General features: G+C 44.1%; 4 protein-coding genes across 5 annotated transcripts; 1 reads left to right on the forward strand and 3 right to left on the reverse strand.

Annotated features, from left to right (window-relative positions):
* Positions 1–11745: 11745 nt before the first annotated feature.
* On the forward strand, positions 11746–49472 carry CENPJ (centromere protein J). Its single transcript, XM_069467467.1, has 16 exons — positions 11746–12189; positions 13015–13138; positions 16519–16785; positions 18710–18821; positions 19725–19827; positions 19958–21587; positions 23347–23479; positions 36047–36212; positions 42594–42833; positions 45370–45454; positions 46895–46959; positions 47182–47298; positions 48171–48311; positions 48388–48472; positions 48560–48680; positions 49273–49472. Exons 1-16 carry the CDS (start codon positions 11746–11748, stop codon positions 49463–49465), a joined length of 4026 nt encoding a protein of 1341 aa, XP_069323568.1. The 3' UTR covers positions 49466–49472.
* Positions 49473–51848: 2376 nt separating this feature from the next.
* On the reverse strand, positions 51849–153316 carry RNF17 (ring finger protein 17). Of its 2 annotated transcripts, none has more exons than XM_069467469.1 (35): positions 153187–153316; positions 150634–150728; positions 146820–146911; positions 142661–142769; positions 141281–141361; positions 139312–139412; positions 127878–128049; positions 124683–124759; positions 124334–124408; positions 120787–121091; positions 118018–118176; positions 114540–114729; positions 112369–112537; positions 110881–111071; positions 109851–109977; positions 102002–102155; positions 98377–98492; positions 97270–97390; positions 94447–94567; positions 93126–93350; positions 92344–92494; positions 92075–92193; positions 83401–83491; positions 82359–82474; positions 80461–80750; positions 75588–75751; positions 70280–70399; positions 68973–69053; positions 66943–67068; positions 64862–64918; positions 62767–62883; positions 61406–61574; positions 57306–57441; positions 54203–54392; positions 51849–51947 (listed from the first exon to the last, which is right to left on the reverse strand). In XM_069467469.1, the coding sequence occupies exons 1-35, from the start codon at positions 153314–153316 to the stop codon at positions 51849–51851; spliced, it is 4836 nt and encodes a 1611-aa protein (XP_069323570.1). The 2 variants fall into 2 exon arrangements, with proteins under 2 accessions (XP_069323570.1, XP_069323569.1); XM_069467468.1 differs by having other exon boundaries at positions 83389–83491.
* A 14169-nt stretch (positions 153317–167485) lies between these two features.
* On the reverse strand, positions 167486–186912 carry ATP12A (ATPase H+/K+ transporting non-gastric alpha2 subunit). The gene is made up of 20 exons (XM_069467470.1): positions 186796–186912; positions 185958–186071; positions 184973–185107; positions 184724–184841; positions 184210–184478; positions 182847–183045; positions 182583–182692; positions 181037–181171; positions 177868–178060; positions 175878–176053; positions 175078–175214; positions 171939–172089; positions 171277–171445; positions 171032–171186; positions 169448–169571; positions 169129–169274; positions 168542–168675; positions 168285–168386; positions 167787–167878; positions 167486–167702 (listed from the first exon to the last, which is right to left on the reverse strand). The coding sequence occupies exons 1-20, from the start codon at positions 186895–186897 to the stop codon at positions 167674–167676; spliced, it is 2790 nt and encodes a 929-aa protein (XP_069323571.1). The 5' UTR covers positions 186898–186912; the 3' UTR covers positions 167486–167673.
* Positions 186913–274090: 87178 nt separating this feature from the next.
* On the reverse strand, positions 274091–278884 carry LOC138382835 (zinc finger protein 717-like). Its single transcript, XM_069467471.1, has 3 exons — positions 278758–278884; positions 278411–278503; positions 274091–276119 (listed from the first exon to the last, which is right to left on the reverse strand). The coding sequence occupies exons 1-3, from the start codon at positions 278789–278791 to the stop codon at positions 274366–274368; spliced, it is 1881 nt and encodes a 626-aa protein (XP_069323572.1). The 5' UTR covers positions 278792–278884; the 3' UTR covers positions 274091–274365.
* Between the last annotated feature and the right edge of the window lie 9474 nt (positions 278885–288358).

Consider the following 288358-nt stretch of genomic DNA (forward strand, 5'->3'; position numbering starts at 1 on the left):
TGATGCCACGGCACTCTATCAAGGGCCGTGAATAAAGTGAAACTCCATCTCAAGCAAAAAAAAAAAAAAAAAAAAAAGGTCACTAAACAATCAAAGAACTACAACCCACTGCAAGCAACAACAAGAAATCCTGGGGAGGAAAGATTATCTGATTTCAAGAGTTACCACATTATAATGTCCAATTTTCCACAAAAAATTATAAAGCATGCAAAGAACATGAAAATATGACTGATTCACAGGAAAAAAAAAATAAACAGAAACTGTCAATGAGGAAGCACAGACAGAGGAATTACTAGACGAATACTTTAAATGAACTGTCTTAAGCATGCACAGAGAGTTAAAGGAAACTATAGACAAAAAATTAAAAGAAACCAGGAGAACAATGTCTCAACAAATTGAAAATATGAATAAAGAGATAGAAATTATAAAAAGGAAAAAAATTATAAAAATGAATCAAATAAAACTTTTGCAGTTGAAAAGTATAATAACTTAAATGAAAATTTTCACAAGAGGGGCTTAGCAGTAGATTTGAGCAGGCAAAAAAGAATAAGCAAACTTGAAGATAGGGTAATCGAAATGATCAAATCTGATGCACAGAAAGAAAAAATAATGAAGAAAAATGAACAAAGCCCAAGAGACCTGTGAGATACCATCAAGCATGCCAATATGTGCATAAATGGGAGTCCCAGAAAGAAATGAGAGGGTAAAAGGGGAAGGAAGAGTATCTGCAGAAATAATGGCCAAAAAGCCTCAAATTTGTTAAAAGATGAAAAGCAACACATCCAAAAAGCTCCATGAACTCAAAGTACGATAAACTCAAAGAGATCCACACTGAGACACATTATTATCAAACTGTCAGGAGACAGAGAGAATCTTGAAAGCAGCAAGAGAGAAGTGATCATTACTTACAAGGGATTCCCCACAAGATTAACAGCCAATTTCGCAGCAGAAACCAAGGAGGCCAAAAGCCAGTGGGATTATATGTTTAAGATGCTGAAAGAAAAAAAGAAACTGGCAACCACGAATTCCATATCCATCAATACTATCCTCCCAAAATGATGGAGAAATTAAGACATTCCCAAAGAAACAAAAGCTGAGGGAGTTTGTTGCCAGTAGACTTGCCCTACAGGAAATACTAAAGGGAGTCTTTTGCCCTGAAATAAAAGGACATAAGATACAGATTGAATATCCCATATCAGAAATGCTTGGGACTAAAAGTGTTTTGCATTTTGAATTTTTTTGAATTTTGGATATTGGCATTATACTTAACAGTTGAGCATCCCAAATCCAAAAATCTAAATCTGAAATGCTCCAATGAGCATTTCCTTTGAGCATCATGTTGGTGCTCAAAAAGTTTCAGATTTGGGAGCATTTTGGATTTGGGATTTTCAGATTTGGGATGCTCAGCCTGTAGTAACTTGAAGCCAAATGAAGAAATAAAGAATACTGGGAAAGGTAATACATATAAAAGCCAATATTGCTGGTTGCAGTGGTGTGCGCCTGTAATCCCAGCACTTTGGGAAGCTGAGGTAGGAGAATTGCTTGAGCCCAGGAATTCAAGGGTACAGTGAGCTATGATCGTGCTACTGGCACTCCAGCCTGGGTGACAGAGACCCTATCTCTAAAACAAAACAAAAAAGTCCAATAGTATCATATTTTTGGTTTGTAATTCCTTTTTTCCCTATATAATAGACAAATACATATAACAATAATTATAAAGCTATGTTAATGGACACACAATGTATAAAGACGGAATTTGTGACAAGAACACATTAAAGGGGAAGGATGGAGATATACTGGAGCATAGTTTTTGTAAGCTATTTTAGCTAAATTGGTATTAATTCAAACTAGATTGTTATAAGCTTAAGATTGTAATTGCAATCCCAAAGATAACCACAAAGAAAATAAATAAAAAATATATAAAAAAGATGATGGCCATGGAAAGAAAGTGGTACACAACAAAAAATAAACACAAAAGAAGGCAGTAATGGAGGAATTGAGGAACAAAAACGATATAAATCATAGCATAATGTCTGAACTAAGTCTATCCTTAGCCATAATTAGCTTAAATGTAAACATTAGGTCAAACTCTCCAAATAAAAGGCAGAGATTGGCAGAATGGATTAAAAAAAAAAAAAAAACAACAACCATGATCTACCTATATGCTGTCTACAGGAAACTCACTTTAGATCCAAAGACACAAATAGGTTGAATCAAAAGGATGGAAGAAGATATTCCATAGAAATAGTAACCAAAAGACAGTTGGGGAGGCTATACTAATATCAGGCAAAATATAATAGATTCGGAGTCAAGAATTGTTACAAGAGACAAAGGACACTGCATATTGATAAATGGGTCAATATAACAAGAAGATAGAACAATTATAAGCTTATACACACCTAACAATAGAGCTCAAAATATATGAAAAAAATGACAGCATTGAAAGGAGAAATAGACAGTTGGACAATAGTAGTTGGAGATGCTATTCAATATACAACTTTCAATAACTGATAGAACTAGAGGGAAAATTAGTAAGGAAATAGACACTATAAACCAATGAGACCTAACAGACATATACAGAATAGTCCACACAGCGGCAGAATACACATTCTAAGTGCACATGGACCATTCCAGGATAGACCCTATGTGAGGCCACAAAACAAGTCTCAGTAGATTTAAAATAATCAAAATCATACAAAGTACCATCTCTGATCACAATGGAATGAAGCTAAAAATCAGTAACAGGAAAAACTGGAAAATAGCAAATATGTGGAAATTAAACAAACACAGTTAACCTATGGGTCAAAGAAGAAGTCACAAGAAAAATTAGAAAATATTTTGAGATAAATGAAAAGAAAAACACAACATGTCAAAATGTATGGGATGCACCAAAAGCACTCAAGGAAAATTTATAGCTGTAAATGCCTACATTAGAAAAGAAAGAAGATTCCAAATTATCAACCTAACTTCACACCTTAAGAAGCTAGGAAAAGAAGAGCAAAGTAAATCCAAAGTTAGCAGAAGGAAGAAAATAACAAGAGCAGAGATAAATGAAATGGTGAGTAGAAAAACAACAGAGAAAATCAGTAAAACCGAAAGTTGTTTTTCAAAAAGATCAACAAAATTGACATATCTTTAGCTAGACTGTCAAAGAAATAAAACAAAGAAGACTTATTACTAAAATCAGAAATGAAAGTGGGGACATGCTACTGACCTTTCAGAAATAAAAAGGATAAGAGAATCCTCTATGAAAAACTATACATCAACAAATTGGATAACCTAAATGAAATGAATAAATTCCTAGAAACACACAAACTACCACAACTTAGAAATAAACAGAAAATCTGAATAGATATATACATAAAGAGATAAAATCAGTAATCAAAACCACCCAAAAAGGAAAAGCCCAGGATCAAATGGCTTCACAGGTAAATTCCACTAAACATTCCAGAAGCATGTGCCTGACACAGATGGTTTCAATATTAAGGAATAGGCAGTGGAACAAATGTACAAGTTTTTTGAATAGCTGTGCCTTTTGTAGTTAATGTAATTCTAGGATATGTGAACCACTGATAATTTTTATCTTTGTGAGAAGAAAAATGCTGCTTTAAAAATATGTAATAGTATAAAAACCTATAGAATGCTTGAAGAACCATCAGACCATTACTCGAGGATATCAATTATTATTTTCTTTTTTCTTTTTAAATTTTAATACAATTATTTTTCATGTGGGACCCGAGTCCTCCTGGAGAGGAGGGTAGGTGGGCCCCCCCATTGTTATTTTCAAGAAGAAAGTAAAAACACAGGTGTGGCAACTATCACGGTATTACTCTGCTGCTATAGCAAAGATTCCGGCCAGAATTCCTTTATTGTCTATTCAACATCATCGGTCAGGCATTCTGGAATGTAGTGGATGTGATAATCCCTTTGTTGTGTAGACTCACAGGTTTCCATGATCTTTTGCTTCAAGTCCAATGTACCAGCAATAGTTTTATCCATATTAAATGCCAAGATTTTAGAAAAAGATTTATTTCAGCATCCAACATTGTTCTTAAAAATTTCTTTAAAAATTCTAGAAATCTGAGGTTTGGGGCCTTGGTGAGGAACTCCCTCACTCTCTTCCCACAGGTGACATAGGCTATCGGTTTTTTTGCCTTTGCCTAGAGGCTGGATACTTGCATTTCAGTGCATCTCCCCCACTTGCTGCTGGTACTCTTTTTACCCTGGATGACCCAGCCTTGGGGATTGCCCCTTGGCCAAGCTTGCCCTTCTGTCCTCTCTCGATAGAGCAGTCACTGCTACCACCAGTCCAGCAATGAAATCAATTCTCCAGATATCTTTCATACTCAGGATCAACTTTGTTAAAATAATTACCAAGTAATTTAGAATAACATAAGTATTATTCTGTATCTCACATACCATTTGACATGACCAGTAGAGCTGGGCTCTGGCAGACAAAGTGAGTTCATCAACAGATGAAGTCACCATAAAGATGTAAACACCTCCTGCTCAATGACTTTTTACTGTCTGCTAGGTGTAGTGCTGTTTCAAATATATATATATTCTTTCTTTTCATGTAATCCTCTTGACAATACTGTGAAGGAGGTATTATTATTACCCCCATCTTGCAGATGAGAAGACTGGTTTCAGAAAGGTTGAGTGCTGAAGACTACAAACCTCTTGTAAACTTCTAAGCTAGGGTTTCTTTCCAGGCCTGCCTGACTCCAAGGCCTGGGTTTTAACCATTACATGATAATGCTCTCCTGCCTTATGTGACAGCATAAAGGATTGTATCATATTGGATAATTTGGGGCTACAACCCCTGTGTGGGAGCTGTTAGTCTAATGTTTCTCTGTGGCAACACCTGAAGATGCAACAAGGATCGGACCAGCTAATGAGGTTGAAACTTTTATTGTCTGGCAGAGGAGAAGCTGCAGGTTCCTCCCCTCTACCTACCCCTTCCATCTGGTAATGGATGTGGAGGACCCTTCAAGCTTAGTTGGCAGTTTTGAGAATTACCTGGGCTACAGGTGAAAACTATATATTAGAACTTTAACTTAACAGCTAGTGAAGACTGGAGTGTGGTAAAAGACCCACTCATTTTTTCAATTAACAATGTAATACTATACTTGAATAAAAATATAAAAAGTATATATATAGTTTTATTCTAGTATATACTATACTAGAATAAAAATATAAAAAGGCACAAAAAGTAGAGGATATTGTAATTATCGTCAAAGACACACATTTTAAGAAAAATGATGAGACTTTTGGGCATGCTTTCAAGCCAAAGGGCTATTACCATAAACGCAGATGAAAATTGTTGTGCCCTTGTCCAGCATCTTAGATAGTTGTGTCATCTTAGAAATCTTGAGCTTTGGTTTCCTTACCCAGAATGAAAATTTAAAAAAAATTGAAAAAAGCAAAACTAAAACCTTGATTTAGGGAAGAAGGACTGTTTTTGAAGTAGAAAGCAAAACAGATTTTGGGGGGCCAAATGTTTGTGAAATGTTTTTACTTGTCTTTAATTAGTGGTAGTTTGTTTCAACTTACTATACCGGTTGCTATAATAGGCAAGCACTTCATCAGATTTCTTTTAAAATTTTACTTGGTCTACTGTTGATTAATTAAACCGACACGAAGCCAGGTATGTACCCTGCGGTAACTTGCGGTGCTGTAACTTTCTAGAGTAAAAGGCCGTGGGAATTAAAAAACCATTTCTTGAATTCTGCACTTTCAGTATTCAAAATAAATGGTTGCAGTATTTCTTCCTCCCTCCCTCCCTTCCTTCTTATTTTTTTCTTGCGCAGGGGCCACGGTCATCTCTGTATCGTCCCAATTTTAGGGTATGTGCTGCCGAAGCGAGCACAGTCGCAGTATTTAATGGACATACTGCCAAACCACCCATTAGCCATCTGAGAGAGCGATGACTATCTTGGAGTGAATTCTCAGGGTTATCTTCGCCTTATGAAATAATGTGGCAGACGGCCTTTTTTCCCCCTTTACTAAGTCACACCCAGCCAAAGCGGAAATCAAAGATTAAAAACAAAAATAACCTCCAAAAGCACCGGCCGGTCTCTAGGTGAGCTTTGAGTCTCTATGCTCCTGGCTTTGCCGGGAACAGGTAGATCCACTGCTCGCTTAGGCGCCCCTTAGTTTTCAAAGCTGTCGGGAGCCGGGGACTAGGCCCACCACGGAAGTTCGCGCTGGGAAACCGTTCCCCCTCCCGCCACGCCGCCCGCCAAAGGCAGCCACTTGCCCGCGGCCCCGGCGGAAGGCGGCGCGCGGTCAATCCCCTAGGCAACGTCGCCGCTATGGTCGCTGGGAGTTGTAGTTTGCCTGGGCCCAGCGGCACCCACGCCTCAGCGCAAAGAGGCCGGTGGGAACTACACTTCCCCGGAGGCCTCGGAATGGGGGCGGGCCCTGGCCGTGGGGGCGGGTCTCCGACTGGGGGCGATGAGTGTGGCGGCTTATTTGTAAATGCAGCCGCGACTCCGGAGTAGGTTCGAGATACTGAGCGGCTGGGATACTGCAGAGCGGTAATTCGTGGGCGAAGGGAGCTGAGGAGCTCGTTGTCCGCCGCCCCGCACCTGCGTGGGCCGGGGCGGTGCGCGGGGAGGGCCCCGCTCGGTACTCGGGGCTGGCTCGGCCGGGCGCGGAGGGAGCGGGGCGCCGGCCCACTGCGGTCCCGCCGCCTCGCACGTTAGCGCTGCTTTGTTCTTCGCAGGGCCTGAGGAGCCTGCCCCTCAGGTGGGTCTCTCTGCCTGGGCTGCGGCCCGACTTTAAGCTTCCGTTAGAAGCGCGGCAGTAGCAATCCGCTGCCGCAGGGGTGGGGAGGTGGCGATGCTCGCTGTCCTCTGTCAGAGCCGGTCTCGCTCAGCCTCGTCAAGGGCTTCATCGTGAAGCTTCGTGCGGATTCGTAGCTTTCAAGGACTTGTCGTATTTTGGGGGACTGATAACTCACCTCCCAAACCAACTAGTTACTTCTTATGGTGTAAGAGTGGCTTTGAATTTGCTGTTTGTATTCTCGTTCCCCCCTCACCGTACAGAGGATATTTACCTCTTTTCCAGATTGCTTTAAAGAATCTTTACGTAACACTCTTTGGAGGTTTCAAGGCTGTCAGTTTGTCAGATTTTTAAAAACAGCTTTATTGACATATAATTGATATACAGTAAAATGGCACATGTTTAATGCATACAGTTTGATGAGTTTGACGTATTCATACACTGATATTCATCAGATTTTGATATCTGTAAAATCTGAGTCCACATAGTAGTTTTTTCTAGACATTTTGCTATATATATGCTCCCTTTACCAAGACCTTGGTATCAGTAATAAATAGCAGATTCATGTGAAACAGTTTTTATACTTCTCGCTGACATTAAATATATTTTTAGAATCATGGTCATGAAATTAAATGAAAATATAGAGGATTTTTTTTTTTTTCTTTTTTGAGTGGAGGTTTGGGGAGGAATGTCTTAATGCTGCACCGCAAGGGTACTTGCATTTTTCAGTCTAGTAGGGAATTTTTCTTTAATCGTTTTCTATGTTATGAAATGACCTTGTAGCTTGTCTCCCTTCTAAATGTAGATTTCAAAAGATTACTTGGTCAGGTCATTTGAAATTTGAGCAAGTTTATCTGGTTGATTTTGAAGAAAAGTCATTACATTTTTAGATAGGTTTCCAACTCCAATACAGTTAGAATTAGTTTGATTATAACAGATTTTAAAAAATTATTCATAAATAACAGATATCCAGTAAAGTGTGCTAATCTTAAGAGTACAGCCAAATGTATACACCCCATGTACTGACCTTCCCAGTTGTGGAAGTCAAAATAAAATTGTAGAGATGAATCTTTACATTTAGCTTTTTTTTTTTTTTTTTTTTTGAGACAGAGTCTCGCTCTATTGCCTGGGGTAGAGTGCCTTGGCGTCAGCAACCTCACAGTTACCTCACAGCAACCTCAAACTCTTGGGCTCAAGCAATCCTCCTGCCTCAGCCTCCCGAGTAGTTGGGACTGCAAACATGCGCCACCACGCCTGGCTAATTTTGTGTATATATATTTTTAGTTGTCCACCTAATTTCTTTCTATTTTTAGTAGAGACGGGGGTCTTGCTCTTGCTCAGGCTGGTCTTGAACTCCTGAGCTCAAACGATCCGCCCACCTCGCTTGGCCTCCCAGAGTGCTAGGATTACAGGCGTGAGCCACCACGCCCGGCTACATTTAGCATTTTATTTGGGAAGAAAGAATTTAAGTTTGGGCATATGTGCAGGTGGTCTTCAGTATGTCTGGAGAACAAAGAGAGGTTGGAGGTTTTATAAAAAAAAGAAATGTTACATAGGGCTCTTTGATAAAGTTCATTGGCAATAGTAAGGTTCTAGGGAGCTGGCAAGTTTGATTGGTGGGTGAAAGCGGTGGGCGAAAGCAGTCCTAGAGTTGTAGCAAGTTATCTCAGTATCGAGAGGTAAAACTGGTCTCAATTTCTAACAGGCAGTTTCAGCAGCCACACGTGCAGAGAATTTCATTCTTGGAGCAATGTTATGTTTACTGAGGGTTTTTACCCCTGGCTTCTTGACTGTTTTAGTTGGTTATGACAAAAATAATCTAATTTGTATGATCAACTTTCACACAGTCAATACAGCCCCCATCTTCCGGATAACTGGTCTGACTTCTATAACTATGCATTTATTTTGCCTGTTCTTGAACTTCATATAAATGGAAACATGTAGTGTATGTTTCTGTCTCATTTTCACTCATCATTATCCATGTTGTTGCCTGTGGCAACCATTTTTTGTAGACAAGAAAGGAGGGTAGTAGGTTTTATAGTCTGGTCATATGAGATTCCAAATTGTTTTTTATGGTGGAGGAAGAGAGACTAGAAGGGGAAAAGAAGAGTAAGAACACATGTTCTACCCCCAGGCCCAATGGTTCAAGGATATGGGCCCCATAGGAACAAACGTTCTCAGGAAGGTGAGGGAATGCTCCAAGAGGTTGAGGATAATAGGATTTTGCTGATGGTGGACAGCGAGTGTTCTTACGCTGTGGATGCTTGGAATGCTTGGGAGGTGGAGGTAGAATGAGGCAGGGGGATTAGAGTGTAAGAGATGAAGGGTGGCCCTGGAGCCTAGGGCTTCTTGTGGGAGTGATAAGGTAGATTTAAACATAAAGAGATTACTCCTGGAGAATTCAAGGCAGATAGTGGTAAAGAGGCTTTGAGAAAGGGGTTTCTGGAGGAATTGGGTGTTGGTGGGGGGGTCATCCTGCTAATGACAGTTAGGAAGTCAGGGCACTAAGTCTTACTCCACTCTTGACAGCTGCACAACTTGCACCTTCTACTCCATCTGGTCCTTAATTTTACCCTCTAGATGAGGCCTCCCTGTCTGCCCTTTCTGCACTTGCAACCTCCTTCCCCCACATAGCTTTTATCTTTTCTCCTTAGCATTTATTACTATGTAGCGTACTGTATAATTTACTTGTATGTGTATATGTGTATTTTCCCAACAAGACTCTGATTGGTGAACTACGTGCGCAGGGCCTTAAAACAATATCTGGCACAGAGTAAGAGCTCAATAAATGTTAGCTGAGTGAAATCAGACATGCAAAGGGGAAGAGCTTATCTTCTCTGTGATGTCCTATTTAAGTATATCTATCACACAGTGACAAAGTTACACTAGGAATTTGGTTATTTTAAAGTCTCATAATTCATAGAGTGGATATCTTATGGCATGAGTCAATGTGATTTTTATTGTTAAACATTGAACACAAAGAATATAGTATAGAATGTATTTTCAATTTAACCTTAGTTCTGATTTATTTTTAATTTTATTTTATAATTTTTTATTTTTAATTATGAGTACATAATGTATATATTTGTAGGGTATGTGATGTTTTGATACAGGCATACAATATGTAATGATCAACTCAGGGCAATTGGAGTATCTATCACCTCAAGCATTTATCATTTCTTTGTGTTATGAACATTCCAATTCCACTCTTTTAGTTATTTTAAAGTATACCTTTATTGTTGACTGTAATCACTTTGTTGTGCTACAAAATATTGTTCATTCCATCTAATTACCTAACTATATTTTTATACCCATTAACCATCCCCACTTTATCCCTGCTCCCTGCTACCCTTCCTGGCCTCTGGTAACCATTATTCTACTCTCTGTCTCCAAGAGATCAATTATTTTAATATTTAGCTCCCACGTATGAGTGAGAATACGTGAGATTTGTCTTTCTGTGCTTGGCTTATTTCACTTAATATTCTCCAGTTCCATCCATGTTGTTGCAAATGACAGGATTTCATTCTTTTTTATGACTGAATAGTATTCCATTGTGCATATACACCACATTTTCTTATCCATTCATCCACTTAGGTTGATCCCAAATCTTGGCTATTGTGAATAGTGCTGCAATAAACACGGGAGTAGTTCTGATTTATTTTAACTTAATTTTAACAAACATTTATCATGTTTATCCTATCTGTTGGGCATGGTGCTAGGCAGTAGTGAAAATACAGGTATTTTAAAGGATCTCCACAGGTTGGCAGAGTATGAACGTGGAAGCAAAATACCATTCATGATGAGATAGATGCTAAAAGAGTGATGTCACTGTATTACCCCTGGGAGTACAAATGAGGGGCTGCCTGGTGGATGAGGGGTTAGACGGGGGAGGAAGGGACAGAGGAAACATGTGGCAGGAAAAGCTGCGGGTGGTGGTAGTGACTTCTGTTCTGGAACTAGGGAGAAAACGGGTTCCCCAGTTGGGCAAAGAGGCAATGCCAGACTAGGACCAGAAGCAGGAAATTGCTTAGTGTGGGTAATATCTGACATTAATGAATGGTGGATTTTTTTTTTTCTTGTTGTTAAAAACAAAAACACCTTAGAAAGGTGTTTTAGGTCCCATAGTTTAGTTCGACTGATGTAGCACTTGTATAAAATCATGAATAATTGAATGATTCGATCAGAAGGGATCTTAGGTTTTTGATACACTCAATTTGGATATTTTTATTAGGTCCATAGCCGAGAGAGAGACACATGAAGCCTCATGTGTAGCAAAATGCTGTTTATTTTGAGCATCTGGGTGCAGATGAGTGGAGGCGAAAAAGCATCTACAAGAGAAAAGGAGAGAGCTTTGGGTTTTTCGGGGGGGGGGGGGGGGGAGCGGGGAGTAAGTAAGTGGGCCAGAACAGCTGCTTGTAATAAATTCTTTTTTAAACAACCAGTTCCTAGGATGCCTGCCCCAGTCACATCTATCCTTGAGCTCCAGAGTCCTCCTTATCAGGCGAGCCAGGGAGGAGGGATAGACTTCATCCCTGTGGTGGGCGGGGGAGGGGGGATGCTGGCCGCAGCTGTCTGTTCCATTTACAATGTCTGGGGACTCGCACTCCTGTGGCTATTGTTTTACAAGCCTAAGTTTTGCATTAACCACATCTGTCCTATACATACTTTTTGGGTTCCCATCTTACAATTTTTAAGACTCAAAAAACCCCTGTGTATCTTAGTGCCCGATTGCTTTGCTGGTAAAGTCTTGTATGTATGAAATATTGAGTAAATTTTCATGCTGTATGTCAAATACTGAGTAAATTTTCCTGCTGGGTTGAGGTTTGGGCTCATTTTGGGTAGAACATCTAATAGCTTTAACTAATACTTTTTGTTGGCTGTCTTTGTCTACAGGTGTTGGAAATCAATAGCTGTTCTAGCTTGTACTTTATTTAAATATAATAGTATCATTGGATTAAAATGTTCCTGATGCCAGCCTCTTCCGAGTTAAACAGTGGGCAGAACTTCTTAGCTCAGTGGATGGCCAATCCTTCCCGGGCTGGGGTCATATTAAATCGTGAATTTCCTATATTGGAAGCAGATGAAGAAAAGCGAGCAGCTGCGGACGTTTCTACCAGCTTTCCTATTAAAGCCACACGTTTTTCTAATAGCTTCAGCTTTATAAGTGAAGAAGATTCACTTCCTGAAGAACAGAGGTTGGAGTCTAACAGCCCTTACAAACTACAATCAGATAAATCTGAAACCCGTACAGTCTTTCCATTAATTAAAAAGGGACCACAAATAGCAGCATGTCAGGATGCTCCTGGACACCAGGAAGATGATAAACTTAACTTTATCCCAGATCCTGCAAATGAATTCAAAGAAGTGGCTTACAAAGACCCACTTTTTAAAAAACTTGAACAGGTACAGTGGGATTTGGCCTGTGTATTCGTGTTATTGCAGGTTTCTCTTTATGTAGTAAAGTCATCTGTTCCAGGTCCTCTTGTTTTTTTACTCTAAACTCCTCAAAATGCCAGATTTTGCCTTTTGTCTAACGTGAAACACTAAAATGTGTTTAGTATGTAAATTTATATCTTTAAGTTGCTGCCCCATTGGTAAAACTAGTTTAGAAATGGTTGATCAAGTATTAGAGGGGAAAAGTTGATGTACTGATCCATCCTTTTTTAAGAATCAAAGGATTTATATAGCTTTTTCTGTTTCTTAGTTGAGATAGTTGACATAATTTCCTTCAGAAGGAATTGGTTTTGTTTTATTTATTTATTTATTTATTTTAAATTTAACACTGCTGGCCCAGGGGGCGGGTCTGCCACTTGCGACTGGGCATGCCGGGGTCGTGGCCGCTGCTGGCCTGTGCTGCGGCCCCGGGGTGCCGCGGGCGGCTGAGGCGGCCGTGTGGACTGTCCCAGGAATTGGATTTCAGAGGTTTTTTTTGTTAGAATTAAAAAAAAAAAAAAAGCCTACAGCACCCTGTATTCCCAGGTTGTCTCCTATCCAAATACCATCCAGGACCAACCCTGCTTAGCTTCTGAGATGAGAAAAGATCGGGCGCCTTCAGGGAGTGGATTTTAGAGTTTTAAAGGCAGATTTGTTACTTACGGATCTCTCTCTGAAACTTTTTATCAGGGAAGATATGAGAAGGGAAGTGGGGGGATTAAGATAAATATATGAAGCAAGAGTCCATGAGAAATGTGAAGTTGGTTTAATAAAGTTAATTTTACATTTAAAAAGCTGAAAGAAGTACAGCAGAAGAAGCAGGAGCAACTGAAGAGGCAACAGTTAGAGCAACTGCAAAGACTCATGGAAGAACAAGAGAAGCTGCTCACCATGGTGTCTGGGCAGCACACACTTCCAGGTACGCTTGGCCCACACAGGGCCTCAGTCCCATGAGAAACAGTTACGTGTATTTCTCCCTGTAGTTGTTTGACAGGTCATTTCTGTCATTCCTCTGTCATATGCTATAAACTCCAGTTTCTTAAGAGGCCAAGCAGGGATGTGTGAAGTGATGGTGTTGTAATCTTAATATAACTGGGACAGGTAGGAGCTGTGGCATTCTGACATGTGCCTGCCTTGCTTAAAAGCATTCATGTTTGTTTTTTTGGGAAAAAAAAAAAAAAAAAAAAAAAGCCCTGTGGAAGGAAAGCCAAATGTGGCCCAGAGCTACTGGTATCCAACCCCTGCCTCATGAATGAAAACTGTTTGGCATCGTAAAGGTAAATATGTGTAGGAGCCGTTCTGTTCAACTGAAGAACCACACCAAACATACATTCTGTGGAAGTAGGTGACAGTGTTCTGTTGGATGCTGCATCAGTTAACAGAAAGCATCATGTACTAATCAGGGAAAAAAACTGTTGAAATGTGATTTGTAGCAGTGGTTTGAATGTTTTTTTTTTTTTTCCACACTTGATAGTAACAAAAATATTTAAAATCATGACTTACAATGACAAAGAAATTTCATATTATCAGTCCTTATTGGTGTTCCTGGCATGTAGTAAGGATATTTTCTATTTTGTTTATTTTAATTCTGTCATTTTAAAAAATGCCAGTCATGACTTGTTGCATGTGATGATAAAATTACTAATGGATTCTGTCCCACAGTTTGAAAAACCACGAGCTAGAGCAGTGTGTTTGCTTTTTGGTGCTGTTTTTTAAGAGACATTTACTGATTCAGGAAAGTGCCTGTTGTGTTCAGAGATTATGCTGGTCATTGAGAATACAAGGAAGAAAAAACACTGGCAAACGAGTGTGCAAAGTGTGGCTGGGTGCAGGGGTGGGGTAGGTCGTGGTCATGAGAAATTGCAAGTAAAGAATGGCTTAGGAAATTTGGATATATTTATCTTGGTTAGGATACAGAACATGTGGTATGTATCTTAAAATACTTGAATGGTTTGAAGTTTCCTTATGGAATACATAAGAAGAATAATCAAGACACGTGAATAATAGCCATGATACTTAAAGTAGAACCAGCATTATGGCAGAGTGATAGGGAAGCGGATTTCAAAGCTATTAATATAAGACTAGCCCCATTCAGTCATGGGGCAGTTTGCTTTGGGGCAGTGTTTTTCAAACTTTTTGGTCTCAGGGCCCCTTAGCACTCTTAAATTATTGAGGACCTCAAAGAACTTTTGTTATATGGCTTTATTTATCAGTAATTTACTGCATTAGAAATTAAAACCGAGACATTTAAAGACTAATTCATTTAAAATAATAAACCAAATATATGTTATTGTAACATTTTTAAATGAAAAATCTTTTCAGAAACAAAAGTCATTGAGAAAAATGACATTGTTTTTATATTTGAAAGTTTCTAACTTCTGGCTTATAATAAGTCAGCCACTTCTCATATCTACTTTTGCGTTCAGTCTCTTGAATTATATTGTTTTGGCATGTGAAAAATTCCAGCTTCACATGGGTATATACATAGTTGGAAAAAAGAGAGGAGTATTTTAGTAGCCTTTTCGGTAATTGTGGTTATTCTTCTTTGATATTATACCTTAACTCAACAGGTAGTCATTTCTTAGTTACGGAATCTGAAACCATATTAATGAACTTTTACTATGTACTCTATTACATTGAATATATTTAGTAATTAAATAATATATAATTAATACATTAAAATATATTGAATATCTTGACATTTTGAGTGGATTTTTTCTGATGCATGTTCTGGTACACTGGTCATTTGGAAAATAGTGGTTCACTAAATTATGTATGTCTTGAAAATGTTAACATGCTACACTCAATATCACCACCAGTCACATCTTAAAAACCTTAAGGAATTGTTAAGCTTTTAAGCTCATGGTAGTGAATGTGTTTTCCAAAATGCAAATTTTTATTTGAAGGGTCAAATTTTATCATTGGCAGCAAATACCGTCAGTTGTTTTCTTTGAAGTGACTGGCTCACTTGTTTCTTTTTTAAGAAAATGTCTGCCAAATACCCACATTTAAATAATCATAATTTGTCATTCATTCATTCAAGTAAAAATGGTGTTCCTTAAAAGAAGTGGCTAGTTGTGTTTGCAGTTAACGGCACAGCCATATCTTGGTTTGCCGCAAAAGTAAATTGTGCATACTTCCCATTTTGTCTGATAAAATGTTCAAAATACATGTGCTTAATGGTTGAGGTTTACTAAAATTAATTTTTGCTATTTTATTAGGACATTCTTATGTAAAACTTTTTTTAAACTATGAGTGCATGGTGGTGACAAATACAGTGACCGCTAGGACTCGGGCGCTGCTGTCCAGCTTTGAGCAGAGGCTCCAGCAGTTTTCCATTTTGCTTTTGCACCATCAGTGCATATTCTGTGAAAATAATTTTGTCCTGGTGGATGCCCTGAAAAAGTCTTGGAGACCTGCAAGAGTACCTAGACCACACTTCGAGAACGGTGCTTCATCAAAGACTTCTTCAGGCTGAAGTGGGATGACTGTTGGTCAAAAATATTTACGTGGGGGAAGGTGTTGCTGTGAAGGACGGGAGGTTGAAGCTGGTGTTCAGTGAGGCACTGCCTGATTTTTCTTCTTTTATTTTTGGGCTGGGGTGAGGTAGATGAGTGACAGGTGGCAGTGGCTGTTGTATAAATCACTTCCCATTGTGTCTTCACTTCCAAATTTAGACTAGACAACCCGGGAAAGCTGAGGGCTGGCAGCAGGGCTCCCGGGCGGCACAGCAGCCCCGAGAAGTGTGGTTTCGAGATGGAGAGAAGGAGCAGCTTCTGTGTTTATTGCATTATTTCAAAAGCAGAGACTTAAGAAACAGAAAGTAACACAGAAAACTTAGAAACTAAAGAAAAATGCAAAAAGGAAAGTCACCCATAATTCCACCACTCGATGAAGTGTAAAGGGCAGTTATTGGTTATTAGGGAACAACAGCATGGTTAGCATCATAACCTGCATTGGTGCTCTGTGTCCAATGTGCAGTCACAGGGCTGCAGAGTTGACAGCTGCGTGTCCTCACAGATGGAACAGGAATGGCCATCTGGAGTTAGGTGGTGCTGCGGCTCTGCTGTGCCCATGCTGTCTGCACAGAAAGTCTCGTCTAAATATGCCCTTAAAATTATATGAAGTTCATTTTGGAATTTGAAAGTTTCATGATTTTGTTAAACACTGCTTCCTAATAAGGAGAAAAAAAATACTTTTATCATTGTGGGGAAGACTGTGGGGGTGGGGTCACTAATGGGTAGAGAAGAGAAAATGTGGAAGGACGTCATCAGCTCTGTTGATTTTCTTAATTGCAAGGTTTGACTTTCCTGCCTGATGATCAGAAGCATAGATCTCCAGCAAGTTCAGGGACAGGAGAGCGAGCCACGCCCTTCTCACCACCGTATGTCTTCCCGAATCAAACCCAAGAAAAAACACACTCTTCCAGTATTTTATCCAATGAACAAAACAATTTCTGTAGAACTACTCAGGAAGATTTTGTCTTAACTTCAAAAGGCGCACAGCATCAAGAAGCACTTGTGAAAAAAAATGATTTGAAGGAAGAAAACCATAACCATCCTTCAGGTGAATTACTTATGTTTCTTTCTTCTGTGTTTGACTAACCATGTTACCACGTTAAAGTGAGACACGAGAAGGCCTTTCTGCATGTTTTTTATTTTATGTTATTTTGTATTGGTTTTTGTGCCTTTTTTTTTTTGTATTTTCTTGGAGGCAGGGTCTTGGTATGTTGCCCAGGCTGGACTTGAACTCCTGCATTCAAGCAGTCCTCCTGCTTCAGCTTCCCAAGTAACTGGGACTACAGGTGTTCACCACTGTGCCTGGCTCTTTCTGCATTTTGTTTTTTTCCTGTCTCCTGTAGCTTTAATATAAGGTCCCACATGCCACACAGCTGCTGAGTTTGGCTTGGACCCAGAATCGGACTAGGATTTGTCTTTCTAAGAACAATTGCCATGCTCATGTTAACTTCAAACCTTGTATGGTAGCATGGGTCTTCAGAAGGGGATGCAGCGACTTCTGCATGTACCATTTTTCTTTGAGAGCTTAGAAACAGCTTGGGGTTAATTTAAAAATGTGTGTGGTGGTGGTGGGGGGCCTGGTGAGATGAGAAAGATGAGAAATGTGAGAAATAGATTGGTGATGGGAGTTACTTACTCCTAAAAGAAATCCCCTCTAACCCAGACACTCGGGTTGTCTTCACTGCCCTTCTGTATTCTTAGCACCCAGCGTGTCCCTGCCAGAGACCTGGTGCCCAGTGTTCGATGCTATGAACTCATGGAGTGCACTGGGCATTGTGGAGGTATTTTTTTCTAGTCTATTTTTTAAGTCCTGTTCCTTCCTCATTCTTCCAAGCCGCCCCCGCCCCCCGTTTTATTGTAATTATAAAATTTTGTATAATAATATTCTATCCTTTTCCTACTCAACATGAAAAATTCTCATTAGCATGTTCTGTAGTCTTCATAACCATAATTTTAGTGGTTGTCATTATTACGCTAGCCGTGAAATATTAGTATTTTATGTTCTTTGTAGTTGGACAAAATTGTTTCCAGTATTTTAAGAATTTAATTTAATTTTTAATTTTAATGATGTTTTCATGAATGTGCTCCTTTGAGTTAAATTATAGGAAAATACGAATAATATAACAAAAGGTTTCTATACTTACTATTTAGGATTGGGCACCTTTGTGCATAATGCCCTATTCTTAATTTAGAGTTAATTCCTTGATATGGAAAGCTCAAATGTCTTTTTCTTTTTTTTATACAATATACTTCCTAACTTTTTATTTTGGAAAATTTTAAATATCCAGAAAAGTTGAAAGACCACTGCAATGATTTCTAATATACCCACTACCTAAATTCAGCAGTTAATATTTTGCCCTATTTACTTTTTCAGTATATGTGTGTGTGTATATCTGTATTTATATCTATATCTGTACCTATATATCTGTATGTGTATAATTTGGTAAACCATTTCCCGAAAAGTAACATGTAGACATCATGTTACTTCATTCCAGTTGTTTCAGTATGCATCAAGTAAAAATTAGGGCATTGATCTATATATCCACAATGCCATTGTCATACCTGAGGAAATTAATAATAATTCTTTAGTATTCAAGTCCATTTTGAAATTCCAAAAATGTTTTTTAAAGGTGTTTTTTTTTTTTTTTTTTTTTTTAAAAACAGAATCCAATCAAGTTCATGCATATCCAGTCAAATTCATGCATGTTGCTTGGTTACCTTTTTAGTCTTTTTTATACTAGAAGAGCCCACGCTTTTTTTTTTTTTTCCCCACTAACTTTTGAAGAATGTCAAGTGTCTTAATTGGGTTTGGTGGTTTCTCTGTATCATATTAAAGAAATCCTTGAATATTCTCAAGTCTTTGGCATACTTGTAATTAAAATTCTTTTTAGCATGGTAACTTGTAAAATTCTCATGTTTTAAGACTTTGATCTGTTTTTTTTAAACTAAATTCTTCCTGATTTTTATCGTAGGAGAAGGTATTTTATCATGTTGGGAGAAAATGACGGAACAAATTCAGGAAGGGAATGATATGAACTTAAAAAAAATTGGTGATTCCTCAGAAGTGGTTAATATTGAAGAAAGGTATTGTTCATGTTGAAAGGAATAAGAACTGTGACAGTTTACTATAACATCTAGTCTTTATTATTGAGTACTTTCTTTGTTTGAAAGATCCATGCTTTGTTTTTGCTTGAATATGCTTTTCTTAAATATACCATGTTGTCACTAATCAATTGCTTGAATATGCTTTTAAGTATAAGGTTGAAGATACAACTTATCGCATGCTGTTAACAAAAGAAAGAGGTTAGGAGGTACATCAAAGTAGCTTTGACATTGCATTGGAAGAACTGAGTAAACTTTTTTCATTTAAGAGAAGCATCTGTATAAAATTAATCTTCTCTCAAATAGTTGAATCCTATTTTGGAGAAGAGAAAAATTAGTATTGGAGTCTCACATTTGGTGTCATTTATAAATTATAATTGAATAGTTAGTTTAGTTATGGAATTTAAAAATGTTATGGCAAAAATAAAGTATTTCATCTTTTAAATAGGTTGTTATTTTATTATACATTTGAAATATTTTAATGTATGTTATGGTATGGATGAAATAACATTTCTGATAATTGCTCTACTTCCACTGTGAGGACCTTTGTTAACTTAAAAAAATGCATGCATACTTAATGAACTATTTTTGAAATATATTTTAAAGTTACATAATAAGTATGTTACTCCAAAAATTAATCTACAGTTAGTAGATGGACTTCAGAAGCGTTCTTGAGGACCCCTCAATCATGTGCAGAGTGTTGTGTGTTTCTGTATTTCGGGCATGGTGTGGGGGATTGTAGCTTTTGTTAGATTCTCAAAGGGAGTCCCTGACTTTGTAAAAGGTTAGTTCTCAGTATTGTCAAGGGTGTCTATATCAGGCACACTAAATGTAAAATATTCACACATTATGGTTTGCATGTTAAATAATTGTTTTTATGGTTAGGCCCATTAAAGCTGCTATCAGAGAACGGAAACAGACATTTGAAGACTACTTAGAAGAACAAATTCGGTTGGAAGAACAAGAACTGAAACAAAAACAGCTAAGGGTTAGCATTTGCACTATTTTAATTAAATTATTCTAAGGCTTTAGAGATTTATTTGTAATTTGCTTTAAAAATAGCTTTGAGATTACTTGGATATACCAGAATTAATTCAAATAATGTCCTTTTATTTTAGGATGCAGAAGGACCATTGCTAATCAAAGTAAAACCAAAACAACCATTCTTGAAACGAGGAGAAGGTTTAGCTAGATTTACTAATGCTAAATCTAAGTTTCAAAAAGGAAAAGAAAGCAAACTAGTGACTAACCAGAGCACTTCAGAGGACCAACCTCTGTTTAAAATAGACAGACAACAATTCCAGCGGAAAACTGCTCTTATAAATAAAGAACTGTGTGCAGAGCACCCTACTGTTAAAAAGGACAATAAATCTAGAACCAAGAGTGGTTCTGTCACCCTCAGTCAGAAGCCAAAAGTGCTTAAGAGTAATAATAGGAAAAATTTCTCTCCGTCAGTAGTGAAAATACAGACCTCGAAGAAATGTGATGGGCAGTTTAGAGACCAGATCAAAGTAGAAAAGAAAGTTGAATCTAATGATAAAGAAAATGTACCTGAGTGTACAAAACCTTGTGATACTGGTTGCAAAGTGTGGAATAAGACACAAAGTAAAGACAGGCTTCCTCTTTCAACAGGGCCTGTCAGCTGTGTGACTTCTAAGAGCTCAATAAGTGAGACCATGAAAGAGGTGGAATCTTCTCTTGATGTTTCTCTTCAGAAAAAGTTAGAGAATTGGGAACGAGAAAAAGAAAAGGAAAATTTGGAATTAGATGAATTTTTGTTTTTAGAAAAAGCTGCTGATGAAATATCATTTTCTAGTAATTCCTCATTTGTGCTGAAAATCTTAGAAAGGGACCAGCAGATCTGCAGAGGTCACCGAATGTCTTCCACCCCTGTCAAAGCTGTGCAGCAGGAGAAGACGGATCTGGCAGATCCCGTAATTCAGTGCAACCGCAGTGAGGAGCTGGACCATACTGCACGTGAGAGTAAAGGTGGGTGTGAGGTCACCCCCAAACAGGTTGGCTCAGTGTCCTTACCTGACGCATTGAGGGAACAGTCTTGTGAAATCAGTAGGAAAGCCTTCCACAAGAGCACTTCTGAAAATCAGACTCGGTGGAATGCGAGCGATGATGAAGGTGTTACAAACAGTGACAGTAGCACCGACTCTGAGGAGCAGCTTGATGTTACCATAAAACCATTGACTGAGGATAGAGAAAGGGGTTTCAGCGGCAGAGAGGATAGTCCACAAGTCTGCAATGGCAGGGGGCCTTTTAGGGACACCAGGACTCAAGAAGATAAAAGAAGAGATGTTGATCTGGATTTGTCTGATAAAGATTATAGTAGTGATGAGTCTATCATAATAGAAAGCATAAAACATAAAGTGTCTGAGTCCTCAAGAAGATCCTCATCTCTAAGTATGAGTAAAATCGACTTTGATGATGAAAGAACTTGGACCGACCTCGAAGAGAATTCATGTCAACATGATGTTATTAAGGATGAAGGCATTTATGGAAGGCCCGCGACACACTGCCCTAGTAAGAGTGAAGTATGTGTCCTGGACAGAACAGTAAAACGGAAAGTTGCACCAGTCAAGAAGGGAGAAGACGTGAACAAGTCCAGGAGGAGCAGAAGTCCTCCTCCTCCATCTGAGTTGATGATGAAATTCTTCCCTTCCTTGAAACCGAAACCAAAGTCAGATTCACACTTGGGAAGTGAACCGAAGTTAAACATAAATCAGGACCAACCACCTGGTGAGTCAGAGCATTATAAAGTGTGGATCAGAATTATAAATTTAACATTTGTTTTATCAGTATGTTGTCAGAATGCTTAAGATCCTAACTTGTTATTCAGTTGGAGTCAAATTAATGGGTGATTTGTGAAAATTTGATTTATTTTGTGGGTCTAAATAATAGTCACTAGTGTAAAAGATTCAGGTGAATTGTGCTTTCAGAGTTTTCCAACCTAGACTTATGTTTTGACTTTCCCAAGGCTTTAAAATTAATCACTTTATATTACGTGAGATAATATTTGTTTCTAAGTTTCCTATTTTCCCCAGACCTCGTCCTGGTCCCTTTTCCCAGAGGTACCAGCATTACTATTTCATTTGTATATTCTAAAGAGTTCACCCATATAAAATTGTGTGTGTGTTATTTCCCTTCTACACAAATGAAAACATGCTGTTTATATGCTGTCCAGCACCTTGATGATAAATTCCTATGTGTTCTAGCACATACACACATCTGCCTCATTCCACTTAATGGCTGTGTAGTATTCAGTTGATTTGATGGGTTTCAAATTCATACTGAAAGACTCCTTTCTTTTATATTATGTTATCTTATAAACTCTTAATGCCTACCACAGCATAGGTGCTTTAAAATATAGATTATAACTTAAACCCGAAGCTATTTTTTTTTTTTTTTTGAGACAGAGTCTCGCTTTGTTGCCCAGGCTAGAGTGAGTGCTGTGGCGTCAGCCTAGCTCACAGCAACCTCAAACTCCTGGGCTTAAACGATCCTCCCGCCTCAGCCTCCCGAGTAGCTGGGACTACAGGCATGCGCCACCATGCCCGGCTAATTTTTTTCTAATATATGTATATTTTAGTTGGCCAGATAATTTCTTTCTATTTTTAGTAGAGACGGGGTCTCGCTCTTGCTCAGGCTGGTCTCGAACTCCTGAGCTCAAACAATCCACCCGCCTCGGCCTCCCAGAGTGCTAGGATTACAGGCGTGAGCCACCGCGCCCGGCGAAGCTATTTTTTTAAAATTTCTAATTTTTAAAACTAATACTTTTTGCAGAAAGTTTGGAAGCTTAAAAAGTATAGAAGCAAAAATATTTATTTATAACTAACCTACCCAAAGGTAATAGCTATGCCTTTTTGGGATATTTCCTTCCAGTCAGTTTTCTTATGGGTTTTTAATGTGATAGAGATGTATGTTATAACTTGTGTCATCCTTTTAGCTTTGTGATATAGGTCAGATTTATTTTCCAAAAGGGTAGTAACTAATTAATAAAATCTTTGTTTCAATTGACGGACAGAAACATTGGCTATTTTACTTTTTTAAATAACAAATTTGATAAGAGAAGAAACTGTTAATTTGCATTTCTTTGATTAGTAGTAGAGGGGAGGGTACACTTTTATTTCGGTGTTGATTAGCCCTTTAGATCTCCTATGAATTATTTATTCATATTCTGAAGCTATTTGCATATTAACATATTAGTCTTTTTAAAAATTGATTTGAGTGATTTCTTTTTGTGTATCATTGATTCTTTGTTAAATTGGTACTCTTGAGGTAGAATAATTTAATTCTTTGTTAAGTTTAGACTGGTTTCCTCTGGAAAGTTAGATCAATTTAATTTTTTTCCCTTTTTGTTATGTGAAGCATTGTTTCTATGGCATTTTAGTGGCACTGGTGTTTGCCATATTCCTGGCTCCTAGTGTTAATAGCTAGCTAATGTTTTTGCTGCTGTAAGGCATTTTGTGAAGTTCAGTATTTATGGCCTGTTTTATAGGTGACAGTGCTCGATCACAGGTTTTGAGAGAGAAAGTTACTGAGTTGGAAACAGAAATAGAAAAATTTAAAGCTGAGAATACATCTTTAGCTAAACTTCGTATTGAACGAGAAAGTGCCTTGGAAAAGCTGAGGTAAGTTTGTGTCTGTAAGTTGGGAAAAAATATACAGTGATTCAATGATATCTTTAAGACTATATATAAAAATTTAAAACATTTTTAATCAATCCAACAAATATAAATGAAAAGGAGGTGAAATCTGTATCACGTAAGTTTTTGTATTAAATAAAATGACCTGGCCGGGCGCGGTGGCTCACGCCTGTAATCCTAGCTCTCTGGGAGGCCGAGGTGGGCGGATCGTTTGAGCTCAGGAGTTCGAGACCAGCCTGAGCAAGAGCAAGACCCCATCTCTACTAAAAATAGAAAGAATTATATGGACAGCTAAAAATATATATAGAAAAAATTAGCCGGGCATGGTGGTGCATGCCTGTAGTCTCAGCTACTCGGGAGGCTGAGACAGGAGGATCGCTTGAGCCCAGGAGTTTGAGGTTGCTGTGAGCTAGGCTGATGCCACGGCACTCACTCTAGCCCGGGCAACAGAGTGAGACTCTGTCTCAAAAAAAAAAAAAAAAAAAAAAAATGACCCAATGTAGTCAAAGATGTGTTAAAGGGGAATTTCCTTAGTGACGAGATCATAAATTGACAACTGAAAAGCAGTCTGGAGCTATGAATTCAAGTGATACCTTGGCTAGTGGATTAGTTTCCTAGGGCTGCTGTAACAAAGTTCCACAACCTGGGTGGCTTCAAACAATAAAAATTTATTTTCTCCTGGTTCTGGAGGCCAGAAGTCCACAGTCAAGGCATCAGCAGCGCCATGCTGTCTCTTCGAGCTGCTGGCCGTCCTTGCTGTTTCTTGGCTTGCAGCTGCAGCACTCTCCTCTCCAGTGTTTTGCTCACATGGCTATCTTCTCTGTGTCTGTGTCTTCATGTGTCATTCTCCTCTGTGTGTGCATCTGTCTCTGTGTCTCTCCTCCTTTTCTCACAGGGACAGCGTTATACACCCTACTCCAGATAACCTCATCTTAACTTTCATCTTAAGTTATATCTGCAAAGACCCTGTTTCCAGTAAGGTCACATTCACAGGGATTAGGACTTACACATAATTGTTTCAGAGGATACAGCTCCACCCACAGCAATCAGCAGTATAACATATGTGGTTTTCCACCCTAGGTCATGATCTGACCTGAAATTTATTGGGTAGCAAAACCTGAACTGGACATACATATTTTTTAAATTGTACTTATTGTCAGTAGTCATAGGTTCTGTTGGAGAAATACTAATGCATTTTATTCCAGGTGTTGCTGGGAATATTGTATAAAATATAGCATACACACCTTTTTTTTATTGTTCTTATTTTAATGCTTGAGGTGAAATCTATACAACTTAACCATTTTGAAGTATACAATTCAGGCCTGACTTCATGAGTGCCTTGCCAAGAAAAATAATAATAACAATAAACAATTCATTGGCATTTAGCGAACCTCTACTTTTTTATCACCCCAGAAGGATGTCCCATATCCATTAATTAATCACTCCCTATTCTCCTCCTTCCCCCACTTCTTGGCTACCACTAATCTGTTTTCTGGCTCTATGGATGTACCTATTCTGAAAATTTCATTTAAAACATACAATGTGTCATCTTTTATGTCTGGCTTCTTTCACTTAGCATAATGTATTCAAGGGTCAGCTGTATTATGGCATGTGTCTATACTTTATTACTTTTTACGGCTGAATAATATTCCACTTGTATTGATATACCACATTTTGCTTATCTGTTGTCCATCATTCATCTGTTGATGGACATATGGGCTTCAACCATTTTGCTGTTGTAACTAATGTTGCTATAAATGTTGTACAAATATCTGTTCAAGTCCCTGCTTCTAATTCTTTCGGGTATATACCTGGGGTAGAAGTGCTGGATCATATGATAATTCTGTACTTGATTTTTTGAGGAACTATCATACTGTTTTCCACAGGAGATGCGCCAGTATACATCTCCACCAGCAATGCATAGGGGTTCTAGTAATTCCATGTCCTTGCCAACACTGGTTATTTCTGTTTTTATAAATAGTCATTGTAGTGAATGTGAAGTGATAATCTTCCTTTTTGTTTAATGAAGGCACTTAGATATAAATTTTCCTCTGAGTACTACTTTTGCTGTATCCCCTAAGTTTTAGTATGTTGTGTTTTCATTCTCATTCATCTCAAAGTATTATTTAATTTCCCTAAGGATTTTCTGTGACCCATTAGGTGTTTAAGAATGTGTTGTGCTTTTCCACATATTTGCTTTCTTTCAGTTTTACTTCTATTGATTTCTTGCATTATTCCATTGTTATTAGAGAATGTACTTTGTATGATTTTAATTATTTTAAATTTATTGAGCTTTGTTTTATGGCCTAATAGTCCATTCTAGAGAATATTCCATGTGCACTTGAAAAGAATGTGCATTCTGCAGTTGTTGGGTAGAGTGTTCTTTTTATGCCTGTTAGGTCTAGTTGGTGTATAGAGTTGTTCAAGTTCTCTATTTCCTTATTGATTTTCTGTCTAGATGTTCTATTATCGAAATTAAGAGACTGAAATCTCCAAATGTTATTGTAGAGCTGCTTATTTCTCCCTTCAGATCTGTCAGTGTTTCCTTCATTTGGTTTCAGGGCTCTGTTTGGGGCATATTTGTTTATAATTGTTACATTTACTTGATGAATTTATATAAATATATAACATCCCATTTTTTACTTAAAATCTATTTTGCTCTCATAGTAGTATTGCCAGGTCTTTTCTGGTTACTATTTGTGTGGAATATCCATTAATTTTCTTTGTTTTATTAAATTTTTTCCCCCCAAATATTATAGGAGTACAAATGCTTCAGTTACATAAATTGCCTTTGCACCACCAGCATTACAGCTATAAGCGTGCCCATCTCCCAGACAGTGCACACCGCACCCATTAGGTGTGAATTTACCCATCCCCTCCTCCCCCACACCTGCTGTTTTTTAGTTTAAAATGATTCCCTTGTCTTTAGTCTAAAGTGAGTCTCTTGTAAGCAGCAGCATATTTGAATCACTTTTAAACTGTTTTACCAATCTGTTTTTTTATTGATGACATTAATGCATTTACATTTAAGGTGACTATTGATAAGGAAGGACTTCTGCCATTTTGCTAATTTTTTCTATGTCTCCATCTTTTTTTGCTCCTCACTTCTTTAATTACTGCCTTTTGTGTTTCATTGATTTTTTTTTTTTCTAATGTAACATTTTTATTCTTCATTCTCTTTTCGGTATATTTTTTAGTTATTTTCTTAGTGTTTATCATGGGGGTTATAGTTAGCATCCTAAATTTATAATAATCTAGTTTGAATTGCTAACTTAGCTTTAATAGCATACATTAACTCTGCTGCTATCTGGTTCTATCCCCTCCTTTATGATGTCATTGTCACAAATTACATCTTTGTATATTATGTGCCTGTTAACCTAGGTTTATACTTTTTTTTATGCATTTGACTTTTAAATCACATAGGAAACAAAATGAGGAATTACTGACCAAAAATACAGTAATACTGGTTTTCATTTTTACCTTTGTAGTTATTATCTTTACTAATAATCTTTATTATTTCATATGGCCTTGGGTTATTGTCTAGTGTATTTTTGCTTCAGCCTAAATGACTCCCTTTAGCATTTCTTATGGGGTAGGTTGTTAGCAGCAAACTCCTGCAGCTTTTGTTTATCTGAGAGTGTCTTAATTTCTTCATTGTTGAAGGATCATTTTATCAGCTATAAAATTCTTGGTTGACATTTATTTTCTTTCAGCACTTAAAATATACCATCCCACTGCCTCTGGCTAGCATGGCTTCTGGTCAGGATCCCTTGTATGTGATAAGTCACTGCCAGGAGTTAGCTACTCACCCAGCAAAACAGGTCCCAGGCAAGATTGTCACAAAGGATTTGGAAATAGTAGAGACAGAGACAAAGTGTAGTTTAAAGTGATGGGGGAGTGAGGGGTCCCCCAGCATTCCCGTGAGCCAGGAGACACTGAGTGAAGTCCCACGTCAGTATTTATTGTTACAGCAAGCAGTTGTCCTTGGTCATAAAATTATGTGTACAGATCATTCGTTTAGGTTTCAAGGCTCCCCAGAGGTTTCAAGGGACCCTTACCTAATTCTCTCTACAAGAGTAAACAGTTAAAAATTTTTTCTAAGATAAACATTTTAAGCCCTAAGTTAAGAATAGACCTAGCTGAGCATACACGTTACAGATAAAATGCATAAAGCAGGAATACTGAATCTGCATGTTAATCTAATCTATTTCTCTATATACTGAGACACGTGGTCAGAAGTGAAGGAGGAATAGTCTTGAAGTTTAAGATAATTCCAGCAGCAAGTTTTCTGCTGGGCAGGCATTTTTGATCAGTTTCTTAGCCTTGGGTCATATGCCAAGCTCTGCCTCGCACAAGCTCCAGGCGATGGGTTGGAGACCTTGAGATCATGTCCCCTTGCAGACGCCCCTGATCGGTGGAATGCCTCCCCTTATTGCTAAGCATCTTCTGGTCTGTGAACTAACATGCCCACAGATTCCTTCAAGGCAAAGCCCTGCAAAACTCCTGAAACTTTCCATGTCTCTTAATTCTATATCCCAACAAGTCACTTCTGTCTTGCTGCTTTCAAGATTCTCCCTTTGTCTTTTGACAGTTTGATTATAATATGTCTTGGTGTGGATCTCTTTGAGTTTATCCTACATGAAGTCGGCCTTGAGTGTCTTGGACGTGTAGATTCATGTCTTTGATCAAATTTAGGGAGTTTTTGGTGGTTATTTTTTCAAATATCTTTCTGGCCCTTTCTCTTTATCTTTTCTGGGACTTACATAATGTATATGTTGACATGCTCCACAATGTCCCATGAGTCCCTTAGGCTCCATTAAACTCTTCATTCTTTTTTCTTTCTGCTCCTCAGACTGCATAATTGCAATAGACCTATCTTCAAGTCCACTGATTCTTTCTTCTGCTTGCTTAAATCTGTTGTTGAACCCCTCTAGTGAAATTCTCATTTCAGCTGTTATGTCTTTCAGCTCCAGAATTTCTATTTGGTTCCTTTTTATAATTTCTATCTCTTTGTTGATACCTCTAGTTCATACATTGTTCTCCTGACTTCCTTTAATTCTCTGTTCATGGTTTTCTTTAGCTCTTTGAGTATATTTAAGCCAATTAATTAGTTAATTAAAAAATTTTAAGCTCATATTACCATAGATGGCAATAAGAGCTGGCATTCATACAAGACACTGTGGTAAACTCTTTATTTTTGTGATTACACATTCTCAGAAAGTGTGACCAAGAGAAGCCAACCTAGGCTTACAGTCCTAGGGGATAAGCCACCCAGTGGAGGTTGTGATAAGTCCCAGGGAGCACCAGAGGAAGCAGCACCAAAAACTGTCTGGGGCAGTCAGGGACGACTTCACCGAGGAAGTAACAGCTTGAACTGAAAATTGGCAAATGATGATGATGTTTCCAGGCAAATCAATTGGGAGAAGAACATTCTAGAGAGAGGGTATAAACTGGGCAAAGACACTGGACTTGAAAGGACAGGGTATGTTGGAGGAAAGACTGGCATACTCTGAGGTATTTACCAAAAGGAATTGAAAACAAGGACTGGAAAAGGATGAATGTTCTTTGCAGCATTAAATGTTGAATGTTCGTTGTAACATTATTCACAGTTGCCAAAAGGTGGAAACAACCCAAGCATTCATTGACAGATGAATGGACAAACAAAATGTGGCACATACCACAATGGAATATTATTCAGCCATAAAAAGGAATAAAGTTCTTGTTTTGTTTCTTTGTTTAGTTCAATAGATTTAGGGGGTACAAGTGTTTTTTCTTACATGGATGAATTGTATAATGCTGAAGTCAGGGCTTTCAGTGTACCTATCGCTAGAATAGTGTATACTGTACCTGATAAGTAGATTTTTATCCCTCACCCCCCACCTACTCTCCTACCTTCTTATATATTCCTCATTTAGCTCCCACTTATAAGTGAGAACATGTGGTATTTGTTTTTCCATTCCAGAGATACTTCACTTAGAATAATGGTCTCTAGTTCCATCCAAGTTGCTGCAAAAGACATTATTTCATTCCTTTTTATGGCTGAGTAGTACTCCATAGTCTATATATTAATATATACCACATTTTCTTTCCACCCATCAGTCAACAGGCACCTATGTTGATTCCATATCTTTGCCATTGTGGGATTACTGGATCAAATGGGAGGTCTGCTTTTAGTTCTTTGAGGACTTTACATACTGTTTTCCATAGTGGTTGCACTTACAGAGGTTTATATTCTCACCAACAGTGTGTAAGTGTTCCCTTTTTAGCACATCTACACCAACATATCTCTTGTTTTTTGACGTTTTTTAAATGGCCAGTCTGACAGGAGTAAGGTAGTATCTCACTGTGGTTTTAATTTGCATTTGTTTGATGATTAGTGATGTTGAGCATATTTTCATATTTTTTTGATCATTTATCTTTTGAAAAAAATCTGTTGATTTTTGCCCACTTTTTGATGGAGTTATTTATTTTTTTCTTGCTGATTTGTTTGAGTTCTTTGTTGATTCTGGATATTAGCCCTTTTTCAGATGTATAGTTTGCAAATATTTTCTCCCATTCTGTAGGTTGTGTATTTACATGGTTGATTATTTCCTTTGCTGTGCAGAAACTTAAGTCTCATTTATTTTTGTTGTTGCTGTATTTACTTTTGGGGTCTTAATCATAAATTCTTTGCCTAGACCAACGTCCAGAAGAGTTTTTCCTGAGTTTTATTGTGGAATTTTTATGGTTTCAGGTCTTAACATTTAAGTCTTTAATCCATTTTGAGTTAATTTTTGTATATGGTGAGAGATAGGGGTATACTTTCATTCAACCACATAGGCTATCCAGTTTTCTCAGCACCATTTATTGAATAAGGCGTCCTCTCCCCAGTGTATGTTTTTGTCTGCTGTGTCAAAAATCAGTTGGTTGTAGCTATATGGCTTTATTTCTGGGTTTTCTATTCTGTTCCATTGGTCTCTGTGTCTACCTTTATATTAGCACCATGCTGTTTTGGTTGCTGTAGCCTTGTAGTATAATTTGAAGTCAGGTAATGTGATGCCACCAGATTTGTTCTTTATGTTTAGGATTGCTTTGGCTATCAGGCTCTTTTTTGGTTCTATAGGAAGTTTAGGATTATTTTTTCTAGGTCTGTGAAAAATGACATTGGTATTTTGACGGGAATTGTATTGAGTCCGTAAATCATGTCAGGCAGTATGGACATTTTAACAGTGTTGATTCTTCCAATCCGTGAGCATGGGATGTTTTTCTGTTTGTTTGTGTCATCTATGATTTCTTTCCTCAGTGTTTTGTAGTTCTCCTTGTAGAGATCTTTTACCTCCTTGGTTAAGTCTATTTCTAGGTGTTTTGTTTTCTTTGCGGCTATTGTAAATGGTATTGAGTTCTTGATTTGACTCTTTGCTTGACTTATTAATATATAGAAATGCTACTGGTTTGTGTACATTACTTGTGTAACCTGAGACTTTACTGAATTTACCAATTCTAGGAGTCTTTTGTTGGAGTCTTTAGGGTTTTCTAGATATAAGATCAAATTGTTGGCAAACAATAGGGAGGGATAGTTTGACCTCCTCTTTCTCTGATTTGGATACCCTTTATTTTTTTCTGTTGCCTGATTGCTCTGGCTAGGACTTCCATCACTCTGTTGAATAGAAGTGGTGACAGTGGACACCCTTGTCTTATTCCAGTTCTTAGTGGTAATGCTTTCAGCTTTTCCCCATTCACTATGATGTTGGCTGTGGTTTTGTCATAGATGGCTTTTATTATTATTATTATTAGAGAGAATCTTGCTCTGTTGCCTCGGCTAGAGTGCAGTGGTGTCATCATAGCTCACTGCAACCTCAAACTCCTGTGCTCAGGTGATCCTTCTTCCTCAGCCTCCCATGTAGCTAGGACTACAGGTGCATGCCACCATGCCTGGCTAATTTTTTCTATTTTCAATAGCTCTTGCTCAGGCTGGTTTTGAACTCCTGACCTCAAGCAATCCTCCCACCTCTGCCTCCCAGAGTGCTAGGTAGGATTACAGGTGTGAGCCACCGCCCCCGGCCTCTTTTATTATTTTGAAGTATGTTCCTTCTATACCTAGTTTGTTGAGGGTTTTTATCATGAAGGGGTGCTAGATTTTATTGAATGCTTTTTCTGCTTCTATTGAGATGATCATATGGTTTTTGTTTTTAATTGTGTTTATGTGGTGAATCACATTGACTGATTTGTGTATGTTGAACCATCCTTGCGTCCCTGGGATGAAACTCACTTGATCATGGTGAATTATCTTTTTGATATGCTATTGGCTTTAGTTTTCTAGTATTTTGTTGAGGATTTTTACATCTGTGTTCATGAGGGATATTGGTCTGCAGTTTTCCTTTTTTTTCTTTTTTTGTTGTAGTCCTTTCCAGGCTTTGGTATTAGGGTCATACAGGCTCCATAGCATGAATCAGGGAGAGTTCCCTCCTTCTTAATCTTATAGAACAGTTTCAATAAGATTGCCACCAGTTTTTCTTTGTATGTGTGTTAGAATTTGGTGATGAATTCATCTGGTCCTGGGCTTTATTTTTTGTTGGGGGATTTTTTATTACTATTTCCATCTCACTACTCACTGTTGGTCTGTTCACATGGTTTCTTTTTCTTTCTGATTCAGATTTGGGAGATTATATGTTTCTAGGAATTTACCCATTTCCTTTAGATTTTCTAGTTTGTGGGCATAGGGATGTTCATAGTAGTCTCGGATCTTTTGTATATCTGTGGTATCCGGTGTAATGTCTCCTTTTTAATTTCTGATTGAGCTTATTGGAATTCTTTCCCTTCTTTTGCTCAGTCTAGCTAGCGGCCTATCAATTTTGTTTATCTTCTCAATCAACTTTTCATTTCACTGATCCTTTATATTATTTTTTGGTTTAAATTTCATTTAGTGCTTCTGTGATCTTTTTTACTTCTTTTCTTCTGCTAGATTTGGGTTTCATTTGTTCTCGTTTTTCTAGTTCCTTGAGATGTAATATTAGGTTGTTAATTGTGATCTTCCTGGTTTTTTTTATGTAGGCATTTAGTGCTGTAAACTTCCCTCTTAGCACACTGCTTTTGCTGTATCCTAGAAGTTTTGGCAAGTTGTCTTCACATTATCATTCATTTCAAAAATTTTTTAAATTTTTGTCTTGATTTCTTTGTTAAGCTAAAGATCATTCAGGAGCAGGTTGTCTAATTTCCATGTCTTTGTATAGTTTTGAGAGTTCCTCATGGAGTTAATTTCTAATTTTATTCCACTGGGGTCTGGGAAGTTACTTGATATGATTTCAGCTTTTTAAAATTTATTGAGCCTTCTTTTGTGGTATAACATATGGTATTTTGGAAAATGTTCCATATGCTGATGAGAAGAATGTATATTCTGCAGTTTTTGGATAGAATGCTCTACAAATGTCTGTTAGGTCCATTTGTTATAGAGTCCAGTTTAAGTCTGGTGTTTCTTTTTTGATTTTCTGCCTTGATGATCTGTCTAGTGCTAAGACAATTAATTTTAAGCCTTTGAGTAGTAAGTCCCCTGTCCGGCTTCCTCAGTGATGGTTTCTGTCAGTTTCTTTTCTTACCTGTGAATGGGCTGTACTTTTCTGTTTCTTTGTATGTTTTGTAATTTTTGATGAAAAGAGAACATTTTGAATATTGCAGTGTGGCAACTCAGGAAATCAGCTTCTCGCCCTACCCCCGGGATTGCCACTGTTGCTCTTTGAGGGCATCAGTTGTCCATTAGTAGCGCAAAGGCTTTATTCCTTGTCATGTGTGGCCACTGAAGTGTATTCTGTTATTTCCGTGGTCAGCCAGTGACATGACATTGAGTTCCTTAAATGCCTGCATCCAATAACAAAAGAAAATTTAAAAGATTTGTCTCTTAAAATTCTTTCGGCAGGCATCTCCTGGAAAGGGGTTTGACACATCCTGCCAGCTCAGTAGTTATTTTGGTGGAGGGACCAATTGCTGGAGCTTCCTATTCCACCATCTTCCCTGACATTGCTCCCATGTTTCTTTTCTAAAACCTGAAAAATTATGAATTCTAAAACACACCTGGCCCAGAAATTCCAGATAAGGGATTATAGATCAGTATTAATCCACTTAAAAAGGAAATTCAGTTACTGTACTATATTCTGAGCTGTCTCAGAAATCAAATTCTGCAGAGTTTTATTTTTTAATGGAAATATTTTTGTTTTTCTATTGATAGTTTAAATATATGCTTAGTAGGGATAGCTAAGATGGAAGAACTTACTCCAAACCCCTTCTCCACCCAAGGTAACTTTTTAAATGTCTATAGTTCATTATTTTGAAATCTATATTTTTTCTTTTAAAGAACATTTAAATCATAAAATAATATCTAATTTTTTGTTTTGTTTTTAGCATTTTTACTATGCCAGGCTCTGTTCTAAGCAGAATGCAATCCTTGAATTTAGATTTTGTGTTATCCTTCCCATTTACAGATGAGGTAACTGAGGCACTGTGAAGTTAAGAAAGTTTTTTAAGTTTTCCTCCTTAGTAGGTGATAGAGAGCTTCAATTCCAACCTATGCAGTGTGTCTCCAAGCCCTGGGCTCTGTTATATGTGTTGTTCTTTAATGTGCTTTTTATTTCAACAACATAATAGACATCTTACCCTCTTAGCACGCCCTCATCTTCTGCAGCTTTGAAATGACTGTGTGGTGTGAACACCACTGTGATCAGTCTGTGGATGGAAATTTAGCTTGTTTACAGTTTTTCACTGCTACAAATTATTCTTCAGAGAGCACTGTTATACATATGAGGCTGCTTTTTCTAAAAAACATACCACCCTCTCATGATGAATTTCTGCGGCTCCTACTCATCCCCTTGAGCATGAACAGTCTTTGAAATCTTGCCAACCTGATCATTATGCCATTTTCACTTTCTCAAATTTACATTTCTTTTAATTATTGATAAAGTTGAGCCTACTTTTATAGTAAGTGGTTATTGTGTTTATTTTGTAAATTTCCTTGTAACCTTCACTTATTTTTCTAGTGGGAGTTCTGTCTTACTGACTGTAGAAGTTTTGTGTAGACTTATTAAGAATATTAAACTTTGCCAAATATGCTGCAAGTATTCCTCCCCCAGTTTGTGCCTTTGAATATGTGATTTGTGTGTATGTTGTAGAAGTTTTGAATATTTGGTCAACTATGAGTATCTTTAATCTCTTCTGTCTGCGCTCCCTCCTGTGGAGCACTCACCCATTTTTGAGGCTTTAAATAAGATCGGGTGCTATCGTGTCCTAAAGCCAAATCTCATATCCTACTGCCTAGTCGGTCTCTCTGGTTAGAGATCACTTCCAAAAAATTAGCTCCTAGTGCTCCCTCCTGTACATATTCTTCTCTCAGCCTTCCCTGTCTCAGCACATGATGAGTCTGTCCTTGTGTTTGCTCAGGCCAAAAATCTTGGAGTCATCCTTGAATCTTCTGCTCTTTCACTCCACATCTAACCTGACCTTTTCGCACCTTCCCCAGAGCCGCCACTCTTGGCCAGGTGGCTGTCAGCTGTCCCTGATGATCGAAATGACTTCCTTGCTGGTTTCTCTGCTGCCCTGTGTCTCCCTGTGCTCTTCACACATGCCCAGAGCCGGCTGACCGCAGACAGTTCCTTTGGTCCACCTTCTCCTAAGACAGATGCCAGCATCCCCACAGGGGTCTGTGAGACCCTAACTCATCGGACCTTTTTTGATATCTTCACCTACCTTCCCTCTTTTGCTCACTCTGTTTTAGCCACACTGGCCACTACCCTTCTTCTTTGAATGCCTCAGGCACATTCCTGCCGCAGGGTCTTAGCACGTGCTGCTCTCTCTGGCTGCACTGACCTGTGCAGACATCCTCATGGCTTGTTCTCTCACCTCCCTCCGGTTTACTTGCTGTGTTATCTCAGCAAGACGACCCCTCCAAACTGCGAACCTTCCACCCTCATGTTTCCTAACCACCTACATAGCTTTATTTTTCTCCTTAACACGTCTAATACTCCATAGACTTTTTTTTATCTTATTTATTATTGTCTGTCTCTCCCATTTGAATGTAAGAAGCTTCATGGGAGTAAGGAGTTTTGTTTTTTTCACTGTGGTTTCTCCACTACCTCATAGAGTGCCTGATTCCTAGGAGGCGCTCAGTGAATACTTGGTTGGATGAATGTTCTAGTGAGTGGACTGGCTGGTATTTCAGGCCTATAGATTGAAGACGGGTTCAGTTCCTCCTAGCCTGTCAACAGGTTCCGTTTTGGTGCTATATATGGACTACTGTATTGAGATGGACCACTTAGACCAATGGTCCCCAATCTTTTTGGCACCAGGGACCGGTTTTGTGGAAGACAATTTTTCCACGGACGGGGGTGGGGTGGGTGGGACAGGAGGCGGAGCTCAGGCGGTGATGTGAGCGATGGGGAGCGCCTATAAATACAGATGAAGCTTCACTCGCTCAACGGTGCTCACCTCCTACCATGCAGCCCAGTTCCTAATAGGCCACAGACTAGTGCCAGTCTGGTCCTGGGGGTTGGGGACCCAGACTTAGATGATAACATGGTTTGGTCATTTTAGGAAAGAAATTGCAGACTTTGAACAACAGAAAGCAAAAGAATTGGTTCGAATAGAAGAGTTTAAAAAGGAGGAAATGAAGAAGCTACAAAAGGAACGTAAAGTGTTTGAAAAGTATACTACAGCTGCAAGAACTTTTCCAGATAAAAAGGAGCGTGAAGAAATACAGGTATGCCAGTGCTTTATATTATACCCAATAAGTTAGTAAAGGCGACAATCTTGTAAGACTCTCGTTAGAGTCGTTTCTTGTGTCAAAGAGAAACTGGATATCAATCTTTTACTCATTCTCATTCAGCAAATAAGCTGTCCGAGAGACATTACATCAGGAACATATTTGTTTGTTGTAAGGACAGCATCTCACTCTGTTGCCCAGGTTGGAGGGCAATGGCCTGATCATAGCTCACTGCAGCCTCACACTCCAGGACTTAGGTGATCCTCCTGCCTCAGCCTCTTGACTAGCTAGGATTACAGGGGCACACTACCACACCTGGCTAGTTAAAAAAATTTTTTTTAGAGATGGGTCTTGCTATATTGCCTAGGCTGGTCTCAAACTCCTGGGCTCAAGCAATCCTCTTGCCTTGGCCTCCCAGGGTGCTGGGATTGTAGGAGGTGTGAGCCACCATGCTCAGCCTTGTCTGACTTTTAAAGAGTAAAATATATCAGCTTTTTTCTGACTAAGAAACGCTTCTCAGAAAAGACCATGATAATGACATAAGTCAATGAAAAAGCCAGGAGTTGGAAATTCATCAGTGTAAGGTTGTTAATCTTTTTGATCCACTGCATACAGGATACTATCAATTCTATTCATTTATAATACTTTAAGACCCATATACTAATTAGGTGTTTAATTCTAAAACTTATAAACTGATATGCTAAATTATCAGTCCTGTTGATTTCATAGTTAGAAATGGACATGATCAGAGGGATGTAGTAGTTAAAAAGAACTAATACATTTCTTGATAAAACTATGAACCTTCCAGAAAAAAAAGTAGGTGAATATATTCATGACATTGGCATATGCAAAGATTTCTAAGAGAAGACACAAAGAACGAAAAGAAAGAAAAAAATGAATACATTGGATTTCATCAAGGTTAAAATGCCAGCTTATTAAAAGAAAAATTTAAAGTAGCTATCCATTGCTTCTATCATAAAAATGCAAATGTACCTTCCACTTTCTGCATTTTAATTACTAGTATTTTTGAATTCCATCCTTTGCTTTCTTCCTTCCTCATGGAGTAGCCGTCCCAGAGTGATCTCACCTGCACACCTACGGCTTAAGCTACTGCACAGCATAGTGCTCAGTCGGGGTCTCTGATTCCATTTATTTATTTTTGTGGAGACAAACGTTTTGGTTAATGCTCAGTTTATTACATCCGATATGTTAGACTTTGAACATTAAAAATTTTATTTCAGAAGGTAATATAAATATATTCTCATTCAAAAGGTACAAACAGATGGATAGTGAAATTTCTCCCCCTTGCCCTGGGCAATGAATATATAGCTCTTTTTAAAAAAAAAATTTTTTTTTATTATAGAAAATTCCAAAAGTATATGAAAGTAGCAAGAATAATGTAATAAATTCTCACACTTCACCAGTGATCATTTTGTCTTTCTAATTTTATCTCTCTCTCCACTCATTTTTTGTTTTTTAATCTGTAATATTTTAAATTAAATCCCAGATATCTGATCATTTCACCTGTAAATAATCTCCATAACTGAGAAAGTTACCTTCTAAAAGATGTGACTATCATACCTGTGTCACAGCTAACAAAGTTAACAACAATTCCTTAATATCTACTAATAATTAGTCCATATTCATATTTTCCTGATTGCTCAGGGTGTCTTTTTGCAGTTGATTTGTTTCCATTCGGATTCACCTCTCTTGAGGCAACCAGTGTTATCAGTCTCTTACATCTTCCCAGAGAAATTCTTAGTATATACATGCATATTCATGGGTTTTTAACATTAATGGTAGTGTACTGAAATCATTATATATCTTACAAGAGCATCATTATTATTTGTAATTACATAGAATAGCAATATAATGATGTGCCACAGTTTAATGACCTAAGCATTCATGTTATTTCTGTTCTTTTTCAAGTGACAAGAAGTGCTGTACTGAATAACCTGGTGCACGTGTCACCCCTCACAGTCCTTCTCCTACTAATTCACCCCCCACGTGGTTGCTAGTACCTAGTGTATAGCAGGCACGTCCTGGGAGGGCAAATTGTGTCCTATGTAGCTTACATCCTGGAATGTATTTGTAGGACAATTCCTGGAAGTGAAATTTCTAGGTTAAAGGGTATGTACGTTGACAAATATTGCCAGATTACCCTTCCATAAATATCACGCCAATTTTTAATTCCATTAGCAATTCTTGAGTTTGTTTAGCTCTTCTCCTAATAGGTTAAATATTAAAAATTGATATTAAACTTAAGTGAATTTCCTTTAAATCTGAGTTATAGTTACAAATTTAGTATGGCTTTTTTTGGTGAACACTTCAAATACTTTGAACAGTATTTAAAACACAATCAAATTCAGGTATCAGAAAACTCTTCACTAAATTAAAAACCATAGCCAATTCTAAAATACCTACATCATGGGTTTGTCATTTCATCTCTTTTTTTTTTTTTTTTTTTAGGCAGAGTCTTGTTTTGTTGCCCGGGCTAAAGTGCTGTGGCATCAGCCTAGCTCACAGCAACCTCAAACTCCTGGGCTCAAGCAGTCCTCCTCCCTCAGCCTCCCGAGTAGCTGGGACTACAGGCACAGGCCACCTCACCTGGCTAATTTTTTTTTCTATTTTTTAGTAGAGACAAGGTCTCGCACTTGCTCAGGCTGGTCTCGAACTCCTGATCTCAAGTGATCCTCCTGCCTCGGCCTCCCAAAGGGCTAGGATTGCCACCGCTCCCGGCCCATTTCATTTTTCTTGTTTCTAGATCTCCTAGGGTTAGAGTGATACTTATTTTGATGCCTTGCTATGTTATGAAAATCTTGCAGCCCCAAAGGGAAAAATAACCTCCTTAGGCCACCCAAGCTTATGAGCTTGTTTTCTTTTTCCTTCTTCCCCTCTTTCTCATAGCTCAAGACCTCATTATTTCTTCCACAGCGATCCAAACCAGAGCAGATGAGCTTTCTTTTTGTAGTTCTATTTTACTCTGTTAGGTGGATAACATGGGGGTTTTACTGTCTTGCAACCTCATTCGTTTCCCTCACAGACTGTGTGCTCTGATTCTCTCAGGCTGTGCTGTCCAGGCTGTTAGCTGTTAGCCCTGTGTGGCTATTTATATTTAAATTAACTAAAAATAAATTAATTAAGGCTTCAGTTTCTCATTCACACTAGCCACATTTCCAGGACGACAACCATGCGTGGCTGGCGGCCAGCGCAGTGGTCAGCGCAGGACTGGGCGCGCAGCACTGCGGGCAGCTCTGCACTGAGCCCGCCGAGAAGCCACATCGGGAGACGAGGGCTCGGGGCGGCCGGGTGGCGTTGCTCTTCAGGATGTGAGACTCCTTCGTTAGTTTATGAGACTTGTGTTGATTTAAGTATTGGACCCTTTTCATGCTTGGCTATCACGTGTGCCCGTGGGTATTTATTGTTTCTTTCTTTCTGGTTTTGGTGCAGCTCATTTTCTTACTCTATTTGGCTTATTCATAGTTCTCTGTATTTACCTTTCTTTCTACTTCTACTGTGCAAAAATATACTTTAAAGACAGATATATACTTAATATAAAACAAACATATGTATTGATACTCATCCATTAAATCATCAAAAAATTAAGGAGATGGCATATTTAACCTTCCTTAGTATTATAGTTATTTTTAAAAATATTCTTTTATTTTGTGCATTTATTCACGCATTGAATTTACTGAGAACGCTTTTATGTGCTAGATGCTTCTGATCACTGGGGAGTTGGTGCTGAATAGGACGTTTCTGTCCTGGAATTTACATTCATCATTTCAGTCATAGCCTTTCACAAACTCCGGTTACTCTAATAGTTATAAAATTTCCCTTTTGATATTCAACAAGTCCCAACTTCACAGTGGGAGGCCCCTTAAGTCCATGGGCTGCCTCGCTGTTCAGCGCTGCCCCGGCCAGCTGCGCCCTGCCGGGCTCTCTCCCCCGCTGCACGCCGGGGAGCCCGGCTCCTCCCCACCGCCCTCGGGCGCTAAGGGATGGCCGTGGGGCTATTTGGCTCTTGGTGCCTGTTGCGGGGACACAGCTTGGGGTGGCAACTTGGCGCCTTCCTCAAGTCAGGCTCATACCTAACATGGTGAGTTTCCCAACCCAGTGACTCCTGCGGCTTTCTCGCTTCTTTCTTCTTGCTCCCCGGCGTGAGGGTTCTGCAGGGGCTCGCCTGTCGCCCAGACCAGCATGACGGGCCAGGCGCCATGTGGGGTTTGGGACTCTCACACTTCCCTGGTCCTTGCCCTGTGACATCTGCCCGGCCTCCGGAGGTTCACCCTTGCACTTTTGCTGGGAATCTGGGCCCTTCGCCTGGCAGGTCCCACCGCCGGTCAGGTCTGCCGGCCACAGCCCTGCACACAGTCATCGCTGTCTCCTTCCCAGCTGCCATCTCACTGTCTCGCTCCCGCCAGCCCTTAGCTTGGGTTCCTCTACCCCTTTCTCCCCGCCGCTTGTGCCCCCATGCTGTCCCCGTGCCCTTTCTCCCTGCCAGCCCTGCTCAAGGCGGCCTCAGCCCTCCACCCTGCTCCTCTCTGTCCATCTTCCCACAGTTATAAACTTGCTGTTGCTTCTTTGAACAACAATCTCTCTTGACCCCACAGGCCTTATTTCTTTGTTTCTCTTCACAGCAAAACTCCTTGAAAGCCTTGTCCTCCACGGTCCCCAAATCTCGCTGTCTTTTGTCGGCATGAGCTTCATTTATGCCTCTGGCCGTTCCCTTGCTCTGTAGCTGCCCTGTGGCAGTCACCGTGCCTCCCAGGATAGCTGGGGCTGTGGGTCCCCATGCCGTGCCCCGTCTCAGTCTCTGCTGCTGCTTCCTGCCCTTGAACTCAGCAGCTGCAGGAGGTTCAGCCCCTGTGCTGACATGAGGATTGACAAGCTGAGGACCCCGGGCTTGGGCCCCAGCCTAGGCCAGTGTGGTCTGACTGGCTGCTGGACACTGCAGCACATCTACACGTGGCCCCCAGACTGCCCTCATCCTCCCTGTGCTCAGGCCAGAGGCTTAGGGTCGTTCTCGAGGCATCTGTCTCTCATATTCCAGGCTGTTCTGTCAGAAAATCCACCCAGATTCGAGTTGTGGCCTCTGAATTAATGACTCACCAGCTGCCTGTCCCTGTGGCTTCGTTCAGTAAGGAGGCAGCCGCGTCTTCTCTGCGCTCAGGCCCTTCGATGGCTCCACTTCTTTCTTCCTACAGGAACCTCAAGGTCCCATGTGACCTGGCCTCTTTGCCCTTTCCTGTCCTCTGCCAGTCCTCCAGTCATTCCCTGGTCCCTGCGCTGGCCCCATGCTGCGCTGGGGCTGTGCCCGGCGCCCACGCCTGTGCCTCTGGGCACGCTCTTCCTGCAGGTCTGTGCCGTGGGGTGCGTCCCGCCCTGGGCGCCCTCTGGCACCTGCCCTCCTGTCACCCCTCACTCGCCCTCCCAGAGGGCAGCCCAGGGACCTGCGATGGTGCCTGAGAGTAGATAGTTTATAACTATTATTTGCTGTTGAGCTCTTAACTAATTTAGACTTGCATGTTTCCATTTTAGTATTAATAAGTCTATTTTCCTACATGATGAAAACACTTGCCAGAAATGTCTCATTTATTGGTTGTAATCCACAATTTTATAAATAGGGAAGCTGATGTTCAGAGAAGTTCTTGACCTTGTTTTAAGCTTTCACGTTGCAAAACTCGTATTTGAGCCTTGATCTCACCAAATCCAGAGTCCATGCAGTCTGTGGTGTGGCGCCCTGAGGGGACGGTTCCTCCCTCGGTCCCTGGGCTGCTGTGTGGCCGCCGTGAGGTGGCTGGGGTCAGGGCCTCCACTGGCACCTGTCTGTGCCCCTTTTGTCAGCTCTCGGCCACTCCCCGTCACCTGCACCTACACGTGATCTCAAATTGTTCCAGAGATTCCATCAGTTTTTTCACTTATACGTCCATCTAAACTCATTTTCTTAAAATCTGTTCCGTCTCACAAATTTCAGAGAGAATCAGTTTTAGGGCATGTAGTTTTGACTTTGGCATCTTATTCTTCCTTTATCTCAACTCTTCCTCCCGTTATTCATGAATTGCTGTTGATTTTTCTCTTGACCAGCTCTCTCCCGTTTATCCCCTCCGTCCTTCTCAGTGACTGTCTGAGGTTAGGCCTGCACTGTCCTGGCGCGACGCGGCCCCCTCCTGCGCGGTCCGCCCCTGTCCCGCCGTCCGGGCCGTGTCGCGGCGGGGTTGGGGTCGCGGGGCCCAGCGTGCTCGGAGGTTTACCGCGCCGTCCCGCGCCGGCGTCCGCCTGGGCTGTGTGGCACTGAGAGTGTCGCCGATGTATGTCTTTTCTTCTATTACATTGGTTTGATTCTACTTTTTTTTTTTTTTTTTTTTTTTTTGAGAGGCTTTAAAACAGCAAATAGCAGACTTACGGGAAGATTTAAAAAGAAAGGAAGCGAAATGGTCAAGTACCCACGGCCGCCTCAGAAGCCAGATAGAAATGTTGGTGAGAGAGAACGCAGACCTGCGGGAGGAGATGAAGGTGATGGAGAGGTGCCGCCTGGCCGCCTGGCGGAGAGCGGGAGCCCCGGAGAGCAGCCCCCGGGCGGGGCCCCGCGGGGCCGGGAAGAAAGGCGAGTCCGCGGTAGGTTCGGGCAGGTCGGGCAGGTGGGCTGGCGTTGGCGCCTTCGCCGTCACCGGGACGGAAGTGGGTGGGGACGCGGCCTGAGGCAGGCAGGGGCGTGGGGACCGGGTTTCCGGCTTGCGGGATGGAAAGGTTCTGCAGCCGACGGTGGCGGCCGCACAGCGGCGCGAAACGCAGTCGGTGCCCCTGAACTGTGCGCCTAAAAATGGTTAAGGTGGTGAATTTTATGTGATACATATTTTATCACAACTTAAATGTTTTTCAAGTATTGCTCTATACAGGTACTTTGAATTCTTACGAAGGAGGTGCACACAGTAGGCGGTAACCGCAGGTCAAACGGCTCAGGGCCGGTTCTGCAGTCACGTGCTTATCCCTTTTCACCAAGTGCTCGCCTCCCGCTGGTCTGCAGGGCTGGCGAGGACGTGCCAGGCACCGCCCTAGGCCTGGGGCCTAAGCAGTGAACACAACAGACAAAATCCCTCGCCCCCAGCAGCTTACCTTCCAGCCGTGGGAGAGAGACTGTGACTGAGACAGATCAGTGACACGCGGCCCCGTGAGGTGGCAGCGCGGAGGATGCCTGGAAGGTGGGAGGAGGGAATGGCCGGCAGAGCAGAGAGCACAGGGGACCGGCGGGGCAGACGGGATCCTGCGGGGATTCAGACCCCAGATGACAGTGGCCTGGCGGGGCAGCCGTGGCGGGCAGAGCATGGACTGGGTTTGTTGCTGGGCTGGTTGGGTGACAGCAGCGAAGGAGTCAGGGACGGCCCCGCCCACTCTGCGGTGTAGGTTTGTGTTTTGGCCTGATGGGTTCCCAGTCACCGCAGGCCACCGCAGGCCGGGCGCTGGGCTGGCGACAGCGCGGGCCGGGGCAAGGGAAGCTTGAACTGCCCCGAGACATCCCGGAAGGTGCTGACCAGGCAGCCCTGTGTGGCAGGAGAAGTTCCTGCTGGGGACAGACACTGGGACAGCAGGGAGTGAGAAGAGCGGAGGCTGACACGGTGTCCTGGGCAAGTGAGGAGGGGACCGCAGGAGCCTGGAGAACCGGGCCTCCATGAGAGCCCTTCCTTGGGAGGGGGAGGACAAGTTAGGGACGGCGCGGGGCAGTTGGAGGAATTCTGCAGCAAAGTAAGGAGGTGGGGTAGTGGCTGTGGGGAAGGACGCTTTGGTTTTTAAGATGGTAATATGAATGGGCGTTTGTGTATCGGTGGGACGAGAGAGGAGAAGACCGTGCAGGGGGAAGTGGGAGGACTGCTGACCGCCGCCTGGGCTGTCGCGGGAGCTGGCGCCGGGACAGGCAGGCGAGGCAGGAGCTCGCCCCTCCGCCAGTGCGGAGCGGGGCCATGGAGAAAGCGAGAGGTGGCCGTCTGAGGGCCCACAGCAGAGGCCTGGGGGGGAGTCTGAGTCATGCTGCCCTGGGGCCCACCTAGGTCAGAGACGTTTAAAGTGAGAGTCGTTCACGTTGGTTTTTTCTTGTTCAGGGTGAATACCACCAAGTGAGCGAGGGCCAGGGAAGCTAGCAGTGTGTGTGAGGGGACTGCAGCAGATGTGGATGTAAGCTGCGGTGGGAGGGCCTAGGCCAAAAGGCTTTGAGGACGTGGCAGACGTGTGGCTCCATGACCTGAGGGGCGCTGTCAGCCGTGGGCATGGTCGGGCTGCTAGAGGGCGAGCCCGAAGACAGGATGTGGTAGGCAGAAAGTGGCCTTCTCCCCTCCCTCTTTTTATTACAAAACTTTCCCAAAATAGAGAACACCTGAACACCTACCTGGATTCAACCACTGTGAACATTTTGCCATATTTCTGTACGTTTTGCTGAATCATTTGAAAGAAATCGCAGAAATCATGGCATCTCATCCCTAAATACTCTGGCATTTTATTAAATGGTATCGACTTTTTGAAGATAGCAGGCTAATTATATTTTTGGATCTTTTTAAGTAGAATGCTTTGAAATTGAGATTTTTGCAGTTCTGATAACTTCAGTGATAGCGCTGATGAGGGCAGGTTCTGGGTTGGCCGGAGCAGACGAGGGGAGCGAGGGGGGCGCCTAGAAGGGCGGCCCTGGAGGCAGCATCTGGCAGGGAGGAGCCTGGCGAGGAGCTCGGTACAGGGGACTGAGTCAAAGCCGGGGCGGTCGGGGGAGCTGATTTGGTTTGGAAGTGGCAGCCCCCTCATCCTCGTGTTCTCAGGGAGAGCAGGGCTTGGCTAGACTTTGTCTGCGCTAGAGCCTGGGAGATGCCACTGTGAGCACCGTGAGCTGAGGGCCTGCGTTCTCTGCTGGTCTGTAACAGTCAGAGTTTAGGTTACTTTGCCTGTGTTGTAACTTGAAGAATGAATGTATGACAGAAGGAGTCTGTGTGTATGTGTTGTATATATATAGTTCATTCCTGATAACAGCTTGTTCACTGGGGCCTGTTACGATAAATGAAAGCGACACAAATAAACAGCCTATAGCAGTCTCACTGCCGAGTTCTGTTAGTCTCACTCAGTGTACTAACATGCAGACTAACACTTACGTTCAAAATTATCTCCCATACTATAGAACCCATCTGTTCGATTTCAAAAGAGTCAAATTTCTTCAGGAACCCAGCTAGAAAAATGCAAGAAAAATTATTTGCCAACACAAGGTAAGAAGCTGCATGATCTTTTTGTAAAATATTTCAGAATTTAAAGAATTTATACCTAAGAAATAAAACACTAATATAATTGAGGCCCGTGTGTCATATACTCCACCAGTTCATTTCTACCCCGTTAGCATTCCATGCTTGTTTTTTAAATTCTTTTACTACATTGTGTCCTAATTTAATACACAGGTTGAGCATCTCAAGTCTGAAAGTCCAAAATGCTCCCAAATCGAAACTTTTTGACCTCTGACGTGACATTCGAAGGAAACACTCATTGGAGCATTTTAGATTTTTGATTTGCGAAAATAAAAAAAAATAAAAAAAAAACCTGGAAATCTGGAACACTTCTGGTTCCAAGCATTTCAGATGAAGGATATGCAGCCTCTAGTATTGTTTCACGTTTCACTTTTTCTCTCTCTATGACTTACCCACATTAACACATCAAAAACTCCAGTTGGCTGATTTCAATAGCTACATCGATCCCATTGCAGTTTACTTCCGTGGTTCCACGTCCTGGTGGTGGGCATTCAGGTTTCCCCGTTTTGCGTGATCATGAGCAGGGCTGCATGTGGTTTCTCTGGGACATGCTGGGTCCTGTCGGGTTTGTGTAACTTTAGGAGGTTTTCCCTGTGCTCTGCAATGTGGCTGTTCCAGTTTTTTTTTACTATCAGCAGAATATGCTTTGTACTTGCTAACGCTGGATCTGGTAAGAATTTACAATTTTGGCCAGTCAGATATGAAATGGTGGTTCATTCCCGTATCACCGGTAAGGCCCTGTGAGCATCTTTTCTTACCTTTAGTGGACATTTGGGAATCCTTATTTGTGAATTGCCTGTTCATTTCCTTTGCCCATTTAAAATTTTGGGTGTGATCGTATGTGTGTTTCTCTTTATTGAAGTTAATTATGCTGCATGCTAATCCTTTGTCAGTTACAAGCACGGCCAGTATTTTCTCCCAGTTGGGGTTTAGCTTTTCAGTTTTGTTTTGTTTTTTTTAATATATGTTTTTCCTTGGAATACTGAATTTGCCAGTCTTTTGAACAGTTTTTGCTTTTCATGACTTAAATTCTCAATCCTCAGGTGATAAATACACTGTTTTCTTCTATGAAGTTTTATATTCACAACTGAGTCTTTGATCTACCTGGAATTTTTAAAGATTATTTTCGTGAAATAAATTTAGAATAGTGGCTATGACATAGGCAATTTGACGATTATAAAATACTTGGGTTGCCACCACCTAGGTAAAGAAATAGATTAGCAGCACCCCAGAACTGCCCCTCCGCGGTTTTACATTGCTTTTCCCTAAGGTATCCCTCGTTTTATCATTGAAATGTGTGGATACTGAGTTTTTTACAAATCGAAGGTTTGTGGCAACCTTAGGTCTAGCAAGTCTATCAGCTTTTTCCAACAGCAGGTACTCATTTTGACAATTTTATTCTAACAGGCAATCCACCTCAAAGATCCAAGTCTGCACGTCCTCGTGATTTCGGCCATTCGGATAAGGGACGGGTAAATCTTTCTATTTTAATGTATTCAAAAGATTCCTCAGGCTTCAAATCGATTTGTTAACTGACTTAAGTTTCTAAACCATGTGTCAAGGAGGCTTTTTACTTAAATTGTAAATGTATTACATATAATACCAAACACTAGTCATAGAATTTTACAGCGCTGGTATCTGGCTTTTGGAAATACGTGTAGGTTTGAGCTGCCTGAGATGTCTTGTCCTTATAGGCCACCTCACCCGGGGAGCCACTGGAACCTGGGAACTTACCAGATCCTGATCCTGAATGTAAACAGGAGGAAGAAAAAGAAGAAATACAGGGGGAAATCAGTCATCCTGACGGAAAGGTCAAAATTGTTTTTTAAAATAATGAATTCTATAAAATAGAATTGAAACACTTAGATTCTAAACTAATTTGTCTTTAAGCCGACGGTGACCTCACTTCGGTATCTTGGGGCTTCTCTGAAAATGCTCAGTGCACAGCATGCATTTAGTCGCCATTTCGGGTTTAGAGACGCAGCAAGAGGAGGAACACAGTCCCTTTGTTTAAGCTTTTTCTTCCTGCTCCGGACAGAGCTAAACAGGGTTTGTAATCCTCGGCACATCTGAAAAGGCTCAGTTCATTCTAGGCCTGCCTTTCCTGCAGCCTCCCTTCTATAGCTCCTGGCTCAGGGACCCTCTCTCCGTCCTCAGCCTGCACAATTTATTCTCGTGCTTAGGAAGTTTCTGAGTGGGAAAACTGCCTGGCGGGGGGCTCTAGCCAAGAGGGGGATGAGAAGGGAAGGGATATAAACAGGGTTTGCTAGAGGGAGGTGATGAGGGAAAGTTTCCTCGGGTTTACAGAAAATTTACTTTTCAGAGTACCCCAATCTGATCCATTTTAATTGAAATCATAGGGCCTGAGTTCACTGCTGGCCTTGAGGAATGAGAGGAGCACACAACAGTCAAAAGGAGAGTCAGACTTTACAGAGTCTACCTTAGGGTAACAACTTACTGACAAAGGTTTCTTTTAGATGAATTCCAGCTAATAAATAGAAAAGTAATGAGAAAATCAGCAGTTTGCAACTCATGAAATAAAGGATCTTTTGAGAGAATATTTTACTTATGAAAAACTTTAAAGTAGGCAATTAGGAGAATTACGGTATATTTTGTTCATGTGGTATGAGGAGAAAATCTTCCCTGGTGACAAGCTTGTGGGGTTTTTTTTTTTTTTTTTTAGATGGAAAAGGTGTATAAGAACGGGTGTCGTGTTATCCTGTTTCCCAATGGAACTCGGAAGGAAGTGAGTGCAGACGGGAAGACTGTCACAGTCACGTTCTTTAACGGTGACGTCAAGCAGGTCATGCCCGATGAGAGAGTGGTACGTTTGCACAGGGCCGTTCCCCAGAGCGTAACTGTCTCTGGGGAAAGGGCGCCCTGACTCCGTGTCTTTACAGATCTACTACTACGCGGCCGCGCAGACCACTCACACCACCTACCCCGGAGGACTAGAAGTTTTACATTTCTCAAGTGGACAAATAGGTACAGACTTACCCTGCTCTTCTCTCTCATTAAATTCTTCCTTTTCTTTAAAAAAAGGTTACTGTAAATACTTTATTTTTTAAACAGAAAAACATTTCCCAGACGGAAGGAAAGAAATCACGTTTCCTGACCAGACTGTTAAAAACTTATTTACTGATGGACAAGAAGAAAGCATTTTCCCAGATGGTACAGTTGTCAGAGTGCAACGGTATGACGCCATCAGCCACCCTCTAGCGCCTGGCAGTCTGTTCAGAAGTGGCGATTCCCAGTCTTTAGCCCCAGTCTTGTTTCTAATGGCATATTACACCCGTATTTGGGGTTTCGGTTTGAATGTCCCGCAAGCACATTAAGCAGTCAACTTGGTGTTATTTTGTTCCATTCTTTCAAAATAGATCTTAAGTCTGATCGTGCCCCTTCCCAGAAATACAGCTTCCTTCCCCACCTGACAGAGCAGGCACTCAGATGGTTTTTAAGTTAGCGGTAAGAAGGGTCAATTTTAATACAACGATCATTTTTCTTCCTTAGAGGCAGAACACATGTAAAGTAAACCCTAAGCATTTTGTGGTGAAAATATAAATTTATTAAAACAAGCTTTTCATGCACACATGTAAATGCTAGTCTGATAATTGGAACTATCAACCCAAAGCAGAAACATTGTAGAAAGAATTTGCAGTTGTATAGGGAAATGGAACAAAGGACGTATCTAAAAAATAACTGCCAGAATCAAAAGGCTACTTTTAAATAATTTTCCTATTGTATATTTCTTATTTTTTAAAGAAATTCTATTTTGAATTTTACAGTGACGGCACCAAAATCATAGAGTTTAATAATGGCCAAAGAGAACTCCATACTGCCCAGTTCAAGAGGCGGGAGTACCCAGATGGCACTGTTAAAACTGTATATGCAGACGGCCGTCAAGAAACCAAGTACACATCCGGTCGAGTAAGAGTTAAGGACAAGGACGGTAACATTCTAATGGACACAGAATTGTAACGACCCTTGTGTGACTAATCGTGAAGTAACACTAACTGATTTTCTTTGTTAAAAAGTGTACATTTCTTGCAGATTCTGTTTAATTTATGGAATGTGTGTGTACAAGGGGAAGAGCCTGGATGGATTCTAAAATAAAAGTTTGCCCTGTAGCATCTTCATTTTTATATTCTTTGAAATGCAACAAGGACAGCTTTCATTTGTAAAATCCACCTGCCCTGTCTTCCTACAGTTAGACTAAGGAAAGCATTATTGTTACAAACTGCACAGGTCTTTGGAGATAGATAGTTATAAAGCTCAAACAGGGCCAGGCGCGGTGGCTCACGCCTGAAATCCCGGCACTTCGGGAGGCCGAGGCGGAGCTCAGGTGTTGGAGGCTGCAGTGAGCTGCGATGACACCACTGTGCTGTAGCTCGAGTGACAGAGGGAGACCCTTTCAAACCTTATGGTACAGGAAGTACACATGTCCCACAGGCACATCGGCCATAGGAGGACCTGCACAGACAGGGGACTTACGCAGTAAAGGAAGGTCTCCGGCCAAAATATCACTATGTTCAGTTAGTACCAAGATTAAAGCATTTGATCTACCATGGAGGTTTGCTAATTGTAACAATGAACGAATACAAACAGGTAATCATAATGAAGAGAAAGCAATGATAACAACAAGGTTGATTTATAACTTGTCAAAAATGGTGTCCCTGAGGGAAGGGCAAGTCACCTGCTATTTGTAAATTTATATAATAATTGCAGATAGGTGAGACCTTGTCACTTAGTGCAATACGACAATAAATGTTGACCAAAAAAAACCCCCAAATGTATCAATTCCAGGTGATTTGAGACTGAATATAAAAAAACTTTAAAACTTTTCAAAAATAAGGACTTAACTATATAACCTCAGGAAGAGGAAGGATTTCTAAATGACACACAAAAAGCACAGACTTTAAGGGAAAAGGATGATAAATGAGTAAAAAGTTTACTTGTCAAAAGATACAAAACAGGGAAAAGACATGCCACACATAAACCTGACAAAGGATTACTAACCAGAATATATAAAGAATTTCTACAAATCACTAGGAAAATCACAAACAACTCACTAGAAAGACAAAGGATATGAACAAGCAATAAACAAAGCACAGAATGCTCACACTAATAAACCAGTGAACACATGTTAAACAATGAGACACCTTTTCTTACTCGTATCACAGTCTGGCAAGTAAAGGCCCGGCTGCACCAAGTGTCGGCAAGGAACTCGGACAGCTGACGCTGAGGTCAATCGGTAGAAACCAATCACCCCATGACCTGGCAAATGCCACTACTGTGTGTATATGCTAGAAAGCCTCTCACTTGTACACAGGGTCTTACAGAAGAATATTTGTAATTGAGAAAAACTAGTAACCTCTGAATGTCTAACAATAAATTAGGCACATGGATAGAGCGGTGAAAGTAAGTGCTATACGTACCAACATGGCTAAATGGTGCAAATAAAATAGAAACGACAGTTGCGTGATACCACAGACAGTAGCAAATGCACAGAGCGATGCTGCCCCTCGTTTATGGATGCGTTCGTATACAGTAACACGAAGACCCATGTAAGAATGATAAACACCAAATCACAACAAGATTATGTCACCTCTACATGGGAAGGGGGGAGAATGATTGGGAAGGAGCTGTCAATTTTACTGATAATATTTTAGTTCTTAAGCTGAATCAGTTATAAAAGGGACTAAAATTTTTTCATGTGTCTATTTCATTTTGAAATTATGATACAAGCAAATATTTGAAAGTATGTATTAACCATTTTTTCTGATGTCGTCCACACAATTCCTAGCAGTTCAACACGTTAAGAAATAAGGCGGGAAAAGCACTATTGCAGAACAAGTCAAAAAAACTAAGCCCCAAATGGTCTAAATACAACAAAACTTCCTTCTGGGCTACTGCCTGAAAAACAAAATGTGTTCCTGTAAACCTCTGCTAAATGTTGATGTTCAAATCTAGCTGTTGAGTCACTTGTGGGTAAGAAAAAAGTTAACTGGTTACCCAGGTACTTTACTAATTTGTTACGAGGACATCGGTTGTTCAGGGGTTCGAGGTGCGCACTGCATACTCGTGTGTGAATCATGGTGCCCGCTCTGTTCGCTCCTGCTCAGCCCATGCCGTCTGCTTCTAGGAGTCACGACGCCATTCCAAGCATTACAGATCTGGGGCCTCTTTCACACTGGTGCTGAACAGGTGAGAGGGGCCTGTCGGGAAGAAATCTGGAAGAGAAATTCTTGCTGAGCTTGTCGTCATTCCTTTAAACCCAAGGGTGCTCTTAGGAGCAATTTATCATTAGTCTCTAGCGCAGTAACGCCATATGCCTTATGGTGACTGAGGAGGAGAACTTACCTCATTCATCCACGTCCGCGAGCCCCATTTCTACTAATGACATGTGAACTGGGTACTGTTCATCTTCATACAACGTCACTGTTTGTTGTGGTGCCTGAGCCTAAAATTAAAAGATACAGTTTAAAGAAAACACAGCAATGTAAAACGCTGCTGCCTTTTCCCTCCTACATCTGGCCAGTCACACAGAAGGGAAAAGGCATTCTCTAGATTTATTTATAATTTCTACTCTGTACTTCCAAAAGGCATCTGTGATGGTTTCCTGCTAAATTCCATTCCTTCCACTCTTAAATTCCTCCCCACAAGCTTCTCCTAGATGGAGCCACTGGGCTTTTAACACCACCGTCCAGTCCCGTTAAAGTTCATTTGCATTCCACACACAAAGCATCGCAGCAGCCTTACGTATAAACTGAGTTTGGGTGTCTGGCTGCCGAGGCACTCCTCCCAGCTGTGTCTGTGAGGGTGTGTCCAGAAGACACTGATGCTGAGTCAGAGGACCGGGAGGAAGAGACCCCCCCTCAGTGCGGGCAGGCACCACCCCCAGCTGGGGGCCCGGCTGGGACACAGGCTGGAGGAGGGGATTCTCTTCCTCTTTTGCTCCTGCCCTTGGACATCAGACTGCATGTTCTTCAGCGTTTGGACTCTGGGACTTGGACCAGTGGCCTCCCAGGGGGCCTTAGGCCTCAGACCAGGGGCAGCTCGCTGGCGTCCTTGGTTCTGAAGCCTCTGGGCTGACGCGTCTCCAGCTCGCAGAGGGCCTAGCGTGGGACCTGGCCTCCGTGATCAGGTGAGCCAGTTCCCCTAGCAAATCCCTCTTATGTAGCCCATTGGTTCCGACTCTCTGGAGAACCCCAACATACTGACCAAAGTTTGAATGTTACTCATAGAGGAGAAAAAATACATATCTGTAAGAAATACTTGCCCTGTCCACATTCTCACTGTTCTTGAGAGAAACCCTGCATGAACTATTCACATCACTCTGCACACGCAATACACGATACATACAGGGGTTTTCAAAAAGCACTTTCTAGTAACAGCATTGTCTCATTATGAGCTCACTGTTATTACAGCCAGTATGTCAGGAATCCAAAAATCGTGGGCCCAGGCAGGAACTGCAAAGGAGGGAAGCAGGAAGGGCTCGCGGGCCGGTGCTGAGGCCGGGGGTGGGCTGCAGGCTGCGCCCCTCTGCAGGGCGGCTGCTGCCCACTCAGCTGACGGCCATTTCCAGGGGCAGAGCCAGCATTCCTAGATTTTATACTCAATCAGAAGCCAGAAATACAGACTTCTTGGGTGAAATTTCCAATTTTACAACACTATACACTAAATAAAACATGATTTAGGCCAGATTCTGCCTGGGGGCTACTGCTTTGTGACATCCTACATCTCAGAAGAAGAAAGCATATCTGCATTAAACAGTCCAGAGTTTCTTATTTGACTTTTTTTGAATTCCCCTTGCACAACTCAGTCTACTTATTTCATCGTTTGATATGGGTTCTACTACATTAAACAGTTCAAAATTAGTATGATTATGTGATTAGTACCATTAGTATAATTCAGGCCTTTCCATGACCAGAACTCTCTGTTCTTTCCCACTTTTCTTTTAGGGTGCAGCTTAAATGCCACATCCCTGTCTTACTCAATTCAGTACTTGAGTGCCTAGTAGCGAGCAGCTTGAACACCCTTTTCTCAACTCTCCGAATGGAAAAAGTCACTCCTTGCCCTCCCCTGATCCTGAAAGTGACCTGTATCTCTGATGTGGTACTTAGTTCATTCAATAATTACATCAATGATTCCCCCCCCCCCCCCCCCCCCCGAGACAGAGTCTCACTCTCTTGCCCTGGCTAGAGTGAGTGCCATGGCGTCAGCCTAGCTCACAGCAACCTCAAACTCCTGGGCTCAAGCGATCCTCCTGCCTCAGCCTCCCGAGTAGCTGGGACTACAGGCGTGCACCACTGTGCCTGGCTAATTTTTCTATATATATTTTTAGCTGTCCATATAATTTCTATTTTTAGTAGAGACAGGGTCTCGCTCTTGCTCAGGCTGGTCTCAAACTCCTGAGCTCAAACAATTCTCTCTCCTCGGCCTCCCAGAGTGCCAGGATTACAGGCGTGAGCCACCGCGCCCGGCCATCAATGATATTTTATATCACTGTCGGGTAATAAAAAAGTTTATTAAATATAAACTAAGACAGCATTTAACAAGCCTTAAAATTAATCCTATAGTATATATAGCTTTATATGCTTTGCTTTATTACATTTTTGCAGGTAGAATTGCATAGAAACAAAGCACTTTACAAACTTAATAGGGACCAGAGAAATAGCTTTAAAATAATTTTGGCTAATTAAGACAGATACTTACCACGGAAGAAGCATAAAGTTGTTTTCCTTGAAGACAGTCTATCATAGCCCACAGTGCCTCCATGCTCCATTTGGGACAATACGGTATTCTTATCTTTCCTGAGTCCCTTAAGGGAGGTTTAAACCCTGCCAAGAGAACCTTTATGGCTCGGGCTGGGTACTGCATAAGATGAAGAGGAATTTGACACAATCTGTCACAAAAGAAATTCTCAAAATGTTTAGAATGTCACAATTAAAATTATAGCTAAAACTATAAAACTCTTAGAAGAAAACAGGGGAAGAGCTTCATGACACTGGATTTTGCAATGATTTTCTGGCTATGACACCAAAAGCACAGGAAACAAAGATCAGGTAAAATGGACTTCATCAAAATTTAAAACTTCTGTGTACCAAAGGACACAACAGAGTGCAAAGGAAACCTACAGAACAAAGAAAATACACATAAAAATAGACATTTCTTCAAAGAAGATAGAGAAATGGCCAACAGGAACATGGAAAGATGCTTAGCATTACGATGCAAATCAAATCCACAAGAAGATGCCCCCTCACGCCCATAAAGATGGCTACTATTAAAAAACACACAGAAAATAAACAAGTATTGGTGAGGATGTGGGGAAACTGGAACCCTTGGGCGCCGTTAGTGGGAACATGAAGCGGCAGAGCTGCCGTGGAGAGCAGCACGGCGGTTCCCCAAAATTAGGCACAGACTTAGCGTGTGACCCAGCAACTCCATTTCTGGGCATGTACCCAAAATAATTAAAACCAGGGACGTGAAGAGACATTTGTATCATACGAGCATTATTCACAATAGCAAAAAGGGTTCAGAAGCAACCCAAGGGTCCCTCCACCATGAAGGGACAACTAAGATGTAGTGTGTACTGCATGAGGGGGCTTCAAAAAGTTCATGGAAAAATGGAAAAAATAAAAATATAAGCTTTATTTCTCAACACAAGGTCCATCAAATTCAAGACACTTTTGTAAGCGATGACACCTGCCATTTAACTCCATTGCTAAAGAACTGAGGGTCTGGGAATTTAACCACGTCGATGTGGTCTTTTCTTACATTAACTCACGAAAAATTGGTGCACTTTAAAGACTTTCTAAGATTAGGAAACAAAAAAGAAGTCGGAAGGAGCCAAATCAGGCCCGTAAGCGAGATGCCTGCTGATTTCCCATTGAAACGCCTGCAGAATTGCCCTTGTTTGGTGAGAGGGACGGGCAGGCGCACAGTTGCGGGGAAGGACTCTGGTGAAGCTCTCCTGGGCACTTTTCTGCTAAAGCTTCGGCTTTTCCAAAATATTCTCATAATAAACAGACATCTTCATTCTTTGACCCTCCGGAAGCTCAACAAGCAAAATGCCTTGAGCATCCCCAAAACTGTCACCAGGACCTTTGTGGCGACCAGTTCAGTTTTACTTTGACTAAACCGCATCCACCTCCCGGCAGCCACTGCTCTGACTGCTGTCTTCAGGGTCACAGCGGTGAAGCCGTGTCCCACCGCCCGTTCCAGCTCCTCAAAGAAATGCTTCAGGATCTTGATCTACTTGTTTAAAATTTCCACTGCAGTCTCTGCTCTGTCTGCGGCTGTCTGGTGCCTACTGAGGGAAAGCTTGCTCAACTTTAGTTTTTAGTCAGAGTTGTGAGAGCTGACCAGTTGAGACGTCCATGGTGTTGGGTACTGCTTCTGCTGCTAACGGTCAGTCCTGCTCAACAGGGACTGCCAAGTTGAATTTTTTTCTTGCAAACTGATGCGGATGGTGCCGCTGCAGCTTCATCTTCAACATCGTTTCATCCCTTCTTAAAATGAGATATCCATCCGGAAATTACTGATTTCTGTGGGGCATTGTCCCGTAAACTTTTTTTTTTTTTTTTGAGACAGAGTGTCACTCTGTTGCCCAGGCTAGAGTGAGTGCCGTGGCGTCAGCCTAGCTCACAGCAACCTCAAACTCCTGGGCTCAAGCGATCCTCCTGTCTCAGCCTCCCGAGTAGCTGGGACTACAGGCACGCGCCACCATGCCCGGCTAATTTTTTTGTATACATATATTTTAGTTGTCCATATAATTTCTTTCTATTTTTAGTAGAGATGGGGTCTCGCTCTTGCTCAGGCTGGTCTCGAACTCCTGAGCTCAAACGATCCGCCCACCTCGGCCTCCCAGAGTGCTAGGATTTACAGGCGTGAGCCACCGCGCCCGGCCTCCGTAAACTTTTTGTAAAGCATCAGTGATTTCACCATTGTTACACTCAAGCTTCACCATAAATTTCATGTTTGTTCTTGCTTTGATTTTAGCAGAATTCATGTTGCTTTTTTCAATCTGACAGGGGCTCTTTTCAAACTGATGTCTTATCTTTCTTAGTGCCTCAAACTAGATCCTCCTCAGACATGTTATAACAAGTTGATAGAAGTTTATTTTTTTAAGTATGGTTTAGGAGGTGTGTTTTTTCTTTAAAGTTTATTTTGGCGCAAAAAAAATTGAAATCTGTGCAGTTTTTCATAGTATGCATTTTCTTTGAACTTTTTGAAGACCCTTCATACATATAATGGAATATTATCCAGTCTTAAGAAGGAAGGAAATTCTGACACATGCTACAACATAAATGACTCTTAACAACATTATGCTAAGTGAAATAACCAAGACACCAAAGGACAAATATTTTGTGATTTTACTTATATAAGCCACCTAGAATAGGCAAATTCATAGAGACAGAAAGTACATTATAGGTTACCAGGGACTGGGTGAGAATGAACTGGGATGCTATGGTTTAATAGGTACAGAGTTTCTGTTGGGAATAACAAAGAAGTTCTGGAAATGGAAAAGTGGTGGAAAAAAAAAAAAAGAAAGAAAAGTGGTGATAGTTGTATAACATTGTGAATAGTATTTAATGTCTATTAACTGCATACTTAAAAATAGCTAAAAGGGTAAATTTTATACATATTTTAACAATAAAAATCTGGATTAAAAATCCCAATACACAGCTTTAAAAGAGTTTTCTTTTAAAAGAGGCAAAATTTTCCCAGTAAAGAACTACCCAAAAAAAAAAAAAAAAACCCAAAAAACAAAAGTAAGAGTCCTAATTCAACTAAGTTGACGATTTTATTTGTTTACCTGTTTGCTGTCAGCTTTTCAGTCGATCCGTAATCAACAAATTGTACTAGGACAGTTAAAGGATTAAATTCTTTAATGGAAACAATTTTTGCTCTGTACCATAAGCCATCATCATATTCTGCAAGGCAAGGCATTTCTGGAAAGACAGAAAAAGGGAAAAAATAATATTGCTTTATATTTTCTTAAAAATCTTTTTGCTTTATCCTGAGAAAAGGAGATCAGTCCATCAAAGGGACATCTGCCCCCGACATGGCAGCACTATGCGCAGCAGCAAAGGCAGAATCGGCCTACGCGCGTGCCCACCGGCGGAGGACTGGAAAAGGACGACGGAGCATATACACAATGGAATACTACTCAGCCATAGAAAGAATGAACTCCTGTCATTTGTGGCAACACAGAGAGAACTGGAAGTCATTATATTAAGTGACATAAGCCAGGCACAGAAAGACTAATCCTGCACGTTCTCACTCATATGTGGGAGCTAAAAAAGTGGCTCTCGGCCGGGCGCGGTGGCTCACGCCTGTAATCCTAGCACTCTGGGAGGCCGAGGCGGGTGGATCGCTCGAGGTCAGGAGTTGGAGACCAGCCTGAGCAAAAGCGAGACCTCGTCTCTACTAAAAATAGAAAGAAATTATCTGGCCAACTAAAATATATAGAAAAAATTAGCCAGGCATGGTGGCGCATGCCTGTAGTCCCAGCTACTCGGGAGGCTGAGGCAGTGGGATTGCTTGAGCCCAGGAGTTTGAGGTTGCTGTGAGCGAGGCTGATGCCACGGCACTCACTCTAGCCCAGGCAACAGAGAGAGATTCTGTCTCAAAAAAAAAAAAAAAGTGGCTCTCATGAAGGCCACAAGTAGCCTGGTGGTTCCTGGAGGCTGGGAAGGGCGTGTGTGGTGGGGGTGGGGGATGCATGTTTAGATTTCAGAGCAGATGTGGTTAATGGGTACAAACACACAGTTAGGCAGAAGAAACAAGTTCTAATATTCGACAGGACAGTAGGGTGACTATAATAAATGATACATGCTCGAGGTGACGGATACCCCAAATATCCTAACTTGATCATTATACATGTACCCCATAAATATGTGTAGATATTATGTATCGAAATTTTTTTTTTAAACAGAAAAGTACAAAGAAGGGTATGTAACAACCATATGCTCACCATCCAGAAATAAACACTGAACTGTAGGCCTTATGTTAGCTTTTCTTCTTTTTGTTTATATTTTATAAATCTTTCTTCACTAATTCCTAAGGATTAAGCTTCAAAGAAAGGCACTTCTCCCATTCTTGAGCTCTAGTTCTTCTAACCCCGGGACTTAGCTCAGCCCGCCACTGCCCCAGCTCCACCCGCCCCCAATCACTTTTACTTTGGGCCATCACCTTTTGCAGAGGATAATAAATATGGTTTCTGTTGTTCCTGCCTTCAGTTCTGTCCTCCAATCCATCCTTTTTAAGACCACTAGGATTTTTAAAAATCCAATTACAGTAGCCTTGTTTACTAGTCTTCAGTGGCATATTAGCTGCCTGCGATAGCAAGTCCTCAGCATCGCAATTTACAGGCTCCTTCAGTTGTCTGTTCTCCCAAACAATCCCTACACATCTCCTCAATGATTTACCTCAACAGAATCACTTAAAGCCGTGGCGCCTCTATTTTAGCTCATGGCTGTCCCCCCATCCAGAATGTTCCCCTGAGCCTTTTTTGTGATAAACATCTCTTCTTTCAAAGCTCAGTGGCAACATAACTTTTGTAAAGCCCTGATTACTAACTACTGACCACTGCTTTCTCTGTGATCCCACAGCGTTATGCGTACCCCTTTAATATGCGCTGTTCTTTCCACACTGTGCTTGGTCAATGTCTCTTCTCTGCTAGACCACCTGTTCTTGAGTGCAGAGCTGTTGTTTGTATTCCTAACATGGTACCTGGTACAAGTATGTGCTCGAGTGTGCTAATGAGTACTAGGCTTGAGTAAAACTGGAAAAATTAGTATAGTATGTACTTCCCTTCTCTTAGGACATGACATGTTTAGATTTCAGAGCAGATGGCACGTGCCTCAGTTTCCCATCTTGCTCTATATCCTCCCTTATGTCCTCATGCCTTCTTTTACATAATTCCACAAAGAGGAATCCAGTTGTGGGTAAGTGGCATTGAAATACTAAAAGACTGATGGACACAGATTTTTATTTCCAATGATTTTTATCAGAGATTTATAAACAATTTCTTGAGTATATAAAGCCATGAAGACTCTCATCTAGCAGAGCGGTTCTGCATAGCAAGTAACTGAATCACTTAATCAGTCCCAACTTTTACCATTTCCAGCCTTAAAAACATGGCTGAAGTTTCATCTCCTCAAATAGAACTTTAAAACAAAAAACAAAAAAACTAGTTGTCATCTTAACCCATGAAAACAACTCCTTCAATAAAAACTCCTTATTCAAATGTAACTATTTAATAGGCACTTGCCTTTGAATCAACTTGACCATATGCATACTCAAAAAATTTTTATTGAATTATAAAATACCTACAGAAAAATACATAATTACAGATAGCTGCATGAATTTTATATCACATTATGCACAGATTGTGGGCTTTCCTTTGAGATACGAACACAATGAAGGAACTGTTTCTTCCTGACTATAAATCTGAGCGTACAAAAGAAATGATGAGTTTATTCTTTCACTCATTCAATATTTATGAGCACCTACTTGTGCCAGGTGCCCTTCTAATTGCTGGTGACACGAAGAGGCGTGTGCTCACAGTAGTACTTAGAAAAGGAGAGTGAGAGGGAAGGAGGTGGTGCTGCTGTACTTAGAGAGGCTGGGGAAACCTTCGAAAGGCAAAGGCAGAGCAAAACTGCTATAGACAGTCTGCAGGAAAAAGATTCCAGGCAGAGGGAACAGCAAGGCCTATTTATCAGCTAAAAGTCAGTTACAACCAATTAAAATCTCATTGAATACAATCAGGTGAGACATTAGGCTGATGTGTTTTTTTCCTTTGCTAAAATATCTTCTGATATGTACAAAACATCAAGCATAAATACCATCTCTATGTGTCACATGTTGCACTAACTAGAGACATTTTCCTCATAGGAGAATCACACACATTTAATAAAGATGGGAAGAATGTATTGAAAACAAAAAACAGTAGGAATTTGACCTATCCTGACAGAAACAGACATCATCTTACGTGGTTTGTAATTAAAATGATTGCCATTAAGGTCTGAAGGACAACTCTCTTAATTTCAGCTACTGGTAAAACCTCAAGCTTAGAAAATCATCTTTATGCAATTTTCCAACACAGCCTGATTTTTGGAAAGTGAAAATTTGCCAGGGGAGTCACTTAAGACAAGTTCTCCTTCTAATCTAGAAAATGGGAAAGAGATCATCTACGGAGTTATCTTGAGGAGTCAAAGAAATCAAGCACATGAAGTATTTTCCTCAGAAAAAATCAACTGACATTAGAAATAGCCCAAACTCATCAGCCCATCAAAACAAAAACATTAAGAATCTTATTTCAGGAAAGTAGTATGGAGATAACCCAGAGAATTAAAAGTAGACCTACCATTTGATCCAGCAATTCCATTACTGGGTATTTACCCAAAGGAAAAAAAGACAGTTTATAAAAAAAGACACTTGCACTTGAATGTTTATAGCAGCACAATTCACAATTGCAAAGATGTGAAATCAACCCAAGCACCCATCAATACATAAGAGGATTAATAAAATGTGGTATATGTATACCATGGAGTTCTACTCAGCCATAAAAATGGCGAACTAATACCATTTGTAACAACCTGGATGGAACTGGAGACCATTCTCCTAAGTGAAGTATTTCAAGAATGGGAAAACAAACATGTTCTCACTATTACATTGGAACTAATCGATCAACACTCAGGTGCACAGATGGTAGTAAAATTCAATGGAAATGAAGTGGGGAGGATGGGTAAATTCACGCTTAACAGGTACAATGCACACTAAGTGGGTGACAGACACACTGGTAACTTTGACTAAACTGTACAAAAGTAATTCATGTAACCAAAACGTTTGTACCCCCATAATGTTGTGAAAAAAAATCTTAATTCATTCAAAAAGTAATACACATACCTGTTCTAAAATCTGTCAGAGGAGGAAACATCTTCACATTCTTATTACACCTCCGCAGCGCTTCATCAAGGCTCTCGGATTCCGACTCCCAGCTGACTCCACTATCATCTGTGTCACTAGGCTGGTTATACTGATTACAATTTTCTACAGAATCAAGGCAAACGTATACCTAAGTGGAGGGAGGGAAATAAAAAAAACTTTCAAATTCTGTAATTTCTAGTATTCATTGATGTGGACAAAATTATTGTGGCAGCCAGCCTCCAAAGACAGTCCCAGGGATCACTGCTTCCTGACGCTCACCCTGTGTCCCTCCCACATTCTTCCACACTTGTCTTGTGGTCAGGAGAACATGACTGAGGTGACGGTGCATGACTGCTGGAGACCTGATTATACGAGACATGTGGCTTCTGTCTTGGTGGCACTCTGCCAGGGACTGCACACTCTAGGACGCTGCAGCCATGCTGTGAGCAGACAGCCAGAGATGCCCGGGCACAGGCATGACACTGAGCCCTCCAGGTGGCCTCATGTGAGTGAGTCTTTTGGGAAGTGGCTTCTGCAGTCCCCCATCAACATCCCGTCTGCAGCCTCATGAGAGAGCCTGAGCTAGAGGACTTAAGCAGCTCCCAGATTCCTCACCCTCATTTGTACTGTTTTAAGCTGCTCAGTTTGGGGTAACTCGGTACGCAGCAAATAACCAACACAAACATTATAAAAACCAGCAGAGGCTGTACACTGCCATGCCTTCTGGTGAGGTCAGACAGCAGCTCCCTCCCTTGCCTGCACGGGAACAGCTTCCTGTGGGGAAGGCTGAAGCAGCTGCTGAGGCTACTTATCATGTCTTCCTTTCTGCCAAAGACATGCCGCCGGATTTTCTCTAGTGTAATTATTCATTCATTCAATCAATATTCGTCAGGCGCCTACTATATGTCAGGCACTATCCTAGGTTCTGGGGATACATCCACGAACAACACAGACTGTCTTCACGGAGTTATATTCCGAGAGGCAGACAGACGTAACAAGCAAGGCAGTGGTGTGGAAAGACAGGGCAGGGTGAGAAGCAAGAAGAGGGAAAGGGAGTGAGATGTTCAAGATTTCACAGGTAGAAACAGTTCCACCTTAAAAATCTAAATATTCGCCATAAATGTAACATTGAATAAAGCAACACAATACTGGGAACCCAGCAGCTGCTTAAGAAATACTTGCTGCAAATATGAACATCTGAAGAGGACATTATAGAGTAGAACAAACTAGAGGTCACCAATTTTCAATTGTTTAAAATCAGGAAGATGGAGAAGTGGTTTAACAAGACCAGCATAGCTAGTTATGTTTTTAATCACCAACTAATCATTCGGATTACATACTTCACTGGGTGAGACAACATGCTTAACTTGCACAGCATAGAGTTCTTCCGAGGGAGGCAGAGCTGAAGACAAATACGGTGGTAAGACAGGAGTCTCTGTTTCAGACAAAAGCAATTCCTAAAACACCACAAATAAATTCAAATTTCAGGATGGCAATTATAAAAATCTATATTATAAAAGTTCATTATGGTGCCAATTTACTTCAATTACCAGAAAGCAAGCTCTTTCAAATACTGAACACCACAAAATGATTTTGTTGCGGTAGGATCAAGATGTGAAGATAAACAAAGATCTTTATATTCTTTTATCCCCCAATTAAAAAAAGTGTTTTGTGCAAAAATGCATGAATATGTATAGAGTTACATATATCTATAAATACACACATTCTAGAAGAATGGTTAACAAACGGTTAAGAGCAATTGCTACTAATGAGGAGGACTGGGGTGTATGAGGCACAGAACGGGGAACATATCCTTTTTTTACACATTTTTTTGGTATTTCATTTAAGACTAAGTACTTTATAATATAACGTAATAAAAATTAATGTATGAAATGCTAACAGAAGATTTAAGTTAAAATTATCAAAAAGGTGTGCTCTATAAAAGCTAAATACAAAGTTATGTGATTCCCAAAAGGATCATAGCATCTAGCAGCTGTTAAAAGCAAATACAAATAAAAACATGGGTGTACGTTTTTCTTTAAGTACCAGCAATATATTTTTAAAATATTCTTTTTAGTCTTAAAGAATATGGTAATTATCTTAAGAAGTGAAACCATCATATTCAAATTTGTAGGTTAATTTGTTACTACTTAACATTTCCAAACTGGTGGCTAATCAATCAAAAAACAAAACAAAAAAATATTTGCATCTAGGAAAGTTCAGCAAAAAGTGATTGTCCACTGTTGAATTTTGCTAATTTGTTTCAAAGTATTATAATAAGCACTTTACAATAAGCATACATTATTTTCATGGTTATCATTCACAGGAATGAAAAAGCACAAGTGACAAAAGAAAAAACATACATTGGAGTTCATGAAAACTAAAAACTTTGGTGCTTAAAAGGACCCTATCAAGAGAGTGAAAAGACAACCTACAGAATGGGAGAAAACATTTGCAATCATATCTGCTAAGGGACTTGAATATAGACTACATACAGAATTCTTAGAACTCCACAATAAAGAGATAAATAACCCAACTGTAAATGGACAGTAGGTAGGAAGAGATTTCTCCAAAGAAAATATACAAATGGCCAATAAGCCACGTGAAAAGATGCTCAGCATTACTAATCATCAGGGAAATGCATATCAGAACCACAGTGACACACCACTTCACATACACCCTAGGATGGCTGGAGACACAGACTACAACGGCGAGCTGGGGAGGAGGGATCCTCCCACGCTACTGGCGTAAATGCAATGTGGTGCAGCCACTCTGGGGAAGTCTTGGAGTTCCTTAGAATGTTAAGCACAGTTACCATAAGACTCAGTAATTCCACTCCTAGACATATGCCCCAGAGAAGGGAAAACATACACATCTGCATAAACACTTGCACATGATCAGGATTACTCACAATCACAAAAAGGTGGAAACAACCCATGTGTACATCAACAGATCAGTGGATAAACAAAATATATCCACACAATGTAATTTTATTTGTCAATAAAAAGGACTCAAGTACTAACACATACTACAACATGCATGAACCTTGAAAGCACCATGCTAAGTGAAAAGCCAGTGACAAAGGACCACATATTATCCGATTCCATTTAAATGAATTGTCCAGGACAGGCAAATACAGAGAGGCAGAAGATTAAGTGGTTGCCATGAAGCTGGGGAGGAGAAGAATGGGGAATAACTGCTGTTGGTAAAGAGCTTCTTACCAGGGTGATGATATGTTCTGGAATTAGTGGTGATGGTTGCAAAACTCAGTGAATGCTAAAAACCACCAAATTGCACATTTTGAAAAGGTGAATTCTATGGTATGTAAGAAAGTCTCAAGCTGTTATATAAAAAACTCTTATTTCCTGTCCTGCATCAGGTCCTTTATATGGATGAAGTATCCAAAGTTTCTAAAATATTTGGATTGCTGCTTACCTCAAACCTTATTTCCCATTCTTCTTCCTCATACTTTTTATTGTAATCTGTTGGTTTCTGAAATAATACAGTATTATTAATGAGTAAAACCACCTTTAACTATATAACACTGTTTTAAAGCACTTTCATATTTAATCCCCACAAAACCTGGGTGCATGTCCTTGCTGGCATTGATTTAGTTATTTCAGATTTACTACAAGAAACTCTAATGTTCCGAGTAATCTTACTATCTTAATTTTTCAACAATAAGAATCCTCAAAAATCCAGCCTGAAGCAACAACACAGTGAGACCTCATCTCTCCAAAAAAAAAAAAGAAAAAAAATTCGCTGGGTGTGGTGGCATGTGCCTATAGTCCCACTATACTTAAGAGGCTGAGGCAGGAGGCTGGCTTGAGCTCAGGAGTTCGACGTTACAGTGAACTAGGACTGGGCCACTGCACTCCAGCCTAGGTGACAGAGGGAGACCCTATCTCAAAAAAAAAAAAAAAAGAAAAGAAAAGAATTCTCAAAATAATGCCAACACATGTCAATGGTAATTAGTTTATGAAAGAGTGGGAGCTCTTACCTTTCCCTATAAAATGTTCACAGCGAAAAGTCCACCCAGAAAGGAGAGACTAATCTTTATAAAACCAGCTTAACGATGGAACACTTTTACATACACACACGTCTCTGCTTTAAAGAAAAGGCTGGCAGTGAGGATTATAGGTACAAAGTAATATCACAGTTGCTTTCTTTTTTTTTTTTGATGTAGAGTCCCACTCTGTCGCCCGGGCTAGAGTGCCGTGGTGTCAAGCTCACAGCAACCTTAAACTCCTGGGCTTAAGCAATCCTCCTGCCTCAGCCTCTCGAGTAGCTGGGACTATAGGCATGTGCCACCATGCCCCGCTAATTTTTTCTATATATATTTTTAGCTGTCCATATAATTTTTTCCTATTTTTAGTAGAGACAGGGTCTTGCTCTTGCTCAGGCTGGTCTCGAACTCCTGCGCTCAAACAATCCGCCTGCCTCGGCCTCCCAGAGTGCTAGGATTACAGGCGTGAGCTACTGCGCCCGGCCCACAGTTTCTATTTGAAAGAAGAAAGTAGTTTTCTATATTGAACAGAACACTCAATGGTTGTGTACTGTCAACAAAATGAACATTTAAAAACATTAACAAGAAGGCCCAGCATGAGTGGCTCATGCCTGTAATCCTAGCACTTTGGGAGGCTGAGGCAGGGGCATCGCTTGAGCCCAGGAGTTTGAGACCAGCCTAAACAAGAGTGAGACCCCATCTCTACAAAAAATAGAAAAATTAGTGGTGAATGGTGGCTGCGCCTGTAGTCCGAGCTACTTGGGAGGCTGAGGCAGGAGGATTGCGTGAGCCCAGGAGTTTAAAGTCGTTATGAGCTATGATGACGCCACTGCACTCCAGCCCGGGCAACAGAGCAAGACTCTATCTTAAAAAACAAACAACAAAAACCAAAAAAAAAAATACCCCTTGCAAATAAATTGTAACTCTAGACATAAAAATATCTTGATATAAAATGTTAATGATGCATACCCTATTCCTATAGAAGATTTACAGCAGCTTGAACTATGAAACCATATCCACAGCAGGCTAATTATCTTTTTAAAAGTGTTAAACACAGAAGCATCAGGCAGTTGGAATGGGCCATTTATGAAAGCTAAGCTCAAAATGTGCCTCTGAGTTTCCTGTGAGAAATTTTATAATATATGGCTTTTCTGTCACGTAAAAGGAAAAAACATTTCATCTGGGGAAAGAGTCCTCTTCTGGTATTGAATTCTATTGAAGATTTTATAACATGCACCCCTGTATTCAAACAACACTAGATCACTAGGTTTGAAGGTACAGAATCATTAATTTAGTCTTAATGTAATTGAAGTCTTTTTCAGGACATTTACAAAGCATGATATACAGTGTATTTCTTTCTCTACAGAGAATTTACAAGTCCTCTTTACTCTCTTAATAGATCAGATACATAGAATCATATTTAAGACTTTAGCTGTAAGACAAAATGTGACACCTTTAACCAGAATTTTTCTATAGTTTAGATTTTTATAAAAAAAAATAGTTCACTTACTTCTTTCAATATCTCCTCAGAATGTTCAAAAGTACAATGTTTATAGTGTGCCATAAAGTAAGACAGTGACATTCCACCAAAATAAAGATGAATAGATAATTTCTCCCAGGGATTTTTCGGTAATTCCTATTTAAATTCAATAAAGAAGATTATTATTATAAAGTCTATTTGATGACTAAAATTTTATAGTCAACAAATATGAAATTAGGCTTCTGACAATCACAGCATTATCAGACAGTCTGGATAGTGACTCATGTCATAGAATTTTCTTCCTGGTATTTTGACAGGTTATGAGGCAGTAATTCTATTACTTAGGTTTATGTAACATATATTTATATCTCCATAGAGTTTTCTAGCTATTTACTACAAAATAACCTACTATATATAACTTCCTATATATGTTGTCTTTAGATGATACCAGTAGTTTATACTAACAAGAAGGCATGTTCAGTGGTGAAAAAATGAAGTTTCATTAAAAATCCCAAAATGGCAGGACTTAGAAGAAATTAATAGTCTAAAACAGGCATCATGCCATCTTTAAAACTCTGAATAAAGCTCATTTACAATCACTGGGTATCGAATGTGTCCAGAACTGATAGGCTGGCCCGCGGGGACTTCTCTCCGTTTCCACTGGCCACACCGCGTCCAAACCCGTCTTCTCGCCGAGCCAGGCCGCTGCCGTCCCTTGTCCCCGCTGCGGCTGCCTGGCGGGCCCCGCTCCCGGCGTGCCCCCAGCGCTCGTCTCCAGCACCCGCACGGGCTGTCCTCGCGCCATTTTAAGGTCTTGACTCAAATGCCACCTGCGCAGGGACGTCTTCCCGACACCGTGTTTAAAATGGATCTTCCTCCCCTCTCATCAGCCTTTCCTGCTTAGTTTTTCTTCCCAGCACTTATCACTAATATTCCTATCGTTCATGTTTTTGTTTTCTGCCTCCCACCATGAAAATGGAAGCCGCAGGGGGCAGCGAGTTCCGCCCGCTCGGCCCCGCTGACTCGGGCCAGCAGCGCCGCGCGGCGGCGGCGGCGTCAGGGCTGCGGCACCCGCGCTCGCGGCCCCGACAAACCCGCAGCCTCTGCTGTATCACAAATGACTCCTCCACCTGCGTTAATTAAGCTGAGCAGCAGAAAAAGCTGCTTGGACAAACTAAACAATCTCAATCGCTGCCTTACGTCAGTGACCGGCACGGACCTGCCCACGTAACTGGGGGGCTCTCGGCGCTGCCATCAGCCGCTTTCTTACTTAAGTGGCTCTGCGCCTCTTTTCAAGTCCTTGTCACCCTGTCCTCACTCTTCAACACAGAAACGCTTTCCTTGCCATTTCTATACTTTCCCACCCTCGAGTCCTCCAACCCAGCAGGCTGACCCCGTTCCCTCGCTGCTCGCCGACCCGACCTCTCCCGCACCCTACCCGCCACCGCCCAGCCGCGCGGCCACGCCGCCTCCCGTGCCTTCGCGCACTTCCTCTCCCGGGTCCCAGAACTTGACCATCTTTTCTTTAAGGAATACCTCAATTCTCCCTGCCTCTAAATTCCTATCACATTTAACCCTTTTTACCGATCACTTGGCTCTCGGCATGTTGCTTTGCAGTGTGAATTTTTTAGGTTTACGTCTCGTTTCACTAACTAGATAAGGTCTTTGAGGAAGGGATCATGACAGACTCTCGGAATGGCCTGCGTGGACTGCCACAGTGCTGCAGACACGGCACACCCTAAACACTGCCACCAGGATTCGTGAACACACCCAGCGATTTAACACTGCCCTCTGTATTAAAATAAGTTGTTAATAAAAAATCTTCCAAATTACTGACTTCAATGGTTACGAAAATTCTCAGGAACTTGTTTAAAGTTAGGTTTATTTAAAATAAGCCTAGGAACCAAAGGGGTAACTTCTTTTAAGTTAATGAGTAATTTACATTCACACAAGAATACACATATACCATTGCTTATCATCAAAAATATCCCTCAAATTATGTTAATTATAACATTTTATGGCAAATAATTTAAACTATATATGCTTTAAACACAAATTACCATAATATGTATTTCCACCTCTCTCTTTGAAAGCAGTTCCTGAAGAAGCTCTATTGCATCTGGCTGCCAGACATTCCCAACCTATTTGAGATTAATAAACTCAGATTCTTTTACACTTTCATAAAATAAGACAAATCAGGAGCAAATTAAGATACACAAAAAGTAGCCACAAACAAGTAATACTAGACAGCAGCGTAAAATACACAGTTTTCGGAGAGTATCATGGGTATATGGTAAAAATGATCCTAAATAATTTTTTTTTTTGAAACAGAGTCTCATTCTGTCACTCTGGGTAGAGTGCAGTGGCATCATCACAGCTCACTGCAACCTCAAACTCTTAGTCTCAAGTAATCCTACTGCTGCAGCCTCCCGACTAGCTGGGACTACAGGCGACCACCACCATGCCTGGCTAATGTTTTCCTACTTTTAGTAGAGACAGGGTCTCGCTCTTGCCCAGGCTGGTCTCCAACTCCTGACCTCAAGCAATCCTCCCACCTTGGCCTCCTAGAATGCTAGGATTACAGGCGTGAGCCACCGCGCCCAGCCTTAAACCAGTAATTTGAATGAGCTTCTTCCTATAGTACTCACTTATAACATTTTATGCTTTAAAAATATAAACCTACATTAAAAACAGAATATCACATTGAAAATTTTTAAAAAAGACCAATATGCCAACGTAGTGCTTCTAGAAGGCCTATAATACATATTCATTAAGAAGCAGTGACTGTTATATTTTTATGTGTTAAGAGGGTTACATGGCAAGGAAGTGAGCCTTCTGAAGTGGATCCTCCATCCCCAGTCAATCCTTCAGATGGCTCCACTCCTGGTGGACATTTTGCTTAAAGTATCATGAGGGACCCCTTGTCAAAACCACCCAGCTAAGCCACTCCCACTCCGAGGAGAAATCCCTCACAGAAATTGTATGAAATAATGAAAGTTTATTTTAGACCACTAATCCTTAGCTTAATTTGTTATGCAGGAGATAATTAATAAGCTACTCTTTTATCTGATTTCATCTTTAAAATTTATAACTTCATTTGATAAAGAAATAAATTTTTACAATTTTATGCCTTCCCATCTATGAACAGATTACGTCCCTTCATTTATTCAGATGTTTTATATCCTTCAGTATAATTCTGTAGTTTTTTTCATAAAGGCCCTTTAAGCTGTCTTATTAAACTTATTTGTAGGTATTTTATTATACCTATTTTTTTTGTTGCAACCGAGATTTTTTTTTACATTCTAAATAGTTCTAAAAAATAAAAAAAAATTAAAATTAATTATCCCACAAATTATTACATACTCACAGGTATAGTATTATAGAGCTGACAAGGAATACAAAACTGGGGTATATCAGGATACAGCAAAATAGGGTAAAGATGACACTGTGGAATCTTCTCAGTGAATCCATGATCTAAATATTGTACCTGAAACAGGCCAAATAAAATGTATAGTTAAAATTTATAACTAAAAGCTAGGGGACAGAGGGATTTCCTGGTATTAAAAGAAAAGATCCTGTAAAGATAACTCAATTTGGATTCGAAAAAAACTTCCAGAAAAACAGCAACATTGTATTTATTCCCTTATCCTATGGTGTATCAAACCTCAATGTATAAAGGTTTTCTTACCATAATCTATAAATCAAAACTTCTTTAAAACTAGGTCTTATTAGATTTACAAATTCAGGAGCAACTCCTTTTTGAAATGCTTTATATAACTCTGACAATTCAATTTCTAAACTGTCTTAAGAATAAGGAATGCCAGTAAGTTATTTCTTCTGCTCCAATGAAAAGAAATGACCATATCACTGTTTAATTAAGATGTCTTCTTCGCATTTTAAAAAATAAAATAGAATTGAATAAAAAATATCTGAGTGTATCACAGGTAGTTAGGGTGTTATGGTTTCATGAAATGTTTATTTCTTAATGTAGATCACAGGATAAACTATAAAAGATACCAGGTTAAGGAGTGAAAACACTGTGTACACACTTCAAATGTAAAATGTATTTTTCCTATTGAAAAAAAGGAAATAATAGGAAAAAGTAGGAAAAAAGAAAAGGCAACGATTAAACTCTCAAAGTACTTTTAAGTAACTTAAACAGGTATTCAGATAGCGTGAGAAATTTTTATAAAAGTTCACCATCTTTTTTATTTGGATTTCACACATGTAAAGTTTATGAAGTATGATAACTTGATGAAAACTGAGTTTCAGTTTACCTCTGTACTAAGGAAGAAAAGGGCAGCAGTTATCTGAACTCAAATGTATGTGGAAAACTGATGCATTTGCATATAAACACTTGGATCTATCATAAGTATCCAGATGCTTAAGTATTCACCCCAAAATTTAAAACCATTTTAATTCTATTAAAACCATTAACAGTTTACAGTCCAGCAGAAGCAGCACAAGACTTAGAATCGGAAGTTCAGAATCAGATGCTTGGATGTGAACTCCGGCATTACTACCCACTGATAAGATGATCCTAGCAGGTCACTGAAGCTAAATTGTAATTTTCTTATTAGTAAAATGGGAATCATAATCTATATCTAGGATAGTTGTAAACAAATTATAAAATATGAACGCACATACATGAAAAAAGCTAAAAAACCTCAAGTGCTATGTACTTGTCAGGTATCACTGTCAAACACAAGTGCCAAATATCTGAAAAGTACTTCATTAGTTTCATTGGTTTACTTAGTAAATACAATGTCAATAGAGGTATTTTCATCTATATTTGTGTGTGTGTGTGTATACACACACACACACACACACTTTTTAAAGCATGTAGCTATTTTTGAAGATTTTTTTACAATTTCAAAATATTACAGGGGTACAAATGTTTTTGGTTACATGGATCGCTTTGTTATGCTTGAGTCAGGGTCATAAGTGTGCCCATCACCAGATAGTGTTCACTGTACCCATAGGCAAGTTTTCACCCATCCCCTCCGCTCCCCTTCCCCTGCTTGATTTCCACTGAGTTTTACTTCCCTTTGTGCACATGTGTGCTCATCAGTTTAATAGCAAGTACATGTCGTGTTTGTTTTTCCATTCTTTAGATACTTCACTTAGGATAATGGTCTCCAGTTCCACCCAAATTGTTGTAAAAGGCATTAACTCATCCTTCTTCATGGCTGGGTGGTATTTCACAGTATACATATACCACATTTTGTTAATCCACTCATGAATTGAGGGGCACCTGGGCTGATTCTACATTTTTGCAATTGTGAATTGTGCTGCAGTAAGCTTTCGAGTGTAGGTGTCTTTTTGATAAAATGACTTCTTTTCATTTGCATAAATACCCAGTAGTGGGACTGGTAGATCAAATGATAGGTCTATTTTCAGTTCTTTGAGGAATCTCCATACTGTTTTGCACAGAGGTTGTACCATTATATAATTTGCAGTCCCACCAACAGTGTATAAGTGTTCCTTTCTCTCTGCATCCATGCCAGCATGTGTAGTTTTTGGACTTTTTAATAAAAGCCATTGTAACAAGGGTAAGGTGATATCTCACTGTGGTTTTAATTTGCATTTCCCTGATGATTAGTGACATTGGGCATTTTTTCATGTTTACTGGCCATCTGTCTATCTTCTTTTGAAAAGCTTCTGTTCATGTCTTTTGCCCACTTTTTAATGGGGCTGCTTGTTTTTTTTCTTGCTGATTTGCTTCAGTTCTTTGTAAATTCTGGTGATAAGCCCTTTATCAGATACATAGCTTGCAAATATTTTTTCCCATTCTGTAGGTTGTCTATTTGCTCTGTTGATCATTTCCTTAGCTGTGCAGAAGCTTTTCAATTTAATCAAGTCCCATTTATCTTTGTTGTTGTTTTGATTGCCATTGGGGTCTTCTGCATAAATTATTTGCCTAAGCTGTTATCTAGAAGAGTTTTTCCAACATTTTCTTCTAGCATTCTTGTAAGTTTCATGCCTTACATTTAAGTCTTTTATCCATCTTGAACTGATTTTTGTGTGTGGTGACAGATATGAATCCTGTTTCATTCCTCTGCATGTGGCTATCAAATTCTCCCAGCACCATTTATTGAGCAGGGATTCTTTTCCCCAGTGTACATTATTGTCTGCTTTGTCAAAGATCAGCTGGCTGTATGTAGATGGTTTTATATCTTGGTTCTGTTTCATTGGTCTACGTCTCTATCTTTGTGCCAATACCATGCTGTTTTGGTTACTATAGGCTTGTAGTATCATTTGAAGTCTGGTAATGTGATGCCTCCAGATTTATTCTTTTTGCTTAAGATTGCTTATCTATTTGGCCTCTTTTCTGATTCCAAACAAAGTGTATAATAATTTTTTCTAGATCTATGAAATATGATGTTGGTATCTTGATGGAGATTGCTTTGAATCTGTAAATCACTTTGGGTAGTATGGACATTTTAACTATGCTGTTTCTATTGATCCATGAGCATGATGTTTTTCCATTTGTTTGTGTCTTTTGTGATTTCTTTCCTCAGTGTTTTGTGGTTCCCTTTCACATCCTTGCTTAAGTATATTCCTAGGTATTGTATTTTCTTTGTGGCTATTGTGCATGGTACCGAGTCTTTGACTTGACTCTCAGCTTGACTGTTACTGGTCTATAGGAATGCTACTGATTTGTGTACACTGATTTTGTAACCCGAGACTTTGCTGAATTTACTTACCAATTTCAGGAGTCACTTGGTGGAGTCTTTGGGGTTTTCTAGATATAATATAATATCATGAGCAAAAAGTGATAGTTTGACCTCTTCTTTCCCAATTTGGATACCCTTTCTTTCTTTCTTTCCTTCCTTCCTCTTTCTTTCTTTCTTATTGGAGACAGAGTCTCACTCTTTTTCCTGGGCTAGCGTGCCATGGTGTCGGCCTAGCTCACAGCAGCCTCAAACTCCTGGGCTCGAGCGATCCTCCTGCCTCAGCCTCCCGAGTAGCTGAGACTACAGGCACATGCCACCATGACCAGCTAATTTTTTTCTATTTTTAGTAGAGACAGGGTCTCACTCTTGCTAAGGCTGGTCTCAAACTCCTGACCTCAAGTGATCCTCCCTCCTCGGCCTCCCAGAGTGCTAGGATTACAGGCGAGAGCCACCGCGCCTGGCCCCCTTTATTTCTTTCTTTTGCCTGATTGCTCTGACTAGGACTTCCAGCACTATGTTGAATAGAAGTGGTGACAGTGGGCACTCTTGTCGTATTCCAGTTCTTAATGGGAATGCTTTCAACTTTTCCCCATTCAGTATGATGTTGGCTGTGGGTTTGTCACAAATGGCTTTTATAATTTTATATGGCCATATAAAAGCCACATGTGGCTTTTATAATTTTGAGATATGTTCCTTCTATGCCTAGTTTGTTGAGCGTTTTTATCACGAAAGGGTGATGAATTTTGTTGAATGCTTTTTTTTAACATCTATTGAGATGATCCTATGGTCTTTATTTTTGCTTTTGTTTATGTGGTTAATCACATTTATGGATTTCTGTATGTTGAACCATCCTTGCATCCCTGGGATGAAGCCCACTTGGTCATGGTGGATTATTTTTTTGATGTGCTACTGAATTTGGTTTGCTAGTATTTTATTATTTTTGCATCTATATTCATAAGGAATATTGGTCTGTAGTTTTCTTTTTTTGCTATGTCCTTTCCTGGCTTTGGTATCAAGGTGATTCTCGTTTCATAGAATGAGTTGGGAAGGATTCTCACCTTCTCAATGTTATGGAATAATTTCCGGAGTATGGGTACCAGCTCTTCTTTGTAGATTTGGTAAAATTCAACTGTGAATCCATCTGGTCCAGGACTTTTTTTTGTTGGAAGCCTTTTTATTACTGCTTCAATCTCATTGCTTGTTATTGGCCTGTTCAGGAGTTCTATTTCTTCCTGATTGAAACTTGGGAGAGGTTGTATGTTTCCAGGAATTTGTCCATTTCCTCTATGTTTTTGAGTTTATGTGCATAGAGGTTTTCATGGTATTCACAGATGATATTTCGTATTTCTGTGGTATTAGTTGTAATATCTTTTTCATTTGTGATTGAGCTTATTTCAGTCCTTCCTTTTCTATTCCTTGGTTATTCTAGCAAGAGGTCTATCAATTTTGTTTGTATTTTCAAAGAACCAACTTTTTGTTTCACTGATCCTTTGTATTGTTTTTTTGTTTTCCATTTCATTTAGTTATGCTCTGAGCTTAGTTATTTCTTTTCCTCTGCTGGCTTTGGGTTTGGTTTGCTCTTCTTTTTCCAGTAGATTTTGAACAAAAATTGAGTGCTATCTCATTATTCTGGAAATGTAAATTAGTCCTTACTCTGAAAGATCAGCTGGGCCATAAATAAATTTGCTAAGGAGGTATGTAACATATTGAAAAACAAATAAGGGCTACCAAGTATAACTGAGTGGTTCATCCATTAAGGTACAGTGATCAAATCCCTACCCTGGAAATTTCTTTGGTTATTGAGGTTACTAAATGTATTTGAAAATAAAAGAAAGATTCTCACTACAAATAGAAGTATAATGTAGGTGACTAATCTTCCTACACAATTAAATTCATCAAAAAACATTTCAATAAAATTTTCATATATCCAGACTTAAAAGATCACTTAATGCTGTAGCATTTAGCCTGAGAATAGCTACAAAAGAATGTCAGACTCACCCTGATCATGCCGCCTACAACTTCCATCACCTTGCCTCGATGCCACATAGTATCGGATCCTCTTACTGCACAGGCTTCTCCCTTTTTCCAGAAATAAGGCTCCAAAAGACCAAGGCATTTTAAATTACACTGAATTTCATTCATCATTTTTACTAGCTCAAATTCTGGAAAAAATATTAAAGACAGAAAAGCATATAGGAAAAATTTCCTATCACTTTTCAATAAAAAGTCATCACCAATCTTTAATAACTTCATAATTTAGGTAATACAAAGAACTAAAAATCGATCCCATAGGACTTTCATAAAAATCTGTGTGTTTCAAAACATACCACTAATAGCATACAAATAATTATTCTGATCTTTGATTATTATGATTATTACTTTTTTAAGAGATGGGGCCTCCCTCTGTCACCCTGGCTAAGGTGCAATGGTGCAATCTAGCTCACTGCAACCTCCAACTCCTGGACTCAAGCGATCCTCCTGCCTCAGCCTCCAGGGTAGCTGGGACTACAGACATGTGGCACCATGCCTGGCTAATCTTTTTGTTTTCTTTTCTTTCTTTCTTTTTTTTTTTTTTTTTTTTTATGAGAAGAGGTCTCACCATGGTACTTGGGCTAGTTTCAAAGTCCTCGCCTCAAGCAGTCCTTTTGCCTGAGCCTCCTTAGCTGCTGGGATTACAGGCATGAGCCACCACACCTGGAACTGATCTTTGATTATATTTTGAGAGTACAAACATAATAAAGAGCTCTAAACACATGCCAGATGGCCTAACATAAAAGAACTACCAACTTTGGATGTCATTTTGGCAGCACACCTAAGTAAAACAGAACATGAGTTATGTATTACTTGATGCTTAGATACAGTATAACACTGGGGATATAAAATTAAAATAAAATTAAAATTTTGAATTTTGCTTTAACTGCCAATTGACCCATTATTTCCTCAGTAAATACATATCCCCATAACTGATACACAGAAGGCAAGCTCTGGAGTCCGTTCCCATCCCAGTCCTACAGCTTTAATTGTGTGATCTTGGATAATCCCTTGCCTCCATGAGCCTCAGTTTATTCTTCTGTAAATTGGGTACTAAGAGCATCTACTTGCATTATCAGCATTGCAGGAGGGTTAGATGAAACCATCAAGCACAGTGCCTGACATAGCAGTTTGCCAGTTTGAGCAATGACTATACATGTCAAAGCTTCTGGTTAAGTACTATTAGTACAGGTCTCAAACACTGTTTATTTCTTCTAGAACAATCAATTGCACAGATTTATTGTCTTTCAAATCAAAAAAAATGTTAACTTAGGCATCAATAAATGACATAAAAACTTCAGTAAATTCATAGCTACCCTTATCTGTAGATGGACTTACTAGGGAGCTAATAGCACTTAAGTCCTGTGAGTGCTAGAGTTATAGAGTATTCTGCCGTGCCCAGAAAGCATCTGCACACAAGCCTAAGGAGAACACAGGAAGGACGTGAATATTCTCAAAGGGTCCTGAATCTTCAGGCATTTGTTGTGATTTCTTTCCTCATTATAAATACATATAAACTTCTGTATTTTTTCTTAGCCTCCAAACTTCTACAAGTACCAGACCTTACAAACCTAGAACCACTCCCACCCTTACGTTAGTCCCAGCATGGGCAAAATAAGGGAGACTCATGGTGGAAGGCAGGTCAATTTGTGCTAGTCCTGATGTAAGTTGTTCAGCAGCCTCAGCCTCCCACGATGCTCCTCTTCCATGCTGGGAGAGTACTTAGGATGTCCAGATAATCACTGATGGAGTCTCTAAGTCCTAAATTCTGCTAACCACAGTATCACTGTCACCCTGGATGTGCAAAAACAAAGTGGGGCTCCAGGATTTTTATATTCTCAAGGATCCCAAGGTTCACAGATACACAAAAACACTGGCACCATGAAAGGAGGAGACAAATTCCTGGGGGGGCAGCCCTGACATAGTATGATGTCAAAAACCCAATGGCTTTCTGTCAACTATTTGATCAGATCCTAATTCCTTTATTCTTATTAAACTTTACTACTTCTATTCTTCCAGCCAGGCTAGACTCCTTTATCTCACTTATGCCAATCTTTGTGTAAGGTCCTTCCCTATTCTACCCTAAAGTTTCTAACTCTAAAAAGGATTATCAGTTTTAATATTTTTTTCTGTCTACATCTATCTACATTTCCAAAGCCATGGGGTGCAGGGTGTTTCTCAAGAAAGGTTTCCTTCCTCATCTCTAGCCCAAGGTTGTCTCTGCTTTTTGATCCTGCAGCAACTTGCACACAGTGTGTCCCACAGTAACAACAGAGTATGGTGAAGGAAACACGGGATTTAAAGAGCCAACGTATATCAAGGGAAGAACAAGGCAGGGAGCCTGGCCCCAACAGATTTCAAGCGTCATAAAATAGAACAAATAAATTGTATACACATTACAAACAGTACAGGCTATATTAAGAAAAACATTGTGGTATTGCTGCACGGAAAGACAAATAGAGCAATATTACAGAATAGAAAGTTCAGAAACAACTTATGCACATATAGAACCTTAGTTTTTTACAAAGGCAGCACTCCAGATCAGTAGGGAGTATGTGGAATATTAAGTAGAAGGCTTGGGACAACTGACTAATCCCATAAAAAATGAAATTGGATCTCTTCTTCCCATCTATCCAAAATCAATTCTAGGATGGCTTAAAGACATATAAAAAACAAAATTATGAACATTTTTATAAGATCATATAGAATAGCTTTCTGATTTCAGAGTAAGAAAGGATTTTTATTATTATTTTCCTTTATAAAGGTAATCAAGTTAAAAGGAAAGGATTTCAACATGAGACACAAAACAACAAAAAAGCCCCCAAAGACAACTGATAAAATTACATTAAAATTAAAATTTTATGTTTATCCAGAAAACTCAAAGACACTGAAAAGTGAGAAATTGAGAGAAGATATTTGTAACACAAAAAACTGAGAAAGGATAAGCATTTAGGAAACAGTAAGAAATATGAATCAGAAAGCAATGAATTAATGGAAAGTGAGCAAAAGACACGGACATTCCATAAACATGGGAATTCGAATTATTAAAATAGAAGAAAAGATGTTCAACCTCATAAGTAACCAAGGAAATACATATTACAGCCACAGTGAGACAGTGGCTTTAACGTGTCTCACACCCACCAGATTAGTGAAACTTAATCTGACAACGTGATGTGTTAGCACGGACGTGGAGCAATGGGATTCTGACATACGGCTAGTGATAAACGTAAACTGTTATAAACCACTTTGAAAAACAATATGACACAGTATGACATTACCTAGAAGAAGTGATCATACACACATAATCCCAAATAATCCACCAATTCCGCTCACTGGGTATGTACCCTGATTATTAGAAAAACTTTGCCTGTATCAAGAAACAGGTAAAAGAATTTTCATGGCAGCATTTTTTGTAAGTGTAAAAATCTAGAAACAACATAAATGCCCATCAATAGTAAAATGGATAGAGATACAATCATTCATTGGAATACTATTAATTACTATTCAGATGCATCAAGGTGGATAACTCTGAAACATTTTGATGAAAAGTCACAAAAGAATATGTACATTTTGGTTCTGTTTATATAAAATATGAAAGATGGAAAACCTAAACAATTTGTTTAGTGCTACACACAGGAAATGACAACAGCAAGTTCAGGAGAGTGACTATCTCGGGGCGTCAAAGACAGAGACGTGATCAAGCGGGGGCTTGCACGCTTCCAAGGCTCTGCTGACACTGCTTCTTATCCTGGGTAATGGGTACATGGCCACTGCTTTTAATGTTTTTATTTAATACTTTTTGTGCTATATATTCTTTCACATTTGTAAAATTTTACAATAGCTTTTTTTTTTTTTTTCCGGAGACAGATTCTCACTCTGTTGCCCAGGTTGGAGGGCAGTGGTGCAATAATAGCTCACTGCAGCCTCAAACTCCTGGGCTCAAGTGATTCTCCTACCTCAGCCTCCCAAGTAGCTGGGACTACAGGTGCACATCACCACACCCAGCTAACTTTTCTCTTTTTTATAGAAACAGGGTCTTGCTATGTTACCTAGGCTGGTCTTGAACTCCTGGGCTCAAGTGATCCTCCCACCTGGGCCTCCAAAAGTGATGAGATTTTATGTGTGAGCCACTGCACCAGCCTACGATAACCTTTAAAAATTCATTTGAGCATCTACTTTTAGTCATTTTTAATGTGGTCAGCACACTGACCTTACACTGTGCTGTGGGAGTAATCCTTTGGGATCCCATCTTCATGCGATGGTTTCCAATTAGACTTCCCACTTTGTAAGAAAGGGGCCTTGGCCTTTATGTCCTTTTTCTTCAACTTTGTGTAGTTATCAAAGAGGAAGTTCAAGGTTCTAGTTGTGAGGCAACTCTAAGGGTGAACACATTTTTGGGCACATGCTTATCTCCCAGTGTGTAATTTCACTTTGTTTTGGAGCTTGGTACACTTTTTACTTTCATGCTAGCTCAGTAAATGTTAACTAAAAAAAAAGAAAATGGGCATTTTATCTGACTTACTTGGGGTGTTATTCAATCGACTATAATAATGGAAAATAGAAATTCCAAATTCCTTTCTTCTTATATTGAGAATAGTGCTCACATAATTATCAATAATTGAAAGAAACCTCATTAAATGATTTTTATGTGCTAGGAATTATTAAAAGCACTTTGCATACATTGTGTGAAATCATTTAATCCTAACAACTCTGTGAAAATGAAGTTCAAAAGGTTAATTACTTGCCCAAGGTATTTTAATTCATCTTCATCTTACTAGAGAACTGGGAGCTGCTAGATCTACTTTTACAGACTAAATCTACAGAACATAGAAGATCTTACCTGATAGTTTAGGTACTACAAATATAGTTCCATCATCACCAACGCAGCTGACTACTGCCTCAAATACTTGCATGTTAGGAATAGCTGGTGGTTTATAGCATCCAGTGGTTCTTGGTTCTAGAATTTTCTCCTTAAATTCAGACACCTTGTGGTCACTGATTATATCAGCAGCTTTTTTGTCAGGGTCAAAGTCGATTTTAACACACTTAGTAACCACCGAACCTTCTTGTTCCCGGGGGACTTCGGGAGACTTCTCAGATAATAAATGGCTGTTATCTAATTTATTAATTCTGTAACATCCAAAAAAGAAAATATCTAAACACGAGCAAATATAAAATTCTGGGGAAAACAATATAAAAAGATCCTTCAAATATACTTGAAATTTAAAGAAAATATTTGCTTTAGTCTAGGATATACTAGTTTAATATGTTACATGAAAATCAGCATAAGTTATAATGAAAATTAGTTTAAATTATGAGACTGATGAGAAGAAGCAACATAATTTTACTTAAATATTTTAAATTATTATCTCATATTTACATGTTATTCTCCTTTAAAATTTAATAAGTATATCCAAAATATTGTACAATGAATTAGATTTATTGGAAAAACAACACCTTCAAGTTGATTCTAATTTAATCCACAGAACATATACCTGGCAAGTTATTAACATTCATAAAATAAAGAAAATGAGTCTCTTAAAAAACAGTAAGGTACTTTTCAGATATTAGGTATTAGTGGTAATATATCGTATTTACTCAATTTTTCTACTTCATGTTAATTCCCTTCCAATTCAAAAACAGCATGCCTACTGTGCAAAAAATAAAATCCTAGAAGGAAATATTAACACTGGTAATGTTTTAGCTGAATTATGACAGGTTTTTGTTTCTTATAATTTCCTGTACTTTCAAAAGGAAGCAAGCATTAATGAAACAAGTTATATAATTCCTCAACTAACCGCAAGCCCCCATCTTCCCACCCTCACCCCCGCCTTAAGATAGCTAGCAGTTTTAGTGTCATAAGAGCAGTAAAGAACATCACAATTGCTGGCAGAAAATGTCACTAGTATTAACTTGCCTGGCATTTTCCACTTAAACATTTCTTTTATCAAGGGAACTGCTTTATCCTAAAGGCAACGAACCCAAAAGAGACAGGTGTGAGAGCAGAGATGTGGCACCCAGGCACTCCGACGCCCAGGCAACTCAGGCAGCACCTACCATACCTAGCCAACTACTTCATGTCCCACTTTATTTCTGATTTCTCATTCTCTGTTCATTTCATCAAGACTGAAGGCCTGGTCTAAATAAGGTAAGATATAATTTAAGACAACCATATCTAAGGAGACCTGAACACATATGGTAGAAAGTGGTTACCTGGGACATGTGTTTGCAATTCCAGATACCTCTATGTCTCTAGAAGGGCCACAGCAGTAGCCTGATCCTGTCCCCTGAATGAGAGGTGCTTAAACTCCAAACTTAGTACCTTAAAGGATCTTCAAATATAAATATTGCTCAATTACTTTTTCTGCTACTCGTTCCTATTTCATAAAAATACATTTTAGTATATAACCTACTGGAATTTCTAAAATGAAGCTTAAACATTTCTGCCTTTGACACCCAGTATACAATTCTCTTTTTCTTTGGTTTAAGTGTAAATGTCAAGGAAAGGGGAAATTATAAAAGCAAATATGTCAGTATGGGGTTTAAGTGTGCAAGAGCTGATAGGCCCGAATAAAGCAATGAGCAATTCTAAGGGAATCTGTCGGGGTTAGTTTATAACTCTTTAAGAGCAAATGATACAATTCAGGTTCGAAGGCACACATATAAGAAGATTTGCACAGGTAAATAAGAAGTAACCATTGCAAACTGATATCAAAAAAATTTTTTAAAAGTCTGTACCTCCTTTCTCTCAAAGCCAAACCCTTTCTAATCAAATATTTAGAAACATCAACACGCTCTCCTTTTTCATCTCTGCAGAAAATTTTCACAGGTAGTGGCCATGTTGTGTTGTTTTCCTGTAGTAATTTAAGAGCAGAGTAAATATGAGACACAAAAGTGAAATCTTCTTCATAAACAATGTACATTTCATGGGCACTTTATATTTCTCAAAGCAAGAAAAAAAATTTCGTCAGTCATTTTGATATCTAAATACATCAGAGAGAAAATAGCATGGAAGAAAGTCAATGGAGACATAGCTGGTTTTGTGAAGTGTATCAGGAAACCTCTCTGTCAAGGTGAAGCTTCCCCCAAAAAGAAAAAAATTTTAAACTGGGCTGGGAGGAGCACACACCATCAGTTAACAAGTTTCTGTATTCCCCTAAACTCTTAGCAAATTAGAGAATCAAAATATATTTTCCAAGGTATACCTTTTTTCCCTACAAAAAGCAAAAGAACTGCAAAATATATATTCTACTTGATATGGAAGAAATTATAAAAAGGGAGAAAGTCTCTATGGAAAGAAAAAAGTAACATAAAAATGAGTTATATAAGAAAATTCTAATCATTAATGCAATAAAACATATTTAAATTAGAAAAAAGTAAAGGAAGCAAAGTATTTTTAAGTGTTCTGAAAAGATATATGCCTCTTCTCAAATCCATACTCTCACACAATTTTATGATATACAGTTAATATTATTTCACTAAAAACCTAACTTTCCAGTTTAGCAAAAGAATGGCTTTCAGAAGACACTTTATCATACGTGTTACATTTTTAACATGCAAATTATCAACTCAAGAACATCACTTTGACTCATTCACACAATCATTTGTGATACACCTATTATCGAACAGGCATTATACCTTGAAACAAAACCAAAGTTTGCAACAAAATCCAAATAGTTTGCTGTTATTTCCTCAACTAGAAAGAAAATAAATGGAATTTGTGGAAACATCAATAAAATCATCAGTAATATCTGTTGTAACTTGTTACCCCTGTATCTGCCTGTAAGATCATTGTTGCTACAGCTCCAGTCAGGTACAATGAAAGACAGTCACAAGCTGTCGCTGTCCACTTGTCACTCCCACCAGTTGGTCTAAAACAAAAAACAATGACAACTTGTTTTTTAATAGCATAGGACACTAAAATATATAAGAAACACTAAATACACACACACTCATTGTTTAAAGCACCTAAATACATAGTGAGAAATCAACTTAAACATGGATCCATGTTATTTTCACAATTTTCTTCCCCACTCTCAGTCTTTCTTGATCCCTCTATTATACTTAGGGCCCATATTACAGGCTAATTTATTTATGTATATCTATTCTTCAGCTACACTGAGGACCCCTAAAGAGTACGTATGTTTTAAGCACTTTTTTTAGTCATTATGTACATTCCATATGTCAACTAGACTATAAACTCAGAGAGCAGGGATGATATTTATGTCCATAATCATATTCCCTAATGCCTAGTATAGTGCCTGGCACATAGAAGGTACTCCAGAAATATTTAATGGAAAGGAAAAAAAGTCCCTTTGCAATGATGATTCCACTGCCCATTTCTAGAAGTTTTACTGGAATTCAAATCTAATTTGAATCACTATCCATAAAAATCAGCCTCAATAGTTTACAGAAATTTTACTTAATTGTTGTTCATTGTTGATGTAATTGTTGATTCAATAAAATTATTTAAATTGTTTGATAGATATGGTCATGCAATTTTAAATGAGTATAAAAATTCACAGACCAGCACCTAATTCTTTGGCAAACACTGAATGGCAGACAGTAATGCATAGTAGAAAAATGCTCAATAAATGTTTGACAGGTCAATAAAAAGTGACATGTCCAAGGTCAGGTGTGGTGCTCATGACTGTAATCCTAACATTCTGGGAGGCTGAAGCGGGAGGACTGCTTGAGGTCAGGAGTTTGAGACCAGCCTGAGCAAGAGACCCCATCTCTATTAAAAATAGAAAAAATTAGCCAGGCATGGTGGCACATGCCTGTCATCCCAGCTACTTAGGAGGCTGAGGCAGGAAGATTGCTTGAGCCCAGGAGTTTGAGGTTGCTGTGAGCTAGGATGATGCCCCTGCACTCTCGCCTGGATGACAGAGTGAGACTTTGTCTCAAAGAACAAACAAAAACAATTAAAAAAGTGATACATCCAACTTCATCATCCATGATAATCGGCAGAATTGAAACTGAGTGACTTCAGACGTTTCTAAGCATCAAATCTACCCCCAAAGAATAAAGAACTAGTACCAGAGAAGAGATTACAGGGAACATAACAGGCTCTAAAGGCTCTCTAAACCTGGTTTCTAGATCCAGTTTCTTTGAGCTGACCCATTAACTCAACAAATAACTAATCTGGTCAGGTTTTTTTTTTTTTTTTCTTCTTTTTCTTAAGTGACAGGGTCTCACTGTGTTGCCCAGGCTGGCTTTGAACTCTGGGGCTCAAGCAATCCTCCTGCCTCAGCCTCCTGAGTCACTGGGATTACAGGCACACACCGTCACACCCAGCTTAATCTGATTGATCTTTTCAAGTTAAATGTTTTATATGAGTGAACTAACCAAATCAACGGGGCACACAGCTTGATCAAATAGGATTTGGTAAATGTGTTACACTATTATCAAGCCCAGAGAAATTTCTTATGAGCTAAGGAAATTTAAATTACTAGTAACTCTTAGAATTGGTTATGGTTTAATTTATTGTGATGGTATACAAATAAAAATCAGTGTAACATTAAGGTTATCCTGTGACTTATTATGGATATACATATTATAAATTTTGTGGATATCTGTAGGTATTCACATTTAAAAAATGGATGGATACAGAATATCAGTTGGGAGAGATGAAAAAGTTCTAGAGATGAATGGCAGTACAAGCTGCACAACAATGTGAATGTTCTTAATGTCATAGAACTATACACTTAAAAATGCAAATTTTATGTAATGTCTATCACAATAAAAACAATCTATGGACAAGGATTTCTTAGAACGGCAGTAAAACAAAGCAGTTAGAGCTCCAGTTCTGGATTCAGACCTTGTTTATAATCCTACCTCAACAGTCAGCAGATGTTTTATCCTAGATAATAAAATACTTAACCTCTCAAAGATTCAATTTCCTTATCTGTAAATAATATCTACACCTTAAAGGTGTTTTGTGAGGATTAAGTGAAATAGTGCCTGTAAGGTAATCAATACAGGGTCTAGAAGTGCAGAGGGTTAGCTATTACTACTAGACTCTTAAAATGATGGTATTCCATTCCAGTGCATAAGACATAATTCAAGGTGTGCATCAGAAACACATTCTCTACAATATTAGGTACAATTAAGGCATTGATAGAATTCTGTTCAATTATTCTGATTGAACCATTTAAGGTGAAAGTGAAAACTAGGATAGGATTTTTTATATAGTACGGGCCTGGAATTTCCATTCCGGGGCACTGAAAGGATTTATAGATATGGTCACACCATCACTATCAGTGATCATGAGAGGTGCCCACAAGACTGGAGAAACGGTCCGTGCGAACAGGTAGAAACTACCACTGATGAACTCTTCAAGAACATTCAAGTCCATGAGCAGTGAGAACAGAAAGGGCTGCCACTAAGAACAAGGTAACCTATGAAAACCTCACTTGAAAAAAAATCAGGTTTCAATCACAAATAAAACCAATGTTAGATTTATAGATAACTTTGGGCAAGGTACTTAACTTCTCAGTATCATTTTCTTCAACTGTGATATGGGGATAATTAATAGGCCTATGTCAGTACTGTTGTGAGAACTAAATGAACACATGTAAAGCACGTCATACGATGTCTGCCCTGGTAGACAACAAACATTAGGTATACTGTACAGTCCATCTGGAATTCTCTCAGGAGATTCTCGGGCGTAAGATAAAAATGAGCTAGATAAACCAGTATGGTTTATTTCTTTACTAAAGTTTTTATAGTAATGTTGAAAGGGTCTTTTGGATCTTTTGGCTTTATTTATAAACAGATTTTTAATATTCCTATTTATATCCATATCTGAAAAATCCACACACACATATATATGTAAATTCATGTATATATCTTTTAAGCCAAATAACATGTAGTTTGCTGCCTTCAAATTAGGGAGCAAATTTGAGACAATCCACAACCACAAAGTGCCCTGAATGATAACTATGGCAGCACATCAAAGGAATAGGAAATGGTCTACTGGTAGGTTTGAATAATGATAGAGCTGCTGCTTCCCAATATGCAAAATATTATCTCGTACTCTATGGTGAATAGCAGCTAAGATTTATTTAACAAAAGTTAATGACTGTTTTGAACCTCTGGAAGGAAGGCCAATTAGTTTTGAAAATATTGTTACCTCAGTGACTATATATTCAGATTTTTGTCAATAAAAGTCAGAGATTCAAATTTTTATGAAATCTATTTTTTAAAAATGTTAATATTTCAAATTAAAAAAATTCTGCAGGCCAAGTATATAATACATGTTAATTGGACGTGGCCAATAAACTGTAGACTACTACCTCTGATAGAGGGATGCTTCCAAATTTACAGATAACATTAGATAGGACAGCTCTAGACATTGAATAACAAAAATATTTGAATTTCAAAACCCATTAAATGAAATTTGACAGGAATAAATATAAAATTCCATGTTTAGGTAAAAAATTAATTATTTAGGTGTATAAAAAGATACAGTTTCATAACAGCTTCAAGGAAAAAGGAGCAAGTGCCACCACTCTATGGAAGCCCTTCTAAACAGAAAGGCATGGTAAGGACCATCATGCCTGTCCTGCTCCTGCAGCTCAGGGGCTGGAGCTTTGGATGAAAACCCTGATCTGTTTCAGGTCATGTTAACTTCTTGGGAGCACATGGGGAGTGATAATTCTGGTATGGTCAATGAATGGGTAGACTGACATGCCTGGGGCCTTTTACAGAACCATCCTTTAGCAAAACTGAAACTTGAAAAGAGTTACAGCTTCTGACTAGTACTCACAGCTCATCGTGAGTTCAATGAACACTGCTTTAGAAAGCCAGTCCAACCCAAATCAGTACCCCCAGAATGCAAATCAATACAGGTTGCATTAACCAAAGTGTAAATTAACAGAATCACATTCATAGTTTTAGTGAGCTCTCAGGATATACCTGAAATATCTCTTCCAACTTAAATTAGAAAACATTTAGAGAAGGCAAGCAGGAGAATCTAGAAATCATGCTATTTTAGTACTACCTGAGAAAAACAGAAGATAGTCTGGAAGAATAAAAGTCTCAGTGCAACATGATATCTACGTTTCAATAGCTGCTGATCAGAGGAGTCAAGAGGTTTGTTCTACAGGCAAAATTAGGATGTGTGGAAGGCAGAGGGAGGCCCGTTTTAATGCAATGTAAGGAAAGCTTAGCAACTATGATTACCTAATGAAGAAACAAGCTCGCTTGAGAATCATGCTCCATAGCACTGGAAGTTTTCAAGCAGGTCTTAAATGTCCACTTATTAGGGGTATGTAAAAGAACTTACTACTGTGATGCTTCTAAGCTCTTTGGATTCCAAGTCTAAGATTCTGTAATTCTTTTTACAAAGACACTGGCTTTACTGCTACGGATTTAACAATGAAGGAAAAGTCCCCTAGAAGCAGGAATTTGCCACTTCTATATTTTTTAAAAAGAAATCTTAATATATACCCATGGTAAATACTTTCTTGGCAGGCTGGGTGTTGCGGCTCACGACTATAATCCTAGCACTGTGGTCTAGCACAGGCAACAGAGTGAGACCCTGTCTCAAAAAAAAAAAAAAAACTTTCTTGGCTTCTTTCCAGGCTCAGAAAACCAGAAAATGAAGATCAACACTGAGATCTATGAAGAGTTCTATTTGGGTTTTAACAAAACAGTAACATTTTCCTCCTAAATAGTCTATTTAAAACAAGGCTTTCCTATGTTCCTTTAAGTTGTATCTTATTTACTGATTTTTCTTAATAGTTGATGATTTGTGATTATCTGAAGCCAGTCCCAGATATCACATCATTTCATTTATAAGGATTTTAGTTTGCATTTCCAAAAGATAAGTCTTTCTAAATAAAAATAACCATGGTACTAAAAAATTCCTTAATATAAGCTCTTCAGATGGTAATTGCATTTTCCTGATATTTTCAAAAACAGTTTACACTGGTAAGCAAAGTCCACACATTGTGAACAGATGATAAATGTCTTGCAATTTTCCGCTGAAGAAAACGAATATTTGTTCTGCAGTTTCTAAGGTATGGATTTAGCCGATTGCATTCCCATGCTGTTGAACACATTCCTTTGCCCTTATATTTCCTTTAAATTCAGGTAGGTTGAGTCTTGATTGGATTCAGGTTTGCATTTTCTTTTTCAGCAACACTGTTTAAAGGTGATGCTGTGTACTTCCATCAGGAAATACACGTCTGCTTCTCTCTCTTTTTGTGGTGTTTGCAGCCACTGACAGTCATTGTCTAGATCTTTTAGTTTATTTGGGGTTGTAAAATGGTGGTATTTTAATGATATCACTTTCCCTCGGTGTGTTAGTTGGAATATTTATAAAGAACAACTTTGTCTTATCAACTACTTGATTGTCCTCAACAGTTTATACTGGAAAAGCAAGATAAATGCTCATTTCCTTTATTTAGCAGTTTTCAGAATAATGAGGTGGTTCCCTCTAAAATGTGACCAATGAGTTTTTAATCACTATGAACTTATGGATCTAAACATATCAAATGCTTTTAATACATTACAATTATCCTCTTGGTGCTCAAATGTCCCATCTTGGTCAGTGGAAGTTTATTCAGGGTGGCTACTGAGTCCTTTTGTCATAACCCCAATAATTTTTTATAGCTTTCTTGATTTTTACCATGACAAGATACTCTAGACGTTCATATAAATACATTTCCTTTCCAAGATCTGGAATCAGACATTTTCCCAAGGAGTACTAGTTTCTTGTAGTCAGAAACAGTATTTAGAGACTACAGTTTATACAACAGAATAGCTGATTGCTACTGAGTCATTCATGTTATGAGGCTAAAAAACATGTATTTTTTACAATTAAAATGCCTCATAAATTAGTACTGATATTTCTAATTCAAAATGAGGACTACAGGGTAAATTAACCTTATTTTACATCTTTATCATCTATCAACCATACCAGTTCTTAATAGTAGGTACATAATTACTATTTTTTGTCTTTTTCAAATTTACTTACTGCACAAGGGTGTGAACATATAATTACTATTTTGATTTAACCCATAATATACACATAATAGCTTCAGAATAACAATACCAACACTACAACCAACTTTGGGATTATGGAAAACAGCCGATGATTGGTGGGGAGGGTGAGGGGGAGCAGGTGGGTTTCTGGTTTTGTCCTTAGGATATAAGCCGAGCAAGGACCTACAGCCAATTTATTGTGCTTTAAAGTCACCTGAAGAAGTTTCTCTCTGAGAGGCCGTGCCTCCACTATACACAGTTAATTTCGTTTTTCTTACCATTTTTACTGATTTGTTTACATAAAATATTTACACAGTTCCAAAGTTAAATCAATATAGTAACCTCTCTTTTCCCTAATAATCTTATTGGAAGTACTCTTATTCCAGGTTAATACCAAAAAGATAAACAGTGAGCTTATTCAACTTTTAATATACACCTCATTCTCCACCGTGTTTTTGAAATTGTGCTATATCTACTTTGTATACTGTACTGCTTCCCTAATAATGATCATTTACTTTTAATGTTATAGGTAAAATAAACAATGTTAATCACCAGTACTTAGGTCAAGAATCTCTCACGTCTTCTTGGTTATCTGAAGCCTGCTCTTTAAAAAATTCCTCAGGAAGGTTCCCAGAAACAACATTCCGTGAGTTCTTGAACGGTCTTACCAGTTTGTGGTCTTTATACCTGAAGGTCACTTTAGCTGAATATAAAATCCAGAGCTTTCCATTTTCTTCTTGAGTATTTTAAGTATTATATGTCACTCCACTACCTTCTGGCATAAAGCACTGGGGATGACATTGTGATTTTCTCTTATGAACCATTAATTTTACTAAATTCTCTCAGTGTTGGCTGTTCTGAATTTATTTCCCTAAATATCCAGTGTGCCCTTTCAACATATAGCTTTAAATAGTGTTTAATTTACCTCCTTGAATGGCAGTTTTTATATTTGTTTTGCTTCGCTGCTTTTAGTTTTCTTCTTTGGGATGCCTACCATACTTACATTGGGTCTTTTGGGATCTATTTTAGATATCTTTAGTTTTCTTTTGAATCCTTCAGATTTTTGTTCTTTAATTTTAAAAACTGTCCTCCCTTCTATCTTTTATTTCTCGAGGCTTTAACCATTGTGTTTATTTGCTTTTGTATTTTTTCTAGTTTAGTCTACATTTCTGATTTCATTTCTAATTCTTTCCTGAGTTCTGTCACCTTTTTCCAAATCTTCCTTTTTCTAATCACCTTATTTCTGAGTTTTTCTAATTCTGCTTTACGTTGTTCTTTCATAGCATCTTCATTTTCTAAATTTCTTCCAGTTCATTCTGGAATCTTAGATTACTGTCGTGTGGGCGTGTCCCTGGCTGATTCCATTGCCTCCAGGGATCTTATTCGGCCCCTTACTCTCTCTTTCTCATAGTAACTTGTATGGGAGTTGACTGAATCCTTTCTTTTGGTCATGTTTGTTTAAGTGAAATAAAATTTCCTATGCTTTTAGGAGGGGGAGGTAGGTCACAATTGCTTTTGCAGCTTTTTTGTTTTGTACTTTATTATGTAGTACTGATGGGACCTTCTTATTTTAACTTTTTAAAATTTATTTTTCATTATTATGGGTATATAATAGTTGTACATCTTTATAGGGTACATTGTGATGTTTTGGTACAGGCATATACAATGTGTATTAATCAGGGTAACTGGAGTCTCCATTGCCTCAGGCATTTAACATCTGTGTTTGGAACATTCCTATTCCAGTTTGTAGTTATTTTAAAGTATACCCTAACTTATTGTTATTACAGTCACTTCGTTGTGCTATCAAATACTGTTCACTCTACCCATCTAGCTATATTTTTGCACCCATTGACCAGCCCCACTTTATCCCCGCCTTCCCTGCTGCCCTTCTAATTTCTTAATGCCACTAAACTGATGTGCTCCAAATTTTTATCTTCCCCTCTTTTTTTTTTTTTTGAGACAGAGTCTCACTCTGTTGTGCTCACAGCAACCTCAAATTCCTGGGCTCAAGCGATCCTACTGCCTTAGCCTCCTGAGTAGCTGGGACTACAGGCAAGCGCCACCATTGCCCGGCTAATTTTTCTATATATATATATATATATATATATACACACACACACACACACACACACACACACACACACACACATATATATAATTTTTTTTTTTTTTAGCTGTCCATATAATTTCTTTCTATTTTTAGTAGAGACAGGGTCTCGCTCTTGCTCAGGCTGGTCTCAAACTCCTGAGCTCAAACAATCCACCTGCCTTGGCCTCCCAGAGTGCTAGGATTACAGGCGAGAGCCACTGCGCCCAGCCTCCCTTCTTCTTAAAACCCTAAATTAACTAGAATTTAGGAAAATTTCAGAACACCTTAGCAAAATTAAAACTGACAAAAATCCCATCTAAAAATATTTAAAATACTATTCAATAATGAGAAATTTACTCAGTTTAAAAACTACCTTATATCAACAAGAGAGCATTCCAAAGATAATCTTCCCATTGTCTTTAGATTTTCTTGAAGTTCTCTTAAACAGTTAATATTCACTACTAGTTGAACACCCACGTCATACAGCAAGACCTAAGAAAACAATAACTTTAAGTCTGTGAAAGACAACACTTCAAAATATTTTTTTACAAACTGAAAACATAATAAAAATTGGATTAAGTAACTCCAGGAAAAACAAAATGCATTCACTTTCACGACTATATTTTTAACTCTGCAATTTACCTCTACCAATGTGTCTGTAACGATTCTGATGATCTGGCCTCTTCGCCACTGATTCTTATCTGGGATCCTAACAGCACAGTGCATATCATTTTCCCATTTAACAGGTTCCCATTTTGAGTTTTCATAAGTAGCTATCATCTTTTCTTCTAAACTATATAAAGATAAAAACATTTAACTTTCTAAACCTTCATCTTATGATATATAATTCTTTGACTACATGTTTTCTACTCGCCCCCCTTGCTCGTTCCACCCCAGCCACATGGGACACCTTGTTCTCCCTTGAGTAGACCAAGCAGGGCTCTATCTCCAGCCTCTGCACGAGCTCTTCCCCCTGCCTGTGATGCGCTTCCCTCAGGTACCCACGTGGCTCCCTCCCGCCTTCCTCAGGGTCTCTTTGAGGTCTTCCTTGATCACCCAAATGCTTTATTTTCTACTGCCCTTATCACTATCTGCCACACTAAAAGTTTTATTTGTTCATTGTCTTTCCCTCTACTAGAATTTATGCTCCATGACAGCAAAGACTTCTCCATGGTTTTACTACTATATCCCTGAGACCTAGAATACTGGTTTGCCATATGGTAGGTGCTCAGTAAGTATTTGTGGAATGAATAAATTCTAGTATAGTGAAAATAACCAACACAGATACCATTTTATACTTCTAGTTTAGAGACCATTCAAAATAATTTTGCTTTTAAAATGTGATATTTCTGACTTCTAGATATTTGAAACAAAATATAGAAACAATAAAATCATATGCAATATGTTTTCCTTATATATTATACCTGTTAAGTAAGTTTTCTGTTAATAACCACTGAACATAAATCTTCTCAGGAGATATTACATTACAGATATGCACAGGCAGTTCCTTATTATAAAGTGATTGGAAATTCTCATTAGGCAATTTTGTAGAAACAGCATTTGAGTTGTTTAATTCATTTGAGATAATTTCTTCTGGAGAAGGATCCCATACTTCAATATGCTTTTTAGAATTATCTTTGAGTGTATACCTGAAAAATAACAAAAGTAAACAAGAATAATATGCAAAATACTTACATTTGTATTTGCTCAGCTCTGTATCTTGATTGGGATGATGTTACATGACTATACATTTGTCAAAATTCATTCAACTATGCACTTAAAAAGGGTGAATTTTTACTGTATGTAAGTTATACCTCAATAACCCTATCTTTAAGAAGGAAAGAGAAGATTCAGTCCAATGTAGTTTAAAAGTTTACTCTCATTTCTTTCTCCTCCCTCCTTCGAGATCTACAGAGGAAAAACGACAGTCCCCCCTCTCCTGCTTCTAGCTCCTCCAGTTTTAGGGTGGGCAGGGGAAGCTCGGCCACAGACATTAACACCAGGAGTTGTCACTGCAGCCCTCTGGTGGGTGTCATTGCTTTTCTGGCTCATGCTCACAGGCCTCACAAGTGGGTGCTATCCAAATACTGGCGCTTCCTGGGGGCCATATGTGGGAGCTCTGTAGAAGACCCCCCAGGGGTCACCCCCACTGCACAAGTCCCCATAGTGGAAGAATTCTTTTGTCTTGACCTCAAACCCTTCCAACCTGTCTTCACCACCACTCTGCTCTTCTGCTTCTGGGGTCGCCTCAACCACCAGCCTATCCCGGGTGGATATCAGCACACTGGCTCAAGCCTGGTTATCTTTCAAACTGTCCACTTGAACCCAGGAAAATTCACATTTCTACAAATGAGAATGTAAGCTCTGCTACCAGTATACTTACTCTCTATTTTGCCATTTCTCCACCCTGCCATTTCTCTTCCCAATTCCCTTCTCAAACAGCCACAAGGGGCTGCCTAAGCAGACGTGCCACCTGGAAATAAGATGCCAATCTCCGTTTCTTAGAAGCACCCTGGAGCCTTTCTCTTGGTTTCTGGGTTCCTTAGGAATGAAGTGGAAAGCCACTCTACTCCTCATTAGACAAATGACTCCAATTATTTTCTATTTTTTCTGACCCAGGAACAGGGAAGATTTCCAAGAGCATAGCCTAAGCAGATATCCAGTAGGGAATAATATGCCAGTTTCCCTTCTTGTGATTAAAATGTTACATACGAAATGACAATGAAAGTTTACACATTTACTCACCCTTCTTCATAAGACGCGAGGCCCTCATTAACAAGCTGTTCATTAATACTAGTAGGGGTCATTCCAGGAGCACCAAGAGAATCAAAAAGCTCAACTAAGAGCACATTGTCTTCCAGAATTTCTGTAAAACCATTAAGACTAGTTTGGGTAAAGAAGTAAATATGCCACAAAATATACTAAATGGGCAAATTTTTAAAAAATTGGAAACTTTAATTTCTTTCATTTTGCATATACGAGAATTCTTGCTGAATAATGTCATAGTCGCTCTCTAGGACTTAAAGTAGCACTTTGCAGATATAAATGAATTGTCAATGTTACCTGTAGCATATACAAATCCGTAAACATTTTATTTGAGGTTACTGTGTACTGTTTGTTCTATAATGAACCAAAATCAGCTTAAAGCTTTTAGGCTCAGAAAAGTACAAATTAACACATATTCATTGAAGAAGTGTTCTGTTGTGTTCTTAAACTGTTTCATGGAATTCAACCAAATTCCAGGAGGGCTAAAGTGAATGAAAGTTAACTCAGGCCAGTGATTATTTACAAAGGTTTACAGCTTTTATAAGAATGGCACAAAGTTTAAAACAATAAAAAACCCAGATCCCTTAATTAACCGGAATTTTCTTCTATATATGCGTTTTTTAGGACAAGCCATCTAACTTTTAAGACTTATTATCAGATCTATTTCTTAAACTAAACTGGGACTTAACAGAGGGTAAAGTTTATATCTCATGTGCCTATGTACTTACTTACAGTAAACAGCACAGGGAACCCGCTCAATAAGTAACTGAATATGTGATAAACAGAGGAATTTCTTTAGAAAATACCTCAAAAATATGCACTGAGATCAACATATACCTACACTTTCCACAATAGTAGCTGGTAGCTAGCCAGAATGATGATTCTAAATAAAAAGATAACCATTACCAGCAGTAACATCCTGTATTTCCCAGTTAAAAGTGTACATATTAGCTTTTTTCAAGAGTTGGAAAAAAATCATTCCCAGCTACTTTTCAATGGCCCAGATAAATAATTTGTAAACAAAAGGCTAAAGCCTCAACGAATTTTGATCTACTTTTCCATCTCTTGCATTAACTTTAGTTCTTTCGTTTCATACCTCGCATGCGTAAGGTTCTTTACTCCCTTGGGCCAGCTTTCCTTGTGTTCTTTACCTTTATCATTTTCCTGCTCTGCTCCGGATAAAATATAAATGTCCCTCGCTTTCTAAGGTAACAATATGTACTAATTCTGATGGGTGGTAGTTCACTTTATTAAAATGGTCTTGAACTCTCAATCTTAACTGCTGTGCAGGTAGATGGGGAAAGACAGTTTTGGCTGGGCAGAGCCTTCTGGCACTCCTTACATCCATTAACCTGGGTTAATGACTACAGGACAACTAGTGTTTTGATGTCATTGGTATAACAAATAATTGAGCGAGAAAGAATGCAGAGGAATCAAGAAAGAAACCCAGGAAATCAGGTCTTCATGGACGGTCCCCGGGAGGACATTCAAGGACAGAGCTAAAACTCAACAGAACACAATGCCCAGAGGAAAGCTGGAAAGCAGTGAAACAGGTTAAAGTTGACTCAAAAATCAGGGAAGGCTGCTCAAGGACTAGGAGCCCCTTAATTTATTGTTCATTTCAGAGGAGCCAGATACAAAAATTCTATAGACTAAGGATGTAATTTTTATAATCACATTCCTCTTCAATGAAACTACTTCTTCAGAAAATTTCTTGGTCTGAAGTAAATTATCACAGACACATTCTCATTTCTAGATTATGTGACTCTGAGCAGTTTATCTCTAAACTCCAGTTTCCTCACAGTAAATAGGCCAATAATTTTATGATGGTTTGGTTCATTTAAAGGCAGTGTGATAAAAGTTTGGAAAAAAGGATACAGTAAAAACTACCCCTGAAAGTCCTACACAGAACCTTCAGTAAACATGGTCTTGTGTTTGAGTAATGAGTAATGAGTATTAGTGCTCATTAACCCAATGCAGCCAGTGTTTGTTATGGCTTTGAAACAGAGCAAAATACCAGATAAAAAAAAGATTCCCAATCCCCCATCCCAAACCCTTGGGGCCTGATGTGTTTCAGAAATTCAGAATTCTTCTGTTGAGAAAAGCTGCGTGGTACACACACTGCATCTGTGTGATACCGCAGCAGTCTGGGGCAGCAGCCCGCAAACATCAACTGAAGCGGAGTATGTGAGCATCCACTGTGAAGGAGATAAAGACAACATACGCCTTCATGGCAATTCAGAACAGATTTTGCTATTAGACTTTTGATTTTCAGAACTTGTTATGCTACAAAATTGTGGGCTAGTGGTCAGACTGTGTTTTGGACCAAAACTGTTCCAAAATGGGAATAATTTTTTTTCAAAATATGCCGAGTCTACAGTTGGATTCACTTAAGCTAAATGAGATAGAAAACAACAAACAAAAGCTATTTACCAATCGTGTCCCATCTTCCTCACTTTCCTGAAAATTAAACCTTGGCATCCTCTGTGTCAAGGACAGGGACAGAGCCCCAGCAAAAATGGAAACAAATAAAAGAAGCCAATTCCTGCCTTTAGGGCTTTCAAGGGGCCATGTCAGGGGTGACAACCTTTTACGGTAATTTTCGCCCCCTGTGATGACTTTAGACTCTAGAGCCTATATAAGATATAATTCCATTGTACTTAGCTCTCAACAAGTCTTACCTCTCACTATTACTACTGAGGGCACACTGAATTTATTCTAAATTTGACAAATGTTATATCACCATGTTGCTCTTATTTAAAATTATGTATCACACAACAAGTAAAAATGGAAATATCTTACTAATAACTGAACATGTCATAAATTTATCTTGAGTTTTTTCTTCAAATTTTTCTTTAGCTTTTTTGGACCACTGCATTGTCCTTTTACATGGTTCAATATAGGCGAGCTTGCATTTAATTGCCTGTGTCAAACAAAATCCCATCATTAAGAAAATAAACTTAATTTCTAGTTATCTTAGAATTAAAAGAAAGTTTTTATGTAAGTCTGTACAAAACTAGTCATTGTGTTTGATTTAATTTATATTTCAAAATAATCAAATAAATGTGTGAAGGTGTCTGTAAAAGTACTTTATCAATGCAAGTAACTGGAATGAGCACAGTATTTGGCTGAATGAGTTACTGCACATTCATATACAGGAATAACAAGCATTCATTAAAAGAATTCCTGATACTTATGACACATTAATTATGAAAAGCAGGTTACGGGACTATTTATAGTCTGATTCTATAATTGTTAAAAACACAGAGGATGCATCTTGGAAGTGTATACACACCAAAAATATTGAACAATGACTCTGAGTGAGTCTCCTCTTTTTGCTCATCTGTAGTTTTAAGTTTTTTTCCTATGATACCTCAAATTTCTTAAAATGAAAAACATGGCTTAACAAAGGATTACATAAATTAGAAACTGAGGCTCCTTCTTATCCTTTTCTCAGAATCCTACTCCTCAGAGATAAGCTTAAGTTTTTTACATATTCTCTCAGATTTCTCTTTCTGTTACACATATATTATACATACTTAAACATAAATGGGATCACGGTGAAAGTACTTCTGAGATGAACTTTAACTCAATGTCATGAACATGCAACTCTTATCACATTATGAGATATCTCAACATGATATGTTAAAAACTACAGACCAGTAAGTACTTATTAAGACACAAATATACATATATTAGTAATGTTTATAATGAATGCTTATTTGCCAACATACACATATTATTTCTTAAAGAGTAACTGTAGCAACATTTATCTCTAGTCCTTGTATCTGAAACTATGTACAGACAAAAATGGTGGTTAACAAAACACTTCTATGGTAAAATGACTTCTAAAAACACTTTCATTTATGTGCTAATATTCTAACTCTAGAATTCATAATAAATAATTACCTTCTCTGGGGGATTTAGAAACTCATCTTTTATCTTACGCATCTCTTTAAGTGCTATTGTTGCAGTATTACCAAAGTCCACATATTTAACTTCAACTTCTCGATGTCCAGGCAATCCTTGAAAAATTATGAAATTAGAAATCATAAACTTGGAAAAGCAAGACAATTATCTAGCAAAATTTATATTGATCTACAGTCAACCAGATTAGAATACTTTCAGGTTTGATACATAAACTTTATACTTTTTAGAAGGTAAAAAATATTTCTAATATTATATATTAGATGATTCCAAAAAAATCATCCATAATGCAGACTTGGTAGAATGAGAAACTAACCATTTTAAGATACTGAAAGGACAGCCAAAATCAGACAATAAAATCTATCACATGGTCGGTAGTATAACTTAAATGTTAAGAATTAGGCTCTGAGTCAGACTGCCTGCATTAGAACCCTAGCCTAGTCACTAAAATGCTTGACCCTATTACCCTGAGCAAGTTACTTTTTCTAAACCTCATTACTTCATCTGTAAAGTGGGTATACCAATAGAACCTACTCTCATACGATGTTTTTGGAGGATTCACCTATTTAAAAAGCACAAGGCATAAAGTCAGCATTTAAGAAAATGTTTCCTGTCAGTCAACATAGGTGATCAAGGCAAAGATTCACATCAAAGATTCATTCATATAACATTTAACTGTGAAATTTTGAAATAATGTTATATTTGGGGGATACTGCAAAAAAACAAGTAGAGACAGACCTCTATGTCACTCTAGTCTCTATACTTTAAACTTAACCTCTGGAAGGTTCACACAGAGGTTTGAGTAAAGACCTATCACACACTAACTTTTTTGAAAATCTCAAAATACATAGTTGACTTTAGCTCTTTCCAGTGTACCTATGTACATTGTTATTAAACTTGTTGCTACCATTTTCAAATTTAAAGACTAATACAGTGTCTATTAGTGATTTCAATATGGAAAAGATTCTCCATTCCTTGGCAGAAGTGGCAGGTGGCGGCACGGCACGGGTCCTCTCAAGATGACACTTCAAACAACTTAAGCCCTGTGGTGGTGGACATCTGCGATGGCTGAGAAGGCAGGTGTCATCACAGGTGTAAGGCCAGAAGACAGGGCAACCTCTCCCCACTTCCACTGGAATCTCACTACTAGAAGGATAGTCTCAACTCTGCTGATGCCACTGGATTCTTACCCTTCCTTAAATCTCTGAATGGAGATGCAGTTTTAAACAAATAGATGGATCTGAGATGGAATTCAAAGGTTATTGTTTTACCCAAACTGTCAATTACATGTGAGAGCAGAGTCAGAAGACATGGAAGGTACAAAATTTCCCTCCCATTGTTCCTCTCTGAGGAAACTACTGGAAGATGACTCCACAAAAAAAAGGAACAAACTGAAAAGGTAAACATGGGATCCAGAAAACAAGGGATCCAATACTGGGGAACAGTGAAGTATTCTTTGTCCAAGTGAAATAAATTCCCAGAATAAATGTGTGGTAAGCCTAGAGGGTAAGCAGTCCAATTGGAGAAGACAGGAGGATGTTTTCATGGTTAAGAAAATCAAACTAAAATTATCTGAAAAGTCTAATTGTGTGGAAAATTGTTTTGAACTATGAAAAATAGCCATAAAATAAAAGTGAAAATAGACAGAATTATAAACTCAAAATACAATTAAAGTATATTTTATGGCTTACTTACACAGAGTATGAATTTAACTAAAAATTGTGATACAACTATAGTGGGGAGGGCTAGAGACAAAAGAGCTACAGAAATCTAAAACTGCTGACAGAATGAGAAGTAAATAGATGATATTTAAGATTGAAGCATTAACTGAAGTATTACATATTATTAGAAGAAAAAACACAAACACCAAAAGAAATAGCTGAAAGAACAAAAAGTAATTGCCTTCAAGGAGAGGAATGGAGTGTGAAAAGTCTTTTAGCACTGTTTAACTTTTAAATGAGGCAGACAGAAGAAAAAAAAAAAAAAAGCTACTATTTACCAAACCAAGTATCATTTTCAAGGTGGAGTTCAACAGGGCCATGGAAGGCACAGGAAGACAGGCCAACTGAGTCACACATGTATTTCTATTAGCACCCCAAAAGTCACCGTAGAAACTACATCTTTCCCAAATGTAACTACTAAAAAAGATCACAGAGGTCTTACTATGTACCAAATGGATACATTTTAAAGATAAATAATCTTAATCTGAAAAGCAGGTGCAAAGTCCTTAGTGTCATGAAAAATGTCTTTATTTGCTCCGAAGATATTTACCCAAACAAAGTGGTATCTCTATTACTATGGTTTGAATGTTTTTGTCCCCTTCAAAATTCATGTTGGAACTTAATCCCCAATACAATAGTATTTAAGAGATGACTGAGTCATGAGGGTTCTTCCCTCATAAATGGGATTAGCTGCCCTTTTAAAGAGCATTGACAAAGGGAGTCCGCCCCTTTTTTTTGCCCTTCCACCATGTGAAGACACAGCGTTTGTCCCCTCTGGAGGATGCAGCGCCAGGGCACCATCTTGGAAACAAAGAGACTAAGCCCTCAATAGACTGGTGCCTTGATCTTGGTCTTCCCAGCCCTCAAAACTGTGAGAAACAAATTTCTATAGTTTATAAATTCCCTAGTCTGCAGTATTTGGTTACAGCAGAACAGAGTAAGACACTGATAAGAACCACATCTAAAAAATTTTTAGCTAGTTCAAGTCACTAACCACTAACAGAATTAAAATCAATGATGATAAATGAGGGATAGAAAACTTAGGTTGAAAGAACAGTTTGACATAAGATACAGAACTGGTTATATATTAGGAGTAACTATAAAGATCTTAGATTACCTTAATAACGGAAAAACATATTAAACAGTGTCAGACTATAAAAATTTAACTTCACTCTTTTAATAAAAAAGTACATACCTACAAACTAGAAAGCATGTAAAAGGAACATAGCAGAATGGGTGAAACTGCCTATGGGGGTATATCTAATTCCTGAAACCACAAAAGCCTAGTATATAATTGTTCTCTCTTAGCCAAAGCTGGGAAAATAATCACAAACTTTCCTATTTTTGTTGCTAGTATCTCCATTTTCATACATCTTCTGTCTCCAATCCCACTTTTTATTTTTCCCATTATTTCATAAGTTGAATTCAATTACTTGACTTAAGGAGGGTGTAGAAAAAATACTGAGAAAACTCATAATTGGGTAAATAATTCCCAGGAAAGAAGAATATAATAAGCCAGGAGGAGAGTTGAGAGGACATGAAAGACTCTAATTTGTACCTTGGCAAACAAAATAGCATGGGACAGACGTAAACAGTCAATATGAAGCTAGAGGTTACCAATTTTTGAATAATTAACTTTTACTGCTTTATACAATCTACTAGTTTTCCAGCCAGATTCTCAATGGTTAAGTTCTAGTCAAGTCAAACAAAATTTCAGGAGCCAGAGATTCACCTCCAAACATTATCACCAACTTTCTAAAGACAGATGACGTAGCAAATGGTAAGATCAAATAATATCACCTCCAAGATTTAATTTGTACCAACTCAAACAATATTAGTTTTGAAGTATTAACATTTCCCCGTGGAAACAGCATGTACTTTCCTACCAGTGACTTTTGCTCGGTACCAAACTCCATCTTCAAATTTAGCTACACAGGCTTGATCTTGAACTGGACAGAGGATTTCCAGATTTTTCCCATCTTCACTTTTATAGAATTCCTCGATTGTCTTTAATAGTAATAAAAAATCCAGGCCCTCTATCTAAGAAATAGAACAATAAAGCACTGCAGTTTCACAGAAACTTAAAATTTAAATGTTGAGTGAATTATAGGCACTGTTCATAAAATTATGAAACATTAAAACTTGAGTTTGACCTAAATCAATTTTGTTACGTAATTTCTTTTACAAATATTTTATTGCAGTATAGAAAATTAGTATATACAAACATCAGATCCCATTCTGACAGATAGTAACTTAGTGTATATTCTTCTAGATCTCTTTCTATACACATACATGCACTCCCTTGTACACTTGTTTTTACCAGAACTAGACCATATCACACATACAATTTAATAACCTGCATTTTTCTGTCATCTCTCACTTTTTCTATTTCAGTAAGGGTTCCTACTAGTACTTCTAGACCACATTTGGTTTTCCCTAACTGATCCAAACCAATATCCAGAGCAAGATTACACACTGCTTTGGTTATTACCTCCATAACTCTTTTATAATCTAGCACAATCCTCTACTTTTAATGACCATGGTCTTGTTGAAGAAAGACAGCTATCTTTCTGCAGAATGCCCCACACCTTCCAGATGGATGTGGTTACACCCTCATGCTGTCATTTAGCTTATTCCTCCATTGACTAGGGCGTATCTGCTGAGCTTCCAAAAAGATGAAAGTTATATTATACCTAAAGGCTTGCAGTATCCAAGCCAAACCTTTTTGGCTAGACAGCATCATAGGTAAGGTAATTTTGTGCACTCATGTTGCAACACATCAAGACATACTACTTACTGACTCACTATTAACATGCTAGGATTCATCATCTGTCGACTGCGGTGATGGTCCTGATCCCTCCCATTGTTCAGTTCTGTTTATCCCCCTGTGGCTACCAAGTAATTTGTGTGGCACTACTTTGGTATTATATGGATGTCCAGTTTCATATCGACCATTCAGCTAACGGTTTTTATATGATTTGATAATTCTGCCTTAAATGAATAATTCAGAAGGGTTTGTGAAATGATTGCATTCTTTAACAAAACAGAGCTTTCCCTTATTAAATGGGGCTATTTGGTATAACTCAAAAATATAGTTTCTAAAGTTCCTATAGTAGCCCAAAAAATCAAGGATTAAAGTTTGATTATTTCTCCAAATACCAATTCTTAAGGTTAAAAAATACTTTGAAATACATCTCAAATGTGAAAAAATAAGGTTCTCCTGTGAATATGATGTAAGTGAAAATTTTCTGAATTCCTATCTTTTCATGTTATTTCATTTAAATTACTTTAAACCACTTCACTTTTAACTTTCTAAACTTTTATTTCTAAGTAGATATTATGCAAATTCTTTCATTAACAGATAATCCAAAGTGAACATTTGAAAAAAGGGCTGTAATGGAGGAAAGAAGGAACAAAAAAAATCTATAAAGATGTATAGAAAACAAAGAGCAAATAGAACTCTTTCCTTATCAGTAATTACTTTAAAGGTAAATGAATTAAACTCTTCAATTAAAAGAAAAAGATTGGCAGAATGGATTAAAAAAACATGATCTAATTATACAGTGTTCACAAGAGACTCACTTTATACCTAATGATATACACGGGTTGAAAGTCAAAGGCTGGGCCGGGTGCAGTGGCTCATGCCTATGACCCCAGCACTTGGAGAGGCTGAGGAGAGAGGACTGCATGAGACCAGGAGTTTGAGACCAGTCTGACCAGCAGTGAGACCCCGTCTCTACAAAAAGCAAAAAAAAAAAGAAAAAGAAAAAGAAAATTAGCTGGGTGTGGTGGCTAATTATTTCAGTAGTACCAGCTACTCGGGAGGCTGAAGCAGGAGGGTCACTTAAGTCCAAGAGTTTGAGGTTACAGTGAGCTATGATGATGCCATCGTACTCTAGCCTGGACAACAGAGCTACACCCTGTCTCAAAAAGAAAAACAAAAACAAACAAATATATAAAAAGAAAGTAAAAGGATGGAAGACAGTATTCTGTGCAAATTGTAATCAAAAGAGATCTGGGGTAGCTTTATTAATATCAGACAAAATAGACTTTAAGTAAAAAATTCTTATGAGAGAAAGGCCACTATAAATTGATAAAAGGGTCAACTCACCAATAAGATATAACAATCATAAGCAAATATGAAGCAAACATCTGAGTCCCAAAACATATGAAGCAAACATTGACAGAATAAGAGGAAAAAATAGATAGTTCTACAATATTAGAAGACTTTAATACTCCACTTTCAATACTGGATAAAACAACCATACAGAGTATCAGTGAGGAAAGAGAAGACTTGAACAACACTATAAACCAATTAGATCTGACAGACAAACACACTACGGCAAACAGCATAATAAACATGTTTTTTCTCTCAAGTTCACAGGGAACATTCTCAAGATAGACAGTATTTTAGGCCACAAAACAAATCTTAATAAATTTTAAAAGACTGAAATCATAAAATGTATCTTTATTACAATGGAAGGAAACTAGAAATCAAAAAATACAGCAAACTGAAAAATTCAAATATGTAGAAATTAAACAACACACTCTTAAAAGAAAGAGTAAGAGAAAATTCTTTGAGACAAATGAAAATGAAAACATAACATACCCAATTTATGAGATATAGCAAAATAGTGCTGAGAGGGAATTTTACAGCTATAAACACATGCAATTAAAAAACCTCAAGAAGCTATACAAACATAAGGAAATAGAAAAAGAGCAAATTAAACCCAAAGTTAGAAGGAAAGAAAGAAAGATTAGAGTGCAATAAATAAGAGAAACAAACAAAATCAATAAAACCGAAAGTTGATTCTTTGAAAAGATCAACAAAATTGACAAACCTTTAGCTATTAATAGAATGACTAAGAAAGAAAGAAAGAGGAGACTCAAGTCTCCTCAGAAATAAAAGTGGAGACACTACTACCAATTTTAAGAAATAAAAAGGATTATAAGAGACTATTATGAACAACTGTATGCCAACAAATTGAATAACCTAGATGAAACTGACAAATTCCTAGAAACACACAACCCTCCAAGACTGAGTCATGAAGAATTAGAAAATCTACATAGCCTTATAACTTGTCAGGAGGCTGAATCAGGATTCAAAAACCTTCCAACAAAGAAAAGCCCTGTGGACCACATAGCTTCACTGCTGAATTCTACCAACCATTTAAAGAATTAACACCATTCCTTCTTGAACTCTCCCAAAAAACTGAAGACGGAGGAACACACTCTAACTCACTCGAAGAGGCAGCATTACCTTGATAACAAAGCCATGTGGCAACACTAAAGAAAACTACAGACCCTTACCAATGTTGATGCAAAAATCCTCCACAAAACACTAACAAACCAAATTAAGCAGATTAATGTGTGCTGTATTTTCCTCTAATTCGGTCTCCAGGTCTCTCTCTGGAGAGTGGCGGTAAATTCTAGCCCTGCCCTGACAGGGCTCCGGGAGAGGGGGTCACCGATGTTTACAGTGTGCCTTCACAGGGTACTTCTTTATCTCGGTGAATGGGCTAATGCCTAGGTGTCTGACCCATGACCAAGTGTCCCTGTCACAGGAAACTTGCTTATGCTAGTAGACGCCCTTGTGTTTCTCACCTGACCTATGTCCAGTTTACTGCCACCAAGGCACTCTCTAGGGCAATCCTGACCAGGAGGAGAGTTAGCTTAGGGTATGTCAGATAGTTAGGAGGCTGCACAACAAAACACATGAAATAACAGAAGTATTTTGTTACTCACAGGTAAGTGAGAATGAACCCGTGGGACTATACTTTTATTAAGGTCCATGAGTATTATCCCTTAAGGTTTTCCTGCAAGCATTGTGGATTGGCTAATTTAAAGAAAACAGGTGCAAAGGGGGAACTTATTTACATGACTCTGATGTCGACTCTGATAGTTAAGCAGCTGTGGGATGTGCTGGGTCAGTGAGAAGAGGAACAAGTGAGCCACACGCAAACCACCACATGGGGAGGGAAAGTTTTAACTAGGCCAAAGGTGATGTGGAACAACTGGCTTTCAGACAACTTACATCAGGCCTAAAAATGGATGTGAAGGCAACAACTATATTAAACAAATTTATGACAAAAGGATTACATACCATTATCTATCAGAATTAATTCTCAAAATGCAAAGATAGTGCAACACATGAAAATCAGCATGATACATCACATTAACAAGATGAAGGAAAAAAGACCAAAACATGATCATCTCAACTATTTCAAAAAAGCATCTGAAAAACTGAACATCCTTTCATAATTAAAAACACTCAATAAACCAGGGAGAAAAGAAACCTTACTCAATATGATAAAGGTCATTTGGGAAAAACCAATAGGATAATATCATACTCAATGGTCAAAGACAAAGGTTTTTCCCAAGACAGTAATAAGACAAAGATGCCTGCTTTTGCTTCTTGTCCTCAACACGGTATTGGAAATTCTAGCCACAGATATTCGGTAAGAAAAAGACAAAAGGCATCCAAATCAGAAAAGAGAGTAAAAATATCTCTGTTCATGGATGACATAATCTTGTATATAGGACAATCCCCAAAATTACACACACAGACACACACAAAACCTGTTAGAACAAATTAATTCAGTAAAGCTGCTGGACACAAAATCCACATGTGAAAGTCAGTTACATTTCCATACATAAGCTATGATCAATCTGAAAAGGAAATTAAAAAAGCAATTCCATTTACAATAGCATCTCAAAGAAGTAAATACTTAGGAATAAACTTAACCAAGAAGGCAAAAGACTTATACACTGAAAACAATACAAATTGTTGAATGATATTAAATAAGATCTAAATAAATAAAACATACTATGTTCATGGATAGGAAGATTAAAACTGTAAACATGTCAATTCTACCCAAAGTGATTTACAATTCAATGCAATCTCTGTCAAACTACCAATGATATTTCTTGCAGAAATAGAAATCCCACACTAAAAGTCATGGACTCAAACGCCTGGCCTCAACCAATCCTCCTGCCTTGGCTTCCCGGAGTGCTAGTATTACAGGCATGAGCCACCTCGCCTGGCCATCATATGGAATCTTAAGAAACTCTGAATAGCCAAAACAATCTTGAGAAAGAAGAACAAAGTTGGAGGACTCACACATTTTGATTTCAAAAGTTGTAACAAAGCTATGGTAATCAAACAGTGTGGTGATGGTAATAAGGACAGACACAGAGACCAGTAGCATAAAATAGAAAGCCCAGAAATAAACTTTCATTTTTAATAAGGGTGCCAAGACCATTCAGTGGGGAAAGGATAGTCTTTTCAAAAAATAGTGCTGGGAACACTGGATATTCAATTCAAAAGAATGAAGTTGGACCGTTACCTTATACTACATACAAAAATTAACTCAAAATAGATCAAAGATCTAAATGTAAGAACTAAAATTATAAAACGCTCAGAAGAAAACACAGGGAAGAAGCATGATGATGTCAGATTTGGCAATGGTATTTTGGATATGACACCAAAAGCACAAGCAAGAAAAGAAACAATAGATAAAATGGATCCATAAAATTAAAAACTAGTGTGGATCAAAGGACACTATCAAGAGAGTGAAAGACAACCACAGAATGAAAGAAAATACAGTTGACCCTTGAACAAGACAGGTTTGAACTGCATGAGTCCACTTATGTGCAAACTTTCTTCTGCCTCTGCCACCCCTGAGATAGCAAGAACAACCCCCACCCCCTCTTCCTCCTCCTCAGTCTACTCAATGTGAAGATGACGAGGATGAAGGCCTTTATGATGATTCACTTCCACTTAATGAACAATAATTTTCTCCTTATGATTTTCTTAATAACATTTTCTTTTCTCTCTTGTAAGAATACAGTATCTAATACACATAGCAAACAAAATATGTGTTAACCAACTGTTTATGTTATCAGTAAGGCTTCTGGTCACCAGCAGATCATTAGTAGTTAAGTTTGGGGGAGACTCAAAAACTACATGCAGATTTTTGACTGCACAGAGGGTTGGCACCCTCAACCCCAATGTTGTTCAAGGGTCAACTGCATTTCTAAGTCATATCTGATAAGGATTTAATATCTAGAATATATTAAAAACTCCTATAACTCAACAACAAAATAAGTGATCCAATTAAAAAACAAAGGACTTGCACAACTATTTCTTTAAAGAAGATACACAAATGGCCACGTAAAGATGTTCAACATCACCAGTCATCAGGGAAATGTAGATCAAAACTACAATGATACACCACTTCACACTTATTAAGATGGCTATTATTTTTTTAAAAAAATAGAAGATAAGTGTAAGTATTGGTGAGGATGTGGAGAAACTGAAACCCTGTGCATTGCTGGTGGGAATATAAAACTGTGTAGCTGCTGTAGAAAATAGCTGGATGGTTCCCCAAAAAGTTAAACACAGAACTGCTATATAATCCAGCAATTCTACTCGTAGGCACACACCAAAGGAGCTGAAAAGCAGGGACCCAAATGGATACTTTTATACCAATGTTCATAGCAGCATAATTCACAATGGCCAAAAGGCGGAAACAATCCAAGTGCCCATCAACAGATGGATTAACAAAAATGTGGTACATACATACATGGAATATTCTTCAGCCACATAAAGGAGCAAAACTGATATATCCTACAATATACATGAACCTTGAAAACATTAAACTTAAATGAAATAAGCCAGGCATAAAAGGAAACATTGTGTACGAGGTACCTAGAATAGGCAAATTCAAAGAGACAGAAAGCAAAATAGAAGTTGTCAGGGGCCGGGGGAGAGGAAATGGGATGTTACTATTTCATGTTATTGTACAGAGCTTCTGTTTGGAATGAAGAAAAAGCTCTGGAAATGGATGGTGGCGATGGCTGCACAACATTGTTGATGTACTTAATGGCACTGAACTGTATACTTAAAAATGGTTAAAATTGTAAATTTATGTTATGCATATTTTACCACAATAAAAAAAGACACTGTGAAAAAGAAACTCAAGTCCTAACTCAGTGCCAGATAAGCAGCTTCCACAACCCATCTGGGGAGCCAGTACAGTGTGGCGCGGCGCTGAGACGACAGACTCTGGAGCTACAGGGCGCAACTGAATCCTGGCTCTCCCCTTTCATAGCTGCGTGACCCTAGGCAAGATGCTTCACCCCTGCTGTTAGTCAGAGTCTCCCAACCCAGATGGAGATAACAATATTTTCTCACAGGATCATTGTGAAGATTAATGAATTAAAATCACTGAAAGCCTTAAGGTCCTTATGAGGAGTTAATTTATATAAAGGACTGCAAGGTCAGTAAGGATGACCTATTATCGTTACTAACTAAACAAACACATCAGTCACATATCAAAAGTTTAATATGAAATGCCTTCAATTTGTATCTATTTTGGTGTTCAAATTCAGAAAACTACCTGGGAATAATCAGTAAATTCTCAAATGTCCATGGTCAGAAAAAGGGTTATTTGTCATTATATTTTGACTTGCTAGCTCTATGTGCTTTCCTAGGTTCTAGATTTTAGAAGGTAGCAAGAAACATTCACATACTGGGTATTCTGCATCATTCTCTCAATTTATGAATCATGCGAACTTCTTGTTTACAGTTGAAGCTACTAAGAAATTTAAATGTATAGAAGGTTGACAGTGGTTTGTTTGCACAAACTAAAATTCATAGTTGGCACTCATTCCTCTTATACATTTCTAATTTAAAGTTTTTAAAATGCTTCATTTCAAAAAACATATACTTACCAACTGAAGATAAAAATCAGTGGGACTATTTATATGACAAACCATGACGGAAACATCTGTCATTTCATTAGGCAAAATAGGTGGATGGTAGTGTAAAGTTGTATTTTTTTCAGACTGTGACCTAAACCTAATTAAAAGCATAATGAAAAGTATAAGTAAGATCAATTTTCTTAAAGTCTCTCTTCTCTCAGTGACTTGATCTGAAGAAAGGACTTGTACATATACTGACTTATTTATCAAAAGTATTCCTTTTCCAATTTCTCTCTTCTTATAACATTTCTTGGTATTGTCTCCAATTGTTGAACCAGGTTAAATAAGATGCCAAGTCTCAAAACTCAATTAACCTTCAAATTCGTGTCGGGACATTTTAGAGCTGGGCCCACATGTCACACTTACATTCAAAGCTGCTTGTACTCTAACTTTTGGTTACATTAATAGCCACGATCTGTGGTAGTGCTCGGTGAGGCCAGCTAAGGGGTGTCTGTGGCCGTCAGTTTCAAGACTCTTAATTTTATTTTCCTAGAATGGAATCTACTTGGGTCACTTCCAGAGTCATCTAGTCACCCAGGACAGAAAGTCAGGATCTTCCACTACCTCTATGGTTACTTAGCACATCAGAAATGAGGGAGAAAGAAACTTTAAATATGTATTCTAGATTCACACATTAAATATACGGTAGTGATCATGAACTCATTCCAAAGGCTAGAAAATTTAAGTTAGGAACAGTTAAACTATAATTCTTGAAACCCTAGTAGTGCTCCCTGTAAAGTTATCGAGAGTACACAAAATGTTTAGTATCTACTTATACTTTCTATTTTGAGCTACCTTAATTTCTCAATTTTCTGAAACCAAATTACCTGAATGCAGTTTTCACAGACAACAATTGTACTTAGAAATCCCTGACAGCTGTGTTTTCACTTGTTAGGGTATGTTGAGGTTTACTCTAGAGCCATGGTTTTTCAAGGCAAAATTTGGTATTTCTGTTTAGCTATAATCTCAAAGAATATTTAAGTTTTAATAAGTTACTTACCTTGCTAGTTTCATAAAAACTAATGCATCTCTAAGAGACACAGGCATATCACTGCTTATTTTATTTGTTGGTGGTTTCTGCAGATCTACAATAAGCACACCATCCTCTTCTCCAAAAACTTTCATCAGAACAGCCTTGTTATTTACCATTTTCAAAAATTCCACTTTAGCTTCCTCTTTCCAGCCTTCATTCTGTAAAAGTAAAATTCCACAATAATTAATAATTATAATTAGTTCTTATGTTACAATGTTCTGAATTTAGCTTTGTACCAAGCAAGTCTGCAACTTTGAGCCAAGACATTAAACAGACATTAAGAACAGCCAGGACAAACCCAACGGCAGTCTTTATAACATATTCTCAAGTTTTTATTTTTTTTCTTTTTGAGATGGGGTCTCTGTTGCCTGGGCTACTCAAGATTTTACTTTAGAATTTAGTATCACTTTTGAATATTAATATGGAGATTATAAAGATCTTAAAATGCAAGAAAGTATTGCACATGAATTTTCCACTTAATGAAAATTCAAAAGATTGTTTTGAAAGTATAAAGTAATAAAATCAAAATATTTATAATCATCAGTTAACCTAGCTTCCATTACTAGCAAAATATGAGGTATATGCTACATAAATAAGAAAAAATATTCACCTACTGGAAAAAAAACTTAAGTTGATTTTTGAACATTTGAGTATTATACCTAAAGTAAATTTCTAGGATCAAAACCACAAATTCCTTAAAAACAAAACGTAAAATAGCTTTCTCAAGTTTTTATGGTTATACACATAAAACCTACTCAGTATAGAAAGTGCAAAAAAGTATAAAAGAGAAAGTGAAAGACAGAACAATCTCACCATCTTGAGGAAAACACCAGTGCTAATATTTTTATGTTTCCTTTTTTTTTATTCATTTATTCTCTATTTCAAGTATTTCTTGAATGCCTACTACGTGGCAGGTGATCTGCTAAGTGCTGGGAATACAACGATAAGCAAACACAGACTCCTCCTTTCACAGACCTTGTAATAATAGAACTGCTTAACATTACCTTGTCATACACAATTCCTGTCTCCTAGGAGTTTCAATCTTGCTGGGGAACAGATACTCATAAATACAAAGCAGAATGCAGTCTCGGCCATAAACAGACTAATGAACGAAGTACAAGGAAATAGAGAAGGAATGTATAGAAATACACACCGTATTGTATTTTAAACTTATTTCTCTTTATGTAGTAGACTCCAAAATCACCGGTTTACTTGGATATTTCACCAATTATATACATCTATGCTTGTTCAACTCAATTTCTCATTAAGAATATTTTCAGTTGTGGAAGTTAGAGTTCATTTCCTTTTTTATTGACACTAATAGCTTATTATGCAAAGTGTATTTACTAAGATAACTGGTTCCTTGAGCTTACACTCTGCAATCTAATTGACAATACATAGCTAAAATTGTAACATTAAGCCTCATGAAGAAGAAATAATTTAAGTCTCACTTACTGAGTTCTGTGGAACAATGTCTTTCAATGAGCATGGCTGTGCTAATGGCTGGGTGTCTTTCAGCAGCCCTCTGGTGTGTGGGTCAGACTTCCTCAGAAGCAGACATAAATCACTGAGTACAACATGCTGCTCAGCAGTGTGTTCTCGTCTCACCTGAGTGTCACCAACACTAAGAGGAATTCAAGTAATATTTCAGTGACACTTCAAACTTGAACTTCCTTTTCCCCATGAAATGTATGCATTTCTAAGGATACTTTAAGCTGTATCTTCTAGAAAGTTATATTCCAAGTTCATACTATACAGATGTAATTTAGCTTCTATAAGCACAGACACTGTTTTCATCGATAGAATTAAATCTCAGCTACCTTTATTTGAACTTTCATATACACATTCAATTTAAACTTAAAAGATATAGTAACCTTTCCCACTCAACATAAATCCATTTATTTATAAAACTATGACTATAAAGTGACCGTGCTACCATTAATACTGGTCCTTACTGCAGAAACATTCTGATTTTCCTTAAAGACTCAGAAAACATTTTTAAGTGCTGAGAGTTAGACAGTATGATACTTTAACATTAACATTAATGAAGCTACAGAAGTCTGATTAAAAATTTAACTCAATCATCTGCAGCTAACTGTAACATTTTATTTAAAAGAATTAGTTTTGTGCATTATTCCTTGTTTTAAAGACATTTTAGATGGGTATTTAAGATGGGAATACATCAAAAAGTTCCTTTTCCAAGCTCCCTACCTATTAATATAATTGATATATTTTATTTATTAAGATGACTATAGGGCAAAATATTAAGTTATTAAATATGAAATGTCCAATTTCCTTAATTACCAAGTTTGATATCTCTGACATTCCACTTTGACACTGCTTGTTTTTATTGTGAAGGTACATCCTCAGTTTTTTAAACAGGCATTTTGGCTTGTGATTATCTTTCAAATTTTTTTAGAGCAATTTTTGTGAAACCATGGATAAGTCAAAAATTCATGTTATTTTCTAATATGAGTTCCATCACAGATCCAACTCAGTACAGACAGCTCAAAATATTAAAGTATTTGGGAAGGATGTGGCTAATGAATGCACAGTACATTGATGGTTTGAGAAGCTCCGTTCGGGTGATTTTAATCTTGAAAATGAGCCACCTGAGCGACCTGAGACAGATGTGGATGAGCTGAAAGCCCCAATGGAAGCAAATCCATCTCAACCTATGTGTGAACTGGCAGCAAGGGTTGACGTTATTATTCCAACATTACTGGACCATCTGAAACAAATCAGCAAGGTAAAGAAGCTGGATAGATGCGTTCCGCGTGAATTAAGCAAGTGTCAAAAGAGCAATCATCTCGAAGCTTGTCTTTCTTTGCTGTCATGACATAAAGGAGAACCATTTCTATACTGTATTGTTACATGTGATGAAAAATGGACTCTTTTTGACAATTGCAAGCATTCAGCACAATGGCTGGATAAAGATGGAGTGCCAAACAAAATGTGGTCTAAAACCGAATATTCATCAAAAAAAGCTAATGGAGTCTGTTTGGTGGTCCAGTGCCGGTATTATCCACTATAGTTTCATGAAACCTGGTCGATCGATTACAGCAATTGGATAAAATGATGAAGATGCTTGCGATTAAGCAGCCGAGATTAGTCAATAGAGACAGTACAATCATCTTGCAAGATAACGCTCGACCACATGTCACACAAACAACGCTGCTCAAACTATAGAGGCTGGACTTGGAAACTCTGTCATCTACCGTATTCACCAGACCTTGCACCAACTACCACTTCTTTCAGGCTTTAGACCACTTCTTGCAGGGAGAAATATTCAATTCTCAACAAGCTGTGGAAAACGCCTTTTGCAATTTCATTGCCACTTGCTCCCCAGGGCTTCTTTGCTGCTGGCATAAACAAGCTACCGTTAAGATGGCAACACTGTGTCAATAGTTTAGGCACATACTTTGATTGCACTGTTTCTTGTTTGAGATATAATAAACAGTTTTGATTCAAAATTGGACATTTCATATTTAATGACCTATTAATAAAGTGTATGCCTTGGAAGTGAAGAATGAAAAATTACTCCTCTATATCCTTTTCTAATTTCCTTTATTCCCACCACAAATGTTTCTAAGTGGGCCAGAAACACATACTATAAAATATCATACCCTGTGACAATTAGGGCTTCTGAATTTCCAAAGTCTACCATGAATATTTGTATCAGTGCAACTTCACGGACTGAGAATTTGGTTGGACTGCAAGGTTTTCTAATATTTTTACTTTCTATTGGAATTAATTCAGTGATAGTTCCTCGACACCACATTCCATTTTCAATGCTGTTGACAAATATTCCTGTACCTAAATAACAAGGGAGACAAGTCATTATATTTATTGAGAAAGACACCCAGTAAGTTCTAATTTACAAACACATTAGTTCTACCACTAAAAAGTCTTAGTTCATTTATTTACTGATCACTTTACTGTGTCAAGTACTATGAGAAGGATATAATGTAGTATATTATCATAGTTGCCATCATACAAGCTAAATGGCAAGATAGAAAACAGTACTAAGTCAGCAGTCATGGGTCAGCATGATGACCTGTGTTTCACGAACTACATTAACAAAGATGAATGAGATTGTCCTGCCATCAAAAAGCTCAAGAAAGAGAGACAGGCAAATAAATTACTATAATGCACTTACTTACCACAATGAAGACCATCTATCCTCACACATGTATACACATACGCTTATAGATACCCACACGCTGAAGTTTGTAATAAAAGAAGAAATAATTACCTTCTCTTGGTAAAGGAGAGTGAGAGTAAAGAAACAATGACAGGCAGCATATGAAATGCCAAAATTAACACCCAGTGGTGTTCAGAGAAGGGGAAGATGAGCTAAGGACTTAACAGAGCAAGACCCTATTGAGGGACCAGATGGATTACAAATTAATAACCAGGAAAAAAGATCAAGCAAGAAAGAGGCCTGAATGTGAATGCTCACTATGAGCTCAGAAATGTTCTCAGTATTTTGTCTGAATTCACTTAATCCCCACCATAACCCCATAGAGGTGGTGTTTCCATTGTACAGGTAAGGAAACTGAGGCAGAAAACGTAGTCCAAGCCACATGGCTGCTTAACAAGAGGCAGCAGGAGAACCCAGGTCAGCCTAGAAGCCATCTAAAGTACACACTGGAGATAAATTTGGTAAGCCTTGATCACTGATTATATACGGGGGATACTGTGTAAGCCCCTCTACATATGCTGATAAGAGTGGGACAGTTAAAAGGCACATTAGGGCACCTTTTTAATTTTAAGTTCTACCAAAACATTTGTTTGCGCTTTGGACTGTCAGTGAACCTTCTCTTATTTTGATATACTATATAAGGAACACTCTCTTAGTTTTAAAACACAGTAAGTCCTCATTTAATGTTGTTGATAGGTTTTTGGAAACTATGACTTTAAGTGAAACAATGTATAACAAAAGCAATCTTATCATAGGCTAACTGATATAAACGAAAGTTCTTATGGCGTATTTCTGGTCACAAAAACATCACCAAAATTCCACATAAAGACCCGAACACTGAAATAAATGTTAGCTATACCTACATTTAAGAGAGACTGATAAAATAATTACTCAATTTTCGATGAAATCAGTGAGTGACAGAAGTCATAGTGGTAGTGGCTTAAATCAAGGAATTAAAGTTTGCAAAGTGATAACTTGAAGGAGTACCTCCTACCACCATGCAGTTCAAAAACAAATAATCACAAATATGGTGGGCTCACTGCATCATTTATTGTCATGCATTTGTATGATTATAGTATACTTTATTAATTTTTATTTTACAATAATTTGTACACAACGTTTTCCAACTTGCTTTTTCCAGTTTAGGGTCGAGAGTGGTGGGGGCCTACCCAGGCAGCTCAGGGCGCAAGGCGGAAACCCAGCCCGGTCAGGACGCCATTTCTTTGCAGGGTATACTCACACACGCTCTCTCAGACTGGAACAATGCAGACACGCCAGTTAACTAATGTGCACATCTCTGTGGATGGGGGAGGAAGCTGGAGGACTCCAAGAAAACCCCACAGACATGGAGAGAATGTGCAAACTCAAAACAGACAGAGGGCCTGGCCGGGAATCAATTTTTTCTCAACATTATAATTAAATGAATTATTTGAGCACCTGCTGTGTATATTCTATGAAACCATTCTTTCTTTCAATAAATGAAAGTCTAGTGAAGTCATCTGTTGTTCTTCATAATGAAGTACAGAGGTAGGAAAAGGGAACAAGAGGACGCCCTTCTCTCCTACAGCACCAATTCACATTTCTTCCCTTATCACTAATTCTCAAAATGTAAATGAGTATTTAAATCAACTATATTTACCTTGCAAACATAATTATCATTAACAACTTAAAGCAAAGGATGTCTTTTTGGCTTTCTTAAAACATTTTCTGAACATAAGCTGAGTTCTTTTGGGCATGTATTACATTTTAGAGAATTATCTGTAACCATAAAAATTAAGTTTAATAGTATACTTCCCTCCTCCTTAGATACTAATAATTAAATGTTATTTTTGAAGTTTTAGAATTACTCATTTTTGTCAAAAGTGTATGATGATACTAGTCTTCTGATATTTTGAAAAGCTATATAGATGAGCTGAGAGCTAATTACACTTTCAAATTATCATTTAAGACTAGACAGATAAACTATTTTTGGTATTAATTACATATAGGCATTGATTGCTATTAATAGCATGAAAAAATGCTCTATTAAAAATCAGATCATAGCTTCATCATATTATAGAGTATAATCAAATTCAGTCAACAGTGTTATAAGAAAAATAATTGTAACAAAAGCCTAAAGCATGGCAAATTCACATACCCTCAGAATTAAAACAGATTGATTACGTTTACAACTACCCTCTCCTTGGGGCACTAGGAATGGCTGCCACAGGCCTTCTGAATCTCAAATGCTCAATTCTAGCCTCAACATCCACACACAGAAAGTAAGAGACTGGAGTTACACAGGAAGAATCATCTTAGAGGCATAGTTTTCCCTGGAGACAAGGGGGTGGGCCATATAACCTGTTGTGAGTTTTACAGTTTAGTTTTTAGAGACTGGGTCTTGCTCTGCTGCCCAGGATAGAGTGCAGCGACAATCATAGCTCACTGCAGCCTCCAACTCCTGGGCTCAAGCGATCCTCCCTATTCAACCTCCTGAGTAGTTGGGGCTTACAGGTGTGCACCACCACGCCTGGATAATTTTTAAATTTTGAGACAGGGTATTGCTATGTTGCCCAGCTGATGTCAACTCCTGGGCTCAAGCAGTCTTCCTGCTTCGGCCTCCCAAAGTGCTGGGATTACAGGTGTGAGCCACTCAGCCTGACAAATTTTATAGTTTAAAAAGCAGCTCACCCCACTCCTTAGTGGAGTTTTTGTGTATATCTCACTCTAAAAATATGTTAACATTCAGTTTTAATCCTTAACTAACATGTGTAAATAATCTAACTTATGTTACATAATGCTAAAACTTTTATGCTTACTATTAACTTAGGGCAGATATCTATATTACAATAAGTCTATGTGGGTTGGCCAAGTATTATAATATTTAAACTTTATTTTAACTTGGAGTAATATTTTCTTACCTAGCTCCAAAATGTCTGAAGGATCAAGATGTGAACTCTTACTGCAAAATTCATTCACCTTCTTTTCCAATACTGTTGCATCTTTTATTTGTGAATACTTCCGAATGTAGAAGTGGCAAGGATGTATTACATGGCTTACAAAAACCAGCTCTGGAGAACCTGGATAAGAATCAATTAAACCACATTAATAAACCACAGGTTAGAAAAGAATTCACAAAGGCTGAAAAATTGTAATAGCCTCTAAAAGATTAAGTGTCTTATAGCATTGTGAACTCTAGAATACTGAATCTAGGCCCTATGAAAGAGTCCAAACCCTAAATGACTGATAAAACAAATGGATCACTTTCAATCATGAATTATTTAGCAATCTGAACTGCAAATACTTTCTTACTTGTAAAACGTTATATAAGTGGAATCGCAGTTCATGTGACAGATTCTAAAGTCAGCGTACATGCTGTAACTCCACAGTATCATAAAACTTAGTTTATTTATGGATGTATTTGGAACTCAGAATCCCATTGATAATGATTAGGTTTCTAGGATAGCTTATAAAAGCCAGTTCAATCTACACTCTACTGTATACTCTACTATACCTATAGAACCAATATAGCTCATAGCTACTCTGAATCCCAAGTCTTAAATATCAGGTTAGAGAGGTGTGAAAAAATGTCTAGGCAAAGCCAAAGTACTCATGCAGCATTTGGAGGAATATGTGTGTACTCTGGTGGGACGAGTAAAGACAGCAAGAAAATTTTCTATATATATTAGAAATTTCTATACATATATTTCTTAATTAGGAGTAATTAAGCCAAATGCTTCTACTGATATTAATAGAAAAAGATCTTGGCTGAGTGAGGTGGCTCACACCTACAATCCCAGAACTTTGGGAGGCTGAGGTGGGAGGATCACTTAAGACCAAGAGTTCAAGACTAGCCTGGGCAACATAGCAAGACTCTGTCTCTACAAAAAATTTTAAAAATTGGCACGGTGTGGTAGAGCACGCCTGTGGTCCCAGCTACTTGGAACGCTGAGGCAGGAGGCTCGCTTGAGCCCAGGAGTTTGAGGATATAGTGAGCTATGATCTTGCCACTGCACTCCAGTGTGTGCAACAGAGCGAGACCCTGTCTTTTAAACAAAAAGCAAACAAACAAACAAACAAAACAGAAAAGATTTCCAAGATCTCCAAAGTACAATGTTAAGGGAAGAATGCAAAAAACAGAATACAGAACAGTGTGTATGGTACGCTATATTTTGTGTTAAAACACACACACACACAAAAAGAGGGTTAGAAAAATAATTTATGTGTATTTATTTGTAAATGCATAAACTATGGAAGGGAGGGACTGAATAGACTGGGAATGGGGGGAGGAGTTTCACAGACTATTTTAATATACATCTAATTTCTGAACAAAGTAAGTGTTTTATCTGGTAAAATGTTTAAAAAACAAAGACCAAGAGGACTGGAATTAAATAGTCAAGTATAGACACATGACAGAAACTGAAAAAAATGGATCATTTTAACTATCCAATATAGACTACAAAGAATGATACCCAGATTGAGGAAGGGATAAAAAGGTAAATACGTAAATATTGTAAATTTCAGAAATATTTTTGCCAAAATGAGTCAAAACTTTTAACGTGAGAAAGGAATAAGTTTTAGTTATCAGTAAAATTCATTTTACTTACTGCCTCACACCATATGAAATTACTATACATACAGCAAACACCACCACATCGAGCTCAGACAGTTGTTAAAGTACTTGCTTTCGATCCAAAAGGAACAGATGAGTTTTTCTGAAGAGGCTTTTTTGGATATCTAGGTGTCTCCACAAGATAATCTGTGAAGTATGCTTCATCAAAATAAGAAATAAAGAAACTGTACTAATTATGTTAAAGCTGACAATGATATGCTATTGTTTAAAAAGCTGTGCTTGAATTGGCAAAATACTTGAATGGCAAGACCCCTTCTGTCAGTAAGTCCAGTCATGACAGGTATCTTAAATCACTGACACATCAGTGATGATACAATAGGAAGGAAAGAAAAGAGTATGTCCTTTTTCAAAATGTCATTCTGGTGAGTCAACCAGTAAAATAGACAATGGAAGGGAAGGAATAAAAGCAGATCTTGAAAATGGTCCTAAACACGACTATTAGTATAAAACTAAACAGTAGTATCTCACTCCCACGTTGATGGGGAGAATGCCAACACTGGAAATCTCATCAAACAATTGTGATATATCTAAATGTTATAAATGAACAGATGACATATTCATGATAGTTTACCTTGTAATAGATTAAATCTCAGGACAAAGACTTAAGAGAAGCTGGGGGTTTTTTGTTTTTTTTTTTTTGAGACAGGGTCCTCACTCTGTCACCCAGGCTGGATGGAGTACGGTGGCACAATCATAAAAAGAAACTGTTCTTAACTCAAGATAAATAAAACTGCTTCCATAAATCACATCTCTCTCATTTATTTATATCTTTTATAAAAGGTTTATATGTGAACACTAAAAAAGTCAAATACCCTAATTAAACCAGATATTAAATTTATAATTTAGAGGTAGCTATATTACTGCATTGAAAATAAAAATTATCCTAACTCTGGAAAATGTGAGAGTAGGGGCATGGAATCAGTAAGTTTTAACTCATAACGAAGAATAAGATTGTAACAGCAATATGTTCCTGTTAAATGCACAGAACAAAGAGGTACCAATTCTTTCTAATTATAGGTAGATTTTTTTTCTCTCCTGCTTTTATATTTTCACTTACTTTCCAGGTTTTCTTCAATAATTTCTTCAATTATCACATCAGGGCTGGATCCCATTTGAGGTAGCACAGCAATGGTTTTAGGCGACGTCATTGCAACAACCTCTTTCTGTGACTGGAAGTTTTTTGCTTCTAAATGCACATCATTAGTTTCTGGTTGCAAAGGAGGTAGTGGTACCTCGCTGGTTAAGACAGACATGTCAACCTTTTTCTTTTCTAGTGATGGGTATGTGTCAGGACAGGAGAGCTCCTTTTTATTATTGTATTTCTTTTGAACATGTTGTGCAATCTCATTTTCTTGAGGACATCTATTTAAAAATACAGAGATATATGGCTACAAACACAGAAGTGTATGGTACAACCCTGAGCAAATCACTCTAAACTTCTGCTGATGCCAATAATTACCATTAATCTGAATTCGCTAGGTATGATTATTCAAAAGCCACAAACCCAAAACTAATTATCCATCCATTCTACTTCTTATTTTTCTATCTCCTTCCATATATCCAGTTAGGGCTGTCAAATCTATAAGTATAGAAATTTTACAATGAAATGAGATTGAATCTCATGAAGTTTGTATTTTATGAGATTTAGAGGTCCATGATAGATTTAGTTCCTTCACAGATCATTGTTTAAGAAGCCATTTTAGAAATAAGAACCAACAAAGCCAACTGTATTTAGCAATGATACATGTTTTTCTGCCTCCTTAACCAGAGAGCAGACATTTAACATAAGTAAAATGAATACATGTTGAATAAGGTCCAAATACCTGAGAGACACATGTATGTACACAACCTTGCAAGCTAAACATCTCTTTTCATAACAACTCCCACTAGACCTTACTAAGATATTTAACAGTTAACCACCTTCCTCTGACTTGTAGAACACCACTTTCTTCTGTTCTCCTTCAACCTCTGCCTGCTCCTTCTCAGCTTTGTTTTTTTCAGATTACCCTTTTCCTGCTTCAAATTTTCATTATCTTTCAGGGTACTGTCCTTGACCTATTTCAACACCTGCTCTCACTGGGCAAACCCAAGGTTTAACTACCACCTACCATCATGTAATCGGTACAGACAGGTTACAGTAACACTTTCCCTAAGAACTAGGAAAAACTTTTTAAAAACTGCTCCCAAAGTTAAATCTAAAATCAATAGATCAGTACAGACTCTTAAAGAGACAGAATGGTTTTTAGTCTTAAAAATATTGGATAGTAACCATATTCAAGTTACGACAATATCTACAAGAACACTGACTGCAAAAGTTTTGATTACCCATTGAAGCACAAAAAGTGAAGCAACACAGGCAAGCAGGGGGCAGAGCCTACCCAAGCATTGGGGGAAGATGATTTGGGCCGAAGGACTGGTATTCCAGTTCCTCTGGCAAGATCCTCCCTCAGCTGGAGAGGAATGTAGTCAGCTATCTTAGCCTAATGCTATTAAGCTATCTGGTTAATCTCATTCCCTTTATTCCAAAGAAGACTAGAAACAATGCAACTTGGAACAATTGTGGGTACTGGAAAAAAGAATGCCAACACAAATATTCTAGTTCCTGTTATATTTGTCCATTAAGTTAACAAACCGGCATCTTGACTATACACCAGTTTTGTGAACTTGGCTTTCATGAGTTTACCTGGCTTAGAGTAGATATGCCCATGTATGTTTTTGAGATTGAAAAACTGTGGGCCAGACTGACTTGCTCCCTAAAGTAATGAATGTGATGCTTCCTGTGGGGACCATTTCCCTTGGAGACAAACACAAGCGCATGAACTCATTTCCTTTTTGGGGTTTCCTACTACATCCATATCCTGTACTACTTGTAAACCCAGAACCAAGTCCAAGATCTCTTAAGTTTCAGCACCCGTACGCAACTGTGCTTGACACATTTCTCCCTAGATAGCGGGTAAACAACAGCAACTCAACATACCCAGTATCTTCCCCCTCCCAACTTGCTTTTCTTCTGTATTCCTAATCTTGATGAATAATTGACCACAATCTGTCAACTTAGTCACCAAAGCTAGACCTGTAAATCATTGAGGATGCTTCCCTTTTCCTAATTTGAAGTTTCACATTCAAACTTTACTAGGTTTTATTAATGTTTGTTATTTAGCATTTGTCGTATCTATCCTCAGTTCCTATCCTGTGCTACCACTTAAGTTTGGGTTCTCATCATTGGCCGAGTCTACTGATACAATAGCCTAACCAATCCTTCGGCCTCCACTGTCATACTCTCCCCCAAATAATCCCCTAAATGGCCACCAGAGTTATCTTTTTAAAATGTAACCTAATTATTTTTACTTTCATGCTTAAAACCTTTTAGTGGCTTTCTACTGCCCAGGGCTATATTGTACAACAGAACTTTAGGTGATAATGGAAATACGCTATGTTTCTAATACAGTAGTTTTAAATGTCTGCTCTAAAATTCATGTTGAAACTTAATCCCTGTTGTGGAGATATTAAGAGGTGGCGCCTTCGGGGAAGTGATTAAGTCACAAGGGCGCTACCCCCACAAATGTATCAGTGCCTTATAAAAGGGGCCAAAGGGAACTAGCTTAGACCCGCTTTGGCTTGTCTGCTCTTCCACCATGTGAGGACACGTTTGCTTATGTGAGGACACGGCATTCAAGGCGCCACTTTGAAGCAGAGATCAGGGCCCTCACCAGACACCAAACTTGTCAGCGCCTTGACTTGGGGCTTCCCAGCCTCCAGAACTGTGAGGAAATAAATTTCTCTTCTTTGTAGATTATCCACTCTGAGATATTTTGTCATAGCAGCACAAAGGGACTGAGACAGGTAGCCACTAGCCACATGCAGCTACTGAGCACTTGAAATGTAGCTAGGGCAATTGAGGAATTGAATTTTAATTTTATTTGGTTTTAACTATTTCTGCTTAAACAGAAACATGTAGTCAAGGGTTACCATATTGGACAGCATGAACCTAGAAAAGAGAGTTCAAACACCATCAGACAGCACACAAAATCTGTAGGACTTTGTTTACTCCATGTATCCTCGGAGACATACGGAATGGAATTATATATACAGCTCTTTGAACGCAGCATGCTATTTCACTGCCCATATGTTGATGTCTACTTTCCTTTTGTTCTCCCTTCCACTTGTTACTCATTTTTCACAGATAAGGAAAAATAAAATCTCTTTCCAAGTCCCCTGTTATTCCAGGAAGAACTAATCATTCCCTTCCTTTGCACTTCCACTAAATTCTGTATATATTATCACAGAAATCATGTATTTTATTGTTTACATGTCTACAATTAATCTTAGCCAAAAGGCCGAGAAGTGATTGTTACTATTGTTTACAGGTTTGTCTTCCTGTACTTATTGTAATGTCTCTGACATATATCTCAATATCTAGGGTGTCAGTGCCTAGCAACACTCAATGCTTGCTGACCCTTCTAGGCCTAGAATTTAACTATAGAAGCTATTTTACCCTTTATACTTCAGTTTTTTAATCAAACTACAATCAGCCTCAATTTTTCTGTCTCTTAGAGATCACAGGTACTGTCCAGACACTAATGGCATATTGATATTATACTTACTTTACTGAGTCCTCAAATTCAATCTTTCCCATATTGTTGAACATACAGATGATCTCACTGCAATTCATAATCAATCTAAAATAAAACATCAGCATACAAGCAAATTTTATAATATTAATTACTTTCTCTAAATAAAAATCAGTTGCTAACATTGAAATAGCTAATTGAAAAGAAAACGTTTAAATAACATCCTAATTTATCATAAATTACACTTATCTTAGTTTTGTTGCTAACTTGAGAAACATTTGTGACCCAAATTTTCAATCTATAACTGCTTGCTATTTTAATAAATTTAGGGTCTAACACATTTTTATACTTGTTACGGTCTCCTGATTTATGACTTACTCACCTGGGAGGGTTCCTTAGTTTTAGAGAACTAACTTGTGACAATTCACTCTCTAACGTTAACTTCAAAGTTCGGATAATCTAGAATCAAAAAAGAAGTGTCATTCAGGCATGAATTTGCTTTTGTCACAAATATTGATAAGGCTGGGCGCAGTGGCTCACGCCTGTAATCCTAGCACTCTGGAAGGCTGACATGGGAAGATCGCTTGAGCTCAGGAGTTCAAGACCAGTCTGAGCAACAGCGAGACCCCATCTCTAATAAAAAAAGAAAAATAAGCCAGGCATGGCGATGCACACCCATAGACCCAGCTCCTCGGGAGGCTGAGAAAGGAGGATCACTTGAGCCCAGGAGTTTGAGGTTGCTGTGAGTTAGGCTGACACCATGGCACTCTAGCCCAGGCAACAGAGCAAGACTGTCTCAAAAAAAAAAAAAAAAAAGAGAAAAAAAAAAAAAAACAAAGAGAAAAAAAAAAAAAACCCCAAAAAACCAAACATTGATGAAACAGTAAGATTTTAAAAGGACAATTATACTCTGTAGGTATTTCATTAATTAACGCATTCAAGGCTCAATTTTGGGCACCCAAAAGGAAGGGATGCAAATAAGTATTTATGACTATTTTCCCTAAATGAGTGTAAAATATTTTGAAAATACGTATTAAGTCATTTAGTATGAAATGTCTGATTTCCTTAAGTACTAAGTTTGACAGCTGACATCTCTGATATTTCACTTTGACCCTTCCTGTTTTATTTTAATCGTGAAGCTACATTCTCAGTCTTTCAAACATATGTTTTGGCTTGTGATTATCTTTCAAAAAAAATTTTAGGACAATTTTTGTGAAACCATGGATAAGTCAAAAATTCGTGATATTTTTGATATGAGTTCCATCATGGAACCAATGCAGTGCAGACAGCTAGAAATATCAGCGAAGTGGGAAGGATGTGGCTGATGAACGCACAGTACAGTGATGGTCTAACAAGTTCCATTCTGGTGATTTTAACAGCTAAAAGCTGTAATGGAAGCGAATCCATCTCAACCTATGCATGAATTAATAGCAACATTTGACATTATTATTCCAACAATAATGTACCATTTGAAACACATGGGCAAGGTAAAGAAGCTGGACAGATGGGTACCCACATGAATTAAACTAGTGTCAGAAGAGAAATTATCTCAAAGCTTGCCTTTCTTTGCTGTCACGACATAAAGGAGAACCATTTCTACGACGCATTGTTACGTGTGATGAAAAATAGATTCTTTCTGACAATCAGCAAACATTCAGCACAATGGCTGGATAAAGATGAAGTGCCAAAACACAGTCTAAAACCAAATATTCATCAGAAAAAGCTAATAGTGTCTATTTGTTGGCACAGCGCTGATACTATCCACTACAGCTTCACGAAACCTGGTCAATCGATTACAGCGGATGTCTACTGCAACCAACTGGATGAAATGAGGAGGATGCTTGCGATTAAGCAGCTGAGATTGGTCAACAGAAACAGGCTAATCCTCTTACAAGATCACATGTCACAAAAAAACAATGCTGCTCATACTACACAGGCTGGACTTGGAAACTCTGTTATCCACAATATTCACCAGACCTTGCACCAACTGACTACCACTTCTTCCAGGCTTTGGACCACTTCTTGCAAGGAAAAATATTCAATTCTCAAGATGCTGTGGAAAATGCCTTCTGCGATTTCAACACCACTCGCTCTCCAGGCTTCTTTGCTGCTGTCATAAACAAGCTGCCCTTAAGATGGCAAAACGGTGTAGATAGTTCAGGCGCATACTTTGATCATACTGTTTCTTGTTTGAGATAAACTACATTTTTGATTTGAAATCAGATATTTCATATTTAATGACCTAATATTAAAAGACAATGACAGGCCAGCCACGGTGGCTCATGCCTATAATCCTAGCACTTTGGGAGTCTGCGGTGGGAGGATCAACTTGAGGCCAGGTGTTCAAGATCAGCCTGAGCAACATAGTGAGACCTCATCTCTACAAAAATTACAAAAATTAGCCAGGCGTGGTGGCACACTCTTGTAGTCACAGCTACTCGGGAGGCTGAGGCAGGAGGATCACTTGAGCCCAGGAATTTGAGGTTGCAGTGAGCTATGATGATGCCACTGCACTCTAGCCTTGGCAAAAGAGTGAGACTATCTTGAGGAAAAAAAAAAAAAAAAGAGAGAGATAACAACAGACATTAGCTAAGAAATGGGATAGAGCTACAGAAACAGAAAATTCTGATCAGATTCATTGTCCACCTGTATTGCTGTCTTCAAATGTTTTCTTTTTTGTTCTCTTTTCCTAACCAGACTAACTAGAGTGAAGACCAATTTTTATCATTTTTTTTTTTTTTTTTTTTTACCTCCTGTGCCTCACATGTAATACACAGAAAATGACTATCATTGTTTTTAGAACTACAATTCAGGGAGGCCAGCTCTTTCTTTCATTTAAAGTTAGAGAGTTTGGAGCCAGGTAAACCAATGGCTTCTGTATTTCAGTTCAGTCCCAGTATTTGATTATCTACGGGAATGAGACTCCGAGGAGCTGAAGATGATGAGAGCAGCATCTGTTCCCTTACAGAGTGAGGCAGAAATCGGCAAAGACGATCTGTGATTAATCTTGTCCTGCCAAACTATGGTATCTTACAAGAAACACAGTTGTTTTTCTTCCCCCCCCCCCCCCAATTCTGCCCCTTGGACACATGATTAGATGACAGGAAACAGCTGAAGCAGCTTGTTTCTGGACCTGCACCAAAAAGGTGGGAAACGAAAAACCTGAATGGGATCTTGAATTACATTTTTAAGTCAAGAGTTGACAGCTATACCTGAATTGTTTATGAGAAGAAAACAGAGTCTCCTTTGGTTTGTTACTCTTATTTGGCCTCATTTTTTATCCAGGTGTCCTAGAAACTGCAAATTTCACCTCAATGTCACCCTAACTAGCTGTTAGATCATGTGTTACAAAGACTTTCTTACACTATTTCCCTAAATGGTAAAAAAAAATAAAATAAAAGGTCATACACATTTTATAATGTTTGTCTTAGATTTCAAACACCTAAGAATTCTAAATTGATGACAATACAGGTTATGATAATCTGAAAAACATAGTCTTCTTAAGTCTTAACTATCATTCCAAAGCATGTAAAATAAGCTACCACAGAAATAATTCACATTATAAAGTATTAATTACCTGATTAAGGTCACAGCATGTTCTCAGAGAAGGTGCTGATTTTAACTCTCTTGCTATCTTCATAGCTGCATCCAAATCATTTTTTTTCTCTTCAATGTAGCTTTTAGTCATTGTTAAATTCGATAGATAATCATCTCTGTTTCTTACAAGTTCTTCACACAGGTTCTTTTTCCTTCATTTAAGACCTCAAAGTTATTTTGCAGTATTTCATAAACATTTATATAAATGTAAATTTATAGTAACAGTATCTGAAAGGGTAATTTTACTAGTTGATGAATTTAACAATTAGATGAAGCATATAATAACTGAACTATATCTAACAGGGTATTTTTACTACTTGATAAACTTAACATAAAACATGGTAAATGAGGCATTTAACGGACCTGAAATGTATTACAGTTAAAAGATATGTATAATTACAGAAAAAACAAATTTTCTAGAAGGCAAGCGATTACAGAGAGAGACATACAATAGACCACATAAAGCCTGGAGAAGAAGCTGAGCTGAGACGCTTAATTTGGGAAATTAAGACATAAAAGCAACTGTGTATACAGGGGAATTGAAAAAGCCACAATGAGGCGCAGGCGAGAAGTCTGCTCAGAAAACACCTGAGGAGACCTCAGGCCTTCACCTCAGGCTGATCCCCAGTCTCAGGGCACATCCAGCTACTCAGTAAAGGCCTGTTCCAGCAAAAGCCAGTCTGCAAAGACTGGGGGAGGTGGCTATTTTTTCAAATGCCCAGTTTCAACAAAAACACCACCAGGCATACAAAGAAACAGAAAAACATGGCCCTCTGAAAGGAAGAAAATAGAGTGGTAGAAACTGTTCCTGAAGAAGTATTACACTTAGTGGACAGTCTTAAAACAACTGTGTTAAATATGCTCAAAGAGCTAAAGAGAAACATGGACAAAGAACTAGAAAAAATAAGGAAATGACCTAAGGACAAAATGATAATATCAACATAGAAAGAGAAATTATTAAAAGGAGCCAAATAGAAATTCTATAGCCTATATTAAAAAGTATAGTACCTGAAATAAAAAATCCATTCCCTAGAAGCAGACAAAAAAAAAAAAAAATCCACTGAAGAGGCTCAACTGTAGAATTGAAGAAGCAGAAGAAAGAAGAAATTTGAAGATAGGACAACTGAAATTATCAAGTCTGAGAAAAACAAGAAAAGTGAACAGAACCTAAGGGACTTGTGGGACACCATCAAGCAGAGCAACATATGCATTATGAGAATCACAGGAGGAGGAGAGAGAGACAAAGAGACAGATTATCTGAAGAATCCCAAAACTTGATGAGAGATGAATCTACAAATCTAAGAGCTCAAGGAACTCCAAGTAGAATAAACAGGGAGACCCACACTGAGACACATTATGATCAAATTGCTGAAGGACAGACAGAATCTTGAAACCAGAAGAGAAATGCAATTTGTCAAGTACAAGGGATCCTCACTAAGATTACCAATTTCTCTGCAGAAACCTTGGAGGCCAGAAGGCAATGGGATGATATATTTAAAAAACTGAAAGAAAAAATCCTGTCAACTGAAAATTCTATACAAAGCAAAAGTGTCCTTCAGAAATGGAGAAATTAAAACATTCCCAGATAAACAAAAGCTGAGGGAGTTCATTACCAATAGGCCTGCCCTGCAAAAAACGCTAACAGGAGTCCTTCACATTAAAATGAAATAAGGCTAAAATCACACTAACTGGATGGGAAAAAAGAAAAAACCTTTTTTTTTTTTTTTTTTTTTTAAGTGAAAGAAGGCTTCACAGTAACTTAAATCCATACAATGATAGAAAACATCTCCCATAAAGGTAAATACATGGGCAAATAAGAAAAATCAGTATTGTTGTAATTTTGTTTTGTAATTCCACTTTTTATTTCCTACTGAAGTTAAAGGACAAACATGTAAAATGACTATCAATCTATGTAAATGGGTATAAAATGCAGAAAAACGTAATTTGTGACATCAAAAAATAAAAGGGGAGGCAGATATGTAAAGCAGTAGAGTTTTTACATGCAACTAAAATTAAGCCATTAACTCAAAATAGATTCTTCTAACTTTAGGATGTTATATGTAATTATCATGGGCAACCACAAAGAATCTATCTATAGAATATTGACAAAAAGAAATGAGAAGGGAATCAAAATGTGTCACTACAAAAAAAAAAAAAACAACCCCATCAGGTAAACACAAAGAAAGGCAGTAATGGAGAAAATGAGCAAAAACAAAAAAGGCTGTAAAATATGTGGAACAAAATGGCAAAAGTCCTTTCTTATTGGTATTTAAGTGTAAATGGATTAAATTCCCCAATTAAAACACATAGATTTGAAGAATGGATAATAAACACGACCCAACTATAATGCTGTCACAAGAAACTCATTTTAGATCTAAAGACAGAGAGGTTGAAAATGAAAGGATGGAAAAAGATACTCCACGCAGACAATAACCAAAAGAGCTGGGTGGCTATACTAATATCAGACAAAATACATTTTAATATAACAATTATAAACACATATACACCAAACATCAAAACCCCAAAATATATGAAGCACACATTGGCAGAATTAAAGGGAGAAATACACATATCTACAATAATAGTTGGAGGCTCCAATATTCCACTTTCAATAATGGATAGAACAACCAGAACAGAATCAATAAAGAAACAAATTTCTTGAACACTATAACCAAGTGGATCTAATAGACATATTCAAAACACTCCACCCAACAGGAGAGTACACATTTTCCTTAAATATATGTAACACTTTCTAGGAAAGACTGTATGTTTCTAGTAAGGACTATCAGCCATGTTGAATAATGTTTAATGTTTATTATTTATTAATAAGTCTCAATAAACTTAAAGATTAAAATCATACAAAGTATCTGTTCTGACCACAATGGAATGAAACTAGAATTAACAGAAGTAAACTCTGAAGATTCACAAATACATAAAAATTAAACAATATATTCCCTAAACTCAATGGGTCAAAGAAGAAAGCACAAAGGAAATTAGGAAAATATTTTTGACAAATGAAACAAGAACACAAAATAAAATTTATGTGATGCAACAAAAATAATGCCAAGGGGGAAATTTATAGTATAAACACTTACATTTAAAAAGGAGCTTCCCAATCAACAACCTAACTTTACACCATAAGGAACTAGAAAAAGAACTAAACTCAAAGACAGCAGAAGGAAGGAAATAAAGATCAAAGCAGAGATAAAGACAAACAATAGAGAAAAATGAAAGCAAAAGTTGGTTCTTCAATAAGATTAAAATTGACAAACGTTTAGATACACTAAGAAAAAACGATCAAATTACTAAAATCGGAAATAAAGTGGGCACATGACTACCAATTTTACAGAAATAAAAAGAATTATAAGAGACTATTATGAACTATACACAAATTATATAATCTAGATGAAATGGACAAATTCCTAGACTACATGACCCACCAGGACTGCCTCACAAAGAATTTAAAAATCTGAATTGCCTTATAACTAGTAAGGAGATAGAATCAGTAATTTAAAACATTCCAACAAAGAAAAGTCCTGGGCCAGATGGCTTCACTGGTGAATTGTACCAAACATTTAATGAAGAATTAACACCTCCTCAAACTCTTCCAAAATACTGAAGCAGTGGGAACACTCCCTAACTCACTCTATGAGGCCGATGTTACCGACACCAAAACCATACAAAGACACTATAAGAAAACTACAGAGATTATCTTTTATGAGTATTGGTATAAAATCCTCAGAAAATACCAACGAACCAAATTCAGCAGCATATTAAAAGAATTATACACCATGACCAAGTAAAATTTATTTCTGGAATGCAAGGACAGTTCAACATACAAACATCAACTGATACAACACATCACATTAACAGAAAGAAGCAATAAACCCACATGGTTGTCTCCACTGATACAGAAAAAGGACTTGACATAATCAACACCCATTCATGAAAAAACACTCAAAAACAACCCCTATAAATAGAAGAAAATTATCTCAACATAATAAAGGTCCTATATGAAAAACCCATAGTGATATCACACTCAATGAAAAGACTGAAAGCTTTTCTTATAAGATTAAGAACAAGACAAGGATACCTGCTTTTGTGATTTCTACGCAACATAGTATTGGAAGTTCTAGTTAGAGCAATTAGGGAAGAAAAAGAAATAAGGCATTTAAATTGGAAAGGAAGAAGTAAAATAATCTTTTTGCAGATGACATGTTCTTAGATGTAGAAAACCCGAAAGATGCCATAAAAATATTACTAGGGCTAATAAATATACTCAGAAAAGATGTATGATACAAAATCAACACATTAAAATATGCTGTGTTTCTATACAGTAACAATGAATAACCCCAAAAGAAAATTAAGAAAATAATCACTTTTACAATGGCATCAAAAGAATAAGATATCTAAGAATTAACTAAGGAGGTGAAAGATTTGTACACTGAAAACCCTACAAAACTGCTAAAAGAAATTAAAGATACAAATAAATGAGAAGACATACTATGTTCACAGATTTAAAGAATTAATATTGATAAGATGTCAGGTTAAAATGAGGAAGGAAATAGCAGAGGACGTAAAGAGGTGGAAAACCATACCATGCTCACGGGTCAGCAGAATCAACATTGTTAAAATGCCCATACTACCCAAAGTGATGTATAGATTCAATGCAATCCCTATTAAAATACCAACATTTTTCACAGATCTAGAAAAGATAATTCTATGCTTTGTATGGAACCAGAGAAGACCACGTATAGCAAAAGCAATCTTAAGCAAAAAGAACAAATCTGGAGGCATCAATTTACCAGACTTCAAGCTATACTGCAAGGCCATAGTAACCAAAACAGCATCGTACTGGCACAACAACAGATACATAGACCAACAGAACAGAACTGAGAACCCACATATAAAACCATCCTCATGTAGCCATCTAATCTTTGACAAAGCAGACAAAAACATACACTGGGGAAAAGAATCCTTACTCAATAAATGGTGCTGGGAAAATTGGATAGTCACATGCAGAAGACTGAAAGAGGATCCACTCCTCTCACCTCTCACAAAAATCAACTCACAGTGGATAACAGACTTAAACCTAAGGCGTGAAACTGTAAGAATTCTAGAAGAAAATGTTGGAAAAACTCTTACGGACGTTGGCCTAGGTAAAGAATTTATGAAGAAGACCCCATAGGCAATCACAGTAACAACAAAAACAAACAAAACAAACAAACAAACAAACAAACAAACAAACGTGATCTGATTAGATTAAAAAGCTTCTGCATAGCCAAAGAAACTATCATGAGAGCAGACAACCTGCAGAATGGGAGAAAATATTTGCATGCTACACATCCGATAGACAGCTGATAACTATAATCTATATAGAACTCAGGAAAATCAGCAAGAAAAAAATCAAACAACCTTATCAAAAAGTGGGCAAAGGACATGAACAGAAAGTTTTCAAAAGAAGACAGACTCATGGCCAAGAAACATGAAAAAATGCTTACATCTCTAATAATCAGGGAAATGCAAATCAAAAACCACAATGAGATATCACTTAACTCCAGTAAGAATGGCCTTTATTAAAAAGTCCCAAAACAATAAATGTTGGTGTGGATGTGGAGAGAGAGGAACACTCTTACACTGCTGATGGGACTGCAAACTAGTGCAACTTCTGTGGAAAGTAATATGGAGATACCTCAAATAGATACAAGTAGAACTACCATTTGATCCAGCAATACCTTTACAGGGCATCTACCTAAAGAAAAAAAGTCATTCTATTAAAAAAAAAAAAAAAAAAAAACAAAACACAAACCATCTGCACTAGAATGTTTACAGCAGCACAATTCACAATTTCAAAGATGTGGAAACAACCCAAGTGCCCAAGAATACATGAGTGGATTAATAAAATGTGGTATATGTATACCATGGAGTTCTACTCAGGCACAAAAAACAATGGTGATCTAGCACCTCTTGCATTATCCTGGATGGAGCTAGAGCCCATTCTTCTAAGTGAAATATCACAAGAATGGAAAAACAAGCACCACATGTACTCACCATCAAACTGGTATTAACTGACCAACACTTATGTGCACATATAGTGGTAACATTCATCGGGTGTTGGATAGTGAGGGGGGGAGGAGGAAATGGGTATATTCACAACTAATGGGAGCGGTGCACACTATCTGGGGGATGGACACGCTTGAAGCTCTGACTCAGGTGAGGCAAAGGCAATATATGTAACCTAAACATCTGTACCCCCGTAATATATGCAGAAATAGGAAAAAAAAAAAAAAAGGATGTCAGGTTAAGACACAGTGGCTCAAGCCTACAATCCCAGCACTTTGGGAGGCCAACGCGGGAGGATCACTTGAGCACAGGAGTGGCAACATAGCAAGACACTGTCTCTACAAACAAAACAAAACAAAACAAAACAAAACAAAAATTGGTTGGGCATGGTGGCTCATGCCTGTAGTCCCAGCTACTAAGGAGGGTGAGGCAGGAGGATTACTTGAGCCCAAGAATTTGAAAGGCTACAGTGAGCTATGATCATGCCACTGCACTCCATCCTAGGCAACAGATCAAGGCCCTGTCAAAAAAAAGTCTTATTCAACATACTACTGAAAGTTCTAGCTAGAGCAATGAGACAAGAGAAAGAAATAAAAAGCATCCAAATTGGAAAGGAAGAAATGAAATTATCCTTGTTTGCAGATGATATAATCTTATATCTAGAAAAACCTAAAGACTCCAGAAAAAAAAATAGAATTGATAAGCAAATTCAGTAAAGTTGCAGGATACAAAAAAAATCAATGTACAAAAATCAATAGCATTTCTATATGCCAAGAGTAAACAAGCTGAAAAGGAAACCAAGAAAATAATCCCATTTACAATAGCTACAAATAAAATTAAATACTTAGGAGTAAACTTAATCAAGTGAAAGATCTACATAGTGAAAAACATTGATGAAAGAAATTGAAGAGGACACAAAAAAATGGAAAGATAGTCCATGCTCATGGATTGGAAGAGTCAATATTGTTAAAATGTCCACACTGCCCCAAGCAATCTACAGATTTAACGCAATTCCCATCAAAATACCAATAACATTCTTCACAGAAATAGAAAAAATTCCAAAATTTATATGGAACCACAAAAGATCCAGAATAGCCCAAACCATCCTGAGGAAAAAAAAAAAAAACTGGAGAAATCACATCACCTGACTTCAAATTATACTACAGAGCTGTAGTAAATAAAACAGCATGGTACTTGCAAAAAAACAGACACATAGACCAATGGAACAGAATAAAGAACCAAGAAATAAAACCACACATCTATAGTGAACTTACCTTCAACAAAGTTGCCAAGAACACACAGCAGGGAAAGGACAATCTCTTTAATAAATGGTGTTGAGAAAACTGGATATCCACGTGCAGAAGAATGAAACTAGACCCTTATCTCTCAACATATACAAAAATCAAATCAAAATGGATTAAAAATTTAATCCGAGACCTGAAACTATGAACTACTAAAAGAAAACACTGGGCAAACGCTTCAGGACATTGGTCTGGGCAAAGACTCCTTGAGTAATACCCTCAAAGCACAGGCAACCAAAGCAAAATTGGACAAAGGGGATCACATAAAACTAAAAAGCTTCTGCACAGCTACGGAAACAGTCAACAAAGTGAAGAGACAACCCACAGAATGGGATAAAATATTTGCAAACTACCCATCTGACAAGGGATTAGTAACTAGAATATATTAATATAAGTAGCTACATCAACTCAATAGGAAAAAATGAAATAATCTGATTAAAAATGGGCAAAACAAGACATACAAATGGTCAACAGATATATGAAAAAATGCTCAATGTTAGTCATCAGAGATATGCAAATCAAAGCTACAATGAGATACCACCTTACCCCAGTTAAAATGGCTTTTATCAAAAAGAGAGGCAATAATGAATGCTGGAGAGGATGTAGAGAAAGGAGAACCCTCGTACGCAGTTGATGAGAATGTAAATTAGTGCAACCACCATAGGGAACACTATGGAGGTTCCTCAAAAAAGTAAAAATAGAACTAGCACATGACCCAACAAACCCATTGCTGGGTATATATTCAAAGGAGAGGGCCGGGCGCGGTGGCTCACGCCTGTAATCCTAGCACTCTGGGAGGCCGAGGTGGGTGGATCGTTTGAGCTCAGGAGTTTGAGACCAGCCTGAGCAAGAGCGAGACCCCATCTCTACTAAAAAATAGAAAGAAATTATCTGGCCACCTAAAAATATATATAGAAAAAATTAGCCGGGCATGGTGGTGCATGCCTGTAGTCCCAGCTACTCGGGAGGCTGAGGCAGGAGGATCCCTTGAGCTCAAGAGTTTGAGGTTGCTGTGAGCTAGGCTGACGCCACGGCACTCACTCTAGCCTGGGCAACAGAGTGAGACTCTGTCTCAAAAAAAAAAAAAAAAAAAAAGAAAAAGAAAAAAAAAGAAAAACAAAGGAGAGGAATTCAGTATATCAAAAAGACATCTGCATTCCCATGTTTAGTGAAGCACCATTCACAATAGGCAAGATTTGGAATCAACCTATGTGTTCATCAACGGATGAATGGATAAAAAAATTGTGGTACATATACACAATGGATTATATAGCCATAAGAAAGAATGAAATCCTGCCATTTGCAACAACATGGATGAAACTGGAGAACATTAAATGAAATAAGCCAAGCACAGAAAGACAAATCTCACATGTTCTCACTAATGTGTGGGACTTAATTATTAAAAACGATCAATCTCATGGAGACAGAGGGCAGAATGATGGTTACCAGAGGCTGGAAAGGGTTGCAGGGGCGGGGGATAAAGTGGGGACAGTTAAGGGATGCAAAAATATAGTTAGATAGTTAGATGGAATGAATAATATTTTATAGCACAACAAAGTGACTTTAATCAACAGTAAGTTAGGGTATACTTTAAAATAATTAAATGAGTGGAATTGGAATGTTTCTAACACAAATGATAAATGCCTGAGGTGATGGATACCCCAATTACTCTGATTTGGTCAATTCACACTATTTGGATGTATCAAAGCATCACATGTACCCTATAAAGATATACAACTATTATGTACCCATAATTAAAAATTTCTTAAAAACAAAAAATGCCAATAATACCCAAAGTAATGTACTATTCAATGCAATCCCTAAAAAAATTCCAATGACGTTTTATGTAGAAACAGAAAAATCTACCCTAAAAATCATTTAGACTCCTAAGAGATCCTAAATAGCCAAAAAATCTTGAAAAAGAAGAACAAAGTTGGAAGACTCACACATTCTGATTTCAAAACTTACTACAAAGCTACAGTAATCACAATAGAGTGGTACTGGCATAAGGACACACAGAACAGTGGAATAAAATAGAAATCCCAGAAAAAAATCTTCACACATATGGTAAACTGATTTTTGACAAGGTTGCCAAGACCATCCAATGGAGGAAAAGACAGTCTTTTCAACAAATAGTGCTGGGAACACTGGATATTCAATTCAAAAGAATGAAGTTGGACCGTTACCTTATACTATATACAAAAATTAACTCAAAATGATTCAAAGATCTAAATGTAAGAACTAAAAGTATAAAACTCTCAGAAGAAAACACAGAGAAAAAGCACCATGATGTTATATTTGACAATGGTATTTTGGATATGACACCAAAAGCACAAGCAACAAATGAAATGATAGATATATTGGACTTCGTAAAATTAAAAACTTTTGTGGATCAAAGAATATCATCAAGAGTGAAGGCCAGGCGCAGTGGCTCACGCCTGTAATCCTAGCACTCTAGGAGGCCGAGGCAGGCGGATCGTTTGAGCTCAGGAGTTCAAGACCAGCCTGAGCAAGAGTGAGACTCTGTCTCTACTAAAAATAGAAAGAAATTATATGGACAGCTAAAAATATATATAGAAAAATTAGCCGGGCATGATAGCGCATGCCTGTAGTCCCAGCTACTCGGGAGGCTGAGGCAGAAGGATTGCTTGAGCCCAGGAGTTTGAGGTTGCTATGAGCTAGGCTGATGCCATGGCACTCTAGTCCAGGCAACAGAGTGAGACTCAGTCTCAAAAAAAAAAAAAAAAAAGAGAGTGAAAAGACAACCCACAGAAAGGGAGAAAGTATTTGTAAGTCATATATCTGATAAGAATTTAATATCCAGAATATATAAGATAAAGAACTCCTACAACACAACAACAGCAAAGTAAACGATCCAATTCAAAAATGGACAAGGGACTTGAATAAATATTTCTTCAAAGAAAGTGTACTAATGGCCAATAAATAAGTACATGAAAAGATACTCAACATCACCAGTCATTAGGAAAATGCAAATCAGAATCACAATCAGATACAACTTTTCACCCATTAGGATGGCTACTATCCAAAAAAAAAAAAAAAATAGTAATAAGTGATGGTAAGGATATGTAGAAATCAGAACCCTTGTGTACTGCACGTGGGAAAGTAAATTGGTACATTCAGCCACTGTGGAAAACAGTTTGGCAGTTTCTCAAAAAATTAAACACAGAATTACCACATGCTACTAAACTGTACGCTTAAAAATGGTTAAAAAGGAAAAAAATGCAATTACCTTCCCAAGGGAAAAAATGGTTAAAAAGGTAAATTTTGGGTTATTCATATTTGACCACTATAAAAATACAAAAAAATTAAACTCATGCACATGACCTATTACTTGAATATTATAATTAAAAACCAAATATGAGACAGCACCAACATGGAGAATAAAGAATATCAACCAATTTACACATAGTAGATCAAGCTGACGTTCTAGACATCCTCAGATTAAAAAAAAAAAAAAAAACTACTGATGTTAAGAGTCAAATGGACAAGTGGTATTACTAAAATATTACTTTGGGCATGTCACAACTTCTATGAGCCTGTTTCTTGAAATGCATAACGAAGGGATACCTACTTTACCTCTGTTATTAAAGATTATATCAAAGAGCTTTTTAAAAAGTAATGGGTATACAATAGTAATATAGCAATATTTGTTTAGTAATGGCTGTTAGAAAGGCTTCTGCTCTGATGCAAATAAGCACATGAAAAATGATAGAACTATTTATTAACATAAGAAAAAGTGTGTTTGTATATTCCCAAGTATACTGAATTCCACATGATTTAGGTTTTGAAAATTTTTTTCTGTGCTGCTTTAAGAAAATTGTTTAACAGTTAATTTTGGGACCAGAAGGCAAACAGTCAAAATAAAAAACAATGTACAAATTGTTTTTCATTTTGAAGTTCTAAAAATCAGTCTGTGGTGACCAAACTTGTTTCAAAGTTACTCGTTACTTCAATCTAAACAAAGGAATAAAATGACAAGTTAATGTTAAAAACTTCAGTTTCATTGAGTCTGTATTTTTTAGCTATTACCTGGAATCAAGAGAAGCAAAAAGTTGATCAAATTGTTTCTCCACAACCTCTAGGACACTTTTTGTCTCCTCTCTTGTTTGATTCTGTATGTGTTCAAGCCTCTGGGAAAAACACAAAGACTTAATTTGGAATTCTTATTTTGTAGAAATTGTAGAATTTTGAAAGTAAAAGGTACTTTCCAGACTTTTCAGAATAACAACACAAGAGGGAATTAAGATGATAACAGAATCAGTCACAAGGATCAACTTTAAATCCTGCTCCTTTTCAGCAAGATCACATCTTCTTGGCATTTTCTACTGATAATGTGGCAAAAAGACCTAAAAAGTCCACTGATAAGTTTTCTAAACTTTTTTCTTATCCCCTTTTATCATTACAGGAAATCAGTCATTTTAAATAGTTCAATTTCTCTTTTGAGGGATTCCCTAGATTAAAAAAAAAAAAAAAACTTAGAAGCCACACTTGAATTAAAATCTTAACTATTCCATGCCTCTCTTTGTATCTTAAACATTTTAAGTACCGCTGCTTGGGATCCAGGACCATTTTTCCTTCCAATGTCTCCCTTTTGGAATGGAAATGTCTATCTCATGCCTGTTTCACCAACGATTTTTTTTTGTTTGTTTGTTTGTTTTTTGAGACAGAGTCTCACTCTGTTGCCCTAGCTAGACTGCCATGGCGTCAGCCTAGCTCACAGCAACCTCAAACTCCTGGGCTCAAGCAATCCTTCTGCCTCAGTCTCCTGAGTTGTTGGGACTACAGGCATGCACCACCATGCCTGCCTAATTTTTTTTTTCTATATATATTTTTTTAGCTGTCCAGATCATTTCTTTCTATTTTTAGTAGAGACGGGGTCTCACTCTTGCTCAGGCTGGTCTCAAACTCCTGAGCTCAAACGATCCGCCCACCTCGGCCTCCCAGAGTGCTAGGATTACAGGCATGAGCCACCACGCCCAGCCTTACCAAGGTATTTTAGAAGCAAATAACTTCTTGTCTGGTTTCACAGGCTCACAGTTGGAGAGGAATTTTGCCCCAGGATGAATGATATTCTGAGTCTCACCCATACCTGACTGAGAAGATATTTAGAAGAGAATTTATACTTAGAACTGACCCTGGAATGGGTTAAGACTTTCGGGGATGCTGAGATGGTGCAAATGTATTTTGCACTGAGAAGGAGAGAAATGTTGACGGGCCAGAGGGTAGCCTGTTTGGGGTTGGATTGTGTCTCCCTCTTCCAAATTCAGATGCTGAAGTCCTAACCTCCAGTTAGTTTACCACGGATTTGCTCTTCACTACAGCTGATACTTGTTATAACTCTTTATCATCACAGATGGCATTCTTTTTTCCCTTCTTTCCTCAATGTTTTTCTTCTCTCATAACTCTATCTAGTTATTTTTATAAAATTTCTCATCCCTGTTAAGAAATGACTTTTGATAGTGACTTTTAGCTGATCAAAAATGTCTTGTCCTTCCATGCAAAAAAAAAAAAAAACCAGCCACAGCATAATCAGCTATAACCTTTTGAACTCCCTGATTGTAAATCTGTTGTTGCTGGGTGCTGAAGAGCTTGCTTCTTGTCACCAAACGAGTGGGTCTCTCTTTTGGGGTGGCGGGGGCAGGGGGAGATCAGGGAGGAGAGAGTAAGCCTCTCTCAGTAGGTGGATACAGCCAAATAATAAGCAAATGTTGGAAAGATGACTTGCGATGCTGATCCGACACAAACTTCAGCTCCCAGCAAGTCAGTGGCTCCTTAATAAAGCTCCATTCCATTAGATTCCCAGCAAAACGATGCTGTAAGACCAATCTTGTAGGCCTTGGCAAAAGTTTTCCATTCTTTATATATTTCTCTATTACCAGAGCATCATGCTTAATAACTCAATGCTAACTCTAACCTCAGTGATAACACATCCAAATGTACACGTTTAAAGAGGACATGTTTCACTTCATGATAGAATGTAATCATTCAAAATGCTTACTTTTACAGCACTACTTAGTTGTTCAGAATTGTAGCCTGCTATCTTCAATGCTTCATCAATTTCTTCTGAAGTTTTAATTTCCTAAGAAGGGAGAGGAACCACATACAAATATAAAACATAAAAATAGATGCTTAGATACCTTACACTATAGTTGTAAAAAAATCAAGCTACCATTTTGGCTACAAAGGCAATACAGCCCCACTACAGAAAACTCAAAATAAGCAACAAAAATAACACTTAATCCTGCTTACCCAGAAATAAAAACCATTCACATTTTAGAGCTCTGGTTATAGTATTCCAGAGTTTTTTCATAAAGATATACTTTCTAAAAAAACAGGATTATATCCTGTAACCCTTTTTCAATTTAAAACTATTGAACAATTTATCATGGCAATAAATGTACACATTTTAACTTATAAACAGTTCTTCGGGAAAAAGATCATAATTTGGTTATGTTAAGATTTAAACCTAAAGAAAAAGACAGAAAAATTAAAGTGCTCTCTCTCCTCTTCTTCAGCCCATTAATGATCTTAACAAAAAACACTTAATTCATCACCATTTTGCAGTTTGTTCTATTTCTAATCTCAAATTAAAACAATACATTATTTAAAGTTATCAGGAGTAGTAATAGGAAAATTCAATCTCCAATAACATTACTATCAACAACAACAAATGCAGTCAGGCCTTTTGGTCATCGTTAAAACAACTGGAGGCCGGGCGCGGTGGCTCACGCCTGTAATCCTAGCACTCTGGGAGGCCGAGGCGGGTGGATTGCTCAAGGTCAGGAGTTCGAGACCAGCCTGAGCGAGACCCCGTCTCTACTAAAAATAGAAAGACATTATATGGACAACTAAAAATCTATATAGAAAAAATTAGCCGGGCATAGTGGCGCATGCCTGTAGTCCCAGCTACTCGGGAGGCTGAGGCAGTAGGATCGCTTAAGCCAAGGAGTCTGAGGTTGCTGTGAGCTAAGCTGATGCCACGGCACTCACTCTAGCCTGGGCAACAAAGTGAGACTCTGTCTCAACAAAAAAAAAAAAAAAAAACAAACAACTGGAAAATTACACTTAGAATTTGGCAATTTATACATGTTTCAAAGAATCTGGATTCAACAAGTAGACTCAAAAGGAAGAAGTTACATATGAGTAAACATTAAGAACTTGATAGTCAAAGGTGGAACCGACTGTATTAGGAAGAAAAGAGAATTGTTCAAGTATAGAACAAGAGATTCAAGTAAGGCAAGTGAGTTTATTTCTGTTACCTATAAGCTTCCAAAAAAAATCTATAATAATAGGGACCTAGACGAGAAGAAAGTTAAGCTACCAGAGACAAAGTCAAATATTTGGCTTCATCGCACTTCATGACCAACATGTTTCATACCGACATCACAGCTGATGAGTTTGAAACGGTCCTGTGTGTGCAGGCTGAATGTTCTAAACCAATAGTTAGCTGATCAGCAGTCTTCTTATAATCCTGAGAACTGTTTATCCTAAAAAAATGTCAAGTACATTATTTTAAATACCTACATTAATATGATTTTAATCGTCTATTCAGATTTTTATCCTCTCTCAAAAATAATCCATATATGACTTAAAGAACATGTTCTCAATTATCTATCAGCAAGGAGACAGAAACCGTGAGTAAATATGCTTTCATATAACTCAATTTTTTTTTTTTTTTTTTTTTTTTTGAGACAGAGTCTCACTCTGTTGCCCAGGCTAGAGTGAGTGCCGTGGCGTCAACCTAGCTCACAGCAACCTCAAACTCCTGAGCTCAAGGGATCCTCCTGTCTCAGCCTCCCGAGTAGCTGGGACTACAGGCATGCACCACCATGCCCGGCTAATTTTTTTTCTATATATATTTTTAGCTGTCCATATAATTTCTTTCTATTTTTAGTAGAGATGGGGTCTCACTCTTGCTCAGGCTGGTCTCGAACTCCTGAGCTCAAACGATCCACCCACCTCGGCCTCCCAGAGTGCTAGGATTACAGGCGTGAGCCACCACGCCCGGCCATAACTCAATTTTAATAAAAAATTCAACTTCTTAACAAATTCCTAAAAATAATGTCTTAAAGCATATGTTTTAATTTCTTAAGTACTGCTCCTTACCTGGTATTTTTGGTACAGGTGTTGATAATCACTGAAATATTTTAAGCTCATCAATTAAAGTGAGTACTTACACAAATGCCAGCTATTAAAAATGCACTTGTATGTCTGGACAGTTTACAAAAAGATAATGAATTTAAGCAAAGAAAAAGTTAGTAGCATTCTCTTGTCTATAGAAACCAGAGTTTTATTGGCCTGGAGTGGTGGCTCACACCTGTAATCCTAGCACTCCAGGAGGCCGAGGTGGGAGGACCGCTTGAGGTCAGGAGTTAGTTTGAAAACAGAGTTTTACCTATATTTATCTTTATATCACCATAGTGGCTACCACACAGTAAACACTTAGTGTTTGCTGAATAAGTTAAGCCTACAGTTTATGGAAGAAACTACGATGTTTAAACATGTTACTTTTATAGAGAAAAATATTAGACCAAATAATTTGAAACATTCACTTTGAAACATTCACTATAAAACATTTCACTTTGAAAAGTGAATATTCATGTTCTTGAAAATATGAGCAAGTTGGCCCTGAGGAGTCCATTACTGAACAGGAGTTTCAAAATATTAAAGATAAATCAAATCAGTAAAGAAATACATTGAGTCAAGGGATACTACAATTTAAAAACATAACCATTTTAAACCAAATAGTCTTTAAATCAGAGAATAGCAGTTTCTAACATAAATATAGCTGAGAGGAAGAATTTAATTAAAAAATGGTAATTTGGAACAAATTTGAGTATTTTCTGGTTAAGATGGATTCAGCTACCTCTGAAAGTGAAATTTCACTTTGCAGTCTTAGGAGATATTATACACATCTCAACAAGAGTAAACAATCTGGTTTGACTTGTACGATGTACTAAAAGTGAGAAAATTTCGCATAGAAGTACAGATCCCTAGCTTGCCTTGGGGAGGAAAAAAGATCTGGCAACATGAGATTGTTCTTAACACGTAGCAGTAATTGGCAAGAGCTGAACAGAAGCTGCCTCCTTTGGAGGGGGTGAGCCCTCTTTATCTGCCACAATCCTTGCTGCTCATTCTTTAAACTCAGTCCACCTCACCCAGTAAGTCATCTGCTTCACTCCTGTAGGTGTTCAAACTTGGGAGTTCTAAATTTGATAAACATGGCTACTCCATGAGGACTCATGAGCCAGAAGAATTCCTAAAGATTCATTCTATTTTTATTTATTTTAGTTGAGTTTAGTTTTTGAGACTGGGTCTTACTTTGTTGCCGGGGCTAGTGTACGGTGACATCCTCAAGCTCACTGCAACCTCAAACTCCTGGGCTCCTCAGCCTCCCAAGTAGCTGTGGCTACAAGCATGTACCACCACACCTGGCTAATTTTTCTATTTTTTGTAGAGATGGAGTCTCACTGTTGCTCAGGTTGGTCTCGAACCCCAGAGCTCAAGTTATCCTCCCACGTCAGCCTCCCAGAGTGCTAGGATTACAGGTGTGAGTCACCACACCCGGCCTCTAAAGATTGATCTAATCACTCTACGGAGCTCATGGAGGAAGTGACTGGTGTAATACATTTAAAGGAACTGGGAGAAGTACTGATATTCAATGAGCCTGGGTTCACATTCTGGTTCTGTTAAAGACCAGCTCCCAGACTTTAGATAAGTGGTTTTACTACCCAAAGAAATGACTACATCCATTCTTTTGCTTTTTTCTGAGAACTCATTTAAAGTCTGGAAAGAGTAACTACAGCAGTAATATGAAGAGCCAAGAATTCTAAAGAATTTTAAATGTTACCTGAATAGGAAATGAATAACCACAGAGTAAGGGAAGAGTCAGGAAGTGATTAGGAGCTAGACTAAAGAGGACATGAGCTAGGGCAGCAGAGATAGAAGATAGGTTATGGGTAAGGATAGTGTGGAAGTTAGATTCTGCATGAGGTAAAATGAATGCAACATGAGGAACCGAGGTGATTTATAGATATTTGGTGCCATTAACAAAATTGGAAAGTTCCAAATGAGGTTGTTCTTAAAGGATATCCTGTATTTCTTTTTACTTCTTGCATAGTCTACTACCATATTAAATATGCTTTAAAAAGTTTAAGGTTATACAGAAACTTAATTACCATCTGAGTAGGGTCCCAATAAATTGATCAGAAGATTCTTCAAACACTTAAAAAGTTGCAAATGGTCAGACTTCACCATTTTTTCAACCATGATCCATCCCATAGCCAACTATAAATGTAAACTTAGCTAGGATTGAGAAATGACTTTAGAAAAACTACAGCAAATGTCAAAATATTATGGTTCTTCATCTAACAGACATTACATGTTTACTCTGCATCCCACACCAGAGACACAGAGGAATAAAATGTGGTCCATGGCCTTAAACGGGCTTATAGACTAGCAGGGAAAGACATATAGAAATAAGTGCAACGAAAAGTAACATAGGTGCTCTTCTCTAGCTGGGGTGTGTTTAAAAATATCTCTATAATGGCCAGACACAGTGGTTCATGCCTGTAGTCCCAGCTACTTGGGAGGCTGAAGCAGGAGGATTCTTTGAGCCCAGGAGTTGGAGGCTGTAGTGAGCTATGATCACACCACTATATTCCAGCCTGGGCGACAAAGTGAGACCCTGTCTCTTAAATAAAAAAAAAAAAAAAAAAAAAAAAAAAAAATTCAAAGAGCATTTACTAATGCATACTTGTGTAAAGTCTTATAGAAGAGTAAAAAAATGAAGAACCCCAAAGTTATTATTTTTCCTTTAAATAAATCACCTCTCAAACCACCTCTTTCCAAAGTCCTCCATCAAACTGTACTTCTGCTATTCTGAAGAATCCAGAGAGGTGGGGTGTGGCAGCTCACGCCTGTAATCCTAAATCCTAGCTTGCTAGGAGGCTGAGGAGGGAGAATTGCTTGAGGCCAAGAGTTTGAGACCAGCCTGAGCAAAGAGCAAGAGACCCAGTCTCTACAGGAAAAAAAAACCAGAATTAGACAGGTGTATGGTATGTGCCTGTAGTCCCAGCTATTTGGGAGGCTGAAGGAGGATTGCTTGAGCTCAGGAGTTAGGGGTTACAGTGAGCTGAGACGCTGTCTCAAAAAAAAAAAAAAAAAAAAAAAAAAAAAAGAAAGAAAAAGAAAAAGAAAAAAAAGAGAGAAATAAGTAATTTTTTTCTTTATAACTTCCTCTCATCCAGCACCAATTAACTTTAGCTAGTATTGTACTCTCAGACTTTCTTGTTTTGATATGGTAATCCTTGCATTCTTTTTTTCACTTTAAATAAAGACAAATGAATGATGTTTCTTTAAGGAACTGGACTCTCCATTCCACTGACAGCTAAGAGGAATTATGAACTTAAAGAGCACTCTGCATAAACAATGGGTTAGAAACACAGATCTAATAATGATATTTTATCAATTATTTCTAAAATTATTTCAGAAACACATTGAACTTTAAATACAAAATAAGTACAGACAAAACATACATTTTAGGTTGCAGTTTTTCCATTAAAGAGTCTTCTTCAATACATTCATCTATTTGGTAGTAGCCTTGTCTCATATTTACAGTTGTAGCAATCTTAGGACAAAATATGATTTAAAAAAAAAAAAAAAAGTCAATCATTAAATTGTTTAGCCAGAATCTAAACAACTATTTAAGTGGGCCATTCATAGGCAAAGTTAATAACCCGAAAGATCCTGAAACCCCCTTTAAATCAACAAGAAAATTGTGCTTATGTGTTTTTGCCCTATTTTAATTTCTGTAAGAAATCAGTAATTTTGCCACTATTAATTAAATTAACTAAGACACTTCACTCTACCACAATTTTAAAGGAACTACTTGCAACAATACTTTAAAAATTTACCGTAAAACTTTTTAGTGATATCTTAAGATATGCTCAAAACTCTAAAAATATTTAGGAATAAATTTAACAAGAAAAATAAAAGCTCTTAGTAAAGAAAACTAAAAAAAATTTATCAGACGTCATAAAACAAGAACCGAATAAATGGAGACTCATGCCAGGTTCCTGGAGATAAAGACTGAATACCCTAAAATCCATCAAATATAGAATTAATACAATTCTAAAGCTCATATGGGAAAATATGTTGTACAATTACAAAAATTTTAACATAAAATTCACTAGAGATTTATCCCACTGATTAATAAGACTATAATAACACTACTGTAATCAAAACACTATGGCACTGGCATAACAAATCAGTAGAACAGAGCCTTGACACAGATCTCCATATCTATAGAAACTTAATATAGAATTACAACAGGCATTTCAATTAAATGGAAGGATTATTCAATAAATTGTATGGGAAAGTCAGCTAATCATCCTGAAGAATAAAGTTATATACCATCTTATATAAAACAACAGAATTAAATATATCTTTTTAAAAAAACATAATACAAGTATTGGAAAAAAAACATGTAACTTTGAGATAGGAAGGTCTGCCTAATCAAGAAAACCCTAGAAGCCATGAAAGGGGAGAAAAATGACTAGTTAAGAAAGAAATATTTCTGAATGTCTAACTGCAATAAAAGCAAAAGTGAGAAGCTGCAGAAAATAGTTACACAGGACAAAGTGTTAATATCCCTATCACATAAAGTACTCTCACAAGTTAGGAAAAAGACAATTCAAAAGGAAAAGATGCAAAGGATCTGAGAGGATCTGTTAAAGATTCACACAGAAGAAGAACTGACAAGTCAGACATACAAAAAGTTGCTTAATTTCACTGATAGTAAGGGAGTTACAATTTAAAACAAATAAAAACCCATTTTTTTCCCAAACTGCAAAACATTAAAACAAATCTGACAAACCCAAACATGGATTTCTTTTGGAGCTAGAAATTATGGTACTTGCTGATGGGGATGGGTTTGATGAATTGTGAAAAATCAGAGTGAAAAATTTTGAAAACCACCTAAATGTTTGTCAATAAAGGGATTAATTAAGAAAATTATAGCACTTATGTACAATGGTTTATTATGCAGTCATTGAAGTAATGTGGGACACTTCCACGAGAACAGATGAATGTTGCTAAAAGAATAAAGCAGACTATTAAATGTCCCATTTTTGTGAAATAAACATCTTTGGCAGGGATGAGGGATATTCTTTCAAGGTTTCAAGTATGATGTACCAAAGTTAGCCATGTATTACTACTTTAATACAATTCTAAAGCTCATATGGGAAAATATATTGTATAATGGTTACAAATATTTTAACATACAATTCATTAGAGACTGGAAAAAGTGTTACTTCTAATGAATCACACTGGAATAGTATTTAAAGCACCTCCCCACCAAAATGGGGGCTAAAAATTAATTTCTATAGGCCTCCCACTTTATCGCACTTTGGTTTGGCACTTCACAGTAAGAGGATGATGTTACTGTCAGCAGATGTGATGCAGGACATTTCTTCCAGAAAGTTTAAGTACACATTAAATACCACTGATTTAAAAGATTTCAGTTAAAAATTGAAAAAAGATTCTTAAGCTGTAACATATATAATAAAGGTTTTATTTTTTTCCCCATAGCTTGTCATTTAAATTTTATTTATGATGGTGTTTTTGCTTGTTTTTGTTGTTTGTAAATGAAAAAATGTGGTCAAATTTAATAAGCATTTCTTCTGTGTTTTCTGACTTCAGTAGTATGCTTCTCATGGCTCCCTATCAAAGATTATACAATTATTTGCATTTTCTTCTAGTTTACATTTATAATTTTTATATATCAGTATTTACAATCCCAATCCCAACATGGGATTTTAGAATATATTTATTTTCTATTGATTTGATGACTTATCCTTTCCTCATGAGCCAATATATATTTTAGACTCAGGCCCAAAAGATCAATAAAATGCCAATATTTCTGGAACAGCACCTAACTATAAACTTATCCTTGAACAAAATCTGCCATTTTGCTGTGCAAAATTATAGAATGATTAACCGTTAACATCAAAATCCTAAAAATGATACAAGTATGATTTAAGACCATTTAACATGAACTCACTTGCCAAAAAAGGCAAAAAGTTACTGTTAAAATGTTTGTTTGTTTTTGAATGTTAGACAGGATGGGAATGGGCAGAGACAGTTCCAGCTGTCTGCTCCCTCCCTTTCCCTGCACTCATTCCTCACCCAGGAGGCTAAATCTTCCTGTGGTTATAATAGTAGGTCCCTGACAGAGAGCTCCCTCTGTCTTGAACATGTAGCCAGCCACCTCTGAGAAGCCCCATGTCAAAAAAAGGAAAGCGGACAGGAATTTCCCTCAATAAAAGGCATAATTTATAACATATATAATTCCAAAATAGCTTCTCATATGTAAGTGTTTTTGCTATAATTAAAACTTTCACAAATTATAATATATGTAATTTTTACCATATTTAACCTGAAAAATCAGTCCATCCACACCTAAGTAATGAAGCGTTATTTTATTATTGTAGTCTGGAAGCATGTAGAGAACTTTCAGATTTGATTCTTATAATTCTATGACATCAGACAAAGCAGGTATTACATCCATCTCACAAATGAGGAAACCCAGGCTAGGCTGACAGAACAAGAATTGCATTCTAGGTCTCAAGCCTCCATATTGTTTGCCACAGAAAACAACTGATACAAATCCCTGTCATCTGATCTCTCCAGTGGAACCTTAAGAATTTACAGATTAAAACAACTTTCCATGAACATACTATATAAACTGAACTACATTTATATTTGTAGTAAATGTACAGGTTGTCAAGTAAATTTTATTATAAATCCTTAATCTGTTCTCATTCTTAATTGGGTGGATAGATTTTTAGTCCTAATGGAATTGTTTTTAGTGCTTCTTCAGAAACACTTCAGTAAATATCCATTTTAGGCAGTAGCTCTGTCTCTCTGCCTTTTTATGGTATGACACCTATACAAATGTAAATTTGATGATACACAAAGGTTGAGGGGCCAAGAGAGTTCAAAATTTGCTTGTATTGGTGTGGAAAAGGGGCAGGAGTGGGCTAGGGTTTTGAAAGGACTATATTCTATTAAAATAAACAAAAAGAGGTAATTTTCCACAGAGGTCTCCACAGAATCAAAATATGCAGGCCAATAAATGTATGACTTTAGCTGTTTTTTTCTTGATAACTTTGAACAATTATAAAACGGATGAGAAAAGTTTTACCTTTTGTTATCCTTCTTTGCTTAAAGATTCAGCAGCAAACATGCCAGTTTTTAAGTTTCTAACCAAAAGACTATTTTACTTTTTCAACATTTTTACCTTTAACATTAGGCTGTAATGAGTTTAGTACGAAAAATTATAAAACTTACCTCACAATCAGGGCATATAATTGTGCTGTATTCTTCAGTTATTAACAAGCACCGTTCACAAAAAGCATGTCCGCAGTGAAGTTCATGGTAGTGACCTATTGATGAAATTCTACTGTGAATTAAACTTTCCATAGTTTGTTAAATATTGAATGGGCAATATTGATCAAAAGGAAAATTCAAAGGGGATTCTATTGTACAGGAAAAAATACCTAGTTTAGCTTGAAATGGGTGACTTACTAAGCAAAACTCAGGAGAAACTATTCAGGTCAGAAGGAGGGAGAAAAATCAAGAAAAAAACAAGCAGACCGGGCACCATGGCTCACACCTGTAATCCTAGCACTCTGGGAGGCCGAGGCTGGTGGATCGCTCAAGGTCAGGAGTTTGAGACCAGCCTGAGCAAGAGCGAGACCCTGTCTCTACTAAAAATAGAAACAAATGATCTGGGCAGCTAAAATTACATATATAGAAAAAAGTTAGCTGGGCATGGTGGTGCATGCCTGTAGTCCCAGCTACTCGGGAGGCTGAGGCAGAAAGATTGCTTAAGCCCAGGAGCTTGAGGTTGCTGTGAGCTTGACGCCACGGAACTCTAGCCCAGGCAACAGAGCGGGACTCTGTCTCAAAACAAAAAGAAAAAAAAAAAAAAAGAGAAAAACAAGCAGAGATATGTAATAACATTTTGTACACATAATACTTTTAATTTATGATATCTTACAATTATACAAAGTGCTCTGACATACTTCATTTGATCTTTGTAAATATCACAGTTACGTAGGCTGGGAATATCATATCCAACACAGATGAAAAAATATTTTGGTGATTTGGCTAATTAAGTGGTTCTGTTTCCACCTCCAACATTCCAATTGATTATACTGCCCTCTTCTAATTTATATTTCCCATCCTGTGAAGGGGTCAGGAAAGGCCAAAATGAGACATTGGTAAGACTGCTCTCATACAATAATCTAAGACATTGGCAAGGACAGAAGACAGATGCCACTGTCACAAACACACAACCCACATAAAGACAATTTTCAGAAACCTAGCATTTATGAAAAGAAAGATAAGTTTTATTGAAAACCTAATATTAAGCATTAAATGCTCTAAGTAGAATTTGAAGTTTATCATAAATATTTGCCTTTGCTACGTAATTTCAAAAGATTGTCATTTTAAAAGACTTTTTGCAAGAAAACAAGTGAAAAGGGAAAAACAAATGATAAAAATCAGTCATTTTACTAGCAAAATAATTATAATGTTCTTGCTAAATTATAACTGCATTGATTTTTTGAAAAAGCTTTACAATTTTCCCAGCCAACTGCTATATCTGAAGCTTGCTTATAACCATGCTAAATTTTAAAGCCCTATTTAATTTCCAGAGATATTAGCAAAGAAATCAAAACTCTTAACTGTTTTTATAAAATTTTTGAGACTGCACAAATCAAAACAACCTGTGGTGCATTACAGCTTTACAAAACACTTTTACAATTCTATACACATAACCACAATTTTTCCAATTATTTCTAAGCATTGTAATACAAATGTATGGAAGAACTGATTTTAAAAGGTTGTGTTCTAGAACTTTATTCTGTAATTGTTATTCCACTCAAAAATGGAGGTTTTCTGTGTAACAGCAGCAGTGATCTAAACCCTGAGTAGGAGCAACTTGGCTGTCCACCAAAAACACAACTTTCTCCACAAAGGCTCACATCTTATAAACGGAGTTCATCTTGAAAAGACTGAGAAAACCGACCGAATGACCTTCACTTTGAAAGCATAAATATTAAACAATTACATCCAGTAATAAGAATTTTCAGTACCTCCAGAGATTGAACAACTCATCCCTGTCACAGACACAGCACTCTAATGTATTTTAAGTTACATTAAAACCACCTGTGTCCACTTGAGTAGATTGTAAATTAGCAGATCAACAACAGGAGTGTAGTGTATTCTTCCCTCGATGTATAAAGACAAAAAACCTCACAACATGCACAAAAGGAACTACTGTTTTCCAAACAATGCATTAAGCCAATTTCAGCCATAATGTAAAAAAAAAAAAAAAAAAAAAAGGCAAAACAAATTTTTTTTTTAATTTTTAAAACATTTTTAAAATCCAGGAACATTTCACAGTGGTCTTTTTGTTACTCCTACAAAAAAACTACACAAGAAAATCAAGTGTCATTCCTTCTTGACCACAAGACAATGGGATACATTTCCACACCCACTTTCGTGAGCCTGCCAACCCAGGGAAGCGTGCCAAACCGCGCTCCAGAGAGAAGGGAGGTTACAGCCGCTGGCCCCCTCCTCCCACTGCAGGGTCGGCGAGACCGGGCTGAGCAAGTAGAGAAAGCCGTAGAAGGGGCGGGAAGCCCTGACCCTCCCCCGCGCGAACCTCTAGGGGGTGGGCTGCGGCTCCTGGAAGGCCCGTGAGGCGGTTTCCACGGACACCCGGCCTGGCTGCAGCTCTCGAGGCCCCGCGCCCGGCTAGGCCTCGCTCCGTCTGCCTCCCACGAGTTGGGCCACCCACCCGCCGTGGGGCTGGAGCAACCCTGGGGCCCTCACCGGATGCTCTGGACACCCTCCTTCCACACCGGGTGCACTGGATCTCGGCGGCACCCCAGGACCGACTCCTCCTGCCCCTCTGCGGGTAGAAAAACACGGCTAGCTGAGCCCTCGAAGCCTCTGCCGCCATCGCGGCCTCCTTCCTCGAGGGCCACTGCCGCGTGCCAAACCCGCCTCGCGGCACCCACCAATCACTGGCGCCCGGCGGTTGCACGCAGCCAATCAGAGGGCCGGGCGATTAAAGCCCGCCCCAGAGTTCGCCCGTGCCGGGCACACGCCCTTCCCCAGGCCCGGCTGTTTTCGGTTTCGTCCCGGCGTCTCCGTTCCGGGAAGGAGCACCTTGTGGTCGTGAAGGACCGTTTAGTTTTCCACTCTTGGCCCACTCTAGCACTTCCAGTCAACTCAAATTCAGATTCTGCCTATTATTGCTTACATTGTGGGCGACTTCACAAGCAGCAAACTCTCCTTCAGATTGAGGCAGTCCCCTTCCCTATTACCTGTCCCGGCCAGAAACCTGCGTGCTGGGCGTCGGCGGCCTGGCGAGGAGTGGCGGCCGTTGGTGGAGCTGGTCTCCGCCACACTAATAAACTAAGGGTGATCATCATTACTAACCGCTGTTGAGCCTAATGATTCACTGTGCTGGGAGCACTTGGGGATGCTAAGAATTTATAAACAGGTTTCTGCCTGCCAAACGGAAGGCTTTTTATAAGGTACAGGTGTACCTTATAAAAAGGTAACTTCCGCTAAGGTAGCCTGTGTGTTACACGTGTTAGAGACAGTAAGAATTACTGCATTCTGAAAAGATGAAGTCAATAAAGTCTACATTGGTATGGAGAAAGTCTTCCTGGAGGAATAGGGTTTGCACTAAATCTTAAAACCTAGGTAGTACTTACAGGAGTAAACAGGAAATAGGGCATTGCGGGGAGAAAGAACACCCAAGGGAGGGAACGTACATAGGAGATGCAGTGGTTTCTTTAGAATTTAATTTATAAACCATTTAGCCAGAGTATGAGTTTCCTGAAAGTGAGCTTTTTGGAGAGGTATGTAGGGGAAGAATTTTGGCAATCTTGAATGTTGGTATAAGGAGTTTGGACTTTACCCTTTAAGCCATAGAGTGCCGAAGTGAGCAAGGAATGAAATAATTTGTTAGCAATGTGGCAAGCGTATTTCCAAAGAAGCACCTGGAGGTGGCAAGGTTGCCTTCTGCTGCTAAGAATAAAAGCCTGCATATATTCCTTATTTTCTCTTTTCTCTCTTCATTGTGCGTGTGTGTGTGTGAGATAGAAACAAGTATTTTGTTTAAAGGCTCACCCCTGCTTAAAAATCTGCACTTTGTTGGCTTCGGGAAAAAGTACTGATTCCCCAAACTATTCCCATTTTACCACTCATCCAGTAGTTTCTGTTACTAATCCATACTGGTACTCACCAAGCCAATATTTCTGTTAATTCTTCTAGAATTTTATGAGTACTATTCCCTAGTCTCCTCATGTAGAATGCCTACTCTTCCCTCTTCATCAATTCATGTTCTTATCCTTTGTGGGTCACTTTCAAAGCACTTTCTTCCTGAAACTTTCATATTTCTCCACATGTTCAATACGACTCTAGCATGTAGCAATCCTTCTTTTCCATTAGGATAGCTGTATTGTAATTTGAATAATGAGTATCTTATTGCACAGGGGTTCGCCGTGGGCCATATGTGAATATCTAATATGGTGCAGTGCAGAGGAGTCCGCTCTATCACCAGAGAATTAAGCCTTTGGTAATCCTAGAAATTGAATAAATCTTGGATAAATCAGGACCAGTGAGGAATACAATGATGTATGTTTAGACCCCATAGCTTAGGGTCTTAGCACTTACCAAGAACCCTTACATTGAGCAGCCAGAATTGTCTTCTTATAATAACATTCAATTTAGATTGTTTAAATCCTTTGTTTGGAACTCTTTAATGGCTTCCTCTTGACTGTGACAAATCCTTAAAATGACCTTCGAGGCCCTTGTGATTTGGCCTCTGTCGACCTGTCTAGCTTCATTTTGTGCCATTTCTCCGCACTATATTCCAGATACACTGGCTTTCTCAGTTCTCTGAGTAGATCAAGCTCTTTCCAGCCTCAGGACCTTCTGCCTGGAATGCTCTTCCCTGCACTATTGAAAAAAAGGTTACTATCAAATATTTTAGCCCCACGTAAAGGAATAAAGCACGGAAGTATGAATGCCCATGTGCCCTCCAACCAGCTTAACAAATAATCTAGTTTTATTATGTTTGTTTGGATTTACTCACATGTTGGCCAGTTCTTTATTCTCCCTTGTATTTCATACCTTCCTTCTAGAATAATTTTTCTTTTTCAAGAACATCCTGAAGAAGTGCCTTTAGTGAGGGTATGTTATTGATGAATGCTGTCAGTTTTTATTTGAATGAAAATGTATTTTTATCTCACCCTAATTCTTCAATAACTGTTTAGTAACATAAAATTCTAGGTTGACAGGTTTTTTTTTTCCAGAATTTAAAGATAACATTGTTTCGATTTCTGACTTCTATTATTGCTATTGAGGAATTTGCTGTCAGTCTAATTGTCATTCTTATAGGTAAGTTGTTTTCTTTGGCATTCCATAGATTCATTATTATATCGAGGGGTAGATATTCCTTTACCCTGCTTGGGATTGATTGTAATTCTTGGATCTGAGCATTTTGTTTTATCAGTCTAGAAAATTCTTAGCCATTTATCTCTTTGAATTTTACCTCTTCTTTCTCATTTTCTTCTAGAATTTCTACTAGGCAGTAAATTGGGCCTTCTTGTTCTACCCTTTATTTCCCTTAACCTCTTTTTTATATTTTCCATTTCTTTGTCTCCCTGTGCTGCATTCTGAGTAATCATTTCAGATATATATCCCAGTTAATTCTCTCTTCAGCTAGATCTAATCTGCTATTAACGTGACCATTGAATTTTAAAATTTCAATGACTAGACATTCTTTTTTTATTTCCAAATTTGCCTGATCTTTTTGGGTGGTAATATGTTCCTCTGACATGTTTTTAATTCCACCTTTTATTTCTTTAATATTCTAAACACATATTTTATGTTGTGTCCCCCAAAATTTCTTTCTCTAACAATCTTGAGGGATCTAATTCTGCAACTTATTATTTTTGCTGATTCGCATACATGACGATTTGTTTCCTCATATATCTTGTAATTTTGGATTACTTGTGTTTGGAAGTGTCTATCTATGGGAATACTGTGAAGCTTGTATTAAGGATACATTTCTCCAGATTTTGTTTTCGCTTCTTCCAGGTGCTCCAAGGCACTATGGGTCTGGGACCATTTTAATTTCTTGGCTTGTATTTTCCTGGACTACCTCAAAGATCATTATTTTGAATCCCAAGCCCAACTGAAGGCAGGTGTGTATTCTTGATTATCAAGGGAGAATTTTTCTGCACTCAAAACTACACAAGATAGACAAATTTCTTTGCTTTTTGGCCTACCTATTCACTCCCACCTGCAGCATATGAACCTTCTACGAAAATGCTTGGATTAGCAGCTGTTTTATTTTTTGCTAATTCAGTGGATGCACCACGAACTCTCTTTGTGGCTGTAATTCACATTTCTTTAATGACTACTGAAAGTGGCATCTTTTCATGTTTATTGGTCATTTAGGCTTTTGTATTCTTATTTGTCTTTTGGGTTGTTTTTATCTTTCAGATAGATTTGTAGTAATTCTGTCTTTATTTTAGATTCCAAATATCATTGCAAATATACTCTTCCAGGCTGTGACTTGTTTTTTCATTTTATTTCTCTTATTGTCTAAAGAGGTTTTATTTTTCTGTGGTATTTTCAATATTTTCATTAAGATTTATGATTTTTGAGTATTGTTTAAGAAATCTTGGCCGGGCGCGGTGGCTCACGCCTGTAATCCTAGCACTCTGGGAGGCCGAGGTGGGCGGATCGTTTGAGCTCAGGAGTTCGAGACCAGCCTGAGCAAGAGCGAGACCCCATCTCTACTAAAAAATAGAAAGAAATTATATGGACAGCTAAAAAATATATATAGAAAAAATTAGCCGGGCATGGTGGCGCATGCCTGTAGTCCCAGCTACTCGGGAGGCTGAGACAGGAGGATCGCTTGAGCCCAGGAGTTTGAGGTTGCTGTGAGCTAGGCTGACGCCACGGCACTCACTCTAGCCTGGGCAACAGAGTGAGACTCTGTCTCAAAAAAAAAAAAAAGAAATCTTTTTGCAGCCATTTTATTAATGTTCCATAATTTATCCCATATTCCATTCTATACTTATTCCATAAGTATCTTCCATATTTATTCTCTTCGATAAACTTCATTACCTTCCCTTCCACTATAAAATTCAGCTTAGTTGTTGGTACTTTTGTAGGAGTGGGAGGCAGCTGAATGCAATGAAAACACAAGAGCCCAGTAATGTGGATGAACAGGGTCGTTGAAACGGGCGGCCCTGCAGAACTCCAGAGCTGAAGGAACAGAACAACTGCAGGGTGCCTGCTAGTGAGAGAACTCACAGGATTGATCTTTAACTGTTACTGGGGAAATTGTGGGATTAGGTATTTTCCTGTTATTTTTTCAAGGTTGTCCCTTTCAGTCATGAACCTCGATTTACCCTTTACATATTGGTGTAGTTCCATCTCAGAACATAGAGATAGACAGACAGACATAAATATTCCACAATGGCATGTTATTATGGTTTTTTTTTAAAAAAAAGGATTAAGTATATTTTAACTTTGAGTCTGTTTAGGTTTTAATAAAACCTTGCATTTACCATTTTTCTTCTAGACTTACTGAAAGTATCGGGTGGTAATTAAAAACACTTATAATACGATATTCTCAGCACACACAGCATGTGCTCAATAGAAGTGCAGTCGTAAATGCTCACCTGTTGCCGGGCCGCAGACAGCAGTAGGGAGATGGCACCAACATGGCACCAACCAGCATGACATAGTCTCACGGCACACCAGATGGCGCCAGACCTGTACCCAATGATATGTGCAGTTTGGTTTCTTTGTTAGTTTTTGGAGTAAGTTTCCAGGTCCTTTCCAACTCTGCCTCCGACCTTTCTGTCCTGCTTCACTGCTAGCAGAGCTGTGCAGTGAAAAGGTACAAGCTGTTTTCCAGACATATTCCGGAGGAGGCAGAATGCCCAACTATTTCACGAAGAGACTGGTTTTTTCCTAGCAACTATAGGCCGGGGAGTAGGAAGGACCTTTAGAAATCCCCAAGTCCCACCTCCTCGGTTAGGACAGGGTCTCCGAGGCCTAGAACCACTCTGGCGTTTTGGGGTGAAAAGTGATCTCACTAGTAACCCATCCAACAGAGGAAAATAAACCATCAAACAGAAAGGAAGAGAAATAAGCTCACAACACAGCGACCCCTTGTTTAATTGAAACACGTGTGGCCGAACTTGTTCCGAGTTCGTTCTCAGCCTTGAAAGAACCGCGAGCGTCCCCCGCTGCCCCAGGGAGAGACAGTACCAGGTGCCTCCTGCTCTCAGGAAGAAGGAAGAAACTGATTTCTATCAATCTGCTACATGAGAAATGGAAAAAGCCAACACAGCAGCTTCATAGCCGCTTTTGCTATCAGTCCCCTGAAGAAGAGAAAAAAAGCTGTTTCTACCCTTTAAAAGCACCAAGCAACTTTCCTTGCTGCCAGACAGTTCCTTCCCCACTCTGTGTGTCATGGCCTCTCTCTCTCTCTCTCTTTCTTTCTAAAGAAAAAAACCTTTTACTTTTGTATATCCTAGTCACTGAGAATTCCTTCTCCCCGGAGCATGGATTTCACACCCTCGCTGGGGTTGAGCGAGAGCCCTGGGGGTCTGCCCTGCAGCCCGTGCCCCTGCGCTGTGCTCACCAGTCTCCTTGTCCACGCTGGAACACTACTTTAGCAATGACAACAGAGAGGCACTGCGCCAACGTGAAATTGTGGATAAGTGGAGAGATGACATTGCGGCTTCAGGCCAGATCTTGGGAGCCTTTTGTAGGGATCAGTGGATTTCAACCTTGCTGCTATGAGGACTTAGGGGACAGGACGGGGGCTGCAGTGTCTTTTCTTTAGAAATAGCCCACTGAAGCTGGGTGTGGTGGCTCACACCTGTGATCCCAGCACTCTGGGAGGCCAAGGCAGGAGGATCACTTGAGCTCAGGACTTCGAGACCAGCCTGAGCAAGAGCGAGACCCCATCTCTACAGAAAATAAAAATAAAAATTAGCGGGATGTGGTGGTGCACACCTGTAGTCCCAGCTACATGGGAAGCTGAGGCAGGAGGATTGCTTGAGCCTGGAAGTTTGAGGCTGCAGTGAGCTATGATGACACCACTGCACTCTAGCCAGGGCAACAGAGTGAGACTCTGTCTCCAATTGAAAGAAGGAAAGAGAAAGAGAGAGAGGAAGGAAGGAAAGAAGAGAGAGAGAGAGAAAGAAAGAACGAACAAGCAAGAAAGAGAGAGAGAGAGAGAGACAGCCCATTGAGCTCTGGGAAGTTAGTTCTAACTAGAAGTTGGGGAAGTGCCCTGCAGGGCCTGTGAGCCTTCCTGTAGGGCAGCAGGGTGTCAGGGTCCATTCCCTGTCCCCTCCCACGCTCCTCAGGACTCCAGCACTCCAGCCCTCACTCACCCTTCCTCCATTCCTTTTTGATGATACTCTCTGAGCCCGTTTCCTCGCCTCTCGATGGGGATGACAGTAGCCCCTGCCTGGAAGAGCTGCTCAGGGTGCTCCCACGGCACCCACCGAGGGAGCCAGTGGGCACAGGGACACGGATGGAAGTCCATCTGCTCCCGACCTGCTCAGTCTCTGGTTTGTTTCTGTCCTTAAAGAATCTCAAACAAAGTGTTCAGTGGGGTCATGAAAATACTCCGCAGCGGGAGGTGGCTAGTGCAGGTGTGTCACTGATTGCCTGTGTGACATGAGGCAAACCAGTCTGTCCAAGATTCATGCTCTTCATCTGTGAACTGACAGATCATCTCTCAGGTTTATTATGAGAGTTAAATGTGAAAAGTCTTCATAAACATGGACTGTCAACAAGTGTGAGGCATCGGTGTCGTTCCTAAGTGACATTTGACCTCCCCCAATTCCAGAGCTGTTAATGAGTGGGAAGAGTCTGCACTGTGGCCGGGGCGGTGGAGACGCCCAGCACCACGGCAACCTCGCAGCCTGCTGCGGACTCTGCTGGCCGGCCCGCGGCCAGGCTGCCCAGGCAGCCGTGGAAACCCGCTCTCCGCCCTGCCACATCTCACCGGCTCCGCCCTTCCGTTGAATCTGCAGTTACCTTTCAGAGGTTGGTCCTGGGGAAGCAAGGAGGCATCATGGAGGGGACCGGTCATGGTGCTTCGTGATCCACAGCTGACTTCTCAGAGCCTGGCTTTTCCTTCCTACTGTAGCAGTACACCTGCTGGCTCATTCAGTTTCCACTGATGCTGTAAAACTAAATGGAATTTTGAAAATTGTGTAACACCATTCAGGGTTTTATTTGAGATTTTATTTCTTAACGCTAATACATACAAAGCACTATGGAAAGTATTCTTGGAGAGTGTGATCTTTTCAAGTAGAAGAGACAAGATAAATATCTTTGGACTTTACTGGCATTGATTAAGCCCCCATTAACGAGAGACAGTATCACATGGTGGCTAAGAGCGCAGACTGTGGAGTCAGACTGGGATTGATTCCTGGCTTTGCTACTTAAAGCTAATTACACAGGCCTGGGCAACCGAGCCTCTCTGCACTTCAGTGTGCTCATCCGCACAATGGGATGCTAATACAGGTGTCCCTTGGTATCCTTGGGGAATTGGTTTCAAGACCCCTGCAGATACCAAAACCCATGGATGCTTACATCCCTGATATAAAATGGCATAGCGCCAGGTGGGATGGCATGTACCTATCATCCCAGCTACCTGGTAGGCTGAGGTGGGAGGATCTTTTGAGTCCAGGAGTTCAAGGCCAGCCTGGGCAATATAGCAAGACCCCATCTCTATGCACATCCTCCCGTGTACTTTAAATAATCTCTAGATTAGTTATAATACCTACTACAATGTAAGTGCTATGTAAATAGTTGTTATACTGTATTGTTTAGGGAATAATGACAATAAAGAAAAGTCTGTGCAAGTTCAATACAAACGCAACCACCCATATTTCCCCCAAATATTTTCTGTCCGAGGTTGGTTGACTCTACAGATGTAGAATTCATGGATACGGAGGGCCGACTATGTAGTACCCACCTCTCAAGGTTGTTTCGAGGCTTAAAAGAGGTAACACAGATAAAAGTGATTAGAACTGCATCTGGAAAACAATAAGCACCAAATAAGGCCCACAGTAAGTGCCAGGCACAGTTCTGGGCACACTGGGGGCCCTGTAGCCGTGTGGGTCCTGGGCACCGCTGTCCCCTACACCTGTCCTGCCTGTCCCACAGAGCCCACGTGCTCAGATGTGCCCCGTGTGCTGGGGTCGGACCCTGCAGTTTGGATGTCTGATGCTGACAGCTGTGAAGCATCGCTGCTCCCTTTCCCCTCCCCGCGCCGGGCAAGGCCATAAGGAAGCCCGGACTGACGCTCTCTCTTCCGACCCCACCACAAGGAGAGCCCCAGGCAGTCTCCTTTCCCTGCTCTCTCATTTGTGGACCTGCTTGCGAGCCACCCTGCTCTCGCCCAGAAAGTCTCAGTATGTGATAACAAACCTTTTCACATCTTCTTGGGGCGTCCATGCGGCGTCAATCAATAGTCTTGACATCTGCACCGAGTTTTGTGGGTGTCCGTTCTGCGTATACGGAGTGCCTCCAGCACCTTCTCTCCGGTGATGCAGTGGGTGAAATAGCCACTTGCTGCTTACGAGAAGTAGCTGGCTCGACATGTAAGTGGAATGGCTGCCAGGTTCCGGAGACTCCAGACTAGTCACCAGGGCAAGACGGTACAAATTTGCCCTGTTGCCCTGAATCTTTCATTTTTAGGTGGTAAAATATTACGCTTTTTGGACATAGACAGGACACATATTGAGAGCCAGCCGTCCTGGAGATGGTCTGTGCGCTGGGTTGAGAGCTTATTTGCAAACATGTCTTGTCTTCGTTTGGGATTGTTCTCCCTTCCGAGGCCGTGGTGCTGTGTTCCTAGCGGGCGCTTAACTTGCTGAAACAGTGAAAGCAGGGGGAAGAAATCCCATTTTGTAAAGATAATACGTTAAAAAAAATCCCCAGAAATAAACTCTAGTGCTAAAATGCTGCACTCCACTGCATCTCAGTTTACCTGCACAGCAGCTCTGTTGAGGGGAGCGTCTATCCCTTTAAAATTAACCAGGCTTTTACCCTAAATTTCCAGTTTATCTTAGAGCCTCTGGACCAAGAAGATAAAACGCCCTGAGCTGGGTCTGGTATGTCAGCGGGGAGGGCTGAGCAGCAGGAATGGGGACGGGGAGGCGGGAGCTTGCCGAGAGAACCGGTCTGAAGTGGAAGAAACAGCACCCAGAGGCCAAAGTGCAGGCGGAAGACCTGCCCGGGGCGGGGTCAGGAGCGGGGTCAGGAGCTGCGGCCAGAGAGGCCCAGTGGAGGGGCCGAGTGCCCTGAGCACTGAGCGAATCCTGGTTTTCTTCCTCTGTCCACAGTGAAAGGACAATCTTCTCATGCAGACCTAGGAGTGAACAAGTGTTGAAGCTTTTTACAGCTCACTATTGAAAGGAGGGAGCTGGGCAGCTGTTATAGCTGGTTCAGAGGAGCACACGTTTATCTGGGGTCAAGGAATGTGGATGGCTGCGCAAAGGGAGCACAACCGGCTTTTCCAGGGGAGGGAAGACGTCCGCTCCCCCCACCCCACAGGAAGGATCATTTGCGTATGTGTAGACAAGAAATGCACAGAGGCCAAGGCTCCCTGCAGGCTGTGCTGCGCGTAGGCTCCTCCTGTCCACGGAAAGGCAAAGTCTCCCCGCGTCCCGGGTTCTCAGCCTGGCCTCTCATGGCGGGAGGGACAGACAGTGCTCGGGAAGTCACTCGGCCTCCAGGACTACCTACCACAAAGCAAGGCTGATGCCACTGCTGAAGGGCCAGTTCCAGGGTTAGTGAGGTCGTGCTGTTAGGGGGTGGCCACAGGGCCCAGAACCTCACACGTGTTTAGGAAATACCAGCTATTGTCACTGTCCTTTCAAGAGACATTAGACACCTCTGGTGGAATGACAAAGGCAGAATGAACCAAAGTCAAGACCTTCCGATCTCCAGACCCTTGGTCGGTGCAGCATCTGCTCCTTGAGCCGAGCATCTTGTTCCAGTTTGACAGGCTCCTGGGAGGTGATACCTTCTTCCCCATCCTGATGGTGACCTGGGCAGTCAGGGTGGCTGGGGACGGAGTTGAACATGTGTGTCTGCAATCACCCACAGGGACCTCCCTTATACAACTCCTCCATTGAAGTCTGTTATCCAGTTAAAGGTACACACACGTACACACAGACATGCACACACATACACACATGCACACACACACAGACACAGGCACGCACACAGACACATGCACACACACATACACACACTGACATACACCGACACACACACACACAGCCACACGCTGGTCTCGCTCAGGCACACCAGCCTAGCCTGTCACAGCTGTCCTGGCCAGTGAACTGCCCAGCCTGTCATCCTGTCATCCTGTCATCCTCTCCACAGAAGCCAAAGTGATCTTAACTTGTCAACTGGATCAGGTCACTGCCTTGTTGATCATCTTCAATAGCTTGTTTTTGAATTAAATCCAACCTCGTCGTGGTCTCTGAGCCCCTGTAGGGTGGGATTCTTGCCATCTGCTGCCTCCAGGCCACAGACTCCACAGCTTTTGCACACACTGTTCCCTCTGCCTGGAACCGTCTCTGGTCCTTCTGACCAGGACTCTCCTGACCAACTACGGAAACAGGCTCCCCACCCCCACCCTATAACTGACCGTGTAAGTTTCACCATGTCTTTCTGACCCTTATCACCATTTAGAATACTTCTGCCCTCCTACTGGTCTGCCGCCCGTGATCTGTCTTACCCCGGCTGAGTTCTCAGGCCCTGCAGGAGCACTTCCTACCTCTTTGCTGAACGATAAAAATCTTTTGTGGTTGACAGAGCCTTCATGTCCTAATGACAGGCAAGATAAATATGCTCTTTATCATCGCTGGTGGGAATGTAAATTGATACGGCGTATCTAAGGGTACAGTTGGCAGTTGTGTATCAGAGCCCTAAAAAGGCTCTTAATTCCATTTTGAGGAATCTGTTATAAAATAATCAGAGATGTGGTACAAGATTTAAGGACAAGATGTAGCCTTTTAAAGAAAGATGAATAGTAGGAAATAAATCACTGGGTGGGAGTAGAGCTAAAGCACTGTCGCCGTGGAATACTGTGCAGTCATTGACATCCCGTCTTCAGTGTTAAAGGAAAAGGCACGTGCAGAGAAAGTCAAAGTCTCAGGGCAGCTCCTCAACTCCTTATGCAAAAGAGAAGGTAAAGGCCTCGAGCACCTGTGTTGAACGGCCCCACAGAGCAGTCAGGGGGATTCCTGCTAACATCCCATGAGCAAGGACATGCGTTGTGCCTGCATCTAGCACCTAAAACTAAAGCCTGCTGGATTCCACACTCGTAGGAATTGCAGGTTTACCTGACAGGTAACGCGCTGGAGACAAGACAGACTCAGACATCCTTCCACCCACCCAGGGACAGCTCCACTGCTGATGCTTCCTGCACGGCCTTGTTTCACATAAACCACACATTTCTTGGCCTCACAAGAATGTAACCGTTGCCTACCTCGTCAGCTCCCCTGCCCACATTTCCCTTCTGTCTCTTGCCTTTAAAATGCTGAAGGTTCCAACCTCCCCTTCGGGAAAACCGCCGCAGCTTGTCTGCAGTTCGAGGGGCACCCTCAGAACCGCGGCTTCATAAACCGCCATGGATTGAGATTTGTGTCTCAGTCATTTATTTGGGTCGACGGGCAGAACTGAAGACTTTACTTCAGTTTTGCCTGAAAATAAATATATGTGTAGAAAAACCCCAAAGAAATAGCTACTTTTTCATTTATGTATATGACTAGGTAGTGAGATTCAGGGTGATTTTAATTTTATTTTTACTCCTGTTTATTCTAAGTTTTTCTAAATGAGCCGCAATATTATAATCGGAAAGCAGACTGTTTGAAAAAGCAAAGACTCCGTGAATGCAGCCTGATCTTTATAATCTGAGATACTCCGCCTCCCCCATCAGATTTAAATTAACTTTGCCATTTTTTCTAAAAAGTGCCTAGGCTTTAGTGGGTCAATGAAGCAGTGCTTCCACAAACGCCCTCTGATACGGGATTTTATTGTCTTTCTCTGTCGAAGGCTCAATAAAGCTACTTGGTACACCAGTTTCATTTCTGGGATTCCTTAAATTTGGTTTTAGTTCAATTGACAAATATTTGAGTGTCAACCTTTTGCAAGAGTAGGTAAGTACACCCGTCTCTACTAAAAATAGAAAGACATTATATGGACACCTAAAAAAATCTATATAGAAAAAATTAGCCGGGCATAGTGGCGCATGCCTGTAGTCCCAGCTACTCGGGAGGCTGAGGCAGTAGGATCGCTTAAGCCCAGGAGTTTGAGGTTGCTATGAGCTAAGCTGACGCCACGGCACTCACTCTAGCCTGGGCAACAAAGTGAGACTCTGTCTCAACAAAAAAAAAAAAAAAAAAGAGTAGGTAAGTACAAACATGAAACTTACTTCCCACACAGCTCCTGCTGTGAAGAGACTTCCATTTCAAATCTAACTCCTTTCCACCTCAACCCAAGCCCAGGTTAGACCTTACAGCTTTAGGGTCTGGTCTGGGCGCTGCCAGGAGCCCCCGCCTCGCCCGGCGGGGAAGAGTGAGGACTGTCACTCTCAGCTGGTGTTTGGAAAGCATCTGCGCCTTGTCACAACTGGAGTGAGAAGGCCATTTCCACACTGCCCAGCCACCCTGCCAGGCTTACCAATTCTCTGGAACTCCTAATGGGAGATTAGTCCTGGGATAATTGCCGCTGAACATAGACATTAAAAACCTTGAGGACAGCAACGTGAATTTAGCTTAAATAGCCACACACAATGCACACTGGATGTTAGAATCTGTCTGTAAAGCAACAAGGACGGCCCCTTCCCTCTTTCCTGTTCCCACATGTGTCCCCCGAGAGCACGGTGACTCTAAGTATCCCTTTTCCTGTCCCAGAGATGCCCATTCAGAGTCCTCAGCAGCCGATGGCCCTGAGTGAGCGACGGTGCTGGACGAGGGGCCGTGGGCCGGCCTCTGGGCGGAGAGAGTTCGACCCGGCCATTTCCAGGTTCTGCCAGATCAGTTGGTGCTGGGGGTGCAGTGACCAAACCGCACAGAGCTCCGTTCCCTGCAGCACCCCTGGCGGATGACAGGCCCTCCGGCGGGGTCGCCACCGAGAAACTGGGGCACTCCAGAGGCCCAGGCTGGAGCTTGGGCTGTGAGGGAGGGGTGCAGAAGGGAAACCCCACATTTCCAAACCTTCCACAGATAAGCACAATGACAGGAGGGGAAAAAAAGGAAACTGCATCTCATTTTTTGTGTGTCCTGGGCTCTGCATTCTAGAAACACTTGAATCAATGAGAACACCACAATAAGACCTGGTTTTATAAAACGTCTTTTACTTAAAAACGAGGCCTCTCCAGGCCTGTGGACATGAACATGGCTGACAGGACATTGCCGCTGGAGAGCGCCTGGCACCTGCTTTACAAGAAATAAATATCGAGTACCGAAACCACAACGGCTCTCCGCTGGGGTTGGATGCTGGTGACACCCCTTCGCGTCAGCTGAGCATTCTGAGTTGGGGTCTGCAAAACGGACTCGGAGCTCAGAGCTGGTGGCAGGGGTGGAAGGCCATGGGGGAGGGGGACAAAAGGGCTGGAGAGGTGACGAGAGGTGACACGGTCAGGGAAACAGTCATGGCCAGGTGGTGAGAGCCTTCAACAAGGGCGTCCCTGAGTAAGAACTGAGGTCCTCCGTGCAGCTGTGGCGTGAATCTGCCACCACTTCCATCTCCTGCAAATCTTTGGCTGCGTTAGCCGTACCTGAGCAAGGTGATTACGAAAATATATGTTCTAGGGGATTCACAAGAATCTTGGGGAGGTCACTGGCCTTTAATGGGGTGCGGGAAGGCGGCCTAAGCAATCCTGTCTGGGGCTCGAGGCAGACCACAGCGGATGCCTGGGGTACAAGACCATTTAACATCAGGGAGTTTTACGTGCATATAACAACATGTCCTTCCCTAGACCAAGACCTTGAAATTCACATATCTAATATAAGGAGATGGGATGAGATGAAAATCATATATAAATAGTTGAATCTCAGCTTTAAAGTACAAAACCTCAGTGAGCGTCGGTCACGTGGCTTTCTGCATGAACGCTTGCTCGTGTGCATTTTGACGACGTCGGTGCTGCAGAGGGATCTCCTGGCGAGTGCCCAGGGGACAAACAAGAGCATCCCCAGGGTGCCGCCGGGAGCCCCAGGAAGGGAGGTGGTCTCAGTAGTACATGTTCTTATCCCACCAGCCTGCAGAGGCAGAAACAGGTACTGAGAAACGGACAGTCCACTGAAGTGGGTGAGGACAGCCTCAGAAATCACACTGCTACTCACTTCCAGGATAGAGCCTGATGAAGAGCTTCCGCCCCTCGTCGTACACCCAAATCAGGATGGCGTGTGGCACGGCCACAAACCAGTACTGAGCCCTGGGAGCAGAAGGGAGGGAGGTGAGTCCTGGCTCGTCCAAAGGGACAGGCCAACCTGGCCAACAGGCAGGGACTTCCTGCCCATTTTCCCTGCACTCCTAAAAAGACAGCAGATCCGCTGGGTCCCACAACATCAAACTTGAAAGCTCCTCATTTGTCCTGGACTGTGACATCTGCCTGTGAAGCACCCTGGGGGATGAGGGTGCAGAGGTCTGGCGAGGTCTGGAAAATCATCTCCTCTTGTAGGAGGCTGTCCGGTCACAGCCTCCGGCTCACAGAGCGTGAAATCAGGGTGATCTCTCTCCAAAGACTTTGGGAGAAGAACCCCCGGGAATATCCCCGTGTTTCCTAGCCGTGACAGCTCAGAACCTGGCTCTGCCCCCGAGGCTGCTGAAGGGGAACTCACCTGAGCATGGCGAAACTCAGGGCTGTGACACTCCCGAGGCCATAGCAAGCGAGCAGCCCGACGACGATCTGCGAGAAGATCCCCACCCAGATGACTTTATTTCTGCAACACACACAAAAGCAAACACATTCCGACCTCACCCCTGGTGGCGTCAAGGCCTCGCGCATTACAGGCCCGGCCAGAGCTGGGTCCTGCGACCCCCAGCCGAGGGTCACCCTGGCACGGCAGCCTGGGGCTGAGCCGTGCGTGGGCCGTACCTGAAGAGACCCTGCTGGAAGATGGAGTTCCTCCGGGTCTTCCTGATGATCAGATCTGCTATTTGCTGGACAAGGATGCCAACGAAGAAAGCCGTGTAGCCGGCCCATTCTAGGTGTCGCCTCTGGTACCGAGTCTGGTCGTGGGCAGAGAAGGAAGTGACCACGAGACCCAGAGGAAAACGTCAGGAGGTTTCAGCGCAGTTCTGTACGGATTCACTGTCCCCGCCTCACCCAGGTTCAGAGCAGACCACCTCCCAGCGTTTGGAAGGAAACGTGTTTTTCCTTGCACCAGGTGAATAGGGAAAGCTGGTAATTTATTTGGCAGGTGGCTGGGCCGGTCAGTCGTCCATACCAACAGCAAAGCTAACGTAAAAAGTGAGCTCTGTGGTACAGCTGGGGAGATGAGGCTGCATCCCTTGTCCCGGCAAAAGCCAAACCAGTGTCACAACAGGGCCCCGAGCCCCGTGAACTGAGCGTTCACTGTCTCTGTCTCATCAGGGCCATTCAGGGACATGCAGGTTCTGGCTGAGTCCCGCCGGGCGGTGGGGAGAACCAGGCGACGCTGCCGCAGGGCTGTGGTCACTCACCCACTCCTGGCCGTAGCTGTCTTCCAAGTCGTTCACGTAGTCCTTTTCCCATTCCACCCGCAAGTTAATGAGAGCGAGGGGCAGAAAGCCCTGCTGTGCGTAGACGGTGAAATACACGAGGAAGGCTCCCAGGGCTTGCATGAGGCCTGGAACAGTGAGACGTGGACGCAGCTTCTGTGACGGCTGCAGAGAACTGCCCGGTCCCGTCCCAGCCCCTTCCCCATCCTAACCCCACGCCCCACAGCAAAACCACACTCCTGACTGCGCCCACAGCTCCACTGAATTCTCAGGTGGGCCCTGCGGTGACAGGCAAGCCTACCGATGTGCAGGTAGGAGTACACGGCAAGGGGCATGTTCACCAGTCTGTCCCTCTTCTTGTGGCGAGGCTTCCTGTTCATGATGTCACTCTCGGCTTTCTCGTAGGCCAAGGCAACGGAGGGAATCTGGAAGGGGAGAGGAGGGTGACGCTCACCCAAGAAGGCTCTGCTCTACCCACACAGGGACGCAGGCAGGGCTGGGTGGGGCGACTGCTGGATGGTGCTGGGGGACAGGCACCCAGCCCGTCCAGGCTGCGGGCCGTAGGGGTGCACTGTCCGCGCGGAATTTAAGAACAGCAGCGTTGAAAGTCAATGTTTGCAGCACCACCATGTGCTGGCAGTTCCAAACAACGCTGGGTATAAGACACTTTCCCCCGCAAGGAGGATTTCTGGTGCCACCCCCTCCCCTTCAGGTGCCACCGGTTCCCCAAGCAATGTGGCACGACAGCGGGTCTCTCCCAGCCCCACCCGGGGACTGTGAAACGACAGAGGGCTGTGCCCGACCCCCAGACTGCTCGGTGCCGGAGGCCTGGGCCGGGGCCACAGAATCTGCATTTCTTTCTGTCTCTTTATTCAAAGACAATGAAGGTGTAACCACTTCCATGATTCCTGCCCTGGAAATCTGGGATAATATTTTTTGTTTAGTTTCATTTAATTAAAACTTTTCTCTTAGACACAAAGTCTATGTTGCCCAGGCTGGATTCAGATTTCCGTGATCCTCCCACCTCAGCCTCCAGTGTAGCTGGGACTGCAGGTGCACAGAGCCCAGAATTTGCATTTGTGACAAGTGTCCAGGCCTGGACCGTGAGCGAATGTAAAGGGCTTGGGAAATGTCCTATCAACCGTGGGGACCTCAATCCCCCCAAGGTGGAGACAGCTCCCACCTCCCTGCCACGTAGGGATCAGCTGGGGGCCAAACCAAGCCAGAGGGGAAGGAGGCAGCCTGCAGGCCCCTTTCCGGCTGTGGGTTGGGCCTGCTCTCTCCTGCTTTGCCCCTGAGCCCGGAGCAGGGCTACAGGGGTAACTTCCACAGGGCTTTCTTTAAATGGATGCGTACTGGAAAAGAGGACGGTTTAGGTGATGTTATCATAGGGCAAAGCTTTATAAAGTCTCAGTGGCCACGACTTCTTACTGTGTTCAGGAGAGGGGTGTCCCCATCTGATTCTGCCACTTCACAAGGGCGGATGTGGGGTTGTCACTGTAGCCACTCGGCCCCCAGCGGCACAGGGACAATTAGGGTGATAGCTTCACCTTCCCCAAAGAAGTAGGAGGCATGTGGGCGGAAACTGATCACTGGCATATTTCCTTTTCCGGACGGTAGAGAGTCAGGTTTAGAAGAGCTCTACATGGGGTGAAGTGGTTTTAATCACCAAGCATCTGACAGGTGTCTCTGGTCCCGTGCGTGGAAGTGTGGTCTGTGGCCCGGCAGGACCGGGGCCATCTGGGAGCCTGTTAGGACCGCGGAGCCACAGGCCCCCTCGGGCCGAAGTCTGAGAAGCACCAACTGAGTCGTCTCCCGGCCCTTGAGGGGAGACCCTGCACTCGACACGCCCCGGGGTGCCAGCCCTGCGCCCGGAGCCACTTACGATGTCTGTGCCCAGGTCGATGAACAGGAGGGTGATGGTGCCGATGGGCAGGGGCAGCCCGGCGATGATGTAGATGAGGAAGGGGCAGAGCTCGGCGATGTTCTTGGTCAGGGTGTACGCGATGGTCTTCTTCAGGTTGTCAAAGATCAGGCGGCCTAGGCAAAGACGTGTCTCCTCACAGGGCTGGCCGCCAGCCTCCCCGGCCACCCGGGCCTCGGGGAGACCACCCCTCCGATCCCACTCACCTTCCTCCACCCCCGTGACGATGGACGCGAAGTTGTCATCCAGCAGGACCATGTCGGCGGCGTTCTTGGCTGCGTCGGAGCCCGCGATGCCCATGGCGATGCCGATGTCTGCCTTCTTCAGGGCCGGAGAGTCGTTAACTCCGTCCCCTGTCACGGCCACGACCGCGTCCTGGGGGCACCCAGGGAGGAGACGGAGTGAGTGGGCCCCGGGGTCATGGGTCGGCAAGAGCACCGCGGCCTCCCGCAACCTCGAGATGAGTGAAGGCCCGTTTCGGGGAAAGGTAGAGACAACGTCCCCGAAGCAAGAACGAGCAGCTCCGAACAAGACGTGCTAAAGTGAGAAAACCCCAGTGTGTGCGGCAGCAGTCGGAGGCGTTTTGTATCTTATGTCTGCAGGTTTTTTGTTTTACATCTACATTTTAAAATCTTTCTCTCCTCACGCCTGCCACAGGGGCCAATGCTTCCCCGCCAGAAGCCCCGGCTCCCGTGATAAGATGCAGAGAGCCGGCCGAGCCCTGCGGGGAGCGCCGAGCAGGGAGGCAGCGCCCCTGGCAGCGGAGAGGGCAGGTGACGAGGACAGGCACAGAACTCTCCCTGGACAGGTTTGAGGGCGTCACAGCCTGATCTGCGGCGCAGACCTCCGGGCGCCGCGGCCCACCCACCTGCCTCTGACAGCCCTCCACGATGATCAGCTTCTGCTGCGGGGACGTGCGGGCAAAGACGATTTCCGGGTAGCTGGCTAGGAGTTCGTCCAGCTGCTCCGGGCTCATGTCCTTCAGCTCCTGGCCGGTCACGACGGCGGCCTTGGCATCCCTGGGGAGGCGCAAAAGAATCCCAGTGAGGCCCAGGGCCGGACCTTGGGGTGAGGCACCGTTCTAGGCAGGACATGGGCTGGAGCCCAACGCCCTCGACAGCCACGACCCTAGGGAGTTAACAGGGGTTATGAGCACTGGGGACACTTTGGTCTCCATTTCAAGATAGCAAACTGGGTAAAAGGGGGAAAAAAGACCATTTCCTGGTGTCTCATAACAGTAGGATGACAAGCCAGAGCCTTTCCCTTGCTGGCACAGGTGAGTGGCGGCGTTTGGGCACAAGGAGGGGAGACGCTGCCTGCTCGTATGTTTTGGGTCCTAGAATTCCCTTACGCCAAACACAGAGGTAACAATTCTGTGCTGTTGTTCAGTTCAGATCTGCAGAATCCGCTACCTGCAATGTGCTATGTAGGCAGGAAAGTTCACCGAGATCTTCTCCGAGCACCAGTGTCACCTGCGCGTAACCGCAAGGTTCGAGGGACTATTGACCGTGCAGAGCTGACCGCGCCCTCCCCGCTAAACCTCCTCCGGGGCTGCCCACTGTGCTCCAGCAGACCCAGCACCCCTGGGCTGCCCCCAGCCCCGCAGGCGCCCTCGGTTCTGAGACCCCCACACCCCACCTCCCCACGGCCTTCACTGGTCCCCTCCCTTGCCGGGAAGGGGCATTTCTCACTCGGCTCCCCTGGGCTAACACTCCACATTTCAGCCTCCAGCTTGAACACCACAGGCAGGAAACACGGCAGGCCCTTTTCTTTACGTTTTATAAGTTTCGAGCTTTGTAGGTCTGTTTTTCCTCTTTTCGCTAAATATAGGAATTCCAGCACTCAAACTACAGGCCTTCCTCCTGCAGGTAAAAACTATCACAGTAAGGCCGGGCGCGGTGGCTCACGCCTGTAATCCTAGCACTCTGGGAGGCCGAGGCGGGTGGATCGCTCGAGGTCACGAGTTCGAGACCAGCCTGAGCAAGAGTGAGACCCCGTCTCTACTAAAAATAGAAAGAAATTATCTGGCCAACTAAAATATATATATGCAAAAAATTAGCCAGGCATGGTGGCACGTGCCTGTAGTCCCAGCTACTCGGGAGGCTGAGGCAGGAGGATCGCTTGAGCCCAGGAGTTTGAGGTTGCTGTGAGCTAGGCTGACGCCACCGCACTCACTCTAGCCTGGGCAACAGAGCGAGACTCTGTCTCAAAAAAAAAAAAAAAAAAACCATCACAGTAAGAAAAGAAGGAAGGGTGTCTCTTTCCCCTGACCCCTGCCGAGCTGCTATTTTATGGGTCATGAAACCAGAGCTGAAGAAGAGAATACGCAAAACGTTCACAAAGGCACCCACTTCACTCGGTGGGGTGACTTGGATCAAATGGACAATCCGCTCTTCCCTCCTGCGGCCATCGCCAAAGTGGCAGAGCCAGGACGCAGTTCCATCCCGTCGTGACTCCTGACCGAGGGGAGACTGTAAACGGCATTTCCACGCACCCTCCCACGTGCACAGGGACAGCGGTCTTCCCCTCCCCCACGGGGCGGAGACAGAAGGACCACGTTCAGTGCACGCCTCCCAGAGGGATGATGGAGGTCGGTCTGGACACCAGGGAAGCCGTCAGACTGTCAGAGCAGTCAAGGTTTCAGGAGGAAGCACGTCGCCTGCGCTGGCTGGGTGCTGCGGGGGGAGGCTGAGGACACCACTGTCCGCAGGGACGTCCACCCGGCAGGGGTTACCGCTAGGCTCAAACTGGACAAAGACCCGAAAGATCCTTGAGCGGGAAACCAAATCTCATCACACAGGGAAGGAAAAGGGCAAATAGTCACGCAGGGAGGGGAGACGCAGGAGGTGCAGGAGTCATCTTATACACAACTTTCTTTAAAAACTGCTACAATGAAAAAAAATGTACAATCCAATTATTTGTAGTAAAATAAACAAGCCCCAAAGCTGTTTCTGGAGAGGGATGTCACCATACAGAAGAGCATTAGCAGACGCAGACCTCAGACACTGCTGCTGTGCCCGAGGCGGGATCCCGCTGGGCTGCCTGACTCGGTCACTGGTGACCAGCGGCTCTGTGTCCCCGAGGCCTGCGTGCTCGGGCAAAGTCCGGCCATTCACCGGTCTTTCCCTTCCCCCCACATGCATGAAAGTATAATCCAGCCAACGACATTTCTCTTCAACCTGAGACTTTGGAGTCTTTGACTCGTTCAATCCACCCACAGTCCAGGCCACGCTCCGCCCACAGCCGCCCCTCAGCCCCAGTGTGTCCAAGATTCTGACCACGGCATGACTGGTGTTTCTCTGTCTCCCCGGCAGGTGGGATGTTCCCAAGGGTGGGGACAGTGCGTTCTGTTTGCTACTGTGGCTCCAGGTCTAGGGTAGTGCCTGTGTGCAGCTGGCACTCAACTAGTAATTGTTGCAAGAATTAGTAGGCGAATGAATGGCTAGACGGATGGACTAAGGGATAAACATGATTAAAAGAATTAGGAGAAACAAGGAAAAAAGCTTTCTTGAGGAAGCTTTCATTCTATATACTACCAAATAGGAAAGAGAGTAGGTTTACATAGCTACACTGTTTGAAGCCAGCTGAATAGATTAAAAACCCAAGATGCTCACTAGGGGTGCATGAAACTCCAAAGGTTCCTACTATTCCTAATTACACAACTGGACCACGACCAAGGAATTGCATATAAACCATTTGTTTCAGTTTTTCTTACTCCAAACTGGCGTGTATGTTTTCAGATCTGTTCCACCAGATTTTGAAATTTCAGACAAGGAATATTAGAGGGCCATTTTCATGATATCAACACAGTGCCTGGCACATATTAGGTGCTCAATTAAATTTCGACTGAACCCATGGATATGTGGATTATAGATCAAGCCAGCCTGCCATTGCCCAAGAAGGTGTTTGGCAAAAAGGTGATTTGCTCCAAATGGGGCTGCTCTTTAGAGCCAGCAGGGCCGCACGGGTTGGAGCCAGCGCGTGTGCTGGGCTGGTTCGGTGCTCACCGCTTGTTCACTTGCTCCACAGCAATGTTGAGGCGACTGGCGATGTCTTCCACTGTCTCACTGTTGGCCGAAATGATCCCCACGCTCTTGGCGATGGCTTTGGCTGTGATGGGATGATCGCCGGTGACCATGATGACCTAGAGCACAGAGGAGAGGGCCGTGGACACCGAGGACTCGGCCGGCCAAGCTGGGGACAGGTCAGTGTGGCCTCCTCCCCACGGCCTGGGAGGACGCGGTTGGGGACCGCTGTGGTTTGCCAGGGGCAGTTCTGGATGGGAGACAGGACACACTAACGCCATGGGGGCTGCTCCCGCTCCTAAGCTGCTTATGCTTTTTCCTCTGACATCAGAGAAAGCCCCTCCCCCGGGAAGTCACTGTGTCTGTGACAGGGCCGGTTCATGTCTACTCGGGGCAGCCCACGTGGCTTCCGCAGTCTGGATGCTGACGGGGTGACGGAGCTCACGTTTTGGTTTCAATATCACGAAGATCAATGGACGATGGAGGCTGAGCCTCAGGATTTGCCATAAAGCCTTTCATGGTCTATCGTGGTCTAGGGCCGGTACGGCCGCTTCAGGGCACGGGGAGGTTCTTCTCGCCTCCGTGGTTTTTCCACAGAGACACTGTCATTTGCTTTTACAGGACAGTTACTGACATCTTAGCACAGTGAAAGAGGAGATTTTAAAAAAGGGGATGATGACATTTACTTGAAGACACCTAAATACGGGCCATGTCCCGTGACCAATGTCACTAGGAAGGAGTCACCCACATGGAGACCTTCTGAGGCAGGGACAGGCTCCCACCTTGATCCCCGCGCTGCGGCACTTGGTGACAGCGTCCGGCACAGTGGACCGAGGGGGGTCGATCATTGACAAGAGCCCCACAAAGCAGAGGTTGGAGGTGGGGAAGTTCATGGCGTCCGTGTCAAACGAGTAGGTTTCTGGGAACTTGTCTGTTGGCAGGTAGAGGTGACAGAAACCTGGAATGGGACGAATTTGGAAGTTAATGAAACCAGGATGAGAAATGACAAACGGAAAGGCGGGGGGGACATGTCAATACACTCTCAGTCCTCACTATTTTACCAGTGCCTTAGAATGTACCGGAATTGTTTGCTTCCTTCCATGCTGTAATGCATGATTTTTTTTTAAGGAAAGACATATTTCATCTGAAAATGATTTGCTGCGTGCTCACTAGGCTCTGTGTTATGGTCTAGAGATACGAAGGCCAGGAGTGCACAGCCTCTGCTTCTGGAGACGTCCCGGCTCCGTGGGGGCGGAGAGCTAGAGACACGGCGTAGCAAAGGCTGAGCTACGCTCCAGCCGGCCGGAGAGAAACGTCCCCAAGGGGGTCACACGTGCAATGAGCCTCAAGGGGGCACAGAGGTTTCCAGGCAAGGAGGGAAGGATGGGGGTGGGAAGGCCATTTCTGGCAGAGAAAACAGCACGTGCTACTGCACCAAGTGGGCAAGGCACTGGGGCCTGAAGCGGAGCCGTCCGAGGGTCCGTCTTTAATCAAGATAAGCACAGGAGAAAGGCTGTTAGGACCAGGCAGCACCATCCTTTCCGGAAGACATCAGCCTCTCACGGGCTGAGACAGAAGGACTCCTGTGTCTGGCGGCAACGCCAAGATCGCATGACCCTCTCGTCAGCTTGTGCAACAAAGTTTCCTCAGGGGCCCACTGCTTCGCCAACTGCAGGCAGGCAGACCCGGAAGGTCAAACTCGAGGCTCCCGCAGCGACCCGGCCAGGTGGGGATCCGTCCACCTGCTGCTGAAAAGACCACCTGGCGCTGGGGCTACCGGCAGCGTGCCTGCGGCATTGTTACCTCATGTGTGCGCTTCACCTGCTTTAGGGACGCCCTAGCCGTTAGGAACACACACTGCACAGAGTCCCTCTCTGCTGGCAGGAGCTTTCGTGGTGTCCAGGGAGCCTTATCATCCAGTGCGCACTTCCGTGTCCCTGACATCATCACTCTGGTCCTGAACAGGCGCCCTTCCGCCAACCCCGGTCCTGGCGACAGGACGCTGTCCCCGAGGTGCCACCTCAGGTGCCACCTTAGGCCCTCCCCCACACCCACCTTTCCAAGGTTCCTTCCCCCCAGTACCTCCCGTCTCCGTTGTGGGCACCACTGTTTTCCTGGTTGCTAAATGGGGAGCTTAATCATTTTCAACTCACTCCTCTCCTGTAACCAGGGGTTAATCTTCCCAGTTCTGCCTCCACCAAGGCTCCTGCCCGGACCCCTCCTCCACACGCCCCCTGCCCCAGTCAGACGCCTGTCCACTTCCCCTGAGCGAGGACAGCCACCTCCCACGGAGCCCTGGGCTCCTCTCCCTGCTGCCACCAGGCCCCTGCTCACCCAAGCCTGCGGCTCTGGCTGGTCCCTCTGCTGCAAAGCCCTCGGCCTGCTCCCCCGACCGCAGGCCGAAGCTCGATTCCTCACCCGCAGGCTCGCGACCTTCCCTGTCCCTCCAGCCCTGCTTCCTGCCACTGCGCCAGCCCGTCTGCCCGGCAACCCCTTTCTGCCCCCGTGCTGGGCGAAGCTGTTCCTTCTGCCCTAGATACTGTCCCCACCGCCCTCCACGTGCTGTCACTCAAGGCCGTGAAGACGTAACTCCTTCCAGTCTCCCCGATCCTGCCTCCCCGGACCCCGCCCTGCTCGGCGCTGTCGCACAGCATCCTCCCCTCGGTGCCCCTCCTGTTCGTCATATCCCCCTCTGCACGCTCCAAGTGACGCCACGGCCACGCTGCTGGATGACAGGTGGCCCGCGGCGCCTGCCCCGGCCTCCCCGCTCACCCAGCACGCGCTCGCCCAGCCCGCCCAGCTCCATGTAGGCCGTGTGGAAGGCCTTGGCCGTGCTGGCGTCCAGCGGCTGCTCCTGGCCGTTGATCATGATGGTGCTGCACTTCTCCAGGATCCGCTCCGGGGCCCCCTTCATCACCATGAGGAAGCGCTTGTCGCCGGGGTCCTCCGTCTCGTGTATGGAGAGCTGGCGGGAACGAATCGGCTGTCAGTCCAGGAAGGTGAAAAGCACTCCCATCTCTCCCCTTGTCCTCAACACGTAAAGGAGGAGGAAAACAATGACATCCTGGCGTGCTCTATCCCTTTTATCTCGGTGGCCAAGTAACACGCAGAGATCTAGACTTGGGCCCAGCCCAGGGAGGCACAGAGTCTTTCAGACAGAAACCGGCTGCTTTAGGGAGGCCGGACGTGTCCGTCAGCCCGTGAAATCCTGTGCCTTGAACAAGATCCCCGGGGTGCCGGGCAGAGCTGGGGGGCTGTGCACCTCCGCATGGCTCCCGCTCCGCCCGCTTGCCGTGGGACGGCCGTGTGAGACCCCAGCTGTTCTGAGCTCAGGCGGGACCAGGCGGGACCAGGCGGCAGGGATCCTGGTGCCTCCTCTCGGCCTCAATCTGGAGAGAAAGCGGCCGGGGTGCGAGGGAGGGGACAGGATCACGCACAGCCCTGCAGGACAGCCGGGCCCTCAGTGTCACAATCTTAATGTGAACGCCTTGACCTAGCAATTCTACTGCTAGATCCAACCTAAGATAATCAGAAAAAATGTCAAAAAAATCCATATACGAGAATAAAATGACTAACTCTTACACCTGCCAGACACTCTTTTGAACACTCAAGAGGAACCTCAGGAAGGTGGAGCATTTGGGAGAAAATCAGTTATAAAGAGCAGCCCTACCATTTGGGGTCTAACGGTTCCAAATCAGTAATTCCTGGACTGTTGGACGTGAACGAGAAATGCCAAAGCAGCCCCAGCGGGACAGGGCAAAGCCGGCGGCAGCTTCTTTAATGGCCAAGTAAGAACACTAAGGATAAAACCAACCAGCCAAAACCAAACCAAACCAAACCCTCCCATCTATTATTACCGTCATTTTCTAAAAGCTGGGGCTTTTCACATTTAACGAGCAAGAAGCAGCAGTACTTTCAGGGGCGCCATGTGCCAGGCACTGCTCTCGTGCCACACACAGGGACGCCTCGTGCCACACACAGGGACGCCGCCCGTCCTCGAAACAACCCGAAGCCACAGGCTCCACTGTTACCATCGAACCCTTTGCAAAGGCGGAGACTGAGGCACCGAGGGTCAGCAACTTGCTCAAGGTCACGCTAACAGTGGCGGAGCCGGGATTTGAACCCAGGCGAGCAGGCTCCAGAGTGTCCCTGCCCTTGATCATGGAGGACACAGAGCGTAATCTTTTAAACTAAATACATTCATCTGCATATAAAACCATTATAAGACATTGTCCTAATTTTCTAATTTGCCATAAATCCTTTTACATATTTTCAGGGAGTAGTCTGTTTGGGGCCTTGCTGTCCTAAGATCACTGGGACCCGACTTTCTGCTTTCCTTCCTGCAGTGGAACAGACACCAGACACCGCCCGAGGCCGTGACATCCGAAGCCCTGTTGAGGCCGAGTGGCTCACTCGTGCATGCAAAATGCAAAATGGCTCTAACGGCCCCACGGAGCAGCTCTGACCTCTCCCGTGGGAGCTCACACGGGCCCTCGGCCCTCTGCAGGCCCACTGTGCGCCCGCGCCCCACCCAGCCTGCACACGGGGCCTCACGGGACCTGCAGTTTCTCACTTCTCCCCACGGGGAAGGCCACTGCCACGGGACATGGAGCCCAGCAGGATCCCGAGGTCATCTCCCCCGGTCTCTCCACGGTGCACGCGTGCTCTCCACCTCACGTCCTCGCCCGCCTGCCGCAGAGCGGTCGTGAGAACGAGGATTTGACACACGTGGAAACTGGCACTGAATGGCTACCGTGGACGGTCACCCACTCATTTTCACTTAGGTGTAGAATAAGACATCCGATTTCCTGGCTTTAGTATTTCACATCACACATTTCTGTGAGTTGTGTGTTTAGCTGACTGTGATTCCTTATTGGTTCATTATGCACAAGGATGACATCTGCAAGGCAGAGTTCTCCTCCAGCCTCAATTCTGCCCAAAGATGGGTGGATAATCACCAGAAGTCTCCCTCCATGCACACACACACATACACACACACACACACGCACACAATGCACACACGCCGTCATCCTATTCACGCACCACACACTTATGCAAAGCCCGCGTCATCGTCCCTGTCTCCAGCTCGGGACTCCGGGACTCCACGGGAAATCCCATCTGCATCCGGACCTGGGCTACCAACCCGTCACTCACGGTAACACGAGAAGGATGCAGACGCTGACAGTGTGGACCCTGTGATGAGGGGACAGACCTGGGCAGGGACAGCCACTGTCTTCCTGAGCAGTGGGTGCGAGGGGGATCCCGGCCACAGCACGTCGGGGACCCGAAAGCCACAGGCGACCGGCTGAGAGACCGTCCACGGTCCTCACAGAGGGCAGGGCTCGCCCTGCGGCCAGGCCTGAGCTGTCCTGCCTCTGTGTTGTGCTAGAACAATCCTGGGCTTTGGAGTCAGACGTGTGAGCAGTGGGTGTGCCACTCAGAGGCCGTGTGACTGTGGGCCCAGCAGCACTTGCTAAGGGCCGTTTCCTCGCCTGTGCCCCGGCCTGCTGTGCGGATCACGCGAGACGCCACGGGCGGGTGCAGGGCCTGACGTGACAGGGGTGCAGCATCCGTGCTCACCCCACACCCGCCTCTCCTCACCCTCCAGGATGCGGCTGTTGCCCTTCACCTGTGCAGAAGTTACCTGGTGGTGTGGCGGCGGGGGGTGTGCGTGTGTGTATGTGATGCAGACGGATCATTCCCAGGAGCATCCAGGCCCTGAAAAGATCTGCGCCTTCCCTTTCTCCTGCAGCCCACATCAGAAGGAAGGGGGCCAGCAGGGGACACCGGACCCGGGCTGGCCCAGTGCCCAGGCCTGTGTCCCCAGGGACTGTTTCTGAAGTCAGGTACCATTCAAAAGATGGGTCGGCCCAAGGAGACCTGCAGGTAGAAACGTCATTCTAGTGATAACAAAGGTGGCCAGGTGTCAGGAAACACTCACCTGAAATTTGTTAGTAGAGTTAAAAGGGATTTCAGCTACTTTGCGGTTTCTTTTTCTAATTTCCATCACGTCACCCAAAATGACCTCTGAGAATTTCAAAAGAGCAGTTTCGGAGGCATCTCCAACCACGACTTTCTGGGAATGGAGAGAGAGAAACAAATCCTTGCAGCACATGGTCTGGTTCTTTTATGCTTGTTTTCAGCGACCCAACGTGTCTTTAGCGCGGAACCCACTTGCTCCTGCGGGAGCTCACGGTGCAGTTGGAGACAAGTCCAGCACCGGCACCCGGCACGCGGCACGCGGCACCCGGCACCCGGCACCCAGCACCAGCACCCGGCACCCAGCACCGGCACCCAGCACCCGGCACCCGGCACCAGCACCCAGCACCCAGCACCGGCACCCAGCACCCGGCACCCAGCACCTAGCACCGACGCGGGGCAAAGGCAAGAATGTGAGACAATGCTGCCCCCTGCTGGTCCCGGGGAATCCAAAGCCGCTGGAGCGCTGCCAGCGAAGAAAAAAGCAGGATCCTGATGGGCGTGTTTGGAACCGTGCACAGAGGAGCAGAGAACCTTCTAGAAATGGAATGCAGGAGCGCAGTGCGAAGTGGAAGGCTCCTCTGTGACTGCTCAAAGTGCAGGAGGACACGGAGGTGTGGGGGGTATGGACGGCCTGAAAGGCAGGCTGAGGTCTAGACTCAGGGGCAGGAAATAGGGAAGCAAAGTTTTTGAGCAAAGTTAGATAAAGAATAGAGTGGTGTTTACTGAAAATTAATGGGATTCCAGGAAGACCCCGGGAGGGATAAACTGGAATTGGGGAGGCCAGTTAAGAGGCTGCTACAGCTATTCAGATGCAAAGTATTGGTGATAATAGAATTATAAAACTATGTGTATTTTGAAGCAAAAATGACAGAACCCAGAGACCCACTAGATGTGAGGAAAGGAGAGAGTCAGAGAGGACTTCCGAAAGCTTCGGCCCCCTGACAAGTGGAATGGTTATGTCACGGGAACACAGAAAGTCCAGGACAAGAGATTGATTGGCAGCCAGCCCGGGTGCAGGAGGAAGGTGGCAAGTGCAATGTGCTGAGAGGCTTCCAGGCGGCACACAGCTGGTTAGAATGACCAGAACTTTCTGCATGTCCCGTGCTAGCACCGTACAAACTTTACTCAGCTGGAGAGAGTAAACCCAGCATCCATCAGAACAGAGCAAGTGAGATCTAATTGGGTGTCATTTAACACATTGCTTGCCATGCGAGTTGTATTTAACTCAGGCTAGTTTTGAGCCCGGGGCCTCGTGAAGCAAAACCCTGCAGCTGGTTCATGAAAATCTTACTTGTTGATGTTCTTATTGTTACAATTAATATTGACAATTTAATTCTAAAAACGTGGATTGCATTGCATGTAACTCACACACAGAAAACAACAAAATAAGAAATTAGAAAGGATCCTTTTGTTTTAATAAAACACCATGGCCCTGGGGAAAATTTTTTTTCTTGTATGGGAGTCAATGTGTTAGGACCCAGCGCCACGCACCGCGGGAGCATTACCTTCATGATGGGGACACTTTCCTGTCCTGGCTTGAACTCGGCCCGGTTACACAACGTTATTATCTTGGATAAGGAGGCCCAAGTCTGGGAGCTTTGGTCAAAGGCCTGGTCTGGAAGACGGAGAGAGAGCAGCAGCTGCTGTGGGCCGGCCCGCCGCCCACGGTCACGGTCTGCCCCGCAGCTCTGAGCCCGCAGACCTGCGCCCAGCCCAGCCCCGCGGGAGTGCTCGGCCTCACGCCACACCCAGCGCTCCAGGAGACCTACTGGAATGGTCTTCACTGGTGTCCGCCACGAAGATCTGGTTGTCGAACCACAGATGGGCCACAGTCATCCTGTTCTGGGTCAGAGTCCCGGTCTTGTCGGAGCAGATGATGGAGGTGGACCCCAGGGTCTCCACCGCCTCCAGGTTCTTCACCAGGCAGTTCTTCTTGGCCATCCGCTTGGCGGTCAGCGACAGCGTCACCTGACAGGTGGGGGAGACAGAGACAGGGAAGCTTGCAGGAAACCTCACTGTGAACACGGGCTCCTAGCACAGAGCTAGCTCAGCTCAGCTGCGGCCGTTTCAGGAGGGAGCTCAACTGGCCTCAGGAGCAAGGTCTGGCTGCCCGCTGGCTGCCCTCTATGCCACAATCCTTTTTAAAAAATTAAATAGGAGACACTTCTCTTGTCCCTTCATTCCTTGAAGAAAGTGATCCCGAGGGGCCCACGGGCAGCGACGGCAGGCCGGGTGCTGCAGCCGGTGCGCAGAGCGGGAGGGAGTGTGCCCCGCGGCTCCCACCTCTGCCCCTGCGTGAACACGCAAGAGAGGCCCGGGCCGTGCGGGCCAAAGAGGTTGTCTCAAAGGACGCACTTGGTGCTTTGGGGAGCCAAGAAGCATATGCATTGCCTTTTAAGAGCTCTATATTTTAAAGTTTCCTTTAAACCCCCAGATCTCAAAGGCTTCGTTTGATGCTAATTTCCCCAAATTACTATCTCCTTGAGTCAGAAGAGACCTGGAATTCAAAAACTTCTCTTGCCTTTGGTCAGGGCCACCAGGCCAGGGATCACACGGTTACAAAACTGGAAACAGGAACCCTCTCCTCCTGCCCCCGGGCCTCCCCGGCAGAGACTGGGCGGCTGTTATCTAAGGACAGACCAGCTGCCTCGCACAGGCACAGGGAGCGGAGTCTGGGGAGGGGCAGTAAGGGCTGGATTCCTCTGCAGGAGAAAAGGGAGGAATTTTTTTTTTTGTCTGAGAGAGGGAAGCAAAGTGAGGCCAAAAATGTAACAATGAGCCTGAATTCCTAAGTTGTAGGAATTGCCAAGGAAATGTGGGGAAAGCAACAGGCTTTCAGAAAATCTGTAAGTGGTAGAGTCTGTCTTATCTAGATCTTAATGGGGCAAAGTGACATTTGTGGCTTGCAGACAGATCTGAAAATACACCATTTTCAAGGACAATGGATTCAGATATTAACAACGTCACAATCCCTTTTGACCCTCTCAGAGAGGGTCTATTCAGAATGTTCCCTGGCTGTCCCTGCGGGAGGGTGTGTTGCCCTGGAGGCAGGTGACGGGGGTCGTGTGCAGGTGGGACCCTCCCCGCAGCGTCCACAGGGTCGGCTAAGGCTGCCCAACAGCACGGACTCACGGTGACAGTGGCCAGCAGGCCCTCAGGCACGTTGGCCACGATGATGCTGATGAGGAAGATGATGGCATCGATGATGTAGTACTGCATGCACACCGCGATGATGAAGAATATGATGCCGATGGTGACGGCCACCCCTGCCACAATGTGAACAAAGTGCTCGATCTCAATGGCAATGGGCGTCTTCTCGTTCCCAACTCCCAGCGCCAAGGAGGCGATGCGGCCGATGACGGTGCGGTCGCCCGTGCTGATGACCATGCCGGTGACGGTGCCTACAGGGGAAGCAGACCTTTCGTTCCAGGAGTCCTCAGCTGTGGGGACATCAGAGCCTGCTACAGCCCTCCCGGGGCCTGCGTGACCAATTGGCCTGTGGCATCCGTCTTCCAGGCCCTTCGACTCCAGTGGTTCCTCTGGGACAAGCTTTGTCGCAAGGCGTGGCAAAGAGACAAAGACACGAGGTCCGGGGAGGGAGAAGGCCTGTGGGTGGGCACGTGGCCTGAGCGACAGCCGGCCTTACCTTCCAGACAGGTTGTGGAATAGAAGCAGATGTTCTTTGTTTCCAGGGGGTTTTCGTGGCTGAACTCAGGAGAGCGGGACTGGGGCTCAGATTCCCCCGTGAGACATGAATTATCTACCTAGAAGAAATGTTTAAAATGGTTCAGAATCAGGCACCTGGTTCCCTGACTCTCGTGCTGAGACCAGGAAAGACAACAGAGCGCCGGCCAGCTCCCGGCACGGTCCTCAGGGTGGGCGCCCTGACGCTTACCTTGCACCCCTGAGAAAACAGCACCCTGATGTCCGCGGGGATCCGGTCTCCTCCTTTAACCTCCACGATGTCCCCCACCACAAGCTCCTCTGCGGGGATTATCTTCTTCTCGGAATCTCGGATGACGATGGCTTGCTGCAGAGGAGAACGTGACAGACACCTCAGAGCCTGGCAGGATGCCACGTGCTGCACCACACCCAGCCCCAGCACAGGGCAGTGGAACCTCGAGGTCAGAGTGGCAAAAGTGAAACTGAAGACTGCTTCACCCCGGGCCCAAGCCTCTAAGACTATTTTATCTTGAGCTCACAAAGATGTTCTTGCAACCGGAAAAGGCTGCCGTGGTGCTCCTCTGGCGAAGGGAGAGCCCCGGCCGCAAGGGAAGGGAGACAGTGAAAAGCAGCCGTCCGGCGGAGCGTCCGGAAGAGCACTGGGCGCCGCAGGCTTGATCGCTCCTGCGAAGGTCCAGGGAGCCTTGACGGGCAGGCTCAGGCTTTGTGGCTCCGCAGGAGTCATCGCCTCCACCCGGGACCTTTCCCTCCAGCGGCAGCTCTCAGGCCAGGGACAGCGGGGTTGTCCTGCCCTGGACACCCAATAGGGGTTCCTGGGGGGACAGGGGAGCACTGGGTTCCCCACCGAAAGCATTTGGGGGCAACATGCCCCGGGATCAGGAACGGCAGCAAAAAGGGCTGCGGACAATCACAGACGGTCTCCTTGGCTGCCAGGGAACCGATTCCCTGAATTCTACAGGTCCCTCCCGGAGCCACCCGATGATTGTCCCCAAATGCTGAGAGCAGGCACAGAAGATGTCATACAATGACGGGCATCTTCCTGGATTGAGCCTCACGCGATCACCTCCAACCCCTGTGCGGAATGGGGGTTCAAGCGCTGCCCACGCTCCCTCGGACAGCCAAGCCCGGGCCGAGCAGGGCCCCAAGGCCGCGGCCCCGCCATCCCCTCAGCGCAGCCTTCCTCACCCGCCACTCACCTGCGGGATCATCTTACTGAAACTGGACATGATGTTGGTGCTTTTTGCCTCTTGGTAATAAGCGAACATCCCCGTTAAAATGACTACCAGGATAAGTACGGAGCCCAGGTACACCTGGGTGGGGAGGAGGAGCAGGGTCAGAGAAACAGGTATCAGGAATGAGCCGGGGCTGGGGCTGGAGCTCTCTGTGGGGGTGAGACACGGGCAGTTGTGTCCTGGTGTCACTTACAGGCCACAGAACCCACCTCTGTTACCTGCACGACTCGCTGATGTGCAGGGAGTTACAGAGCTGTGCAGGCACCCCCACAGTCCAGCCTCGGGCCCGCCCATCCCTCCGGCAGACCCCTCTTGCCCCCGGTCACTCCCTGCCCCCATCCGCCCCCTGCGCCCCCCATCTGCTTCCCGCCTTCCTGCTCTGCACGAGTCCCAGCCCCACGGGCTGCTGCCTCTGGTGGCTTTTCCCTCCACTTCCTGTGGCCCATTCAGGTCTCAGCAGGCACAGACACTCTCTGTGTTAAAGGGAGAGACTAGCTGTGAGGACACAGAGCCCAGAAATACTTCCCATGGACGTGGGTTTTTTTCCCCTCAGGAACTGAAGGTGTTTTATCTCTCTCTCTTTTTCAAATCTATGCTCGCACTGCCTCTGGGGCATCAGAAAGTCAGATGCCACTGCTGTTTTATAGCTAGGAAAACTGCTGGTTATCCCACACCCACGCGGCGACTGACCCGTGGTAGAATCCTGCTTCCAGCCCTGTGCTGTGCCCACGAGGCCTGACTCCACGGCCCTGTCCTGCCCCGGTACCAACTGAGCAACCAGGAGGGGACGCCAGGGCCTTACATTGTCTAGGGAGGAAGTGGAGTCGTTGGAGTACAGAATCCCATAGGCGATATAGCACAGGACGGCCCCGATCCACAGGAGGATGGAGAAGCCCCCCACCATCTGCCTGAGGAACTTGATAATCTCCGGCGTCTGCTTGGGAGGGGTGAGGGCGTTGGGCCCGTCCCGAGCCAGCAGCTCGGCAGCTCTGGAGCTGGAGAGACCCTGAGAAAGCCAAGCAAAAGCAGACTCAAACACAAACAGTACGAGTTAGACACTCCTCCTCCCTCGGGGGCTGAGCTTCATAGTTTTGTAGCTTGTGGTTAGGTGGGCATTAGGTCATTAAATATGAAATGTCTGATTTCCAATCAAAAGTGTGGCTTATTATATCTCAAACAAGAAGCAGTACAATTAATCCAAGTATGCACCTAAACTACTGAAATAGTGTTGCTATCTTAACAGTAGCTTGTTTGTGCCAGCAGCGAGGAAGCCTGGAGAGCGAGTGGTGATGAAATCACTAAAGGCATGTTCCACAGCTTGTTGAGAATTGAATATTTTTCCCTCCAAGAGGTGGCCCAAAGCCTGGAAGAAGTGGTAGTCAGTTGGTGCAAGGTCTGGTGAATATGGTGGATGACAGAGTTTCCAAGTCCAGCCTCTGTAGTTTGAGGAGCGTTGTTTGTGTGACATGTGGTCAAGTGTTGCCTTGCAAGAAGATTGGCCTGTCTCTACTGACCAATCTCAGCTGCTTAATCACAAGCATCCTCATCATTTCCTCTAATTGGTTGCAAGAGACATCTGCCGCAATGGATTGACCGGGTTTCATGAAGCTGTAGTGGATAATATCAGCGCTGAACCACCAAACAGACACCATTAGCTTTTTTTGATGAATATTCGGTTTTGGACTGTGTTTCAGCACTTCATCTTTATCCATCCATGTGCTGAACCCTTGCGATTGTCAAAAAGAATCCACTGTTCATCACACATAACAATACGGTGTAGAAATGGTTCTTCTTTGTGTTCTGACAGCAAAGAAAGGCAAGCTTCGAGACAACGTCTCTTCAGTTCATGCAGAACCCATCTATCCAGCTTCTTTACTTTGCTGATTTGTTTCAAACGGTCCAATACTGTTGGGATGGTAACGTCAAACCTTGCTACTAATTCACGCATAGGTTGAGATGGATTTGCTTCCACTACAGCTTTCAGCTCATCACCATCCACCTTGGTCTCAGGTTGCCCACGTGGCTCATTTTCAAGATTAAAATCATCAGAACGGAGTTTCTCAAACCATCGATGTGCTGTGCGTTCATCAGCCACATCCTTCCCAAGCACTTCGTTGATATTTCGAGATGTGTTCGCAGCACTGATTCCAGGATGGAACTCATATTCGAAACCAACACGAATTTTTAAATTCTGGTTTCACAAAAATTGCTCTAAAAAAATTTTTGAAAGATAATCACAAGCCAAACTGTGTGTTTGAGGAATGGGGATGCACCTTCACAATAAAACAAGACGTGTCAAAGTGAAATGTCAGCGATACCAACTGTCAGACTTAGTACTTGAGGAATCGGACATTTCATACTTAACAACCTAGCATTGTGCCCACAGAAGGTCTTGGGGAACGTGGACGGTGCCTCACCTTGTTGAGGAATATTTAACGGCTGATTTTGGCCAGGCAGTGCTCCATGTATTTACTCATTTATCTTTCAGAATAAACCTCTGAGGGGGCGACCATTATTATCCTCATTTGCATATGTGGAGTTTGAGGCGTAAAGAGGTCACACAGCCTGCCCAGGACCCCTGGCGGGTTCGCGGCAGGACCAGGTCCAACGGGGGACCGGCTCCCGAGCCACCACACTGTGCTCTGCGGAGGACCTGTAGTATCTCAGAGATTTATCCACAGACAGGTGTAACTTGGCTAAGGAGGATTTGAAATAGAGACGCTGGTCACCAGGGTTAAGGACAACGCAGTGACCCTCCAGGAAATAGGAGCTATTCCGGAACCTCTGCGTAGCGAGCCTGTGGGCTCCTTCTTCGTCCTTAAGTCTGGTGCTTTTCTGCAGATCCGCCCTAACTTCTCGTTCATCTTAGCAGGTGTGAATCCCACCCAAGCTCTGAGGCCCACTGAGCTGCCCCTGCCCTGGTGGGCCTGCATCCGGCTCCACAGGGAGGCGCCCCGCGCGGCCTTAGGACTCCTGCACTCTCCCGGGGATTTTCCCCCAGAAACCACCCTTTATGGAGAGTCTGGCCAGAATCCACTGCTCTCCCAGAGAATCATTTCAGCTTCTCACTGGCCACCCAGGCAGGATGGAGTGGGTATTACGACACATCCCTGACATCTGCCTCTCCTCCCCAGCAGCCTCCTCCTTCGGGCCAGGGGTTGCCTGTCCTCCTTTGTCCCTCTCCCTGCCAGACCAGTGGGAGCCACAGAGCAGGTGTTTCTGTCGACCTGAGCAGATGTGCATCCAGTGCCCAGACGCAGATGACTGCGGTCTCCAAGCTGCTGCTGTCGGCCGCTCATGCTAACGGCGCCTCTCCTTTTCCACACACCCGCGCACAGCCTTCCCCTCTGCACAGCCCGGTTCCCTGCTGACTCACCGAAACGATGTCTGTACCATATTTCCTTTCCAATTCCTTGTGGCTGAGTTTGTGGTCATTCTGAAGTTCATGAAAGGAAGAAGAACAGAGTGAATTAGATAATTCCAAAAGACTCAAACTCCAAGCTCTGGCCAGCCCATGAAAGCTGGGCGTGGCAGCCCTGAGGATGGACGGGGCCGGGAGGTGTGGAGGAAGGAGAGAAAGAGCTCCTTGTGCCAGGCAGCTGTGCAGAGGGAAGGCACTGCTGCAGGACAGCCTCGTCCTGCTGGGTCGCCACCACCCTGAGTTCAGACCGCACTTGCCGCCCACCACCCAGAAGCTGTCTTTAGATTTTACGGACAAAGCAATGCGCCTCACTTCAGTGTGGTCCCCTGCACACGTGAGTCCCAGCACACTCGTCCCCTGGGCCCTGCACATTGGTTGCTTCATTCAGGCCTCAGTTCTGGGGCTGGCTGGCCGGCCATGGTGGGCAAAGCCAAAACAGACCCACTTTCTATGTTTGGACACTCCTCCTCCCTCCCCGGGTGGTCTCTGGCAGACAGGAGCATGCCTTCCCTTATTCAAGTACGTGAAACTCAGGGGGTTCAATGGCTAGAGAAATCCTGCAGATTAAAACCTGCCAAATGAACAAATACCAGCATGGCCCACACGTGTTAACTTTGCCAAAGAATCATTAGACTGAAACGGGGTTTCTCAGCCTTGACACTGCCCACATTTTGGGCCAATAATTCTTTGTTGTAGGGTCTCAACCCACTAGGTGCCACTCACTAACACCCTCCCCTGAGTTTGATAATGAAAAATGTTTCCAGACGTTGCTAAACGTCCCCGGGGCGGGGGTGGGGGATCCTCCCTAGTCTCCCTTTGAGAACCACGGGGCTAAAGGACTAGAAGCCCATGACTGTGGAAGAAAACCCAGGAGTAAGTCTTCCTACCCCCCACCCCGAAAACCCAGGACTCAGAATTCTTTAAGCCCTGACTATCTGAAACAAAGATCCACACTCTGACTGGTGCCCAAACCATCGTTTCTTAAGTATACGCAAGAAAAAGTTCCATGTTGCAATAAAAGATTAGACTTTCCAATACAGGATAATTCATTACTATTATCGTTACTTTGCTCTAGCCCTTTGGCTAGATTCTGCTTTGCTGGTTCGTCGTCTTCCGTGTCAGTGGAACGTGGTGCCACCCGCGATCCGGGGGACTGAGGCACCGCTCCGTCCAGGCGGACACAGCCGTGGTGGCTGGGGCTGTTGTTTGCAAGGATGAGCCTCAGGCTTAAAGGGCTGTACCTTGAGGGGAGGACCTGGGCCGGGGGATGAGAGGATAAGGGTGTCTGGGTGCCCCCTGCTGGCCATCACTGAAGTAGCACGGGGCAGCACTGGCTACCGGGACCTTGGTGGTTGCCAGGGTGTTTATTCAAAAGCCAAGGATACTTCAGTTGTCATCAGGGCTATAATTTGCCAAGAGCTTGAGATTCAAAAGTAACTACGCTGTCCCAAATTACAGGACTCCTGCAGAGAGGTTGACAAAAAAAGGGGAAGAAAGCTGTTCCTTTCTCAGCAAGGAAGCAGGGGAACACTTGGCTGATACTATGGAAATTATTTCCTACATTACACATCTTCACCAAGTGCTCAAGGAAGGGAAATTGTCAACCTAATCAACAGGCATATGGGGGAATGGAGATATATTCACAGCATAAGTAGCGATCTCAAGGAAGAATAGATACGTCATCAATCTTAAATGCCAGAGATACACAGGAAATCATGACTACCTGGCGCTGTGCTAAGTCTTTCCCGCTTTATCTCAGGCACGTAATCCTCTTAACAACCCTAAGAGCTAGGCCCCCTTTTTAAGTCCTATATTTCAAAATAGGAAACGGAACTTTGGCCACATTGGGATTTGAATTCAGATCAGTCCAATTTCACGGCTGTATTCTTAAATGTCTATCAGCACAGATATAAACGCATGCCCAGAGGCGTGCTGCTGAATTAACAAGCTCTCCAGGAAAGATAAATAAAAAGCTCTGGTTTGTAGCATTTGCTGATTTGTCACCAGAACCAAATTCCAAGCTACTAACATGATGTCAGTCAGCATGCCAAGTTCCCGAATATTTGACACGTGGCTCTCCAGCCCAAATGCGCTGTCACTGTCAGTCCAGCTGCTGCGGGCTCTGCAATCTCAGAGCTCCAAAGTCTGCAGCGGACCGTAGGGGCAATCGAGCCACGCTCCGATCAGCCTTGCCCCTTTGGCGTTCCTGAGATGAATCTGTCACACTTCAGATCCAAGGCAGCTCTTTATTAAAGCAGCCGCGTTAATAACTCCAAAGTTCTTCCTTAATAATAATAATGATATTACACTTCCACAAAGCACCTGAATCACAAAGTCCTCATCTCATTTCTTTCCCTCACAGACCTCTGCAAGTTACTTATTTCCCATTTTACTTAAAGAAAATGGAGCTACGGTGAAGTGAGGTCGTTTGCTCCCCGTTTCAGCTCAGTCAGTGGAGACGTGGGAGGGACTTCGATTGAGCCTAAGGTCCTCTGAGTCCAGGTGCCACATTCTCACCACTGAAACTCTTCTTTTTCATGGGGTTTCGTTCCTGAAAGCTAGCACGGTCTAGCAGCTTTGCTTTCCCTCCTGGGAAGTTCTGGCCCACATAGTTTTGCTTCTCAACTAAAAACTGGCAAGAGGCTGTTTGATTCACTGAGGCGGCTGGGAAGGAGAGTGCGGGCCCTGCCTGTGGGACTCGTCTCCGAGGTCTCCCTGGGACTGCCTGAGACCAGAATGCAGGACGCCTGCGGAGGCCCTGACCTCTGGGCAGATCCTATCACACCACCTTTTTTTTTAAACAAGGAAACAAATCTCTAGGGGATTTCAAATCCTTGAGACTGATTTTTCTTTTGCAAGAGGCAGGTTCTAGGGGCAAGCTGTTAGGGGGAAGGGCTTAAGGCTACTGACCAGGTCGAGTTCTTTCTTAAACTCCTCTTTCTGATGATGCTTTTTGGGGTCCGGGCCTTTGTTCTTCAGGCCCCTGTACTTCTTGTCCTTGCCATCCCCCTCGTCTGTTTTCTCGATGTCTTTAGTTCCATTGAGCTCCACAGAGTAAATTTCTAGTGTTTTCTGAAAGAGAAGCAGAGGTGCAATACTGGCCCTCAGTGGGTTTTGTGAGGAGGTGCCGAGCGCCTCCCTGGGGGGGCTGCGCGGGGGAAGGAGCCCCCTCCTCCCCCTGCTCTGGAGAGACTCCCCCCAGCTCCCCGCAGTCCTTCGTCTCCCGTGTAGAGGGGAGGCTGGGTGGGCACCGGCCTGCCAGCATCTCTCAGGGTGACCCTGTCCGGAAGGGGGGGCAGCTACCACCCCCAACTCGAGACAGGTCCTCCAAGGAGCTGCAGGGTTTCCCTGGTAACTTGTTCCCACAGGGCAGCAGCTGTGAGTCCCGTCTCGGGGGTGGGGGGGGAGGAGGAGCCCACTGAGCTCAGGGCCTTGAGTCCCGAGCAGGAGGGGCTTCCTGGGGGCTTCCCAGACCACAGGCAGCCGTGCACCCGGCCCGCACCAGCCCCCGAATAGGAACCGGAGCCGCAGGTGCAGCGGGGCTGGCCCAGGACCCCTGGGGCCCCTCCGCGCACCCCTGGATCGGCTCCTCCAGGCAGCCAGCGCTGGAGCGCCGCACGGGTGCCGGCGGCTGGGGGAGACGCCCCGCCGGGGCCGGAGGGAACCCAGAGTATCGGCGGCCCCCTTTCCCCGGGCCATGCCATTCGTTCTCCTCGCCTGTCTTTCCCTCGCTCCCGCCCGTGCGCCCCGGTCCCGGACCCTAGGTCCCCGCGTGGCGTCCTCGGCGCTGCACGGGCGCGGGGGCTGCACGCACCTGGCGCATGCTGCGGGCGGGCGGGCGCGGGGTGCGGGCAGCGGCGACCGCGGAGCCCAGTGCGGGGTCCGGCGTGGGGGTCCGGTGCGGGGTCCGGCGTGGGGGAGGCAGTGGGGTGAGCGGTGCCGGCGCGGGGATCTGGGCAGCGGCGCGGGCCCTGCGCGCACCTCCGCAGCCGATCCAGCCACTGCTCCGGGAGGAGGCTCGCGCCTTATATGCCGGCCGCCCCGCCCACGCACCCGCCGCGCCGCGTGCCGGGGGACGCCGGGGACGCCGGGGACGCCGGGGACGCCGGGGACGCCGGGGACGGGAAATCCTCGGGCGCGCCGGCCGGGCAGGGGCTGCGGACCTGCAGGGCGGGTGTCGGGACCTGGTTGGCCGGGGAAGCGCCATGCGGGGCCGGGGGGCCTCGGGGGTCCCCGCCGTCCTGGGCGCTGGCGCCGGCGGCGCCACTACCCGCAGCCCGCCCAGGTGCGCTCCGCCCCGCGCCCGCGTCCCGCACGCGCCAGCCGCCGACGCCCCGCCGGGACTCCCCTGAAAACCCACACAGCATGTTCTTTGTGACATGTAATCTGCTTACCAGTAAAGGAATTTGTTTAAAATATGCGAGCGGATACGGGGAGAGTGCAGTTCTCAGGAGCCGCTGCGCTCCGAGAAGGCGTCCTGGCCAGAAAAGGCCGATTTGTTCCGGGAGAAAGGATTTAGGAAATGCGAGCCTCGGGGCGCATTTGGACGTAACCGAGAGCGACTCTGAAGAGTAACTGAATTACTTTGCAGGGTGCAGATAAAAACTTGGGGTTCTCAGACAATTTTGGAGGCCAGAGTGGGGAGGACGGACGCCAGGGCGAGACCAGAGGGAGGAACCGGCTGCCTGGTGCGCGCAGCCAGGCTGGTGGCGGGCTGGGGTGGAGACCTCTGTCCCCACAGCGCTCACGCAGGAGTCCTCTCCCCTTCTTCCTTCCTTCCTTTGCAAAAGCCTGGGGTCCTCCCTCTGTGGAGCTGGGACAACACCAATGAGTCACTTGTTAACCGAATGACAAAGGTTGGGAAGGCCCCTGGTGACATCCAGTGTGGACACACCAGGGAGTCTTTAGAGTTGGAGGGAGCATTAAATTCTAGTCCAAACCCAAGCAGCAGCGGACTTGTGGGGAGCTCTGTGTTGTGTCCTGCCGCCCCCCTCCCCCATGCTCGTCAAAGGAAAGGTGTGCAGACAGGGGTGAGGAAATTCAGGATTTGCATGACACTGATGTCGCACTGTGGGGGGTCCAAGCTAAGGGGCTTTGCGGGCACAGGTGGCTGCTGCTCACCGTCAGAGGTCCCACCCAGCGCCGGTCCGGTTGTTTGGACAGAGATGGAACAGAGAAGCAGGGTGCCCAGTGGGGTGTCTCTGGGCTCAAGCCCAGGTCATGCTTCAAGAGCAAACTCAGGTTCCTAGTGACTTGGCTGAGGGGACAGGAGAGTCGGAGGTGAGGGAAGGGGTGGGCTAAGCCACCCAGGCTGCGCTGGGCTGTGCACCCTGCACCCTGCCCAGGCTGCGTGGCCTCTCCTGGGTTGGCCGTGGAGGCTGACCTGCAGCACTCCTCAGCCCACGCACTCTAGTAGCAGCTTCTGCTTGAGGTTTTCCTGGTTTGCAAAAGAGGCCTGTCCATGCCACGGTTGTCCTCTCTACCTGCCCTTACTGGCGAAGCCTGTGTATCTGGGACAGGCTGTCACGACACATGGAACTATTGCCGGCTCATTTTAACCCATCGTACACTTCATGGATTTGAAGCTGGACTAGACGTTGGGGCGGTGGGGAGAAGTGGCACTCACTGTGCCATGCCTTGGAGAGGCACAATTAACGAAGAAACAACAGTGAATGGCCCAAGAGGAAACACCGTCTAGCACTGACTGGCGCAGGCTCCAAGTGCCTTCAGAGTTTAAAAGAAAGAGACTTCTCTGGGGAAGCTGGCACAGCTTTATTACTTAGGATTAGTTATTCAGATTTTTTCCTGTCCCTTTGGACACTCCAAGAAAGGTGGGGAGAGAGGCGGAAAGCGGCTGTTTGTGGATTCCCCTGGGTACCCTGAGCGGCCCCTGCTGTGCACAGGGCTGTCCCGGCTGTGTGCTCACAGGTGTGACTGTGAGGATCCCCAGGTACAGGGAAGAGGATCCAGGTGCCAAATGGGAAGAGGAAACTTAACTTCCTGCTTCTCACCCCGCCCAGCCCGAGCCTCTGCTGCCCACTGGGCACTCCCTTCCCTGGTTTCCTCTCCTACACGCGTGGGTGGTCCCCACCTGGCGCCCTCCCCACACACCTGCGCACACGCGGCCAGCCCGGCATGACTAGGCCAGCGCCGCTCTCCCGATGAGGGCAGCCTGCAGTTGGAGTCAGAATGAAAAAACAAAAACAAAACAAAACAAAACTTCAGCCAAGCACCCTTCCACACTGTTTCCTCATTTCTTCATGTATGGGAAATCCCGAGGTTGCACATGGACATCCTACAGGAAAGAAGCCTGCTTTTCAGAAATTAATTAGCACGTCCGCTCAGGTGACGATGCTGCGTGGGGCTCTGCCACCCACGACGGCAATCGGCAGTGTTCTCGGAAGCGGGCACAGGCTCAGAAGGGCGCACGTTCTCCGCCCGGCACAGCTCCCCAGGCGCCGCTCCGACCCGCTGCTTCAGGCTCCGACAGTGTCCACTCGCTGTAACTTGCGCTGGGTAATAGGAGGCTTTTTTACTGTATGTGTTTGGGGTACACAACACGGTGTTTTGATACCCTTACACATAGTGGAGTAGTGACTGCAGTCAGGCTAATTAACACATCCGTCCTCTCCCCTCCCGTAGTGTGTGTGTGTGTGTGTGTGTGTGGCGAGAGCACCAGAATCCGCTCTCCCGACACCTTCCCCGTACACAGCACAGTTGTCACTCTGGTCCTCATGTTCTACCTCGGATGTCTAGATGTCCTCATCCTACACACCTGCAACTCCGCGTCCCCTGTCCCCCGTCTCCCATTGCCCCCACCCCCATAATAAGATGCTTTTCTAGAACATGACCATTTTCTTTTTCATAGGTGATTGAAAAAACTGGCTGCATTCTGAAGTTTCCTGACTTAGGATGAAAACAAGTTTTCCCCACGTGAATCCTCACCTTTGTCATGGAAGTTACAACATATGGCACAACACATATATGCATGAAATATACACAACAAAAGGGGCATTAGTCACACAAATATGCTTAACTTGGCAGGAATTTGCCTCTTCTAACCAGTGAGAAGCTGCTGTCTTGGTCACTGGCGACCCCCTTCGCCGGGTCGGGGGCCAACAGCAGACGCTGATATTTGTTTATTCCTGCACTGTGGGTGGGGGCTTGTGATATGTGCGCAGCACCGCGCCAGGCCTGTCCCCTGAAAGTGCCGCCAGCCTGGTTGGGGAGACCGGACACAGCGCCCCTAGGTTGGAACCCTCGCTGAAGACGCGTCCAGCCAGCCACAGGCCAGCGCCAGCTTGGCGGGTCAGACCCGAGGTCCAGAGGGCGGAGGGAGGGATGAGCGCCCTGCTGGGGACGACGGCGCTTCTGGACGGGGCTCCAGTGACTGAGGAGGAGGGGAGGGGACCGGGCCCGCACAGCGGCCAGGCGGGGCGTGGGGAGGGACACGGCGGCCCAGCGGACAGCTCCACCAGAGAGCAGCGCTGCGCTCCAGCCTGTGCCTCGGAGCCTTGAGAACGAGAGCAGCTTAATGGAAACAACATTTGGGGACATGTGAAAAGGCTGTAGCAAAAAAACGCGGGCGCTCCTGACCCCGTGGTTGCTTGGCTCCTCACTGCTCCGCCTGAGCCAGCGCCGGCCCCCCACGAGGGCGCCCACCCGCAGAGCCCGCAAGGATGTGGCTGCTCCTGCCGGCACTTGAGCACCCAACTGCCCTGAGACCATTTCAGATACAATGTATTTGCTCTATCAAGAGTCCTTGAGATGAAACCAGGGAAGGGGCAAATGACAGTCACCCAATCTAAGTTACAGAAGTGTATGCAACTTCTCCCCTCGCCATGCCCCCAATAAATGTATATTTATTCAGCATTTCTAGGGTGAACTGAGCTGTTCTGGGTTGTGTGGGGAGACGGCAACTATGGAATGAAAGGATGTCATAAGAGACCACGCTGCCCTGTCCACAAAGATTAGCTTCCATCTAACAATGAGGGGCTGCCATTCTTTTACCTTTTTTTAAGAGACAGGGTCTTGCTCTGTCACCCAGGCTGGAGTACAGTAGCACAATCATAGCTCACTGCAGCCTCAAACTCCTGGGCTCAAGTGATCCTCCCACCTCAGCCTCCCAAGTAGCTGGGACCACCACACCAGGCTACTTTAAAAAAAAAATTTTTTTTTTTTAGAGATGGAGGTCTCACTATATTGCCCAGGCTGATCTTGAACTCTTGGGCTCAAGTGATCCTCCCACCTCAGTGGGGGGATGTCATTCTTAAATGGTGGTCTAAGTTAATAATATTATAATAAAAAAAAGTAGAGTTTGAGATCATGGCTCTTTTTCCAGGGATGTGAGTAGAGCTGTGTTCATCCTCCCAAATTTTTATACTCGATCTTTCCCTTGTAGGTGCCAGGCTGGGTTTATGGGTGCAGTAGAAGAATGATCTTATCCTTTTGGAGTCAGTGTCCAGCCAGATTACTTCATTATCTTGCTGCCTCTTTTTTTCTCTCTGATGTACTTTATTATTTTTTATTTTTTAATTGTTTTAGAGACAGGGTCTCATTCTGCTGCCCAGGCTATGGTGCCATCATAGCTCACTGTAACCTCAAACTCCTGGGCTCAGCCGATCCTCCTGCATCGGCCTCCTGAGTAGCTGGAACTACAGGCACGCTGCACCATGCCTGGCTGATTTTTAAATTTTTTTAGAGATGAGGGGTCTTGCTATTTTGCCCAGGCTGGTCGCAAACTCCTGGCCCCAAACAATCCTTCTGCCTTGGTCTCTGAAAGTGCTGGGATTGCAGCTGTGTCTGGCCCTGGTGTGCTTTAAATAATTGTCTGTGATAACCCAACACCTGAATCAGCATGAAGTAAGTTGGTCTAAGTCTATGGACATATCTGTCCTGGAATCAGCATTTCAAAATAACAAACATTCACCCTCGAAGCAAGTGAGAACAAAAGAGAAGGAAAGCAGTTCACATCCCTGGTCTCACGCACACCAGCACCTGACTTAGTTCTTGATGACCCAGAAAGGCCACCTCGCTGCCCGTGAAGTTAAAAGGACCCCAGGAGACCTTAGGCGCTTCATATACAAACCCAAGAAAATAAAAAACAAGGGGATGAGAAACTGCTGTCAAGGGAAAACCAAGAGAAAACTGGCAGCTGCTGGGCGGCAAATTCCCCCGGGAAGCTGGCCTGAGAGGTGATGTGCGGCTGAGGTCCGGGATCTTCCCCGCCGTCCGCAGGTGGCGTGGCGCCAGTCCTGCTCCTGAGGCGGCTCTGGGTGCCGGGGGAGGCTGGACATGGGAAGGGCCCAGCGTAACCGCAGGACACCCTCTCCAGGTCTGTGCGAGAGAAAACACGCGGTACTACCATGGGAGAGCTTATTGTGACCGCCAGAGTCCCCCTAGGAAATAAAGCCACTGGCTGCTGAAGTGCAACACATGCTAATTAACTTGCGACCAGAGGGATGACAGCCCGGGAAACAGGCAGAGTCCGAAAAGCAGGGGGTCTGTCCGCAGCCGTGGGGGAGAAGTTACAACTGCAGGGAACAGCACTGTACCTCGGGATTGAAACTGAAGCCTTCAAAGACGATAAGATACTAGAGTGGTTCTTCAAAGTGTCTTCTTAATAAAGTGTTTGTGTAAAAGACAAGGTGGTGGGATTAACTTAGCCCTGCAAGGATGGCCGGGAATAGGTTCTTCTAGGTCTGGGCTCTTGCAGTAGCACCTGGCGTGGAAGACTCAGGGCTGTCGTGGGGCTGGCTGTCGTCTCAGGTCTCATGGCTCAGCTGTCACCAGCTTCCAGGCACCGGCACGTTTGAGCAGTTTGCATCCAAGAGCCTTCTCAGCCTCCGTCTAACCCTCCTCATCCTAGTTTCTCTTTCTTCCCCTTTAGGGTGACCTGATAAAACACAGGGCTCCTTGTTGGAGGGTCACATCAAGATAATGAATAATTTTTTAGCATGTCTCAAGTATTGCAGGGGACACACACTAAAAAAGTTATATATTGTTGTTTAGCTGAAACCCACCTTTACCGGGGCGAGTGGTATTTTTGTTTGCTGACTCCGGCCGCCCTCCTCCCTCCAGATGCCTGAGGTGTGAGTCCCTTCCTGCTCCTCTGTGGGCACATCTGGGGACATTGCCTAAGCACCACTGGTCTGCTCGTTGCTAGGCCAACCACGAAAATAAACACATTCCGATTTTCGCTTTTCAGTGTGTTTGTTAGTCCCTCCCTGAGCTGCATTTGTCTAAGATGGTCAATTTGAATGAGTGTGAGAGTCTTTCTTTCTTTTTTTTTTTTTCTCTAAATCAAATATCACTGCAGGCAGAAAATTCTTACCACTGTGCAGAGACCAGATTCTTGGGTCTGAGCAGAGCACGGTGGGGCTTCAGTGCTGTCTCCAAGCCACTTGTCAGTTTTTGAGGTGACCAGCAGGGGGAGCAGATTCTATGACAACACGCGGGCTGAGGATACAGGGATGAGATCATCACCCACCCGGCCCACCTGGCATCACTCAGGCACCAAGAATGTATAGAACGCTCCCAGCCTGCGCAACCGCATGCCAGCTACTTCATTTCTGACCAACCGAAGGACAAGTGGGTGAAGGACAAACCCCAAGCAAACCCAAACTCAAAACTGAAACAACAAAACACTCCAACAATAATCTGCATAAAGAAACAATGAACTCGAAAGAAGATCTAAAAGAAAAAACAAACCATGACTATTTCCCTTCCCCTAAGGCGGGATGGAATTTGAAAACCACGTTCAACCTTTCCGTCCGTGGGGCATTCTCCCAGCAACAGCTCACCTCCCTCTCTGCCTTCCCCTAAGGGCTGAGGCAGCCTAGCCTTGGCCCTGCCATGCCCTGACTGCTTCACTTCATTTGCTTGTGTCCCTAGTGACACATATGGTCCTTGAGGCCACAACTCATACTTTCTGTAAGACTCTCAAAGACACCGCCACAGTGACTAGCATGTAGTGGCCTCCACATCTCAACGCTCTTGGAGAAGAGAAGGAATGTTTTCAAACTATTTTAAGAGATCTCACAATTCTCCCTTATCATCCTTGATTTCAGTGATTGACTTTTGCAGTTAGGAAAATTTTCCTTACAAGCAACTGAAAACACTCATTTTGGAGCTGGAGTTTATTTCTAGATGTGGGGGGTTCTTGATAAAATAGAAAAAACATGGTTTTAATTTTTTGTGAAAACTAAAACATACTTCTTTCCATCCTGAGAGAGATGTTTAGTCATTTCATCATACACGATACTGAATTGAGAAACTGTTGACCTGAATTCTAGTCCTGACTTTCCTGTTTGCTCTGAGTTTGCTGCAGCAACTGCTCTTTCTGTGGCCTTAGACAGCGGTGGAGTCAAGTGGCTCCATGGCTCCCAAACCCGACTGACCACAGAATCTCCTCGGAGCTTTCAAAATAGGGATTCCTGGACCCCACACTCAAATAATTCTGGGACGGGTTCTGGAAGGTAATGTTGATAAAGCCGCTCTAGTGATCCGTAAGAACCAGTGGGCTGGCGAACCATCGGCACACATCACTGGTCCTCAGCCTGCCCGTGGGACACCTGGACCCCCCCGAGAGGCTGGCTTCAGTGGTCTTCGGGGAGCTGAGGGTTTGCCCACCCCCAGGGAGGCTCCTGGGGGTGCGTTTGAAGGTCGAGGCCCTGGAATAGATGCTCTTTGAGATCCCTTTTGACTCTACACTTGCTGGTCTGAGAACTCTCACATTACCTTGCCTTTATGAGTACTTTGGTAGCTTTCTTGCATTTAATTAAAATGGGGTGATTTGCTCTTGTATCTCCTAACCTGTGGACTAAGGGGCAAAGGTCTCATAGCCCCCCCTGACAAAGGGCCTCCCTTGTTCACAGAAAAACGGGGCCGTGGGAGAGTGGGTGGGCCGTACAGCCAGTCACATCCCCAGAGAAGCCGGAGGTGAGACGCACCTGAAGGAGACCTGTAGCATCCCTTGCCTTTTAGGCTGGGGTTTACGTGAAAAAGCTGTAGATGAAAGTCCTATGTTGTCCTAAGACCGCTCTCTTTTCCTAAACCAGACTTCCCCATGGTTTGTTCCGAAGCAGCTTATGCATGTCGGACGCCTGGGCGGCAGAGACAGGCAGACCGTGGACGGTCGGGCCCCGGCGGGAGAAGCACTAGGAGCTCTAGCCCCGATTTATTTGAGAGGCTGCAATGACGGGATTTGAATTCTTAGTTTTCCCACAAACAAAGAGGTCAGGTTACTTCTGCTAAATTTCATATTGGTTATAAAGTCAGTTTTTAAATGCAGCATGTAAACTCTTTCTACAAAATAAAGGGAAACAGGGCATTCAGCAACTCCCTGGTGGATGTGATGAGCAGAGACATCAAGTCTGCAGCTTGTAGGATCACCTAGGTTTGGAGGTTTGGGAACAGGAAAGATCCAAACAAGTGCCTGAATACCCTTGTCCTCCTGGCCTCTCTGGTCTCAGCCAAGTGGAGTCAGATTCTTGAGCTGTGATTATCAATGCATTCGGGGGAACCCAGAAAGGTGATTTCTTGAGGACGCTACTTGTCAGTGGCTCCCCAGTGTGTGCCAGGGACTCTGGCCCTGCAACTGGTCGTGAGGACAAACGCAATGGATGACGTTTTATACTCTAGTTTTCTCCTCCTTCTTAGGCGGTTGCCACGCTATCATCGTTCTAAAAGTGCTAGGACCCTTCAGAAGGGCATTTTCTGAAACAGAAATGCACATTCTAGAAGACCACTGAGTTTTTGATTTGGAAAATGAGACTTGCCTTTTATAAGGTCATGTTAAATCAGGAGGAAGAGGTTAATTAGTCAAGGTATAATTAACAACAGTAAGTATATCATTAGCATATGCAGAGTCTAACCCATAAATTATGAAAACACTTCCTTCCTTTCCAAGCCTATGGAGTCTTTCACAGATGGGGCCTGCTTCAGGAACCCTGCGACTGGTTACTACATGGATGTCTGGAAACCTAGGTCCTTCACCTCCCCTCACCCAGGGCTGAGCAGGCACATACACAGCTGGCCCTCGAACAACATGAGTTTGAGCTGTGGGGATCCACTGACACAGTAAGTTTTTAAAATAAATATATTGGGGCTGGGCACCGTGGCTCACGCCTGTAATCCTAGTACTCTGGGCGGCTGAGGAGGGCAGATCGTTTGAGCTCAGGAGTTCGAGACCAGCCTGAGCAAGAGTGAGACCCTGTCTCTACCAAAAAAAAAAAAAAAAGAAAGAAAGAAATTATCTGAACAACTAAAAATATATAGAAAAAATTAGCCGAGCCTGGTGGCACTGCCTGTAGTCCCAGCTACCCTGGAGGCTGAGGCAGAAGGATCGCTTAAGCCCAGGAGTTTGAGGTTGCTGTGAGCCAGGCTGATGCCACGGCACTCTAGCCTGGGTGACAGAGTGGGACTCTGCCTCAAAAATAAATAAATTGGAAAATTTTTGAAGATTTGTGACAATTTGAAAAAACTTACAGATGAACTGCATAGCCTAGAAATATCAAGAAATTAAGAAAAAGTTAGACATGTCATGAATACATAAAATACGTGTAGGTACTAGTTTGTTTTATCATTTACTCCTATAAAATATACACAAGTTAAAATTTATCACACACACACAGACACTTGCAGACTGCGCACGAGGCCACCGTAGTCAAGAGGAATGCAAACAAAATAAAGATGCAGTTTGCAATCATGACTGCATAAAATTCACTGTGGTACATACTGTACCACTGTAGTCACGCTGCGGCCACCTCCTGTTGCTATCGCGGTGAGTTCAAGAGTTGTATACACTTAAAACGCCCTGTGACATTAATCATCTCTGCATGAACAGCTTGTCGCCAGTACATTCCATATCACAGTAAAAAGGGATTTCCCGTGGTTCTCGTGTATTTTTCAAAGTTTTGAGTGCAACACCGTAAAGCTTGAGTAGCACCATGGGACCCACACGAAGTGCTACTAGTGACGCTGGAAGTGTTCCCAAGAAGCGGAGAAAAACCACGGCATTACAAGAAAAAGCTGCACTGCCTGAAGCGTGCTGGAGAGCGAGGTCTGTGCTGCAGTTGCTGCCATTTCAGACACACGGTTCATCTTGTCAACAGATGACGTAAACTTACAGTATTGACACAGTACAGTACTGAAAACGTCTTTTCTCTTCCTTATAATTTTTTAAATAACAGTTCCTTTTCTCTAGTTTACTGTATCGTAATAATATCGTATATCATACACATACTAACTATGCGTTAGTCAACTGTTCATGTTATCACGAAGGCTGGTAGTCACCAGTGGACTATCAGTAGTTAAGCTTTTGGGGAGTCAAAATTTATACTCAGATTTTTGACTGTGCAGGGGATTGGCGCCCCGACCATTGCATTCTCCCAGGGTCCGTTGTAAGTGCGGTGCCTGCAATGGGCTTGATGCTTTGGAGTCTGCGAAGAAGTAGTGAGAATGGTTGATAATCTCAAGTAGCTTATGATCTGGCTAGAGAGATGCTAGTTGGGAGGCAGCATATGGTGAGTGGTGGCCGCGTTTCAGGGTTTGCACAGGAGGGAAACGAGAGAGAACATCATTACCGTCATGCATCGCTTAAGGACAGGGATACAGTCTGAGAGATGCGTCTTAGGCGGCGTCACTGTCATGCGAGCGTCAGAGTGTACTCACACAGCCGCTGCACACCTAGGCCGTACGGTACAGCCTATCACTCCCAGGCTACAGACCTGCGCAGCAGGTCCTTGTACTGAATACTGTAGGCAGTTGTAACACAAGGGTATTTGTGTGTCTACACATATCTAAACATAGCAAAGGTACAGTAAAAGTACGGTGTAAAAGACAAAAAGTAGTTCACCGGCACGGCACACTTACCATGAACGGAGCTTGCAGGGCTGGAGGCTGCGCTGGGCGAGTCGGCGAGCGAGCGGTGAGTGCGGGTGACGGCCCGGGACGTGGCCCCTCACTGCTGTAGACTTCATAAATACCGGACACCGAGGCTACACTAAACTTATAAAAAATATTTTTTCTTCAGTAATAAATTAACCTTAGCTTACTGTAACTTTTTTACATTACAAACTTTTATTTTTTTAACTTTTTGCGCTTGCAATAACACATAGCAAAACACACATTGTATAGTTGTACAAAAATATTTTCTTTCTTTATATCCTTATTCTATGAGCTATTTTCTATTTAATTTTTTTTTTTTTTTTTTTTTTTTTTACTTTTTAAATGATTGGCAATGCAGTAGATTTGTTTACATTAGTGCCACCACAAACACCACTAATGTGCTGTGCTGTGGAGTTGTGACAGCTACGTCACTGGGCAATAGGAATCTTTCAGCTCCACCATAACCTTAAGAGACCACCGTTGACTGGAACATCATGTGGCACATGACTGTGTTTGGGAGAAGATACTTTCTGATGATTAAGGGCCTGTATCTTTTAAGATCAACATACACTAATGATATAAATTTTAGAAAAAAGGCCATCCCAGTGATAGCAGGGCTTTAAGATAACAAGTGCTCTTGTATATTTTTAAAGTGCATTAGGAATTGGCCTCATCCCTCTGTAAAGTAATTGGCGATATATACATATAATAGTGACTAACAGCTTCTTCACATCTTTTGGTTTAGTAATTCCACATTTGGGACTGATTATACTTCAATGCAATGACTCAAAAGTTAAACGTTATTTGTAGGCTACGTATGGTGGGTCATCTCTATAATCCCTGCACTTTGGGAGGCCAAGGCGGGAGGATCCCTAGAGCCCAGGAGTTCAAGATCAGCCTGGGCACCATAGTGAGACCTTGTCTTCACACACACACAAAAGTAGCTGGGCATAGTGGCGCACCCCTGTAGTCCCAGCTACTCGGGAGGCTCAGGAAGGAGGATCGCTTGAGCCCAGGAGTTCAAGGTTGCAGTGAGCTATCATCCTGCCGCTGCACTCCATCCTCCAGCGTGGGTGACAGAGTGAGACCCTGTCTCTCTGGAAAAAACAAAAAACAAAACAAAAAATTCTTTGTGTAAATATGTTCACAATAGTGCTTTTAAAATTGCAAACAGGCCGGGCGTGGTGGCTCACGCCTGTAATCCTAGCACTCTGGGAGGCCGAGGCGGGTGGATCGCTTGAGCTCAGGAGTTCAAGACCAGCCTGAGCAAGAGCGAGACCCCGCCTCTACTAAAAATAGAAAGGAATTATATGGACAGCTAAAAATAGATATAGAAAAATGAGCCGGGCATGGTGGCGCATGCCTGTAGTCCCAGCTACTCGGGAGGCTGAGGCAGTAGGATCGCTTGAGCCCAGGAGTCTGAGGTTGCTGTGAGCTAGGCTGACGCCACGGCACTCTAGCCTGGGCAACAGAGGGAGACTCTGTCTCAGAAAAAAAAACAAAAAGCAAATAACCAAAAAGGAGGGCTATGACTTAAAACGATAGCATAGTAATGCAAATAACTGCTATGAAATAATTGAGGAAAGTGACAAATATGTAGAAAATATCGGTACCAGTGCGCGTCTAAATGAAATCAAGTTCGGGGAAATAGTGGGCAGCGAGTTCTGGGTACGCTGATGACAACTATGTGGAGTGGCACGTCTGTACGCTAACAGGTGCGAGAGCATCTGAATGAGGTTAGCAGTTCAGAATTTAATATTCCCTGGGTTTGTTTTTTTTTCATCTAATTGTTTGAGTTTCTAAAAGACAGCCGGTTTGAAACCTCCTAGCATGTGACGCAGGGGTCAGCGTTTCCCAGGTCTGGGGCTTGGCGGGGACAAACGCTGCTGCCTGAGGCCAGGCTGCCGTCGCCGGCTATTCAGCCAGACTGTCACCGAGGTTGCTGTGGGGTTATTTTGAAGACGTGACTAGAGTTCCTATCAGCTGCCTCTGAGCGAGGGAGATTGCGTCAGGGTGGGCCTGGGCCGGACAGGTGAAAGCGGAGCTGAGGCTTCCCCAGGAGAAAACACTGCACCCGTGACGCAGCCCCGGCTCGCCCCAGCTCCTGCCTGCCAGTCGGGGTGGCCTGCGGCCGGCTGGCCAGCCCCGTCTCGGCCGCCTCTGCAGGAACAACTGCCACAGCGCTTCCTGCGTCGGCAAATGGAGACTCGGAGGGGCCGAGTGGCTTCCACGGTACCACAGAGCAACTGAGCGACAACACAAAGCCCAAAGCCAGACCTGCGACCCGGAGTTACCTCGGTGGCCTGCACCTCGTTTTCCTGACTCTGTGCGAAAGGGAAGGGAGGATTTGTTGAATGTTCTCTATAAAGTTCCACAAAAAGCTTTATGAGAGCTGACAGGAGCAAGAAGACTTCCTTTCCAGTGTCAGAGAACTATTTGCCCAGCCCCCTCCCTTCGCCACACTCTAAGAATAGCACAGGCTCTTTAAAAACTTTGTAGGAGATGACTCCATTTTACTGCTGCTCACCTAGGAAGTGCTGGAACCAGGAGCGGAGCCGAGGGCTGGTGGTGGTAGGGGCGTGGAGGGCTGGGCAGCTCGACTGGCAGGGCCCCAGGAAAATGTGGGAGAAAGGGAGTCCCAGGAACTGGCAACTAGAGCTGAGTAAACTCACTTCCTATCTCACGGCCATGCAGGAATTCCAGTGCCCGTGGTCCGAGTGGGTGACAACACTGAAGATGGCAAAGCGGGACAGGAGCGGGTGGAGGCAGACTGCTCACGTGGCCTCTGCAGCATGCTTTTCTTGGAAACCCGGAAAACTCAGTTAATTAACTCTGGAGACAGGGAGATAAGTTTGAAAGTCCTGGAAAATTCCTCCCAGAAAAAATGAGTTTGTAAGTAATGAGGTACAAAATTCATTGTTCTAGAAAATAGACAAATGAGATTGCATTGAGCTAAAAAGCTTCTGCGTGGCAAAGGAAAACAATCAACAGAGTGAAGAGACAACCCACGGAATGGGAGAAAATATTTGCAAACTATCCATCAACAAAGGGTTAATAACCAGATTGGCTAAAGTACTCAAACAACAGCAAAAAAAGAAAAAAAAAAAAAAAAACCCAAATAATCTGATTAAAAAATGGGCAAATGATCTGAATGGACAGTTCTCAAAAGAAGACATGTAAATGGCCAACAGGTGTATGAAAAAATGCTCAACATCACTAATCATAAGAGAAATGCAAATTAAAACCATGATATCATCTCATCCCAGCTAACGCGCCTTGATCGCGTCCGATCTGGAAAGCTAAGCAGGGCCGGGCCTGGTTAGTACTTGGATGGGAGAGTAGAGTAGTGGTTACTGGAGGCTGGGAAGGGTCGTGGCGGGGAGATGAAGAGAGGTTGGTTAATGGGTACAGAGAGAAGGAACAAATTCTAGAGTTAGATGGCATAGTAGGGTGACTATAGCTATCAATAATTTATTGAATATTTCAAAATAGCTAGAAGAGAAGGTATGGAATGTTCTCAACACAAAGAAATGATAAACACTCATGGTGAAGGATACCCTAAATACCCGGACTTGATCGTTACACATTCTGTGCATGTCACAAAGTATCAGATGGACCCCTATAAATATGTACAATTATTAGGTATCAATAAAATAACAAAATATTCATCACTGTAGGTCAGAGCCATGGCTCCTCCCAAACTAGATGAAACTCTCCGTGTAAAGAGGGAGAGAACCCTCCCCAAATATATTTACTTAGATTTGAACTTTGTATTTTCCTTATAAGCTCATCATATTCTTAAAACAGAATTTTTATTGTGCTCTCATAAAGTCTGTGTAAATATGGATTTGAATATAGGTTGGAAAATTATATCTTCAAGGCCAGATGTGTAAAATGTGTGAGTTGCACACAGGACTCGGTTTCCTTATCCTATTCCTTCCGTTTATCTGGGGAGCAAAGAACCAGGAATGATAAGTGTTATTTTTTTTTTAAGTAAAAAAAATATTTTTACACTGTAAGAGCAATATAGCACTGTATAAAGTCAACATGAAAGTCTCTGCGTCCCCTCCCTCCACCTTTGTTCGGGACGTCATCGCCCTTGCGGTGGTGGCCCTGTCAGCACTCGAAGGGTCACGACTCCTGCATGTTTATTGTGAGACTGAGACCACAAGCCTGGGTGTGTGAGAAATAGAGCTTTCTTATTTTTTTTTTGTACCTAAGTTTACTTTCTATTTCAAAATCTATTTGCTGGGTGGTGCAAGGCCAGTATTGGCACAGTGGGTGTTGCCCCTTCTGGGCGGTATGGAGGGCGCAAGGGGTTCAAGGTTTTGGGGAGAGACCCGTCTGCCCCTGGAGTCTTCTGTCCTGCAGGTGTGACGTGGGGGAGGGAAGCCCTAGCCACAGGACATCGGGCCGGGGGGGGTTTGGGTCGCTGTCTGGGGGGTCCAGGGCTGGCGGCACGTTTGCTAGCACGGGGTCGTGGCTGTGAATGACACGCACCCTCCTTCAGTCCTTCCCCACAAACTGCTAAGCCAGCGCAGCCCTGGGGAAACTGAGGAAGGAGCTGCGGAACTCTCAGGTTTCCCCCCTCAGCTCACAGTGGAGAAGCGAACCGTCGGAAGGGAGCAGAGGGAGGAAGCAGGAGATGGTCCGAGGAAAACACGACCTGTAAAGGAGAGCCTGTCCCTTTAGCTGGAATCCACAGCTGCCCTGCGGGTGCGCTTGCAAATAATGATCTTTCCCCACTTATTTCCAATCCTAGCGTCTCTCGCTTTGTAGCTCACTGCACTGAGTCAGCCTCCAGGACAATGTGGAACAGGGTGGCGAGAGCAGCCACCCTTGTCCTGCCCCAACTTCTAACGCTGCACAGTCGGGCTGGATGTTTTTGGCGGATATCCTTCAAGAGGTCAGGGAAATTCTTTTTTATTCCACGGTTGCCAAGAGCTTTTAAAAAATAATTTATTTATTTTATTCAATGATAAATTCAATAAATCAAACCTACTATCTTATAATTAATGAACAATTGTGAGATTTTAGTTATTTTTTGCATCTACAGGAAATGATCGTGTGGCTTTCTAATTGCTAGATTATGTTTTAGAACAGTTTTAGACTAGAGAGAAACTGAGCGGACAACACAGAGAGTTCCCCACACCCTTGTTATTACAGCAGCGTCCTGCGTTAGGGTGGCCCCTACGTGACAACTGATGACCCCTGTCGAAGCACCATTATTCACTGCAGTCCGCACTTTATTTGCATTTCCTTTGTTTTCCCTGGTAACCTTTTTCTGTTCCAGGGTCCCACACAGGCTGCCACATTCGTTTAATTGTCACGTTGCCTTTGGCGCCGCTGGCTGTGACAGTTTCTTAGACTTTCCTTGTTTTTGATGACGTTGGCCGTCTCGAGGTACTGATCAGGTATTTTGTAGAACGTCCCTCAGCTGGAATTGGTCTGTTTTCCCCTCACTGTTAGACTGGGGTATGGGTTGGGGGAAGAGGACCTCAGAACGGAAGTGAGGGGCTCTCCTCCTTGCGTCACAGCAAGGCTCTGTGCCACCAGCACGACTGATTACTAAGGATGCGGGTCTTGATCACCCGCCTGAGGCCGTGTTTGTCAGCCGCGTCCACTGCAAAGCCACCCTCCTCCCCCACCCCGATCGTGCCGCGCTCTTCGCTGGCTCTTTGAGGGCAGGCACTGTGCGCGGCCCACGCTGGGGAGTGGGAAGTCATGCTTCGTTTTCCGGAGAGTGGAGTAGCTACAGAAATTATCTGGACTTCTTCTGTCTCCTCTAACCCCCTTCTCTTCATCCCCCTGCCCCTTCCCAGTCTCTGCTTCCTATTTTTCCACTCTCTCCCCCCATGTGTTCAAACTTTTTAGCTCCCACATATGAGTGAGAAATGCAATATTTGTCTTTTTGTACCTGGCTCATTCCACTTAAGGTGATGACCCCCCAGTTCCATCCATGTTGCTGCAAATGATTTGATTTCATTCCTTTCATGGCTGAATAGTATTCCATTGTGTATCTGTACCACATTTTCCTTTTTCATTCATCCAAACTATCATCGGCCAGGAGCGGTGGCTCACGCCTATAATCCTAGCACTCTGGGAGTCCGAGGCGGCAGGATTGCTTGAGGTCAGGAGTTCGAGACCATCCTGCATAAAAGTGAGACCCGGTCTCTACTAAAAATAGAAAGAATTTAGCCAAACAACTAAGAAGATATGGAAAAAATTAGCCCCGCATGGTGGTGCATGACTGTAGTCCCAGCTGTGTGGGAGGCTGAGGCACGAGGATCGCTTGAGCCCAGGAGTTTGAGGTTGCTGTGAGCTAGGCTGACGCCATGGCACTCTAGCCCCAGCAACAGAGTGAGACTCTATTTAAAAAAAAAAAAAAAGATTCCTAAACTTTCTCTGTTCACTGCACCCTTCATGTCTCAGTAATTACTTTTGTAGCTCCCCTAGACCACAAGAAATACCTAACGGTTCTGTTTATGAAGTAGTTAGATCCAAATGACTTAATGAACATGCATGTCCTAACAACTTGTAGCTGTTGGAAAAAATAACACATGCACAGTAATTGAAAGAAAAAAGTATTTTTAGCTTCTTACATAACCACAATTGCTTCTGGATGGGCTGTGCGTGTCGACTGGGCACCGCACAACTTCTCAACCCTCGGGAGCAGACTGGAGGCTGCGGCCAGCTCCTTTCTCATCCATCCTGACTTTCCCACGGTGCTCGCCTTTAACACGGCCGCTGCTTCACAAAGGTACGAAGTTATGGAAAGAGTGTAGCGAGATCTGACGTTGGAACTGTGAACTCTCAGACTCGAAGCTTGCACGGTGCCCGACCGGACGCTGTGTGTGGCTGTTTCCCTGAAAAGCCCAGCTCTCTGCAGCGTCCTGTGACTGCACTGCCGCACCCCGCGGCACCTCAGCGTGGAGTCCGGGAACCCGGGATTAGGCTCATCAGTTCCACTGTTCCATCATCCTCACATTTTATCAATCAGTTATATGCTGGATCTTTCAGTTTCTCATCTAGCAGTGTCTGAAAATCTCCCCTTATAAGTCAGGATTTGTAAATTTTTTCTTACAATTTATGCCAGTTGTTGCTTTATGGTTTCCAGGTTTTATAAGTCTATATATCGTGTTGTTATGTCTCCCTGATAGATTTTCCTCTTATCATTAGATAGTGTCCCTCTAGCTTTATTAATAATTTTTTGCCCAAATTCTATTTTTCTGATATTGATAATATTGTGACACACGCTTTCTTTTGATTAGTATTTGTCTGATAGATCTTTACATTGATTTATTTTCAATCATTCTGTGCTGCTTTTTTTAAGGTGTGCCTCTTAAAAGTAATGTATAAGGGGATTTGCAAAACAACACACACTGATAGTTTCTGGTTTTCGGTGGCTGGATTTAGCCCATTTATTCTGATCTGGGTTTCCTCTGCCTTCTTGTTTTGGTGCCGCACCCCGTCCTGCACCCACAGAGATGGGACACCCATGACCTGTGCTCACGGGGACCCACTGGACCCCAGAGACAGGCAATGAGAAGGACAAAGTGGGGTAGTGACTTCCTCCAGCAACCTGGATGTCAGTAGTCTTCTGCTTAATGGTCGGGGCGCAAGGAATCACCCTCTCTTGGTGGGATTCTTTCTGTGTTCAATTGGGAACACTGCTGTCTGGAGTCAGACACGCTTGCCAAAGGGGAGGCTCAGTACAGTGAAAACAACACTGGATAAGGGACCAGAAAGCCTGTGTCCTTCTGTCAAGTGGCACTGAAGCCACGGTCCCCTTGCCTCCTGGTGGGCAGGCCGCGAGGCTCCAGGGCTTGGGTGCATGGAAGGGCCTCCTGCTGCGTCCAGAGCTTTGCCGGGCGGTGGCTTCCTGGTCGTCAAGGCTGACAGGCAGCACATGGACCGCCCAGCCCTTGGTTTCCTCCTGCCTTCCCTTGTTGATCACCACCGTCCCTTCTAGTAGAGTCTCCTGCAGAACACGGAAGGGGCCAGAAAGGGGCCAGCGCAAGTCTGTTCACTGTGCTGTGCTGGGACAGCTGGGAATAAGCAGAGCCGGGAGGGAGGAAGTGGAAGGTGTCCATAAGAACTGCTTGGGTTTTCTTGGCGTTTGCTCTCTTTGTGGTTTCATTAGCAACCCTACGCGGAGCACCCAAAGCCAGCTGTTACGCACGGGCCTGACGGTAGGTTACACAACGGGCAGGAGTTAACGGTTTGCGCTTCTAGCGTCAATGCACCACAATTACTAGACTGGCAGGAGTTTCTAGAGCCAGGAAAACATGTCAGCTTTGGAGACTTATGTCCTTGGGCAGGACGAGCCTAAACCATGTACCGAGTTTAGTGCCCATGTAGTCTGTGAAGGATCTAGCAGGTCCCCGTATCTCTCCGATGTCTGTAAGGGACTGAGATTCTTTCATTATAGTTTCCTCCTTATGGATCCTGAAGGCTTTTTGATTTCTAGGCGGCTTGGCTGAAACATACACATCCTTCGGCTTGGGTCAGCTGGTCATTCTGGAGGGACTGGAAGGCTGGCTGGTGGGGACACAGAGGTGGGAGAACGGGCCACCGTTCCCCGTGCCTACCTGATGCCTGCCGATCGCTGGTCCTGGTCTAGTTGATGTGATGCGAGGTACTCACTCCCAGCACACAGGCCCCCGGGATGTGCAGAGGTGCGTGAGCGCAGGGGCCGGCTGGGCGCTGCGGCCTTGGCGGTCCTGCAGGCGGGAGCCGTCTGGGAAGGGCCCCCGAGACGCGCTGTGCAGGGCGGGGCTCTGGGACAGCACAGAGGGGCGTCTCCCACGGCACACGGCAGCTCTCCCTGGGGGTGTGCGGGGTGACGGGCTGGATTGTGGGCCCTTTCCAGAGTCCTCAGATGCTGACAGCGACCTGTGGAGTTCGGGGGAACTCGAGTGCGGTTGGGGGGTGAAGACCATCCCAAGCCAGCCCGGCATCTCCCACTGAGTCGGCTGCTGGCCCACGTGGTCCCACGTGGCCCCTGCCAGGGTCTGACTGGTAGTGGCAGCGCTGGGGTTCGGCCTGAGCCCCCTGCCAGGTGCCTCCTCCTCCTCCTCCTCCTCCTTTGGTGGCAGAAGGTGCATCTTCCTGGGCCATGGGCCCAGCATCCTTGAGTTTCCTTCATCTCCACTTTGCGTCACTCTGGCCCGAGGAGAGGTTAAACTGGTTTGAAGAGGCCACGCCAGGATAGTTAGCATAGTTCTACCGGAGCCGCGCACTGGGCGAACGCCGGGGAGAGGTCTCGACGCCCATGAGCTCCAGCAACTGCGGAGAGTCCCACGAGGCCCAGCCTCGCTGGCCAGCGGAGAGCAGGAAGCCGGAACATCTCTGGGCTTTTACTGGACTTGAGCTTTCCTTTCATGTTTTTGGTGCCATCTTTTCTTTGTTTCTTTAATATATATTTGTTTCTGGTTTTTTTTTTTTTTTTTTTCAGACAGTGGAAACATTTTTCTTTCTTGCGTTTTCTTGCTCTTGGTTCTCAATCCTCTAATTTCACTCTCCTGTTGTTCTTTGTCTTGACTCGTGGGGCATTTGCTTACCGTGTGTTGTAAGAGCTACCGTCCACACGCCTGGCACCAGCACGGGCTTTAGACGGGGACATTGTGTCTAGATCAACCCACCAATGCCAGTTGTGCTAGACGACACTAATTAGAATTCAGATGTGATGACGTGACATTCCCCTGGACACTCTGGACTTGTGCGGTGAGTACTAAGCTCTTTCTCTGTCAGACCTCACTGTGTTTTGAAAGGTCTGTGGTCTGTGCCCAGTGGAGGAAAGGAGGCAATGGAAAATTCCAGAGTCCACTCAAATCCTCCCAGCGAGGCTGGCAATGGGGCCCCCGGACGGCCAGGCCCCAGCTCCGGCACTGAAACTTCTGCAGCGAGGAAAGGAAGAGATGCTGCCATTCCACCGGGAGCACCTGGAACAACCGATCAATAATCAAACAAGAAATGCTTGTCGAGGGCCTGCTGTACATGCCAGGCCTCAGCGACAGTGTGGGGGTCACGGGGGAAACCTGGGCACCCTCGCGTGTTCACAGGACAGGCTGACGTAGGAAGGGCGGACCCAGTGCAGGGGACGGCAGTGCAGGAGCAGAGCACGCTGCCTGCTCAGCACTGCAGGTGACGTGCAGATGGCACGGGGCCTCCCTCTAGACCCGTGCTAAGACCCAGGCCGACAGGGCACTGCTGGCTTCATTGTGTGGCTTCCAGGGTTGCTCTGGAGACCACCGTCATCCAGCAGCTAGAGGGGAGGTGGGTGTGGGGCAGGTGTGGGGATTTCCTGGTGCGGGGCCCACGGAGGGGTTATGCAATCCCTATTCAAATCCACTGGCTAAGACTTGGCCCATGGCCACACCCGATGGCAACAGAGGCTAGAAATGACTTCTAGCTGTGGACTCCAGGGGCCGAAAACATGAATTTTGGCTGGTGGCTGGCAGTGTGTGCTGCTGGTCCGGTTGTGTTTCTAAAGTGAGACTACGGATGATTTAAATTCGCTTCTTTATATTTTCCTATATTTTTCAAAGTTTATGATTACATGTGTTACTTTTATAATCAGAAAAAAAAGCAATAGATCTTATTTTTAAAAATGTAATCTTGGTCTTTGGAACTTAGAACATTATTTTTTTCTATAGAAATAGTTAAAGTTGCTGTTTGGATCCCCAGGCAGGGTCAGAAAATCCTATACAAGCCACAGAATAGTTAAATTATGCTAATCTAATTAAGTATTAACTGCCAGGCTTGTCTCAGGGATGTCCACCTACCTTTGAAGCCAGCCTGAACGCTGGGCCCCAGCAGGCATGAGGACGAGTGAGGAGGGCGAGGGGCTGCCCCCTCTCCAGAGCGGGCTGAGGTCACTGCACCGCAGAGGGACGTCCTGCTGCTCCCACTCTGCTGTTGTCCTCCCTCCTGGCACCCAGCGCACCCGCGTTCTAAAGCGCGCCCTGTTCCCGGCGTCCTCTTCCTTCTCTGCGAACAAACGGCCTCAGCTCTCGCTGCCCTCACCCAGGGCTTGTGGGCAAATCCTGTCTGAATTAACGGAGAGAGAGGAGAGAGGGAGGGAGGACACCACTTAGACTTCTCAGAGTACCTGCAATTTTCAAAAACAAGAATCATGAAGCCAAATGCCTCTGTCATTGGTAGGAGTTTAGGCAGAGCGACCTAGTCACGGTTCTCAGAGGTTCTCAGAGTATCGGGCAGAGGCCCCGTCCCAGGCCTCCCTGGACCAATTTCTCAAGGCACTTTCTGCCTTTTCTAGCTTCCTGCCGCCTCCTTTCCTTAAAGCCCCGGGTCTGTCACAGCAGCCCCGTGGCAGAGACAATCAATCGTGCTCTTCAAATGTCCTGTGGCGCCCGTACTCCCAGCCTCTCTTCCAGTGACGCTGGGGCCCTGTGACAAGCAGGGTGGGGGTGGCGAGAGGGTGGGGAGGGGAAGTGCTGGGGGTCGCCCTGGCGGAGGCGGCTGGGAGTGGGTGCGAGTCTCGGCGCAGCTGCCAGGGAAGACCCGGGGATGGCAGAGCTGCTGGAGGAACTGCCCGGAGACCCCGCGGGGTGTGACATGAGTGAGGAAAGCCCTGGCTGGGTTGTGCCACTGAGACTTTGGGACTGACCTGTCACTAACACAGGCTCACAGGCAGTGGGGAGGGGGCTCCATAGGAGAGGAGGGATGGAGAAGGGAGGGGCTGTGTGGCCCTGAGGCAGGAGTCACCTGACAGGACACTGTCCTTGCTGTGACTGCTTGGTCTGGGGCAGGCTGGTGATGCCACTCGTGAGGGAGCCATTGAGGATGACATCATCATCATCATCACTGGGTCTCCAGCAGAGGAGTTCCGTGGACAGACCGGTTTGGCTCTGGAGTGAGGCATGCCTGCAGAGAAAGAGAGCTCGGAGCTCAGTGAAAGGCAAGAGAACGTCTCTGACTTCGAGCACTTGGCCTCTAGTTGGAGACATAGGGACTGTCAGCCTCATGAAGTGTCATAATAGATACCGAATGGGTACTATGGAACACAAGATCCATGGTGATAGAGACCCTTACAGGCCGAAGCCCAGGGAGGAGGGACGTCTTCACGGAAGAGCAGGGTAGGGGACAGCCTCTAAAATAAGCTAAATTGGGAACAGTGGGAAGAAGAGAAGTGGGACTTCTGGGTGGGAGAGGGACAGGCACAAAGGAGCTAGAAAATCCTGTCGGACTGGTCTGACCGGAGTGTGCTGTCTGGGGACGGGCAGCCACCAGGAGGTCAGACTTCAGAAACAGGTGGAGAATGCTTTGTGGGGAGCCTCAGAGGCCACTGAATACCTTTGCACTTTATCTTGAAAGATTGCTGTTCCCATGCAATCATGGGAACTGGCGACAACCTAGATGGCCATCGGCCAGGCACTGGTCAAATAAGCTGCGGTGCTGCAGCCCATGATGCCGCGGTCACAGAGACAGAGCGGGACCTGCACGCGCCCCCACGGGTGATGCTGCTGTGGGAAGCGGGCACACGCCTGCACCCGCAGTGCTCCGCATGCTTGCTGTCCGTCCGTGCGAGCACGCACAGGTGTCTGGCTGCGTCCTAGTGCCAGAAGGATAGAGGCAAACTGATGACGGGGGCTACATGTGGGCCAAGGCCTGGGGTTGCCCACCGTCCCGCCTGCTCTGAAGGGTCAGCGCCCTGTCTGTGGGAAGCTCTGCAGGGAACGGAGCCCCACCAGGCCCCTCCTGGTCACCTGAGCCTGCTGCCCTCCCCAGGCCCGGCGCACACTGGATTCGACCGTGGACACCACCCGAGTGGACCAGTTTGGACCTGCTCTCCTTCCTGTCAATTAAAATGCATTCGTGGTGATGGAAGGCAGTGAACACCCTTGCGGAGATAAGCAGAGCTCCTTCTGGCCTAAAATGATTTTTCACTGAGTGAAAACATTTCTAGCCAACACACAGGTATTTTTAAGCTTTCCTGTAAGAGAAAATCTTTAAAACCTTCACTGGATTAAAACCCCAAATCATTTGCACCCTGATTACTTTCAAGAAAAACATGAAGTGGCCAATAACACACATTTATTAAAACCACAAGACAACTGAAATATTTAAAAAGAAAGACTAAAAAGTATTTAGGACGTACACCAATAGAAAATGTATGAATTATTCAATAAATTATATAAGAAAAATTAGCTCTAGAATAAACTATATTTTGATATTCATCTCACTATATGCCCAACACATTCCAAATGTTAAAATCGCTATCGAAATACAATAACAAAGCAAGCAAAAATAAATCCAGAACTATATTTTTATTAAAAAAAGAGCAATAGAGTTTATCTGAGGAATTCAAAGATGTTTCAATGCCAGAAAAATCATCAAAATGTACTCGAATATCCCACTTTTGCTCATGATAAATACTCTTTAATTTTTTAAAGTGTATTGCCTCAAAACCAAGAGCAAATGTTATACTGAATGGTGAAAAATTAGAAGAGTCTCATTAAAATCATACAATATCCCTGTTATTACCTCTATAATTCAACATTATCTTGGAGGTTCTGGCCTATATAAAATTTGTACAGTCAGATGAAATGTTTATCGGGAAAATCTAAGAGAATCTGGTTATGAACTATAACTACTACTGAGTTCAATAATTTGTTGGAGAGATCACTTATAAATTCAACAATGAAAGATATTTGGAAGATCCCTAAAATATTTTGAAATTAAGTAACACACTTCTTAACCATAAAGTAAAAGAAGACATCACAAAGAAAATCAGAAAATATTTTGTACTGAATAAAAATAAAAATAAAAACACAACATATCTATTGTGGGATACAGCATAAAAATAGTACACAGAGGGAAATTTTTAGCTTTAAATGTTTACGTTAGAAAAGGGAATAAAAGGTCTAAATCAACTATCTAAGCTTCCAACTTAAGGCACTAGAAGAAGATGTTAAGGCCAAAATAAGGAGGAAGGAAATGAAAATGACAGGCATAGAAATCAATGCAATACAAAACAAGCAATAGAGAAAATAAAACACAAGGCCAGTTTTGTTTTTTGAAACATTGGTAAAAAATAGATGAACTTCTAGCTAAACTGAGAAAAAAAGGTTAAAAGAGAAGAAATCAGTATGGTCCTAGAGACATTAAAGGATAATAACAGACATTAAAATTCAATAATTTCAAAGACTTAAATGGAATGGGTGAATTCCCCAAAAGAGTCAAATTTCCAAATGACTTACGACTCAAATTGCCAACTGTTAGCAAGGACGTGGAGCAACTGAGACGTGTGTTACAGGTGGGATGTGAAACGGCACTGCTGTTTGGGAGACAGTTTGGCAGCTGTTTGTGAAGTGAAGCACACGTTTACGGAGCCCTCGCAATTCCACTCCTGGCACAGCATGCAGTCAAGAGAAATGAAAATGTGTGTCCACACAAAGGCTTGTGTGTCGGTGCTCACGACAGCTTTATGTAAAATAGCCCAGCTAGATGCAACTCAAACGTCCATCAACAGGTGAATGGATATACAATTGGCGGCCCACCCATACAGTGGAAGCAGTATACAGGAATTAACTACAAAAGAATATGTGGCTGTATTATTCCATTTGTATAAAATTCTAAGAAAGACAAATAGAATCAGTGAGTCTGTGGTGCTTGGGGTTAGATGTACAGATGGGGAACCATGAGTGTCCACGGAGACATTCTGTATCGTGACTGAGGTCTTGGCCGCATATATGTGCCATAGGTTATGAAAACACAAAGTAAAACACATTTTTCAAAACTTGTCCAAGTGTACCCTTGACGTGTGTGCATTTTATGTAAATTAATAAAGTTCATTTAAAAATTAATATCTTATGTAATAATCAACTATTAATAGAAAATATAGTTACATACTACAAGATACTTCAAATTAAAATACACAAAAATGTGCAAGCACTTTGCGTATTCATCGATGCGGCCATCGTCAGTTGTAAAGTAATTCTCACGTTTTAGATTGCTATTTGCAGGCATCGGGGTGGACACTCTGCTTTGCAAATCTAGGAGCCTAATGTATGCTTTAGCCTGCATAGAAGCCCATGATCAGAGGGCCTGTGCAGAAGGTCAGACACTTCATCCAGCGATTAGAATCTGTCGAGCTCTTCACAGTGCAGCCCTCCTCTCCTCACCTTCATCTCCTCTCATGAAAAAGCACTTGACCCAGACTCCAGGGTTCTGTGGTCTTAGCATGGCAGAGTCCATTTTGGTCTGTAAATATTAGGGCAAATGTTCCCAGCTGACCTCCCCAACCGTAATCATAGCAAACCCCGGCCCCCAGGGTGGATTTATTTTGTTTGGGTCTTGATGTAGAGCTAAGTGGGGGACGGTATCATCATTTAAGCCCCTCAAGGTGGTTTAGAATGTTAACCCCTTGAACGGGGTTATTGGGAATTACTGCCTTCTGTTTAAAGATCAGTCTTGCATAAAAAAGTTGTTCTGTTTTAACAATCCTAGGGACTTTAGGCCATCTTAATCAACCATATTTCCAGAAAGAGAAATCACCACTAATAAAATAGGATGACTGTAGCTATGGTCTTCTCTTGGTTTTTTTCTGCTTACCAGTGGTGACTGGGTTACAAGCCGAGGCTGCTGGTATTTAAAAAATCATGTTTTGTACCCTCTGATGCTATCAATATATATACCGTGTATGTGCATCCGTGTGGTCAGGTCTAGATGCCAGTCCACAGCAAGAGCCTTGGAAGTGTGAGGGTGACCTCCCCCGGCCTCTACCGTCCCCATAGCAGGGGGCAGTATTCTCCAGTCATCAGTCAGAGCAGTAGCTTTGGCCTTGCACCCCAGCTCCATCACTGATCTAGCTGTGAGATCTTGCGTTAATTATTCAATGAACTTCAGTCTTCCCAGGTATTAAGTTGGGCCAATAATACCTGCCTTACCTGATCAGAGTAAGGATTCAATGAGACGCTTGGAGGATTTACAGTGTGTGGCACCTATTAACTGCTGCCAATAAACACTAAGTATTCCTGTCATCATTCCCTCACGTCCCTTAAGACTAAAAACAGTGATAAAACATTTCTACACTCACCAACCCCTCAGTTCTAGAGTCTTCTTTCCTGTTGTTTCCCTGTCATTTTTCCAAGGAAGGAGTCATCCAAGGTGAGTCAATGTGTGAGTCAATGTGGGAAGCCCCGGCTTCCAGTGCAGAGCCCTGGGTCCAGACCGGCTCTGCTCTTGCTAGCCTTGGTAGCTCTCCAAGACTCATTTCCCTCTGCTGTAAAATGGGGACATTAACCACTTACATGTGGGTGATTGTGAAGGAAAAGTGAAAGAGTTGCACATGGCAGCCATGAGATTTTCAGTAAGTCTGAATCCAACCACAAAAGCCCTCTGCCAACAGGGCCCGGGCGTTCCTTCATGCATGTGCCGTGCCTGCTCAGCAAATGCGTGTGGAACCCAGGGAAGGAGGCATGAGACCCAAATACAATAGGGTGGGAAACTGTGGCTGAGCCTGCAGGGCATGGCTCCATGTGGCCACAGGAAGTCAGAGCCCGAGTGTTTAAGTCTTAGTGGTCATGGTTTTGCTGAGTGTGTATTGAAGAATGGGGACATTGTCTCCATCTTCTTTATCTTTCCACCGTGCGCAGAGCAGGCCGTACACAAAGAACCTGTCAGTGGTGCTGAACTCCTGACTCAGGGACCTCCAGGTGGTGGGTGTAAAAGGCCCAGAGGAATGTTGAGTCACTGCTCAGCTGATAATGGGAGCTGGCAAAGGGCGTGGAGCCCAAGACAGAACCGGCTTCATTCTCTTCCTACTTTGCATAAGAACCTTGAGCTTGACATTTCCCTTTCAATAGGAGGGGAAATACAGAGCTAAGAGGAGTAAAACAATACTTCTTCCTCAAGTGGCTCAAGAGTTTCACTTGGGCAGTGGATGAAACTGTTCACAGGACAAACTCATCTGGACACTGGTTGGAGCTGTATAAACAGTTTGCAATGTCAGTTGGTTGCTCAGCTTCTCTGGCTTTGCTATGTTTGTGTCTATCCACCACCTGTCCACATTTCCTCCTCTTCCTCATAACAGCCCCTGTGCCCTGGCGCTGGCCTGGCAGCAGCCCCCGCCCCACTTCTCTGCCCCAGAGGTAATAACGTGCCCATTTTTACAGATGGGAGGCTGAGGTTGGAGGAACTGAGGGGTGTACCCAAGGAAGAGACCTCAACATCTGGGGGGTGCTTGGCTTCGAAGATGGCTCTGTCCGTTGTGGCCTGTGGTGGTTTCCTGTTCACTGTGTCCTGCTCACACAGAGCCCTCGGGAGATCCATGCTCCAGGCCCCCCTCCACCTCCGACTGACAAACTGTAGGAGCTTAGGGACAGCACTTCCTCCCTTGTGTTTGGTCTCTTCGTCTTTGAAGTGAGGGTTTAATCAGCTGAGCTCTGTGGCCTCTTCCAGCTCCCGCTTCTGTGATTCTCCTGAGTTTTAGGGGAACACAGGTTTCTGCCCAACCATCTTCTGTGTCTCTTCACCTCACACACCCATCCCTGAAAGTCTCATGACAATAAGCAACATGAAAGGTGACACAGGGAACTCCATGTTTATTAAGAGCTGACTTTGCACCACAGTTGTGCTGGGTACAGTTAGCCATATTTCCTGCTTTTCATTGGGCCTGATACTAATTTCCTTTTGATTAATTACCGGTATTCATAAACCCTTCCTCACTTCTATAATTGCTGTCTTTCCACTCCTCTATGTCTAGAGTGTTTTCTTCCCCCAGAGGCTCAAGCAAGACTGGTTTCCTTTTGGTGGCACCCTAGGAACACCCTACTGTGTCGAGTTTTTGGTAAACAGCTGGAGAGAAGAAGGCTGGGTGGGAAGGTTGGCCTGAAAAGATGGCCTTGGACAATTCTCTCTTCTGACTGCTCATTAATCTGGACCATTTGGGGGACCTCCAGGGCTATGAAACCTTGACTCTTTTTGTGGACAGGGGTCAAAAGATCTTTTCTGCTTCTTTCTAAGATTCCTCAGGAACTTTTTGCTGTGCAGGATTTTCCTGCTCAATAACCACTTTTAATGCTTAATTCAGGGTCAGAGTTCTGTGGATGACTCATTTTCTTCACAAGAACTTGGGGTCCAGAAGTATCTAAGGAGACTTTGCTCTTGGTCTGTAAATGCTTTAAAGCGCAACTGGCAATTCAAAACCTTGTCCCATGTGATTTCACTGACTTAAATCCTGTTAAAAAGCCTTAGAGACCAGACTTAAGGAAAGTTACAGGGAATTGTTTGAAGACTCCCACCTGCTCTTGGCAATCCGGGGTGGTGGTGTGGGCCCCGGAGCCTTCCAAGTTCACACCTGATTGAAATATGGACGCTGTGGGGCTCTCAGGAAGACTGACCGGTGCTTCAGCCTGTTTCCGGCTAGACCTAAGAAGTATTAAACTCCCAGGCCTAAAGAGTTCAGTTAAATTCCCATCGATTCAACAGATTAATCAAAACCTTGCATTACGGAAGGTAAAGCTACTTACTGTAATTGGTAAACTCCCCAGTTTGAGTGGCTCTACCTGTGGCAGTTGCTTTCTCATGCGAGGTCCAGGCTTGGCAGGGGAGGGCGGGAAGGAGGGGCTTTCCTCATGGCAGGTCAGGAACCGGCCCAGGGAGGCTCTGGCATGTGGCCTGGTCCGTCCTGTGTGTCAACACCCAGCCTGCGGAATGAGGGAGACAGAGAGGGGCCATCTTTCAGGAGGGTGCAGGGCCCGTCAGGAGGACCGACCTTGGCGGTGCAAACTCACATGGCTTCATCTAGCTGCAAGGAGACCGGGAGACGGGGCGGTGGCGTCCCTGGGCACGGGCTCCCGGCCCCGGCTCTGCATGCTGGAGGGAGCAGGCTCTTGGGCAGCCGTGTCTAACTGTCTCTGCCACAGGCCGACTGCGTGCATGGCATCGTGCTCCCAGGGCGCTGCCACAGCCAGCAGCGAGGATGTTCACTTCCCTAAAAGGCAATCAGTTCTACTCCCCTCCCCTAAACCAGGTTCAGTCTTAGGGCTGTTTCCCTCGGTTACTGCCTTGCCAGGGAGCTCGGGGGCCCTCCCTGTGGCGGCACCACGATACCCTCCTTGGCCTTTTGCTCAATGCCCTGTGTGATGCGGCCCCTCTGCCCCCGGCCAAGCTTCTCTTCGGAGTCCCTTTGCTCCGGAGCGGGGTGTGCACACGCACCGCCCGCCTCTGCCGCCGTCTCCGGCCCTCGCTCGGCTCGCGCCGTCCTGGCGGCCGCGCGGCCGGTGCTCCCGCGTCGTCTCCCGCGTCTCCCGCTCCGCTCGCGCCTCGCGCGCGTCCCCGCCGGCCGGAAGCCGCGGCCGCCTGGCGGCCAGGCCGGGAACTGCGGCGGGGCCCTGGGCGTCCCCGCGCGGGTCCGCCCGCCCCTGCGCCCCGGCGCCCGGCGATGGCTGCGCGCCCCGGCGGCTGGTGAAGGCCAGGGTCGCCCCGCCGCAGCCCGCGCGGGAGAAAACCCGGCTGCTCGGCGTCAGTCAGGGATCTGGGTTCCAGACTTCTGACTTCACATCTCACCTTGCTTTCTGTCATTCCATTCCTTTCACCGATTTTCTGTGACAATCACTGACGTTTCATTATTAGAACCTTCGCAAGTGGAGGCCGGAGGGATTGGGGAAGAAAGAGTGGTTTGGGTGACCCACGTTTTCATCCTGAATCTGTATTGACTTCCCAGGAGCCCCTGCCCCTCCAGAGGGCCACCCTCCCTGTCCCTGCCCTGACCCTCCAGAGGGCCACCCTCCCTGTCCCTGCCCTGACCCTCCAGAGGGCCACCCTCCCTGTCCCTGCCCCTGACCTTCCAGAGGGCCACCTCCCTGTGTCTGCCCTGACCTTCCAGAGGGCCACCCTCCCTGTCCCTGCCCTGACCCTCCAGAGGGCCACCCTCCTTGTCCCTGCCCTGACCCTCCAGAGGGCCACCCTCCTTGTCCCTGCCCTGACCTTCCAGAGGGCCACCCTCCTTGTCCCTGACCCTCCAGAGGGCCACCCTCCCTGTCCCTGCCCTGACCCTCCAGAGGGCCACCCTCCCTGTCCCTGCCCCTGACCTTCCAGAGGGCCACCTCCCTGTCTCTGCCCTGACCCTCCAGAGGGCCACCTCCCTGTGTCTGCCCTGACCCTCCAGAGGGCCACCCTCCCTGTCCCTGCCCCTCCAGAGGGCCACCTCCCTGTGTCTGCCCTGACCCTCCAGAGGGCCACCTCCCTGTGTCTGCCCTGACCCTCCAGAGGGCCACCCTCCCTGTCCCTGCCCCTCCAGAGGGCCACCTCCCTGTGTCTGCCCTGACCCTCCAGAGGGCCACCTCCCTGTGTCTGCCCTGACCCTCCAGAGGGCCACCCTCCCTGCCCCTGACCCTCCAGAGGGCCACCCTCCCTGTCCCTGCCCCTGCCCCTCCAGAGGGCCACCCTCCCTGTCCCTGCCCCTGACCCTCCAGAGGGCCACCCTCCCTGTCCCTGCCCCTGACCCTCCAGAGGGCCACCCTCCCTGTCCCTGCCCCTCCAGAGGGCCACCCTCCCTGTCCCTGCCCCTCCAGAGGGCCACCCTCCCTGTCCCTGCCCCTGACCCTCCAGAGGGCCACCTCCCTGTCCCTGCCCCTGACCCTCCAGAGGGCCACCCTCCCTGTCCCTGCCCCTCCAGAGGGCCACCCTCCCTGTCCCTGCCCCTGACCCTCCAGAGGGCCACCCTCCCTGTCCCTGCCCCTGACCCTCCAGAGGGCCACCCTCCCTGCCCCTGCCCCTGCCCCTCCAGAGGGCCACCCTCCCTGTCCCTGCCCCTGACCCTCCAGAGGGCCACCCTCCCTGTCCCTGCCCCTGCCCCTCCAGAGGGCCACCCTCCCTGTCCCTGCCCTGACCCTCCAGAGGGCCACCCTCCCTGTCCCTGCCCCTGACCCTCCAGAGGGCCACCCTCCCTGTCCCTGCCCCTGACCCTCCAGAGGGCCACCCTCCCTGTCCCTGCCCCTGCCCCTCCAGAGGGCCACCCTCCCTGTCCCTGCCCCTGCCCCTCCAGAGGGCCACCCTCCCTGTCCCTGCCCCTGCCCCTCCAGAGGGCAGCCTCCCTGTCCCTGCCCCACCGTGCACACCAAATCCAGCATGCAGAGGAGTTGTCACAGAAAGGCTTTTCTCCTCCGGAGGGACAGCTTTTGCCAGAAGGCCCCGCCCCCTTCTTTTTTCTTCTTTTTGATTAAATATGTTCTAAAGACGAAGAGAAACTAAATTTGATTTCCATTTGTCTGTAGAGTCCTTGAGCCAAGTTTCTTCCAGGGATCTGCTGTTTTCTCTAGCCACGTGCTCTGATGTGGCCAGCGCTCAGCTGCCCGGGACTTCAGATGACGGCGCAGTCTGACTCCCGGACTCTGCCGTGGCTCAGCGAAAGAGTGTGTCCTGGGCAGCGGCAGCAGGAGATGCCCATAGCCCGGTCATCCCCTGCCATCCCGGCGGCTCACTCCTGTCCCCAATGCCACAGCGTACTCCCAGAAGGGCACCTCTCTGCCCCTGACTCCCAGGAGGGCCCTCGCGGCAGAGGTGACCAATATATGCGTGGAGCCCTGCAGGGTACACAGCTCTGCACTCAGCCTCTGCAACGACCGGGTGGGGAGGGGGGTGTTACCACACCCAGGTCACATTTGAGGAGTTGTAAGTTCAGACATTAAATAACTCGACAAAGGTGTCATTCTAGTAGGTAGCAAAACTCTTTCTCAAACCCAGCTCTGGGGATGCAGGTCCTGTCTTTCTCCCCAGGCCCAGCCCACCTGCATCTCAGGAACCTGCCCAGGGCTGCTGCCCCGGGGTTGCAGGGAGCTCTCCCTCCTCCCCGTGGGAGACCGCACTCTCTTTCACATGTTCATTGAGTGCCTATTAAAACTATCAAAAGCCAAAATGACAACAAATTTAGTTTGAAGATCTTAATTGGCACTCTTTTTTTTTTTGTGATTCTAGAATTGGCAACGCCTCATTCCATAAAATAGGATGAGTGTTTCGTTTGTAGACATAAAGGGCTGAGGAGAGAAGAAACAGAAAGCAAAAAGCAGTTGGTCATTTTAAAGTTACTTTTCCCGTAAAGGCTAAAGCAGAGGGGACTTCCTCCTGCTGGTTTAAACTGGCCTGGGTGGGGATATGGCTATTGTCTCTCTCTTTCCTGATTCCTTGGAAGGTCAGATCAACAACTCAGCTTTGGATTGGTGGCAGGGAACATCAGCACCGGTGACTCCCTTTGCTTTGGTCTGTGGGACCTAGTGCAGGAGCTCGGCGCAAGCCCATTAATGGCCTGTAAATTCTATTTAGCAAACTCTAGACGGTATCCTAGGTGTGGGAAAGTAACAGAGGACAGAGCAGACACAAATCATGGAATGTTTTTTCCCGTGAGAGAAGACAGAAAACAATGTGAACAATAATAGGGCATGGCTGCGGGTGGTTAAATGCTGGGAAAGTCAAAGCTGTTATTCTCTTACATACACGGCACTGGCTCGTTTAAGAAGGAAGGAACAGAGTGAGATACTAAGAGTTCAGTGTTTGTTCCTATGAAGCCTGAGGGATCTTGTCGAAATGCAGATCTGCTCCTGTCTGTCCCCTCCCCACCAAGCACAACCCTCTTCCCAGCTCCCCAGGGCTGTGATCCGCCCTGAGCCCCTCCTGGGCTGACTCCCCACGGCCCCCACCTCCCCGCCCCTTCTCACCCTTAGGCTCCCTCAGGTCCTGCTCAGGGGCCTGCCTGTGGGCTTGGGGACACCTACCCCCAGCGCCTACCTGCTAGGTCTGGTGCCCCTCTCGCCACCCTTGGCCCCTTCGCCCTTCAGCTACTGGGGCTCAGCTCACAGGCCTGTCCCTGGGGAGCCCGCTCCCCCCCCACTGCCCTGTGAGCTCAGGCCCGTTACTCTTTCCTTCGCCTCTGAGCGCCACGGCAACTTCAGCCTCACTGGGGTGGTTGTTCCATTAACCATCGTCCCTCCCACTAGATGGGGGGCCTTTGGGGTCTGTTTGCCAGCCCGTGTGGGGCTGAGCCTGGGTGTGGGGGAGCTGGGAGCCCGTGTGGGGCTGAGCCTGGGTGTGGGGGAGCTGGGAGCCCGTGTGGGGCTGAGCCTGGGTGTAGGGGAGCTGGGAGCCCGCGTGGGGCTGAGCCTGGGTGTTGGGGAGCTGCCAGCCCGTGTGGGGCTGAGCCTGGGTGTGGGGGAGCTGCCAGCCCGCGTGGGGCTGAACCTGGGTGTGGGGGAGCTGGGAGCCCGTGTGGGGCTGAGCCTGGGTGTAGGGGAGCTGGGAGCCCGCGTGGGGCTGAGCCTGGGTGTTGGGGAGCTGCCAGCCCGTGTGGGGCTGAGCCTGGGTGTGGGGGAGCTGCCAGCCCGTGTGGGGCTGAGCCTGGGTGTGGGGGAGCTGCCAGCCCGCGTGGGGCTGAACCTGGGTGTGGGGGAGCTGGGAGCCCGTGTGGGGCTGAGCCTGGGTGTGGGGGAGCTGCCAGCCCGCGTGGGGCTGAGCCTGGATTTGGGGGAGCTGCCAGCCCGCGTGGGGCTGAGCCTGGGTGTGGGGGAGCTGCCAGCCCGCGTGGGGCTGAGCCTGGGTGTGGGGGAGCTGGGAGCCCGCGTGGGGCTGAGCCTGGGTGTGGGGGAGCTGGGAGCCCGCGTGGGGCTGAGCCTGGGTGTGGGGGAGCTGGGAGCCCGCGTGGGGCTGAGCCTGGGTGTGGGGGAGCTGCCAGCCCGCGTGGGGCTGAGCCTGGATTTGGGGGAGCTGCCAGCCCGCGTGGGGCTGAGCCTGGGTGTGGGGGAGCTGGGAGCCCGCGTGGGGCTGAGCCTGGGTGTGGGGGAGCTGCCAGCCCGCGTGGGGCTGAGCCTGGATTTGGGGGAGCTGCCAGCCCGCGTGGGGCTGAGCCTGGGTGTGGGGGAGCTGGGAGCCCGCGTGGGGCTGAGCCTGGGTGTGGGGGAGCTGGGAGCCCGCGTGGGGCTGAGCCTGGGTGTGGGGGAGCTGGGAGCCCGCGTGGGGCTGAGCCTGGGTGTGGGGGAGCTGGGAGCCCGCGTGGGGCTGAGCCTGGGTGTGGGGGAGCTGGGAGCCCGCGTGGGGCTGAGCCTGGGTGTGGGGGAGCTGGGAGCCCGTGTGGGGCTGAGCCTGGGTGTGGGGGAGCTGCCAGCCCGCGTGGGGCTGAGCCTGGATTTGGGGGAGCTGCCAGCCCGCGTGGGGCTGAGCCTGGGTGTGGGGGAGCTGCCAGCCCGCGTGGGGCTGAGCCTGGGTGTGGGGGAGCTGGGAGCCCGCGTGGGGCTGAGCCTGGGTGTGGGGGAGCTGGGAGCCCGCGTGGGGCTGAGCCTGGGTGTGGGGGAGCTGGGAGCCCACGTGGGGCTGAGCCTGGGTGTGGGGGAGCTGGGAGCCCGCGTGGGGCTGAGCCTGGGTGTGGGGGAGCTGCCAGCCCGCGTGGGGCTGAGCCTGGATTTGGGGGAGCTGCCAGCCCGCGTGGGGCTGAGCCTGGGTGTGGGGGAGCTGCCAGCCCGAGTGGGGCTGAGCCTGGGTGTGGGGGAGCTGGGAGCCCGCGTGGGGCTGAGCCTGGGTGTGGGGGAGCTGGGAGCCCGCGTGGGGCTGAGCCTGGGTGTGGGGGAGCTGGGAGCCCGCGTGGGGCTGAACCTGGGTGTGGGGGAGCTGCCAGCCCGTGTGGGGGAGCTGGGAGCCCGCGTGGGGCTGAGCCTGGGTGTGGGGGAGCTGCCAGCCCGCGTGGGGCTGAGCCTGGGTGTGGGGGAGCTGGGAGCCCGCGTGGGGCTGAGCCTGGGTGTGGGGGAGCTGGGAGCCCGTGTGGGGCTGAGCCTGGGTGTGGGGGAGCTGCCAGCCCGCGTGGGGCTGAGCCTGGGTGTGGGGGAGCTGCCAGCCCGTGTGGCTGGGCAGAGGCGTGGGCCGAGGTGGCCTCGCGTGGCAGCCTGTGCTGCTGAGTTGCCCAACTGCCCCCCCAGCACTTTCTCTTTTCCTGGAACTGAAAATTTGAAATTGAAAGATCCAATCAAGTTCTGGGTCTCAGTGCCTTTAGATATGGAGACTCGTGCTATTGGCAGGGTTATTGCAGAGGAAGACAGATCAAAGGGAGGGAGAGAGAATAAGCGGGAGGGGGAGAGAGAGCTGAGCGTGCACACGGCCCCCGGTGGCCCGAGAGAGCTCAGGGAGAGCCAGGTCATCCTGAGTCCCCGACGACAGCGTTGTCATCACACATTTCCAGGCCTGGCCTCCCCACTCACTGAAAAGCCCCAGAAACTCACTTCGCTGAGAAGACAGGAGATCCACTGAGGCCCCCAACGTCCCTGTCCCCATCTCCTTACATCTGCCCTGTGCCCCCTGCTGTGCTCTTACCTTGTTGCGCATTCTTCTTCCTAAGTGGCAGTCCCCTCAGTGCGGGCCCTTTGTCCCATCCATGCCTGTCTGCTCGGGTCTCTCACGCCACCATTAGTGCTTCTTCCCTCTCTCTCTCACGCCTTCCGCTGGGGTCTTTGTTCCGCACACACGTGTTCACCTTTTGTCCTCACTGACCACCCAGATGGGTTCTCTTTGCAGCCCAGGTGGCCCGTCACGCTGGCTTTTGCCAGACCTGGACTGTTGGAAACCCCCCACTAAAGGTCATGCCGGGGTCTCACTCTCCTGGGCACCCTCTGCCTCCCAGAGGTGACTTCCAAACCCGCACTTGTCCTCTCTCTTCAGCCCCAGGCCCGTGACGCGCTTTCAGGCTGGTGTTACAGCAAGTGTTACAGCGGGTGGTCCGAGTGGCACACGGGGAGTCAGAGAATCAAGGGTCTTGCCACCAAATTCTGAGCCCCGTCTACCTGATTTTTCCCACTTTTATTAAGGTGGGGTGGTCAGGGGGTGGGGTCTCAGGTGGCTGAGGCAATAGGTTAGTCGATGGGCCAGGTGATAGGTTAGTATTACGCTGATCTGGGTCTTCTGTGAGGGGTGGGGTCTCAGGTGGCTGAGGCGCCAAGTAATACATGGGGGTTTTCCTTTTCACTGGGACATCTCAAGGCAGGCACCGGTGATAAGGAAGACCCCCACCTGTCACATCAATCACCTGGGACCCCTACCCCTCGGAAGACCCTCATCAACATAATACTGACCTATTACCTGGCGCATCAACTAACCTATTACCTGCCTCGTTAGCCACCTGAGACCCCACCCTTCGGGCCACCCCAATCTAATGAAAGTGGGAAAAATCGGGTAGACAGGGCTCAGAATTTGGTGGCAAGACCCCTCTGAGCCAGCTGGCGAATAAACTTGATTCCCTGACTCTCCATGTGCCGCTCGGTTTGTCCTTGGGACCACCCGCTGTGACACTTGCCGTAACAGTGGCCTGTGGTCAGCCTGACTGTCCTCCTGGTGCCGTGTGCGGCCGTGGGCCTCCCGTCGTCTGTGACTCCCTGCCCATGACCCCTCGTTCCAGCCCCCGTCCAGGTGTTCAAGCGCTGCTGACCCTGACGTTGCCGCGCACTGTGTGCCGGCCCCCTTCCTGCTGGGGCCTCGCTGTGCTCCCGGGGCCTCGCTGTGCTCCCGGGGCCTCGCTGTGCTCCCGGGGCCTCGCTGTGCTCCCGGGGCCTCGCTGTGCTCCTGGGGCCTCGCTGTGCTCCTGGGGCCTCGCTGTGCTCCCGGGGCCTGGCCTCGAGTCTGTCCCTGACGGCTGACAGGCTGCTGAGGTCCCAGATCCCGCCCACACCCAGGACACGGTCCCCCTTCCTCCACACACACCCTCTCTGGGTTCCGGCCTCGCTGAACCCCGATGCACGGAACTAGTTGCTCCACCCTCCCGGCCTGCAGAGCCTCTCACGCCTTCCCTCTGCCTAGAAGCTTCCGTCCCCTCCCACCGTCTCCCGCTGCAGAATCCCAAATCCAAGGCCCATCCTGCATGTTAACTGTCCACAAAGGCTTTCCAGATCCCTCCGGGTCTCTGCCTCCCCTGTGTTTCCTCTGCTCTTTCCTGCACTTAAAAAAATGTCATTTGCCGCCATCCGCTGAATGTTCTGGCTGCCACCCTCCTGTCACTCTGCTGGTCTAAGGAGGGCAGGCCCCATGTTAGAAGATAGCTTTCTATATGCAGTAGGTTCTCAGTAAAAATGCTTATCGACTGAATCTTACTATGGGCCAAATAAAACTGCCATAGTTAACATTTACTGGCCCGTTGATCTGCCCAGTGCTGTTCTGAGAGCTTCGCACCTCCGCGAGCCCTCCCCACAGCCTGGAAGGGGGCCCTGCCTCTGCATCCCAGCCCCGTAAGCCTCGGCTTTCACCTTCAGAAATGGGGACAGGAATGATGTTCTTGTGCAGTTTGTGTGTCTGAAACCCTGCCCTGTGTATTGCAGACACTTACTGATTTTATCTTCCTCCTTTCATCCAAGAGCTAAGTTGGGAAGATAACACACAGAAAAACAGAAGAAACTGAGTGCACGTTAAGCGTTTGGTGCAGAGGTGTTTGCGGAGGGAAGAGGGCCCGGGGCCGAGGTGCCTGCTCGCCTAGCCTGTTCAGAACGGTCTCAGCTGTGTTTGGCCTCGGGGTGGAGAACTCAGTCTAGGTTCAAGGGTCAGACATATTTGGCGCAATCATTTTGGGAAGCAACCTGGAAATGTAACTAAAGCCAAACATCCACTGGAACTCTTTAACATAACGATGCCACCCAGAGAAACATATTACAATAAGATAATTGAAGAGAAAAACATCTAATCTTTGTAAAGTTATTCATCGTAGCACTATTCACAAAAGTAAACGTTAGAAAAATCAAAGCGAGAAGAGAATGTTTACACCAAGGATAGCCTATCACTACAGTCTGATACTATTCAGTTACAAAATCAAAGTGAAAACTGACATTCTCCTGTTTACATGTGGTGAAAGGTTGTTACAGAGAAAATAAGCATAAGAAAAGCAGAACACAAGATACGTGCCCGCTGATCTCAATATTTAGCATCTGTGCTTGGCCACTGAGGAGAAACAAAAGGGCATATTAAGGTATGAATAGAGGGCATTTTGAAATTATGCAATTTTAATTCTGTGTAAAGAAGTTTAGGTAGAGAGTAATATTATACAATAACATTTGAATACAATTTTAAAAGTTAAAAATATACTAATCGATAGGTAGGCAAGCCACACGTAGACAAGGAAGGCCCAACCTCATCCAGGAATGCGTTTGGCTGTGAACACCTTTGCACATGTTGTTTATTCTAAATTTTGTAAATGCGTTGCTGTGGGCTAGCACGGACGCTTTTGCCCAAGTCTACGTCTTCCTTTGCAGCTCCCGGAGCGAACGGAGTTGGCCTGGTTCTAGTCCTCTGCCCTCTGGTGGGGCAGCTCAGTGTGTGGAGCGGGCCATGGCGCCAGCCGTGTCCGCGGCTTCCCTGGGCCCGGTGCATCCACACGAAGGGCGGACACTCACAGGCCGGCGCAAACCTGGGGAGAAAGGTGACTGCACGGAGGACTCAGGGCCACCTCAGCGCTGTCTGCAGTTCCCTGTGTCTCTCCCTGGCTGTATTGTCCTCGCTTTTCAAATTAAGGGAGTGATCCCTCACCTTCTAGGATCTGAGAACCACCGCGGAACGCAGACAATCAGCTCACAAGCCGCCGCGTGCGCCATCAAGAGCTCCACCTTCACATGCAGGATTCCTGATGCCAGCTGCAGCCCTCAAAGCAGGCGTTACCAATCCCCCGTTTGCCGACAGGGGAGCTGAGATGCAGAGACTGTAGCACCTTGGCCAGAGCCGGCCGGAGCCCTGAGCCCTTCTCACGGTGGCTCTTCCCTGTGGGAGAGGCCCCTGGAGTCGCAGAACCCCCCGGGCCTGGCCCCAGGTGCCTGTGACATGGGAATGCTCCCTGTGTCTCGCCGTCGCCCAGGCTGGAGCATCAGGGGTCCTTGGCAGTGCAGCCCCGTTATGTCTCTGTCTGTCACAGGGGCAGCGCCGGGCAGGGGCTGCCATGGCGTGTGAGCCCTTTCCCAAGGCGGGAACACTTGGCAACAGTGGAAACAGTGGCAAAGGGGACGTCCTTGCCCTGAGTCTCTGATCCTCCCCTGCAGCAAAGGTGCTGGGGAGTCGGGGGCTGGCTGGGCGGTGGGGCCGTCCTCGGTGGTCCAGCGTGTGATGGTGGAGCCTCATCTGTGGAGGCTGGGCTGTCCTCGGCCATCAGCGCTGACACGGTGGACTGTCACCTAACAACTCAGTGTTATTGTGTCAACAGACTGGAAGGGAGGAATGCAGGGTGGAGGAGGATGCAGGAGGAAGGAGTGACCGGCAGGGCGATGGCCCCAGGCCCTCCTGGGTTCTGCTGTCTGTCCTCTTCTGTGCCAGGGACGGGACCGGCCGGGGTTGAGAGCGCCTCCAAATGTGGAAATGCCCAGGTGGCTTCCCCAGCGCTGCCGCCCACGCAAGGTGGATGACAGGCCTCCTTCCAAACCTGGCAGAGGCCAGGACTTCCCAGGGGGACCCGCAGGGCCGGGGCCTCGCAGAGCCATTGTGCAACCCACCGGTTCTCAGAGGCTCTCGTGCCAGCAGGGGATCTTGCTGCCAATGGAATCCTACAAGGAGGACATGAAATAGGACAAAAGCCACCTTTTAATAGCCTACATTATTTCATAAGATCAAATTCATTCAATTATCATAAAGTCGTCAAAAGGAACACTAAGGCTCCTCTGAGAAATACAGACACGCTACACAGAGGCACCCACAGTGCTTGCTGGCACGTGCGCACAACACCCACTGGGCGATGGCATTCTGAGCACACGGCTGAGAAAAATCAGGTTCCTATAGATCAACTATTACAAACGCCAAAAGTTTAAAAATGTCTTGCTTTGCAATTTCAGGATATTTTAACAGGGCAGGGGATTTGGGAGTCTGCATAAGAACACATTAACCTAGCAATTGAAGTTAAAACTTTGGTGGTCTCCTGTGTGTTTACACATTGGCTGCTATATTTACTTATTTATTTAGTGAACATGGTATTTGTTCCAAGCTATTATATTTTTCAATGTATTTTAATTTTAGAAATAGGTAAGAAATTGTACTTAGAAAGTGAAAGTAAACTCAAATCCTTGCTGAACCCGTGGACACTGGTGCAGGGAGAGCCCTGGGTTTCTGAGGAGCCCAGATCGAGCTCCCTGGCTCCGACGCGTCAAAGACGCCATCGGTGGCCTGGTCTCCCCTTTACCTGGGATTCTGCGGGTGGGTGCTGGGCTGTCATTACTAACCGCTCGTGCATCCCACAATGTGCAGTGGTGAATGTGCTGCTAGGGGTTGCTCTGCCGTGGTGTCTGTGAACATCAGTTTTGTTGTCCACGAGTCAGAACACGAACCTGCGCTTAGGAACGATAATCGGCCACTGTTTCTCCACCCTCTGTCTCTTCGTCTGTGAAGCACAAAATGGTGCTGCCCGACCAACGGCTTCATGGGCGGCTCCACCAAGAGCAGGTACCTAAAGCTCTGAGCCCAGGCTTGGCTCTCAGAAAGAGCGGAGGTTCCTTGACTTCTGACGGGGCAGCTGGTCCCTCCTCTGCGGCCCTCAGCTTGGAGATGTGCGCCGCTAGGGCAACGGCAGCTCCCACCGGAAGTGCTGAGGGGCAGCGGGCACAGTCCAGGACACTCTCCACCCCTCCTCTTGGGGTTTCCTCTCCCTAAGCAGCCGCCACACTAACTCCTTTTGGCCAGTGTTGCCTGTCATTCTCAACCAAAGCTCTTGCCCCAGACTCCTATCAAGCTGGAAAGGCCCCTTTCTCCCTGCCCTATCCAGCATCCATGTTCCGCACCAAGGGCTCAGTCAGTCCCAGCCCTGCCTGCAAGAGTCCCTAAGGGCTCCATCCCTAAGGGCTCTGGCCGGAGCTCCTCCCTCCGTCCTAGTTTGTTCCCGGGGCTGGGCACTGGTCCTGTACTGTCTTCTGCATGGCTCTCCCAGGGCTGGTGTGGCCTCCGGACGAGCCTATGTGATCTCTGGGTTAGAGGCTGTGTCCCTACGGCCAACTACAGTCACAAAGCACTGAGGGGTCACCTGGCAGCCTGCACCTGCGGAGCGGTGTGCTCGGGTATGTGAGTGTGTGTCTGTGTCTGTGTGAGTGTGACACACACCAAGGTGCGTGAGATACGCACCCCCCTTTGCGGAGCTCAGCCTGGAAGGGCACAAATGACGAAGGTGGGACTCAGACGCACGGCGGAGGCCAGGGAGGGGAGGCCAGGGAAGGGTCCGGAAGAGCTTCGTGGCCAAGCAAGCTCTGGGGCAGGTCTTGGAGGGCAGCGCGCTCCCCACGGGCAGGGCGGCGGGGGAGGCAGGGCCTAGAGGAGGGAGCAGCAGGGGCCACGCGGTGCGGGGGCAGGAGCTGCAACTCCACGGGGCCCAGCTGTCCAGGGCCCAGGTTCCGGCTTCTCTCCGTCTGGGCCACCTGCCTCCTTTGGGCTCAGTCTGTCGTCCTGCCACTCACGAGGGAAGACGCTGGGAGCTACCTGGAAAGGACAGATGTGGAACGAGAAGAGGTGACCCCCGAGAGTTTTCAGCTCACTCTTCCCGGAGCCGGCCCTGAGGACTTGGCCGTGACCTTGGCCACTCTGACACTCCTGAGGCCCCACCACCCACCCCACACTCGGCAAGATGCCAACGAGCTCCCTCCAGGGACTGACCTCATGATTAACTAATGAAGACACAGTGTTCCTGGGGTTTGTGTTGCCACATTAATGCACAACAACAGCCAATTATATCATTATGCAATTGTCATGTTTAATAATTTGGAACAATTAAACTGAACAATTAATTCTCACAATATTTCATAGTCCTTCACCTCATCCTGTTTTTTTCCTTCCCTAATACCAGGGATAGTTACACAGACTGTTTCTCTAGAATGAAGTTCTCCTGTTACTTCACCATCTTCTGACCTCTCGGCCAGCTGGGGACAGGTCCCTGCACCTGGTCCCTCTGCGGCGGGGCTGGCTTCACAGCTGCCCGTCTGAGGCAGAGGGAGGGTGGTCCGGAGAGGAGCTGGCCCCTCAGCCCGGCACCAGCTCTTCGGAAGGAGTCCAGCTAGAGCTCAGGGCAGGAATGATGGCGCAGGGAGCTGGCATCTGCTTTGGGGTTTCACAGGACGGTCCCTCCTTGGGGGCTCAGGGACCTGCGGGGTGTGGGGGACACGGTCCCCCAGCCTGCTGGGAAGGGCATCTGTGCATTTCATGGCCACTGCTTGGGCCCCACCATGTCTCTTTTGCTCACAAATTTTCCGTCCGTTTTTAGAGCACAGGTGTCCGCTCTTGCTTTGTCTCGAGAGGCCAGTTAGACAGGAGGGGCTGATGCTCCGGACCCCGGGCGTGGAGGCCCAGGCTCCCCCTGCTGCGTAAACAGGAGAAGAAAACCCTGCCCCGGCCCCCCGCTTGGCCCCACTCCCAGGTCCCTGGCCGGGGTCCTCCCTGCTGTGAAGAGGGACTCCGTGGTGTCTCGGGGTGTCCCAGCCCAGGTGCCCACCTGCCCCTCCACCACCCACGGTGTTGCCATTTTTAGCAGCTCAGGGACTAGGGTAGGACAAGGGAGGCTCCGGGCTCAGGTGCAAAGGTCCCGGGGTCCAGCGGGACTCGCAGTCTAGAAGGGAGGGTTACACCTCACACAGCCACTGAAGTGGGAGCCAGAAACCCAGTGGAGACAAACGATCCGAGAGGGTGCCCAAAGCCTCTCGTCAGGACAGGTGGCATTTTATACAGTGTTGGCTGCGGCTGAGCTCAGGGCAGACACAGCTGCGTGGTCACTTCTGTCTCTCGTCCTGTTGTCCCTCCAGCCTCCCCTGTGTCTGCACCCCCAGAGTGTGGACCTGGGCCGGGCAGCAACCTGCCTGGCAGATGCAGCCCACAGAGGGCTCCTGGTCCCATAGGTGTGACCGTGAGTTGGGCGACATCTGCAACAGCTATCTTGGTTGCTCCCTTTCCACGCCCTTCCACCATCTCTCCGGGCTGTGGATTCACTTAGAGGTGCAGCCCCAAGCGGATGGCGTGGCCTTCCCTGTCCCCAGCCCCAGCTCGCAGCCTTGCCGGCCTGGCCTTTCAGCGCCAGATCAACACACAGAGCCCGACTGCCTGGCGGGCGTCCCGGCAGTGATGCTGTTCCGGTCCCAACTCCTTTCTGTGGAGAGGACCGTGACCCCGCGGGCCCCAGCCCTGTGGACACCTCAGGAGCTCCACTTATGTGGGGGACCTGGGCCTGAGAACAGTCTGGACCCAGGAGGGGCTGCTCCTTCTCTGAACTCGGCTTATTATAAAAACCCCCATCCGGCCGCAGACGGGGACAGCCCTGTAGCTGAGCCGGCCTCCTGCTCAGGGCTGTGGCTGGACAAGAATCAGTGTGGGGAACCGGAAGCCCAAGGCCACAGGCGGCCAGAACCTGGGCACAGGACGGCTCTGCGGGACAGACAGCCCCCTGGGGTAGAGACAAGCACCGGCGCAGCACCAGGGTGTGCGGGTGGGCACGGGAGAAATCCCACTGAAAACGAGCCCGGAGATGAGAACACAAAACCCACAAGGAGGCCCAACGACGTGACAGCCAGCAGACACCACTAAGGACACACCCAAGAAACCAGCGGTAACAGTGAGGTCTGCGGGTGACGGTGGTGTGAGCACACGTGAGTGTGGAGACAGAGCAAGGGGGGTGGGGTCCCCAGGGCGAGAGAAGGAACACTGTGGAAAAGAGAGAAATTCTGGAAATGAAACAATGTCAGCAAAGTGACAGTGTGGCGGTGGGCTGTATGCAGCCCTCGGTGCAGTGAGCTGTGGGAACTCCCGGGACCGGCTGGGCTGCGGCACCGACAGGCGACCCGGCAGGAGGGGGACCGGGGACAGAGTTCTCCCCACAGAGAGCTCCGCTGTCCGCCGCGTCCTGGGCTGTGCGAGGGGAACCCCGCCCCGTGGGGGCGCCGTGTCCACGGGTGGCCGGCGGGAGGCTCTCCCGGGGCTGCCCTGCGACAGTGCGCCGCGGCGCTGGTTTCCTTCCTCTTCCGATTCCCTCCCACGTCAGGTCTGCCCTCGCCCGCTTTGATTAAAAAGAAAATGAAAAACAAAAATATCCAGAACAAAAAAATATCTTCCAACTTTGGTTTTTCTAATTTTAAAAGGTAACACTTGCTCAATGTGGATGTTAGTAAAATATAACATTTAAATATAACATTAACTATTAGTAAATATAACATTTTAAGTACAAACAAGGCCCCCAATGTCACCCCTAACCCACTGGGGCAGGTTGCACTGGTGGCCTCTGTAGGGGCGAAGGGAAAACGTCCCCTCTGAGGCTTTGCTAAAAATCTGCGGACAAAGGCAGATTAACAGGAGACAGGCACCGGGGTTCATTAGTGTGCCCGGGGACAGTCCCAGAGTGCCTGCCCAGTGTGCCAGTGCGGCACAGGTGGTCATGTGCTCTTCCTCACAGGGGAAAGGGGCATGGAGAAACGTGGAGAATTTTAGGGGTAGTAAATGATTTTTAGGGGGATCCCATGGGCCTGAAGAATGCACAATGGCCTGGGACAAAGTCTGTTGGGCCCACGGAGCAGATAAGTGTTTCCAGCAAAAGCCTGTCCGGGAATGTTGACAGACTTTAGCCTTCCTCCCTGGGAGACCAGTGCAGTTAATGGAAACTCGGGGAAGGAACCAGAGCTTCTTCCTGGCAGGTCCTTCAGGCAGATGAGGAACTTGTGGGAACAACTGCATCCTGTGCTTCGGGAGACACAGGTTGAAGGACGGGGTGGGAGGGCAGGAGGGACCGGCAGAGCTTACCTGGCAGCCTCGTTTTCGGTTCAGCGTGTCAAAGCGCCGCGCTTGGGGGTATCAGTTTCTGGGCTCCAGCATTCCCCTGCCTGAACTTCCCTAGAAGTTTTACACACCAAAAGCTGAGCTGGAAGCTGTGGAGGGAAAAATCAAGTTAACAGCGTCGTGGCAAAGGATCCCACTACACCAGTCTCCCGTTGCTGGGAATAAGCCCGGCCAGCGAACCAGCGTGTCTCGCTCGTTGCAGGGGACGGCGCTGCACACGGGTCCTCAGGCGGAAGCAAACAGAGGCTGACGGCTCCTCAGAGTGTGGATGGCAGGTGCAAAGCATCTTAAGTTAAAGCAGACGCAGGCAGCGGCAATCTGACGGATTGCTTTCATCTGCTATTTGCACACGAGCTTTGGCTTGTGGGGCCTCGGGAAAAAGGTGGGAGCAATTTCCTTGAGTCTGAGGCAGAAAAATGGAACAAAAAATTTGAAACACTAGTTTGGAGACAGGAGAGAATTCAGGATTCAGTCCAAATTGTAGGCAAATGATAAAAACTCAAAAACAATGAACAGGGCTGGAATCTAATAAGGGTGTATGTAATTTTCTTTTGAAACATACTTTTTCTCTCTCCAGTTCCCCATTTCTGCTAAAGCTAAATCATAGTAGGACGAATTTATTTGCAAAATAAGTTTTAGTCTTACTATACTCAGACAAATCATCTGCATAAAATGTAACAGTAATAGCGATCGGCCGTATAGGTTCTTTTAAAGTTGGCTTTGCTGGAGCTTTTTCGTGATAAATCTCAGATCAGACTTTTAAAAGCCTCTCAAGGGTAGGAAGCCAAGCTAAGGATTCCCCATCAGACTGTGTCTGTAATACCCGTGTGAACTGCTGTGTGAATTGCTCTTTTCCTGAAGTCTCCAAAATATCTCACGGCTTTGGGGCCTTTCGGAAAGCGACATACTTTACTCACTACAAGATCAAGAACCCTGTGGAGGAACCGTGTAGACCAGGTACCAGGACGGTCTTTCTCCAAGTCTGTTGGCTTTATAAAGTCAACATCAATTCCTCCAAGCAGTCCTGTCACGTTTGAAAATACGACATTCCATTTAAACTTTGGTAAAATAACCAGGGTCTCCAATGTGTCCTGTTACAAAAGAAAACAGATTCTTTTTGAACTTATGCAAATAACTATATTGTCATGAGATAAGAATACTCAGGAATAGTTTCTCAATTCTGAAGAAATCAGGTAAATGCTTTTTTTTTTTTTTTTTTTTTTTCGTTTTTGAGACAAGAGTCTCACTCTCTTGCCCAGGCTACAGTGCCATGGCGTCAGCCTAGCTCACAGCAACCTCAAACTCCTGAGCTCAAGTGATCCTCCTGCCTCAGCCTCTTGAGTAGCTGGGAGGACAGGTGCATGCAAACGCATCTGGCTAGTTTTTTCCATTTTTAGTTGTCTGGCTAATTTCTTTCTATTTTTAGTAGAGACGGGGGTCTCACTCTTGCTCAGGCTGGTCTCAGACTCCTGAGCTCAAGCAATTCTCCTACCTCGGCCTCCCAGAGTGCTAGGATTACAGGCGTGAGCCACCGCACCTGGCCTAGGTAAATGTTTTAATTTTGCTCACAAAAGTACATGTTACTCAATTGCTGCAAGCTATAAATAGATTTTTAAAAGTTTTCTTGACTCTGAAAAACAAAACAGAAAGAATTAGCAATGTTTTAAACAAAAAGTCATAACAAGTCATTTTAGTCACCATCAGCTCAGGCCCATGTAATTAATTCTTGTTCTGCTTGATGATGGATTAACAATCTTCATAAACCCATCAGATTCTTTAAAAAAATTAGTTCTAGAAGTTTTTACCTAGTCCAAAGTTATGCTCTCCAAGGTTATCAGAAACCTGTATTCAAGAATATTTGTCAGTGTTTTTTCCATGAATTTGCTTGAAGAAAAAGCAAATTTTGAACTGTAGCTGATTATAAACTGCTTTTTAAGAAGAATCAAAGTAAAACAATAATTGCCTGTGGCCGACAAAGGACAGAACAGCTGTGGTTTAAAATGTGATTGAAAAAAATATAATTGACAAGGAAAGGTGATTATCTCTGTGGCCATTTAACATAATCATAATTATGAAAGATAGCATGTACCAAGACATATTACAATTTGGCAATCTCATATAATTTGGGGACACATACTGATAACACATTTATACAAATATAACTCAAAGAAAGTTAAGTGCCATTTCCAATTTGAAAATGCTTCTCGTATGATTTTAGCCTGCCAAATAAGCCTACTCTGTGTCTCTTGGGCTTCCAGGGGCCCTAGATAGACTTCTTGGTTTTTTTTTTTTTTTTTTTTTTTTGAGACAGAGTCTCACTCTGTTGCCCAGGCTAGAGTGAGTGCCGTGGCGTCAGCCTAGCTCACAGCAACCTCAGACTCCTCGGCTTAAGCGATCCTACTGCCTCAGCCTCCCGAGTAGCTGGGACTACAGGCATGCACCACCATGCCCGGCTAATTTTTTCTATATATATTTTTAGCTGTCCATATAATTTCTTTCTATTTTTAGTAGAGATGGGGTCTCGCTCTTGCTCAGGCTGGTCTCGAACTCCTGAGCTCAAACGATCCGCCCACCTCGGCCTCCCAGAGTGCTAGGATTACAGGCGTGAGCCACCGCGCCCGGCCTAGATAGACTTCTTGGCCCTAATGTCCAAAAGTTAGTTTGAGGTCAAAAAGACTTCATTTTAGAATTTGATTTTGAAACGTTTATCAAATATCAATGGTTTTAAAAACTTGATATCAAAAGAAGAGAAGCACTTGATCAAAATAGGATCAAGTAAAACAGTCATTCATTTATCGAAAGTAAGTGATAATTCAAAGATTTCAAAAAAGAAAAAAAAAAAAGCCTCTATTCTTTGATAGAGAAAAGATGAGACCCAGTTTTCCAAACAATCAAGAGCCCTAATAAAGACAGCACGAGACAATCTACTCTCTTTGTTCCTTTTTAAGAGTTTACTCAAAAGGTGAACCAAAGTCTTTTATTTTCTCTTATTAACACTATATGAAAATTCTTATTCAAAAGAGAAAACAAAACTTACCTTTGTGTCAGTGTATTATTAATATTAAACCTAATTTTAATAAAACCTTGTAAATAGATCCATCCAATCTCAATCAACTTTGACCACACACGATAAGATTTCCACGCAAACCTTTTATAACCTCTTACAATTTTCTCCGCTCTCTTTCTTTCTCCAACTTTCTATCTGTTCAGTTTTATCTATACCATTTCTTTAATTGAAAACAACTTTTAAATAACTTCTAAACTAGAAAAATTTACCTTTTAATAAAAACCACATTTCATGTATAACCTTTTTTCAAAAAACACATCCTATTTTTTCTGTACATTTTGCATACAGAATTGTTTCTCTCATACTTAGTAGTTTTAATTACATATATTAATTATAATGTTAACTCTTAGTTACCGTAATTTTCAGGGAAAAACCTAGAGAGTAAGCAACTTTAACTAAGCTTGCAGATAAGGCAAGCAGTTATCAAAAATATCACAAAAGCAACAGTTTTATTGACCTGACCCCATCTAGCAGGGACAACCTAAATCTGTTTGACCAATAGATCTAGGCAAAATGCCTGGATTATATTTAATACTGATTATTCTGAAGACATTCTAATTTTATTTACCAATAATTTTAGAAATAGTTTCATTTAGCAAAGGTTGCTAAAATCACATGAACTTGAAAAATATTTGAGCTTATGAGTTCTCATTTATTAGTCGAATTGTTACCACATAGACAATATATAAACATACATGTACACAGGTATACATAAAAAATACAAAAATTTTGTAGCTTTGATTTTAAAATTTTAGCAATGAGACAGGTAAAACTCACTAGTTTAGGAGGACAGTTGAATTCAGACTTTGTAAATGGATCAAGTTAAACTTTATTTCCCATGGCTGAAGCCCTTATTGAGTTTTAGAGAAAACAGGTGTAGCAAATTTATATCTCAACGCACAGAAAAAGAATTTAAGCATTCAAAAGGCCAACTTTACATTGTCCTTGGGAAAAATTATATAAGCAGAGGGACTGAACATACTAAACTAAACTGAATTAAAAAGGGGTTTCAGTCAATTTTTGAAAATTCTCAGGGAAAAGGCAGAAAGCCCTTTTTAAAAAAAAATTATAGCTTGGATACCAGCTTTTAATTAAGCTAACTTATGACCATAGAGCTCTTTAAAAAACATCTTTTCTCTCCTGAGCTAAAAGTGTCCACTGAGGAGACAAATGTGGTTCTAGTGAATTCTGACTCTGGTTCGGATCTGGTCTCAGCTGCAACGGGCTTGGCTAATTCCCTGAATGTTAACACTTCAAAGACACAACGAGATTCACGTCTCCAAGGGACTGCAAAGTCCAGCAGGGCATCTAAAGGGTATTGTCTGATATTGGGTAAAGGTTTAATTAAGTTTATTTCCACTTTAGTGAGAACATCTGAATATATTTTCCCACTATCAGTGAAAAATTGGGACCAATAGTCATCGTTGTTATTCATTAGTCCCAGATTAGAAAATAATTTGTTGGATCTGTATTTTTATAATGTCAGTAGTTTCGTTCTCATTCTGCAGTTATTCTGTTTGCTCCTTCCTTTCCAGATTTAAATACATTTCCCCGTTTTGAGAGAAGGAAATGTGTGCGTGGTGAAATTCCAGGAAGATCTCTGCCCGATGGCGTTTCGGAGCCGAGGGCCCCGGCAGAACGCGAGGAGCCTGGTGTGGCTGGGTGTTTGGCGCCTCCAAGTCCCATGTTGAAATGTGGTCCCCGGTGTTAGTGGGTCCTACAGTCGGCTCTTGGGCTCCCAGGAGGCTTACTCGGATGCTGGCCATGGGAGCCGTGGCCGGGTGTGTCCCCCGGCTCCGGGAAGCGGTGTGACGTGCCCGACGGCAGGAGCAGTGGTGGAGCCGCCCGCTGGCACCCGGCCTCCAGCAGCTGCCCCGGGCTCTCAGCCAGGCCCTGGCGGGGCCCCAAGCCTCCTCCTCCCTTCTCTTGGTGCTTCCTGTCACTCCACTGAGGAGCCCAGGCAGCCTCTCCTGTCTGATCTGTGCACTGTCTCTGCTTACCTGGCTCCCTCTGTGGAGAGGCACACACTGCCTGCTTCCAGCCAGCCATCGCCATCCGTCTCTGAAGCCTTTTTAAATTCAGAAATAGTTTCAGATGTCCTTTTGCTCACTTTTTGAATGGAGGCAGTTTTCTCAGAATTTCTTTTGGGAGCTCGTAGGTGGCACTGGAAGTCAGTCTTCCGTTCAGCTTATCTGGTCCCAAGATCAGCTTGTTCCACGTGTGCACACAGACAAATCGCACTAGGTCTTTTAACAGATCCCTGCTTTGGCCCTTGCTGTTTGTGACCGTCCTGGGCGAGGTGGGTCCACTGTCCCAGGTATTCACAGGAGGATGCCCCGCCAGGGTTACACGTAAATCCGGCTGGTGTTCTTAAAGGTTGTTGTTCCTTAAAAAAGCATTCGGATTATAAAGCTTTCTTCCCCATAAATTAGGAACTTTTCAAAAGTGATCAAGGCTGGGGATGTGTTCAGGGTCTAAGTGTACAGCTTGCGAGCGTCACTCCTCTAGGTGTCACCCACGAGCTGAGAATTGCTCTTACCTGTCCCGGGCTGTCTCTAATGGCCGGGTGGCAGCAGAGCGTTCAGCTATGGAGCTCCAGACACTCACACCTGTCTGGAAGAGCCAGAAAAGGGGGTCCCTAAAATGTTCTTCTGGTGAGGAATGCGCTATGAGGCCACTTGTCCTGGGCCATGGCCGTGACACCTCTGCAGTCTCTAGTTACCTGGGGCAGAGGGAGCCATCACCTCTTTTCTTTGGGGCAGAAGAACTCACCCTCCTACACTTGTCAGTTTGGAACTAACAGGAATTGGCCACAAATAAAAAGCCAAGTATGAATTTCAAGCCAGAGAAGACACCTATAATCCTAGAAGCAGGTTATAGAAAATGAAACCACCAGTGCCTAACTGCCCACACCCCGACCCGGACCTGCTGGGACGCAGAGAGAAGCACTTGCTTATCCCAATTGCGGGTTGAGGCCAGGTGTCGGTTTCCCGGCTGCCCCGTGTTGGCATTTTGGCTGCGTGTAGTTAACATTGCTGGCCTGACTTTGCCGTTAGGGTGTGGTCACACGGAATGTGGCCTTTCTGCCTCCTGTCACCGAGAGTAGGCAGAGGGCCCCAGGGCCAGAGGGTGGGGAATATCTTGGACAGCTAGAGTGGTCCTCACTGATCCTATTGGATCTCTACCCACAATTTCCTGCTGTAAATGGCTGGGTAGACATTTATAAGCCCTGGCGTGGCGGTGGGCCTCTCTACTGTGGTGTACTCGATACCAAATTGCTTTGACAACCACTGCTGACACTTCCTCCCCCGGGAACACATGCGGCACATGGCCTTTGACAGTAGCCAACAGTGACCTCTTTACTCCCTGCTCTGAGCAAATCAGCTGGCGTTGCTGCTACAGGTGGAGAAGGCCTTGCCCCGCAAGGACCCACGGAGTCTCTGTCTCCTCGTCCCTGGCTGTTATCCTCTGCTGGAGCTGCCGCCAGCTGCTGCCCGTGAAGAAAACAGTTTTCTTCAATGAGCCCGGACTGTGCCGACGGCTTCGCACAGTTGGGTTCCTGGCCCGCTGTGGCAGGTACCTCCCTTCCAAAGACGAGACCGGCTAGAATGTCAGGAGCATATTATTGGTTGTTTGTATTCCTGGTGAATCAGGTAATATCACTAAATTACTCACTGAAATGAGAACCCGAATAACCAGTCTTTCCCACCACACTCCTGCTTTGAATGATTGGCTTCGCAGCTGGTGTGGGTCCTGGGGTGCCGCGTGGCAGACGCTGCTTCTTGGTGTGGTTTGTATCCGTTTGTTGTTGGCGGTCCTGTGTGTGCCCTCGGTGCTGCTGTAGCACCTGCCTGCAGGGCAGCCAACGCCCTGCGGCTAAGGCCACACAACACCCAGCACCCTCTGTCCTGCCTGGGACTCTGCAGCCGAGCGGCGAGTGTGAGCCAGGGTGGCAGCGGGCAGTGCGTGCGGGACCACAGCCCGTGGCGTGGCAAGAGTGAGGCCACCGTGAAGCGAACCTGCCTTGGTGGCCGACGTTTGACTCGGGCAGCCCAAGGTGCCGCACTTTCCCTGCTGAATGCAGAGCTGCACACTGTAGAAATAGCTTTCCTCGTTCTCAGGTTCACGGCTGAAGACCCTATAAAAAAAGACAGTAACAAGGGAAAAGTATATAGATTTATTTAATATAAATTTTATATGACATGAGGGCTTTTGTAAGGAAACAAAGACCCAAATAATAGGCAAATATGTATTTTTTTAAGTGCCAGGTTTGGTAAAAAAGTATCACTCCCGGCAGGAGTGGAGAACCTGCAGCCTCAAGGCCACATGTGGCCCTCAGGTCCCCGATGTGGCCCCTCGACTGAATCCAGTTCAGTCAAAAGGCCACATGTGGCCCACGGCCGCAGCCTCCCCAGCCTGGATGATGATGATCGGAGGACTTGGCGGGGCCTGTGTGTTGAGATTCCTTTCTGTGTCCCCATCTTCAGAGACAAGGATGTCCCTTTTCTCTGGGTCAAGGGCAGGCCTCTCTCAAATGAGGGTCTGATGACCTGCTTCAGAAGGTCAGAAGTTCTTCCCTAGGTGTCACGATCTGCTGCAGGGGAGGAGGGCGAGGGAGGTGGCAGTGGCCTTCCTGCCCCCGCTGTGCTCCCTGCCGCCAAGGTGAGTGTTCTGGGCCGCCGTCCTGACCCCCGTCGACCCCGGAACATTTCCCACCAGACAGGGTCCTGCACATCCTTGAGGTCACACACTGTCCACCCAGGCCCCTTGAACAGGTGTGGCAACAGCTCTTGTTACTTTGCAGTGTCCCCATAATCCCCCCAAAAAAGTGACTCAAGAAGTCGGCTGACTCACACGTAACCCACACAGTAATTGTCGAGAATGGTAGACAGGGTATGTAGTTAAATGCTAAAATTCTCCCTGCTTTTCTTTTTTATTGACAGAACTTAATGTCATTTACAGCCTTAATTCGTTTCATTTTGGGTCACTTGAGAGGAAGATTTGAAATGTCTGGTGCTGACCCTACTGTCCGAGACCCTCCCCAACAAGCCAGAAACCCCTTCACTCCAGGTCGGGGAGAGGGTTTTTTTTCTCAATTGCGGTAAAATATGCATCACATAAAATTTGCCGTTTTAACAATTTTCACATACACATTTCAGTGGCATTAAGCAGATTCTTATTGTAAAGGAAAACTAAATCTCGGGACCCCCGAACTCATCATGGAGAGCTAGGCCTGGGAACTGAGCCACGCGGCTCCGCCACCGTCTCCCGGGAGAGCGTGCTGCCGCGGTGCCACCGTCTCCCGGGAGAGCGTGCTGCCGCGGTGCCACCGTCTCCCGGGAGAGCGTGCTGCCGCGGTGCCACCGTCTCCCGGGAGAGCGTGCTGCCGCGGTTCCGCGACCCTGTCCCACACTGTCTGCACAGGCCACGTCCCCCAGCCAGGCCTTTCTCCCCCCTCAGGGCTGGCCTCGGGGACTGCAGCGTAGGCCCAGTTCTGGAGCTTCATCCAAGGTAGGATCCCCTGGGTGGCCTCTGACCCCCAACAAAAAGGGACATGGACTGTGGGCCCAATCACAGAAGAAGGCGCTGGGAATGAGATGGCCCACACCTTGCACAGGGCAGTGCTGGGGAGAATCCCGTCCCCTCCCCAGTCACCTGAGCTAGCCAGGGGCCTGAAGCTGAGGATACTTGTGAGGGGACGAGGAACGAGGGGGCCCAGGGCCCCTCCCGACCCGAACGACGCCGTCCGTGTTCCCCACATGGAGCCCCAGGGCCTGATGACAGTGGAAAATCGACCCTTGGACTTCCTGCTGGACGCTGGTGTCCCTCGTGCAGTGGGCATTTTCACCCGAGTGCGTCACTCACATAGTTGAAATGTTACAATCTGTATGTGCAGCTGAGAAATTGATTTCTATATTTTGTGTATGGAACTTGTTTTCGATGGTGTGTCCCCAAGAACTATTTCTGATTGAAAATTCCTGTCCCATTCTCAACCTTTCTCCAAGAGGTCGTGTATTCTACAGTTGAATGAGAAATTCTTTCATGCATTTTGGTTATATAGAGTGTCGGCCACACTCCAGGCACTGTCGGGGTCATGAACACAGCTTGCTCACAACTCAGTCTGACGGAGAAAGAAGGTGAGCTGATGAAGACATGACCATGTAAACGGTTACAAGTTCTTAGAAGACAACGAAAGCAAATATAAAAGAGAGTGGATGGGGGGTGCTATTCTTTGGGCCCAGCAGACAAGTGACATTTGAACAGACCCCTGAGGATATCTGGTTAAGGGTGTGCCTGGCAGGGGAGTGGTTAATGCACAGCCCTGAAGCAGGTGCCTTTTCAGAAAACCAGGGCTCAAAAAGAAGCCAGTTTCATGAGGCAAATGAGCGAGAGTGACAGTGATGAGAGATGGTGTTGGGGGACGTCGGAGAATGAGGTGGTCTCCTCACTGCTGCCGAATCTTTGAGATGCTGAGAGTCCCTCACTCACGTGTTGCTCGAACCCCTCTGTTTTTGCAGCCCCCTAAGGAGGAAGGCAGAGCAGCGGGTTCCCGTTGGTTAGCTTCCCGCGGACACGTCAGCTTGGGATTCCATTCTGATAGGACCGTGTTGTGCTCCATATTTAGCAAAACATAAAAACACTCCTGAATAAACAGAGAGAAGAATGAAATGAACATGATGGGGGGGGGGAGGGAAGATCTGGTACACACAGGTGGCCCATGAGAGATGGTGATGAAGGAATCTTCCTTGGTTCTGGCAGGATTCCAGTCCTGGCTAAATGCCCTTGGTGCTCAGGATAATTAACAAAGACTAAGGAGTGATATCTCTACAGTCTCAAGACACTTTACAGATTGAACATCCCAAGAGAAAAAAATGAGCAAAGAAAATAAATCCACAATTCAACAAATGAAATATACAAATTACAACAAAAGCGGGGGTTTTAAAAAAAGCAACCGTAAAAGATCTTTCTAAAGGATGGTAAATGCAAAACATTTGGAATCAGAAAAATACAGGTTTGGAACCTCAGATGTACCAGGTACCAGCATTTGAACTTGGAAAGTCAACAAAACCATTGCAAGTGTTTTGTATTATTTTTATGCATACGTAGTATTTGTAAATGTTTAAGGGGTACATGTGATATTCTAAGTGCACACTGTGCAGTGATCGTACCTGCATGATCAGGCTCTTTATCACTCAGACATCTGTCATGTCTGTGTGTTGGAAACATTCCGCATCTTCTCACTCTGTTGAAATACACAATAAGTTATTGTTGACTATAGTCACCTTGTTCTGCTATGGAACAATCATTCCTACTAACGGAATGTTTGCAGTTATTCACCAACCTGTCTTCATCCTTCTCTCCCCACTAGACCTTCCAGCCTCTTGTAACCACCATTCTACTCACCACCCCCACGATGCCAGCTTTGTTGGCTTTCACACAGGAGTAAGAACATGTGACGTTTTTCTTTCTGTGTCTGGCTTATTTCACCTAACACAGTGACCTCCAGTTCCATCCCTGTTGCTAAAAAACGAGAGAATTTCTAAATGTTAATATCTTTTCCTCTATGGTGGTATAAGACTATCGATCTTCCCGAGGTGGTCAACAGACTTAATTACAATTTTACAATAATTTGCAATGGGTCCTGTTAGCAAATAAATGGTTATCATTGGTGATGAGATGAGGTTCATCTTTTTCCTTCTTCTCAGAAGTTTCTGTTCCTTTCTCCCCTCTAGGTTCCCAGTTCTGTCTCCTTTAAGTTCCTCGTCATTGCTCCCAGCCTCCCCAGTCTGGCACCCTCTATTCTAATATTGTCACGGATCAAGAGAAATCTATCTTTAAAGCTGATCATTTAATGTTCCAACTTAACACCCTCCGCACCCTGTGTTTCCTCATTGGAGAATGAAGCTGAAATCCTACATCTTCAAATAAAAGGTTCCACTCTCTGTGAAGACCTTCCCACGGCCACCCACATAGATCTCCCTGAAATTGAACTTGACTTTCAGCTTCAACCAGAAGCCAGTGCCTTCACACACTGAGGTCCCTCTGTCTGAGTCTCACCCACTGGGCTATCTGGAATTTTTCACCCCATCTCCATCTGGAAAACTCCACCTATTCTTTTAGGACTCCTTCGAGTCACCTCTTTTGTGAGCCATTAAAAAAAAAAAAATTCCCACAGTTAAATGACACTTCCTTTATGCACTTACTTCAGATGTAGGGATTACCATGGTGTCAATTTTATTTAATTCCAGGTAATTTTTCCCCGCTAGACTATGGGTACCTTGAGGTGTAATAATGTTATACCCTCTTCCCCATCACCCCAGACTTAATGCAGTTGGCAACAGTAGCCGAATTAAATACATATTGTGTGATCAGAATGGGAGAAGGTAGTGTCCCGGGAATTTCTGATGAGGAAATAAAGAACAGAAATGAAGAAATGGTAAAACAGGTGTGGAGGACATGAGAAAGGAATTTGTTCTGTATTCCGAGCTCAGAACCCATCAGGGGGTCAGGCCATGGTTTGTAAGAATTAAATAGAATAGAATAAATAAAACACAGGAGAAATGTCAGAGCACATCATGCATAGTGAGTCTACATGCAAACTCGTTTAATGATACTCTGTGTCTCTGTGGGTGTGCGTGTGTGTATTTGTGTGTGCACACATGCAATGTAAGAGGTATTCTTTTTTTTACTCTCAGACACATTCAAAAGGCAAGAATGATTTAAGAAGGAGGCCAGTCCCTGCTAAGAAGGGAAATGCAACCTCAGCGGAGAGCCCCAGAGACCAGACTGTTGAGAGACAGCGTGGAGCTGGCTTTACCTCTGGACTCCAGGGCCCACACGCCGAGCAGATTTTATTGATCTACTTGCCTCACCATGACGTCCATATGAGAACCCTGGTCTGATTATATTCCTGTACATATTCCATATTTATGGACCACACGTGTTTTTCTATGGCCCAACAGTAGATGATGCAAACTCTCTTCTCACTTTTCTTTGTGGCGTCTTTTCTTTATTATTCTTGGGCTTTGGGTTTTGATCTCTTTTTGATAAATCCAGTGAGCGCACTCTAGTCCTGGTTCTATTTCTCATCCAACCTGCACAGGCCTCCCCAGACCACACCGTATAAAGTCCTGCCCCTGCCACGACAACCTATCTTCTCTCTTCACATTGTTTATCCCTGGGGATGTCGTTTCAGACACACGCTTATTTCGCTGTGCTCTGTCATTGCCACTGTGACGTAAGATGCAAGTGAGCAGGGAGGTCACCTGCCTTGTTCACTTTCGTGGTTTCACAAAGGTGTGCATTTCTATAGAAACATATTTTAAGAAAATACAAGTTTATAAAATAAAAAGAGTGATGTGGAATATATAACAGGATAAATAAAATGAATTCAAGACAATCAAATTATATTGAACAAAAATCTAAAAACAGTCTCAAAATAAAATATAAAATATTTTAATCACAGCAACATAGGTCTCTAAGATTAAACGGAAAAGATCTGTATGTGAAATAATAAGAAATATAGTTTTTTAGAAGTAAGGGAAAAGCAGTATCTAAACTTATAATTTTATCTCATATAAATAAATGCATTTAAAAGGTATCAGTGATCTTTAGTTGAATGCAAAAGAATACGATCCACAAGGTGGCAGAAGATTGTTATTTATAAAAGTAGCTCCAATCACAAATGGAAAACAGGTAGTCGTAAGGAGAAACAGACGTGCAATAAGATGGCAGAAAGCATAAAACGCAATTTATTACTGCTAATGCTGCAGAAGAACTTTCCAAGCTTAAGATGAAATGGGGGTGGGTTCACAATATGACTAATAGATTTAACTACAAATTTTACAAACTTTTATAATTTTATAAAAATGTGTAGTGTGTTACATATTCCCTCAAAGATATCTATACATATATAAAATAACTAAATAGCAACTAGTAAATTCAGTGAAAAAACTTCAGTTCTTTCCTTGAAAGAACGAAACCAAAAGGTAAAAACAGCCAGGCACAGTGGCTCACACCTGTAATCCCAGCACTCTGGGAGGTTGAGGTGGGAGGATCTCTTGAAGCCAGGAGTTTAAGACCAGCTTGAGAAAGAGCAAGGAAAAAAAAGGGAAAAGAGAAAATAAATAGATAAAAATAAAAGGAAAAAAAGTCACACCGTTGATGTAGTAAGGAAGTAAGAGCAAGTCAGCAAGCCGCAGACATAAACTCGGAGAGGAAAAGGCTGGCGCAGGTTCCCCGAGGACCGGGAAGGAAGAATAATGGCCCGCGGGCGACCCCTTGTGGGGACGGAGCCACAAGGACCAAATCCACCCCACGGTCCGTCTGCCGCGTCCGCCACGGACATCTGGTCGCCCCGGGAACACCAGCGGGTGCGGGGACCCGGGGCAAGGCCCAGGTGCTCATTTCCACCGCGGGTGCTTTGGAGACAAAACAAAGGGGAAAAAAAATGAAAACAATTTAAAAAAGGAAAAATAAAAACACAAAGAAAAAAAAAAAAGCGACAGCGCCGTTCACGTAGTAAGAGCAAGTTGCTAGTCAAGAACCCGCAACATAAACGGAGAGGGCCCGGCTGGCGCGTCTCCCCTTCCCGGGGAGGAGCCGCACCGCCGGCCCGTGGGCCACGCCGTTCGCCGGAGCAGCGACAGCTGGGTGACCCCGAGACGCCCCGCAGAGCGCGCCGCCCGTGCCACGCGAGACACTCCCGATCGACCCACGGTCCAGAGGCAGGGCCCGGGGCCCACTCGGCCCCCGGGAAAAGGGTGAGAGCGGAGGGGCAAAAAATAGAAAATGCGACAAAAAATTAAAAAAGGAAAAATGAAAACAAAAAGTAAAGAAAAGTCACACCGCTGTGCACGTAGTAACAAGCCGCAGACAGAGCCGGAGAGGGACACGCTGGCGCACCTCTCCCTCCGGGGTGGACAAAGCGCGGTTCTCCGGCAGACCCCTAGGGGTGGCGAGGCCGCCGGGCCAATTCTGCCCCAGACCCTTCCTGAGCCCTGAAGTCTGACAGGGTGTGTGCAGGTGTGGGGTGTGTGCAGGAGGGGCCGTACGGGTGGATATGGGGTGTGTGCAGGAGGGGCCGTACGGGTGGATATGGGGTGTGTGCAGGAGGGGCCGTACGGGTGGATATGGGGTGTGTGCAGGTGTGGGGTGTGTGCAGGAGGGGCTGTACGGGTGCATATGGGGCGTGTGCAGGAGGGGCCGTACAGGTGGATATGGGGTGTGTGCAGGAGGGGCCGTACAGGTGGATATGGGGTGTGTGCAGGAGGGGCCGTACAGGTGGATATGGGGTGTGTGCAGGTGTGGGCTGTGTGCAGGAAGGGCCGTACAGGTGGATATGGGGTGTGTGCAGGAGGGGCCGTACAGGTGTATATGGGGCGTGTGCAGGAGGGGCCGTACAGGTGCATATGGGGTGTGTGCAGGAGGGGCCGTACAGGTGGATATGGGGTGTGTGCAGGAGGGGCCGTACAGGTGGATATGGGGTGTGTGCAGGAGGGGCTGTACAGGTGCATATGGGGTGTGTGCAGGAGGGGCTGTACAGGTGTATATGGGGCGTGTGCAGGAGGGGCCGTACAGGTGGATATGGGGTGTGTGCAGGAGAGGCCGTACAGGTGTATATGGGGCGTGTGCAGGAGGGGCCGTACAGGTGCATATGGGGTGTGTGCAGGAGAGGCCGTACAGGTGTATATGGGGCGTGTGCAGGAGGGGCTGTACAGGTGCATATGGGGTGTGTGCAGGAGAGGCCGTACAGGTGTATATGGGGCGTGTGCAGGAGGGGCTGTACAGGTGCATATGGGGTGTGTGCAGGAGAGGCCGTACAGGTGTATATGGGGCGTGTGCAGGAGGGGCTGTACAGGTGCATATGGGGTGTGTGCAGGAGAGGCCGTACAGGTGTATATGGGGCGTGTGCAGGAGGGGCCGTACAGGTGCATATGGGGTGTGTGCAGGAGGGGCTGTACAGGTGCATATGGGGTGTGTGCAGGAGGGGCTGTACAGGTGCATATGGGGTGTGTGCAGGAGGGGCCGTACAGGTGGATATGGGGTGTGTGCAGGGGTGGGCTGTGTGCAGGAGAGGCTGTACAGGTGTATATGGGGTGTGTGCAGGTGTGGGCTGTGTGCAGGAGGGGCTGTACAGGTGGATATGGGGTGTGTGCAGGAGGGGCTGTACAGGTGTATATGGGGTGTGTGCAGGAGGGGCTGTACAGGTGTATATGGGGTGTGTGCAGGAGGGGCTGTACAGGTGCATATGGGGTGTGTGCAGGAGGGGCCGTACAGGTGGATATGGGGTGTGTGCAGGGGTGGGCTGTGTGCAGGAGAGGCTATACAGGTGTATATGGGGTGTGTGCAGGTGTGGGCTGTGTGCAGGAGGGGCTGTACAAGTGGATATGGGGTGTGTGCAGGAGGGGCTGTACAGGTGGATATGGGGTGTGTGCAGGAGGGGCTGTACAGGTGGATATGGGGTGTGTGCAGGAGGGGCTGTACAGGTGGATATGGGGTGTGTGCAGGAGGGGCTGTACAGGTGCATATGGGGTGTGTATATGGAGAAGGGGCTTGGGTCAGGATTCACAGCGATCCCCTCTCTGGGCTCAGGACTTACCCCGCTTGTGGCCCTTTCTGTTAAAACCCCTATAGAGCCTTTGGCACACGGCCAGCAGCCTTCATCCCCTCCCCTGGGGACAGGAGGAGCACCCTACGCCCCAGCACCAAGCCCAGGCCACACTGCAGAGGGTCCCCTGCACCCTCCACCCCTCTGCTCGGCCAAGGCGAACGTGTGTAGGTCCCAGCTGGAGAGGAGGGGAAGGAGTCTGAGGGCTGATTTTCCTCTTTATATCTGTGTCCTGGCTCCCGGGACAAAGGCTCTTTCAGCATGTGGCCACTTGAGCACGGCTGGACAGTGCAGGGGGCCAGAGAGAGACATTCTGACAGCCCTTGAGACGAGGCAGAGGGACCCTGAGCGTCTGAGGCCCTAGAGAGACAGCACCCTCGTGGCCTGGGCTGACAGGGTTGGGTCTTTGGCTTTCTGTCCCTTCCTGCCCCCCTGTCTTCCCACCACAGCACTCACAGCTCTGGGATGAAGGGTCCCACAGCATCCTACAGGGCTGTCCTGGCCCGTCTGGCCACATGCGCTGGGCGAGCACACTGGGGTGTGCGTCTGTCCACTGCCACATCGTCCTTGCCAGCCGGGCCCAGCGGAGCCCCCGCAGGGTGGTGGCTTCTGTGTGGCGATGTGCCCTCTACAGGAGGCACATGGGGAGGGACAGCAATGAGCCAAAGGAGGGCCGGGCCGGGTGCACGACGCCCGTCTGTGGTGGTGCTGACCAGTGGCCAGGGCCGTGTTCTTCCTTGACACCCCCCAGGTGACTGGTGGAGTATTTTTCTTCCAGTTGATCGTCCACTTGATCACCGTCACCATCGATCCGGCAGAGCCCAATGTGAGATTGAAGAACTACCTCGACTTAATGTCCCCTTTTGGCCATTCTAAGCACAAGCATGTGATTGAAGACCAATATTGTCACCTGTGCAAGGTCTTCATGGGAGTGCCCCTCACGTGGAGCCCCGGGGTGGGGGTCACCTCCAGGGCGTGGGGGCTCGGAGGCTGCCTGTCTCTCCGGGTCAGGGCCCGGCAGGCGTTGGCCCCCGCCACCCTGGGACCCACGGCCTTGACATTCTTGGCTCCGCCCTGGGAGGCTGCTGCTCCTGCTTTGGAGGCGGGACCCGGGCTCGGGCTCGAGGGCTGTGTGTCTGCTTCCACGCAGGTGGCCTCGCTGCCCCCTTGGAGTGCAAAGCATTCCAGCCTGTGACCCTGGGCAGGGCTGGCACCTGGGTGTCTGGCCCTCAGACATGTTTTATTCTCAGACCCCTGTGGTCCAGGCCAGGGAGGGCTGTCTTTCTTAGGATTTCCAAGAAGAGTCTTCTGCCCCCTCCCCAGGGAGGAAGGAAACTGGTGGCTGGTCAGGGTCTCTGGGGCCCTGGGCACATCTGTGGGTGGCCTGGGGCCGGGGGCTGCAGGGCTGCTGAGGCTGCCGGGCGGCCAGTAGGCACAGGGTGGGACCCAGAACACAGCCCCAACGCCCGACACCGCATGGCCTCCTCCCAGGCCTTCACCCAGTGTGTGTGTTGGGGGGTCAGAGGAAGGCTGGGGGTCTCTCTTCAGAGTGGCGTCCCGCCCCTGGGGCATGGGGTTCCTCCCCTTCTGTAGCTGCTGTCACCACCCACGGCTCTCCCTGCCCCTGCTGCTCCCCCGAGGGCCTCTGCTGCCCTCCCCTGGCCCCAGGCAGAGGCCTCGGCGGGCCTCCCGTTCCCTGCTGGACACCCACTTCCCATGCCACATGGGGCCGGTCCCCTGTGGCACCCCAGGCCTGAGGACAGGGCTCTGATCTCCCCCCAGCCTCCACATAAGGCTGACAGGCACCTCCCCAATTCTTCCTTCCAGGAGCCTGAAAGCAAAACATTGTAGCTCTTGCAACAAGTGCCTGACGGCTTTGACCACCACTGCAAATGGCTGAACAACTGCGTGGGCACCAGGGACTCCTGGCAGAGGGTTTTTGTGGGTGAGAGGGTGGAGGGGGCCATGGACTGCAGGGAGGGATCCTCTTGGGGCCACCCCCCTGCCCCCCACATGGCAGAGCTCAGCGTCCTTGCCCCTCTGGTCTCCTGGTCTGGTTCTGACACGTGTGTGTGGAGCAGGCTCTGGACATGCCAGGTCTAGCTCATCACACAGAGTCAATCCTTAGGGACCCCATTAGGGACACCCAGGTGCCAGCCCCCCCCCAACGGTCACAGGCTGGCTGAGGCCCCTGAACTCGCTGTCCTGGGCCCATTTGCCTCCTCTGTGCCAAGGCTGTCACCCCTGAGAGCAGGTGGTTAGACAGTGAGCACAGGTGAGCATGTCCCCTGCACACAGGGCAGAGGATCTGTGGGGCTCTCGGCGCCCCGTGTTCCGAGCCAGGTTGTCCAGCAGCACATGAAGAGCCCCTGCCAGTCTGTGCTGGATCTGAAAGGGGCCTCGGCTGGGGGGCCAGCGCAGGCTGCCTGTCCAGGCCGAGTGTCAGCACGTGCTGTGGAGACTCAGCTCCCTCTGCCTGCCCAGCATGCTGCCCGGGACAGAGTGAGTGTCCAGGCGGAATGGCACGTTGGGAGGGAGCTGGGCAGCCCCGCCCCTCCCCCTCCCCTGGGGAGGGGCAGCCCCAGGTGGCCAGAGGCAGAGCAGATCCTCCTGCTCACGCTGGCCACAGCCCCGCCGCCTCAGCCGGGAAGATTCCTCTTTGGTCCGAACAAAGCGGGAGGTGGGCAGTGCAGGCGCAGCTCTGACCCTGGGGCCGGCCACGCCCAGCTGGCCGGGTTGGCCTGGGCACGACAGGCGGTGTCTACGAGCCTCAGTTTCCCTACTTGTGAAAAAGGGCTGGCTCCCCTCCTCACAGCCTCTTTGTGGGGATTAAAGGAAGTCCTGTCTGCAGGCAGCACTGTGTAAGCTGCGAGGCCGTCAAAACTGTAGGTGTGACCAGCAGTCATCGCCAGTCGGGGGCATCTGCCTAGAGGACGGGAAAGAAATGGTCAGAGGTGGGGCACGGAGCAGGGTGGGCCGGAGGGCGGCGGGAGTGCTCAGGCCCCTCTCTTCACGGGTGGCCTGCTGGCGCCTGGCCCGTCTGTCCTCGGCTGGCTCGTGTGCCCCAGCCCCAGCCTCTGCCTCTCCCTCAGGTTCTTCTGCAGCTCGGTGACCTCGGCCTCGGTCGGCCTGGTCTGCGTCAGGGCCGTCCTGCTGGACGTCTTCGTGCAGTTCTGCACGGACCCAGACCAGCTCTGCACGGACTCGGACTTGACAGGCTTGCTGCCGCCACGCTCTGCGGCTGCTGTGTCCACACTCGGCCTCCAGCCCCGCGCTCCAGCCACCTTCCGGGGGGCGAGAGTGTTGAGGCTGGCAGGCGTCAGCCCAGCCTGCACCAGGCAGAGGGTGGGGGCCGGAGCCGGCAAGGCCTGTGCTCCTGGCAGGGCGCCTCTTGCAGGCCTCGATGGCCCTGTCCTGCCCAGGCCCCGGGCGCAGGGAAGGCGGGTGCCCCTGCAGGAGAGGGGAGAGCAGAAGGGGCCAGCGGTGCAGGGCGTGGGCTCCCAGGGGCAGCTCCATGGAGCTCTCGGCCTAGCGTGTCCAGGCGCCCGGGCCTGGGGAGCAGATGTCTGCAGCAGCAGAGGGAGAGGTGTGTCAGGCTGAATGTGGCCCCCAGAGCGGTGTCCACGTCCTAACCCTGGACCCATAACAGTCACCTTATGGGAAAAAGCGTCTTTGCAAATGTGATTAAGGATCTTGAGATGAGGAGATCGTCCTGGGTTACTTGGGAGGACCCAAATCCAATGAGAAGTGTCCTCATAAGAGACAGAAGAGGAGACAGACATGGAGAAGCCACGCGGAGATGGAGGCAGAGACTGGAGTGATGCGGCCACAAGCCAAGGGACACCTGGAGCCCCAGGAGCTGGAAGAGGCAGGAAGGAGCCTCCCTTCGAGCCTCTGGAGGGAGCGCAGTCCTGAGACGCCTGCTTGTCAGACTTGGCCTCCAGATGTGAGGGGATGCTGTTGCTGAAGCCCCCAAGGTGTGGCCCTCTGTCGTGACAGCCACAGGACACTGACCTTGGAGCATCTGAGGAGCAGCCGCTCGGGGTCAGATTGCAGCCGCCTCGTCTCCGTCCTGGGGTTGGTGGAGGCCACCTGTCCCAGCCCCAGGCACGGCTTCTGTAAGGCATCAGAGCCCGACCCACACATCACTCATTCTAGAACATTCCCAGAGCCAACATGGCGCAATGCTCTTTCAAGAGCGAGCTTTGCTGCACCTGTGTGGAAGGCGCCTCAGCCCCTCGGCCCGCTGGGAAGAGCCGACTGTGATCCCCAGGGCTGCTCAGACACTCCTGAAGCACTTTCTGAGGGGGCTGCACCGGGTGCCCCGCCCTCGAGCCCAGCGCCACCCGCCTAGCGCTAAGGAGCCACCTTCCCAGACAGTCTCCGCGTCCCCTGCCTCTCTGGTAGGATGCGAGGAGGGAGGGCAGAGCTGTTGGCCGTGGCTTCTCTCCTGGCAGCGCGCCAGTTCTGCACGGGCGTGTGATCGGCTCTATACAAGTTCCTGACTGTGGCCTGAGACGATTGCCTGTGTTTACTGTTCTGGAAGATTCCACAGGGCTTCATCCCCACCAGGTCCCTGAGAAAAGCCAAGTCTCTCTGCTTTGCTCCCTTGAGCTGGACCCATCGTGACATTGCTGGCCGAGTGGGGTCCAGTCCAGCCCCACGGAGCCCTGGCCACCCTGCTGTGGGATGCAGATGTCGGGGCTGGAGTTCAGCCCCCCCGCTGCTCCGCTTTGCACACTCCCCAGTGTGTTGCTCACACTTGGTTTTTGGGAGTGGTGTGGCTTTGAATGCTGGCTGCCCCAGTGTCCCGAGAGCCATCCTAGAGATGCCCCCAGGTGAGGCCTGTGGCCCCCTGTCCTGAGACTGGTTGAGAATGGAGGGGCCCAGGGAGGCAGGCGGGCCCGTGTGGGGCGTGGGTGTTGGGGGCCGGAGGGAGGCAGGCTCGTAACCTGGGCACTCAGTTTCCCTCCTGAGCTCCAGAGTGGGGATTGTGACGGCAGCCGTGGTCAGGAGGGGCCGGGCCTGGGTGGGGCAACACCCCCAGGCTGATCCGAGGGCCGCTGCCTCAGCAGGGGCTGGACGGTCGGGGCCTCTGTCTCCACAGATCCCAGGGGCCCCGACAGGTGGCTGCGGTTCCTGCCCTTCTTCCCGGTCGTGGTCCACGCGTGTGTCATGTTATGCATCCTCATTTCCACATTCCTGCGAGACACCTGCAGCCTCGTCTTCATCTACCTGAGTACCTGTCCCCAGCCCCGCCCTCATGTCCCCAGCTGTCCCAGGCAGGCGGCTCCTAGGCCAGCCCTTGCCAGAAATGAGATCATAGGCAAAATGGACAAATCACAGGAAGAAAAGAAATGCCACCAGAGGGCCAGCAGGTCCAGCCAGGAGCTGAATTCATGTTCCAAGACCTGCAGAAAACACAAGAGAGGTTTTTAAATTAATAGATTTAAAATGTTCAAAGAGACAAAGGAATAGAATCCACTAGGCGAGAATAGGACATTATGAAGAAAGAATAGGTGGATTTTAAAAAGCACCAAATGGAAATTCTAGCAATGAAAATTCCTAGTCTCCAGGGACAGGTTATCTACGACTGAGTGGGGCTTTGGCAGGCGTCGGTCACGTGGGACAGGGGAAGGTGGGGTTTCTCCCACCGCAGGAAGCCTTTTTTTGGAAGTAACAACCGTGCCCCTCCTCGTGGCACACGAGGTCTCTGCCACGGCGGGTCAGCCCCCGGGCTGCACTCTCAGAGGATGTCACCAGGGCCAGCGGCCAGGCCGGAGCGGCTCCAGGCTCCTGTGAACACCCTGTCCATCCCCTCTGGGGTGGAGGGAGCCAGGCTGGGTGGGCTCTGGTCTCACCGCGGCCCCCCTTCTCCCAGGGCAGCCCCCACCTGGAGGGACAGACCAGGGACAGCAAGGCGGCCTGGAGCCTGCTGCTGCCGTTCCAGATGTGGATGATGAGTTCACAGGGCAGATACAGCGAGATGGGAGGAACATCAGGGTCTCCAACCCGGCAGGACTTAGGGGCCGACGGGGCCGAGTTGAGGACGGGCAGGCTGGCGTGGGGCCCGCGCCCCCTTTGAGAGGGAGAGCAGCCCAGCCAGGGTCTCCTGACCAGTCAGACACACGTCGATGTCGGGGTGTTTGGACATCGAAGAATAGCTTTCCAGGACAAAGTTGATGTATTAGTTATCCTTAGTTGTGGTAAAACTACCCCAAAATGTAGCAGCTTGAAACTACACCTATTGTGTACCCAGCAGTTTGGTCGGAGCCCAGCTCCGCTGCGCGGGGCCTTCTGCACAGGGGCCCTCACCGCGGCCGGCGGGGCTCACCTGCGGGCTGGGGCGTCGCCCCGAGTCGCCGTAAGGTGGGGGCCAGTGCAGTTCCTCATGGGCTGCCAGCCGGGAGCGTGGGGAGGGCGAGTGGCAGCAGGGCAGCGGCCCACCGGAGCGGGCGGGCGGGCAGGGCCAGAGCTCCAGCCAGGGCAGCCGGTCGGTCTTCCGTGCGCTCCTCGCTCTGGGAGGCGGCGTCCCAGCCCCGCCTCTGTGTTCTGTTCGTTGGGCGGCAGTTGCCAGGCCCAACCCCCACTCAGGGATGGGGCCACAGGCCTGAGCACCCAGGGTGGGCTGTTGGGAGCCACTGGAGCTCAGGGGACAGACACCCCAGTGAGTCCTCAACTCAGCCTGGCCAGGCTGCGATCCCCTGGGAAGGCCTGTGCCACCGGGCGCCAACCAGAGCTGTGAGGAGCAAACCCCGCTGGCTGCGGTGGGGAACAGGGTTTCCCAGGCGCTGGAGCTGCAGGGAGCGTCCAGTCACGCTGGGGGACAGTCGCCTGGCCTCAGGTTCCTGCTAGGTCTGAAGTCTGCGGCTGCCTCTCACCCTCTACTTTATCAGTTTAACACAATGACTGTATTTAATTCAGGCTAGTTTTGAGCCTGGGGCCTCGAGAAGCAAAACCCTGCAGTTGGTTCATGAGAATCTTACTTGTTGATGTTCTTATTGCTACAAGTAATATTGACAATTTAATTCTAACAATGTGGATTGCATTGCATGTAACTCACGCACAGAAAACAATAAAAAATAACAAATTAGAAAGGATCATGTTGTTTTAACAAAACTCCAGGGCCTCAGGGAAATTTTCTTTCTTTCTTTCTTTCTTTTTTTTTAGTGTGGCAGTGTGTTAACTGTTTCCAGTGGAACTTACCCAGGCTGAGTGCGGCCTCCGGGACGTTCCAGGGCATGCTTACAATCTGGTTTTGATGGAATTTCTGCAAACCCAGGCACAAGAATGAATATTTTAAATAGAATACAAACAAAGGCAAGTTTATGTGCTCAAGCCTTGACACAGGCTGTGAGGAGCCAAGGAAGAAATGAGAGCCCGGGAGTTATCGAGGCAGCTGAGTCAGGCCCAAGAACAAAATCCTCCCAGAAACCCTCCAGGCACAGGTGGGGCTGCGGACCCTGCCCACCCTGAGCTTCAAACAGGCTTCCGCAAGTGGCCCTTTTCACTTTCTATAAATAAGTATAAACCACCTGTTCTCATGTTTGTTGGTTTTTTGGGAAAGAAAAAGGGAAGTCTGGCTTCTCCAAGGAAGCATGTGGCTGCAATAGGCACAGAACCCATTTTTATTAATATTGCTCCTTTATCGATAAACACGTCTCACACCCTGGGGTGCTTCTGCCCCGGCTGGACGCAAAGCCCGAGCTGGCGGCACCTGCCAGTATCCACGCTCACCTCACGGGCCGAGTCTGCTCTGTCACCAAACCCAGGGGGTCCGGCCTGGCCTGTGCTGTCCACACAGAGAGCCGAAGAGTGGGGCCAGGAGCACTGCCCAGGGAGGAGGAAGGAAGCTTGACGCAAGCGATGTCAGCCGGAGCACGGGAGAGGAGGGCAAGGGCATCTGCAGCGGGCCACGTTTCGTGGGGCCGGAAGGCGTGGGGTCTGCGGGTGTCCTGTTGGAGAGTGGGCTGCTGGTGACGGTGGCGAGTCGCCGGGGTCCTGTGCAGAAGTTAAGTCTGCTCTTTAGGCTGCACCGTCTGAAAGGCTGAGGCATCGGGGAGAGAACAAAAACTACCTTAGGGAGGGGACACTGTGCAAGGCCGAGTACGCGAGCACCCACGGGGCTGTGTGGTCCCAGGACCCAGCGGTGTGGCCTGAGGCTGGTGGCGGCACCTGTGCAGCCAGTCCCGCCCCACGCTCTTCTGTCTGTGCATCAGACGTGAGGACCCCCACTGGCTGCCTGGACCCTCAGACAGAGTGGGCTCCCCAGGCTGCCCTCGGTGATGCAGGGCTCCGGGGCGGCCCCCTCTGCTGCCGCCCACACTCACAATGCCAGCCAGGCGTGGTCCTTCAGGCGGCAGCAGACACAGAAGAGCCATCATGACGCCACTGCAAAAGTGTCACACAGAAATCCCTGCAAATTCTTGAAAGCTAGCATTCACACCCCCTGTAACATTGCCATTTACTAGCAGTTTATGCCTGACCCAGTCAGACATCTGAGGCCCCTAACTGGATCCAAGCCAGCTAATTATCAGATTCAATCTGATCCCAGACCCAGTGCAATTTCTATTGCAATTTTCAAACCAGTTAGGATCAAAAATCTGCTCAAACTCAGAGAGCACAAAACGCAAATCCGTGGAGCTTCAGAATTCGAGCGGGAACTTACCCACGAGCCCCAGTAATAGGCACAGCCTGGCAGGTACCTCGTTTGTCCACTCGGTGCTCCTGGGGGTTCTCTGGGAGCGCCCTTTTGGAACCCACTTCTGAAAATATTTAACAGAGCAAATAGTTAATATTTAACTGAGCCAAGAACCATCCGCAGATGAGGCAGCCGAAGCAGAACAAGCGCAGAGACTCCTGCGCCACCACGTGGTCAGAGTGGATGCGCAGACAGCACAGCTCGGAGGAAGAAATCTCTCAAAATCTATTTTAAATTGCTTTAATTTAAAGGATCCATTTTTGGCCATTAATTTTTATTTTTATTTATTTATTTTTTTTTGCCAGTCAAATTTGGCCATTAATTTTTGACAAAGTACTCATTTTAATTTAAGAGTATTCTTCTAGACAGACTTTCTATTTTCCATCCAATTGGGGAGAAGTTTCCCCAAGACAAGACTTTTCCTATAGTATAGGGAAAGCCAAACAAGACTCACAAAAGAACCAAAATGCCACCAGAGAGGCCAAGAATCTGGAGAAGGAAGTGGGTACTGGGCACACTTTGAATACTCACCAGGACATCCTTAAGCTCTGGACCTGTTCTCTGCTGTAAACAGGTCCAAGCACCATGGGTGGACAATGTCCCACCAGTAGGGACAGAGCCAGAGAAGGCCCTCGGTGCAAAAGAACTGCGGGGCTGTTGGGTGACTCCACTCCGCTGGCAAGAGGCTGCCGACGTGGGTGATCCCGGACGAGCCCTCACATTGTTGCCGCCCAGCCAGGTTCACGTGCCCGCGGCCCAGGAGGAAGCCAACAGGCTGATCAGCAGGATCTGCAAGGCAGAGAAAGAGTCTGTATTCTGCACAGCGCTAAGCGGGAAGATGGGAGAAATTTCTCAAGTCCGCCTCTCCAAGAATTTGGGAGACAGGGTTTTTAAGGGTAGTTTGGCAGGCAAGGGATTAGGCAACTAGGTTTGTTAATTGGAGCAAAATTACAGGAGTGTAGAAATAATCTTCTTGTGTTGTTCCAGTCCCTGGGGTCACAGTTCCAGTTGAGTCGGTTTCTTGGTTTGGGCCTCGCGTCTGGGTGACCCAGCCAATCCACTGGAATGCCGGCCTGGAAGATATCTTAAACACTACCTTTAGGTTTCAGAAAGGTGATGTTACCTATGGAGAAAGTTAAGAATCTCTATGGACACCAGCTATGGGGAGAAGTTAAGAATGTTTATGACCACCAGCTGTGTGGCTCCGGAGTGGCAATTATAGAGAAGCAAACAGTGGGACAGAGACTAATTATTATCATTATTTTTAGCTAGGCCTTTATCATAGTTCTTGCCTTGTGCCCCATTATTGAAGGACAGTTTCAAAACTTTCACCTCAAAGTTTTTTTTCTTACTACCAAATCAATGCATATTTATTATATCAAAATTTGGAAGTACACTACTCCCAAGTAAAAGTCATAATCACCTAGGGTCTGCCGCCCCTGAGTAGCCACTGCAGGAATTTTGATTGGTATCTTTCAAATTATCGATTCTAATAATTTTTCTATGCCTTAAATACATATTTTTGTTTTATGAAATAATCATCATACAACTCTCTAGGAGCCTACTCTTTATATATTGTGAAGTTTATTCTGTTGAAAGAAAAAAACATGATTTTTATGGGTATAAAATATTTTATCTTGGGGATGTGTCATATTCATCTGTTTTGGAGTCTTCTTTTTCATTTCAATCCAGTCTGTATTTCTCCAGGAAAATGAACTAACATTATTTAATGGAAGGGTTACTGATGTATAAAATGTGATACAAATACAATGTAAGTTTACAAAGCCCCTAGATGCAACGGGCCACAAACTACCATTAGCCCTTTTACTGCAGGAAATGTTTCCAGGGTAAGTTACCAGCGCGGCTCCAGCTGACCAAACCGACCTTCAGATCACCAGGCACGGCCTTGGGCTTCAGGGCAAGCGCACTGTACCCGGCCACCGCCTCGGTTCCTAGAGCTCAGGGAATATGTCCAAGCCACAGGACACCATGTCCATACAAAAAAATCCCCTCAGTAAATGCCTGTGGAGTGTGATGTTATTAATTACAGGCATAATTTAGTGGAAACCTTTGGGTCAAACTTTATAAAGTGTCTCTGTCTAGTGGTAGTTAGCAGACCAATTTATTGGGAGTATTCCTTCTGGCCCGTTTACCTGTTATGAAATATTAAATGGAACGGATGTATCAAAATTCACCAAATAGGATGAAAATAAGAGTGGAAAGTCGGGTCCCACATATGAAGACACTTCTTGTCTAACTTTGAGGGAGTTCCAATCAGCTAATGTCCACCAAGCAGCTTATATTAGTTTTCTATTTCTGCAAAGCAAATTGCCACAAACTTAGTGGCTTAAAACCACACTCGTGATCTCACAGGTTCCAGGGCTCAGACGTCCAGGTGCGTGCCACTGGGTCACTCACCCGACCTCTCACAGGACGCCAGCGTGCGGCCGGGGCTTCGCTCCTTCCTGCAGGTTCGGGGAAGAGCTGCTGCCTCCGCTCATCGGGATGTCGGCAGAATCCATTTCTTTGTCACACTTCTCACCTTGCGCTCTCGGTCTTCAAGTCAGCAGTGGCCGGTCACGTCCTTCCTCTCATGCTTTGAACTTCTGCAAATTCTTACTTCTCTGTTTTTAAAGGTTCAAATAACTCATTGGGCCAACTCAGGTATTTCAGAACAATTGTCATGAGTTAGTTTCCTAGGGGATGCTACAACAAATTTCTACAAACTTCGTGGTTTAAGACAACAGAAATGTATTTTCTCAAAGCTCTGGAGGCCAGAGTCCAAAACCGCGGCGTCGGCAGGGCCATGTGCTCTCTGCAAGCTCCAGGGGAAGGCCGTCCTTTGCCTCTCCCGGCTTCTGTGGGCTCCTGGCCCTCCACGGCTCCGGGCGGCACCACTCCAGTCTCTGTCCCACGTTCACGTGGCCTGCTTCCTCGTGTCTGTGTCTTCGCAGGAGGACGCCAGTCCTTGGATTTAGGGCCGACCTTAATCCCAAGTTGATTTCACCTCAGAATCATTCTTAATTACCTACATTTGCAAAGACACTAGTTCCAAATCTAGTCACATTCTGAGGTTCTGGGTAGTCATAAACTTTGGGGGTACACATTGCAACCCCACGACCCCTCCTGTATTAAGGTCACTGATCAGTAAACTTAATTCCAGCTGTCAAGTCCTTTTGGCATATAATGTGACATATTTGCAGATGTGACACCATGGGCCAAGATGGGGACCCGGATTCTGGCCGCCACATGGCTTCCGTCCATCATTTACCAACATGAGACTGGAATTTTTAAACACATTTTTGTCAAGTGGCCTCTGTGATCTGAGCCACGGAAATGTGCATGACATAGACAAGTCCCACAGAGCAATGAAGACACAGTAACCTCATGTCAGCTTGTGGGATGTGTCATGGAGAAGAGTGAGGTGAGGGGCGTCAGGGGCAAAGGAGCAACCGCTAAAACACCTGGACAGGGGCTGCGTTACAATGCAGCTTCCCAGGCTCCTCTGCGGAGCTGCTGATCCTGTGGGTTGGAGCTGGGGCCCCGGAATCTGTGTTTTTATCAATCCAGGCAGTGCTGAGGTTGAAATCTGAGGACCCAGTGAAGACTTTGGATGTTACGGGAAGGTCTCGAGCAGGGCAGGGACACTGCTGGATCCGTTTCACACAGGTGGCTCTGGTAGCGGAGTGGGAGTGGGTGGTGGTGGCCTGGGAGGGCAGCAGCAGGAAGACAGGCAGAAGTTCTGCACTTGTCCAGAGAGATGGTGTCTGAGGGTCCTCTGTCCCATGGCCGCTTCGGCATGACATTTTGAAGCATGCAAAACCAGCTCTGCCTAAACACAGCTCAGCCCACAACTGCTTCTTCCCACTTGACTCTTCCTCTCCTGGTTTCCAGTTCAAAATCAAGTGGGGAACCTTGGGGCCTGCTCTCCTCGCCTGCCGAGGACAGAGTGCTGCCGGTCACCTGCTCTCTAGAACTCTCCACTGCTTCCCTGGCCACCCCCTCCCCAGCTTCTCCCATGATCAGCAAACCCCAGGAGCCCTCAGACCATCTCCTGGGAGCTGCTGGTCTCCAGGGTTCTGGGACAAGAGAGAAACCACAGAGACAGCCGCGTGGTGCCTTGCAGCCCTCGGAAGCCTGTCATGAGCGAGGCCCTTTCCTCCTGATGTGTGTTTTCCTCCTCCCGCCCCATCCGAGCAGAGAGAAGAACATGTCCCCACAGGTGTCCAGAGGCCAAGCCCGCACTCCACACCCACTCGTCCCAGGAGCACCATGCCAAAGGTGAGGCAGAGTTGTTGGGCAGTGGCCTCGGACACACCAAAGGTGGGGTCTGAGGCTCCCTCCAAAAGTGAGGTTAAGACCGTATTCAGAATTGCTTGTTTGACTGGTACTAAGCATTTATAATCTACCCAAGGACGCTACTCAAACAGGAACATGGTGGGTGGAGAACAGAAGAGAAGGTGAGGGACAGAAATCAGTCTCCACTGTGGGGTGAGAGAGCCAGACAGGTGGACAGCAAAACGGCGCGGCCAGAGCGGCACCCGCACGTGCACGCGGTGGTGTGTGCACTGGTGTTTCTGGCAGGTTCTGACACGTGCCAGAACACACGGCAGCAGACACTGCTGTGACAAAGGGTGTGGGGCAAATGTCAGCAATGGTAGCACCTAGGTGCCGGCTGCAGTGTCCCCGTGAACTCCTCTCAACTCTTTTGTACGCTTGAAATTTTTTATGATAAAATGTCGAGAAATAACTGTAGGAAATGTATAGGGAATAAAGATGTGTGTGTGGCGTGTGTGTGTGTGGGTATGTGTGGGGTGCATATGTGCATGAATCTGTGTGGTATGTGGTGTGTGGGTAGCTGCGTGTGGGGGGGTTATGTGTGTGTAGGCATGTGTGAGGGTGTGTGTCTAGCCTGTGTGTGTGTGTGTGTGTGTGTGTGTGTGTGGTGTGCGGTGGGGTGTGGATCCAGGTACTCATGAAGTATCATTACTCCAAACTAAGAACAAACTTGAATTTTGTTTCTGATGAGAAATCAGGTGTTAAAGCATTCCTTGCTTGTGACTAGTCACTTTTATCTTGCTACTTTCAAAATTCTCTCACCGCCTAGGTCTTGACAGTCTGACTGTGATGTGTCTCAGTGTGGATCTTTTGAAGTTTATCTTGCTTGGAATTTGTTGAGCTGATTGGATCTTATAGATTCATGGATCTTGTAGAATGATCAGATTTGGGAATTTTTCAGTCATCATTTCTTTCAATACAGTAGTCCCCTGCTTATTGGCCAAGGATACATTCCAGGACTCCCAGTAGATACTGAAACAGCAGATAGTACCAAGCCTGTGTACACTATATTTTCTTCTATACAGTAATGGGCTGGTAGTGTATTCAGTGTGGATATGCTGGACAAAGGGACAATTCACGTCCTGGGTGGGACAGAACAGGACAGCATGAGATTTCATCATGCTACTCAGAACACCATGCAATTTAAAACTTACGAACTGTTCATTTATGGCATTTTCCCATTGAATAATTTTGGACTGTGGTTGATCACAGGTAACTGAAACTGTGGAAAATGAAACCTCAAATGAGGGGACTAAGGAGGGACTCTACTATATTTTTTCTGACACTCTCCCTGACCCTTCTCCCTCGGAGACTTCCATGCCTGTGTCGGTCCCTCGATGGTGTCCCACGGGTCCTGCAGGCTCCGTTCATTTTCCTTCATTCTTCCTTTCTAGTCCTCAAATTGGATAATTTCAGTTGTCTTCAAGGTAGCTGATCCTTTCTTCTACCTGCTCAAATCTGTTGAAACTGCGCTAGTGAACTTTTCATTTCAATTATTGTGCTTTCTAGCTCTACATTTTCTTTTTGGTCCTTTTTTTTATAATTTTTTTTATCTCTATTGATAATCTCATTCACTTATATATCATTTTCCTGATTTCCTTTAGTTCTTTGTCAATTATTTCCTTTAGCTCATTGAGCATATTTAAGACGGCTGATGTAATGTCTTTGACTAGTAATTCAAATGTCTGCGCTTCCTCAGAGGTAATGTTTGGCAAGTCTTTGTCTCCTGTGAATGGGCTATATTTTCCTGTTTCTTTGACCTTTGCTAGAGGTCAAGAGTTCAAGACCAGCCTGAGCAAGATCAAGACCCTGTCTCTACTAAAAACAGAAAAAATTAGCCGGGTGTGGTGGCGTGCGCCTGTAGTCCCAGCTACTGGGGAAGGTGAGGCAGTAGGATCCCTTGAGCCCAGGAGTTTGGGAGATTTTTTCAGGCATGAGTAAACCTCCCCAAGGGAAAACTGTTAGGAAACTGATTTCCACTTCCACTTAAGGTGTACAAAACTGAAAAGAGTGTTGCCCTGACAGAGGAAGAATCCAGGAAAACCACAAGCCAAATGTTCCTTGAACCCATCGGAATGCTGAGGTCACAGGGAAACCAAGAACCCTGAAATCTCAGGATAGACAGACCCATCCAAGGAGAGACTAGGCAAGAAATAGGCTCTCCCATGGCAGAGAATGTGCAGATGTAGAGGCCGCCACACAATCTCCCATGGTATAAAAATGCTTGTGAATGTGATTCATGGCCAGTCTTGTCATAAAAATGGAATTGAAGTTATTTACAGCATTGACAGCATTACTGCCTAATGAACATCTGTTCTGTGCTGTCTGATTAAAGTGAGGAAATATATCTTGCTTTTTTTTAACCAGTTGTGCTGACTTCCAAGGGAAGACAGAAAGGATTTTTTTAAATTGATAGCTTTGCTTGCTTCTTGTTTGTTTTGACTTTTATCTGCGTATAGAGACTTAAAAGCTGAGGAATATTCAAAAAACCATTTAACATTTGGGTCTGTGCTCAGGTCCCTTGAGTCAATGACAGCAAGTAAGAAGCAAGTAAGAAGAAATAGGCCAAACTATTTGTGAATATTCAGAGGCCAATTTTAGCCTGATGTGTGAGATACAGTATGTGGGGACCCTGCACATTGCAGGAGGAAGGTTTGCATTCACTCATAGGGAACTTACAAAAACATGAGGGCAGGGTGAGAAAAACAGGAGCCCCACTAGTAATATGGCAGGCAGGAGGGACTGAGCATGTAGTTTAGGCATGACCACCACCACCCTGCCTAGATCCTTCTCCCTGAGAATGCAAAATCCTTAACCCCAGGACCAAGGGGCAGGCAAAGACTCACTGCAGCTGGAAAAAGGTGGAAGCGAAAGCCCTGTGCCCCTGAGAGGGAGGCAAGAAGCCATGCTTAACCCAGGATTCTATATTAAAACCAAGGAAAGATCTCCTGCCCCTGAGGGAGTGGGGGGACAAGGCAGAAATGACACAGGCTAAGAAACAAAGGGCATTTACAAGAGTGAAGCTGGGCCAGGATGACAGAGCACCCCCCGCCCCTCACCTGGAGCACTGAACCAAGTCACAGGTAGCACCTCCCACTGGGGAGGAGAAGACCATGGAGAAGTCTGGATCCGAGGGACACACATGCGGAGATGGCTGAAAACTGAGCAGGGACCGCTGCATCTGAGGAAGACTTTCCAAACGCCAGCACCCATCCTACACGTGAGGCAAGGGCAATGTGTACAATGAAAGCAATTGTAACAACAAATCCCAAATTCAATTCATCTCCTGTCTACATTTTTATCAACCCTTTATGTTAATGGCTTCACATTATAAGAAGCAAGCGACTTTCAGGAGTGTTTGCTTTTTAGGTCGGTTTTCCCTGTTCTACACATGATGTTCAGCATTAAAAAGAAAACACACAAACAAGCAAAAAAAAAAAAAAAATACAACCCAAATGAAGCCATTTTATCAAAAAGACACCTGCACTTGAATGTTTATCACAGTACAATTCACATTGCAAAGATGTGGAATCAGCCTAAGTACCCTGCAATTCATGAGTGGTAAGGAAAATATGACACACACACCCACCCCATGGAGTACTACACAGCCATAAAAAGGAATGAAATAATGTCATTTGCAGCAATGTGGAGGGAACTGGAGACCATTATCCTAAGTGAAGTATTTCAGGAATGGAAAAATAAACACCATATTTTCTCACTAATAAGTGGGAGCTAAACAATGGGCACACATGGGCAGAAAGAGATATAAAGGACATGAGAAATCAAAAAGGGGGGAGGGCAGAAGGGTGGGTGTGGGATAAAAACTTACCTACTGGGTACAGTGAACACTATTCTAGTGATGGGCACACCAAAAGCCCAGACCCAAGTATTATACAAGATATCCATGTAATAAAAACACTTGTACCACCTTAATATTTTGAAATTAAAAATAAAATAAAAAATACAACCCACAGTCCAGACAAAGATATCAACAGAAGCAGACACAGAGATGACCCAAATGTTTAGAAACTCTAAGACTTTAAAATCATAATCATTAATATGTACATAGTGGACATGGTAGCCAGCACACATGGGCACATAGACATTTGCAGTAGAGCGATGAAACTCACCCCCTCAGTGTCAGCCTTTGTCACCAGTACCTGCTGCAACATTCCTCATGTTCTGACGTGCAAAGGTCCAATGCTTCAGGTCCACAGCTCCTCTAGGAAGCAAAACATTCAGGACGGGAATGGACATGTTATGCCATGCCTCCTCCTGTCTTCATTTTCCTGCTCCATTCTGGTACCCGGACATACAACAAATGCCTGTCTTCTTTACCCACGATCTCACAGGGGACTGAAATGTCTCATTTAGGGTGTGAGCAGGAGTGTCAACAACAATCAAGTTTTTCTCAAATGTGAGAGGCAGCCTAGGATGACTGAGGGAGGAATGACCCCCGTGGAAGTAGCAGATGCAGCAGATAAGTCCCACCAGTGAGGACATGAGGATGCCATTTTTGCAGCATGGTGAAAATTAGTGACCTTTGCCAGGGCAGGTTCACGGAGTGACGGAGCTGAAAGACTAGACTGGCACACCCTCTCACTGTGTGACGCTGTGACTCCTTTTGCCTTCCATCATGAATGAAAGCTTCCCAAGGCCCTCACCAAAAGGAGATGCTGGCATCACATTTCTTTTACAATCTGCAGAACCATGAGCCAAATAAATCTTTCCTTATAAATGACCGAGCCTCAGGTAGTCCATTATAACACTGCAAAATGAGCTACAGTCCAAACAGTGACCCTTTGAGGTAGGGTCTACTATTACTCCATTCTTCCATGTGAAGAAACAGTAGCCCAGAGAGGTTATTACAGTCAAAAGTTACTTACATAACAAGTGGAGCCGGGATTACCTGTGTTGCCACTATTAGCAAGGCACAGGATAGCACTCATCACTGCAAACACAGACACTCCCCAGTTACACAGCACTTGGTGCACAAACACACAATTACGCTGCTGGCCCATTTAAAGATCAGAGAAACAGGAATGAAGGGGAAATTTCCCCCCAGGGACTGCTTAATACTGAACAGAATGAATGCTATTGTCTACAGCTTTTTATAATTCAGACTTAAGTTTTTAAAAATTTTGTGCCTGATGAGTGCACTTTGATAGAAATGTTTCTATGTGACACACTGGCTAGCTGTGTTAGCCTCAAACTTTAGGAAAAGAATTATCTTAAGAACAATTTGGTAGTCATGGTCATGTAAATTTACATACACTAGAAAAATAGGGGAAAAGATGTATTTTGGAACTAATATATGCAACAAGACAAAAAGAGGCTAGTATTTAATGTGGAAAATGACTACTCTAAAAGTACATATTCTCTGCCCAGTTATGCTGGATTCCATTATGAAAAATTTCTTTTACCACAGAATACTTCTATGTGTACATACTACATACTTGAGGGGGTTGTTTTGTGAATTGTAGACCACTTAACCAGCATCCTTCCTGACCTCCAGCTGTGACAATTAAAACAGTCTCCAGACATAGACAAACGTCCCCTAGAAGAGAACATTACAACTCAAATTTAATGACCAGTGTTTTGTCAAATAGTTTAAAGATATTCTTGATAGGCCGGGTGCGGTGGCTCACGCCTGTAATCCTAGCACTCTGGGAGGCCAAGGCAGGAGGATCGCTAGAGGTCGGGAGTTCGAGACCAGCCTGAGCAAGAGCAAGAGCCGTCTCTACTAAAAATAGAAATAAATTAGCTGGACAACTAAAAATATATAGGAAAAAAAATTAGCCGGACATGGTGGCGCATGCCCATAGTCCCAGCTACTCGAGAGGCTGAGGCAGAAGTATTGCTTAAGCCCAGGAGTTTGAAGTTGTTGTGAGCTATGCTAACACAACAGAGCGAGACTCTGTCTCAAAAAATATATATATTCTTGATAGAGTATCTAACATTTCTATTTGAAAATTTACATCCACATTACATAAATTAATAGTTTTCCCTTCTGTTTAAATACTGATAAGTAAAAAAGTTGAAAGTCTTAGAGAAAGCTTTGGCACATTAAAAAGATTTATAAAGACTTAGTTTATTCTCACTGTTCAGTAAGATGTGCTTTACTGATATGACGTTGTTTGACTTTTTAATACTGACTTGGGGCTAAAAGATTGAATCAGGGCTAACAGTTTGACTCAGGGCTAATAGTTTGTCTCCTGTGCAAATGTTGTCATACAAAAGAATTGATAATTAATTGCTTTCAGGAATTTCATAAAGTGAATTACCTAGAATGGGCTGTGTTATAATGGAAAGAGATCACACAACGGCTCAACAGAGCAGGTGCTTATTTCTCATTCATCTAAGTATAAAAAGATTTCTTAAATCACACTGAGCTTGTCCATCTGATGGCCCCCAAGACCACCCTGGAGATTATCTGAACATTAGTCACACATGGTATGAAAAATCAGGGAAGACCATATTGGTATTTTTGTGTGGCCAGGCCTAGAAGTAATTTCATCACTGCTGTCCATATTCCCCTGGACAGACCTCAGTGTTGCATGGCCCTGCACACAATAATAGGACGCTGAGAAATGCAGGTTATATGTGTGTTTCAAAGAAAAGAGAATGGTTTTTGGAGATCACACAGTCACTCTCTCCCATACGAGATTTCTCCCTTGTGTGAATTCTCTGATGTCTGATGAGGTGTGACTTCCGGCCAAAGGTTTTCCCACATTCACTACACACATAGGGTTTCTCACCAGTGTGAGTTCTTTGATGTACAGTGAGGACCGACTTATGGGAGAAAGTTTTTCTACATTCTTCACATTCATATAGTCTCTCATCTGTGTGACTATCCTGATGCATCCTGAGGGTTGACTTCTGGAAAAAAGTTTTTCCACAATCATCACATTCATATGGTTTCTCACCAGTATGAACTCTTTGATGTCTGGTGAGGTCTGAATTACGGTAGAAAGTTTTTCTACATTCCTGACATTCATATGGTTTCTCACCTCTGTGAATACCCTGGTGCACAGTGAGGTTTGACTTCCAGCCAAAGGTTTTCCCACATTCACTACATTCATAGTGTTTCTCACCGGTGTGAATTCTCTGATGTCTAGTGAGGGTTGACCTCCGGTCAAAGGTTTTTCCACATTGTCTACATTCATAGGGTTTCTGACCAGTGTGAGTTCTCTGATGTACATTGAGAGCTGATTTGCAGTAGTACGTTTTTCTACATTCTTTACATTCATATGGTTTCTCACCTGTGTGAACATTCTGATGGTTCCTGAGGTGTGACTTCTGGCCAAAGCATTTTCCACATTCATTACATTTATAGGGTTTTTCCTGTGTGTGAGTTCTCTGATGGATTGTGAGGACTGACTTCATACGGAATGCTCTCCAACACTGACTACATTTGTAGGGTTTTTCCCCTGTGTGCACTCTCTGGTGCACAGTGATACCTGACTTGTCACAGAAGGTTTTCCCACATTCGTTACATGCATAGGGTTTTTCACCTGTGTGGATTCTGTGATGTACAGTGAGGGCTGACTTTTGGCGAAAGGCTTTTCCACATTCATCACATCCGTAGGGTTTTTCCCCTGTGTGGATTCTCTGATGCATAGTGAGGCCGAGCTTCTGACGGAAGGATTTCTCACACTTATTACACGTATAGGGCTTTTCCCCTGTACGTGTTCTCTGACGTTTTCTAAGGACTGATTTTCTAAAGAAGAATTTCTCACGTTCACCACATTTATAGGGTTTCTCTCCTGTGTGTTTTTCCCGAAGTTTAGTGAGGTTAGACTTTGTAGAGGAAGTTTTGCCACATACGTGACATTCGGAAGTTTCCCTATCTCCCTGAGTAATCTCTTGGGCAACAGGAGCTGCCTTATCACAGGCTTTTCCATATTCATGACATTTACAGGTCGTGTTTCTCATATCAACATGCTTATGTGTTAATAATATTGTCTCCACGTTAAAGGCTTTCCCTTGTGCATTGTAGTCACAATGTTGCTGCCCAGTTTGAATCTTGTGCTGCTGAGTAAAATCTTCAGGACCTCTGAGGGATTCCCCCATTATATTACAAACATTATGTTTCTCGGAAGCCTTCATCCCATCAGGATTACTAGGAAGCAGCTCATTTTGACCTATGCTAAGCTCCTCAGGCCTCACTGCTGAATAGTTTCCATTATTTATAATCAGTGTTGGTATACGGTGTGAGTTCAAATTACACGTATTTCCTAATGCCACCCTCTCCTTTGTAGGTGTATTGCAGTTGGGGAATATAGCTTGCCACAAATGTCTACTGTGACTTTCCTGGCTTCTCTCAATTAAACCATCAACCATCTGGACATCTGAAATGAGAAAAAAATAACCTTATTCAAGTGCCACAAAAAAGCATTTCTCATGCAGTGCTCATGTAAAGGTAAAGCAGCTTTTTCCTAGCTTAGTGGCATAAAATTTTATAAAAATCAATCATGGGTATTGGTTTTCAACTATTTGAATTTTCTTCCTATGGACATAATGTAATAACTGACGTGAATAGGTTTTCTAATGTTAATTCATGTTTTTATTTTATCCCTTTCTTAATTTATGAAGAAATATTTGGTAAAAGTATTCACCTACTGCCTAGTTCCTACAAGCTTATCAGCTTCCATTTGTATTCCCATTTTCTTTCCCTATTTTATTCTTTTAACAATGGTTTTCTCTATTTTGTTCTTTTCACAACAGTAGATATCATGTTCTGGTATTTTTCTCACTATTCAGCTTTGAAAATGACAAGATTTTCCTGTATCAGCTACATGCAGGTGAAAGACTGGGCTATTCGTTGGTCATCTAAGCAGGAATAAGGCTTAGGGACTGGATTAGCACATATAGCTGTTCAGTTTTAAGTCTTACCAAGAAAATGACTATATGCATCTGGGATTTTTTTTTTTTTTTTTTTTTGAGACAGAGTCTCGCTCTGTTGCCCAGGCTAGAGTGAGTGCCGTGGCGTCAGCCTAGCTCACAGCAACCTCAAACTCCTGGGCTTAAGCGATCCTCCTGTCTCAGCCTCCCGAGTAGCTGGGACTACAGGCATGCACCACCATGCCCGGCTAATTTTTTCTATATATATTTTTAGCTGTCCATATAATTTCTTTCTATTTTTTAGTAGAGGTGGGGTCTCGCTCTTGCTCAGGCTGGTCTCGAACTCCTGAGCTCAAACGATCCGCCCACCTCGGCCTCCCAGAGAGCTAGGATTACAGGCGTGAGCCACCGCGCCCAGCCACATCTGGGATTTTTACAAACTTTCTTCTTACCCATGCTACACGAAGGCAGCTTGATCAAAATTCTTAATTTAATCTGACTTCCTTTGCTCCAGAGAACCATAGAGGGACAAAATGCTCCAGTCCACCACACTGGGCAACTTTTCTCTGCTGCACACAGGATTTGGTTCTGCAACCCAGGCTGTGCTCATCATCTTGGCAAAGTATATTTGTGGCTCCTTCTGAAATCAATAGCCCTGGCATTGTTCCCTGAATTCCTGGTACGTGCACCTCTGGTTAGTAATTCGCATGGTTCCTAAGGCTTTTGTGTGTTGGCAGTTCAGTTGTCTCCTAGTTTCATAGAAAATAGAGTGTCCTGTATACTTCTTTTTTGTTGTTCTAGAATGATTTCCACAGAGAGAAGGGACAATGCTAACTTTTCTACTCCAGAACAGAAATCTGAGCCCTTCACCCTGAAACCTTTGGTTCCCTTGGGATAAAGAATCTCCTGATTCTCCTTCCAGAAGGCCAGCCTCTTTCCATGTTCCTATGTGGGGTCCTCCTCTCCTTCACGATTTCTTAGGCTGTGGTACACAAGGCTAACTTTTGTAGTTCTTTGCTTACTTTTAAAACAATCAACTCCCTGGGCAATCTCCTCTCTAAGTAGGACTTTACCAGCTTTAAGTTACCAATTTATAAATTTGTATCTGCAATACTGATGTCCACTCTTGAAGCTAGATTTTATATTTACCTATATGTTATATGTCAAAATTAGAAAAGAGCTTTCAAAATCTGAAGCTATGCCAAAGAAAGCAATAATCCCCCAAACTGCTTTTTCTGACCATCTTTCTTAATTTATCACATCCCACTTTTCTCTCTCTGTCTCTCATACTCCAGTTAACTATTCTTCATGGTTTTTATCCAATTACTTAACAATTATGTTCTTTTTCTCTTGTCAAAATGTAAACTCTATGAAAATAAAACATTATTTTAATCATTGCTATTACAACTATAAGTATAAAGTGATCAATGCTTGAAACTTACCAACTAAGATGTGTTGAAAGAATAAAGTGCGAATAAATGAAAAAAATACAGTCCATGAGAAGGGAGGAAAGAGGGCAACTGAGAATACTGAGAACGTATATAACCTAGAAAGATATCCCAGAAGTGGAAGATAGGCATTAGATTTTGGGTAAGAACATATTCAGAAGTGTTAAGGTGGAGATACACACGTCAGAGCCTTCCTTATGCATAACAGATGCACATGATTTGATGTGCACAGGCCAGGTGTCCTCAGGTCTGGGATGTGCTGAAAAAATTGGCTGGAACAGGTCAACACCACCACCATGTGCTGTCTGCTGTTTCTTCCCAGCCTCCCTACCTTGTATGCACTAACTAACCTGGGAGTCTCAGTTTTGCGGGTTCTTCTCCCATGCATGGCTCTGCTCCTTGCTCCAACTTGAAGATTACCTCAGGTTTTGTAATGCAATGTCCTGTTAATGGGAAAAAAAAGTAGAACTTGGCAAAACTGCTACATCAGGTCTTTTGAAGAATGACAACAATTCAGTTTGAAGAGGTGTATTACACAATGCCAACATAAACTCTTCATTAAAGACAGGCAACATTCAACATTCTTGATGGACTAGAATCTTACATCCAAATATCATTAAACCTTATAATTGACTGCTATATTTGCCAACACAGAAAAAAGTGTTGCTACTTGGAGTTACTGTGGAATTTCACTCACCCAAGGATACCAGGCAGCTGTAGGTGTCCAGCATCACATCCTTGTATAGGGTCCTCTGAGCATCATCTAGGCTCTGCCACTCCTCCCAGGTAAAGTCCACAGCCACATCCTCAAATGACACCAACCCCTGTAATGGCATATTTCTCCCTGGGTCACAAGAACAGGAATTGGGGAGATCACTTTTCTTTGTCTGTTTCTGTCTGTATATGTACTTTATATAAGATAGAGCTTGCCATGTAGACTACATGGTATATATATTTAAAAAAAAAATCACAGGAGAAATATCCTGCCTGTGTAAACATTTATTAATTACAATGGACCCTTGAACAACAGATTTCAACAGTATGGGTCCACTTATAGCAGATTTTCTTTCACCTGCCATCCCAAAGAAAGCAAGACCACCATCTCTAAGTAAGGAACAGTAAATATATATTCTGTTCCTTATATTTTTTAATAGCATTTTTTTTTTTTTTGAGACAGAGTCTCACTCTGTTGCCCAGGCTAGAGTGAGTGCCGTGGCGTCAGCCTAGCTCACAGCAACCTCAAACTCCTGAGCTCAAGCAATCCTCCTGTCTCAGCCTCCCGAGTAGCTGGGACTACAGGCATGCGCCACTATGCCCGGCTAATTTTTTCTATATAGATTTTTAGTTGTCCATATAATGTCTTTCTATTTTTAGTAGAGACGGGGTCTCGCTCAGGCTGGTCTCGAACTCCTGACCTTGAGCAATCCACCCGCCTCGGCCTCCCAGAGTGCTAGGATGCACATGCCTTTTTGACAGCTACAAACAAGCATTCAACAGGGAGCTGAAGCTGAACCTATGGTCAAAAGGCTGGGAAAGGGGCACAAGCCAGAGAGAAAGAGAAGTGTAAACCAGAGGGCCAAATATGTCAAGGAGAATTGCAGAATGAGAAGAATGGGGTCCAGGATGGAGCACTTTAATGATAAACGTTAAGGAGAAGAAAAGTAGAATTTGGGGAATCAGAGAAGATATTACCAGCGAAGCCGTAACAGAAATAAGAAAAGAATTTCCAGAAGATCATGGACAGTACATCAAGTATGGCAGAAGGCTCAGGGAAGGCATAGAGAGTAGTCATTGGATTTAACTGTAACTCAGGTTTCTGGTGAGCATTTGAAGAACTGAACTAAGTCTACCCTAAGTGGGCTAAAATGTAAATTAGTACTGGAAATATTTACCAGAAAATATAACTTTTCACATGCTGCTGCAAACCCGCATATATACACACAACCTGAGAGAAATGTATGAAGGTCTACTTAAGGACTTGTCATCAACTCAGTCATTTAGATACGCCAGCTTTTCCCATGACATCGAGTACAGTCTTTCAAAAGCTGTCTGGGATCACGCTGCTTTGGTAAGTGGTAAAATCTTAATACGTGAGGTTTTGCTTTAGCACTAGGTAACTGTTTTCCACTACTGAAGGTTAAAAATGTTTATTTCTAAGTTTGCAGTAAAAAATTTTCCACTACACCATCTGTGTGACCATCGAACAAAGTTTCAGACTTTGGTGTCAGCACCCCTTCATATCCTATGAGAATTTAGCATGCTCTCTTCTCACATTCTATTCAAATGATGTAACATGTCTGCCTTTTTGTCATAAAATCAAAAAGATCACTGACAAATTGGCAGTCAACTTAGATGACTCTAAAATCTTATAACTTGCCCATATGAACATCCAACTTCATCTTATTTATAGACATGTCTCTGAAGCTAAGTTTTACTAATTTCTACTTTCCCATTTTAATTCATGGACCCTATGAAGCTCATAAAATACAATGTAAAACAAAATGAGGAATAAAAAAAATACAAAACTCACCAATGATTTATTAATTTTTTGTTGCTCTTGGAAACACATTATGGATTCTGGAAGCATCCTTCAGAGAATAGGCCAATGGAGTAGAGTCATGAGAAAATTGGTGTGGTTTGGTCCTAGATTCTCTGGCTCAAAGCACTCTACACATTAAGTGGATAAGATCAAAGATTAAAAAGCCCGCCATGACAGAATGGTCCTGTAGACAGGAAAGGGCAAAAAAGACCCCACTGAAGATGTACCATCCACCACTACATCAACTGGTAAAGATTTTAGACATTTATTTTATTATTGGACTAATAAAAACAAACATTACCAAGTGATTTAGCAACAATTAATGTTCCTGAAAGAAATATTTGGTAATTTACATGAGAGGGTGAAACATCGTATCTTCACTAAAATTAATGTTATAGAAATACACTTGGGTTGGCCAGGTGCAGTGGCTCACGCCTGTAATCCTAGCACTCTGGGAGGCCGAGCGAGGTGGGTGGATCGTTTGAGCTCAGGAGTTCAAGACCAGCCTGAGCAAGAGTGAGACCCCACCTCTACTAAAAATAGAAAGAAATTAGCTGGACAACTAAAAATATATAGAAAAAAAAAATTGGCCGGGCATGATGGCACATGCCTGTAGTCCCAGCCACTCGGGAGGCTGAGGCAGAAGAATCGCTTGAGCCCAGGAGTTTGAGGTTGCTGTGAGCTAGGCTGACGCCACGGCACTAGAGTGAGACTCTGTCTGAAAGACTGAGACTCTGTCTAAAAAAAAAAAAAAAAGAAACACACTTGGGTTATATGAGGTTTCTCCTATACAGGAATACTACACAGGACGCTGTATGAGTGTTTCTACTAGAATACCTCTTGCATTTTTCTTTTCTAATCGAGACAGGGTCTCACTCCGTTGCCCAGGCTAGAGTGTATTGGGTAGATCATAAGTCATTGCAGCTTCAAACTCCTGGGCTCAAGCAGATCCTCCCACTTCAACCTCCAGAGTAGCTGGGGTTACAGGTATAAGCCACCACACTTGGCCCCTCTTGCTTTTATATACCTAAATTTCACAGAAAGTAAGCATGTTACAACCTAACATTTTTCACCCATGATTACACAGGAAAAAAAGTATATGATGTGCATTTCTTGTGGTACACTGTCCCAGTAATAGCTCCAAATGACACAATTCCATATATTCACACCCTCTATGGTCCCTGCTGACAATACCCTGGGCTTTGCCATTTGAATTGCTATGGCCAAGAGGACATGAATAAAGGTGATACAAATACAGGTAGGCTGCATGTCAGCAGAAACCACCAAACACCTAAGTGAAGCTATCCTAAACCAACCGCCCTCAGTCAAAAAGCTGGGTGAGTAAAGCCTCATTTGTGATCCCAAACATTATCACATAGGAGATTCCCAAATGAGATCAGCCCAAATGCTGATAATATAGAAGTATGATCAAATTAAGTGGTTCTGTTTTTAAGCCTATAAATTTTTGTGTATTCACTGCAAAGGAAAGGATATGATACATCTAAGCCCTCAAATTCAGTATTTTTAACACATATGGGAGTGGGAGAAACAATCTTCAATTACATACCAATACAGTAACTAAAACTTCAAAATCACATGTAGGAGTTTTGCCAAAACTAATATACGTCAAGTTTATGGACTTCAGCATGGTTGAAGCCATGTGAATCAAACAAAGAATGTATCTAAAAATTCAAAACTTATGTTTAAAGTTTCTTATAGTATAACGTTATTGTTACTTATATGGAGACATTTTTCTGTGTTTTAGTTGCATTTTATGGGCTTGAACAAATGTGCTTCAGTCTAATTTTCTCGTTTCAAATAATTTCAAATACATTCCTTGCATTCATGCACAATTTATGATTTTTAGAAACAGATTATTGACACTAAATGGAAAACACAAGTGTTATTGTAGTAGGCATGTTTAAGATGAGGTATTTTAAAGCAATGTTGGTTCTAAATTGGCTTCAGTGTCACAAAAGTAATCTCAGAAATAAGCATTTGTTTTGAGTTAATGGTGCAAAAATGTATAACATTAGCCAAAACCACAAGATGCCTTGTTAGAGCTGGTTCCCCTCGGCCCCAGGAACAGAGAGGCAGAGTCACCAAGGCTGCAAAAGGCAAAGGAGTTTATTGGCTAGCCCGAGCTAGGGTCCAAGTCCCAGAGCGCCTACGCAGTGGCCTCTCCACGAACCAGGACCCCGCCCTGGGGTAAAGGTTAAGCTTTTATACTTTTCTGTATGCTAGTTTTCACATGACACGTTAGTCTGCACACGACACACTGGTCTGCACACGGCACGCTGGTCTGCACATGGCACGTTGGTCTGCACACGACACACCGGTCTGCACACGACACACCGGTCTGCACACGACACACTGGTCTGCACTCCATCCCCCTTTAGTTTATTTGTTCTTTTAGAAGTGGGTGATCATGTTGGCTCCTGATTGGTTGACTCTAAGCTTCGGGCTTTTCGCACTGGCGCCAGTTGTAGTTAATGTCATCCAGGGGAAGAGGAGGGTCTCCGACGGGGGAGGGAGGCTGTTGCTGCATACCTTCTAGTTTTTGGTTACAAGCGATACTGGGAACACACGCCCTGCACAAGCCGTTCATGTGCTGATCATGTCTTGCTCTTCTTATCTACTTAGTTGGTTGGAGGGCACCTGGACTCTCCAGCCCTTTATCAAGAAGTAACCTGCGGTTACCTCCCTGGGGCTTTGTTTTCCTTTACTTTAGTGAAGCCTGCCATGGCTCCACTTACGCTAAGCACCAAGCCAGCAAGCCATATATACAGAAGCAGAACTAGGCTGTTAGCTTCTCACATCCAGGAAGCCTAGCCTATCATGGAGTTACCTTTGCTCTTATCCCTGTTTTTCATTCTGATTAACTATATTTATCAAACAACTAAAAGCAAGCATAGTCACAGAAGCGAATAGCATCAGTTAGAATCAAAGAGAGCACACATTTTCCTACTATCAATTCCTGTTCTTCAGCCTCACATGTACATAGCATGTGATTCTGGGAAAGTCACTTATTTTTTCATACTCAATTTTTTCAGCCTTTTTTTAAACAAGCAGATATACTTAGCAAACCCTTCCTGAACTGCCAGAAACAATGATCAGGATAACAGAGCATCAGCTTACCTCTAGATGGCAAATAGGTTCGGGAGAGTTCAGACTCTGAAAACAATCAATGAGGGGAGATTACAGAAATCAGAGGGTCTTCAGAGAGTAGTGTAGAGAAATTCTTTCAAGTATGCTAGGGCAGGCCTCCACCTCAGACCACAAAGCACCAACCCGTAACATTTCCTAGGCACTTGCCTATCTTTCCAAGTTATCCACACCTTCCAATAGCACCAGAAGTTCCTAGATTCCTGAGAAAGTAGCATCATCCGACCTTGTTCACTTTAGGCAGTAGGATCATTAACTGCTTGAGTGATAAAAGCTAGGATCCTTCCTCTCCTGAGACGCTTTTGCCTCTGCCCTGAGGAGCTCGTTAGTGAATTTAGGTCAGAGGGGTTTTCTTTCAGGGGAAATTTTTATTCGCAGGATGTTCTCTTTCACTGTTAACGCACTTTATTTCCAAAAAAAAAAAAAAAAAACCCCAAACCAGAACCACCATCCAGGACCCAAATTTCCCTTGGAGAGCTAATTGTCCCTGGAAATCGGGTGTTGAATAAACTTCTGCAAACTGAAACCAGGAGTGCTGGGCAGGCTACACCGTGTGGCAGGAGACCAGAATGTCACTTGCTGAAGAGACACCAAGAAACACCCCAAATAGGAAGACTGTCACATAGGAGGACTCAGTCTGCACACAGTTCACAGTTACTCATCTGGGAACTTGGGGATAGTTCACCGGGATTGCTAACACCTTCACCTGACAGGTGAGTAGTCAGAGCGTCAGGCAGGTTAGCAACAAGGTCCTCCAGGGGCGGAGCAGGGCCGTGAACTCCCCGCCCCTGCGCCCCCCGCCCCTGCCGCCATCTTGGACGCGACCACCCGCTCGCGGCGCTCCGGGAACCAGCCTTTGCGCCCTGGGAGCCCGCCCCCTCCCTCGGGCAGCGCCGTCTGCCGACAAAGCGACCGTGGACGGCACAGCCTCAGTCCCCCCTTTCCAGGTCCGCGGCTCGCACCTGCAAGCCAGGCCCCGACCGCCTCAGATCCACCCGCATTTCTGCTCCCACCAAGCAGGGACACCTGCCCGCCCACCAGGGTCCCCATTCACTGTTGCACCAACCTCTAAGGGCGCAGAACGCAAACCCTGGTCCGCAGAGCCGCGGAGGCCGCTGCAGCCAGAAATTCCTAGAGGACGACAGCGGAGGTGGGCGGAGTTGCCCATGCGCAGAAGGATCGCACAAAAGTCCTTCCCGCGGAACTGTGCGGGTGACGTCAACGGGGTGGGAGACTACATTCCCCACAAAGCCCTGCGGTCTTCCGTCGGGAATCAACGGAGGAAGATTTGCTTACTTCCGGGGAGTCCGTCTGGCTGCTCAGGGGATCAGGACCTGAGGGATCAGGACTGCTCTCTAGGCACGTGACAACGAAGTGGAATTCAGCTCCTCTGATAAATCCTGGATTGACAACCTGCGACACTGTGGACCACGGAAAGTTAGATTGTGGACAAAATAGTCTGCCATATTGATAAATAGGTTTAATTTTTTTTTACTTCGGTTAAAAGTATTGCGTTTTTAGGAGCCACGACTGTATTTTGCAGTTGGGATTATACAGCTTGAAAAATCCTGTCTCTGTTATACTTTAAGCTCGTTAACAAACAAGGTAATAATAAGTTAACGCTCTTAGATTCCGTAAAAAAGATGTTTGTTCTTTCCCACTAATTTGTGCATCTTCAATGGATTATATTACTGAGTTGGAAAGACTGCTATAATGTATATAGTGAAGTAAAATACCAGGGTCCACAACCCTTTGCCCAAGTACACATCCAGTGTCTCGTAATTATTTTCCCCAAAACTTCCACGTTCCTTCAACTCATCCATCTGTTTATTAAGTCTTTAATGTTTTTACTTATTTTTACATATGTGAGATAGACCTTAATTTTGCTTCTCTTTTCCCTGGTGTCTGCCACAAACTCGGAAAAGAATTTCTTGCAGGAGTCTTTCAGAGTTCCAACGACTAGTGCTGTTCATTTTGAAACAGAAATTTCTGGCTTAAGTCATCTGGATTATTACGGTTTTCAGTGTGGTAGGGTTTGGGGTAAAAGGTGGCTGAAGTTTGGACAAGGGTGGACGAGGGTGTGAGAGATTTGACTCTTGCTCAAGACCTATCCTTGCTTTTTCTTTTCCTAACATATCTTTGTTCAAATTCCAGTATCTTCTCTGATCCACAAATTACCACTCAGTGTGTTGCAGCCTGATTACAGAACGGGGGATGAACACATAAACATACATACGGACACACAGAAAAAACACACGGACACACATAGATGGTAAAGACTGCAGTACGGAAAGCAGCAGTCACTTTATTTTTATACACCTTTTGTCCAGCAGCTACTTCCTGGTATGTGACTATCTTTAGAGCCCTGAGGCGACATGTTCCATTTCTTATGGAAATTGCTCAAGGGAAGGCAAACGTTTGCATCTTAACCTTTGGACCTCATTGCCTGCGTGCAGGACAATGAGACACACCTTGGCTATTTGCCACAGGAAACAGTTTGTCTATTTCAATAGGCCATTGACCTTTAGCTCCAAGAAGCATTCAGCAGTCAATGGGCCGTGTCCTAGATAGAACACCTATTAATGCACAAAACAAGTCTTTACAAATTTCTAAAAATTAAAATCTTATGCACTATTATTTATGACAAAAATAGAATGAAACTAGAAATCAGTAACAAAAGGAAAGACAGAAAATTCACAAATAAATAGAAATTAAATGACAAACTGGAGCATGCTCTTGTTCATGGGTTGGAAGACTTAATATTGTGAAGATGTCCATCCTGCCCCAAATGACCTACAAATGCAATGCAATCTCTTTAAAATTCCTGGTGTCATATTTTGCAGAAAAAGAAAAAGCAACTCAAAAATCATATGGAATACCAAAGTACCATGAAGAGCCGAACAATCTTAAAAACCTTCACATATGTGGTCAAATGAAGAGTTATTTGCACGTCTGTATATACTACAGCATTATTCACAAAAACCAATATGTACAAACAACAAAAACTTGTGTAAACAATATGAATGGATAAATATAATTTGGGATATAAAAATAATGGATTATATCATTCACCTTTTAAAAAGCAGGACATCTTCTAACATCTACAATAAAAATAAATCCTGACATTATAATAAATGAAATAAGCCAGTCTTCAAAAACAGATAATTCATAAATCCACTTATATAAAACATGTAAAGTAGTTACAGTTTTTCTGGATATAGTATTTATGCTTTGAAGTTTTTGTTCTTTTAGTACATTTGACATCACTATTCTCTTGTGGCTTTCAAGAGTCTCTTCCTATGTGTGACTTTCAAAACTTTGCTTACAATCTGTCCTGTTACAGGTCCCTTTATGTTTATTCTAGATGAAGTATGTTTAGCTTCTTGATTTTATAATATTGTGTCTTTTTTCTTATATTTGAGAATTTCTCAGTCATTTCTGTGGTATTCTTCAGCTAAACATAGTAGTAGTTATATTTTTAGAAACAAAAGAATGACAGAATAGTGTTTGTAAAGGACCAGACAATGGGAAAAATAGGTAGTTGCTTCATGGATATTCAGTCTTAGTTTTGCAAGATAAAAATGTGCTAGAGATATATGTTGCATAACAATGTCAATATACTTAACTATTTAACATGACTAAACTATATTATGAAAATATTTTAAGACTGTAAATTTCATGTTTTTATAACGAAAAATAAATACCAAAAATAGAATTTTGGAGCTTTTCAAAAATTATCTTCAAATTACACAAATATTTCAAAGATAATATATATTCACTGGCTGGGTGCGGTGGCTTACGCCTGTAATCCTAGCACTCTGGGAGGCTGAGGTGGGAGGATCACTCAAGGTCAGGAGTTTGAGACCAGCCTGAGCAAGAGCAAGACCCCATCTCTACTAAAAATAGAAAGATACTATCTAGACAACTAAAAATATATATAGAAAAAATTAGCCAGGCATGGTGCCACATATTGGAGAAAAGTGGATGACAATTTTAATGATTCCTTTTTGCCTGCAGTAAACTCAAACTTTCTGGTGAATCTTTTAGTAAACATGGGATGTCTACTAATTATCTAATGTATTTCTTGCATAATGTGAAATTCTAGGATACTGTTCTGAATTTTTGAATCTGAAATTATAGAAAATTTAATATGAGACAAAATAGAAAGTGAAAATATACAGAGAGAGTGTAATCAGCAAGATGGTGGAATACAAAGTCCCCCGCTTGCCTATCTCCCCACAGCAACAAACATTTGGCAGCCACCTATGAAAAAAGTGCCTTTATGACAGCCCAACACAGTGGCTCACACCTCTAATCTCAGCTACTAAGAGGCTGAAGTGAGATCACTTGAGTCCAGCACTTTAAGACCAGCATGTGTGACATATTGAGACCCCATCTAATAAAAGTGCTTTTATGAGAGCTTCATGATCCAGAGAGGAGGCTGTAAAATGCTGTTAAAGCCCTAGATCAAAGAGGTCTCTTTTTAGAAGACAGGCCCTGATTCATGTGGCAAACTTGTGGACCCCTCATCTTGGCTAGAGTCCAGGAACAGGCCCACTCAACTTGATCCCACCGAGAAATCTGAAGTGACTAT

The sequence above is a fragment of the Eulemur rufifrons genome, chromosome 4 (assembly GCF_041146395.1).
Source record: "Eulemur rufifrons isolate Redbay chromosome 4, OSU_ERuf_1, whole genome shotgun sequence".
Taxonomy (NCBI): Eukaryota; Metazoa; Chordata; class Mammalia; order Primates; family Lemuridae; genus Eulemur; species Eulemur rufifrons.

What these genes read in the sequence shown, in the direction of transcription:
- CENPJ (XM_069467467.1), top strand. Translation starts at nt 11,746, where the DNA reads ATGTTCCTGATGCCAGCCTCTTCCGAGTTAAACAGTGGGCAGAACTTC. An exon ending in TCATGCCCGATGAGAGAGTG is followed by an intron (nt 48,312 to 48,387) that starts GTACGTTTGCAC and finishes GTGTCTTTACAG; the next exon opens with ATCTACTACTACGCGGCCGC. An exon ending in ACAGTTGTCAGAGTGCAACG is followed by an intron (nt 48,681 to 49,272) that starts GTATGACGCCAT and finishes TGAATTTTACAG; the next exon opens with TGACGGCACCAAAATCATAG.
- RNF17 (XM_069467468.1), bottom strand. Translation starts at nt 153,316, where the DNA reads ATGGCGGCAGAGGCTTCGAGGGCTCAGCTAGCCGTGTTTTTCTACCCG. An exon ending in CTGATTTTTATCTTCAGTTG is followed by an intron (nt 102,156 to 109,850) that starts GTAAGTATATGT and finishes TCTATTTCTTAG; the next exon opens with ATAGAGGGCCTGGATTTTTT. An exon ending in TCTGACAGATTTTAGAACAG is followed by an intron (nt 57,442 to 61,405) that starts GTATGTGTATTA and finishes CTGTCTTTCCAG; the next exon opens with AAATGCCTTGCCTTGCAGAA.
- ATP12A (XM_069467470.1), bottom strand. Translation starts at nt 186,897, where the DNA reads ATGGTGGGGGGCTTCTCCATCCTCCTGTGGATCGGGGCCGTCCTGTGC. An exon ending in TTCCACAACCTGTCTGGAAG is followed by an intron (nt 184,479 to 184,723) that starts GTAAGGCCGGCT and finishes CTTCCCCTGTAG; the next exon opens with GCACCGTCACCGGCATGGTC. An exon ending in CTGAGTTTCGCCATGCTCAG is followed by an intron (nt 167,879 to 168,284) that starts GTGAGTTCCCCT and finishes TTCTGCTCCCAG; the next exon opens with GGCTCAGTACTGGTTTGTGG.
- LOC138382835 (XM_069467471.1), bottom strand. Translation starts at nt 278,791, where the DNA reads ATGCTGGACACCTACAGCTGCCTGGTATCCTTGG. An exon ending in CAGCTGCCTGGTATCCTTGG is followed by an intron (nt 278,504 to 278,757) that starts GTGAGTGAAATT and finishes TCCCATTAACAG; the next exon opens with GACATTGCATTACAAAACCT. An exon ending in CGCAAAACTGAGACTCCCAG is followed by an intron (nt 276,120 to 278,410) that starts GTTAGTTAGTGC and finishes TTCTCATTTCAG; the next exon opens with ATGTCCAGATGGTTGATGGT.